General features: G+C 39.2%; 5 protein-coding genes and 1 long non-coding RNA gene across 8 annotated transcripts; 3 read left to right on the top strand and 3 right to left on the bottom strand.

Moving 5' to 3' along the window:
• The first annotated feature begins 14769 nt into the window (after nucleotides 1–14769).
• Nucleotides 14770–48736, top strand: LOC5567107 (tetraspanin-13). Of its 2 annotated transcripts, XR_002499201.1 has the most exons (6): nucleotides 14770–15124; nucleotides 15381–15548; nucleotides 15626–15835; nucleotides 45403–45531; nucleotides 45836–46081; nucleotides 46983–47248. XR_002499201.1 is itself a non-coding variant. In XM_001651435.2 (5 exons), the coding sequence occupies exons 1-5, from the start codon at nucleotides 15065–15067 to the stop codon at nucleotides 47079–47081; spliced, it is 666 nt and encodes a 221-aa protein (XP_001651485.1). In that variant the 5' UTR covers nucleotides 14773–15064; the 3' UTR covers nucleotides 47082–48736. The 2 variants fall into 2 exon arrangements, 1 of the variants encoding a protein (XP_001651485.1); XM_001651435.2 differs by lacking the exon at nucleotides 45836–46081 and having other exon boundaries at nucleotides 14773–15124; nucleotides 46983–48736.
• A 14204-nt stretch (nucleotides 48737–62940) lies between these two features.
• On the bottom strand, nucleotides 62941–63735 carry LOC110674793. The gene is made up of 2 exons (XR_002499200.1): nucleotides 63463–63735; nucleotides 62941–63401 (listed from the first exon to the last, which is right to left on the bottom strand). It is a non-coding gene; the product is annotated as an uncharacterized LOC110674793 (long non-coding RNA).
• Nucleotides 63736–63760: 25 nt separating this feature from the next.
• Nucleotides 63761–64381, bottom strand: LOC110674792. The gene is made up of 2 exons (XM_021839130.1): nucleotides 64290–64381; nucleotides 63761–64214 (listed from the first exon to the last, which is right to left on the bottom strand). The coding sequence occupies exons 1-2, from the start codon at nucleotides 64299–64301 to the stop codon at nucleotides 63828–63830; spliced, it is 399 nt and encodes a 132-aa protein (XP_021694822.1). The 5' UTR covers nucleotides 64302–64381; the 3' UTR covers nucleotides 63761–63827.
• A 12314-nt stretch (nucleotides 64382–76695) lies between these two features.
• LOC5567097 (uridine phosphorylase 1) lies at nucleotides 76696–185898 on the top strand. 2 transcript variants are annotated; one of them, XM_021839129.1, is made up of 7 exons: nucleotides 76696–77040; nucleotides 99510–99891; nucleotides 167702–167825; nucleotides 181121–181258; nucleotides 181333–181542; nucleotides 181614–181752; nucleotides 182525–183420. In XM_021839129.1, the coding sequence occupies exons 2-7, from the start codon at nucleotides 99842–99844 to the stop codon at nucleotides 182899–182901; spliced, it is 1038 nt and encodes a 345-aa protein (XP_021694821.1). In that variant the 5' UTR covers nucleotides 76696–77040; nucleotides 99510–99841; the 3' UTR covers nucleotides 182902–183420. The 2 variants fall into 2 exon arrangements, with proteins under 2 accessions (XP_021694821.1, XP_001651486.2); XM_001651436.2 differs by lacking the exons at nucleotides 76696–77040; nucleotides 99510–99891 and adding exons at nucleotides 127830–128261; nucleotides 165220–165390 and having other exon boundaries at nucleotides 182525–185898.
• A 29662-nt stretch (nucleotides 185899–215560) lies between these two features.
• LOC5567108 (translation initiation factor eIF-2B subunit beta) lies at nucleotides 215561–217681 on the top strand. Its single transcript, XM_001651437.2, has 4 exons — nucleotides 215561–215769; nucleotides 215861–215947; nucleotides 216552–217385; nucleotides 217450–217681. The coding sequence occupies exons 1-4, from the start codon at nucleotides 215702–215704 to the stop codon at nucleotides 217520–217522; spliced, it is 1062 nt and encodes a 353-aa protein (XP_001651487.2). The 5' UTR covers nucleotides 215561–215701; the 3' UTR covers nucleotides 217523–217681.
• Nucleotides 217682–233343: 15662 nt separating this feature from the next.
• LOC5567112 lies at nucleotides 233344–246182 on the bottom strand. The gene is made up of 3 exons (XM_001651438.2): nucleotides 245361–246182; nucleotides 244837–245298; nucleotides 233344–234134 (listed from the first exon to the last, which is right to left on the bottom strand). Exons 1-3 carry the CDS (start codon nucleotides 245964–245966, stop codon nucleotides 233466–233468), a joined length of 1737 nt encoding a protein of 578 aa, XP_001651488.2. The 5' UTR covers nucleotides 245967–246182; the 3' UTR covers nucleotides 233344–233465.
• Between the last annotated feature and the right edge of the window lie 9623 nt (nucleotides 246183–255805).

Below are 255805 nucleotides of genomic sequence, written 5' to 3'. Positions count from 1 at the left end.
CAAAAATGCAACAGGGCATATAGTTTGAACACTGGGGTTGTTCCTATCTGACATTTCGGAAGGGACACGGAAAACAAAATATACCCAACATTTGAGTTTAAACCAAAAGGTGTGACAAAATCATAAAAAAATGTTTTTTGTACTTAAACCAATGAAAATCAATTAAAAATTGAGTAAACATGTGTTTCTGCCCTAAACTTAAGCGTTTGGTACTAAAATTGAGACAGGGCTTTAGGACCCTATTTGCAGTTCAAAAGAATTTGATCAGAATTTTGTTTGGTGCTGTTTTTGAAAGTTCGCAGGATTCTTGCACGTTCTTGGTTCTACTTCAGGTTGCCACAAGAACTTTGTGTACACCATGCGCCTTTCGACGTCTTGATGTGGGGTGATGCTAAAACGATATATCTATCATAAAGCGAAGTATGCACTTGAACAGAAAAGTAATCGCCTATCTCGATGCGTGGGAAATTTCTTGCAAGAAATGCTCAAGAAAACCATTTTCTTTGATCGCAGTACGCAGTTGAAAAGAAATGTAATTTCAAATGGAGCTCACTGTAGGAAATTTCTTGACCATTTCTTGAGCAGAAATTTTTACTTTTCTTGAGCGGAACAGCATACCTAGCTTAAGACAAAATGTATGTCATATATGAATTTCGATAGTCCAGTTCGATGCGTATGTGACAAATTTGTGAAATTTAATCCGATTCCTTGTGGTAAATTTACATAAGGCGTTCCCTGATAAAAAAATATGATAATGCAAAAGGTTACAATTCTATCTTTTCCAATAGGTTTACTATTGAACTTATTTTCTTCGAATTTAATCATGGTAGATTTCCCGCATAGAAAATAACAATTTCACTCACATTCCAAACAGTAAGTTTCTTATACCGGTTAAGGTTAAAGTATCTTAAACAGTTGCATTTTTGTTGAACAGTATGAATCCTCAAGCTTAATACCATATCAAACAGTTTGAACAATGTACCACAAATAGTTACAATATGTTTTTATGTGCCGAAATTGTTGAATGATATTGCGTTAGAATTAAATCGACAATAGCGTTCTGACAAGACAGAAACTGTAACAGGTTTTAATTGGGTCCTAAAATGTTTAATGAATTCTCGTTTTTATTCAATAATACGAAAGAGCATGTTCTTGCAACTACTTAAGCAAGTTTTCCCGCTCAAATGACGGCTATATCATTTTTTAACTTCAATTTTAAAAATGGTTCCAAATATCAACCTTGACACTTGTGATCTTGTTTGACATTCACTTTTTCGACAAAAATGCCACAGGGCATATAGTTTTAACACTGGGGTTGTTCCTATCTGACATTTCGCAAGGGACACGGAAAACAAAATATACCCAAAATTCGAGTTTAAACCAAGGGGTGTGACAAAATCTCAAAAATCATAAAAAAATGTTTTTTGTACTTAAACCAATGAAAATCATTTAAAAATTGAGTAAACATGTGTTTCTGCCCTAAACTTAAGCGTTTGGTAATAAAATTGAGACAGGGCTTTAGGACCCCATTTCAATCAACCAGGAAAAGTAAATCTTGGATTAGAGAAAAATGTACAATGCGATAATACAAATAATACAATCTAGAGGTTAAATAACTAAATTGGGCTTTTATTGTTTTACCATTACACAATATCACGGAAAAGGGTTACAATACTATTAAACACTATAAGCTCACCGTACTGCAACTTTATGGTTCAACTATTTTGAAACATTTCGTTATACAGTGGATTGAACGAAAAATGGATAGTATATTGCTCATTTGACAAATTGTAATCGAAGAATTTTGTTCGACAAAATCGGGATTTTTAAATGGTTACATAACTTAACCGCCTATTTCCCACATTTTTATTTTTGCAATTACCATTCACCAAACTGTTAAAACCAATTATGATACAGTTGGTTTATTGTTATTTTGGATGTTATACAAAATTATCTTGATATGTTTGGATACGGTTCTGGATAGCATGTGGAACAGTACGAATGTGGTTCGTAATTATGCGGGTTTCTATTGTTTCGTATCATAGAATTGAGTGGAACATAATCATTATTGTTTTGCAATTTTTTGTACCAGTTTTTCGTTCCAAACACTGAGGAAACCAGGTCCAATACAGTGTTCTGTTACAATATATTACCACAGACAAACAGACGTAACACTTAGAACAAATCTCAATCAAAATCATAGTCACGAAGGCATGTACGCCCAATGCTAAAATCGGTGTGTTTGGCCGACGGGCCAACAGATGGCGGTAGTGTGTAAACGTCAAACACGAACAAAAACGATACGAGCGCTACGGGTGGCGGATCGGCCACCTTAGGGGCTGTCCATTAATTACGTAAGACAATTTTCAGGGTTTTTCAACCTCCCCTCCCCCCATGGTAAGATTTTTTGTATGAAAATGAAAAATAAATTGTATGGCAAGTAAAAAATCGCAGACCCCCCCTCCCCCCATAAACCCTTACGTAATTAATGGATCGCCCCCTACCATATTTTTGAATCGATCTTTAAAAAGGTGGTCGATGGACAACGATGAGAGTGTGACGTCTGTTTGTCTGTGATATTACATTGTTATTGAATTGTATATTTAATCAAGAATAATGTCCCAAGTAACCATTAAGCCGTATAAACCGGCCCCAAGTCGGTTCTATAGTCGATTTAAGGTGAAACAGTTTGGAATCATCTTCTAAGATTGCACTAAAACTTCAAAGGCACAAATCTCGCGAAGAAACTATCCCACGGCATTGCACTTTTTATTTTGGCTTTGTGCACTAGTAGAAAGCTTAAAATAAGAAGATCAGGAACGTTTGCCAACTGTTTCTCCAGTTTTGTGCCTTTGAAAACGTGAGTAGGGGGAGGTCGGCCATTGTGCCGGCCATCTTTGGATTCCGAGATGTTTCACCTTAAAGGCATGACTAACAGGGCTAATTGGAACTATATCGTAATTAAAGGCTGCTATAAAGCCAGTTTTGGTGAATAGGATCCTAAAATGTTTAATGAAATCTTGTTTTTATATAATAACACGAAAGAGCATGTTACTGCAATTACTTCAGCAATTTTGCCCGCTCAAATAAATTTGGTCCATAAATGAACCTTGACACTTGAGATCATGTTTGACGTTCGCTGAGTCGACAAAAATACCACAGGGGTTTTAGTTTTAACACTGGGGTTGTTCCTATCTGACATTTCGGAAGGGACACGGAAAACAAAATACACCCAAAATTTCTCGAAAACGTATTCATACAGACTCAAGTGAAAAAGTATACAAACTTGCTTTATCGATCCTATGTGTTCCGCAGACGAAATTCTACGCGTAACGCTCTGAACCAACTCGATTTTTCACTTTTGGAACGTTTAATTTCCGGATTTACAAAACGACGAAAGTAAGATTTTCAACTTTCGCCACCTAACCACTACTTTCGCCGGCCCGCTGTATGGGGAGACAAAGTGACTTAACCCCGAATCAAAACAAAACACTACTTTAGTCGATTTTACACTGGTAGAAAAACGTCGCAAGTAACTGAATAAAACGGCTTATAATTTTGTCATAAAATTCTTGTGTGAGATAATAGGAACTCCATAGTTTTTTAACGCGAGCTCATTGTATGCAAAATTTAAGAAATGTACACGTCGAAAAAATGTTAAAAAGGTGATTCAGTTTAAAACAGTTTTAGAAGACAGGTTGTGATTCTTCTGAATTAATTTTCTCAAAACCGTATGGAAGTTACTTACGTCGATTTGAAAAAGTAATCGAGATTTGAGTTTAAGCCAAGGGGTGTGACAAAATCGATAAAAACATAAAAAAAATGTTTTTTGTACTTAAACAAATGAAAAACATTAGAAAATTGAGTAAACATGTGTTTCTGGCCTAAACTTAAGCATTTTTCACTGAAATTGGGACAGGACTTTAGAACCTGATAAACTGCCTACTCGTTCCGAGTCACTGAATCAGAGATGTCAAAATTTTGTAGCATGCGGACTAAGAAAAAATAATAAAAAAGTCGTTTATTTTCAGCATCGTTTTTTTTTCTATGATTCTCTTCGGAGTTCTTTTTTGTGCTTGTTCCAGACTCGAACTTACGTATTCAAGGATCCTATCGGATGATTTTCACTGCATGTTCCCATTGCTCATACCGACGCACTAATGATTGACTTCGCCCAGCATCATATATTAAGTAAGGAAATTTGCAGTTACCATCCAGCAGAAGAAAGTTTAAGATGCTGGTAATGCCAGCAAGATCATGCAGGTAGTTAGTTAGATCTGGATTCTTTCTTGGACATTTCTTACTACCTGGCTGGACAATGCCCAGAAAGCTGACTGAATATGTTTTCTCAAAAAGTAGATTAATGGTAGCTCCCGAAATAAAGCTCCCCGCAAACGCTTTGACAATACATTTTGTATTTGTTTCCTTCCCGTTTCCTTCCATTTGTTCGGGTTAGGATACTCCCAAATCAACTTGATTATCATAAACTATATTGGGCAAAGGTATTTCACCAGTATTTTCTCTACTCACGCATTATTTTCTTTTCAACAATCGTCAATTCAAGAGTTATGCAATTAGGTAAACTAACGGTAATATTTATGAATCGAAAAAAATGTTACCAAATTTCATCATCGTTCACAACTGTTCTATTTTGGTTGAAATCTGTTTTGCTCTATTCGTTATAAACGTCATGGTATTGGCACTGCAGAACTGTTTAACGGTTCATATACCGCTTATAACCTGCTTAGTGGTTACCTGGGGTTGGTTCAACATTCAATTACAATACGCTGTGTTGAGTGTTGCATTCCAAGTTTCGAGTTTGAGCTCTGTTTTCGCGTTGCCGGAATGCATTTTCGTGTGTGTATCGCGTAAGGCTGCTCAATCACGGATGGATGATTAATTAGGGTCCTAAAGCCCTGTCTCAATTTTAGTACCAAACGCTTAAGTTTAGGGCAGAAACACATGTTTACTCAATTTTTAAATGATTTTCATTGGTTTAAGTACAAAAAAACTTTTTTTTTAATGATTTTTGAGATTTTGTCACACCCTTTGGTTTAAACTCAAATGTTGGGTATATTTTGTTTTCCGTGTCCCTTTCGAAATGTCAGATAGAAATAACCCCAGTGTTAAAACTACATGCCCTGTGGCATTTTTGTCGAAAAAGTGAATGTCAAACAAGATCACAAGTGTCAAGGTTCATATTTGGAACCATTTTTAAAATTGAAGTTTAAAAATGTTATAGCCGTTATTTGAGCTGGAAAACTTGCCAAAGTAGTTGCAATAACATGCTCTTTCGTATTATTAAATAAAAACAAGAATTCATTAAACATTTTAGGACCCATTTGAAGAGCCCGTTACAAGCTTTTATTTTAAATGTCCGATTATTATAAGACATATTGTGGCCGTGTGGGTAGTACTACCAAAAATTTAACCGCATCGAGTCAAAGAGTGTGGGTTTGATTCCTGCTTCAATCAGGAAAACTTTTCGTCAGAATAGATTTTCGCCTCCAGCATAGAGAAATACAATTTACCTTATAATGGAAACAGTAAATTTCTCATATCTGATAAGGTAAATTTTTCACAAACTGTTGTTATTTTGTTGAACAATATGGACCCCGAAGTCTCATACTATTAATAACAGAATAAGTAATCCGTGCTAAATAATGACCAATAATTACAATGTCGCGAAATTGTTAAATTATATGGGTAGAAAATCTCGTGCGATGTGTTTAAAATGTAACCCTAACTTTTGTCAAATGGTTTGCCTTTATATTTGCGCAACACATCAATACTATAAACAACTTAAGCTTTACAGTTTGGCGAACAGTTTGATACATTAGTATTTGTGATGGAACATTTTGTGTTTGACAATCCATTTTGAAATTTTCACTTTGTTTTCAACTGCCCATCGGCGGTCCGGCTGAGTAAAAATTCCTTCGGAAATCCTTCGCTACGATCTACATTTACAAGTTTTTTTTGTTAGGCACTCCGTGCACTTGGCCACTACTATGCCGAGGATCATATATACAGAATCTATTTATATCCTAGTTCTTATTGCTATTTCTCTCATACCGAGCAGGTAGAGGAGAGTGCTGCCATTGGTCCAATCAATATCCATATCGAAGTCCATTGGTGTGCGGTGGTTCATTTTGCCATGTATATGTGTCGTGTGAGGCAACAGCCTACAAAGAGGGTCAGTGTGTCTCAGTCACCATCCGATACTGACGAAGGATGGATGTGTTCCCCTACACACAGTCCTTCGTGCGGCGTCTTCTGGTGGCTGGACGGAGTTTTTGTGTGGGGGGATTGGGAATCGAACCCATGACCTTCCGCTTACGAAGCGAAACCGTAACATCGAGGCTACGAGACCCCCCCAATTTACAAGTTTATCGAGAATATTTTTATTAAATCGGCGTGTTTTATATGTTATGTACGCAGTATTCGACGGTGTGTTTCTTCCCCCTGAACAAAAATCGAATACTTGACCGAATGTGAGTGAATTTTTGATGGGTTTTTTGTTTGGTGAACCCGGTGAACCATAAATTATTAATTTTAGGAATCTTGTAGGATATCAAAAACAAACGAGCGATTGTCTTCCGGATCAGCGGGACCAGTACAGCAGGTGCAGAGATTGGTACTTGATTCTGCCGAATGTGTGTTATGTGCTGTATTTGTCACTTGTTTCGTTGGATGATTTCGGAGAAAATGTACCCCGGTTGTAACAAAAATGCATTCGTTAGTTAATTTTGAATGGGTATCTGGAAGCGGAACATGGTCCCCATCAAGGTAATGACCGACATCCTCATAGTCGTCAAGGAACTAACCGGTCTCAAGCCGAAGCAATGGGTTCGATTGAAGCGAGGCATCTACAAGGACGATATTGCCCATGTGGATTACGTCGATCTGGCCCAGAAGTCCATTTGAAGCTGCTTCCACGCATTGACTACACACGATTGCGGAGAGCCCTTTGAACGACCCAATCGGAGAACGACGAAAACAAGCGCAAGAAGAAGCGTTGTACCCCGGCAAAACCATTCAATCCGGAAGCAATCCGCGCCATTGGCGTCCGATGGTGACTTCCTGATCTTCGAAGGAAACCGATACTCCCGCAAGGGATTCCTGTACAAGAATTTCACCAAGTCGGCTATTCTGGTTGAAGGCGTCAAGCCCACTTTCGTCGAGCTGGAAAGATTTGAAGAACAGTCCGAGGAAATCAACATTGAATTGCATGGGCGTAAATAGCCATCAGACTTGAGGGGGGCCACGGCCCCTTTCTCATGAGAGATAAAAGCCATAAGGGATTTAGATAACTTAACAATGCTTGTTTCGATAATATTTGTGAACCGAGTCGCGTACTTTCAGAAAGAGGTGAATCAAAACCTACAAATCGTCCAAAACCGATTGATCAACTTTCTTAGATACCAAATGTCACTTTTATCTTTAAATCTATTTTATCGTTTTATATTGCCAAGATGACGATTTCAACCCAATCTAATGATATCGAATAGAATACAAGAATTAAAAAAACAGACTATAATCAGGATTTACCTTTCCATTTAGATTTGAACTAGAACTTTTTCAAAGTTATAAAACAAGATAAAGATTTAAATGTATCAGTTCAATTAAGGTTCAAGATCAATGTGAAATTCAAACCTTTTGAAGCAGACAAGTTAAAAAAAACCTAGCCTTTGAAAAAAAAATAACGCTTGCTAGTTTGAAAATATGGATTATTGTTGCACAGAATTTCTGTAGCGAACGATTCATTTCTCTAAACCTCACGAAACCAAAATTTGAACATTTGAACCAACATTTTAACATATTGGATTGAATAATACAATTTTAGAGTTAAAAACTTTAAAACCTAAAGCTGCTTGGCTAACATCATATTGAAAGGTTTTTTTTGTATTCAAATAAAGCCTTTGTCAGCAAATTCGTACGATAACAGTTGTTTGAAGAAAGCAGGATGGAAAACAATAGCAGTTGAAAAGGAAAATTGCCCAAAGCCCAAAAAAAGCAGTTTTTTGCAAAACTAAGTGAAAATGTGAAAAGTTTGTGACTTTTTTTGCACGATCAGCCAAATTTCGTTAAATTTCGTGTGAATTTGGGGTAATTTGTGAATTTCTCTGTAAGCTTATATGACTTGAACTTTTGCCCCGCTGATTTAAACTTTTGCCACACTATGGGTCAAAATTTGATTCCAAGCAATTATGTAGCAATCAATACACCTCAAAGCATCCTTATGATGCCTAAAAACGGCCTTACATAAATAATAAAAGAAGATTTTATCCTTATTCATTTCCATGCAATGAAAGTTTGAACAAAAATTTTATTTTTTACGTTAAAAAACAACAAATAGCCATAATTTTTCCAAAGCTCAATCTATTCTTGAACACTATGGTTTTTATTAGCTTTGATTTGAACCGAGCTAGAAATCTTAAAAACAAAATCTGGTCTCACTCGCACTTTTGTCCCAGTCTCTCTATTAATGTTTAATTTTGGGCTACTAAAAATCTAAAAATAAATCCGGCCGGTCTTAAAATATAAATGTACGACTGAGAAATACATATTGACTAAAAATCGTGAGCTCATGCTTGGAAAACAATAAGTTTTCATACAATAGATTGACATAGATGTTAGTAAAGGTCGTCTAACAAACGGCTGCTTCATTGGACTTGGTAAAATAAGCAAACTGAGCCAAGACAAATTTAAGAATGTATTTTGATTTTACACGTATAAAATTCTAATGTTAGTTTCACTTAAAGAAAATTGATTGCAATTAGGCTTTCTAGATTTGTTCATACTTGCAATAAAAACATATAAAAAACAATGCAGTACATCATCGATATCTCCTCATTATTCTAGAAACAAGTTTTTTTTCTATTTTTCTTAAAAATAACAGAAATTGTACATGAATGCATATATATTTAAAACGAAAAAAAAATCTCTGAACCGAATTGACGTGGGGACGGCCCTAGTATATTCTAACCGCTAACCGTACACACCGAGGACCTGGGATCGAAGCCCATCCCGGTGATAGTCACTTATGACTAAAAAAGTTATAGTGGTGACTTCATTTGGAAGGGAAGTAAAGCTGTTGGTCTCGAGATGAACTAGCCCAGGGTTAAAAATCTCGTTTACAAAGACAAAAAAAGAATTGAAATAATTTCCATATAACCTACGTAAGACGCCAAAAAATGTTGCGTAAGAAAAAAAAATAATAAAAAAAAGTCATATTATAAACACTTATAGAAAAATTTAAAGCGTGTCTAAAAACAATCTTCAGTATGAACTAGGTTTTACGCTTGTTCTACAGAAACAAATAGTAACATGGTCTTATTATTTTTTCAATCTGAACACTCCAGAACATTTTTGTTAATTGAAAATTGAAAAAAAATGTTGCGAAATCTACGCCTTTACACGGTTTGATGTTGTTTTTTATACGAATCCGCCACTATCTTACTATACGTAAAGGAATTTCAATGTTAACAGTTTAGCTGTGACTATTGAATGCAACTGCTTCACTGTCGTCATATCTGTTCCCGACGTTTTGTAGACAAATACATCGAATGACTAATAAATTTTAATATGAAACATTTAAAGGTTCGCGTAAAATGTGAAGAAACTATAGTTCGCTTGCTGTACCATTGTTTATTTTTGAGATTTTTTTTGTAAAATTTTACCATAATTCTCATACACAAACATTTCCTAGTGGCAACGATTCATTCTAGATAATTAATCACAAAATATCGCAGCTAGTTTTAAAATATGAAGAGACTTTGGTTTTCTAATTAATAATACCACTACAAATAGATCAAGCCAGTTCTGCTAATTCTAAAACATGCTTCAATGAATTTCAAAATCGGGAAAGGGCAAAAAGGAAACAGTATGGCACTATGTGACGTTTTAAAATTACATATTGCTATTGCCTGTCAAACAATGATCATCCAGAAATTTATATTCAAAATGCATTTAACGCGTTTAGTTTCATAAGTGCACGTTTTATACTAAAAACTAGTTTTAACTATATTCTCATTTCTTCTCCATTTTATTTCAGGGGGGGGGGGGGTTTGGGGGCAAGCCCATGATTCGGGGGGGGCCAGGCCCCCCCTGGCCCCTCCCTATTTACGCCAATGTTGAATTGGCTGTTTCGGGCAAGGAAGACCCCGTTGGAACGCACACTTTCTCCATGGGAGACAACGTCGAGGTTTGCGTGGGCGATCTGGAGAACCTACGATGTAGAGAAGATCCTCCTCTATCAAGCAGCGGTGTTAGTTTTTGCCTTGTCTATTAATTTGCTTAAAACCAACGAGTATACAGAACATAAATATACAATTTGAGTATGGACAAGTTTATTGATGCGTTTGTGAAGTTATATAAAAAAGCAAGAATATGAAGCTGTGGTTTAAGTTATTTTTAATGAGAAAAGTTACAAACGTATTGTTAGAGAATACTTTTATTTTATCTAAAACAAATAATTAATTAACTAATTGAATAAGTAACATTTAAACAAGTTAACTTGATACATGCGGAAAGAATTAGTTTCAATGGAAATAAATATAATTAAGTCGTATTTGCGTAAACCATCAAATAGCAAATAAAAATGAGTATAAGCTCTATGATTGTTTACGTGAAGCTCTGTCATAGCTGTATTTATTGCTTTTGAAATTATTGTTTTCTAGAAGTATTAATTTGTTTTGCTGAACTTAATTGGTTCATGATTTGTTTTCATACCGTAAAAACGTTCCTTGACAGTACCGTATACAGTTGAAATACCGTAACGCACTATATATCAACAGACACACAAATTCTAAAATTTTGTTTCAGTTTTATAGTTATAATGTTCTTGAACTGTTTGGTTTACAATGAATTCAGTAAAAATTGATGGTATTTCGACCATTCAGCAAACTGTAATCGAAAAATTTTGTTCGAAAAAATCGGCGTATTTTAATGGTTACATAACTTAACCGCCTATTCCCCACATTGTGATTTGTCCAAATACAATTCACCAAACTGTTAAACCTATTTATGGTAAGGTTGATTTATTGTTAATTTGGGTGTAATATGGTATTTTTCCGATATTGTTGCAAATGGTTGAGGATAATACGGCAAACAGTACAAGTATGGTTCAAAATTATGCGGGCTCTGCCACTGGGTGTAGCATGGACAACGGATTAGTTGTTTTTAATGTGGTGATTTCTTCAAAATCGTCCACTGGAAGCAATAACGCGTCGGAGTCTTAAAAAAAATAAAAAATCAGAGGGGGTTGTGTACAAGACACGACCGCATGACGTTAACTACGCCAAGTGATTTTCTGCATTTGAATTTTAGTCGATTGTCATAGTTGCTGCCTTCCTTTAGTTCAAACTCTAACATGATATCGTAACGGTCGCAACATTATAGATTTTCAATAGACCATTTCCGTCAGATCTAACCCCCAGTTTTTGTATTTTTCTTCGAAAGACAATCATTTTTTATGAATATTAACGCTTTCAGATTTTGTTTATATGCACTCCCGATTTTCCTACAAATTTTTGAAAACATGGATACTCACCACATTTTGAAAAATAATTCGAGACGCGGCACAGTTTGTTCAACCCTATGGGTATCAGCGTGGTGATTTTGCATTTTTTCGATTCCACCCCTGCATTGGGATGCTTGTTTACATTTGCAAACGTCAAATCAGGTGCGCGCTCAAACTGACCGTGATCCCGGTCTGGGCGCCCCAAACAGGAGCGCCACCGAAACTACGCATACAAACGTTTTCAAACCAGGTTGGAACTGGCGCAAACCGGTTTTGAATCACACCTCCAACTCCAACCCGATTCAAGTCTTCCTTTAGGAAAACATATTTTCCTCCACAGATTCAAAATTCAAAACCACCCCCTAACAATAAATCTCTCATCCACCCAGCAGTTACGGTACCGCTAGTTCTATTAGAGGCTATTTTTTACTATTCATGCCGACAAATACCTTAATCTATCTGTTGGCTGTTGATCCGGAAGATTTCCGCCTTAAGGCAGCAACAGCCGCGCAAGGAAATTTTGAGCGGCTGTTGCTGCCTCTAGGCGGGAATCTTCCGGCATATTCAATCCCTTCAATCCTCGTCGGCACAAAGCAGAGAGATCAGGCATCTGTCGACTACAATCCTTGCGTTACAGAACCGTGTAGTGTTCGCCGGGTGCGGTCATAACCGGCCGAAGCGGTGAAGGTGGTTTCCGCGGTGATTACGGAGACTTCAGGAGCCGTGAAGGAAGGAGGGAGCGAAACCGCAACGGAGCCCATTATGATGAATGAAAACATAAACAAAAATCATCTGGTCATGCCAGCTGATCGTAAATTCACCACAACGTGGTGGCAAAACCATAGGGGAAAAAGGGGTCTGCATTTTTTCGAGGTGAAACAAATTGTAGGGGACCGAGGGGTGCACTAACGTGCCGCAAGTTTTTCATTGTTTTCTAACAGTTAAAGGCTCCAAAACATATCGGTTCCTTAGGAAAGTTTGTTCAGTAAATTGACAGAAAGCATATAAGCCAATAAAGTTTTTTCACGGAAATGGTCTATTGGCACCCAGTATATTGCCGTAAGACGTAGTTTACGTCAAAAGACAACTATAGGAATCTCACTCTTATGTATTTTTACAACAGAATATGAATGGTTCGTCACTATGAGTGTCGACGAAAACTCTTGTTCATGTTAAACATAACAAACCTTTCCTTTTACCTATTTCTTGTAATTACAGAAAAACCTTTGATTGGTTTAGTGTCTTATGTGTAACTTTTTAAACTGAAGCTGCATGAATCGCATCACCTACCAAGGTGAATCCTGATTATGTAGCTTTTGAACCTTCCCCACTAACAAATTCCTTCTTGTGACAACCATGGAGATGCAGAGGTGATCTCGGTCTCTAGTAACAATGGATGTCACACTCATAATCCTTCCTTTCCCCGATGACCGTAAGGACGTGGCCGGCGCCGTTAATTACTTTATAATGTTTGGGGTCCTCAAAAGTGTCCATTGAAGATGGAAAGCTACTCCTAAGCTACATCTCTTGGTTCCTTGTGCAACTTCGATTGATCTGGTCAATCACGGAGTAGCAACTACGAATTGTGCGGTCGTCAATGCTTATGCTGAAACTAAGCGGGAAATGCTACAGTGCCAGCCACAACCAGTTGTGGAAGATGAATCCAACGATGACGCGTCGGTTCAGGAAGAGTGCGAATCGAACTCCTCATGTTATGATTCACCGTCTGAAGATGTGGTCGATGGTGATGGCAACGAAGAGAAGACGCCCCTTCCCCCGCGCGCAAGTTTGTAACGGAACCAGGGATTGAATCCTGAGAAAATTGAGAGAATCTCTCACGTATCGCTCTCTGTAACTATCATAACATGCTGCACATTATGAGAGACTGTTTATCGTATACTGCTACAACTTTGATCAGATTGGGGGGATAGTAGTGCATGATAAAACCCCCCTAAACATGCTCCAAGCCTGGGGGACACTATTGCTATTGGAAGTTCGTGGATTGTTTATCGTGCCAGTAAAGAAAAACACCTACCCCCAACGGTAAACAAGCGAGAAAAATGGATTTTATCATCGCTCTCTCTTTGGGGCTCTCGCTCGCTGCTTCCATTTATCAGACTTGTTACACCTTGCGATACAATAACGATCGTGGACCGCAACAGATGGGATGTTTTTCTTTGCTTGCTTTGATCGTGCTTCATACTCAAATGAGAGCGAATTCTGCAATGCCTGAACGGAACCGAGAAGCTTCTCCGAAGCAATCAACGGTCCAGAGGCAGCGTGCTGCAATGGATGAGGAGATCTAATCGTTTAAGATGCATGGAACCTGGAAGCTGGCAAGCCAGTCGGCAGCAAGTGGATTTTCAAGCGCAAGCTCGACGAGAATGACAACGTTGCGCAGTACAAGGCTCGATTGGTTGCGCAAGGGTTTTCCCAAAAGTTTGGTATGAATTTCGACGAAGTGTTTGCCCCCGTGGTGCGGCAGATAACGTTTAGGGTATTGCTTACAGTCGCCAGTAAGAAGAGCATGATGGTGAAACATGCGGACGTCAAGACGGCCTACCTCCACGCTGACCCCCCTCCCTCTGGCTTCGCTCATGCGTGCATGACATCAAACACCATCATCATCAATTTTGATGTAAATCTAGCTATGCTGTTCCGCTCAAGAAAAGTAAAAATTTCTGCCAAAGAAATGGTCAAGAAATTTCCTACAGTGAGCTCCATTTGAATTGACATTTATTTTCTTTTCAACTGCGTACTGCTATCAAAGAAAAATGCTTTTCTTGAGCATTTCTTGCAAGAAATTTCCCACGCATCGAGATAGGCGATTACTTTTCTGTTGAAGTGCATACTTCGCTTGAACGTGGTAAAACACGACGATAAAATTTTTTGACAAATTTAAAATAGGCTGACAGAATCGGATCAAAAAGCTGACAAAATCGGGGGTAGTCAAAACCGGGGGTAGACAAAATCGGGGGCTGACAAAATTTAATCAATACTGTATTTCATAACGCTTAAATTGGCCATTTTGGACACCCATCCACCTCCTCGTGACGCTGTTTTGTATTAATACTCTATAATTTTTGTATGAGCTGTAACAACGGTCGTACACGTTTCAAACGTTTAAACATTTTTAGCGATCTTGGCACCTTACGTAAACATTACGCTATAACTAAAAAGTCGTCGAGAATTTGCGAGCTCCCAAAACTTTTCCGTGTCTGATGGTGTTTTGACAATCTTTTTCCAGATGCACCAACACAACCAAAACGAGAAAAGTTGCATATCAAAACGCGAAAAAAAGGAGTCTGCTGCGGACGGAGGAAAATTTCTCGCGACCTGAAGATTGTTAATTTTTTTCACCTGCGCTGAAAACTGGTGGAACTGTACGCATTTTTCGCAGGAAATCCATCGCAGCTGGCTGCGAAACAAAAGTTGAGTATCGGGACGGAAGAAACGGAAAAGAAAATAGTGTCGAATTTGTGTGTAGGTAATTGCTGCACAGTAGGCCTTGAGAAATAATTTTCGTCGCGAAAGGTGAAAAAAATGTGCGGAGGATTTCATTGCTCCAAAAATGCATTGATTGCATTGAACGTCCTTTATGTGGTAAGTGGAAATTTCAACACTTTTTTAATCATTCATTGCACTTTGGTTTCTAATTTTGCATGCAAAAATGTTCACGAAAAGATTGCACAATATAAAAATCGATTCCTCGTCTGGCAGGACATCGCAAAAGCAGGAAACGTAAAAGTTATTTTTAGCTGCAATTTGACGTCTTTTGTGCTTCCGATTTCCGCATCTTTGATGGAATCGATTGATAATTCGCTAATCTAATATTTTTTCTCATCCCACTTCCCAACAGATGGTTGGCTTCCTGCTGATCGGCGTCGGAGTCTATGGCCGCGCTTCGTCCATTGTGACCAACTTGCCCATCATCGGGGGCATTCTGGCCTGTGGAGTGATTCTGATCCTGATCTCGATTCTCGGCCTGGTCGGAGCGGTCAAGCATCACCAGGTGATGCTGTTCTTTGTAAGTGGATTAACTCTTCTTTCTAGCGCATGTGGACGAGATAACCCTTTGACCCGCGTCTTTCCTTTTCTTCGCAGTACATGATAATTCTGTTCATGCTGTTTCTGATTCAGTTCTCGATCGCCTGCTCCTGTCTGGCGGTCAACCAGAGCCAGCAGCGGGAGTTTGCCGAGCAGGGCTGGTCCCTGGCGCCGATCGACATCAAGCAGCAGGTGCAGGACGAGTTCCTGTGCTGTGGGTTCAACTCGACCGTGACCGACGACCATCCGTCCTGCGCGATTGTTAATGTAAGTATTGATAAGCTTAAGCTGGAAATCTCCTTTTCAGAAGCTTGGGAAGCTTTTTTTTTAGAAGCTTGGAAAGCTTCCTTTCAGAAGCTTGAACAGCTTTCTCGTAGAAGCATAAAAAGCTTCCTTTCTGAATATTGACAAGCGTGCTTCCAGAAGCTTGGAAAGCTTCCTCTCAGAAGCTTGGAAAGCTTCCTCTCAGAAGCTTGGAAAGCTTCCTCTCCAAAGCTTGGACAACTTTCTCTCAGAAGCTTGGGAAGCTTCCTCTCAGAAGCTTGGAAAGCTTCCTCTCAGAAGCTTGGGAAGCTTCCTCTCAGAAGCATGGAAAGCTTTCTCTCAGAAGCTTGGAAAGCTTCCTTTCAGAAGCTTGGTGAGCTTTCTCTCAGAAGCTTGGAAAGCTTCCTCTCAGAAGCTTGGAAAGCTTCCTCTCAGAAGCTTGGACAGCTTTCTCTCAGAAGCAGTGATGGAAAGTGGCGATCATTTCTTCTGAACTGGAACAAAAACAACACCAAACGCTCCCGAGCGTCAGAGTGCTGGTTTACTCGCATCTGTCGTGCTCCCGAGTAACCGAAGCTAAAAGTGATTCGCGAACGTGTTCGGAGCAGTTCAAAGTCGTATTGTGCTTTTGGGAAAAAAGCTACTTCCCCTTCGAGATTTATGATTTCTAAGGGTTTTTGACTACAAACTAGTAGTTTACTGTCGATTTGATGGTTATACAGGTATGTTCCGTTTTTATCACGTTCCGATTTCGTCAACAAATTATTCCGTTTTTATCAACACAAAAAAATTTTTTTTTTCAATTTTCAAAATGTTTAGAATATAAACTAAATACTTATTTTGAAGCAATTGAAATCAGTGTGTGCATATTTCAATATACAGTCAACAACGCCGATCCTCAGTAGGCTCCGTCATCGTTGAATTCTTCTTTGTGTGAATGTTTGTTTGACAATACATGCACGAATCTGGTGGAACGTGCATTCAGTTTTTCAATTACTTTTGCTACACTAATTCTCATCCACTACTGACATTCAAATTCAATTTCACTAGTGAAAAAAATCATTTCCGTCAGAATACCCCACAAAACATCCGCAAATTGCAAAAGTTGTATTTTTTTATTAAAAGACAATCATGATTCATCAACTGGAGGCATCACATTGCCGTTTTCTAACACCAGTAATATAAAATTCATTTGTAATTTTTTATATTCAATTTTCAATTTCAGTGCCTCTAGGTGAAACTGAGTTTTGAAATGACACCAACAGTGGGTGAAACTGAATGTGTGCGTGTGTTGCACCCACTCTTTTTCTCGTCGCATTCGCACTCGAAGTCAGATTGGCTTCTTGCTAGCGGAGTTTGTTTTTGTTCGTTTTCGCACTGATCGGGTATCATTCGGCTGAATTTTTACGACACTGATTGAAATGCTTTTTGATAGCCTCAGAGTTGAATTTTCGACAGTATGTCAACATTGAGCATCTACGATATATGCTAGGTGTCAAGTCATATTTTTTTTGTTTTTTACAAGGGGGAAATCTGCAAACAGATCCCCTGAGAAGATAACTCCACACATTCTCGAACGTCTTTTCACCGCGAACGGAAGTTTTTGCTGTGACGAGTGTTTTTCATCCGCGTGAAGAGAGTTGTTATCGAAAAATTGATTTGTATTTAATCAATTGACTATTGAGGGGCCGGTTGTGATTTTATTACGCGATTTGATTGAAAATTCAAGTGATTGGGAAAGAAAAAAGGACGTGAAATTTGGTGGTTGAAGAAGGAAGCAAGATGGCGGACCCGCCGGGTGTCGACTCGGGAGGGAATTCGAGCACTAACACTAGAACATTTCAAACCTACGAGTACAATCAAAATGATGCATCGCCGTATCGCGTGATCGTGCAGCTCAGAGATGATGATGGCGGACAACTGCGTATCAACAAACTGTCACTCGGAAAAGTACTATCAAAGGTCGATGAGTACAAGCAAAACATAACCAACATGCGCGCACTCGGAAGGAACAAAGTTCTGGTTTTTCTGAAGAGCTACCCAACGGCCAACAAAATGCAAGCTGACCAGATGTTGCGTAACTGCAACTACAAGGCATACGTCCCCCGCAGTTTCGTTTCTGTGACAGGAGTCGTAGCCGGCGTTCCAACTGACATGACCATCGATGAAATCAAGGAGAACATCTCAAGTCACCACCCGATCTTGGCTATCAACCGTTTACACCGGTACGAGTCAGGTAGAAAAATTGAAGCACATCGAATCAGCATCACGTTTCGCGCGAGCACCTTGCCAACAGAAGTTCGGCTTTTCTGTTGCGTAAACACAGTGCGTCCTTTCATCAGCAAGCCAGTGCTATGCCTGAACTGTCTAAGGTACAACCACGCCACAGACAACTGCAGATCAAAAAAACGATGCCCGAACTGTGCCCAACAGCACGACGGTATGGAACGTGGAGATTGCCCCAATAAGGCTAGATGCCTGTATTGCAAGGATGATTCAAATCACAAGACATCGGACGAGCAGTGTGCTGAGAGACAGCGACAGAGAAACATCAAGACGATTATGGCCAAATCGACGCTCACCTTCATGGAAGCTAAAGAGCAGTTCCCAATCTTCACCGAAAATCGGTACGACTTATTGGAAAATGCCGATGAGTACCCGACGCTCCCAACTACCTTCGCCAAAATGGCAGGTGCTCAGTACCGAACAAAAAATACGTTGCAGTACCGTCCACAAAAACCGAAACGTGCGAACGAAGACGTGAATATCGCCGACCAGGTACAAGTGTTTACAGAAACGAAAAAGAAGAAGGTGAATTCGAACGAAGACGACGAGAGGAACGGAGTTGCTCTGTTTAATACGTACAAGGCATCGGATTTTGAACGGTTCGTTCAACGCATCGAGGAACAGCGCAAGCAACACCACCAACACGGTTATGAACGTGGTTTCGAGGTCGCCGAAGATGAAGCAGCAGGAACGACGATCGTCCCCAGAAAATACAATGCATCGGCAAGCGTGGCAAAACACGGCAGGTTCCGGAGTCGAAGTCCCGACGACCGAATCGCCTAAAGTTAGCATGCAATCGTAAGTAAATGCCAGATGAAATAAAAATTTTCCAGTTGAACATTCAAAGTCTACAGAAAAATAAAGACGAATTAGCCAGAGTTTTGATCAAAGATGAATATAATGTAGCCTTAATATCAGAAAGTTGGAGTAAGAGAGAATTAGAGGGTAGTAAATACAGAGTGCCAGGGTTTTTCACATTCCTCGACTCACGAGACGACGGATATGGAGGCGCTGGGATTCTCGTCGACAAACAGCTGAAATCAAAAGAAATAACGTTGCCGAAATTCTCAAAAATCCAATCGGTTGCACGACTGATTGTAGCGTATGATATTGTAGTGATGTCAATATACGTAGCACCGAATTTCCCACTTCACACTGACACAAGAGGTAGGATCTTTATTTCAAGCTGTAAGAGGACACCGCAAAATACTTGTAGGTGGGGACTTTAACGCCCATCATGGTTCATGGGACACGCAACATAGAGACAACAAAGGGGCAGCTCTTTTCGACCTAATAAATGAAGAAGCGTTTATACTGCTAAACAATGGACAAGCCACGTATGTACCAATAGAACTCAACAAAACTCCATCTGCTATTGATCTGGTGTTTGTAACCCCACAGCTGTTCCATAATGTTAGCATGAAGACTTTGGATTTTGGAATAGGTAGCAGACATCTTGCGCTAGAAACTGTTATACAGTTGGTTCAGCAAAGATCCGATAAGTTCATCATCAATCGCGCAAAAGTAGCTCAAGATATTAGCAAAATCAATAGTAGCGAGGTTAGCAGTTACTCGGAGCTTCAGGTACAAACGAAACGGATTATGAGAAATGCCAGACAGCGGGATAAGTTTGTACCCAAGTTTTGGTGGTGTGAGGAAGTAGAGCAGGCATGGCAGGAGAAGAAATTGGCAAGGCAGAGGTTCAATCGAAGTGGTGATTTTGAATCACTACTAAATCTCAAGAAGAAAGAAGCAATATTCAAAAGATTGAAAACCCAATCTTCACGCAAAAGTTTCGAGGATTTTGTTGCAAGTTTTGATCCCAAAACACCTGCAAAAGAAATCTGGGATAAACTGAGACGACTCACAGGTAGTAAGAAGAAGCGTGAGAACGTTTTAGTTCACAACGACGTAGAGATGGCTCAGGAATTTCTGAATAAATATTTCCCTTCAGAAAACAACGTTGATCCAATTCCATCGTATCTGCCCACCTATGAGGTATTAACGTCTGACTTCTGGTTCAAATTCTTGTCAAGGAAAACATCTCCAACAGCTCCAGGACCGGATGGGATCTCGTATAGCTCACTGAAACTACTGAACACTGAAGTGACGAATGGCATCATTCGAGATATGAACAGTATTTGGAGATCTCAAGCCATCCCTGAGGATATGAAAACTATTAAAGTGGTGGCAATCCCAAAACCTGGGAAAAACCCCGAAACTATTGAGGGAACTAGACCTCTGTCTATGCTGAACTGCGGAATGAAGATTCTGAATGCGGCTATACTAGATAGGTTACAATTTCATATAAAATCCAAAAACCTTCTTCCTGAGTTATCTTTTGGCTTTAGAAAAGGAATGTCGACCGTCAGCTGTTTAGAATTCGTAACAAATAAACTGTTTCACGCTAAACGAGAAAAAGACCTAGCAGCAGTCATTTTTATCGACCTATCTAATGCCTTCAACGCAATTAATCTTCAGACCTTGGAACAAACTATGCTGTCTCTAGGACTTCCTCCAGAATTCCCAACTTGGGTGTTGGCCTTCTTAGCCGACAGAAAAATACAGTTGCAAGTACCCAGACAACCAAAATGTACGTATAACGAAATCACTTGGAGGCTTTACATGTGCAAAATTTCACTTATAAGATGTCACGAAAAGGCCTTCTACGTACGAAAGTGGAGGCGATATGCATGCATATATTATGCGATGAATAATAACATACAATGCGAGTGTATAAATATTCTACCGAATCAACCTGTTATCTTATGCGACTTAACTTATGATAACAAATGTTGATTTGACAGCTGCTACGGATTGATGCGACTTACTTTGTACGAGTGTACGAGACGAAACAAAATGTATAAATGAACTCAGAAAAGAAGTGTTTTATGCGAGGAAACTCATCAAACTGACGAGTTTATCCACGGTGTTTTGCGGGTTTGATGTAATTAGTATGAATAAACGAGTTGTAACGTGTACTTTCATGCGATTTCTGGTTGTCTGGGTAGGAAAGGAGATCCACACGCGTCGCGTAAGCCAGGGTCTTCCACAAGGAGATATCTTGTCACCCACTCTTTTCAATATTTATACAGCAAAACTTCACGACATACATGTCGAGGGAGTCACCCTCGTCCAGTACGCGGATGACTTTGCTGTTATCATTGTAGGAAAAAATGAAGATGAAATCAACGAACGAGGTAATCGTTTCATGAACCTTTTCGTTAAATCCGCCAAGGAGCTGAATTTTACGATTAATGTGCAGAAAACTAAAGCCGTTTTGTTCCAGAACAGTTCAAAAGTTTTGCAGATCAAAATTGGCGACGAAAAGATAGAAACGGTTATTATGCACAGATATCTTGGATTATTGTTGGATAGATCGCTTCGATTTGGCGCCCATATTCGAGATGTCACTCAAAAGGCGGCTGATCGTCTAAATATCCTCAAAGTCATCAGTGGTACCAAATATGGTAGCCACCCCACAACACTCAATTTGGCCTACAACGCTTTTTTCCGTAGCTTTGTGGAGTATGGTGCCAGTATATACAGCTCGGCCTGCAAGAAGAACCTTGAGAAAATAGATACCATCAACAATGCCTGTCTTCGGAAGATAACGGGCTGTACGAAGACGACACCAAAGAATACGCTCCACGCAATTGCTGCGCAACCTCCTCTACAGTTCAGACGTCTGAAGGTAGTGGGAAAGCAGTTGGCTAAGCATTTTTATCGGAAAACTCCAATATGGGAACAAATCAATATCGGAGTGACTGATGAACAAAAGAGATATTCATATGTTGAGCAAATTGCAGCCCAACATGCTGTAGTTTTCAAAGATATGTCCTCTGCATCAGCTGCCACACCATTACCTAGCGCGGTATACATAGCGACAACGTTGAATGACGAGCTATGGCCCAAAAAGCAAACGAATGTAAGGATACTCAAACAACAGACGTTGTCGTTGATACATGGGAAGTATCGGGGACAGCAAATAGTCTATACGGATGCTTCAAGTGACCAACAGAAATGTGGAATAGGCATCTACCACGAATCAGGCAACTTTAGACTAAGTTTGCAACTTGAGAACTTCGTATGTATCATGTCGGCTGAAATCGAGGCTATTTACGTGGCTTTGCAGTATATCAAACGCAACAGTATAGTCAACGCGGTTATAATGACGGATTCCAGAGCAGGTTGTGAATATATCAAGAACCAGATTGAAAAGGATTCAAGAGATAAAGTTATCGACAGGATACTGGAAGTGGCCGCGGTCACGGGAACATCCTTGCAATGGATACCAGGACATGTAGGAATACGAGGAAACGAGATGGCCGATCAGTTGGCCAAGAAGGCACTGGACGAGAACAACATTTGCAACAATAAGATTCTTTTCCACGACGCGGTAGGATACTTTGATCGACTTTGCGAAGAAGGCGTCCAGCAGTGGTACTTGGATTATACTTCTGAACTGGGTAAGGGCCGCAAGTACTTCCAAATTCAGAATACGATCCCTCACAAACCCTGGCACTATAAACTAGACCTCAATAACAAGGAAATTCGAACTCTTAACCGGCTACTCTCTGGCCACGACTTTTCACGATTCTGGTTACACAAAATGAAACTGGTGGACGATTGCATTTGCGATATTTGTGACACGATTGAGAACGCTGATCACATACTTTTCTTCTGCGTGAAATACGCCACTACGAGAAATAAATATGGACTGGACAATTATTGCAACATCTATCAAGTTTGGAACTGCAAGAGCATCGATTTGCTTCGAGAAGTAGTAAACTTTTTGAAGGAGATTAACAGCAACATCTAGAACAGGCATCCACCTCAAAGAAATTCACTGACGAATGATCCACCCGACGAGAAAAGTCAAATGACTATAAACAATCATCGTTGGCGTTATAGCTGAGAAAGCTGTGCCATCCCTAACGCTGCTGCTGTCAAAGCGGGGCAAACAGAATCAAGAAGAAGAAGAAGAAGAGAAGATAACTCAGGGAATGCGGGGATGACGCACCAACGACGACCCGCTAAAACCAGCCTATGCACTGTGCATGGGCAATTCATTTAGAATTGCTCAAGTGGTGAACAGTGCATCGACATGACCCTTGGACTCAGACCCTCATCTCCCCGGAACCACCTTACGGTATTTCTTCGGGAAGGGACCAGTGCATATAGCACAACACGTGTAGCAGAAGTAGCCTAGGCAAACTGCTTCTCCTAGCCGACTTAAACAATGTTACAAGGGACCAGCCTCGGCAGGGCTAATCCTCTGCAGCCAACTCTTGGTCGGCGCGCCATAGACGCTGCAATTCTAACATAATGTGAGTGACAGCCGTAGTTACTGCATTCCAGCACTCGGCATCCGCACACATTCTCTCTATAATATTGTCGGGGGACGTGTCCCCTCCGCATGTAGTGAGCATGCGACCTCTCACAACAATGAAACTGGGGCAATCGAACAAGACATGCTCCGCAGTTTCCTCCACAACAGCACAATTGGGGCACGCAGGAGATTCTGAGTGCCCGAACCTATGCAGGTACTGTCTATAGCAACCATGTCCTGACAGAAACTGCGTCAGGTGGAAGTTCACTTCCCCATGGCTTCTACCATACCAATCTGACACATTTGGTATTAGTCGATGGGTCCATCTACCCTTAGTGGAGTTATCCCATTCCTGCTGCCAGCTTCTGAGCGTTTCCTCTTTACACGTGTCGCGGACTCCTCTGGTACCCCTTTGGTTGAAGCATTGAACATGTTCCTTGATGATGAGCCCGATGGGCGTCATCCCGGCTATGATGCACACGGCCTCTTTAGATACCGTCCGGTATGCACTTGCTACTCTTAAGCACATTATCCTGTACGTGCTTTCCAACCGCTTTAGGTTTCTTCTCGTTATAAGCGCTTTTGACCAGATTGGTCCTCCATACCTTAGTATGGATAGCGCCACGCTTGCCAGCAGCTTGCGTTTGCTGGCAATTACAGCAGAGCTGTTAGACATCATCCTCGAAAGCGCCGCTATAGCCGTAGATGCCCTTTTACAGGCATATTCAACGTGGCTAGCGAAGCTCAGCTTGTCATCGATCATTACCCCAAGATGCCTAAGGGATCGCTTGGACTCTATGGTGCAATCACCTACCGAGATAAGCGCCCGTTGCTCGGACTTGCGGTTGTTGACCACCACCACCTCAGTCTTGTGACGAGCCAGTCCTAGTTTCCTAGACTTCATCCATTCCTCAACCAGGGAAATAGAGTGCGCTGCTGTCAACTCTACTTCCTCCATCGATTCACAATAGACCACTAGGGTGATATCGTCGGCAAAGCCAACAATCTTAACACCCGTCGGAAGGGGCAGCCTCAGTACGTCATCGTACATCGCATTCCATAACAGCGGGCCCAGGATTGAACCTTGAGGTACTCCCGCGGTAATTAGAACGCTTTTCTGCCCCACCTCTGTGTCATACAGTAGAATCCTACCATCAAAATAGCTTTCTAGAAGCTTACACAACTGCACCGGTACCTTGAGGCGGTGAAGCGCGTGTGCTATTGCTTCCCAGCTTGCGCTGTTGAACGCATTCTTCACATCCAGAGTGACAACCGCGCAGTAACGGATGCCGCTCCTTTTATGCTCGATTGCCACCTCAGCTGTTTGAACGACCGACTGGATGGCGTCCAGAGTAGATTTACCTTTTCTGAATCCAAACTGGTTGTTGGACAGGCCGTCCGCACTCTCCGTATACGGTACTAGTCTGTTGAGAATCAACCTCTCCAATAACTTGCCCGTCGTATCTAGTAGACAGATAGGTCTATACGCCGACGGGTCACCTGGTGGTTTCCCCGCCTTTGGTAGTAGCACCAATTTCTGTCGCTTCCATACATCCGGGAAGATTCCTTGATCAATGCAGCGTTGCATCGTGGTTCTGAACATGTCCGGATCCGTGTTCACTGCCGCTTTTAAGGCAACATTCGGGATACCATCGGGTCCCGGTGCCTTGTTTGACGCGAATGATTTCACGACTTCTGCCAGCTCTTCGTTCGTCACTCTCGCCACTTCTCCTTCATCTGCCGCATACGGCGCTGGGGGCCATGGGCTTATGGGATGGTGCGGGAAGAGTACATCGATTATCGATCGCAGCAACTCGGGCGATTTCTCTTGGGGCGCTATGGCTCCTTTGGTCATAGCCATTACCACTCTGTAGGCGTCACCCCATGGACTAGAATTGGCACTCTCACATAGACTTTCAAAGCATGCCCGTTTTCGACTCTTGATTTCCTTTTTGAGAGCCAACTTTGCCTCTCTGAATGCTGCACCGCGTTCCTCTCTTTGTGCTTCTGTGCGTGCGCGTTGCATTCTTCGTCTAGCCCAAAGGCAGATTGCTCGAAGATTTGCAATTGATTCGCACCACCAATACACTGGCGGCCTGTTCTCTCTAGGAGGGGCTTTTCTCGGCATGGAAGCATCACACGCTCGTGATATCATAGCAACTAGCTCTTCACCGTTTAGGTCCAGAGTGTTTCGTTCGCGCCTCAGGGCTTCAGTGAATACTTCGCCGTCGAAGCGCGCTGTTTTCCATCCTCGGGCTTGGGTCGAGTTACATCGCGCTGCCTTCTGCCCGCCTGGTATTATACTATAGCGAATCGATTGATGATCGCTATGAGTATAACCGTCATCAACGCGCCAGTTCATGGTACCTAAAAGGTTAGGACTACAAAACGTCACGTCGATGATCGATTCTGCACCATTTCTGCGGAAGGTACTCACTGTACCCACATTTGCCAGCTCTACATTTAATGCGGCCAGGGATTCCAACAATAGTTGGCCTCTTTGATTGGTGCAGCGGCTACCCCACTCCACTGCCCATGCATTAAAGTCGCCAGCTATCACTACTGGCTGCCGATTAGCTAGTTCGGCCATCATCCTGTCAACCATGTGGGAAAATTCCTCAATCGACCACCTTGGGGGCGCGTAACAACTGCAATAGAACACGCCGTTGATTTTTGCTATCGCAAAACCGTCATTTGAGCTAGAGACTACTTCTTGGATTGGGTATCGTCCTGTCGTCCCTATAGCTGCTAGCTGTTGAGACCTATCCGCCACCCAGTTCCCGTTGTTGGCTGGTATGCGGTATGGGTCCGATAATAACACCACGTCAGTCTTGGTTTTCGAGACTGACTGCCAAAGCAGCTGCTGGGCTGCATCACAGTGGTTTAAATTTAACTGTGTTACTTCCGTTTTGGCTGCTTTGATACTCCGCTTGTGCCCGGACATTTGGGTCCGCCCGTTAAGTGTCCGTTGTCTGCTCTGTCGACACATATTAGGCACTTAGCGATTTGCTTACAATCGCTTGCCCTATGGCCTTCAGCGCCGCATTTTCTGCACATCTTACTTCTGTCGGGACCATTGCAATTCCACGACTTATGGTTCTTCCCGAAACACTTGAAGCAAACTTCAGGAGGCTGTTGTATGCTCAGCCGGCAAACCGACCAGCCTACCTTGAGTATGCCCAAGTTCTTCGCTTTGTTGGCCTCTGCGACCGGCAGCCTGATCGCCGCCACCTGGGTGCCCTGCGGGCCCTTTCTAAGGTGGATGGCCTTACTGGCTACGTCGATGTCACACTGCTCTTTGAGGGCAGCCGAGACCTCCGCTGCATCGGTGACCTCATCCAGATTTTTACACTGGAGAGTCGCTTCAGCAGTAAGGGATCTTACATCAACCTCGTCACCAAGTACTTCTTGTGCCAGTTGCTTATAGACTGCACCCTTTTCCTTGGCGTCCTTCTTTAAGACTAGGATCATTTCACCAATCCTAGTTCGCCTTATGCTTCGCACGTCTGCGCCCAATGGCGATAGCTTCTCTGTGCTTCGCATCGCCTTCAGAACCTCGGCGTATTTTGCTTCCTCCGTTTTGATAACGAGGGCTTCGCCTAAATTCCTACGTTTCGCTGTTTTCGGTTTAGCGCTCTCCTTGGGCTCCGTTTTCGGTTTCCTCTGTTTTTTCTTATTTCCAACTCGTATCCACGGGTTGCTGTTGCCTTGCGCCCGTGGTTCCTGTGGATGCACTGCCTGGTTCCGGTTAACCCGTGGCTCCTTTTTCTTGGCTTTCTTGGCCTTAGGATTGGTGTTGGCCTCTCCTTTGTTGCCATGTCCTCTTGATCGCGGGGCTTGGCTCGTGCCAGCTTTTCCGCTTTGGAGGACGGCCGCGTAGGTCACTTTTCCCTTAGCAACCATACGTCTTTTCGCCACGTATTCATCACCGGAAGCTTCCCTCTTCCGCATCGCGTATCGAATAATATCATCAGATATATTCGCGTTGCCTGTGAAGGAAAACACTTCGGTCTGACACGACCTAGTGTCTTTTTGGCCTTCTACCTTGCCCAGTTGTTCCTTGGCTTTCTCGTAGTCCTGCTTTGCAGCTAGGACTGATTGTCGCAATTTCAGTAGACTTGTTTTCAAGTCTTTGCTGATATTTGTTTTGCTTTTAACATATTCGATGATGACATCAAGTTGCTCAGCAGCTACCTGCATTTTAGGGAGGTACTCCCTATTGCGATCCATGGCCTCGATTAGTCCCGGGCCATCGGTCACCACACATGTTGCACTGGAGCGGCCAGTGCCTGCCGTCGTCACAGTATCTAGGCTTTTGCCCACACTGTTTTCAATAAAGTTGGTCGCCTCCTTCCTTGGCGGGAACCTTAGCCGGTTACTGATAGGTCCAGAAGCCTCTCCTTCACATTCCGCTAGTTGTTTGTTTTGGTTGATCATCTCTTATGGGTCCCCCTAAGAGCCGCTATCCATCTCCGCTGGAATAGTCGCCTTTATAATCCCATGGTTATCTATGCAAGCAGGGAGGCCATGCTAGGGTTGACATAGTCCTTTATGGGGTACTATGTTCAGAGCCGGATCGGCGCAGGTCAGGTAATGGCATCTGAGCCTACTCCCGCCCAGTTGGAACAACCAGGCGACGGATTTGGAACGTACTCTAAGGCCTGCCACGGTTTTACGGGACGGGGGCAGCCTGCGCCATTAACCCACTCGCCGTTTCGGGCCAGTGTCACCCCACCCGACCCTACTAAGGGAGTAGAATGTCGCCGCTGTCAGCCTCAAAGCATATTATCCAGTACATATACCGTTACTTGTCCTTTGTCGTGCGCTGCCAGTATACATAATTGGGGCCGTACTGGCGTTGGTCCCAATGTGCTCGAAGCACTCCTACTCGTAATTCCATGCCTTGTCCGTTTGTATCGCGACCAGTATGCCATAATCAGGATCTCACTGGTATCAATCCTGATGTGCCGGTTGGCACTCCTGTTAGTTTGGGCTAGGGTACTTTAAGCGGCACCGGTCGCTGTGACAGAGTTGCATTCGGATTTTTGTGGTTTTTATGAAGGTTCATCAGAGCCCACTGCGAACTTCACCTCATCCTGGGCAACTCCCCAACTCGCAGAGGTCCTGGGGGGGGGGGGGGGGGGGGGGTCCGTTAAGCCCCTGGACTGTCGTCCCTGCTGCCCCAACAAAAAAAAAACGCATAATGCGAAGCCATAAGGGTGAAAAATTTAAACTAATTTACAACATCCTTATAATCCCACCCTTATTTAGCCTCAGGTTTGAGACTGAAGAAGGGAAGCCGATTGTCTCGGAGAAACACAAGGTCACCTGCACCATTGCTCCGGGTAGCACAGGAAGGGCACAATACTGTAGAGGGCGCCCTGGTACTCCACAGGCTCCGTTTGCGGTTAGGTTTTTTTTTAGACCCCCCTAACCATTCATTCTTAGGCACGGTAAGCTTAAAGCGGCATGAATTAGGGGTCACCTGTGAGATGGACTTATACCACCGGAACAGGCAGTCCGTAGTGTTAATTCTTAGCCAATTGAAACAACCGCTACCGACACTACACGGCTATCTAGGCTGTTCGGGAAAAGGAAGTTAACATTGATGATTAACTCCTGACATGCCCAAACAGCCCAAAGGTGTCAAGTCATATACGATTCAATAAGGTTTGACTCCTTCTTATGTACTAATCAATTGGAGTTTTCAAACTTAGCTTGGTTTGTTGGCTGATTAGCCCATCCATCAATAATCAAAAGTTGCTCTGGCCACGTCCTAACAACAACTGTAATTTGTGATTAGTTGAATACGTATTTAAGAGAGTTGCAGAGACCTTTCTTTTTTCTTATATAACATGGCATAAAAGAATTTTCTATGTAAATTTGATAGGCATATTTACCCCCTTCCCCTATGGTATGATTTTTTGTATGAAAATAAAAAATAATTTGTATGGCACATAAGATATCTCAAATCCCCCTGGCTCCCCCCATAACCGCTTACATGATTAATGGACGATCCCATATATGTTCAGTTATTTTTGATAAGGGATGCACTTGGGAATAAACTCAAGAATATTTGGGCAACAACAAGAGACATGATCGAGTTTATTTTATTTTTGATAAGATTGTCGACTTTGTCATATTTTGGACGTTATCTTTTATCTCTCAAACTCGATAGCATTGCACAAATATAGCAAACATTGATTAGATCCTGTTCCAAGTGGTAGGGGAAGAGGTCCAGCAAAACTAAGAAATCTGTAGAAGATTTTGTTGTCATTCCAAATCTGCTGGAATGTTGAGCTTTGAGCAGACATGAACCCCTTCCCCACATGGAAACTAAAAGTTAAATTAGGATTCTTATACCAACAGTCATACGCTTATTCAGAAAATTTTACCAAAGAATTTCTTAACAAAAAGTTCTTATTTGGTGATGCTGCTTCTAGAGTTTGTACACTTGTGTTTTCGATGAACTTCTATATAAATAAAAATTGAATGGTGTTTGTACGTCACGAAATGTCTTGTGGCGGTACCTTTTGGAGCCACCCTGTGCGCTATCAGAATTTGCGAACAGCCCTATGTAGAGTCAGACAAGTTAGTTAAAAACAAGACGCAACCGTGTAAACACGTTCGAGATAATAAAGAGTTTTATTTCTAAGTATCCGTCGCGGTTTTCATTCGATCGTCCCCACAATTGGTGACCCCGGACGCGCGTAGTTCCGTAGTGCGTGGAGATCAAACAGTTTGCGGCCTGCTTTCAAGCCAAATCCGAAAATTCAGCAGAATAATCGAAAGGCTGTACATAACCCCAAACATGCCTGATGAATTGGAAGACGCAGCGGCGAATGCTACTGCAACTGCTGCTGTTACCGTCAAGTTACCTGACTTTTGGAAAAACGATCCAAATATGTGGTTTGCCCAGGCTGAAGCCCAATTCAACCTGGCGCAGATTACCAAGCACGAAACCAGATTCTGGCATATAATCGCTAAAATCGACCAAAGCGTCATTTGCCATGTGTCGGATCTCGTCTCTAATCCGCCAGCGGCCGATAAATACAAGGCGGTCAAGGACCGATTGATTGCACGTTTCGCTTTGTCTCCACAAGCGCGGCTAGAGCAGCTTCTAAGCTCTTGTGATCTGGGTGATTTTCGTCCGACTCACTTGCTTGCTCGGATGAATGAAGTCGCAACTGGATTGAATGTTGATGATAACCTCATGAAGATGCTTTTCCTGCAGCGAATGCCTGCCAACGTGAGAACAGTATTGGCCATCAGCGACGGCACTTTGCCAAAACTAGCCGAAATGGCTGATAAAATGATTGACTGCTCCAACAGCATCGTTTCCGCCGTCACTGTGTCGTCAAGGGATCAAGTAGCCGCAAATGCCGTTGCAACATCTACGAGCACACAACCAGTTGAGTTGGCCTCTTTGAGGGAAGAAATAGAAGTGCTTACGGCTGAAGTACGTCGATTGAAGGGTGGACCAAACAAAGCTCGCAGTCGATCCCTCTCCAGATCCCGAACAACAAATGACTCAATTTGTTGGTATCATCGTAAATACGGTGGAAGAGCAGAGCATTGTCGTGAGCCTTGCTCATACAGTCGTACAAAAAACTAAGTTTTCACCCCCTAGAGTCGGCGCAAGTGGGTGACGGATTTGAAAGCCGCCGTTTGACTATACTCGATAGTACAACTCGACACAAGTTTCTCGTGGACACTGGTCCGGACGTATCTATAATACCTGCCACTAAAGCCGATAAGCGCAAAGGTGCTACACCGTTATCGCTGCATGCCGCAAACGGCACGAAAATCAACACCTTCGGTAACAAATTTCTCTCTGTGGATCTTGGCCTACGACGACGTTTTACCTGGCGATTTTTAGTAGCAGATGTCAGCAGCGCAATCATCGGCGCTGATATGTTGGCGCATTTTGGATTGCTCGTGGACCTCGGCCGTCGTCAGCTGATCGATGGCATCACCCGTCTTCGAAGTACTGGATGTTTGAAAACTACTACCATCCATGGCATAACAGTAGTCAACGCTGATCATCCTTTGCATGGAGTTCTATCTGCTTATCGTGAAATCCTCGTTCCACAATTAGCGCATCGAGAAATTTTGCACGATGTCACTCATCACATCGTCACGCACGGACCACCAGTGGCTCGCCGAATGCACCCGGAAAAATTGAAAGCAGCGAAAGAAGAATTCAGGTTTATGTGCGAAATAGGAATTTGCAGGCCATCGAGCAGCAGCTGGGCGAGCGCATTACACTGTGTTCCCAAGAAAAATGGCGAATGGAGGTTCGTTGGCGACTACCGGCGACTGAACAAAGTAACCGTTCCGGACCGGTATCCCGTTCCTCACGTGCACGATCTTCTTAATCGTTTCGAAGGTAAGAGCATATTCACCACCTTAGATCTTGTACGGGCCTACTATAATATCCCAGTGGAATCGGCCGATATACCAAAAACTGCCGTTATTACACCCTTTGGATTATTCGAATTTACCCGTATGCCCTTCGGCCTCTGCAACGCAAGCCAAACGTTCCAAAGGTTCATGAATAAGTTGTTTGCCGATCTTGATTTCGTCATTGTCTTTATTGACGATATTTGCATCGCTTCTTCAAACGAAGCAGAGCACAAAGAGCACGTAAAAACTGTCCTAGATCGTCTGAAGGAAAATGGCCTGACTATAAACGCCGCAAAATGTAATTTTTTCCTTGCTGAAGTTGAATTCCTCGGTTACGTTGTAGGCGAGGAAGGAGTTCGACCGCTTCCTGCTCGAGTTCAAGCGGTGTTGGAATACCAACCTCCAAAAACCGTAAAAGATTTGCGACGTTTCCTTGCTTTGTTAAACGTTTATAAACGTTTCGTTCCGCATGCTGTTGAAATTCAACAAGAACTATGGAAGTTTATTCCCGATAATCGGAAGAACGATTCCAGACCAATTTCCTGGGATAACCACGCCGCACGCTGTTTCGAAGACTGTAAGAGATCGTTGGCAGATGCCACGTTGCTGCACTATCCAAGTGCATCGAAACCCCTCGGGCTCATGGTGGATGCCTCCAACTTTGCGGCAGGAGCGGTTCTGCAGCAACTTGAAAATGGAATCTGGAAACCGTTAGGATTCTTTTCCGAAAAGTTTTCCCCAAGTCAACAGAAGTATTCCACTTTTGGTCGGGAACTTACGGCAACAAAACTTGCGGTGAAGTATTTTAGACACCTGATAGAGGGACGCCAGTTTACGATCTTCACCGATCATTTTCCTCTGACGTATGCTATGACAACAAATCCAAGCAGCCGTCTCCCTCACGAAGAGAGATACTTGCAGTATGTGGCAGAGTTTACCACGGATATTCGCCATATCAGTGGTAAGGACAACATCGTTGCTGATGCCATGTCAAGAGTGAATGCAATCGTCGCAAAACTTGACTTCAACTCGATTGCAAATGATCAAGCAGCTGATGATCAGTTGCAGGATTTGCTGAAATCGTCCCTTAACCTCCAGCAGCGTCGGTTTCCTTCTTTGTCTTCACCGATATATTGTGATGTATCCAACAATAATTGCATTCGACCTTATCTTCCAGAAAAACACCGAGTGCCAGTAATGAATCAGCTACATGGACTAGCGCACCCTGGAATAAGAACCACTAGGAAGCTCATAGCTGATCGATTTGTTTGGCCATCGATGAACAAAGATATTGCGAAGTTCGTCAGAATGTGTCAGCAATGCCAAAGGTCGAAAATATTTCGACATACCGTCGCACCGCTTTCAAGTTTCGAAAAGCCAAAGGCTAGATTCCGGCATGTTCATATTGATTTGGTGGGGCCTCTACCGCCATCGAAAGGATATCGGTATCTGCTCACAATGGTCGATCGATTTTCTCGCTGGCCAGAGGCAATACCGCTCCAGGACATAACTGCGCCAACGGTAGCAATGGCCATATACACCGAGTGGATTTCTCGATATGGCACACCAGAAACAATTACTACTGACCAAGGCCGCCAGTTTGAGTCGGAAGTTTTCCAGGAGCTAACACACCTTCTCGGAGTACATCACATTCACACCACCGCTTACCATCCACAGTCGAACGGAATGGTGGAGCGTTTTCACCGCACCATGAAAGCTTCATTGATGTGTACCGATCCGAAAAATTGGCATGATCGGCTCCCTTTAGTGCTGCTTGGATTGAGGTCTGCATTTCGTGAAGATTCTAAATGCTCGGCAGCGGACCTCGTGTTTGGTCAACAGTTAAGAATCCCAGGAGAGTTTTACGATTCAGTTGCCCCGAATGTCGACCGCACGGAATTTGCAAAAGCGTTACATCAGATGTTCTCGAGTTTGAAGGCTTCAGAAGGCACACGTCACTCCAAGTTGCGTGATTTCATGAATCCCAGATTGAAGGACTGCAGTCACGTGTTCGTCAGAATTGATGCTGTTAGGCGACCACTACAACCACCATACGAGGGACCCTACGAAGTGGTGAAACGAAGCGATAAATATTTTGAGATTAATGTGCTCGGAAAGAATCAAGTAGTCTCCATTGATGGAGTGAAGCCTGCTTTCGTTTGTGATCAGAATTTATCAAGTTACCCCCAAGATGATCATCACACAGTTATTACTCCTGCAGGACATCGTGTTCGATTTATGGTGTAACTGGGGGGGCGTATGTGGCGGTACCTTTTGGAGCCACCCTATGCGCTATCAGAATTTGCGAACAGCCCTATGTAGAGTCAGACAAGTTAGTTAAAAACAAGACGCAACCGTGTAAACACGTTCAAGATAATAAAGAGTTTTATTTCTAAGTATCCGTCGCGGTTTTCATTCGATCGTCCCCACAGTCTTAAGAACGGCCTGATAGACTTACGTGATTATTTTACTATTGCATTGGTTAAGTGTTCCCACGTGTTTGAGTGAATGAAACGATTTGGAAAATCATCTGGAATAACTGGACAAACACCTGGAGACTAATCTGTCGTTTTGTATGGGAGATTGCATGCCATTTTTCAGCAACCTACTTGATGGCAAAACAAAGCTTGACGGGACCACTAGTATTTAATACTATTTTACTCAGCAAAAACTAGAACTAAAGGTTTGTTTATTGCCAGTCTATTTGTGATCTAACGTAAAGCTCTAGAAGAAAAATCAACACATTATTTTACTGTTAAATTTGTCAATTCAAATCAAAAGAAACCGTAAATATTCATTTCAATTTTCAAAACTTTCGCATCATAACTTCACATTTAATCATCAGTCGGATGTTGCCCAAAAATTCTAAAAATGTACCTTGGCAAAAAACTCTCAGTTGATAACAGCGGAAGTGTTTACAAGAACATCAAGCCGAGAAGAAGGCTTTTTCTCAGTTGGGATGTAATGCCATAAAGAAGAAGAAGCAAAAGGATGAAGATGAACAGTAGAAAAAATATGTTTCTTGTTTAATCTTTCTTTTAAAAAATGATCAGCTTGCCCCACTTCCTTGTAGTTGTTTTTACAAACATGACGAACCTTGTGATTTAAAGAACATTTATGTGATTATCGTTTTAATATTCTATATTACATTTATTGATTCTAACCAAGAAAACCAAAACTATTAATGGTTTATTACAAAATCATATTGACTCTGCAATCAACTTTCATTATGAACCTATAAGAATGAATAATCTAAATGCTCCTCACAGCTCCTAAACATCAATACTGTGCATTTATATGATGAATATGTGTATTATCCTGACGAAACTGCTATTTCCATTTCACATTTGTAAAATATTTTGTCTAAGAAAATTATTCCGTTTTTGTCACGGTTCCGTTTTTGTCAACTGAAAATCGCCGATCGTGTTGATAAAAACGGAACATACCTGTACAATTAATTTGCCTGTCAAAACCATAATAAATCACACCTTGTTTGGTTACTCGCGAGTAAACGTTCCCGAGCTTGTTGCTACTTCTTTTGACATGTTCTCCCGAGCAGACGGGTGCGGACTTACTCACACCTAGCCAGTTCCCGAGTCTGTGATGCTTGTTATCCGTTGGTATACACTCGTGAACTGCTTCGTGATGCGAACTTTTCCAGCACTGCTCAGAAGCTTGGAAAGCTTCCTCTCAGAAGCTTGGACAGCTTTCTCTCAGAAGCTTGGAAAGCTTCCTCTTAGAAGTTTGGACAGCTTTCTCTCAGAAGCTTGGATAGCTTTCTCTCAGAAGCTTAGAAAGCCTCCTCTTAGAAGCTTGGAAAGCTTCCTCTCAGAAGCTTGGAAAGCTTCCTCTTAGAAGTTTGGACAGCTTTCTCTCAGAAGCTTGGATAGCTTTCTCTCAGAAGCTTAGAAAGCCTCCTCTTAGAAGCTTGGAAAGCTTCCTCTCAGAAGCTTGAAAAGCTTCCTTTCAAAAGCTTGAGAAGCTTCCTCTCAGAAGTTTGAAAAGCTTCCTCTCAGAAGTTTGGATAGCTTCCTCTCAGAAGCTTGGAAAACTTCCTCTCAAAAGCTCTGAAAGCTTCCTTTCAGAAGCTTGGAAAGCTTCCTCTCAGAAGTTTGGACAGCTTCCTCTTAGAAGCTTGGGAAGCTTCCACTCAGAAGCTTGGAAAGCTTCCTCTCAGAAGTTTGGAAAGCTTCCTCTCAGAAGCTTGGAAAGCTTCCTCTCAGAAGTTTGGAAAGATTCCTCTCAGAAGTTTGGAAAGCCTCCTCTCAGAAACTTGGAAAGCTTCCTCTCAGAAGTTTGGACAGCTTTCTCTCAGAAGCTTGGATAGCTTTCTCTCAGAAGCTTAGAAAGCCTCCTCTCAGAAGCTTGAAAAGCTTCCTCTCAGAAGCTTGAAAAGCTTCCTTTCAAAAGCTTGAGAAGCTTCCTCTCAGAAGTTTGAAAAGCTTCCTCTCAGAAGTTTGGAAAGATTCTCAGAAGTTTGGAAAGCCTCCTTTCAGAAGCTTGGAAAGCTTCCTCTCAGAAGTTTGGACAGCTTTCTCTCAGAAGCTCTGACAGCTTTCTCTCAGAAGCTTAGAAAGCCTCCTCTTAGAAGCTTGAAAAGCTTCCTCTCAGAAGTTTGGAAAGCTTCCTTTCAGAAGCTTGGAAAGCTTCCTCTCAGAAGTTTGGAAAGATTCCTCTCAGAAGTTTGGAAAGCCTCCTCTCAGAAACTTGGAAAGCTTCCTCTCAGAAGTTTGGACAGCTTTCTCTCAGAAGCTTGGATAGCTTTTTCTCAGAAGCTTAGAAAGCCTCCTCTCAGAAGCTTGAAAAGCTTCCTTTCAAAAGCTTGAGAAGCTTCCTTTCAGAAGTTTGAAAAACTTCCTCTCAGAAGCTTGAAAAGCTTCCTTTCAAAAGCTTGAGAAGCTTCCTCTCAGAAGTTTGAAAAGCTTCCTCTCAGAAGTTTGGATAGCTTCCTCTCAGAAGCTTGTAAAACTTTGGACAGCTTCCTCTTAGAAGCTTGGGAAGCTTCCACTCAGAAGCTTGGAAAGCTTCCTCTCAGAAGTTTGGAAAGATTCTTCTCAGAAGTTTGGAAAGCCTCCTCTCAGAAGCTTGGAAAGCTTCCTCTCAGAAGTTTGGACAGCTTTCTCTCAGAAGCTCTGACAGCTTACTCTCAGAAGCTTGGATAGCTTTCTCTCAGAAGCTTAGAAAGCCTCCTCTTAGAAGCTTGGAAAGCTTCCTCTCAGAAGCTTGAAAAGCTTCCTTTCAAAAGCTTGAAAAGCTTCCTCTCAGAAATTTGAAAAGCTTCCTCTCAGAAGTTTCGATAGTTTCCTCTCAGAAACTTGGAAAACTTCCTCTCAAAAGCTCTGAAAGCTTCCTTTCAGAAGCTTGGAAAGCTTCCTCTCAGAAGTTTGGACAGCTTCCTCTCAGAAGTTTGGACAGCTTTCTCTCAGAAGCTTGGAAAGCTTCCTCTCAGAAGCTTGGAAACCCAAGTAACAATTTCAGTGCTTTTTGATCTTAGATGTTATTTATGAAGGTTTTATTAGAGATGTATCCATTCCTAACAGATTTAATAAAGCATTGCAAAGTGTCAAACGTTCTTTTCGGTAAAACCCACTTTAAAATGAATTGTAGATATCTACAAGAGCTCCTGTTAAAACTTTTTTGCTGGTCACATTTTTTGATAATAAATTGTATTTTGAAGGAGCTGTGTAGTGTCTATTAAAACCTATACTTAAAACCTCATCTTGCTTGTCTTGTCAAGGCATAAGTAAAACTTCTAAGACTACGCTAAGTCATGTTAAAGCCTTTTTAAATCTCAACTGTCTGATGCATGTTATTGGAATGCAGTCTGCGTGTGGTTATCAATATCATTATGTTGATAATGATAATCACGTAGTGAATTATGGATTAATCAGAACGCAAACATAGAAATGACAAATATTCCTCTCGAAGAATTAACAGAATATCGCATATTTTTCCCATACTTGCCTGAACTTCCCGTTCTACTGGGACAACTAGGCTGCACACAACAGCTGAGCTACACGAAAAAAGCTTTCATTTTTCAGGCACTTATCACTTACCGTTTTCTGCATCAATACAACCGATCAAGCACGACGGGCTTTATTATAACAATTCATTCCAATAAAACAGTTAGATACATAACGGCACAAATTTAATAAAATGAATTACATCATAAAATTGTATCTTCCGATTTATTTACCTTTTTGACAGCACTAGCTTTCCTGAGTGCATTAAGTTTGAGTCAAGGCTCCCAAAAAAACCAATTTGTCTTAGTGCAGGACAAATATTCTGATTTAGGAATATTTTAGCCAGTGAGGGTTTTGCGCACGGGTTCTTAAGATCAAAAGCGTTTATCAATGATTATATTGTTCGGAATAATCACCAATTGATCTTAAACCATCCCAGACAAGACCAGCAAGATTTAACTGGATGGAATCCATTTTTATTGTCGCCGTTTCGGATTGATAATTACAATATGCGTGGGAAATTCCAATTTATGATTGAGATGAGCATGAAATCATTCTGAAAATGGAATGGAGTAAAATATTGGATAGCCAATAATGATGTCGTAATTGTGGCGCCTTGCTGTAAATCGAAAAATTTTATATCATTCCACCAGTAAATTTTTGTTGGCAGGAATTTCACGTGATAGTAAGGAAATTTTCTGCCACGCAAAAAATGATTATTTTAATTTATTATTATGAGTCAGCAGACATCATGATGGTTTCAATATCAAAAAAAGGTTATGGTTTATAAACAAATTAATGGTTGATGTTTGTTCAATCATATGCTCTTAACATTGGTTTTATTCGGTGTATTAGGATATCGCAAAAGATTTAATACAGCTAGTTGAGCTCAATAAGGCTATACAATAGCTCTTATGAATGTTTTATAGCATACTACAAGGGTAGATGTATTCATACGATACAAAACTAAGAAGTTTAGAAACGGTTTTAAGGTATAGTCTTAACAACCTCCTGTAGTGTGGGCCTTTTCGGGCTTAACGGAGTTTTATCAAAGGTTTATTAAGGTTATTAAGACTAATAAGTTCTAAAATGAGTTTTAACGATATGGTGGTAACAACAGCTTGTAGTAAATGAAAAAACTAAAAATGTTACTTGTGAAGCTTCCTCTCAGAAGCTTGGAAAGCTTCCTCTCAGAAGCTTGGAAAGCTTCCTCTCAGAAGCTTGGAAAGCTTCCTCTCAGAAGCTTGGAAAGCTTCCTATCAGAAGCTTGGAAAGGTTCCTTACAGAAGCTTGGAAAGGTTCCTCTCAGAAGCTTGGAAAGCATCCTCTCAGAAGCTTGGAAAGCTTCCTCTCAGAAGCTTGGAAAGCTTCATCTTAGAAGCTTGGAAAGCTTCATCTTAGAAGCTTGCAAAGCTTCCTTTCAGAAGCTTGGTAAGCTTCTTCTCAAAAGCTTGAAAAGCTTGCTCTTAGAAGCTTGAGAAGCTTCCTCTCAGAAGCTTGGAAAGCCTCCTCTCAGAAGCTTGGAAAGCTTCCTCTCAGAAGTTTGGACAGCTTTCTCTCAGAAGCTCTGACAGCTTTCTCTCAGAAGCTTGGATAGCTTTCTCTCGGAAGCTTAGAAAGCCTCCTCTTAGAAGCTTGGAAAGCTTCCTCTCAGAAGCTTGAAAAGCTTCCTCTCAGCAATTTGAAAAGCTTCCTCTCAGAAGTTTCGATAGTTTCCTCTCAGAAGCTTGGAAAACTTCCTCTCAAAAGCTCTGAAAGCTTCCTTTCAGAAGCTTGGAAAGCTTCCTCTCTGAAGTTTGGACAGCTTCCTCTCAGAAGTTTGGACAGCTTTCTCTCAGAAGCTCTGACAGCTTTCTCTCAGAAGCTTGGATAGCTTTCTCTCAGAAGCTTAGAAAGCCTCCTCTTAGAAGCTTGGAAAGCTTCCTCTCAGAAGTTTGGAAAGCTTGCTCTCAGAAGTTTGGAAAGCTTCCTCTCAGAAGCTTGGATAGCTTTCTCTCAGAAGCTTAGAAAGCCTCCTCTTAGAAGCTTGGAAAGCTTCCTCTCAGAAGCTTGAAAAGCTTCCTTTCAAAAGCTTGAGAAGCTTCCTCTCAGAAGTTTGAAAAGCTTTCTCTCAGAAGTTTGGATAGCTTCCTCTCAGAAGCTTGAAAAACTTCCTCTCAGAAGCTTGGAAAACTTCCTCTCAAAAGCTCTGAAAGCTTCCTTTCAGAAGCTTGGAAAGCTTCCTCTCAGAAGTTTGGACAGCTTCCTCTCAGAAGTTTGGACAGCTTTCTCTCAGAAGCTCTGACAGCTTTATCTCAGAAGCTTGGATAGCTTTCTCTGAGAAGCTTAGAAAGCCTCCTCTCAGAAGCTTGGAAAGCTTCCTCTCAGAAGCTTGAAAAGCTTGAAAAGCTTCCTCTCAGAAGTTTGAAAAGCATCCTCTCAGAAGCTATCCAAACAGCTTTATCTCAGAAGCTTGGATAGCTTCCTCTCAGAAGCTTCGAAAACTTCTTCTCAAAAGCTCTGAAAGCTTCCTTTCAGAAGCTTGGAAAGCTTCCTTTCAGAAGCTTGGAAAGCCTCCTCTCTGAAGCTTGGAAAACTTCCTCTCAGAAGTTTGGAAAGCTTCCTCTCAGAAGTTTGGATAGCTTCCTCTCAGAAGCTTGGAAAACTTCTTCTCAAAAGCTCTGAAAGCTTCCTTTCAGAAGCTTGGAAAGCCTCCTCTCTGAAGCTTGGAAAACTTCCTCTCAGAAGTTTGGAAAGCTTCCTCTCAGAAGTTTGGAAAGCTTCCTCTCAGAAGTTGTTTGGAAAGCTTCCTCTCAGAAGTTTGGAAAGCTTGCTCTCAGAAGTTTGGAAAGCTTCCTCTCCAAAGTTTAGACAGCTTTCTCTCAGATGCTTGGAAAACTTCCTCTCAGAAGTTTGGAAAGCTTCCTCTCAGAAGTTTGGAAAGCTTCCTCTCAGAAGTTTGGATAGCTTCCTCTCAGAAGCTTGGAAAACTTCTTCTCAAAAGCTCTGAAAGCTTCCTTTCAGAAGCTTGGAAAGCCTCCTCTCTGAAGCTTGGAAAACTTCCTCTCAGAAGTTTGGAAAGATTCCTCTCAGAAGTTTGGAAAGCTTCCTCTCAGAAGTTGTTTGGAAAGCTTCCTCTCAGAAGTTTGGACAGCTTGCTCTCAGAAGTTTGGAAAGCTTCCTCTCAAAAGTTTAGACAGCTTTCTCTCAGAAGCTTGGATAGCTTTCTCTCAGAAGCTTGGAAAACTTCTTCTCAAAAGCTCTGAAAGCTTCCTTTCAGAAGCTTGGAAAGCCTCCTCTCAGAAGCTTGGAAAACTTCCTCTCAGAAGTTTGGAAAGATTCCTCTCAGAAGTTTGGAAAGCTTCCTCTCAGAAGTTGTTTGGAAAGCTTCCTCTCAGAAGTTTGGAAAGCTTGCTCTCAGAAGTTTGGAAAGCTTCCTCTCAAAAGTTTAGACAGCTTTATCTCAGAAGCTTGGATAGCTTTCTCTGAGAAGCTTAGAAAGCCTCCTCTCAGAAGCTTGGAAAGCTTCCTCTCAGAAGCTTGAAAAGCTTCCTCTCAGAAGCTTGAAAAGCTTCCTTTCAAAAGCTTGAAAAGTTTCCTCTCAGAAGTTTGAAAAGCATCCTCTCAGAAGTTTGGATAGCTTCCTCTCAGAAGCTTGGAAAACTTCTTCTCAAAAGCTCTGAAAGCTTCCTTTCAGAAGCTTGGAAAGCCTCCTCTCTGAAGCTTGAAAAACTTCCTCTCAGAAGTTTGGAAAGCTTCCTCTCAGAAGTTTGAAAAGCTTCCTCTCAGAAGTTTGGATAGCTTCCTCTCAGAAGCTTGGAAAACTTCTTCTCAAAAGCTCTGAAAGTTTCCTTTCAGAAGCTTGGAAAGCCTCCTCTCTGAAGCTTGAAAAACTTCCTCTCAGAAGTTTGGAAAGCTTCCTCTCAGAAGTTTGAAAAGCTTCCTCTCAGAAGTTTGGATAGCTTCCTCTCAGAAGCTTGGAAAACTTCCTCTCAAAAGCTCTGAAAGCTTCCTTTCAGAAGCTTGGAAAGCTTCCTCTAAGAAGTTTGGACAGCTTCCTCTTAGAAGCTTGGAAAGCTTGGAAAGATTCCTCTCAGAAGTTTGGAAAGCCTCCTCTCAGAAGCTTGGAAAGCTTCCTCTCAGAAGTTTGGACAGCTTTCTCTCAGAAGCTCTGACAGCTTTCTCTCAGAAGCTTGGATAGCTTTCTCTCAGAAGCTTAGAAAGCCTCCTCTTAGAAGCTTGGAGAGCTTCCTCTCAGAAGCTTGAAAAGCTTCCTTTCAAAAGCTTGAGAAGCTTCCTCTCAGAAGTTTGAAAAGCTTCCTCTCAGAAGTTTGGATAACTTCCTCTCAGAAGCTTGGAAAACTTCCTCTCAAAAGCTCTGAAAGGTTCCTTTCAGAAGCTTGGAAAGCCTCCTCTCTGAAGTTTGGACAACTTTCTCTCAGAAGCTTGGAAAGCTTACTCCCAGAAGCTTGGAAAGCCTCCTTTCAGAAGCTTGGAAAGCTTCCTCTCAGAAGTTTGGACAGCTTCCTCTCAGAAGTTTGGACAGCTTTCTCTCAGAAGCTCTGACAGCTTTCTCTCAGAAGCTTGGACAGCTTTCTCTCAGAAGCTTGGAAAGCTTCCACTCAGAAGCTTGGAAAGCTTCCTCTCAGAAGTTTGGAATGCTTCCTTTCAGAAGCTTGGAAAGCCTCCTTTCAGAAGCTTGGAAAGCTTCCTCTCAGAAGTTTGGACAGCTTTCTCTCAGAAGCTCTGACAGCTTTCTCTCAGAAGCTTGGATAGCTTTCTCTCAGAAGCTTAGAAAGCCTCCTCTTAGAAGCTTGGAGAGCTTCCTCTCAGAAGCTTGAAAAGCTTCCTTTCAAAAGCTTGAGAAGCTTCCTCTCAGAAGTTTGAAAAGCTTCCTCTCAGAAGTTTGGATAACTTCCTCTCAGAAGCTTGGAAAACTTCCTCTCAAAAGCTCTGAAAGGTTCCTTTCAGAAGCTTGGAAAGCCTCCTCTCTGAAGTTTGGACAACTTTCTCTCAGAAGCTTGGAAAGCTTACTCCCAGAAGCTTGGAAAGCCTCCTTTCAGAAGCTTGGAAAGCTTCCTCTCAGAAGTTTGGACAGCTTCCTCTCAGAAGTTTGGACAGCTTTCTCTCAGAAGCTCTGACAGCTTTCTCTCAGAAGCTTGGATAGCTTTCTCTCAGAAGCTTAGAAAGCCTCCTCTTAGAAGCTTGGAAAGCTTCCACTCAGAAGCTTGGAAAGCTTCCTCTCAGAAGTTTGGAATGCTTCCTTTCAGAAGCTTGGAAAGCCTCCTTTCAGAAGCTTGGAAAGCTTCCTCTCAGAAGTTTGGACAGCTTCCTCTCAGAAGTTTGGACAGCTTTCTCTCAGAAGCTCTGACAGCTTTCTCTCAGAAGCTTGGATAGCTTTCTCTCAGAAGGTTAGAAAGCCTCCTCTCAGAAGCTTAGAAAGCTTCCTCTCAGAAGCTTGGAAAGCTTCCTCGCAGAAGCTTGAAAAGCTTCCTTTCAAAAGCTTGAAAAGCTTCCTCTCAGAAGTTTGAAAAGCTTCCTCTCAGAAGTTTGGATAACTTCCTCTCAGAAGCTTGGAAAACTTCCTCTCAAAAGCTCTGAAAGCTTCCTATCAGAAGCTTGGAAAGCCTCCTCTCTGAAGTTTGGACAACTTTCTCTCAGAAGCTTGGAAAGCTTACTCCCAGAAGCTTGGAAAGCCTCCTTTCAGAAGCTTGGAAAGCTTCCTCTCAGAAGTTTGGACAGCTTCCTCTCAGAAGTTTGGACAGCTTTCTCTCAGAAGCTCTGACAGCTTTCTCTCAGTAGCTTGGATAGCTTTCTCTCAGAAGGTTAGAAAGCCTCCTCTCAGAAGCTTAGAAAGCTTCCTCTCAGAAGCTTGGAAAGCTTCCTCGCAGAAGCTTGAAAAGCTTCCTTTCAAAAGCTTGAAAAGCTTCCTCTCAGAAGTTTGAAAAGCTTCCTCTCAGAAGTTTGGATAACTTCCTCTCAGAAGCTTGGAAAACTTCCTCTCAAAAGCTCTGAAAGGTTCCTTTCAGAAGCTTGGAAAGCCTCCTCTCTGAAGTTTGGACAACTTTCTCTCAGAAGCTTGGAAAGCCTCCTTTCAGAAGCTTGGAAAGCTTCCTCTCAGAAGTTTGGACAGCTTCCTCTCAGAAGTTTGGACAGCTTTCTCTCAGAAGCTCTGACAGCTTTCTCTCAGAAGCTTGGACAGCTTTCTCTCAGAAGCTTGGAAAGCTTCCACTCAGAAGCTTGGAAAGCTTCCTCTCAGAAGTTTGGAATGCTTCCTTTCAGAAGCTTGGAAAGCCTCCTCTCTGAAGTTTGGACAACTTTCTCTCAGAAGCTTGGAAAGCTTACTCCCAGAAGCTTGGAAAGCCTCCTTTCAGAAGCTTGGAAAGCTTCCTCTCAGAAGTTTGGACAGCTTCCTCTCAGAAGTTTGGACAGCTTTCTCTCAGAAGCTCTGACAGCTTTCTCTCAGAAGCTTGGATAGCTTTCTCTCAGAAGGTTAGAAAGCCTCCTCTCAGAAGCTTAGAAAGCTTCCTCTCAGAAGCTTGGAAAGCTTCCTCGCAGAAGCTTGAAAAGCTTCCTTTCAAAAGCTTGAAAAGCTTCCTCTCAGAAGTTTGAAAAGCTTCCTCTCAGAAGTTTGGATAACTTCCTCTCAGAAGCTTGGAAAACTTCCTCTCAAAAGCTCTGAAAGCTTCCTTTCAGAAGCTTGGAAAGCCTCCTCTCTGAAGTTTGGACAACTTTCTCTCAGAAGCTTGGAAAGCTTACTCCCAGAAGCTTGGAAAACCTCCTTTCAGAAGCTTGGAAAGCTTCCTCTCAGAAGCTTGGAAAGCTTCCTCTCAGAAGCTTGGACAGCTTTCTCTCAGAAGCTTGGACAGCTTTCTCTCAGAAGCTTGGAAAGCTTCCACTCAGAAGCTTGGAAAGCTTCCTCTCAGAAGTTTGGAAAGCTTCCTTTCAGAAGCTTGGAAAGCCTCCTCTCAGAAGTTTTGATAGCTTCCTCTCAGGAACTTGGAAAGCTTCCTCTCATGAGCTTGAAAAGTTCCCTCTCTGGAGCTTGAAAAGTTCTCTCTCTGGAGCTTCCTTTCTGAAGCATAGAAAACTATCTTTCAGAATCATAGAAAGCTTCCTTTCAAAAGCTTGGAAGCTTTCTCTCTTCTTTCCCTTCCAGAAGCTTGGAAAGCTTCTGGGATGAAGCGTTCCAAGCTTCTGGGATGAAGCTTTCCAAACTTCTTGGATGAAGCTTTTCAAGATTCTTGGAAGAAGCTTTTCAAGCTTCTTGGATGAAACTTTCCAAGCTTCAAGGATGAAGTTTTCCAAGATTCAAGGATGAAGCTTTCCAAGATTCTTGCATGAAGCTTTCCAAGCTTTTAGAATGAAGTTTATAGACAAAAGGTCGAAAATAATTTCTTGGTGGGAAATTTTTCCTTCCCTTAAAAAAATATTTTCGACCTTTTGTCCCTTCTTTTTTATTCTTTGACCTTTTGTCGTTTCGTCCTTTTGTCTTTCGACCATCTGTCCTTTCGGCCTTTTGTGATAGATTCGAAGCTCTCCACACTTTCTCATAAGTTAGATTATAACGATCCTTCTCTCATTCCTTTCCTTTTCTTACGTAGGCCAAATGCTGCCCGGAAGGATCTCCGGAATCCTGTTCCTGTTCGCCGTGCATGCCCAAACTCGAGAGCACCATTGACTACGCGTTCCGTTTATCCGGTGGAATCGGACTGTTCTTCAGCTTCACCGAGGTACGTATCAAGATCGCAGATCTCTCATTCGATTCTATTGTTCCGTTTCAATTTGTTCCGGCCACGTCCTCACTACTTTGCGGTAGTGGTCTTAACATTTCGAGGAGTTTACTCACATTTTGATTGCATTATCTGTTCTTGTTAGTTCCGATCATAGTTTTTTTTTTGTTATATAATTTTTCCGATACATCATCTCGTTTCATGCTGGCATGGATTGGTTACACTAATACTACAATACGGCAATTTTTTTGTTCTTCGTCGATTTTCCGTTGCGTGAACACTTTGTCCTCGAACGATTTTGCAGTTTATCGGTGTCTGGCTGACCGTGCGCTACCGCAACCAGAAAGACCCCCGGGGCAATCCGAGCGCTTTCCTCTAAGATTGGGACGATCCTGTAACGGAGCTCTAAGGAATTTGTCTGTTTTGGTTTATCTAATTTGTTCCCAAGTTTTTTCGTACTGTTTTTTTTTGAGAAATGCAGCCTTTTGATTCTTCTCAGACGATCGCTGATTGCTGAGTTTCCTGTGGAAAATTCCGAGTCCCGTGATTGGTAGGCGTCTATCAGTCGTTAACCACTGTCCCCTTGTTGCTCTTCTTGCTCTACTCCTTTCTCGTGCTGAGTGGTGTGTTGTTGCTATTGTTCTCTGTCGATGTCGTATACACTCTTTATTGTTTTGCGAGTTGCAAATTTATGTTAAATGTAATGCTTTTTTGAAGACCCTAAAGGTCAAAACACTATTTCTTTCCAAAATACCATTATACCAAGAAAACGTTACGTCAGGCATGACATATTTCTCGCGGAACATTACTAAAGGACCTATCTAACATTGAGAGGCTCTCTTTGTTTACTTTCTCTTTCATTAATAACTGAGTCACATTAACCTCTTCTTTTGCGTTTTTGTATGAAACGCTAGTCAAGGAAATTGACTTTCGATCTATAGTGAAAAACTTCCCAAAATCTTTAGTATTCCACTGTTATAATCGAAAGAGAACGAGAGAGGAGAGAATCTCTCATTTGTACATAGGTCCTTTAGTAATGTTCCGCGAGATTTAGTCCATGATTTCACAGCATACGATTCTATTTCAATTCGATTTTGATTTGAGTTTGATTCGATTTCGATTTTGGTTCGATTCCAATTCAATTTTAATTCGATTTCGATTCGTTTTGAGTTGACTTCGATTTCGCAACCTGTGCTGGCCATGTTGACCTAGTCATGCCTAATGTCTCTGTTATCATTCGCCACTGCACTCCACATTTACTAGCCTCACAAATAGATGGCGCCACATTTCTGAAGTGCTAGACGTCCTCATTTCCATTTACTGGTTTATTGTTTTGCGCATGGTTGTTAGTTTTAAGAATCGCGATTCAAATATCGTTATCCTCTAACGTCTGTTTCTTTCTTATCCTACATTACCAACCCCCCTTTCGAAACAATCCGAACCCCCTGCAGATTATTGCAGTCTTCCTGACGCGTCGCTATCGCAACCAGCAGGATCCGGACCATCTGCCAGCTCGGGCTATTTTCCCTCAGAGTAACTACGTCTACTAGTTCCGTCAGGAGGAGTAGGAGCATCAAAGGGCCGAGAAATAGCGCACTAGGGAATTCAATTCAGGGAATATCCACAATTGATCAATTTTGGCTGTAATCGGTAGATCCTGCTCGCCTAGAATCCCAAATATCGAATACTACACGTGAACACTGTCGAACAGGAATACTACAATACTCAATCTCATGTGGCTCCTAGGCTAGGATTATCAAAGAATCGAAGAGGAATCGAAAGACACGAAAGACAGCGGTTGTGCTCTAATTGTAATTAGTTCATTTATTTTTCGCTTAAGTTTTTCAACTCTAGACTGACAGGGGAAACAGGGCGAATTTAAAAACAGGAACAAAAAAGTGTGAATGTGTGGATTTTGTTTAAAGTCACGGTGATTTTTTTCCGCGTCGAAAACAGCTTGTCATCTTTTGATTTTAAGTAGGGTTAAGTAGGTCATTTTTTATTTTACTTTTAACTCTGGGTCAGTTAATTGTGTGCAGATCTATTCATTCTGGGTTAAAAAAAAATGTGATAAGCTTCGAACAGGATTTTCATCTCGCCTCAGAAATCTCCTTTGAGTATGCTAACAGTGTCGCCTTCTGTTTGTGAAATGCTCGCATCCGAACTGCTCACAAATAGATGGCGCTGCTTTTTTGGCAACACTCGGAAATCTTGAACCAAAATCGGTATATCCTTGTATCTTCTAAATGTAGTATACGTAACTGAAACAACTTTTCTCAAACCTAGTACTAGTACCGTTTCGTTGAAAGTTTCTTGTGATAAATACAATAGAACATGCAAAAACAGCTTTAAACCGAATTTATTTTGCTCAAACAAAACAACTTGAAATGCTTACTGTGTATGTAGAGAACTTGATTTTGGTTTCCGTTTTGCCGGAAGCCCTTTCTTCATTGTAAGGCTTTCGATTACTAGACTATTCCCGTTAGATCTAACCTTCAGTCTTCTTTCGTAAATATTTTGGATTAAATAGACCTTTTCAAAGCTCTGGTAACAAAGTGTTCTTTGCAAGTCCTCAAGCAAAATTTTCAAAAACTCAAACAATTAAATTTCAGTTTACCAAAATATAAAAAAATAAATTAATTTTTGGAGTTTGATTTTTCGGGAATAGTCACCAAAACGCATCACTATTTATTACTGCACTATTGTTCCGAAACGATCAAAGACATTTATATATTTACAATTTAAAAGTGATGCACATAAAAATAACAAAAAAAATAAATAGATAAGTGTAAGCGCTCCAGTTAATCTTAATCTACAGATAAAACTATGATGAACGTCCAGTTTTGCCACGTTGCCATGCTCTGGCGACGATGCGTTCTCTAATGGCGACCACACAACTTTTGATATTGGCACTGACAATCGTGAGCTTGAGCAAAATTGTAGAATTGTTCCACCGCGCCAGGCTCCATGGCTTGACGCGCCGTAAAGTCATATAATTGGAATCGTTTCACGGAGCTTTATTTTCAATGGAATTCACCAATTGAGGTTAGAAATTACAAAAAAAAAAAAAAATATTCCGGCAGGAATATTCTTGCATGCAGCTGTAATTAAACTTCTAAAATGAACCATGTAAACTTGTAATGGAGTAGGCTATGAAGTGTAGTAGAAGAATTATCGAATTATATAGAAATTGTGATGTGACAAATGTTCTTGCAGTTTGTTGTCTTCTTCTAGAAAATTTGAGAACTTCTTGCACACTTAAAATAAATCGCAGTATCCTGTGAAATAAATCACCAAAATTGAACTGTAAATAACAAAAATACAAATTTTCCAGTGAAATCTACTATTTTACCGACAAAATCCGTGAAATCAACTATTTTACCGGAGAAAATCCGTGAAATCTATTATTATACCGGAAAAAATGCGTGAAACAAACAATTTTACTGTAACCTTGTGAAATACCAACGAACAGTTCGGTAGGGTGGTGTGCTAGTATCCATCGTATTAAGCATTGATCAGTGAGAACTGCAATTTTCCCAGTATTGCAGTGAATGATGCTGACACAAACCAATGCCAAACAATTCTTTCTCAAAACGGCTTTAGCATTGTACAATAACATTTTGATAAATCTTGATCTCTTTTTGGAAATAATGCAAAGAAAATGCATCTTACCGTATTCTCAGTCCGTCGTATCGTTTTCAACTCCGTCGCAATCAGTTTCCAGATTCGTCTCACAACTTACGGCTCACTGTGTGTATTGAATGGTTAAAACACAACATATCAACGCTATAATGAAATGTTTTACTAGAATATATAGATCTACTGGCATCTCCCTCCATTCCTTCAGCATGATGGAATATACTAATTTCCTTTAAAATTCATTGTTCGTTATCAAAATTCAGCCCAAACATATGAACACAATTCCTTTTGACCGTACAATTATGGCATTTGCTCACAGTTCAGCGAAAACAACACAATCAAAGAAACCGTATTTGTACATCGAGCGTCGCGCACACATTGATGCGCACAAGCTTTTTTTCTCAGTACGACGGATTAAGGTGAAACTCCTTTGAATCCACTAATAACTATATAAAAGTAATGGTACACAAAAAATATTCTCCTATTTGTTGGTAATAGTGAAACTATAATTGATAAGACGTTGTTGCCAGTAATCGCTACTTCAATTTGAGTCTTTTCCCCTTCGACTAAATAAGATTGCTTGATGTTGTACGTAACCATCAACGTATCTGACAGCCCTGCAAGCGAGCAGCCGGCGTAAAATTAGAAAAATAAAAAAAGCGAAATGCTGTGATCAAGTGATTGTTTTTAGCACGGTTTGGTGAAATTTTAAGTTGTTTTCATCAGAAATCCACCAGTAATTGTTCTTTAATTAACAAGTAGTGAAAGTAAACTGTGTAGGAGGTTCTATGTTTAGTGAAAGTGCTAAAATGAGGCGAAAAGTGTTCTTCGTTCGCAGGCGGATAAGTGTAAACAATTGTAGCAAAGTTAAACGTCCGTGTTGAAAATTAGCACGGTTCATGAAATTTCCACCAGCTGCTACTGTTACAACTACGGAAATCGTAAGGTAATAGTGTTCTGATGTCTCGTTAGCAATTTGGGAGTGAACTTAGTGTAGGTAAGTGAAATATTTTGAGAAATAATGTGGACTTCCAGAAATGTGTTTGTATATGTGAGGAAGCCATTTTCACTGCCATGACAGGGATTCCTTCCTATATGTCCTTAAACTTTGTTTACATTCTCAATTATACGCGGCGGTTGAGGAAATTTCGTAAAATTTGGTGATTTATTGAAGTTTTACGGCGTGTGATTGGAATGAAATCCTTCAGTGAAGAAGTACGAATGTTTTCCATAGTGAAAATAAGTGCCCGGCGAAGTAAGTCACCCACGGGAGCAGGAAGAAACTTGTGTTGGAAAGTGGTGTGGCTCAGTCGATCGCTAAGCATTTCTCTCAAATCGTGTTCGTCCATGCGATTTCGGTGAAAAAGTGGATAATTGAACTGAAGTTATTTACCGAAATACAGTAGTTTTATTACATTTTTGGTGTACAAGTGTACAAACCATAACAGCTTTCACAAAATTACACTTGGATAATGAATCTATGTTGCAGGTAAGTTTGAATATCCGCCGTAGTGGAACATTTAAAGTTTGATACGACGAATGGAAGCGCTTACGACGAAGAAGAACAAAACCCTAACAGCATTATTTTCACCGAACTTCTGTGAAATCATGTGACAGTCGCTCTGGCAGGCATGAGCTTCCTTACGTTTCAGTTTTTGCACACCACTAACAACCAATGAAAGCTGGTTTAGCGGTAGCAAGCCTGCTTCCTGATCGGTAGGTCGGGAGTTCGATACCCGTTCTGAACCATTTTCTTCTTTTTCTTTATGATTTCGTTCAAAGATTTTACAGATTGTTCGGTGATTTTTCACCGAAGCTTCAGCTGTTGAGATTACGGTGAATTTCGCCTAATCGAGATGAACGGCAGAATACGGTAGGTGACAACGTGCACGGAAGCTCTACACCCAGAAAAATCACATTGCCTCGTTATGGATGATGACTTCCAGCAGCTTCCGGGGATCTAGTTTGTCACTGTTCATTCGATGTCCCTGAGGACGTTAGAAAGCAGAAGATGTCAAAGTTTGCCAAAAAGTATATTATGGATAGCGTGTGGATAGCGGAGCACCCCATCCCTGACAACTGGAATGGTCAATGGGCAGGTATACCTAAAGGAATGCCTCCAAAAGCGTCTACATCCAACGGAAATAAAATCGGAGGAAGATTTGAAGGAAAACTGGGCTGCCACGCAAAAAAAAAAGTTGGTCCAAGTGTTGTACAGGACCTTATGAGTAGTGTGAAGAGGAAAGTTCGTGCATTTGGATATGGAATTGAAATTGAATAAAACAAGCAAGGAAAAACATTCATAATATGTTGTGTTTCACTCCGTGAATGTTTGAAGATGTTGAACGTGCGAATTTTGCCAAATATTTGTGTGTGTGTCGCAATTTGATTCCGTACACCCTTCAATGACGGTCTGAGATTTCTTACGCGTCATACAATTTATTTTTAATCGTGTTGCGCGCCGCTCGCGTAGCATGGTGGAATAGTATCGCGGAACGCGTAAGTAGTGTTTGATCCTTTGATCTTGTCGCTTGCTCCTATGGAGACGAGTGACGAACATTTGTTCGGCGTTCAATGCGTTTATCGAGTAATATCGCGAATCCGGTTAGGCGCATTCATTTCAAATTACATATTCATCGTTTACCAAAACGAATGTCTCCCCCATATCCAAACTCCCAGTGTTTACTTGTGGAAGTGCAGAGGACTCCTCTTCTTCCATAAAGCAAGTAACACGTCAACATTTCCCTCCCATCCCTAGATTGACCTGTATTCGGACGCAGCCGGCGCCGTTCTTGTTTATTATAATAATTGAAGCCTCAGTACTAACACATTGAGGATGCTACTGATCAGGGTTGAGAAAAAATCTGAAATTCGTTCTACAGTAGCCAAACAAAGCCAATCGCAGTCAGCGAAGCCAGTGAAACTCACGCCTATCACTGCTGTAGGCAAAGAGCCTTGAAAATTGCAAAACACCCGTTGCTAAGGGCAACCCAAAATTACTGTAGAAAAATGTTCTATTTCCCGCATTTAGAGCCTTCAATGACACTAACGATTTAGGAAATTCATGCACCCAACATAGGCTACTTAATGAGATTCACGTTTTTCAACTACTGTACTGGGAAAGCCACGTGATTTTCGCGAAATAGGGTCCTAAAACCATGTCCCAATTTTAGTGCCGAACGCTTAAGTTTAGGCCAATAACACATATTTACTCAATTTTCTAATGTTTTCCGTTGGTTTGAACCCAAAAAAACATTTTTTTAGATTTTGTCACACCCCTTGGCTTAAACTCAAATTTTGGGTGTATTTTGTTTTCCGTGTCCCTTCCGAAATGTCAGGTAGGAACAACCCCAGTGTTAAAACTAAAACCCCTGTAGTGTTTTTGTCGACTAAGCGAACGTCAAACATGATCTTAAGTGTCAAGGTTCATTTATGGACCCAATTTTTAAATTAAAGTTTAAACATGATATAGCCGTTATTTGAGCGGGAAAAATTGCTATAGTAGTTGCAGTAAGATGCTCTTTCGTGTTATTGAACAAAAACAAGGTTTCATTAAAAAATTTAGGACCCAATTCAAGCCTACTACTATTACCATTCCCAGCACTGCTACTGATCCCGAATAGCATCTGTTGGTTCCCTGTGTAAGTACAGCTGTTCTTGCAATAACGGAGTAGCATCTGCGGGCGGTCAATCATGCTCTTGCTCATTTTTTGTGCAAAATGATAGGAACTACCTAGTGTTTTAACGCGAGCTGATTGCATGCAACATTTAACCGATGTACACGGTAAAAAAAGTTGAAAAAGGGATTCATTTTAAAACAGTTTTAGAAGAAAGGTTGTGATTCTTCTTAATTACCTTTCTTAAAACCGAATGAAAGTTACTTACGTCGATTTGAAAAAGTAATCGAGAAATGGTTAATGTTTTTCTGTTTTATTTTTGATGGCGAACGAAGGTGGAAAACCTAGATTACCGTATAGATCGGTAAATGGACTTAAAATTTTCCGAAGTGTTCACAGTTTACCGACCAGTCGGTACTTTTTTCGTTTACAGAATGTTCAGTTGTTGAGATTTCAGTAAATAAATTACCGACGTCGGTGATTTGTTTTAAGTGTGGTTAGAAAAACCACATCAGCTAAGTCCAGGCCCCTGACAACCATATATCGATACACAGTGTTCTTCGTAGCCAGGATGTCCCGGGCGATAAGTGAATATCGCCCACTGTCAGTTGTAAGAATTGTGAACATAAAGACCATTGTTTTGTTTAATTGTTTATTATGGTTTGACTACCAATTTTTTATATTGTTAAATTAGCTAATAATGTACCAAAAAGTTGAAGCACATTCAACATTTCGATGGTTTTGGAAGGAGAGAAAACATTGAAAGGCATCCTGCAATCCTCCAAGCAAGCAATCAGTTATTTTATTACGACACTTGCTCGATTACGGATCATAAACATTGAACAAAACTTCGCATCCTGATTGCACTCTCGATTCAATTTACCCGAAAATGGGTAAACACATGAAGATGTTGACTACGCTAGAAGTCGTCCCGTGCCATGGGCCTGGCTAAGTCTATACATATACAACTGTTGGTCATAGGGTCATGGCGAGCATTCGGTATGTATGTCTATGACTGATTCATATCTAATAGGGTCACTAGAAGACCACGCGGACAATTTCGAAACAAATTATTTTTATACATCGGTCTTACGATCCGAAAGGCTCAGCTATGCTGCAAAATCATTTTGTAAGCTATTTATTACTACTGTTTAATTGTTTATAATTCTAACAAAACTACATAATTAACTCATTACTAATCACTGTTCCGATATTCTCTCTTTCTCACCTTCTTATTTGTTGCATGATTATGATCATTACTAATATAATGCATGAGCATGCTCAAAATAGAATAATTCTGATCAGCGAAGTATTATCATCAAGAGCAAATCTGTACATGATAAAAACAGAAGAAGTTTGTTAAGTTGTCACCATCAATTGAATTGCGTACTCAATAGTAATATTCAATCATTATATGATTATCTATTTGGTATTTTAATAAGTCAAATTAAACGTCTAAACTCAAATCAAATTGTTTCCAGCACTTTTCCATTTTGCAGTATTAATCGCATTACTGTGTCAAGTCTTCTACAATTCTCTATACCCTACCCCAACCCTTCCTATCCTTTCCAATGGTGTTCAAGCGGTCCGCATAGACTATTACGGCCTTTTCCTATCCCTGCCCTCGGCTTTGGACTGACTTGCACTCTCATTGCCCTACCAAACGCTGCAAAATGAGAATGAAAACTGGCATTCGTAATCAACCTCACTGCTGACGTAATCATAACCAAAATCATTCAAGACGTGAAGTGGTCGCTGCCAAATTCCAGTGCAAATGGCGCTACACGAAACCGAAACTTACAAAGCTTGACAAGAAGAGAGGAGTGTGTTTCACTTGCATCAACTTGGTATCGTTGTGAAAGGAATTCAACAGGACGCGTACAGACTAATTACGAGAAACCCCGGGATCAATGTTGAACGATGCAGGAATTTCGAAGAAGTATCGAGTGGAGGTCGTCTCCTAGTCAAGACCGAATCGACTGATGACCCGGACAACTGTGTGGAGTTTGTACTACGGTCAGATCGAAATCGATTGCTGGAAGCTATACGACAGGTACGCTTGACAAAAACTCGACCGGAATTACCAAAAGGCAGAAAGGCGATACGAAATAAGTTGTTTTTTCGAAACGAAATACGGATCCAACGTTAAAGTGGATCGACTCAAGGCCCTATTCTTTGTAAAAGGCTAGTCTCAACGTAACGGTATAGATTGCGAAAAGATGTATGCGTATGTGTAAATCTACATGAATTGAAGTTGGTCAAGTTAAAGAAGACTGAATGATTTTTGTGACGACGTATGTGAACGATCTCCTCCTATTCATGAATGATATATTTTTCTACGAGAAATTAAAAGATTTGTGCTTTTAAAAATTTTAGGAGCAGTTTCGATCACTTAATAAGTCGCATAACGCATAAAGTGATTTCGGTGTAAATACAATAGCTCTATTTTGTTTGTAAACTACGCCACAGACATGATAATAAACATGCTAAAATAAAGCCTGCGCTCGTTTCAACGTCTGTTTCTATCACTCGATGCGCACTCTAAATGCCATTCCTGACCTCACGCTGATGCTGTATACTATAATCAAGCTTCTTGTCTAATCCATAGCTGAATATTAATAGTTGATCTAGGATACTCGACTGGAAGGATTTTAACTGTGATTTTATGGCTTTCTTAGTCTAGGGAAATCAAAACGGAAAGTTTTGTTTTGCCCTCAAACTTTACGTTTTGATTTCCCTAGACTGAGAAAGCCATAAAATCACAATTAATAGTTGATACATCCCATCACATCACATCACATTATTATAAGCCTTTTTTTATTCATTGTCTCATAGACAAACATGTTTTCTATCAAATAGTAGAAACAGCCATCCATTTTCTTTTTTCTGGAGTTAATAAACCATTTTTTATAAAATGCAGCAAATATTTTAATGATAATTTGGCTGTTTGGGGCACAACTTTCAACATGATATTGCAACGAAACTACAAAGTATACAATGTTGCTGTCAATGACAATTTGGTAGCTAACAAGATTGTGCATAATTTGTATTAGAACTTTTTTAAAGGAAATCTTTGTAACATATCAAAATCTTTAGAAATACATGAAAAAATGTAGGTCTTTTCGTCACTTTTTGCAAACTTTTCAATATTTATGCCGTTAAACTAGTTTTTACAAAACTTTTACTAAAGAAGCTAAGAAAAAAGAGATCCTAAGATCCTAATGTGTGTCTAGTGAGTAAGGGTTGGACATAAGTCTTGGCATCATGTGAATGAATGTTCCACTTACATCAAAACCTTACCACCACGCTCACAAGGAAACTCTAGGGATTATGGCATGTAACCATCATCCCAGTTGGCCATTTAGCCAATCACTTAGCCAACAGCGAAGAGAACTTTAACGTATTAAATGAAAAAAAAAAATACGTCTTACGAAAACCAAAATTCAAAAATTTGCAAAAAAAAATAAATAATTGCCCAAAATGCATTAAAACAATTTAAGATAATGCAAAATAATATTTAGATTGATAATAAAAATTTGGGTATTAGAGGGTTAAAACAAAATTTCATGGTTACTATGATTGTTCCTCCAATTAGCTTTCCAAAGCATTTATGTTCCATGTTTCCATGAGTCGATGGTCCCTTAAAATATCGACTCATGGAGGTTTGATTGTAGTAAGATGCCCCTCTATCAACAATTTACAGTCGTCATCGTCGTCGGCTGATAAGGAATGCAAAACACACTTGGCCCATCTGGGATCCATTCGGACAGGTCATACCCCCGCGGCAGGCTATCGGAGCACGAAGCTATAAGGCGCTAAATTGTTCCGCTGTCCTCTAAGATGTTGAATAACATTGAGCCACAGACAAACAGACGTAACACTTAGAACAAATCTCGATCAAAATCATAGTCACGAGGACATGTGTGCCCAATGCTAAAATTATTGTATTTGGCCGACGGGCCAACAGATGGCGGTAGTGTGCAAACGTCAAACGCGAACAAAAACGATGCGAGCGCTGCGGGTGGTGGATTGGCCACCTACCATATTTTTGAATCGACCGTTAAAAAGGTGGTCGATGGACAATGATGAGAGTGTGACGTCTGTTTGTCTGTGATTGAGCCATTATCGCTCAGGCTTTGATGCAATTGATGTGCGTTTTGCATGCAAAGTTGGTCAGCACAAGGGAGAAGAATAATCCTATTCAGGAGGTTTTTTCGATTACGTAAGAATTGTTTTATTTGAAATGGCGTAAGAATTGTTTTATTTGAAATTGTTTTATTTGACAGAAACGGTGCAGTTATATTTTTCCATCATATAATAAAACCAAAGATGAAATCAAGACGTCTTGTCCCTTGCACATGTACAATTTAATGTCAATTGAAATAAAAGAACAAAGAATGATGATCTGTATAACTTGGGTACCAGCAAAGTATTGATGGATCGGGTGTCGCACCTACTAGAAGTGGTACCATGTATACGCTTCCAATCGCAAAACGCAACATACTGTTAGCCATCTATACTTTGGTACTACCAAACAAAGGTAATCTTATATGATTTTTCGACCAGTGCACATATCTGCTCTCTTACTTTTGTAAGAAAGTAAGATGCATGCTTACCAGGTTTCATCGACCGGAGTGCCTCAATTTGGTAGCGCAACTAGTCAGATGATGAGAGATTTGATTTCTCACGCATCCATCATATGCCGCTGTGCGGAAAAATATTTTATTTTCCGACGGTTCACAGTGAAACAGTAAGGCGGAAAAGGTAGGAATATCCATTCTCTATGTTCTACATACGTTTGTTTTTTGTATTATTGCACTACTTTCATAAAAATTGAGATCCGGCTGGTAGGAGCACTAGTTTGAGGTTGGAAAACCAGGATATGTGAGGTTAGTTTCATTGGAACTTTCGCCTGAGCGATTTTTGCGCTTGAATAAAATACGCTTCGGGACATTCTCCGCTGCCCCTAAAAATACCATTGGGTAGATAAATGAATTCTCTACCATTGGATCTCATTCAATTTCATACATAAGTGAAGTAAGCGGTGAAAATAAATATTTTGTTCCGAATGTTTTGAAACCATGAATGAGTTTGACATTGCTCTCGTCAATCATCATCATGACGACAGCAGCACACCCCATCGGACGAATTGTCGTATTGGGAGCGAATTAGTCCGGTTTATTTCTTCTACGATAGAACCTTTATGTCAGGAATAACACCGTTTCTAATATTCTTGAAACTGGGAATGACTTGTACTTCTACAATTGTGCAAACAAAGTAAAGGATTCAAGAAAAAAAAATGTTATAATTAGCGGCTAGATCTGACGAGAAAGAATACTTCCGAACGATGACAGCTCATAAGGAAACAACATTAATCTCACGACTGTTTTGCAACTAATATTGGGCTGTGTCGCGTTTGCTACGTTTGAATACAAACAATCACGTCACTCGAAGGAGGCGATAAGCCTCGGAAGTGGAATCCTAATGATGCGTGCAAATTTACGGTGGATCAGTGTACATTTAGCTAATCTCTTATTTTTGCTTGGTGTAATGGAAAATTTATAAGTGAAGCCGATTATTTTTACGACCTAACGGTAAAAGTTATGTGAATTTCTGGATGAAAAATACTGTTTTTGTGGCACAAAACCATAACCAGGATATGTGAGGTTAGTTTCATTGGAACTTTCGCCTGAGCGATTTTTGCGCTTGAATAAAATACGCTTCGGGACATTCTCCGCTGCCCCTAAAAATACTATTGGGTAGATAAATGAATTCTCTACCATTGGATCTCATTCAATTTCATACATAAGTGAAGTAAGCGGTGAAAATAAATATTTTGTTCCGAATGTTTTGAAACCATGAATGAGTTTGACATTGCTCTCGTCAATCATCATCATGACGACAGCAGCACACCCCATCGGACGAATTGTCGTATTGGGAGCGAATTAGTCCGGTTTATTTCTTCTACGATAGAACCTTTATGTCAGGAATAACACCGTTTCTAATATTCTTGAAACTGGGAATGACTTGTACTTCTACAATTGTGCAAACAAAGTAAAGGATTCAAGAAAAAAAAATGTTATAATTAGCGGCTAGATCTGACGAGAAAGAATACTTCCGAACGATGACAGCTCATAAGGAAACAACATTAATCTCACGACTGTTTTGCAACTAATATTGGGCTGTGTCGCGTTTGCTACGTTTGAATACAAACAATCACGTCACTCGAAGGAGGCGATAAGCCTCGGAAGTGGAATCCTAATGATGCGTGCAAATTTACGGTGGATCAGTGTACATTTAGCTAATCTCTTATTTTTGCTTGGTGTAATGGAAAATTTATAAGTGAAGCCGATTATTTTTACGACCTAACGGTAAAAGTTATGTGAATTTCTGGATGAAAAATACTGTTTTTGTGGCACAAAACCATAACCAGGATATGTGAGGTTAGTTTCATTGGAACTTTCGCCTGAGCGATTTTTGCGCTTGAATAAAATACGCTTCGGGACATTCTCCGCTGCCCCTAAAAATACCATTGGGTAGATAAATGAATTCTCTACCATTGGATCTCATTCAATTTCATACATAAGTGAAGTAAGCGGTGAAAATAAATATTTTGTTCCGAATGTTTTGAAACCATGAATGAGTTTGACATTGCTCTCGTCAATCATCATCATGACGACAGCAGCACACCCCATCGGACGAATTGTCGTATTGGGAGCGAATTAGTCCGGTTTATTTCTTCTACGATAGAACCTTTATGTCAGGAATAACACCGTTTCTAATATTCTTGAAACTGGGAATGACTTGTACTTCTACAATTGTGCAAACAAAGTAAAGGATTCAAGAAAAAAAAATGTTATAATTAGCGGCTAGATCTGACGAGAAAGAATACTTCCGAACGATGACAGCTCATAAGGAAACAACATTAATCTCACGACTGTTTTGCAACTAATATTGGGCTGTGTCGCGTTTGCTACGTTTGAATACAAACAATCACGTCACTCGAAGGAGGCGATAAGCCTCGGAAGTGGAATCCTAATGATGCGTGCAAATTTACGGTGGATCAGTGTACATTTAGCTAATCTCTTATTTTTGCTTGGTGTAATGGAAAATTTATAAGTGAAGCCGATTATTTTTACGACCTAACGGTAAAAGTTATGTGAATTTCTGGATGAAAAATACTGTTTTTGTGGCACAATGTACTAAGGGGTCTATTTTGTAAATCGAGCGAATTCATGTGACTCGTCTGTTGTCATTGTCGATCAAAGTAAGCATGCATATTTCCGATGTCATCCGTCGACTCTCATAGTAATCCAGTCACATAGAGTGACAACTGTCGATAAACTCGAGTGACAGAGCCGAGTCGAGCAAAAATTTTGGTCGACAGTGACTCCAGTCGAGTCGTTTTTGGTCGACTCGAGTTATAAAATAGGGCCCTAAATCGAATAAATGTGATAATTTAATCACGTTTCAAATAATAACGGCTTTCGCATTGTACAATAAAATTAGGATAAATCTTGATCGTTCTTTTGGAAATAATGCAATGAAATTGCATCTTGCCGTATTCTCAATTCGTCGTATAGTTTTCATTTCTGTCGCAATCAGTTTCCTGATTCGTCTCACAACTTACGGCTCACTGTGATATAGTGAGTGGTTAAAATGCAACATATCAACGCTATTAAAAATTGTTTTACTGGAATATATAGATCTACGGGCATCTTCCTCCATTCCTTCAGCATGGTGAAATATATTAGGGCCCTATTTTATAACTCGAGTCGACCAAAAACGACTCGACTGGAGTCACTGTCGACCAAAATTTTTGCTCGACTCGGCTCTGTCACTCGAGTTTATCGACAGTTGTCACTCTATGTGACTGGATTACTATGAGAGTCGACGGATGACATCGGAAATATGCATGCTTACTTTGATCGACAATGACAACAGACGAGTCACATGAATTCGCTCGATTTACAAAATAGACCCCTTAATTTCCATTAAAATTCATTGTTCGCCATCAAAATTGAGCTCAAACATATAAACACAATTCCGAACAATTGCCCACAGTGCAGCGAAAACAACACAATCAAAGGAACTGTATTTTACTCTGAGCATCGCGTACACATTGATGCGCACAAGCTTTTTTTCAGTACGACGGATTGGACTTTGTTCACATTCTCAATTTTACGCAGTGGTTGAGAAAATTTCGTGAATTATAGGACTTCAAGGCGTGTGATTGGTATGACATCCTTCAGTGAAGAAGTACGAAGGTTTTCCATAGTGAAAATAAGTGCCCGGCGAAGTAAGTCACACAGGGGGCGGGAAGAAACTTGTAGGGTAGAAGCACTAGATTTCGCCCCCCTAAACAATATAATCGCAAGGATAAAAAATATTTGACTCTCTTAACAAATATCAAATAATTTTATTGGGTTTACTCAACCATTCATTCATTGTTTTACGATGAACAAGCTGCAAAATTATCAAAAATACAGTTTTACCTTATAAAAAAGTATAATATTTGGAATGATAGTGTGCTTCAATTTTCGACCCCCCAAAGTCAATCTTCGCCCCACCCATGTAAAGGTTTCCGATAGTTTAATCAAGTTATTGTTCTCTTTCTGAGTTTTCATCCCCACTGGCATTTTGTCTGCCTCTTTTCTCTGTATTCTTATTAAAAATGCAAAGTAATTACCTATTAGAAGAACGTTGTGGAATGCATGCGAATTGTCTGAAATATGTTATTATTCCGAGGAAGCCGATGTTTTTATTCCTGAAAGGTCGAGACATTTGCCAACATGGAAATATCCTACGCTATAATGTTTCAAAAGGGCGTAACTGCTTTTAATGATAATAAAGCAATATTTTTTTAACTGCCTTTTTAGCAACAACTTTTAAGGCGAAGTAGGCCGTCATTGAAATTTGTACGCGTCGTTGATGATTGTTGCTGATTCATCTCACGATTTTGAATCAAAGAAAACCAGTTGGTTTTGAACTGGCACAGCTGAAAAAGTATCAGAATACTTTATACATGTTAGCGCGTACAGTGATACTTTTTCAAGTCGATATAAACTATCAAGACTTAGTTATATCACTTTGAAAGGCAAGCTGAAAAGGCATCATTGTTGCCAAAACGAATGACGGGCTACTTAGCCTTAACGTCGCTTGCTTTGAACCGTATTCAAGTCCACCTATGCGGTGGAAAGCACTCTCAGAATTGGTGGGGAATCATCCTCTTTCCGACAGTAAGATTGCATTGTTTGGGAGGAGTCGAATGCAATGCTCAGTTTCGTAGAGATGTGTTGCTTACAAATCCAGTTACGTCCTTTTAAAATGTGGTTTTATATCGGAATCAATCCCGATATTTCCCTTTTCAATAATCAATAGAATAATATGCAATTAATTTCAAAGAAAAATTTTATTGTTTCACTTCTATCGGATCTTCGTTTCAGTTTCTCAGCCTCCAAATGATTTTTCTCGTCTACTCTCTGTTTGAACTCTTCGATAAACTCATCCGACGTCAGTACATGGTATCGATTTATATGATTTATATTCCCGCTTAACTGTACGTTTTGGCGTGGGTGGTACATTCAAAAAATCCTTCAATCGTTTCAGAGAACTTCCTGGGATTGGTTCGATTATTGTAGTATTCTCATTCTTACTATTTAGTTCCGCTGGATGAGTCTCGTCTGCTGGCGAATCATGATGGAAACTGGACGATGTAGCAGCTTCATTCGAACCCGGGACAACAATGAGAGCTGCTTCATATGTCATTATGTTCAGGGATTGAATCCTGAGAATATTGAGAGAATTTCTCACGTATCGCTCTCTGTAACTATCATAACATGCTGCACATTATGAGAGACTGTTTATCGTATACTGCTACAACTTTGGTCAGATTGGGGGGGGGGCATGATAAACCCCCTCTAAACATGCTCCAAGCCTGGGGAACATTATTGCTATTTGAAGTTCGTGGATTGTTTATCGTGCCAGTAAAGAAAAACACCTATCCCCAACGGTAAACAAGCGAGAAAAATGGATTTTACCATCGCTCTCTCTTTGGGGCTCTTGCTCGCTGCTTCCATTTATCAGACTTGTTACACCTTGCGATACAATGGCGATCGTGGACCGCAACAGATGGGATGTTTTTCTTTGCTTGCTTTGATTGTGCTTCATACTCAAATGAAAGCGAATTCTGCAATGCCTGATTATGTTTAAATCACCTTTGACTTCATTGGACACAAGTCTTAATTCAGCTGTCGACCCGTAATCAAAACTACAGAGCATTTTGGCTTCGTTATTTGGTTCAGTGACCGAATCAACAATTTCTGGGTAGTTCGAGTGTAGTTCTGTGTAAATGTGCTGAAGAATCTGATCTTCATCGTTCTCCAAATAGACGAAATCACTTTTGATTTTTTTTAATTTTGTCGCTTCCAATGAATTCCGCACATCTCTTGATTGTTTGTTTGGCTGCCTGGAGTTCCTTCTCCAAATCGGTTGGATCTTGCACTTTGGTGTTTCAAGCATGGAGTCCGAAGCTACTGCTGGTTCATTTAAACACATTTCGAAATTAATTGCGCTGTGATTCCATGGGAATAGTCCTGATGATCTGAAACCGTTCTTGATAGATTTTACCGTCAAAGATTCACGCAAGCAATTATGGTTAGCGGAATGGTCTCACCGGAAGCAAAGAAGGAAAACATGGTGGTGATGTTTACTTTGCTGTAGTGCAAAAACGGTTTTGCTTTTTGGATTCAGCTGGAACGATGTCTCGTCACCATTTATGATCCGATTGGGATCTTCCAGAATGTGAAGAAGATTCTGCGTTGTTTAATAGGCTTCGATTTTGTGGAACCACGTTATGATACAGTGAAACCTCCATGAGTCGATATTGAAGGGACCATCGACTCATGGAAATATCGAGTCATGGAACAGCAATCCTTTGGAAAGCTGCTTTTAGGGACCATCATAGTAACCATGAAATTTTGTTTTTAGTATGGTTCCATGAGTCGATATCGAGTAATGGAACATCGACTCATGGAGGTATCACTGTATTCGATGAAGACACTTTTGCGGTAGCGCTGATCTCAAACTCTGGAGTCCGAATAGCAGTTGTTCTCGGTTCTCGCGGTTATTGGCATCCAGATATTCCTTCACGCTGTCCAGTAGCCAATTTTTCGTGATTGGATATCCTCGGTTCTGCATATCGAAAATCCACTCCTCTATTTCCTTTTCCTCTTCTGGTAGTAAAGCTGTGTCTGGACCACCACGAATTTGATCCTGATTCTTCAGCAACAGACGGGAGCGAATCGTAGAACGGGGAATTCCGAAATGCTTTGCATCCTTCTTGATGCTCATCTCTTTGCCGCGAACCTTCGCAATAGCGGTAGAGAGCACCGCTGAAGTATAGTTTTCACCATATTTTTTCGGTCTCTGAAATTAGCAACCGGTAAAACACACAGATGAGAACATACAGACCACACGAAATGAGTGATTGCGAACACTTACTTTGATATCCATTGGTTTTCACAGTTAATAAAGTAATTTGCACTGCAATCTCCTTAAACAGTTTCAAAATCATTGAGTTTGTTTTGGTTTTTGACAGTTTCTCGAAGAGGGGGCGAAAATTGAAGCACGCAACAGTGAACGAACGCTACATGAAGTTTCGCCAGGGGCGAAGATTATAATCGTTTCAAAACCTGCTTTAGTTTTCGCCACCCTATACAAGTAGTTTAAAACAGATTAAAATTGTTAGAAAAGTTGAAAAAATCCATTTTTGTCTCTTTCTGATGTATGTCTCATTATAACTATTCAGTATTTAGAGTTGAAATAATTAACTGAATATGTTTTCCCTCTCTTGTATAATTGAGGCTTTTTTCGTTGAACGGAAAAAATCGCGTACCTTTTTAACAACCTTTTTATTTTCGATTGTTTGGCGGTTTAGAAGATTGATTTAATTAGTGGCTTTTAAAAACTAAGTATACTTTATTTTAATCTTTTATATCAGTTACAAAAGATAATAGTTTTATTTTATTACAATCCAAAATAAGCTAATGTTCTATCAGGGGGGCGAAAACTAGGGAGGGGGCGAAGATTAATGCATCTACCCTATTGTTCGGACTGAATTTTCTAGTGGCGGTACCACGGGCTGTAGTATCAGGGCAGCATTAACTGTAATATATTTCAGTGTTAGGATTATACTTAGAATTATCATTATAAACTTTAACTTACAAATCTTCAATTTTCTTATCTTCTTCCGATTCCTTTCTTAGCGTGTGGTTTCTTAGGTTAAGTTTTAACTGTAGGCTATAAGAACAAATTGCATGACTAATTTAAGACATTTTAACTATAGTTTTCGAATTTTATGTGTACTTACTTGATGTTTTAGCTCTACTAAATATATTATAAACTTTTAGATAATATATTTCAATAATATCAATGACTTCAGCGCACGTGTAAATTATCTGTAAGTTTTAGTAAATAGTAGCACATTGTTTGTGTTTTAATTCATATATCTTACTGTTCCCTCGGAAATAGTTTACAGGATGTCCATCCATCCGGGAAATCCGGGAAAAGCTGGAAAAACCCGGGAATTGCAAATGACCGGAAAAAAATAGGGAAATACCCGGGAAATTGTACAACACCCCGGAAGAAGCACTAGAAAATTCTGGCAAGGGATATACGACTGAGTTGCTAGAGATAGTTAACGGATTCTATATTATATTTTTGGTCAAAAATCTATAGTTTCAAGGAGAGATCTTTGGCAGATTTTTAATTTCAAAATTGATACGATTTATTGTGAATTGCTTTGCGAATTTCTGGCCAAAGGTATTAAGCACATGTTCTTAGGGAACATCAATGTGATCATTGAGAAGTATTCAGAAGAGTACTTAGGGATTCCTGGAAAGGTTCTTGATGAGATGCTTTATGAATTTCTATTATAATTCATGATTTCATTTTGTTCATTTTGTTATACAAAAACCACTGAAAAAATAGTGCATTGCTAATAAGATTTTAATCGTATGCTTTAAAAGCGTTTTGACGGATTTTTCTTGAAATTTTGAACCCATTCTTAGCGGTTGGCGGAAAGCTGACCTACAAGTGGTTTCCCAATGAAATTCTAGATATGTTCATTTAAAATTTTCGGTACATTCCTGGAGAAATTGATACGGATTCTTAAAGAATCCTTGTTTGGATTATTAAGGTGAAACTGTTTGGAATCAACTTCTAAGATTGCACTAAAACTTCAAAGGCACAAATCTAGCGAAAAAAGCATCCAACAACCGTGCACTTTTTATTTTGGCTTTGTGCACTGTCAGAAAGCTAAAAATAAGAAGATCAGAAACGTTTTCTAACTATTTCTCCAGTTTTGTGCCTTTGAAAACGTGAGTAAGGGCACAAGTCGGCCATTATGCCGGCCATCTTTGGATTCCGAGATGTTTCACCTTAAATTGCCCAGAAAATCCGTGATCTACGACCAGTGCTCTAAACATTCGACAGTTTTCGTGATGTTCGTTCCGCTCCCATGGTCAGCAGTCTAAAGGCTCAAACGCAATGATAGCGGAACGGCAACGGAATGCGGAACCGGTTCGCCAGCATGAACCACACTATCTCGACTGACCCATCAACGAATAAAAGTGAATTAACACCAAGTCGACAAGCATGTTGTAGTTCATGCTGGCGAACCGGTTCCGCATTCCGTTGCCGTTCCGCTATCATTGCGTTTGGCCCTTAATGATTTATGTACACTGATCTGCTACCGTCACCTCTCACATGAAGCTTGAGCGCTAGAATGAATATCAAGAAACACAAAAAACTGTGCAATGAATGTCGTCTGACATGATGACATTTGCATAAATCATTAATTTTGCATAGATTTCAGAAATATTCGATCATAATTAACAATAGTATTTTAATTGCTTGTTATGTCGAATGAGACGCATATAAACAATACCGTATCGCTTTCTAGTGATCAGCAACATTCGATTGACATTTTTGTGTAGTACGTTCGTTTGATCGCTCGTGTTTTGAAAGCTGAAGGCAAAGACTACCGAATGTCAACAAAAACGTGTCGACTACCGTAATTTCGGGTGAAAATGATAATTTTTCACGGTTTTTCTGGTCTGGTCTGGTATTCTTGGTTCTGTTATCAATACCATACAATTAAAATCAGGAAGATAAGGACGACGGTGAACCTCAAAGACCCATGTACCGAAATTTTCTAACAAATGTCACCTCTGAAATAAAAACAGGATCCCATTTCAAGGTGAAATTTATCACTTGTCAATCTGATTATTATAAATGCCAACATCAACTCTACATCTGAATATGCAAATAGAATAGCGAAGTTCTTAACAAGACAATAATTATGGAAATAATAAATTATTAAATGTTAAGGAGATACCACGGAAAACGCCTAAATGTATGCAATTTCCAAAGGATGTTTCTAAAATGTAACTGAAATTCAATTATTTCAGTAAAATGAGCAACTTGGTACAAATACTCTGTTTGGAAATATATTTTAAGCATCCTCACAAACTTTCAGGCTGACACCATGTTCAAATCCTTGATTCAATTTGTCTTTCAATACCACACCTAAGGTGATTCTGGAGATTCTTCACTACACACAATTCGACAATATTTAAGACAAACAACATTTACGAAAGGTTGCATTGATTTCGGTGGCCTAATGGTAACAAATAAAATCTCGTGACATGGTGGTAAATCTCATCCGAACTTACGGTACCGTGATTGCTAACAACACTGCCTATGATAAAGTCCTTATGAAGTCCATGGCGAGATTTTGTATGGATTTCCGCAGATTTACATTTAAGTATTCTTTCTCAGTGTATTGTTTGTGAGATCCTTACTGAATTCATGAAGAGCTTTTTGATGGGTAAATAAATGGTATTCTTGAGCAGATTTTTGTTGATTTTTTTGACAATATTCTCGGAAAAATCTTGGATATATTCCTGGGAAGATGCTTGTTCAGAGTTCTTTCATGAAATATCATCATTCTGCAAAGTAAGCAATTGATTTTTTTGCGAGATATCGTTTATGTCATAAAGATCTCTGTTGGATGCAACGAGAGTTGATTCAGATCAAGAATTTCTACATGAATCTGCTATGGATCATGTTTCACGCATAATTCTGAACAAATTCTCAGTAGAGCATGAGTTGACCATTATGAACAATGCTGATTTGTGGAAGAATGATCTAAATTTAGGGCCGATTTTTTATATCATCAAAATTTCTCTGAATTTCCTATGACTTCTATTGGGTGCACGGCATACTCCGTATTTTGGCCCCTTCAACAAACTTTCAGTTCTGACAACTCATGGAAGTTTGCGTAAATACCCTTAGTCTTGGTCTTTTAGATTATTCAATGACTCATTTTAATCTGTTTGCCCAAAACCATTTCATAATTACAAACGTTTTTAACTCACATCAAAAATCCGGGAATTGAAAAATTGAATTTAAATGGACACCCTGAGTTCAGCAAAACTGACAATACTTTCACGGGTTTATAAGGAAAATATTAATAAACTCAATTAAGAAATAATTCACCAAATCGATCGGACAAGTAGTTTGTTTTAGTAGCGAATTCAATGGATCATTAAAATAACCAAAACGGCCGCTATGGAAAATATACATAGTGCCATCATAGCCTTGTGTGTTTGACAGAACAGCAATTTTGTCACAATGTTAAATCCCATATATGATGGCGCCTTTGCGGTGAGCACTTGCAAAAACTACCTTCAATGATCCATAGTGTTGTTTCATGTTATTTTCCGAACTGTTAGTGTCAATCATATGCATGGGAGAAAATATGCAACTGGGAAGTCTGATCAAGAAGGCTAGCGTTGCTCGCCGTCACATGTATCATAAAATGGTGTGACTGGTGTCGATCGTTAGCGGACTTTGGGGCAAGTGTGCCATGAGCCTCTGTACGTGCCATAAATTCTTTAGTTCTCATGACTTTTACTGTGCGCCGTGTGTAGGTGCTGTCTCGCTCTCTCTCACGGGCATTTTGAAAACAGGGCGCACAGTAAAAGTCAAACGTTTTATAGCATGCACAGGCTCATAGAGGCAAATGTGAAAAATCGCAGTAGGCGTTGCCCGCGAACGGTCGTGTTTTGTTTTGCTCCACGCTTTTTTTTTTCGTTCTCTCGTTTTCGCGATTTTGCCGATAACTTAACTAGTGCTACGCCATCCGGATTTCAATTCGGAAATGAATATTCAAAAAACGTAGATATTAAAAAGTGAATAAACCTCTCAGACGCGTTCAGTGTGATGTCGCTTTGGCTAATTGGCTTTGTTAATATTTGTGCATCCACGTGATTTTTTTTCCCGATTGCGTTTGTGTTTCGGTTGACGGTACTACGCCACCCGGACGGATGGTTCGGAGGAACAAAAACAAAATTATGATTTTGTGATTATGTTAAGTGGTAAAGTTTTATAAATTCGTGAAGGTAAGAAATAGAAATGGTGGTGAAAAGAAACCCAATGTGGTCTACCACCGACAAATATTATATGTGCCACGAGGAGAAGGAAATAGATACCTAATCGATTGCTGAGTGGTTTTGATGACAACGCCGCATTGGATGGATTTTGGTGAGATTGTTCTGATTACATATTTATCGATACCTAAATATTAAATACGCGCCAGTTTCAAAGCAAACATCTTTGAAACAGGAAGTGTGTATGTATTATCATTATACATTTGATAACGGTTATGCATACATGCGGGGCTTGTTGTTAGTGAAAGTGACTTCTGAATGGACGTGTCTCTCCAGCCATTCTGAAATGGGTCACAGGATCTGCAATAGAGCTATCACCTTCTAACTTCCGGACTGAAGTTTTTTGCAAAAATGTAGGATCTAAGCAGTTTTGCTGAAAACTTTTTTCCATAATACCACTGCCGGACAGTGAACCTCTGTACGTGCCATAAATTCTTTTGTTCTTTTGACTTTTACTGTGCGCCGTGTGTTGGTGCTGTCTCGCTCACTCTCACGGGCAACTTGAAAACAGGACGCACAGTAAAAGTCAAACTTTTATAGCATGCATAGGCTCGTGGGGGTTAGATGGATCACACACACACACACACAGTGTGCCATAGGGGCAAGTGTGCCACCCCTGCTTTTTATAAAAACTACAATATATATTTTATTTTTGAGCTTAACAATATGTTCCCTTATAGTTCACAATACCATGATCAAAATATGATGAAAATTGCTCTATTTTTCACGTATTTACAGCGACTTGTGCTAAGACAACCAAATTTGAGTGGAATTTTATAAGATTTTGTTGTTTCTAAATAGCATGGTGAAAGGTCAATTATTAACAGATTTTTCTAACGTACTGTACATCGTGAAACTATTCAAATGTGTAAGTTATTGTGGCATTTTAATCAAAAAGTATTTAGTTTTACCAACGAAATCCAGTTTGGTTGAAATGTATACCTATTGGGGCAAGTGTGCCACCTATTTGGTAAACAAAAATTGTTGGAGTGAAATTTATAAAAATGTAAACAGAATCATAAGAATAAACCAAAATGAGGCACCAGTAGTAATTTCTGAAGTATAGTAGGGGAATAACTGACATGTTTGCCCCCTAAAGTGATTTTTTCTCAGAATATTCAATATTCAATACGTTTTTCGGCTTATTAAGTACAGTTTTACATATCTACATCAATATTTTACCGTTATTTAGTGCTGATCTAGGCTAATATTATACATATTCGCCGTAATATAAGGGTAATACATAAATTGTATGGAATGGAGACAAAAATAACCATTTTAGTTATTCGGATTGAGTAATAGGGAGTTACGCATGTTTTGAATCCTGTTATAAAGCATCCCCTTATCACGGTAAACTTAATTCTTGTTTTAATTATCGATTAGCGTCTGCTTTGTAAGTATTATTAATAGGAAATAAAGAAAATTTCATTACAAGTGGAATTATATACGATTTTCATATGGTGGCCGTCTTGCCCCATATGGGTGGCACACTTGCCCCATAGTGTCGAAAAATAGGTTATTTTGGATGATATTTGAGAAGCTCCAAAACTAATACTTTTTGAAATTATTTTCTTTTTAAATTGCACAGTGGTTATGAAAAGATGTAAAACTAACATCATGAGGATAAATTGGTGGATTCTATGAGCTTTAGACAAAGTTAGAGAACAATTTGCTTAAGGTGACACACTTGCCCCAAATTCTGCTAAGCATTTTTTTTTTCTATCTTTATTAACGAGATTTTTAGCCCTGGGCTAGTTCAATTCAAGGCCAACGACTTTACTTCTCTTCCGAAGGAAATTAAGCATTTCTCTCAAATCGTGTTCGTCCATGCGGTTTCGGTGAAAAAGTGCAAAGTGGATAATTGAACTGAAGTTATTTATCGAAATACAGTAGTTTCACAGAACAGATGGGAAAGATGACAACAAAAACAGCTGCCAAAATAAACGCGAACACTAGCGCACCTGGTGGCGGCGGGCAAGCTTTTTACACAGTTAAATTTCCGAAAAATGTACAGAATTAGACAAGAAAGCTCGTCTAAATCTTCTTATAAGATTTCTACTCCAAGGTTGTTGCAAAAGAGGTAATCTTCAGAAAGAGTGGAGTTTTCGCGACTACGAAGGTAATTACCACAGTTGACCCTATGCGTGAAGCTTCGATTTTTTTAGACTTTTGGTAAGCTATCGAATCAGCAGAATTTTGATAAAAAATAAAAATCAAATTAATATGTCCATAATGTAGCCCATCAAGAGTCTATCAACAGATACTAAACAGACTTTAAGTAACTATTGTAGTTAATTTTATATAAGCGCCGGGTAAAATTTTCGACGCTCCCACATCGAGTAAACTTTTTCCAAGAGTTTTGGATATGGAAGGTATGCTCTAAGTGAGAGTAAATAAAGAGTCTCTTCTTTTTCAACCTCCTTTAGACCTGTCTAGACCTTTATTGGGGAATATTTGGGGAATTTAAGGTTACCGAAAAATGGTACTGCATTTCGCCCTGTTTTAGAAATCAGATCCTACAATAGTTTATTTGAATGAATTTAAATATGAATGAGATAAATTTTCGTTAAATGGTCAAGTTTGGAGGTTTGGCTATCGGCTTGTAGTGCTCCGATTAACTTAAATTTGAATCGCAATTCAGACATAACTTGAATTTTACTTAGCGAAAAATTCACAATTTTACAAACATTTTTTAAGTTCTCGCAGCTATCATAGGCTAATATAAGGCTTGACAGATTTATGTTAGCACTATATAACCATGCAGCACGCATAAAAGTGGTATTTGATTACTTGTGATGTCGGGACAGCAAGTGTACCTAAATTTACCAAAAACTATATCCTAAACCTTTCCTCTTCATTCGAAAGTCATTTTGCTTCGGACACATTTTGAAGTTTGATCGGCCTGCTGCAGCATGCTACACGGAGTCGCAAATTAACCCAACTTTGACTTCTATTGACGCAATTCGGCTCTTCCGTGAGATAACCAAAATTTGGGTTAACTTATATATACCTACCATTAGGTTGTTTCCATTTGACAGCGGCAAAACAAACAACTCAGTGCAACAAAAATCTACCCAGCGTTGGCTTTCGAAGTCTCCGTGATGGGTCAAAACAACTTAACTTTGGGCAAACTCGAAAGAACCCAAATTTGGCTTATTCCATTGAACTTCGACGCTGGGTCGTTGCGTCTCTCTCTGTTTTTTAGAGATGGTCTGGTTTCACATTTTTCAAACCCGAACCCGACTCGTACCCGACTTATTTTATTTCTTAAAATCCGGACCCGACCCAAACCCGAAAAATTTTCGCTATTCAAACCTGAACCCGACTCGAAACCCGAAAAAGTTTTCTAAGAAAAACCCTAGTAGAACCCGAGTTTGAAAAGGTTATAAATTCATCGTTTCTGATGCATAGGGAAGCTTTTAGGTTGTTACTCTGTTCACAATTCTCACCAAACCCGACCCAAACCCGACTAAACCCGATTTTTTTCAAGCCCGAACCCGACCCCTACCCGATAATTTTGTAGCCTTCAAACTCGACCCGAACCCGAAAAATTTTGAATTTTCAAACCCGAACCCGTCGGGTTCAGGTTCGGGTTGGGTTTCGGGTTTGAAAACCCGAGACCCGACCATCTCTACGTGTTTTTGACAGCATTGCTGTTGCGAGAGAGGCAAAACAACCCAAACGTGGGTAAAAACTAAATGCATTTTATCCAAATTTGAGTAAAAAGAACTTATTTTTTGGGTAGTCTGATTTCTCCGTGTTCATCCATGTTAATTCGCGATGACGGAGGCAATTACCACAGTTGACCCTATGCGTGAAGCTCCGATTTATATACATGGCAAAGCATAAGAATACAATACATTCAATACATAATTTAATTAAATTCTGTTAAGTGTACGGGGTTAGATTTATGGAAAGCTATAAAATCCGCAGACTATCGAGGAAAAATATAAAAATCAAAATATTGTGTCTATAATGAAGCCCATCAAAAGTTCAACATGTACTGAAAAGATTTCAAATAACTATTGTAGTTAATTTTATATAAGCATTTGAAATTCCACTTTCTATTCCTCGCCGGGTAAAAATTTTGACGCTTCACGCACAGAGTAAACTTTATCCAGATGGCAGCGCCGTACCTTCGTTAGAGCGAATAATAATCACTTCTGGCGAAGATTTTTTTCAAATACAAACAGTAATCTGGTTGAACACTGGAATCCGGTAATCGTTTCTCCTCCTTGGCTATGAATCAAACGTCAGCCATTGTACACAGGCTGGATATCAGATCAGATGCGCTTGACAACGTGCCATGTCGGGTGCTTAGTCTGAAGATTCGGAAACAAATCTTTTTTTTTTTTATTTCAAACTAGTTGTACCGGAACAAAGTATAATTCTCGAAGACTTATTCAAACAGACTCAAATCAGAAAAGTTAACAAACTTACTTTATCAATCCTACGTGTTTCGCAGACGAAATTCTACATGTTCCCCTCTAAACTAACTCGATTTTTCACTTTTAGAACGTTTAATTTCCGGATTTACAAAACGACGAAAGTAAGATTCTCCACTTTCGCAACCTAACCGCTACTTTCGCCGTTCCGTTGTATGGGAGACAAAGTGACTTAACCACGAATCAAAACAAAACACTACTTGAGTCGATTTTACACTGGTACAAAATTGTCGTAAGTAACTGATTGAAACGGCTTATCATTTTGTCATACAATTTTTGTGAGAAGTGATAGGAACTACTTTGAGTTTTAACGCGTGCTGATTGCATGCAACATTTTAGCGATGTACATGGTAAAAAAATGTTAAAAAGGGGATTCTTTTTAAAACAGTTCTAGAAGAAAGGTTGGGATTCTTCTTAATTAATTTTCTCAAAACCGTATGAAAGTTACTTATGTCGATTTGAAAAAGTAATCAAGAATTGTATTTATTCAATTCAACGCAATTAGATAACATAACACCGCGACAAATTAATCAACCTTGCACTCGTCTAAAAATTTGCACATCTGACGGACATCAGACATCATAGCAATCCTTTGGTGCAAAACAATAAACAAAACTTGATACAGTGGAGTTGGATATTGAATAATTTCAACCACATCATTCATGCGAATATTAGTATGATCGTGTTGGACGAGCCTTTGCGTGCATGCGTTTTGTTAGAGAAAATCAAACTAGTCAGGCAAAACCTGTGTGCGGCATCATGTAAAAACCTTTTTGAGCTATTTATTGCTTTAAAGAACACATGACTGAAATTACCTTTTTATTTTTCTCGATATAAGTTTATTAGCAAATACATTCCGCGTGCAGCAAGGGAGCAGGAGAGGTTGGTAATTGTTATTTCAGGTCGAAAACTGCAGTCGGACGTAAAGGATATTACTAGTTACCACACCATTTTTCTTACACATATCCAAAGATAATTTAATCTCGAAAGGATGCCATAACCATCAGCGGAAAATCGTTTATATTGTTTGCAATTCAAAGCGTGTCATGTTTTTGTTGGCAAATGTTTTGATAGATGCACTGCAAGGCTGCAAGGCTTGCTGTGCTGGCGAATCAACGGTGTTGACATAACGTCAAACACATTATACTAGCTAAGCAGATCATTTTAGACGAGATCAATGTCAATATCATGCACTGTGAATTTAAATGGGGTAAACAATGTTTTATTCGCCTACTCATCTTCGCATTTTCTCGTACTCTAGGCGAAAATTAGGTATTGTTCTAAGATGGATATCTGTTCTGTGCTGTGGTAGTTTTATTGCATTTTCGGTGTACAATAGGCCGTCCCTTATTTTTCGAAAATTCGATATGTTATGAGTTCGTCATTGTAAAGTGCTCGTTTGGTAAGAAAAAAATCAGGTAAAAATTTGAAGTCCGTACATCGACGCTAAGTGGTCCCCCAACGGCCCTGACGGTATTAGGAGTAGATGACCCCGTGCGCAAAATCTAGCCCGCTGCTCTAGTGCACGCAGCATGAGTACGAAATGCCACCAGTAACAAATTGTTCTGCGCGCGTTGATAATCAGTATAGAAGTTTGTTTTCTTTGGGATGATTAAAATATTACGTAACGCAAAATTTGGAAATTTTAGACCCCCTCCCACTCCCACATAACAACTTTTGTATGAAAAATTTAAATTTTTGTGTGGACCGTAACACTACGGAAGACCCCATCCCTCCCCCTGTTGCGTTACGTAATATTTGAACGATCCCTTTGAAGTTATGAATTTTATGTCAGCGTGCTGTGTTATGAAGATACCCACAGTATAAAATATTATTTTACTTTTAATTCTATGCTGATTATCAATTTGTTACTAGTGGCTTTTCGTACTCATGTTGCATACACTAGAGCAGCGAGCTCGATTTGGCGCATGGGAGTCATCTACACCTAATACCTTTAGGGTCGTTGGGGGACCACTTAGCGTCCACGTACAGACTTCAAATTTTTACCTGATTTTTTTCTTACCAAAACGAGCACTTTACAATGACGAACTTTTAACATTTCGCATCTTCGAAAAATAAGGGACGGCCTAGTGTACAAGTGCACAAACCAAAACGGCTTTCACAAAATTACGCTTGAAAAATGAATCTATGTTGCAGGTAAGTTAGAATATCCACCATAGTGGAACATTTTAAGTCAGATACGTCGAATAATAGCGTTTACGACGAAGTAGAACGAAACCCTAGAGGCAAAAATTGTTGCCCTTTGCAGATGGCGGAGATTAGACTTCAATCAATACTATGTTCATGCCGATAGTACACCGGAATGGCAAGGGAATGGCCTGATTTCAATAATCCAAGATTTACCAACTTTATCGGGAATACTTCTACGCTTCATTGACGACTTTGTCGTCTTCAAGGTCGAAAACGGCGAATTTTGTATAACCCAAGAGCGAGTAGGCGATGATTCAATCAACAATGAAAGATAGGTCGTTGTTGTGCTTTTCATTGAATCAGTATTTTTCCCGTAAAAATCAACCATGGCACTCTACGTCTTGATAGCGTGTGTCTTCGGCTACGACAAAAACGGTGACAACGCGCGTGTGCGTCCGATCTGCTACTCAGTATTCCGAAATCCGAGTACGTACGTGAAAACCTTGTACAGTGAAATCATTCGTAAGGCGAAGTAGAAGTCAAATTTCTATGCTCTTTACTGAATTTAGCCTTACCTACCCGGTGGTACCTTCTGGATCGAGCAACCCCAGAGCCTACTGTACCAAACCGATTGACACCGGGACCCATTATCATATCAGCAGCATGGCCAACTGCGAAGCAAGGAAGAATTGAGATAACAGTTTTTTTTTCGTCGGTTTCGCGTTACCGCGTGACCAACATTAGGACGAATCGGCGATACGGTCGTCCTTTATAATCTGCCTCCGGAGCGCGCGTTCCTTTTTTCGCTCTCCGAACGTTGTTTCCTCGTGAAGTCGGGCGGGTCGTCTCGGTTTCTGCTGAAATTCGGCTTCCTTAGTTTTAGTAAACCCGTTACTTAGGATAGTCGCGGTGAGTTCCGTTTGTCCGTGTTCTTTCGGTGTTCCGAGTGTTGGGTCTTTTTGATTCAGTCGGTGTGCTTTTTGGGTGTTACAGTCTAGTAGAAGAAAGAAAGTTTTAGACCAAGCTAGGGCCACTTGTGTGACAGTGTGAAGTGCTGAGTGAAATCCCTCCTCTAATTGGATCGATAGAAAAGTATACTGCCAGTGAACTATCGAGTGTCACATTGTGCCACAGGAAACAAAGGTACATTACACAAGAGCTTAATCGTTTTCACCGAACGCCCTCTTTTCAGTGGAAAAAGTTCTTTCCTCAACACCGGGTTGAACAACTTCTGTCACAATTTCCCCAAATGGAAGAGTAATCCACGGTCCCTTAGGAAAGCTTCCTAGCAACTGCTCAGATTCTCGGACGCATAAGTAGTCGAAAAGTTTCAACAGACAGACCGAAGGAAAATCGATATCCGCCGCCTTTTTCCCGCATACGGTAACCGCTGTGTAATGTTCTGCGAACCGAACGACGGATGGAACAACGAACAAGGGCTGCGGGAAAAACGAGTGCGTACCGCAAGCGCCCATCCCGCCATCGAGCCTCCCACCACCCGGTTGGCAATTATTGTCGTTTGATGTTTACTCGCTGTTGCGCCTACTTCGATAAATCACTTATGGGCTTTTTTTTGTAACGGTGAACTACTGTTCTTATGTTTCGTTTAACAATCGTACCGTTTTGATTCATATTACTGACAGCTTTTAATTCCGGACACTCTACTTTGTATGGGAAACATTTCACACGAAATGTTTCAATTTTTGCCGTTCGAAAGTTCACAATTTCGAGGCTCGTTTTAATAAGCTATTTTGATAAATATCTATGCAAATTTATAATGCACAACTGCCTTAGACGTCTCTTTAGTGGTTTAACAATTTCATTTGATGATTTGATTTTTCTAATAATGATTTTCATTAGATGTCCGGAATTCGAATCAAAGTGTCCGGAATATGAGGCAAAAGAGAGGACTCGCCCGGAATAAGAATCATCAAAAGGCTATACATTTCGATTTATTTAAAATTATTCAAGTTGCGGAAGCATATTCTTTATCCACGATTTGAAAGTAAGGGCTTCCGGCGCTCGATAACGCTGAGGAATCATACAGAATGATTTATTTTGAATGCTCTATGCTGTGCTATACTTCACTGAGGCCTTAAGTGTACGTAATATGAATCAAAACGGTACCTTGTGGCGGGGTGGTGAACCATCCTGAAGGCAGCCTTAAATCATTGGTTTTGAATATGCAGGACCTTACGGATTTGAAACAGTATTTTTCATATTTGAAGGATTTAATAAGAATTTCCCTATAAAATTTTGGAGGATTACCCGAAGGAATTCTGGAGAAATATACGAGGAAATTCCGAAAAATTCACCGAAAGAATTTATTGAGGTAACTCCAGAGAATTTCTCATGGAAACTCCGGACATTTCCCGAGAATATTTTGAGATAAATTCCTAAGGCAATTCCAGAGAATTTGTCAAGGAAACTCAGGACTATTTCCTGAGGATACTGCGGAAAACTTCTCGAGGAAGCGTCGGAGAAAGTCGGAGGTAATTCCGGAAATTCACAAGGGAATTCCGGAGACTTCCGGGAGGAAATTTCTGGGTACTTGCTAAAGAAATATCTAATAATTTTCCGACGAAATTCAGAAAAGTTCAGGCAAATTTCCAATAGACGTTCAGAACAATTTCTAAAAAAAAGGGTCGAATTTCCCGGGGAAATTCAAGAGAATGCCACGGGTAAATTCAGGGGAATTTCATGGGTAAATTAAGGAGCGTTTCATGAGTAAATTCAGGAGAATTTCACGGAGAAATTCTAGATAAATATCATGATAAATTACCGAAAAATATTAGAAGAAAAATCCGGGAAAATTTTCAGGGAAAAGCCAGGAGGATTACTAGTAAGAATTCAGGAGAATTTCCTGTGAGAAATCAATATAATTTTCTATGAAAAACCAACAAAATTCCTCGTGGAGAATAAGGATAATTTTCTATACAAATTCAAGAGAATTTTCGCTAAATATTAAGGAGAAACTCACGTGAAAACTTCTCGGGTAAATTGAGCAGGATTTTCCGTGGACATTTAAAATAATTTTCCAGTAACATTTTGAGAGAACTTCCCGAAGAAATTCAGGTAAGCTTTCATGAGGACATTCAAGAGAATTTCCCCAGAAAATTAAAGAGAATTTCCCGAGGAATTTCTGAAAATTTTCCCGATGAAATTCAGGTGAGCTTCCTGAGGAGATTAAGGAAAATTTAACTTTGAAATCCAGGAGATATTTCCGTGGAAGCTCAGAAATTTTGCAGAATTTCTCAAGGATTTTTAAGAGAATTTTCCGAAGAAATTCAGGAAAATTCCTCGTATAAATTTCCCGAAGAAACTCAGGATAATTTCCGAGGAAAATCATTTCCGGTAGACATTTAGGAAAAATTTACAAGGAAATTCAAAAGAACTTTCCGAGGAAAATCAGGAGAAATGCAGAAAAATTTCACAAGAAAATTCATGAGGATTTTCCGAGAAAATTCAGAGAAATTTTTCCGAGTGAATTAGGAACAGTTTCCCGAGAAAATCCAGAACAATTTGTCGAAGATCAGATGAATTTTCCGATGAAATTCAGAACAATTTCCCGTAAAAACTCAGCACAATATCCCGAGGAAATTCAGGAACAATTTCTCGAGGCAATTCAAGAGGATTTTCCGAGGAAATTAATAACAATTTTCCAAAGAATAAGAAACAAGAGAATTTTCCGAGGAAATTTGGAAGAATTTCCCGAGGAAAGTCAGCAGAATTTCCTCGGAAAAAGGGACGAATTTACCGCGGACATTTTGGAGCTATTCCTCGTCTACATAAAACATAAATTTGCATGGAAATTGTAGAGAATTCAATTCAATTTTGATTTAAATTTTGAATTAAAAATTCAAATCTTAGGGCACTATTTTGAAAGTAGAGTCGAGCAAAATGGCTCGATTGGAGTCACTGCACTGTCAACTGTCAAAAAATTGCTCGACTCGGCTCTGGCAATCCAAATCCAGTCCAAAACTAATCCTAATCTAATCCAATCCAAATCTAATCCAAAAACAATCCAAATGCAATTTAAATCCAATCCAATCCAATCCAATCCAATCCAAATCCAATCCAAATCCAATCCAAATCCAATCCAAATCCAATCCAAATCCAATCCAAATCCAATCCAAATCCAATCCAAATCCAATCCAAATCCAATCCAAATCCAATCCAAATCCAATCCAAATCCAATCCAAATCCAATCCAAATCCAATCCAAATCCAATCCAAATCCAATCCAAATCCAATCCAAATCCAATCCAAATCCAATCCAAATCCAATCCAAATCCAATCCAAATCCAATCCAAATCCAATCCAAATCCAATCCAAATCCAATCCAAATCCAATCCAAATCCAATCCAAATCCAATCCAAATCCAAACCAAATCCAAACCAAATCCAAACCAAATCCAATCCAAATCCAATCCAAATCCAATCCAAATCCAATCCAAATCCAATCCAAATTCAATCCATATTCAATTCAAATCCAATCCAAATCCAATCCAAATCCAATCCAAATCCAATCCAAATCCAAACCAAATCAAATCCAATTAAATCCAATCCAAATCCAATCCAAATCCAGTCCAAATCCAATCCAAATCCAATCCAAATCCAATCCAAATCCAATCCAAATCTAATCCAAATCCAATCCAAATCCAATCCAAATCCAATCCAAATCCAATCCAAATCCAATCCAAATCCAATCCAAATCCAATCCAAATCCAATCCAAATCCAATCCAAATCCAATCCAAATCCAATCCAAATCCAATCCAAATCCAATCCAAATCCAATCCAAATCCAAATCCAATCCAAATCCAATCCAATTCAATCCATATTCAATTCCAAATCCAATCCAAATCCAATCCAATCAATCCAATCCAAATCCAATCCAAATCAAATCCAATTAAATCCAATCCAAATCCAATTCCAAATCCAATCCAAATCCAGTCCAAATCCAATCCAAATCCAAATCCAAATCCAATCCAAATCCAATCCAAATCCAATCCAAATCCAATCCATCCAATCCAAATCCAATCCAAATCCAATCCAAATCCAATCCAAATCCAATCCAAATCCAATCCAAATCCAATCCAAATCCAATCCAAATCCAATCCAAATCCAATCCAAATCCAATCCAAATCCAATCCAAATCCAATCCAAATCCAATCCAATCCAATCCAATCCAATCCAAATCCAATCCAAATCCAATCCAAATCCAATCCAAATCCAATCCAAATCCAATCCAAATCCAATCCAAATCCAATCCAAATCCAATCCAAATCCAATCCAAATTCAATCCATATTCAATTCAAATCCAATCCAAATCCAATCCAAATCAAATCCATTTAAATCCAATCCAAATCCAATCCAAATCCAATCCAAATCCAATCCAAATCCAATCCAAATCCAATCCAAATCCAATCCAAATCCAATCCAAATCCAATCCAAATCCAATCCAAATCCAATCCAAATCCAATCCAAATCCAATCCAAATCCAATCCAAATCCAATCCAAATCCAATCCAAATCCAATCCAAATTCAATCCAAATCCAATCCAAATCCAATCCAATCCAAATCCAATCCAAATCCAATCCAAATCCAATCCAAATCCAATCCAATTTCAATCCATATTCAATTCAAATCCAATCCAAATCCAATCCAAATCCAATCCAAATTCAATCCATATTCAATTCAAATCCAATCCAAATCCAATCCAAATCAAATCCATTTAAATCCAATCCAAATCCAATCCAAATCCAATCCAAATCCAATCCAAATCCAAATCCAAATCCAAATCCAATCCAAATCCAATCCAAATCCAATCCAAATCCAATCCAAATCCAATCCAAATCCAATCCAAATCCAATCCAAATCCAATCCAATCCAAATCCAATCCAAATCCAAATCCAATCCAAATCCAATCCAAATCCAATCCAAATCAAATCCAATTAAATCCAATTAAATCCAATCCAAATCCAATCCAAATCCAATCCAAATCCAATCCAAATCTAATCCAAATCCAATCCAATCCAAATCCAAATCCAATCCAAATCCAATCCAAATCCAATCCAAATCCAATCCAAATCCAATCCAAATCCAATCCAAATCCAATCCAAATCCAATCCAAATCCAAATCCAATCCAAATCCAATCCAAATCCAATCCAAATCCAATCCAAATCCAATCCAAATCCAATCCAAATCCAATCCAAATCCAATCCAAATCCAATCCAAATCCAATCCAAATCCAATCCAAATCCAATCCAAATCCAAATCCAATCCAAATCCAGCCCAAAGCCAATTCAAATCCAATCCAAATCCAAATTAGACCTAAAGCCTATCCCGATCCAAGTCAATTCAAACTTGAATCAATCCAAATCCAATCTAAATCTAATCTAAATTCAATCCAAATTCTATACAAATCCAATACAGATTAAATCCAAATCCAATCAAACCCCAATCCAACTACAAATCCAAATTCGACTCCATTCAAATACAATATAATACAAATCCATTTCAGGGCCAAATGGAATGTCCAAATCAAATTTTTATTCAATATTTCTAGATGCACAATGAATGAACATAGGTATACTGGTAGTTGTGCTAGTTTTTAGTTGCTTCCTTGTAATTTTATCCACTGTTACAAAGCCATTTCTTTCATCTCGCGAAAACTTTTGAAATTTAATTTAAATTTACATGTCTCGGTTAATCAAAACCCGTAAAAACTTTTCCTTTGCGTCGAGATGGCCGTTCCATCCGACCACGTGTCCGTATAAAACAGGCATCGCAGCACAGTAGCAGGCTGGCAAAGTTTGCTACAATCATCCCAAAGATATGGATCGATGATGGATAAAATACAAAGAAACTTTCTCATCGCTTAATTTATTTGTGCTTATTCTGCGCGGCGTGTGACACGAGTCGAATGAGGTGACAATTGTCGACTCGCTAACATTGGATTAACATTAGTCGTCTCACGTCACTCGCGATTAGACCGACTCGTCTCGATTCACACGCCGCGCAGAATAAGCACAATTGTCACGCCCTAATGTACTAATAATATTTTCAGCTTCAAAATAAATTTAAAACGGAATTTTACACCTTTTTCACATTTGGCATTGAAATGTCAAGCATAATCCGAAAACCGTTGATCCATAACTCCAAACAATACCATAGTTGTGAACCAACAAACTGTTATAGTGTTCTTCTATTTATATTATGAGAACTTCAATAATAATAATCTTCTTTTCTAACTGATCCACATCTGTTGGATAGACAAATACATGACCATACAATTTATCCCCAAACGAAACCTTCAGTTGATTCATAACTGTGGGATGACTGTATTACATATTTAGTTGTTCCTCGCCCACTTGGATGATTCAATTCCTTTAACAACTGCATTCACCATTGCTCTTGGGAATAGAATCCTACAATATTAAAACATACAAACGTGGGTGCTGTGATACACGAGACAAATTCGACGAAAATCGTCTATCTTGCGGATCTCAATTAATTTAATTATGAAAAGTATGCCTCACATCCTTTATGACAAAATTGCATTGCATTGTATGCAAATTAGTTTTTTAATTGTGTTGGTTGAAGCTGTATATGGCGAACAGTTATGAAACCAGAGGATTTTTCCTCCTGTGGATCATAATCAAATATAAATACGGAACTTTTTCCTCACTCAGAAGTTTGGTTTATCCGTTTTATCTGAGTAAAAAGTTGTTTATATCATCAAGCTTCTATCAACTGATTTCACTGAAGGCAAATAATACCGAGGAAATGTGTACTTTCAATTTGTGCCACACTGACACACATGTGCACGATGTTATCTCTCTCCAAGTTTTGCAATAGAAAACCATCAGAACTCGAGTCGAGTCAAACGACCGGTTGCTTTGTTTTTCAGACTCCCACACAAAACGTCACCGTCAATTGTTTGCGATTCATGTGTCATCGTCCCGTATGCTTCATTGTTGCTTATGCCAGCTGGTGGCTGCTTCAACAGCATAACCAAATGGAAAACTTTCCATTCCTCATGTTTAACTCGAATCAGCAACCAGCGAGCTTTCCATTTCCACTAACCGGTCCATGTTAAGTGACACGTACAATAGGACCGTTTTTCACTCACACCCACGCAAGAAACAGAAAAGCATCTCCATTCTCGAGTGAACGCAAAGCGAAACGGCCGCAAAGAAAAAATAACTGGAATTTAGATGGGGCAGCATGGTAGTTTAACTCTATGAAGAGGATAAATTGCGGGCAATCGAGTTTCCAGGGTGATGGCGACGCCGTCTGTGTGTTTAGATATACGATGGAAAGGCGCCGGGAAGCTCCTTCCGGGAACTGTGGCAATCTAAGCAGGCAATTACGTAATCCATATCCATTGTCGGTCAGAACGAATAGATCTAGTATCCGGCTGCTATCCTTTAACCATAAGAAAGTGTTTTTTTTTATTATAATTACACAGCGTAACAAAAATGTCTCAAAGATTAATTTATGTGTCTCTAGTGGATTTGGGGTCGCTGAATCTGATGCCGTTCTCAGAAATGTCCTGCACGTCACAATTTTTAGCTGCAGATCGCCAAAGTTGTATGAAACACTGGTTAAACCTTCCTAATGCATTAAGAAAAAGTTACACATTATGCATTAAGGGTCAAAGATGACCCATGGCTTTAAGGGGCCTATTTTGTAAATCGAGTAGATTCATGTGACTCGTCTATATTCATTGTCGATCAAAGCAAGCATGCATATTTCAGATGTCACCCGTCGACTCCCATAGTAATCCAGTCACATAGAGTGATAACTGTCGAAAAACTCGAGTGACAGTGCTGAATCGAGCAAATTTTTCGGTCGACAGTGACTCCAGTCGAGTCATTTTGATCGACTCGACTTATAAAATAGACCCCTAAACTGCCCATAAAGGCATAACTGTCCCATATTGAAATAGTAGGCATTAAGAAAATTGCGCTCGAAGTTTGAGTTCTGTATAATTCATGTTCATAATTCATAATTTTCATAATTTTCTAGTACATTTATGCATGCCATATTTATTGAGTACCACCGCAAAGTAAACTCATTTTGATTCTATTGATCAGCATAAAATATAATCTTGAACACAACCCACGTTTTGCAGTTGATATTCGAGTTGAAAGTTCATATAGAGACTGTTATGCCTTTATTTTTCAATATGGGACTACACCAGCTTCATATTTTCCGCAACTTTTCCGAACAAAGTGTGTTAATTTTTATATGCATAGTAAAGTACATATTAAAACATGAATGTTGCGATGAAAAAAAGTGTTGGTTCGAAAATCCATATAGGACAGTTATGCTTTTATGGGCAGTAAAACGCTCTCAAAAATCCATGTTTGAACCGATTTTGGTTCTTTTAGCTTTATATGAAAGATATGGAACTCAAGAATGGAACCCTGGAAATTGTTTGTCAGTATGGCCATTCTGGGCACAAGGGAACCTGGAACCTGTTTCAGAACGAATTGGCGTATATCATATTCAGCAGTTCATACACATGTATATAACGACGGTTCAAATTTTCATGGTTTTTCATTCCGATTTACAAGAGCACCAAGAGGACCAACATTTAGATTTGGCCGGTATTTCGGAGTATTCCGGAACCGGTTCCGCTAGGGTGTGATGTGGACATTTTCAGACCATCATATACACCCTCATTCTTGTTTACGGCGTATCCAACTTTCGATCGAATCCTCTTCGTTCGAATCCACGGCCCACTTGATTTTGCTGGCGTAAACGAGAATGCAAAACGGTTTTCGATCGAAAGAGCATTCGAACGTAAACAAGAATAGGGGTGAAACATATCTCCAGAGGTTCTTCCAGAGAATTATCCAGGAATTATTTCGAAAATTCCTTCACGAATAATCTCTGCCGTAATTCTTACAGCAATTTCTTCCCTGGGGCTTTTGCCAGAGATTTCTCCAGGAAGAAATATTGTTTTCCATGATACATTTTAGACCAGTTTTGATAGGGCTCTTGATAGGCTGAATATCTTAGCAATTCCTCCTGGAGTTTGTCCAGGGATTCGATAAGCAATTCTTCCTAGGATTCCTGCAAACAATATTTACAGGCATTTAATTTGGTCATATCGGTCTATTTTACTTGAAGTAAGAGGGAGCATGGAGAAGAAAGCAATGCATACTAGATGGATAGGTACCGTAAAGGAACGGCGAGAGAAATTGGATTAGATGTTGAAGAGGGCATACCATATAGAACAGTATTACTTGAAACGTCCTTCTTTTTGGCTAACGTCCCCTATGGGAACGGCTTGGCGTGTTGTTCGAATAACACTACCAAGACAGCCAATACATTTACAGGGATTCCTTTGGAGATTTCGCAAGGAGTTTCTGCAAGAATGTCTCTAGTGATTACTAAAGTAATTTTTTTACTGGGATTCTTCCAGGAGTTTCTCCCAGAAATCTTCCAAGATCTGTTCCAGGAATTCTTTCAGGAAAGCTGCGGAATTTCTCCAGATAATTTTTAAGCGATTTTTTCTGGTATTCTTTCAGAGATTCCTCTAGAAAATCAAGGATTCTTGCAGGGAATCTTCAAGGCAACACTTTTTTTATGAATGGATTGTTAGAGTATGTTAATGTTCATATCTTCAAGGTTTCCCCCAGGAATTTCTCTAAGAGTTATACTATATTATTATTAAAATTCATTGGCTTTTTTCGGTGAATACAATATCTATACTCAGAGTGAAAGGGAGTAACGAAAGTAACCAACGATCGATAGAATTGTTACCTACGCCGAACAATATAGTTAACAGGTCGAGGCGACAAATTTTTGCCTGTCTAGTGTTAGTAGTGACCAACACTACAACATCTAGCCGTTCAAGACCAGGACGTTAGGCAACGATTTGTCGTTTCGATTGTGTTGTTCACACATATGGCCCTCTGTTAAAACAAATTTTCAACTTCTATTCATTTCTCTCGTCGCTCGCTTGCGATTCTATCCATCTTGTCATTTCATTACTTTCGTTACTCCCTTTCACTCTGAGTATAGATATTGTATTCACCGAAAAAAGCCAATGAATTTTAATAATAATAAAGTCATGCGGTGATTAAACCTTATAAATGAAGAGTTATACTAGGACATTTTGTTTCAATGGTTACTCAAGATCTAGTGATTTCTTCAGAATTTTCTCTGATGATTCCTCCACGGAAACATACAAAGATATCTCCAAGTAGTCCTCTCAAGATGCTGCCAGGAATTATTCCGAAAATTTCTTCTTGGATTCCTCCCTGGATTACTCCAGGGATTCTACCAGGAATTTTTACAGGTGTTTCTCAACTTACAAATTCCTCAAGAATTTCTTGGAGGAATTCTCCCAGAGTTACCACAAGGACATGAATTATTTTAATAATTTCTTCAGACTAACTGGGCCTCGTTCTGAACCACCAACAGGGATTCCTCTAAGAGTTCTTCTTGAAATTCCTTCAGTGATTCTCCTATGAAATCCTGCAGGAATTTAGTCATACATTATGCTAAGAACTACTTCAAGTATAATTTTACGAAAATCTCTACAAATATTCCTCCAGTAAATGCTCTACATTGATTTTTTTGGTAAATCTCTTCATGGAATCCTCCAAAGATTTCTTTTGGGATTTCTTGAAGAATTATTCCAGGGATTTCTCCAGAAGAGTCAAAACAGGGGCTACAGGGTTTTTGTTTCCAGGGATTTCTCTACAAATTCTACCAGCATTCATCGTGGGACACCTCCAAGGATTCCCCAAAAATCCTCCAGAAGCCCTCTAGAAATTCCTACAGGAGTATCTCTAGATGCTCATCCAGGGATTTCTCTAGTAAAACCTCTACAGCGATTCCTGCAGGGATTTCTTCAGCTTTTTCAACAGGAATATCACAAAGTATTGCTTTAAAAAAAAATCTTAATGATTTTCTCTAGAAATTTTCCAAGGATGGGCTGGTAGACAATCAACTGCACATTTTAATGAAATATGCTTTTCGTCTACGCAGTCTTTATTATAAAAAAAGCCGGTAAAAAAAATAAACAGCGGAGCCAAAAAGCATAGTTTATGTTCCAGGGATTTTTTCATGAATTCATCTAGAGAATTCTTCTGAGAATCCCTCGATTGGCTCTTGCAAGAATTACTTCAGACATTTTTCCAGGAATTCAACCGGGGATTCTTCAAGGGATTACTCTATTTTTTTCTAGAATTACAACGCATTTATCCGCATCGACCAAGGAGTGCGGGTTCAATTCCCGCTTCAGTTAGGAAAACTTTTCGTCAGGAACGTGTTTGGATTGTGAATTTTTTTTAAGGTTTCTCCAGGGATTGCTTTAGGAATCTTTTCAGGACCTCATCTAAGATTTTTCTTTTAAACATCTTCTTGAAAAAAGGAGTTCCAAGAGGAATCTTTAAAAAAAAATGCAGATGAAATTCAGGATGAATTATTATTCATTTTGATGAAATCTCTGGAGGAATTCATGCGTAAATCTATGTAGGAATTTATATAGGATTCTCGAAGAACTGCCCGGAGGAGTTTTTGGAGGCCCAGAACGAGTATCTAAAGAAATTTGAAGGGGAATTCCTGGAAGATTACCTGAAAAAATCCTTAGAAGAATTCATGTAGCGATTTCCTGGATGCATGCCTGAGGGAATTCCTAAAGTAAACTTTTGAGGAATCCCTATAGAAATTCAAGAAGTTATTTATTGTAGAATCCCTAGATGAATTTCTCCAGGAGAATTTCGGGAGCAATCCCGGAGGAAGTCTCAGGAATAATTCGTAGAAGAATCTCGAGAAGACTACCCGAGAATATTCTGGAGAAACAAATGGAGAAATATCTGGAGTAATGCTTCAAGAAATCGTTGTATTGTAACTTGGAGAAAGCCTTAAAGACATCACTGCATAAATCCTTGTAGAAATATTCCTGGAGGAATGCTAAGAAGAGTCCCCGACCAGATAGATGAAACAAGATTATAACAGTTTTGCTCTTATATGATTTTATTATAAGACCAGTTGTTATAAAACATATACCGTTAGTAGAATATCTTCTTCTTTCTGGCGTTACGTCCCATCTGGGACAAAGCCTGCTTCTCAGATTAGTGTTCTTATGAGCACTTCCACAGTTATTAACTGAGAGCTTTCTTTGCCGATTGACCATGTTTGCATGTGTACAGGGGATAGGCAAAATGATTGAGATAGGCAAAATTTTGCCTAAATTCAAATGCTCATAACTTTATGAAAAATTGATGAAATTGGATGCATCCGGAAGCATCCGACGGCAAATTTGGTCTACTTTTAGGAACTTGCTTGGCCATGCATATTGGCCACTGGATACCGGAGATGTTCCGGATCTTCCGAGGTCATGTCTAAATGTCATTTTTTCTGTCGCTTGTATTTTTGAGCGGTGTAAAGTTGGATAGATGTTTACTATTTTCCTAGAAACTAGAACTAATAGGAGGTTGAATGCCGCCGGACGCATCAAGATTGGTTCGAAATCTTCAGAAATATGACCATTTCCGTAAAATGGTTCCGGAAAACATGGTCAGTCATGTTTGTATTCCCAATTATGTAAATACTATCCGGAACTATATCCAAGTGGGCGCTAAACTCAAAAATGATGTTTCCAGCAACATATCCAGAACCATTAGATGTATAGTCCACTTTATAGAAGGTTCCAGGTGCCCTGGGGGAAGTGGTCAACATATCTGGAACCATATCAATATGCGCATCAAACTTCATGATTTTCAAAGGTTATTCTTGCCGAAGCATTTCCAGCATCACCGGCTGCTATGACGACTCTATAGAAGGTTCCAGGTGCCCCCGGGGATGTGGCCAATTCAAAACATGCCCGAAAGCACATCAGTATGTATAAACAGCAAGATTTTTGAAGGCTATGCTACAAGAAGCATTTACAGAGCAACATATTTATATAACCACTGCATAATAGTTTCCATGGGCTCTGGGGGATGTGGTTATGTTCCGAATTGGCCACATCTCTAGGAGCCCATGGAATCTACTATAGTGTGGTTATTTCATCTTGTGGTTCTGAAAATGCTCCTCATCCTCCAAGTCACATGGATCCTACTGTTCATGGTAGAAGGTGATTCTTAACATGGGAACGGCCAAATTGGCCAAATCCCCCGGGCACCTGGAACCTACTATAAAGTAGTCATGGCAGCCGGTGGTGCTGGAAATTCTTCGGATAGCATAAGCTTTGAAAACCATGAAGTTTAATGCCCATATTGATATGGTTCCAAATTAATCCAGATTCCTAATTGACCACTTCCCCCAGGGCACCTGGAACCTTCTATAGAGTGGTCTATGTATCTAATGGTTCTGAATATGCTGCTGGAAACATTTTTTCTAAGGTTGGTGCTCACTTGGATATAGTTCTGGGTAATATTTACATAATTAGAAATACACACATGACTGACCATGTTTTCCGGAACCATTTTACGGAAATGGTCATATTTCTGAAGATTTCGAACCAATCTTGATGCGTCCGGCGGCATTCAACTTCCTATTAGTTCTAGTTTCTAGGAAAATAGTAAAAATCTATCCAACTTTACACCGCACAAAAATACAAGCGACAGAAAAAATGATATTTAGACATGACCTCGGAAAATCTGGAACATCTCCGGTGTCCAGTAGCCAATATGCATGGCCAAGCAAGTTCCTGAAACTAGACCAAATTTGCCGTCGACTGCTTCCAGATGCATCCAATTTCATCAATTTTTCATAAAGTTATGAGCATTTGAATTTAGGCAAAATTTTGCCTATCTCAATCATTTTGCCTATCCCCTGTATATCGTGTGACAGGTACGAAGAACTTTATGCCATGGGAATTGAGAAAATTTCCTTTACGAAAAGATCCTCGACCCTCAGCACGGTCATGCTGAATAGCTGCGCGTTTACCGCTACGGCTATCTGGGCCCCTCAAATATAGAATATAACAAATCCTATTAAAATTATACCAATATGATTACAAAACGTGTTATCGACTTTTCACAACAAAACAGCATTATTGCAAATTTTGTTATTGTTCATAAATTTAGATGTTATTTACAACCAACTTACACATGTAATGTAAGAAATATAACAAATGTCATGTAATTAATCTGATACAGAAAATGTGACAAGTTAAAAACAAAGCCATCTTGACAAAGTTATATGAACTTCTGTTAATTTAACAGCTTTTGTTACAATATGTCATAATCTTGTTATGTGATTCTAGACGGGTGTCTGAGAAGCCTGAGTGGTAGTAAGTAATATCTGAAAAATTTCCTCGAGGAATCGTTCGAGAAATTCCTGGAGAAATTCTAGTTAAAATTTAACTGGAGGAACCACTGGAGACATTCCCGCAGTAAGTCTTGGCGAAATCCCTGTACAAATATCCCTGCAGAAATTCCTGGAATAATCCTTGGAAAAATCTCTGGAGGAACTTCTGGCAATATTCCTGATGGAATTGCTGGTATTTCTGGAGTTCTATCGGAAACGGTCTGGTAGCGAACAAAATTTTTTTCTTGGAGAAATCTCAGGGTAACCGCTTGTGGAACCCATGGAAAAATCGCTGTAAGGATTACAGTAGAGATTATCTTGGATCTTATGGCTCCTGCACATAAGGCTGCAGCACGTGCACAGAATGCAATCAGTGGATTACAACAAAATTGCATCACAATTATATCAAGATTTATTAAAAATATCAAATTTTATTTCATTTTTGTTCGTGCACGTTGAGTTCTAACAATGTCCTTACATAATTAAAACAAAATCAGTTATAATAACGAAGGCTATTTCAAATTTGTTTAAATTTATAACATAATCATAAACCAAATCGTGATAAAAAATCTGAGGGAAGTTACTTATACATGTGCGCTTTTATTCATGTAAAAAACATTACAAATTTTGTTATTATTAAGTTATGAATAAAGACAAACTGAGTTATATTTTTGTTTGATTTGAAACATAATAAGTTACATTTTTGTTTAAATTATATTATATTTTGTTTCAATTTTGTTTAGTATAGAGGAAATTGTATTGAATTTTTTGTTATTTTATCTACTACCGACCAGTGGATTACAACAATATTGTAGCACGATTATATCATAATTTATTACAAATATCAAATTTGGTTTCATTTTTGCTAGAAGTACTTTGAATTCATGGAAGAAATTTAAACATAATTGAAACAAAACCATATTAACAAAATCTGCTTCAAATTTGTTACTAGTTAGAACATAATTATAACACATTTTTCATAAAATTTGTGAAAGCAATTGCTTATAACAAATTTTGCTATAATTCAGCAATGGAAAATTACAGAATGAGTTATATTTGGGTTTGATTCGAAACATGAGTTACACTTTTGTTTGAATTATAACATATTTTGTTTCAGTTTAGTTTAGTTTAGAGTAAATTGTGTTATAATTTTTATTATTTTAACTACTAATCATTAAAAATTATAACATGCTTTTTTAAAAAAAGAAACGCGCTAACGGAATAGCAAAATCTGTTTCAACTCTGTTGTAATCCACTGGTCAGGTTACTCTAGCTTTTACTGTATACCTCCCTTGTTCTCTGGTCCGTTCAAAATCCAGTTATGCTGAGTTGACTGTATTATCATTTTTTTTTTCTAATTTAGCCGTAGCGGAAATGATATTCTAATATCATGTTTTTATGTTTGGGAAGCACAGCGGTAAACACGCAGCTTCTCAGCTAGACCAAACTAAGGGGCATGGGTTCGAATCCCACCGAACGAGGATCTTTCCGGGTTGGAAATTTTTTCGACTTACCAGGTATACAATATCATCGTGCTTGCCAAGCGAAATACAGTATTGGACAAAACATTTGCAAATTTTTCGATTTTCCATACAAAATGACCAACTTTGGTAAGCTATATCTCGGTTATTTATGGACCGATTTGAATGAAATTTTGGCAGAAGATCAGACATTACTTGAATTTCAACATATATTTTTGGGTGATTTTTCCAATCACAAGTTTAAGAGCAGTAACGGTATGACTAAAGTGAATTTTTGACGATTTTTTATAAATGACATAACTAAACACGTTGAAGATATAGCTTCATGGTATCTTCTGCAAAGTTGTAGATTTTAACAAGATGAACAAGTTTGCTGAAGACAGATCGTTGCTCTTTTTGCATTTATTCATCAATAACAAGTCCGTGTCCAACTGCTTCAGGAAGCTGGCTATTTCAACCCATGACGGTTAAGGGCTACCCACCGGGGATCGAAACTGCACGGTATGGATTATCATTTCACTTATGCTGATCATGCATCAAGATAGGCCAAGAAATTACTTGTCAGCAGCGATTCAGGCTTAAATTATCAAAACGGATATCGACACGGCGCCTAATTATGTGATAAAAAGATTTGCTTTCTGAAGTGATTATTTTGATTATTTTAAAAAATACGTGATAGTGGAAGTATTGGCTGGAAGAACAATTAAGGCATTCTGAAGTTAACTCGCAGCAGAACTACTCTATGGATGTGGCAAGCAGAAGATGAAGAGCTGCAGTTTTGGTGAGAAGTTTCCAATGGATCGATACACGAGTTCACTATTTGACGCGGTGCCGTGTTATTTACGTGACCATGGCAACTAGTGTATTCGGCACCGCTCAAACGTCAAATAGTGAACTCGTGCATCGGTCCATATGTACTTTTTTTCATCGCAGTGATCTGGCACCACAGACAGCGTGGAAGTTTCATTCTGCAGCGGAACGGTATATCTCGATTAACGTTCAACGCTCCGTCATCGTAATCATCGTCATCATCAAAACTTCAAAAGCAGTTTTTCTGTTCAAAACTAAAAATTATTCGATGAAAATGTGTTCACTGTGTTCCGGTTGGAGAATAGAATACAGTGAACACATTTATCCGTGAATGTTCTTGATTTTGAACGAAAAAAACTGCTTTTGAAAATTCCGAAGTCAATGACGGATCCTGCCCCCTTAACTCGTGAAAGGGTCTTGGAGGCCATTTGTAGGCAGGCATGTGATGAATAAATAAAGCGTAGCATGGTCACTCACATCAATAGCTTAGCTTAGCTTAGCTTAGACAGACTACACATATCAATGGTTGCTATTCCGTGATTGACCGAAGTCAGTGAAAATGCAGAAAGAATCAACTAGAAGTTCGGCTGGGATTGGCCATAATCTTCTTCAGTGTGCATAATTCAGTGCCTCTATTTATACAGGGTCAATAACGGCGCCGGCCACGTCCTTGCAGTCAGGTGGGATTGGGGGAAGGAATGTTAGTGTGTAACCTTTGCTTTTTGGAGACCGTGTTTGCCTCTGCATCTCCACAAAGGTTACTGGGAGGGATGTTTGTTAATGGGGAGGATCGTTGGGTCATAGGATTCACTTTGATAAGCGATTAGACCATGATAAACAATGATATGTGAGATATATACATGCTTATTTGTAAATATAGTATTTTCATTTGATATGAACAATTTCTATGTAGTGGAAAATTATGCCGACACTTGAGGTGACGAACCATTCAAAGTTTGTTGAACAAATACCTAAATGTAACATTCCTACAGCTGTCAGGACGAAAGCATGTGTTATTATATTTTACTCATTTGAAAAGAAACAAAAAACTCGATTGGTTGGGACATCATAGAACACTCTTATTCTTATGCCGACACTTACAGTGGCGAACCATCCAAAGTTTGTTGAATAAAGTGAACCTTTCGCAAGTCTACACTTGTAGTGTCGAACCGTTCAAAGTTTTTTTTAATTACAAAAATAAAGGTATATAAGAGGTGTTCTGAAAAAAAAAAAATGTTAAACATAAATAAATCATGAATCAGAGTTTGTGTCGACACTCACAGTGACGAACCATCCATAGTTTGTTGAAAAATCATATTTACATCCCACCATTGTAACGATTGAATGTGCAGTCATACATATTTTATAGATTGGAAATAGTAGCATGAAACGAGCTCACCAATTGATCCGTTATCCTTGACTGAGCAGCCACAATCCACTTTCGGCTTCACTCGTTTGCTCGGCTATAAAAAAGCACTCAGGAAAAAAAAAAATAAGCGCGCGACCCAAAAAGAATAAAAAAAAACTGTTCGGGCTTTCCTGACGCACTGCCCAGGAGCAAGCGTCAAGGTCGAAGGATCAAACAGAACTAACCGATCGCGGCACTTTTTCAGTTACTCCAACCGAACTCACCGATCACGCCACTTTTTCACTTATTAGACGAACGCGCGACATGTTTGATCCTGCCCTCGTCGCCACTATGGCTTATCAGGTGGCCAATAATCAAAAAAGTGATGTGCCCCAAATTTCAATTCTTGTTCACCATTTAATTGTAAACATGTCTGCTAAGAAATCCCCAAAATATTAGGGCATGATTTGCATTGCACACTCAGATATGAGGTGCCAAAGTTGAGCCTAGGGAGAAAAACTTGTTTTTATTAACAAAAACTATGGTTTACTCAAATGAATATAACTTTTTTTCTATAATACTTAAAAAAAAATGTTTTTACCCCATTTGAAAGCTTACAAAAAAGGCTTCCTAGAAACAATAAAAAATAAAAAAAAGCTTCAAAATAGTGGCTTTTATGATGCTTTTTATAAAGCGGTAAAAAAAATCGAATAAGCTTATAGTTAACACATCGAGTACTTTTTTGTCCCAAGTTGTCCCAGGCTTAAATTCAGTTCCAAGGGTACATTGAGATGTAAACTAAAGGATCGTGAAGAATTTAGCTGCACAAATTTGCACTTTTTTAATTTAAGGCTTTTTAAATTTTGCCAATATTTTTAACCATTTTCTATTGAAAACAGCTAAAAACTAATTTAGAAAATAACTGAATATCGCTAAATCATTCAGATCACCATTTCTATGTAAGTTTTAATATTTATAATGGTTTGCACAACGTTAATCGCATAAATGGCTTATATGCATTATAAGTAACAAAGTTTAATATTTCGCTATAGGCCCTATTCAAAAGTTAGTCTCGAAAACTTGTTTTTGAAAACAAAACATCAAATTTGTATCATAAAACTCATAAATACGACATGAGATGGAAAAAATATTTTTGGCCGCCAGTCTGTATGGAAACCGCCCATAGTGGTCGCTCGCCCCGGCAAAAGCCAGTGTCAAGGTCGAAAGATCAAACAGAACTCCGAATTGAAGGCAATTACACTCGCGTGCAAAAACTTGAAGCCAGCCAATAAAAGAATTGTTTTTTTTTAATGTTTTTGAATCCTCTGAGCAGAATCTTAATAGAGAAACTAGAAAGTAGATTGGGGTACCTTGTACCTTTTAATTTAGTAGCATGGTCACTCACATCAATAGACGATAAACTATGATTGTAGTCTAAATTGCAATTTTTGTAAAAAGCATTTCATTACCAGAAGGGATTTTAAAAAATTTCATTTAATTTGAAAAATATGTTTTTTTGTTGTAAATTTCTATTGCATTAGATTGGAGAATGTGTAGTAAGCACAGTGGGTGATAATTTTTGTAATCAAATGATATTCATTCGAATAATTGTTTTAAGAATGGAAAATCGAAGATTAGGCAATCCATTTTAAGGACTATAAAAGGAGTAACTGCAACTGTTGTTTCTTTTTCTACATTCATTTGTTTTTAAAGCCTAGTATCCACATCCTAAGTAGGGCGGTCAAGTACAATTTGTTGCTAATTACCAAAGTAATTTTGACAGCTGATCCAGAATGAGCGAAGTGTCACTTTTACTTGCGGAATAATTGAGCGGCACATTTTTCCGTACGGAATAGTGACAGCTCCATTTGATTTGTACAGCAGGCGTTACCAATGTTACGAAATCAGCTCTACTTGTCAACTGGATACAGCTCAAGTAATTTGAACAGCTGAAGTATTTCTTGACCATTACTTGTCCTATCCTTTTGCACAGTACTTACGAAGTGGATACCAACCATAAGATATAAATTAAAGACCATTTGGAAAGGTTGTTTTCTTTTCGTTTCAGAGAGCGAGTAACGGCGCTTAAGCCGAGGCTATCGAGCCAGGACATACGGGAGAAATACCTGTGTCCCATCCCAGGAAATGGACCATGCACAGCGATGGAGTGTGCATTAGAATTCTTAGACTCGCCATTCCCAACGTTCTTACCTATTCCCCTAAATGGAACGGTCGGTACGGTTGTCCCCGTTTCTTCCTTTGCAAAATTTCAAAATTTCGTCTATCATGTTATTCATACGTGAATAATCTGATCGTCGTATTTTTTGGAATTATCTTCAAAACCCAAGTCTGCACAGTGGGCCTGGCCATTTTAATATTTGTAGCATATTATCGATATGCTGCAAATATTAATGTTGACAAGAAAATACTGGAAGAAATTTCAGTATTTCCAGGATGCTTTTCAATATTGGATGTGCAAGCACTTAGAATTAGAATAGAATAGATGAACAAGTTTGCTGAAGACAGTTTTTGTGTAGGGCTATCAGATTATGAGATAAATAGGTTTTGAATTTTTCGACGAAAATTACACTTTAGTTAAACCGTTATTACTTATAAACTCTTGGTGCTCTTGTAAATCGAAATGAAAAACCATGAAATTCGAACCGTCGTTATATACATGTGTATGAACTGCTGAATATGATATACGCCAGTTCTTTCTGAGACAGGTTCCAGGTTCCCTTGTGCCCTTGTGCCCAGAATGGCCATACTGACAAACAATTTCCAAAGTTCCATTCTTGAGTTTCACATCTTTAATATAAAGCTAAAAGAACGAAAATCGGTTAAGAAATGGATTTTTGAGAGCGTTTTAAAGCCATGGGTCATTTTTGACCCTTGTGTCACTTTTTTTGTAGCGCCGCTCCTAGAGATCGCTGAAAGCTTCTTTTCTTGAATACCATGACCCCACAGTTATGGATCAAATAGTGTGGAGTCCAACCTATAAAATTCAATAAAACAACATGGAAAACGTAAAATGATAATTTAAAAGCACGAATCGAATCGTTTCAAATTGGAACTTCGGTTAGTAAACTATTTTGAGTAAAATATTTACATAGGATTGCATAAAAAATTAAAATTGTATCGGTTTCTGAAAACCATATTATGGATCAACGTTCATATTATGGATCAAATTGTGACATATTACGGATCAGTGCGCAAAATCAAGAGATTTTCAACTCAATTTATATGCATTGCATGTTTTGACGAAAGTTAACAATGCGTCATATATTACTGCAAAAAATAGCAGTGTTCGAGCTGGAAACAAGGGTAAAATGCCTTTTGTTTGTGATGCTGCATTGTAATAACTGAGACATGAACTGTTTTCGCTCCACACCAAGCTTTTCACCCATTTTTGTCGGCTAAAAAATGAGATTTACAAGCCTTGATGTTTTATTAATTTTATCCTTGGTGCTATTGTCTGAAAATGTTGAATCCAATGCTTAAAATGGCAGAAATCTAGATTCTTTGGAAGTGATCCATAACCGTGGTAAACAATCATTTCCTGATCCATATTATGGATCACTAGTTAGAAGTGCTAATATTCGATATTTAGAATCATTAATCGAAAAAAATGTTTTCCAAAGATGAATTCATACTCAATCGAAACGAATGAGTATGTTTTATGCTATAACATTTGAATTTTACCACCTGTGCACAGCTGTGGGAGCTTATGAATGCTGGCGGCACTTCTTACAGAAAACGAACATATAATGATAGCTGTGTGGTACCAACTAAACATTTGTCAAATACACCGCTATTTAGCGGTTGAACGTTATGCTTAACACTACAAATGATAGAAGACAAATAGTATAACATGGGAAAAATATGTTTTACGTCATCTTTTATGTTTTGAGCGAGTTATCCGATGTTGAACGCCAAAGTGATCCGTCACTGTGGGTGATCCGTAACTGTGTGGGCATGGTATGTTCGTTTTCAAAAGTTAGGAAAAGTCAGAAAATTTCAGATTTGTATCTCTTTTCTCTACAAAGCTACAGCTTATTTACCGTGCCGATTGGCCAAAAATGATCCCAATGCACAAGGAAGGTTAATTGATGTTTAGATAAAATTAAAAGTATGATTTTTTTTAAGTTTTTTGTGACCTTATTTAGCAAGCATACAAAATAGGACTTCAACGTTTCAGATATAATTTGGTTGAAAATGCACGATAAAATTTCGATTTATTCGATTTTTTTTCCACATGTTTGCATTCTCCATACAAAACTCTTCGTTTATCTTATATGACAAAATACAATACTTTTCTAAAACACCAAACACATTTTTGAGCATCGATAGTATTATGGACATTGCTTATAAGTATTGTTATTCACATAAAGATTTGGATTGGATTTGGATTTGGATTTGAATTTGGATTGGATATGAATTGACTTGGGTTTGAATTGGATCTGGATTGGATTTGGATTGGATTTGGATTATATTTGGATTGGATTTGGATAGGATTCGGATTGTATTTGGATTTGTATCGAATTGAAATATCGAATCGAAATCGAATCGGAATTAAAATGTAATTAGAATGTATCAAAACAATGGAGTCTGAATTGAAAATATGCCGAAGCTGTTTCGAAATTTAGATTCACTCGGATAATGATTATTCTCAATTTTTCATTCTATTTCAGGATATTACGGAAACGAGACCCAAGAGAACGACGCTACAGAACAAGTTGAGAGTGAAAGCTATCCCGCAGTGAATTGGGGTTTGTGTGTCAGTGAAACATTCCTAAATTCCCATCCGATTAAAATCCATTTGCGTACGCAGAGGGCGTATCGGAAGAAGGAAAGCGTGAGTTCCATCACGCGTGTGTTCTTCGTATAGCTGCCCTAATTGAATTAGGCTCGTTGGTTGTGTGCACGTGGCAAAGGATATTACCCCCCGGTAGGAGGAAGAAGAAAAAGAAGAAGACTTGGTGATAAGTAGACAACTGTAACAGTAGGAATCCCCGAAGCAAAGATGTCGGCCTGGAACTACCATCCATCACTGTCGGAAGAGGAACGAGATGAGTAAGTAATGGGTTTTGTTGTGGGTGATGGTGTCCTGTGTGTATTTTTACGACCCTGGGCAAAAATGACACTTGCCGGAGAAGAAAGGTCAAAGCAGGCTACGTTGAATTTTAGCGGAGTCTACTTCACAGCGCGCTGTGATTCCCGATTGCCGTAGGCCTACCTACTCCCAAAAACGGTTAAAAGGACAGGATCCGTCCTCAATTTGAGAATTTTTAATAGCAAGCTTTTCGTTCGAAATCATGAAAGTTTACATGGAAATGTGTTCACTGTATTATATTCTCCAACCGAAACAGAGTGAACACATTTTCGTCGAAAAAATTGCAGATTCAAACGGAAAAGCTGCTGTTAAGGTTTCGATGATGACGATGATTACGATGACGGATCTTTGAACGAAGAATGTTGTGGCAAAAATGAATATAACTACAGTCAAACCTCCGTGAGTCGACGTTCCATTACTCGATATCGACTCATGGAACTAGACTAAAAACTAAAAACCATGTTTGCTTTGATGGTCCCCTCAAGCAGCTTTCCGTAGGACTCGATAATCCATTCAATATCGAATCATGGAGGTTTGACTGTGCAGTCAAACTCTCATAAATCGATATGGCTTTCACACAACTCACGCATCGAAGAATTTGAGACTCAATGACTTCGTAAAAAGTGGAATGCTTCACTGCATCCAATTCGATAAAAGATAAAAGATTATCAATGGGATCAAATTATAGATGGATTAATTACCTCATCTCATCATAATGCAGAAGATTCCGCACGTCGATCCACACGCACAAATAATCATCCCGTTTTGTGTGCAACGGAGCACACATGATCCGAATATTGATAGCGCAACCCTGGTTCAACCCCACCCACTCATCCAAATGGAGGCGAATGGTTTCCCAGAACTTACAGGTGAATCATGCGGCGATGTGGGTACGTGACTGACCGTCGATTCAGTGGTGGTGCGTTGGTTCTAACCCCCATCATTTCTCAAAAGAAGGAATAGTTTTATTGATTTTGTCGACTATCGTGATGCGTGATTAGTAACACTCACTTGAAAATAAGGGTTGCCGTAAGCACTCAAAGCCACCGAGGTCTTCACGTTAGCTATAGGTTAGGCAATGTGGCAGTTATTGTGTGAGCGTGAGCTGGTGGATTTCCGATGAATTCAACCCACCGTCCACTGTTTGTAAATATTTAACTAGAGGAAAATATTGGGGCTGTGGCCGGTAGCAGGATGTTTGTCAGCAAATACGTTTTCCACGATGGGTAGAGCAAATGGTCTCTTTGACGACTTTTAAATTAAATTTAAATCGAATGAATTTCAATTTAGTTGTCTTTCCATTGGAAACTCGATTCTGAAATGTAAAAGAAAATACAATTCATATCATTGTATAAGTTTTTTCCGATGTGTCTCTATGTATTTCTTGAGGAAATTGATCACAAATTTTTCTTCTTTTTTAACAGAAACTTTATTCTCTAAATGTTCTTTAGGAGTTCATCATTCCATTTTTTTTTACTTGGGTGCCTACAAAAGCGTCAAAGTTTTCATCATGGAACTTATAGGGTTTCCCATTGTTCGTCTTCCACAATGTCCTTACAACCTGCAAGGAACCTGCTGATTTCATTCTGTGAGTATGCTGATGGTTCATGTGTAGGTTAAAATTTTCACTGGGAAAGGGATTATCCTTCTTGGATAAGATTCGATATTCCAGTAGGAATCTCTCGCAGAAACTGTTGCTGATAAAGGGCGAACACGAAATTATTGCGACACCGAAAATGTCATTTTCGTCAATTTTCCTAAAATGTTTAGAATCAAACCAAAATTTTAGGGTAGTTTTATACATAGATTTACTTCAAAAATCAAAAGAAAAGTTAATCGATGGAGCCTTGAGTGTAAAATTGAAGGCATTTTCGCATGATGCCCTCCATCAAAGTCTTTACAGTGTCATTCGGTACCAGTTTCTCAGTTTTTTTTCATTTTCTTAACATGTCCTTCTCGTCTTTGATTGTCTTCTTGTATTTCCGAAGTTCCCGCTTCATTATTGCCCAGTACTGCTATACCGGGCGCAGCTCCGGACAGTTTGGCGGATTCATGTCCTTTGGAACAAAATGGACAGAATTGACCTCATACCACTCCAGGGCACTTTTAGAATAGTGGCATGATGCCAAATCTAGCCAAAATAGCAGAGCTTCGTCGTGCTGCTGCAAGAACGCTTCTCGAGCCACTCAGATTTGTAGATCTCGCCATTTACTGTGCCCTTTGTCACGAAAGGCTCACTCCTCAGTCCGCAAGAGCAGAACTTGCTCTTGCCGCTAAAAAACTCCAACCGCGGAATTTGCTTAAAATCGGCTTTTATATACGTTTCGTCGTCTATCACACAGCTGCCATATTTTGTCAGCATCTTCTCGTAGAGCTTCCGTGTCCGAGTTTTAGCCGTCGATTGTTGCCGCTCATATCGCTTTGGGAAGTTCTGTACCTTGTATGTATGTAGTCCAGCTCTCTTCTTTGCATTCGGGACGTAGCTCTGCGACATGCCGATCTTTTTAGTCAAATCACGGCTTGAGACGTTGGGATTTGCTTTAATCATCCGCTTCACCTTTCCCATCCGTCTTTTTGTTCTCCGGTTCCGGTTGCCAGCTCCTTTGCCGTGGTCCAACGTCGACCGCTCCTGGAACCGCTTCAACACTCCGGAGACGGTTGAATGGTGAATGTTCAACATTTTTCCCAGCTGCCGGTGTGACAGGTCAGAAAATTCCAGGTGTTTGGAAAGAATTTGTTCTCTCGACTCGCGTTGGTTCACCTCCATTTTCGTTGAATCGAAAAACACGACTTCGAGTTTGACGTTATGTAAACAATACACATCAATGAAAAAGTGTGCAAAATTTGGTTGATTTTTACCCAATGGTAGAAAAGTTATGCCCTGTTGAATGGGTCGCAATAATTTCGTGTTCGCCCTTTACACAACAATAAATGCTTAAAATATAACCTTCCCATATGGGAAATGTATGCATTGGGAAAATAGTACACAAAGTATAAAGTTTATCTTTTCATACAAATATTCATTTTTTTCTAGTACATCTCAGCATGTCATATTCACTTATTAGTACCGCACAGATAACTCATTTTGCTTCTATTGATTAGCAAAAAAATATAAATTTTAACACAATTCACGATTTACAGTTGCTATTCGGGTTGAAAGTTCATAGATATAGAGACTGTTATGCTTTTATTTTTTCATATGGGACTGCATCAACTTCATATTTTTCGATAAATTATCAAACAAACTGTGTTAATCTTCATATGCGTAGAACTTATGTATTATGTACTTATAGGTATATTAAAACATGAATGTTGCGATGGAGAAAATTAAAAAAAACATATGAGACAGTTGTGATTTTATGGACAGTACAGGACCTATAGAATTTCACGAAAGCCTGCTCCTGGAATTAAACTTTTATACAAGACAGGCGAATGAAATCGTAAATTGCGACTATATAAATGAAGTCGCGGGTGCCCAACACATCTCTAACTGAAGCATAGGGTTGTCTACCTCGGGCCGCAAGGGTATCCAAAAGTTGCGCTCTGGAGGCGTCCATATCCGGGCACTGCCAAACTACGTGGTCGATGTCATCATAACCGGAACCACACCTATTACAAATATTGCTCAGCACGAGGTTAATCCTGTGTAGATGTGCATCTAGCGAGTAATGGTTGGACATAAGTCTTGACATCACGCGAATGAAATCTCGACTTACGTCCAACCCTTTCCACCAGGCTCGCAAGGAAACTCTAGGAATTATGGAATGTAACCACCGTCCCAGTTGGCCATTTGGCCAATCGCTTTGCCAACCGTGAAGAGAACTTTGACGTATCAAATGAAAAAAATCATCGTGTGAAATTCGTCTATCATAAATCTCACCTTCCTCAGCGCCCACCTTTGCGAGAGAGTCCGCCTTCTCATTGCCATAAAGTAGGCAATGTGAGGGGACCCATACAAAGGTAATCTTGTATGATTTTTCGACCAGTGCACACATCTGCTCTCTTACTTTTGTAAGAAAGTAAGATGCATGCTAACCAGGTTTCATCGACCGGAGTGCCTCAATAGAACTGAGACTATCCGAGAAGATAAAGAAGTGGTCTGTGGGCATGTTTGAGATCATCCCCAAAGCGAAGTTGATTGCTGCCAGCTCAGCAACATAAACCGTGCAAGATTCCTGAAGTTTTCGGAAGGTGAAGGAAGTTTTCATTAAAGACACCGAAGCCAGTTTATCTATTGATACGGGACCAGTCAGTGAAACATCTCCTGTAGGAATCGACATTCTGGTACTTTGCGTTAAAAATACGTGGGATAGTTATACATCGAAGTTGATCTGGAATTCCATGAATAGCTTGTTTCATGGTTAGATCGTATTCAACAGAGGAACCACAGACAAACAGACGTAACACTTCTAACAAATCTTGATCAAAATCATAGTCACGAGGGCATGTACGCTCAATTCTAAAATTAGGGTGTTTGGCCGACAGGCCAACAGATGGCGGTACTGTGTAAACGTCAAACGCGAACAAAAACGATGCGAGCGCTGCGGGTGGCGGATTGGCCACCTACCATATTTTTGAATCGGACGTTAAAAAGATGGTCGATGGACAATTATGAGAGTGTGACGTCTGTTTGTCTGTGGAGGAACTGTCATTGGTGAAGCGTACACGTGGAGGGTTATAACACAGAAGGCTAATGTCAGATGACATATAGTAGAGATAAACTCTCATGAATTTCGACTGAGTGTTCAGTTTAAGCAATTCTTCGAAGTTTTCGATGACGAGTGTGTTGCCTACTCCACACTTAATAAGTATTCTTAGCGAGAGCTCCCAGAAAATTCATCTTTTTGAAAGCGCTAATGGATACCCCAAACAGGCTCTCTTTTTGGTAGAGATCGTTTGATTTGACGTTTGGCTTGGGTCGTTTTATATTAAACGGACCCATGCCAAACGTCAAATCGACCGATCCCTACCAAAAAGAGAGTCGTCTTGCGGCAGCCATTAAGGGGGATACATCGAAGCCAAACTTCAAATTTTCAAGAGCACAAATCTAGAGAACTAAACAGCCGTTCAAGCTGAAAACCACCAGTGTGTGTCCAATCGATTAGGTTTTCAGCTCAAACCGCTGTCTGGTGCTCTAGAAAATTTGAGGTTTGGCTTCGCTGCATCTTCACCTTAACGTTTTAACACTGGTGTTGTTCCTATCGGACATTTCGGAAGGGACATGGTAAACAAAATACACCCAAAATTTGAGTTTAAGCCAAAGGGTGGGACAAAAATCTAAAAAAAAAAAAAACATAAAAAAAAGTATTTTGGACTTCAACAAACGAAAAACATTATTAAATTGAGTAAACATGCGTTTTTGGCCTAATCTTAAGAAGAAATTTCACAATGGATTATTCAGAGTTTCTTACAAACAATTTGCCAAGGTATTTTGTAAGTTTTTCATAGATTCCTCAACGTTTTTTTCAAAGAATTCCATATTTCTAGATCTTTTCAGGAACTTTCTGAGTACTAACTTCTTTGTAAGTTCGTCTATAAATTTTGCTAGTAATTTGTTATATTTTACTGATTGTGTTTTTGAGTTGTCTAATACGTACAAACTATGGAATCGCTTCACCGAATATTGCAATCAGGCTTTCCAAATGTACCGCCTTACGACAGTATTTCGACGGCTGTCACGCTTAAATTTTTTTACACTTTTTTTTTTTTGAATGTTCTAAACGTTTGCTATGCATCCACTAGATTATGAACTTACAAGGCGAACATGGTGTTAAAAATAATCATATCATCAATGCCTTTCATATCTTTCTACTCAAATTTAGTTCATATCCACACTTTTGTACAATATTGTAATCTTATGTGTAAAATGTTTAGCGTGAATCTAAAATTTTATGACAGCCCACGACAGCATTCTCGCGATAGCTGGCTCGACTAGCCGAATAACTAATTACTGGGGCGTCCGATTTGAAAACGGTCTTCGGCAAAGTTGTAGCTGATGAGCGTATCTCACAGTATAAACGTAGCTCTAATCCCCAAAGGGACATGGGCAAACACTATGACCGATTGAATGAATTGGTTGCTTTTATCATAGTAATTCCCATATGAGCAATTCTCGCTGAAACTAGGCCGCCATCGGCACCCATCGTTAGAAATCCAATTTTATGTCACTGATCGCTAGTTTTCGATAAAACTTAAGGGTGGTCCTTTCTGTTTTCTCAAATTGGTGGACCCCTCGTACGCCAGCTAGCTAAACAGTTTGCGAAAAAGCCCATTTTTTGATAAATCTTGGGTATTTCTTCACGGGATATGTCTCATATTTCGCTTGGAACACATAGCAAACTTAGTGGCATCGTATAGAGAAAGGATATAGCTTTCATTTAAACTTGAAAAATTTTTGGCGGTCATCTTGAATTTTGTTAGAAAAATCGATTTTTCACCATTAGCGCACCGCTACTTTTGAATTCTGAGATCACCATCAGAAAGCCGAGGAAAAATTGCGTAAGATAGGCTACAGAAACTAGGTGAGCAATGGTATTTACCCTATGATATGAACGATTTTCTAAATCATGTTCTATTGTGCTCTGCAAGATAAATCCACGTAATGCGATTATCTGAAAATGTCGATATACCGTCGCAGTGATAATGAAAATCACCAAATGTTTCAGATTTAGCAAATTTGAAACATTTGTGTCCTTGAAGTACAAACAAATCCAAGCCTACTTGAATTTTGACGTTGCGTTTTAATTGCGCGCATATCTTCTGCGCGTTACCGCCGCCGCTGGATGTGGATTTAATATAAGCGCCGCAATACTATTTTGACGTATATGGCGAGTGCAATCAATGCAAATTAATTTTTGTACAACAAAGAAACAAGTTTTCAATCGTTGGTGTATTATTTGAGATATATGAAAAATAAGAGTATTATTTTGAGTGAAAAAATCTGGCGGCCATCTTGGATTTTGACGCCATCTTGGTTTTGAGGAGTAGAATGAGTTTTTACCTTGTTAGCACTCAACATGATGAATTTTAATGCTACCGTTACACTAACTCTTCTTCTTGTTCTTCTTTTTCCTGACGTTACGTCCCTACTGGAACAGAGCCAGCCCCTCAGCTCAACTAGCTTTAAAAGCAAATTATCAAACAGGATTTTTTTAACACTTATTTGCTACCTGCATGATTCTTCTGCATATCTTAGAGTTGAAGAATAGCATTACCCAAATAACCAGAAAGCACTTTAATTCGCCCTGCGTGCCAATGTAGTGCTATAATACAGTTGACATGCCTTATATTAGCCGTATAATAGCTCTATAAGGCCAAAAAGGCGAATTAGCGGGCTAGTGGTTACTTGGGTAATTCTTTCATTTATTTGGTCTAAAACCATTGATAGAAATGAACAGTTGAACAGCTCAGATTAGATAATCATGATGAGAGCTGAGATGGTAAAAATCTTTCAACTGCTAAAAACCAAGATGGCGTCGAAATCCAAGATCACCGCCAGATTTCCCAACCTCGAAATGATACACCTGCGTTTCGGCATTACGTCCACATTAGAACAAAGCCTGCTTCTCATCTCTCGATTTCGCTATTTTTCACATGCATGTTGGGCGGTACTTAAAACGATACTTTATGGTTCAGAAAATTAAGGATGTTTTTCGCTTCAAAATTTAAGATTTCCATTCTAAATTAATGCACTTTTGTCAATGTTTTACGTTAAACCTACAGATATTACCACAATACTCATTAATGTCCCGACGCGCAATTTATAAACTTCATTCAATGAACAACAATGCATATGGTAAAAAAATGTTTGTTTAATACAATCAAAACCGTCAAATTTCACTTATTGAATTTATTTATTCATTATAACTGAATTCAAAGATATGTCGAAGAATTATTCTGTTGTCAGAAATCGCTTTATAAAAGAAATTTCCTGTTAAAAAACCTGTATTTATAACTAATAAATCTGTGTATCAGGCTCGGTTCCGGTAGGGACGTAACGTCAGGAAAATGAAGAATAATAAGAAGAAGAGTATACGTAACCTTTTTTTCATAGGTAGCCTCTTAATTCGACATGCTGAGTGCTATCAAGGTGAAAAATTAATTCTTCTGCTCCAAATCAAGATGGCGTCAAAATCCAAGATGGCCGCCAGATTTTTTCACTCAAAATAATATTCTCATTCTTAACTCGACTCGAATAAAACACCAAAGGTTGAAAACTTGTTTCCTTGTTGTACAAAAAATGATATTTGCATTGATTGCACTCGCCATATACGTCAAAATAGTAGAACATGATTTAGAAAATCGTTCATATCATAGGTTAAATACCATTGCTCACCTAGTTTCTGTAGCCTATCTTACACAATTTTTCCTCAGCTTTCTGATGGTGATCTCAGAATTCAAAACTAGCGGTGCGCTAATGGTGAAAAAACGATATTTCTAACAAAATTCAAGATGGCGGCCAAATTCAAAATGGCCGCCAAAATATTTTCAAGCTTAAATGAAAGCTATATCCTTTCTCTATACGATGCTACTAAGTTTGCTATGTGTTCCAAGCGAAATATGAGACATATCCCGTGAAGAAATACCCAAGATTTATCAAAAAATGGGCTTTTTTGCAAACTGTTCAGCTAGCTGGCGTACGAGGGGTCCACCAATTTGAGAAAACCGAAAGGACCACCCTTAAGTTTTATCGAAAACTAGCGATCAGTGACATAAAATTGGAATTCTAACAAAGGGTGCCGATGGCGGCCTGGTTTCAGCGAGAATTGCTCATATATACTTTAAAAGGCTTGTGCAGTTTCAGTTTTCATCCAAATGAGCTCAAATTTTGGGACGACACTCAGAATTTGATTTGGAATCGAATGAGCGGTGTGGAGCAAAAACGATTTTTTGAACCACTCTAATATACATATATAGTATTGGACAAAATATTTGCTGCTTTTTCGATTTTCCATACAAAATTACCATCTTTGGTAAGCTAGATCTCAGTTACTTATTGACCGATTCGTATGAAATCATCACAGAACATCAGACATAACTTGAATTTTAACATATATGTTTGAATAATTTTTACAATAACGAGTTTACAAGTAATGATGATTTAACTAAAGTGAAAGTTTCGACGGAAAATTCAAAACTATTTTTCTCAAATTCGGTTAGCCTTACACAAAAACTGTCTTCAGAAAACTTGTTTATCTCGTCAAAATCTGAAGATACCATGAAGCTATTTCTTTATCAAATTGTCATGTCAATTATAAAAAAATGTCGAAAAATTCACTTGAGTCAAACCGTTACTGCTTTTGAGCTCATGACTGGAAAAATCACTCAAAAATATATGTTAAAATTCAAGTTATTTCTGTAAATCTGTGAAAATTTCATTCGAATCGGCACATACATGACTATATCTAGGACCCCCTAAAGTTGATCATTTTGTATGAAAAATCGAAAAAGTTGCAAATGTTTTGTCCAATACTGTATCTGATTATTACATGTATAAAACTTCGACTTTCTATCAAACTCTTCGCTAGTAAAATTTATGTTAAAGTTAAGGGGGCAGAATCCGTCATTGATTTCGGAATTTTCAAAAGCAGTTTTTTCGTTCAAAATCCAGAAGATTTACATGAAAATGTGTTCAATGTATTCTATTCTCCAACCGAAACACAGTGAACACATTTTCATCGAATAATTTTTAGATTTGGACAGAAAAACTGCTTTTGAAGTTTCGATGATGACGATGATTACGATGACGGAGCGTTGAGCGTTAAAGTAGTTGAAAAGAACCAAAAAGGGTCGGCAGGCCTTGGGGGCTGTCCATTAATTACGTAAGGGTTTATGGGGGGAGGGGGGGTTTGAGAATTCTTACGCGTCATACAATTTGTTTTTAATTTTCATACAAAAAATCTTATCATGGGGGGAGCATCATCTGTTGTAGTGATTCTAAACTATTCGAGGGTTGCAATATTCAAAACTAGTATAGCAACACTCGATGAAGCGGTTTCATTTTTCAGAAAGGTAGTGTATACGAAAAAATGGCAATTAGAGAAAAAAAAAGACAATTTCCCACATCTTCGCTTGAAACTGTGTTCAAAACATTGGTATGATAAGCGCACCTTAGCAGCAAGAACCAGAAGAACAAAAGTTGGGCAGGTAACGATTAATTATGCTCATTTAATAGGGGTCTCTATTATGCGCACAGGGTCCACAATAGTCACTCTCTATATCCTCGGGTGAACCAACCGTGTCCGAACGAGGTAGGACGGTTCTAATGTCTCTCGTTTCAGCTACATATCTAGTTCCAGTCGGAAGCTATCGTCGTCTAATGAATGTTTATTGGCCCCCTAGAGACTGGACGTGTTGCACTATAACCGGAAGACCGCAGTATAATTTAATTTTCACCCGGACTTAACGCTCCGAGAAACATTACAGATGTGAGGGGCTTACTTGCCTATACAAGTCAATTAGCCATGTTCACACCACAGCTTACATTTGTGATACTTACGTAGTAATGAGGGTTGCAGTAGGCTTGCTTTGAAAAGAGACGTTTGTTACTGGCTACGGATGCATTTCACCATGGTGGAAGGTTTCGTTACTAAAATGACCAAGCGAAAACGTTTCAATTGAAATATTGTTCATATCTTTAGAAGTGTTCCCAATTTTCTCTCCATATGTCGATATGAACATTATTAAAGGTTACCTGACCAGATTGAAGTGATTCCTAATTATTTAGAAACTCGAAAGGAGGTTTGTTTGTTTATGATTTTCCTAGTAACGAAATGATTTTCAATCTAGTGTTCATTAAATTAATGTTCTTTGTCTCGATCTCTCCTTATCTCGATGGTCCCTTCGATATCGAGATGTGGACAGGCGACGGTATAACCAGGTCCGTCACACTCGGGCTCAGATTGGGTACCCCTTCTAGTACTGCATTTGGTCCCTCGGTAGTGCAAAAGGTACCCAAGTTTGACAGATCGCAGTACACTTTTCACGGCATTCTAGATTACCTTATGAGCCATAAAATTTTAGGCAACTGCAAGGGACATGGAGGTCTTTAATGTGTCTTTGGTATAACTAACTCAACATTACCAAAAGCTTTGTATAAGACACCAATTGGACAAACAGAAAAACAAAACAAATTATCTCACTTATAACCAAAAAATCAGAGGGGATTGTGTACAAGACACGACCGCATGACGTTAACTACGCCATGTGATTTTTTGCAGAGGGATGGCGTCCTATTTTTTCACTATGGAATTTGACAGCTTGAGTTGTGCCTCCTTATCGGGAGCATAATTTATACTCCAGAATCAAATTCGACTCACACACGTATATTTTTCGGATGTTTACCTTTTCCTACGAGGGAAAACAGTACATAATGCATGGAGCGCAACGAAATCTGCTAAACCTGTTTGATGGTAATAAGCTAGAAAAGCAAATATTTCCTCGGATAATTAAACCATAGGTACGTAATAGACAAAAAAGGAAGTGTGAATCAATTTCTTAAGAATGAAACGCAAGTAATGCGTTAAATTTGTGTGCCGTGGTTCATTTCCCCATTTCGCACCAGCTACTTTGTTGATGTGCACATTCGTATTGGTGAGCTCCGCTATCGTTTTGTAAGAGGCAACAGAAAAAGATGCTCGTAGCAATCCCTTGATTTTTTGCATTTGAATTTTAGTCGATTTTCATAGTTGCAGCCTTCCTTTAGTTCAAATTCTAACATAATATCGTGACGGTCCAAACATTTTAGATTTTTAATTGACACCCTGTATATTGCCGTAAGACTTAGTTAACGACTAACGTCAAAAGAAGATTGCCAACCCAAAGGAATCGTGGAAGACAATATGAATGAGTTTGGTTGCGTAAGAAATGGGTAGACATTTTCCCAATTTTCGACAGTCTATCGTCAAAAATCAAAAGTTTTCTCCATTTGAGTAAAATGTTGTATAAATTTCCGACCGATTGGTGGGAAAATATTGAAAAACTACCGATAAATGGCTGAGTTATTACCATTCAAAATCTTACATAATTTCGTGACGGTCGCAACATTTTAGATTTTCAATTGACACCCAGTATATTGCCGCAAGACGCAGTTAACGTCAAAATTTTCTCAAGTCAAAAGTTGTCCTTTAACATGTGCAGTAACTTTGCCGAACATTATTTGCAGTTTTTGAAACCGAAAAAGCTGATGATCGTGTATTTGCGTTTGTAACCTCTGTGCAGTATCGTAGAATCGTTCTGATTACAGTATTCGCTCGATACAATGCACAGTCGAACATCACCGATAACAAAAACTCCTAACGTTTACAATAATACCCATTCTTATAAGTAGGGTGATTTGATCATTAACTTGTCGACGGCAATGGTGCACGACGGTATGCATTTTTACTACGTAGAAGGCGGCAATAAAACTATGATTGCCCTCTACAATCGCTATAGTTACGTCGAACGTGGATTCCATGAATCCTGTTGTAGGGATTGTTACATATGCTGATAGACGTTCAGTACACAATCCCACAATCCCTACTGCAGCACTCCTGCTTTGCAAGTACCGTGCATTCCTAATAATTTGACCGCTAAGACTACCAAAATAAATCACCTGGAAGCTTTGCGTGCATATTAGAGTGGTTCAAAAAATCGTTTTTGCTCCACACCGCTCATTCGATTCTAGATCAAATTCTGATTGTCCTCCCAAAATTTGAGTTCATTTGGATGAATACTGAGACTGCACAGGCCCTTTAAAGCTTATATGGGAATTACTCTATGCGAATAGCAACTAATTCATTCAATCGGTCATAGAGTTTGCCCATGTGCTCTTGGGGATTAGAGCTACGTTGATACTGCGAGATACATTCATCAGCTACAACTTTGCCGAAGACCGTTTTCAAATCGGACGCCTCAGTAATAGGGTAACGACTGTTTATTTCGTTCCTAATCGCTAACAGTTGGCGCCAGCGGCAAAAAGTACAGACAACAACCTTTCGAACATTCAGTTTCTCTCACTGGCCGCCGGGAGGCGACACTGATGTCTGTATTCCACTCACTGATCGCGCTACGCTGGATTCTCAAATTTCTCAAACGTCCAACACAAGCGCCTGGAAGAATGGTAGTCGAGAACTGTCAAAACGTATGGAAAATAATGAAAAACGTAAATTACTACCTGAGAGAGACTCGCGAAGAGGAAAAACTTCAACGTCATATGCAGCCCAGATTCCCCTCTCACGAAACGTCAAATGCAGCCCACCGTTTTTATGGCTGAAAATGTTAAAAGTATTGTGTTCAAAGTAAACTGTTATTAAAAACCTCAGTCGGCTGAGCAGTTTTTTCCAAAGTTGCTGATAAATCTAAGCAGAAGATTAATTATTTCTAATGTCTGCTACGTTTGCTGGCATTAAATTTCACTCAAACGGCTATTTATGATTCGATGTGATGCAAACTCAATCATTTTTTGCTGAGAGGTTCATGTGAGGATTTGAACAGCATGCGCATAATTGGTATAAACACAAAGTGGAATAAGAAAAAAACTCAGCAATCACAGAAAAAGAAGACCGTCTTCGCGAGTCTCGTTTCAGACTACTACCATTTAGGAAACTGGTTCAAAAAAGTAGTGATTAGAAATCAAGCGTAATGTGAATACAAAACTTTTTGTGTTTAGTTCATCTTCCCTGGTGCTTTCTTTGCTTCAGGATTTCGTTTTTACTACCACTTAAAAAGAGCCATCTATTGCCTTTTCAGTTTCGAATATCGCCCTATTAGTTATTGATTTATATCCAGTCACAAATTCTTCAGCAGTGCTCATTTAACTTCTGAACAGGCAACATTGCTGCACCTGGCGCGAAAGATAACACGCACAAATCATGGCTACTATGTTTTACAGCATGTATCCAGTGATGCCTACAGAACAGCCCAATAATTATAGCCAAAGTTTTACAACTCATTCAAAAATCAATAACTAATTACTGGGGCGTCCGATTTAAAAACGGTCTTCGGCAAAGTTGTAGCTGATGAGCGTATCTCATAGTATCAATATAGTTCTCATCCCCAAAAGCACATGGACAAGCACTATGGCCGATTGAAGGAATTGCTTGCCTTTTCCATAGTAATTCCCAGATACACTTTGAAGGGCTTGTGCTCAAATGAGCTCAAATTTTGGGAGGAAACTCAGAATTTGATCTAGAATCAAATAAGCGGTGTGGAGCAAAACCGATTTTTTGAACCACTCTAGTGCATATATTATGTGATGAATAATAGCATACAATGCGAGTGTATAAATTTTCTACCGAACTAACCTGTGGTTTTATGCGATTTATTTTATGATAACACATGCTGATTTGACAGCTGCTACGGATTGATTCGACTTAATTTGTACGAATGTACGGAACGAAACGAAATATACAAATGAACTCAGAAATAAATCGTTTTATGCGAGGAAGCTCATCAATCTGACGATTTCATCCACCGTGTTTGATGTAATTTGTAAGAATTAACGAGTTATTACGTGAACTTTCATGCGACTTCTGGTTGTTTGGGTAAAGACGTGGCCGGTGCCATTATTGAATTAACTACCCAGTCAACATTTTGGTTGGTATAGCTTTTATTATACTCATTCTATATGAATCAACTTAATCGTATAGAATGCATGAAAAGTCTATATACCTACCAAAGTGGAGGCTATATGCGTACTTGGCACGACTTTTTCAGACTAAAAGAATTGCTCAAGCACAGTGCATAGGTTGGTTTTAGCGGGTCGTCGTTGGTGCGTCATCCCCGCATTCCCTGAGTTACCTTCTCAGGGGATCTGTTTGCAGATTTCCCCCTTGTAAAAAACAAAAAGGCGCTAAAATTAGTTTTGGCCAAACTTTATTTTTTCCGACCATTGTGCAATGTTAATTGAATATTTTCAGAATGGAATCCGCGGAGAAAGCTTCCAGAATTACAGACGGTTCGAACGAAACTTCTATGATGTAAACTTCGAAGCAATCTCGATTGTTAGAGGAGGATGCGTTAGTTTCGCCTAAGAGGCAGAATTCCACCCAGTGGCGTAGCTAGGGTTTTGTTAGCTGCTAAGTATCTTTAAATATGAACTTTAGAGATCCCATGCCTGAAGAACGTGACCAAAAATAGACTGAACCAGCCATCTCTTAAACGGTTTTTCTATAAATTTCTTTGGTGATTTCTTGTGATGTTACGCCTAATATTACTATATGTATGCAATGATTTTGTGAAAATGAAATTCAGGTATTTGTTTAAAGTCTCCTTCAGTAATGTTTTCGACGATTTGTTCAGGAATTCAGTGAGCCATTCTTTCACAACCTTCCCAAGAAATTCCTCCCATATTTTCGTACGGGATACCTTGAAGGATTCATCCAGATTTTTTTCTAAGATACTCTCGCAAACTACTTCAGGGATTCCTTCAAATATTAGTTACCCAAGGAATTGATCTTTCCTGGAACTCATCCAGCGATTCTTCCTCGGAATTCCAAAAAGAAAGAAAGAAGATTCATTCGGGGATTTTTTTGAATTTTCTCTTATTTTCGTTCCTTTAAAATTACAATTAAATATTAATCTAAAAATATCTAGAGAGATATCTCTCCAATTTCTTGTGGGAATTTTCTAACAGGTTCTTTCAAAAAATTATTAAAGATGTTCTCAAAAAATCAGCGAAAAAAGTGAACGTCTCCAATCAGATGCTAAGGAAAATATTCAAAAATAATTGAAGGGAATCTAAGCTGAATCCTAAATATATTATTAATTCCGGTGAAACACATGACAAATTCCAACTAGAGGGAAACCTTTCGAAGATCTCCAGATTTCTTCTGAACTTTTGACATAGTCTTGTGTCTCCATAAAAACTGATACAAATAAGTATTGGAAAATTTGCCACACGAATAATTGCACGCGGGATTTTCTAGAGGGTTCTAAATGAACTATTAAATTTGTGAAACTATTGAAAATTATTCAAGAAATATCTGAAAGAACTCAAAACATCTAGAGAAATGTATGGGCAATCCCCGGTTTAATTTACTATAGTTTATGGAAGAATTCTAAAAATTTTGTAAAATAATCTCTGGTACAATTTATGGACCAATTTCTATGATAATCAGTGGAGTAATTCCTGAAGGAGTGGTTCTAAAACTAACCCAAAATATGCAGTACTAGTGGTCCCAGCAAACTTCGTAGTGCCATCAAGTAGGCTATTGGAAAACGTTAAGAAATCTCCCATACAAAATGACACCTTAGGCTTCTCCCATTTTCCCGATTATTTCGAAGACTTTCCCGAACTTTTTCCTCACACGAACACGTCGCATCCCAAGTAACAATTTCAATGCTTTCTAGTCTTAGATGTTATTTATTGAGGTTTTATTATAGATGCATTCAATCCTAACAGATTTAATGAAGCATTGAAAAGAGCTAAACGGTCTTTTCAGTAAAAACCTCTTTAAAATGCTTTGTAGATATCTACAAGTGTTTATGTTAAAACTTATTTGCCGGTCAGAATTGTTGGTAACAAATTGCATTTTGAAGGAGCTGTGTAGTGTCTATTAAAACCTATACTTAAAACTTCATCCGGTTTGTCTTACACAAGCCAACGATAAAACCCGTAGGACTGCACTAAGTCATGTTAATGACTTCTTAAAACTCAACTTTCCGATGCTGCTGTGGAATGCGGTCTGCTTGTGATTATCAATTTCATTATGTCGATAATGATGATAAAGTAGACAATTATGAGTAAATTAGGACACGAAAATATAAATTACATATATCCTTCTCGTAGAATTATCTGACTACCGTGTGTAGCATTTTTACCGTGATTGCTCAAACTTCCCGTTCTAGTGGGATAAGTATGCTGCATACAACAGCTGAGTTACATGGAAAAAACTTACCGTTTTCTGCATTTGTTCAACCGATTAACCACGGGCTGCTTGGGCACGTCAGGAGTTAATCATCAATATTAACCTCCTTTTCCCGAGCAGCCTAGATAGCCGTGTAGTGTCGGTAGCGGTTGTTTCAACTGGCTAAGAATTAACACTACGGATTGCCTGTTCCGGTGGTAAAAGTCCACCTCACAGGTGACCCCTAATTTATGGTGTGATGCGTACCGTGCCTAAGAATGAATGGTTAGGGGGGTCTAAATAAAACCTAACCGCAAACGGAGCCTGTGGGGTACCAGGGCGCCCTCCACAGTATTGAGTCCTTCCTGTGCTACCCGGAGCAATGGTGCAGGTGACCTTGTGTTTCTCCGAGATAATCGGCTGCCCTTCTTCAGTCTCTATCCTGAGGCTTAATAAGGGTGGGATTATGAATATGTTGACATTTAATTTAAATTATCACCTATATGGATTCGCATTATGCGTTTTACACAGTGTATTCTGTGCTCTTTCGCCTTTGGCGACTTTAAATAGATACCGATCTGGTTTTTTCGTTGCTGGTCCTTTTCGTGCTGAGATTGCAAAAAGCTTAATCCTGCCTAGTTTGGGTAGTGGCTACGGTTAGGTTAGCTCAGATCAATCTTCAGCATAAAAGAACAGCAACGATCAATCTTTGCAGACTCATGCAAAATGGTGCAGCCCAAGTGGCGCTAGTTCAAGAACCCTACTTTCGTAGAGGGAACTTCTATCTAGGTAACCTTGTGGACCCAGTTTTTGCTACTTTCAGCAAACTTGAAATGGCAAACTCGCGCGCCATGCCTCGCGCATGCGTGCTCGTTAATAAAGCAATCGTTGCTACACTCATTTCTGAGTTAACTACTAGAGATGTATGTGCTGTCACAATCGATGTTTCTGTTGGTGACCTCAACAGGAAATACGTCTATTGTTCGGTATATTTACCACATGATGAACCATCCCCAACGGATGACTTCAAACGAGTTGTCGTACACTGCGTAACAAAAGGCCTTCCGCTGATTGTGGGCAGTGATGCCAATGCTCATCACATCATCTGGGGCAGCTCGGATATCAATTTGAGAGGCTCCAGTCTGATGGAATACTTAAGTAGTACAGACCTTGGATTACTTAACATAGGCAATCGCCCAACCTTCATGGTTTCTAATAGAGAAGAAGTGTTAGACATAACGCTCTGCTCGAATAGAATCAGTCACGAGTTGACGAATTGGCATGTATCCGATGAGGAATCATTATCTGATCATCGCTACATCTTCTTTGAACATTCAAATGTAACTGCGCAGACTTTGCGTTTTAGGAATCCCCGGTCAACAAACTGGGAACTCTACATTGAATTGGTTGCGACCAAATTTCATGGATATTCTCCGTCCATTGAAAATCCAAGTGATCTGGATGATGCCGTTGATACTACAACATCCTACATTATGGAAGCTTTTGAAGAAGCATGTCCTCTGCGGTCTGTAAAGACTACAAGAGGGACCCCATGGTGGAATTCCGATCTGACTAGACTCAGGAAACAATGTAGAAGGAGTTGGAACAGACGCCGTTCAGCTGGATCAGAGTCGTTCAAGTCAGCTCGCAAGGCTTACAAGAAGGCTCTTCGTTCTGCTGAACGATCCGGCTGGAAAAACCTTTGTACAAATGTTTCCAGTTTGAGTGAAGTCAGTCGGTTGAACAAAATTCTTGCAAAATCTAAGGATTTCCAAGTGAACGAAATTCGCTTACCTAATGGTGACTTTACTTCTTCCGATGAAGAAGTTTTAGAATGTTTATTCAATACACACTTCCCCGGATGTGTGGACATAGCATCTACGGATGAACCAAATGTCTTTTCATGTAGTTACGAGTCTCTGGCCTCGGCTCGCAGTATCGTAACTACTGAATCGATTCAATGGGCACTTAACAGTTTTGCTCCTTTCAAATCTCCAGGAGCGGATGGGATTTATCCTGTTCTGCTCCAAAAGGGATTTGAGTCTATCAAACATGTTTTGAAAAAGCTACTTGTAAGCAGTTTTGCTACCGGGTACATTCCCAAATCCTGGCGTGATATTACTGTAAAGTTTATCCCAAAAGGAGGACGTGCGTCGTATGAGGAAGCGAAGAGTTTTAGACCAATCAGTCTGAGCTCTTTTCTTCTGAAATGTCTGGAACGCATTATCGATCATCACATCCGTGATGTTTATTTGGCAAACATGCCTCTTCATGTGAATCAACATGCTTACCAATCTGGAAAGTCCACTGTGACTCTTTTACACAAAGTTGTATACGATATCGAGAAAGCATTCGCTCAGAAGCAATCGTGCTTGGGTGTTTTCTTGGATATTGAGGGTGCCTTTGATAACGTGTCTTTCGATGCCATATTGGAAGCCGCACGAAACCATGGGCTACCTACAATGATTACCAATTGGATTCATCAAATGCTCAAAAACCGACATCTCTTCTCGACATTGCGTCAAGCAGCGATTCGAAAATTGAGTGTTCGCGGATGCCCCCAAGGGGGAGTCTTGTCACCACTTTTGTGGAATCTCGTAGCAGATACGCTATTGAGGCAACTCAATAATTGCGGTTTTCCAACTTATGGATTTGCCGACGACTATCTAGCTCTGATAGTTGGTATGTGCATAAGCACCCTATTCGACCTGATGCAAAGTGCTCTTCAGGTAATCGAGAGTTGGTGTCGCCAATATGGCCTTTCGGTTAACCCGAATAAAACATCTATTGTTCTTTTTTCGGAAAGACGAAACCGCGATGGAATTCGACCTTTACGTCTTTTTGGCACTGAGATTAATGTGACTGATCAAGTAAAGTATGTCGGAGTCATTCTAGATTCCAAACTTTTATGGACAGCTCACATTGATTTCAGAGTCAAAAAAGCTTGTATGGCCTTCGGTCAATGCCGGCGAACCTTTGGTAAAACTTGGGGCCTCAAACCCAAATATATCAAATGGATTTACACAACAGTTGTTCGACCAATATTGGCATATGGATGTCTTGTGTGGTGGCAAAAGGGCGAAGTGAGAACAATCCAATCAAAATTGGGCCATCTCCAAAGGATGTGCTTGATGGCGATGTCTGGTGCGTTCTCTACAACTCCCACAGCAGCGCTCGAGGCCCTTTTCGACGTTGCGCCACTACACATATATCTTAAACAAGAAGCACTTTCTTGCTCTTACCGTTTATGGGTACTGGATCTACTGGAGAAAAATCCAGTGAATCGTAGATCTACACACACTTCGTTGTTTCCACTTTTGGTGAATTGGGACAAAATTGTCCTTGCTCCAAGTGATCTCACAATTGCTTGTAACTTTCCTTACAGGACATTTACCACACAATTCCCTTCACGGGAAGAGTGGACGTCTGGCTATTTGGAAAGAAGTATATCAAACAATATAGTATGTTACACTGATGGCTCCCTTCTTGAAGGTAGAGCTGGTGCAGGAATATATTCTCGTGAGCTAAGGCTGAATCAGTTTTACTCACTTGGTAGAAACTGCACCGTTTTTCAGGCGGAAATATTTGCTCTTATGTGTGGAGTGCAATCAGCACTTCAACAGCGCGTAATGGGTAAAGTCATATACTTCTGTTCAGATAGTCAGGCTGCTATAAAAGCTCTCGCTTCGGCCAACTCAAGGTCGAAGCTTGTTATCGCATGTCGAACTCAAATTGAGGAACTGAATTCAGTCAACTCTGTAAACCTTGTATGGGTACCTGGCCATTCTTCCATCGCTGGAAATGAATTGGCTGATGAGCTAGCTCGCGATGGAGCATCGCATGACTTCATTGGCCCTGAGCCGGCTATTCCAATTTCGAAGTGCTGGGTGAAGCTTCAGATAAACTCTTGGGCGGCAACTCAGCACAAGCAATATTGGAATAGTTTGGAGTCGTGTCGTCAAACAAAATTGTATATTACTGAGCCATCTCCAAAGGTGGCGAAGTATTTAAAAAATCTGTCAAAGCAGAATTGCAGTCTCTTGGTCAGAGCGTTGACAGGCCACTGCCGACTCAACTATCACATGGCAAATATTCAGCGTGCTGACTCATTTGTGTGTGATAGTTGTGACTCCGATTATGGAACTTCGTATCACCTGATATGTAACTGTCCAGTTTTTGCGCAAATGCGATTCCAATTATTTGGTAAACATTTATTAAGTGAAACTGAATTCAGAAGCCTGAATCTTCAGGACATTCTGTTATTCTTAACCCGCTGTGGTAATGAGCTATAGGCTCTCTTTACGCTCATGCGTTTTGCAGTGCCCTTTTTAGGGCGCTGTTCGAACCCATTGTGGTATGGAGCTACATGCTCTCATTTCGCTTATGCGATCTTCCCTCTTCAAGGGACCCCACTCCTATTTCCTCCCATCTTTCCCTTCCCTTTCCTCTCCCATCGGGTAGATGATGAAATAGGCTCAAATATGGCGATGGCACAAATCTCCCAAATGGCGGGGAACGTGCCTCTGGAGCCGGCCTTCTGATACCTGATCCTTCTCGTAGAATTATCTGACTACCGTGTGTAGCATTTTTACCGTGATTGCTCAAACTTCCCGTTCTAGTGGGATAAGTATGCTGCATACAACAGCTGAGTTACATGGAAAAAACTTACCGTTTTCTGCATTTGTTCAACCGATTAACCACGGGCTCCAGCCTAACAATAAAATGTTCTAGTAGAAACATAGTTGGACACACAACGGAACGCATTGAGTTAATTAAATTGCATCACCGGCTTGCACTTCCGATCTGTTTATCTTTTTGACAGCACTGGCTTTCCTGAGTCTATTAAGTTTAAGTCAATGCTCCCAAAAAACCAATAAGTTTTAGTGCAGAACAAACAATCTGATTTAAGAATATTTAAGCCAGTGAAGGACTTTGCGTAAGGTTTTTTAAGATCAAAAGCACTTGTTGATGATTATATTGAATGGAATTAACACCAATTGATCTTAAACCGTCGCAAACAAGACCAGTAAGATTTAAATAGATGGAATCCATTTTTATTGCCGCCTTTTATGTCATTTCACCAGTTAACTTTCTTTGGCATGAATTTCACGTGATTGTAAGGAAATTAACTGCCAAGCAAAAATCTATTATTTTAATTTAGTATTATTAGTCGGCAGACATCTTGATGGTTTCAATATTATAAAAAAGGTTAAGATTTATAAACAACTTACTGTCTGATATTTGATGGATCATAAGCTCTTAGCAATGGTTTTATTCCGCGTTTTAGGATATCGCAAGATATTCATTGTCGCTATTTGAGCTTAATAAAACTTTATAATAGCTCTTATGGATGTTTTATAGTATACTACAAGGGCAGATGTATTCATACGATACAAAACTAAGAAGTTCAGAAACGGTTTTAAGATATAGTCTTAACAACCTCCTGTAGTGTGGGCCTATTCGGGTTTAACGGAGTTTTATCAAAGGTTTGTTAAATCTGTTAAGGCTAATAAGTTCTAAAATGAGTTTTAACGATATGGTGGTAACAACAGCTTGTACACCGTGTCCAATATATTCTCATACACTTTTTCTTTTCTTTGGTATAACTTTACTGAATGTAGGATAATCCAATGTTGTAGTATTTCATTGTAGTCTGGTAGTATTATACTAACGTAGAATAGCTTGTTTTATGAATAAGAAAAAATAATCGCTATGATAAGTGATGAAATGTCCATTGAAGTCGTGTTTTGCACTTAAAATGAATTTTTGTTTCATATTGGTCTGGTTTACAAAGTAAAAATCAGAGCATTCACAAAAAAGTTTCAGAAATTTTAAGTTAATCATATTGCGTTTTGAATAGACAAATATTAATAAAATTCGATAAATATATGTGCGATAACTGCAGATTGAAATTGGGCTCTGCCTATGAGCGTGCCGCTGGAAATATTTTTCGTAAATTCGTAAGTTGATAAAATAAGTTTATAATTGAAATATTTCCAAAATATTTCCTGTAGTGAATCAGTATTATAACCACTTTCAAAAAATATTATCACCAATGATGTCAGTTAGACAAGCGCAAAATAATGTTATCTTGAATTTGTATGAGAATATACTGGACACGGTGTAGTAAGTGAAAAAACAAAAAATGTTACTTGGGATCCCTTATGGAGTGCAACAGTGAAAAACTTGCGTTAATCCGTTGACCCTTTCTCAAGCCATTTCGTGGCATACAAACACCACTCCATTTTTATTTATATAGATTATTCAGCTTTTCGGGAATTTCTTGTAAGATTTCAAGGAGAATTTTCAACAAGAATGTTTTTATCCCTAGAATGAACGTTTGTATAGTTTCTCGAAAGTATTCCTATAAGAATATTTCTCCAGTTATTACTCTGAGATGGTATTATCTGAACAAATCGGAAAAACTGAAACAAACTCTCTAGAAAATTCTGTAAGAATTTCTGGGAGAATTAACAGAGTTATCCAGTTATCCCAATTCTAAAGAAATTTCTTGTAGAAGAAGAAGAAGAAATCATTTAAATAAATCAAACCGATTTCTAGCACGATCCTTTTAGGAGTCTTTGTGCAGATTCCTGAAGAAAACTCACGAGGAGAATTCCTGAAGCTTTTCCATGTGAAATTTGTAAACCTACTGAACGTGATTTTGTAAGCCTTGAAGACCTTTCTAGGGCTAAAATGGAGGAGGGCCTCGCTGCCCATAACTGCATATTTTTAACATTCGACAAAAGTAGGCAATGAGTAAATGAACTACCAAGTGTGCATTTAATGGCAGTATGGCAAGAAACTAAAACTTCGAAAAATCATCAAGAATTCTTATCTTGCTTATTTGAGGCTAAAATGTCGATTGTGACAAATATGCAGTTATGGGCAGCCCGGTATTCGATGATTTACAGAATAATGTATTTTTGAATCCAAAAAACAAGGTTATGTTAAAAACTATACGATTGAAATGAACGCTACATTTATCAATATAGTTTGATGCTACAGGAGCCCAATTGATGTTGTCTAAACTTGATTTTCTCTACTTGTATATATTTTAGATTGTTAAAAACTAAATTTCTACTGCTATGAGAAATATTCACTATGATTTCGGTGCTCCTAGGAACCCGGGGCCCGGTGCGGACCGCACCTACCGCACCCCCCTACACACTTAGATTTTTTCTCGTTGTTCGGTAATATTTTTTACCGGAAACGTACTGTAAATAAATATTTAACTGAAGTTTCGGTATTACAGACGAGGTTACCGAACACCCTTGAAAAAATGAAAAAATCAAAACAATATTTGACAACTTTTACCGAAATCGTCGTTTTATTTACCGAAAAACTGTAAATCGTTTTAGATTCGCCGTAGACTGTAAGTTTTTACCGTACTTCAGTTCATAGTGCTTCAATACTTTACCGAACAAATGGTAACTTGATATTTCTGAGTCAGCCATATTTGTTTAGAAGTGCTAATCATCACGATTGTATCGCGTTCGATACTATCTAAAATTCTGAGCGCCCGGTACTACTTTTCCGTAAGTATGACCTGAGAGTTTCCATTCAAAAGCGAATTTTTAACATGAATGTTTTCGTTGTAGTATACAACAGCCAAATTATGTTTCCGGATAGCATCGCCGCATAACAACTATAACCACCCACAACGGAATCGGTGGCGGTTTTGTTCATAAGTGATAAACAGCTGCAAAGAAGTCAGGATTGGCATAACTGAGTTGGTTTGTTCCTGTAGCGCTAGATTCGAAGCGCGAGTTCGAGTTGTTGGTACTATCGCTGATGCTGTTCAATGTCCCGCTTTCATCAACAGGCAAACATAAGAATGAAAACATGTCCATGAGTTTGATTTAAAAATGAAAACCAAATCAATCAATCAATTACATTCGATATCAATACGAAATTAATTGTTTTTATTTTTTCGATCATCCTATTCTATTCCGACTGCCTGTTGTTTTGAACAATGCGTTCGGTAATTCATTTAACAATTCGCTCGGTAATAATTCACGAGCATATTGTAAAATTTTTGACAGCTGCGTGTCGATTAAAATTACTGACTGTTCGGTAGTTCTTAACTTTACCGGAAGCATTACCGAGCGCTCAGCGGTTTATATTTCGGTAAAAAAATTACCGGAGTCGGTGATATTTTCTAAGTGTGTAGCTACGCTACTGATATCACCCCCAATGGATCATTAAAATAACTAAAACGGCCGCTATGGAAAGCATAGATTGCGCCACCGTAGCCTTGTGTGTTTGACAGAACAGCAATGTTGTCACAATGTCAAACCCCATATACAGTGGCGCCTTTGTTTTGATGCGGTGAGCACTTGCAAAAACTACCTTCAATGATCCATTATCTGCCTATGGTAACGGACAGGAAGGGGGCTACCCTCAAATAACGGTCTAGGGCTGTACCGCCTACGAATTTGTGCGAATGGCCTAATGCTGATACTAACTCTAGCCAAGGACATTGTCTTTCGATCTATAGTGAAAAACTTTAGTATTGCACTGTTATATAGCGGCGCCCATTTTAAATCCACATCCAGCGGCTGCGGTAACTCGCAGATAATATGCGCGCAATTCAAACCCACCGTCAAAATTCAAGTAGGCTTGGATTTTTTCGTTCTTCAAGGACGCAAACGTTCCAAATTTGCTAAATCTGAAACATTTGATGTTTTTTATAATCACTGCGACTGTATATCGACATTTCAAGATAAATGCATAAGAGCACACTAATCGAGAGCGAGAGAGGAGAGAATCTCCCTTTTGGAAAGCTACACACTTAAATCAGAATGCCGAGATCAGCTGTGCGAATCTCGGTTAAAGTTCGTTTGCTGACAACTCAGCAAAACTGACGTTTGATGTCAGCGGTACCCGATGGTGCTGCTATAAACAAACTTGATTTTTTGCTGAAACATCAGTTGAAATTCAGTTGCTGATCGCTCGGCTGTGCGGATCTCGGTAAAAGAATGAAAATTAGCCGAGCTCAACTGAGTGTGTACGCTAGAAATGTCATGCAAACTTCAATGACATGTCATTTAGTTTACCAGGAGTAAGTGTACGTGACATATAACGCAAATTCACATCCCTTCAAACTTAAATTTAAATGACTTCATGTTTACATCGCATTTATGTAGTTATGTATAATCCTCATTATGTTTAACAGTGCAAGAATATGTAAAGCAACCGCTCGTAGAGCTCCTGTAGGAACCACCGTCGCATTTTTTACAGACTCTATGTTGGAATTGGAAGAAATATGTGTCAGAAATCTTGAAGAAATCACTGACGGTTTTCTGGAGGAATCACTGACGGCATCTCTGGGAAGATATCTAGTGCAATTTTTGGAAGAGCTAATAAAACAATAATGTTGTTGCTATATGAATGAGTTGGTTTCATAATGAAATGCCCTTTGAATTTTGTAGAGGGATTCTTTGGAAAATAAAAAAAAAATGTATGCGAAATTTTTGGATCAATTTTTGATTGAATCTAGAAATTCCATGTATTCAAAGTTCAAGGATAGCCAATCTGTAAAGTTGCTTGCGGTTGCTTCCTTTATCTGACTGGATGGTATAGAGTAAAGTGGGGCAAAAGTTCGAGTGGGGTAAGAGTTTCTTTTTAAGATTTCTAACTCAATTCAAAACAAATCTTATAAATGTCATGGTGGTTCGAATGCTATTCAAGTAAGAGACTTTGAATCCAAATATCATAAAAATCGATTGATATTTGGAAAAGTTATGGCTATTTGTTGTTTTTCGACGTGAATATTGTAATATTTGATCAAACTTTCGTTGCATGGAACCAATTGAAGATAACATCTTTTTCAATATTTTATGTAAGGGCGTTTCTAGGCGTATCATAAGGTTGCTTTGAGGTGTATTAGTTTTTGCATAAATGCTTGAAAACAATTTTTGGCCCATAGTGGGGCAAAAGTTTGAATCAGCGGGGCAAAAGTTCGACCCATGTATAAAATCACGGGAAAATTTGCAAATTACCTAAAATCCACATATTATCTTCAAATTTAGCAAAATTTGTCTGATCGTGTGAAAACTGTCACTAAAATTTTACATTTCCACTTAGTTTTGCGAAAAACTGCTATTTTAGGATATATTACAATTAACCCAGTTTTGGGCAATTTTTTGATGAAAATTTAGTGTGTATTTTTCGTCAAACTTAAGTTAACGGCTGGTGTAAAGTATGCCTGTCATAAAAGGATCGATATTTTGTGTTTTAGACAGCGAACTTTTGCCCCACACTAGATTCGTACTCTTACCCCACCGGTGGGGCAAAAGTTCGAATAAGACAATCAATATTGAAACTGTTATAAATAAAAATGGGTAAATATTTTGACATAAGTTTGTTCAGCAAAATTATAGCCAATATGTTGAAGTTTCACTGGATGGTATTTGTTTTGTTTTAACTGCTATTGTTTTCCTGGAAACTTTGATTATACCACTAAGGTCGAACTTTTGCCCCACCTTACTCTACTCCAATCCAACTCATGAACCGGCTTACATACACCACCCGTGCTCCGCTCGCTCGAGGATCGCACGTGCGTCATTCGCTCTCACGCTTTCGAACAAGTCACTCAAGAAGTGGTCGAGTGCTCACGAATCCTGTTCTTCAATCTCGGTGAGCTACCTGAGTTTGCGTAATTATGTGCTTCGCACTCTCCTTTTTAGATCGGCGAAACATAGAATCTATGAAATCTACACAAAGTGAGCGAAGGAGCGCCGAAATCAAGCGAGAATCCGTGAGAGCGCAAGAGAATCACAAAAAAACGTCTACTGTGCGTTTGGTGCCTCTCCCGATTGACGCCGATAAAACTGCACGCGCTCTTCGATAGGCGCCCAACCAACCAACAGTGTCGGTATTTTATCTTTCTCCCGAAAATTGTCGCCACCGTGCCCACATGCTTGCCAAACTTATTTTTTGCTGCTCCTTCAAATCGACTTCAACATCGTCGTCATCAAAGTCGCGCGATCGCGTTGACGGCTGTAGAAGTTTAGTCTATCGTCGCTCTTTCGCGATTTAAAGCCGGTTTGCTAGTCTAATCTAGAGCTCTAGTTTGCCGCTAGGCTGCCGCCTACTGGGTCCGCTGTTTCTCCCATCGCGATAGTTTTCCATTTGAGAAGCAAAATACGCGCGCGAGGGTTTCCGCTCTGCCTTTCCGCGCCTACCTTTCATCGACCGGTGTTTGGCGAGAGGCTTCACCTCGAATAAAACAAGACGCCATCGGGAAGCCAGCCCGCTAGTCTGGTTTGTGCGGTCCTCCGAAGTGGATGGAAGTTTTCTAAACTTATCCTCGGCAAAACAACGTCGCGTTTGCTCCTGTGTGCTTCCAAGGCCCTTCCTCTTATCTGAAAGTTACCATTTTATCGTGATTACGACGTGCAGATTGTGAAATAACCGTGCTATCACAGTGTCAAATCGAATCCCCATTACCGGAAGCCTACTCGGTGATCGGATATCGGAGGGTTTTGAAAACATAGGTTAGAATTGTCACATCCAAGTAGGCGACTGTGGTTCTGGTTGCAAAGCCAAAGTGAAAAAAAAACGAGAAGAGCGCGCAATTGCCTCGCGGAGAGTGTCCTAAAAATAGATCGTGGTTCGAGTTTGAAGCAGCAGGAACATTACAAGTGTAACGAAGACGACGACGACGACGTGGTGGTGGCGGTGTTTGTTTTGGTTGTTTCAAAACATGGTCCAAGTCAATTGTGATAACATCTTTCCGCGCATCAGTTTTGCTCGCATTCGCGTGCTAGATTGAAGTCGCGAAACTGTCAACGTGTCACGTCACATAGATGCGGAACAAAACCTTGCCAAAAAGTGCCAACGCAGTATGTTTATTGGAACCGAAGTGGATCGATTGATTTTTTGCTCACCGAAGCATGGGCACAAAACAATCACCTAGCATTGTAGACCCTATAGAGGGAAGGGCAGGGCTAGAATCGTTGGGCTGTAGATAATTTCAATGACGCCATTTGTAGGGTGCTGGAGAGAGTAAGGGGTGAAACGAATAGACACCAAGACGACTACGATGCCCTCGTTAGTTGGTTAGTTCGATTGGCATGGGGTTACTGCGATTCGGATTAGAGCCGTGTTTCGTAATGTCATCTCAGAGAATAGGTTAATGCAAAATTCCTCGCGAGAGAGGATTTCTTGTGCTTATGTCGTTGAATGACAACAAAATTTGCACGCGAGAGTGCGAGAGAAAAGAAAATGATTCCACGACAAACGATGACGATTACGGAATCGCGATCTAAAACGTGGTTCACAGATGATTGCTTGGATGCGTGTGGGTTATGGGTGTGTTTTCGATAAATAGGACGGGAAAATCGGGTAGGGCCAAGGTCTAAATAGCTTTCCTAGAACGACTGACTTATTGATGGCTTGAAGTAAACTTTCAGTCCGGGTCCACCTTGAAGATATTGGCTCTGTCATAGATTGATGCCGTAGATTGATGCCTTCAGTATAGTCTTGTTTAATAATGGTATTTGAAAAGATAATAGTAGTTTACGAAACATGGTGCATTTTTACAGCACGAGTCGTACGTTGATCCAACGAGGCTTGCCGAGTTGGATAATTACGACCTGAGACGAGACTCGCGAAGACGGTCTTCTTTTTCTGTGATTGCTGAGTTTTTTTTCTTATTCCACTTTGTGTTTATACCAATTATGCGCATGCTGTTCAAACTCTCACATGAACCTCTCAGCAAAAAGTGATTGAGTTTGCATCACATCGAATCATAAATAGCCGTTTGAGTGAAATTTCATGCCAGCAAACGTAACAGACATTAGAAATAATTAATCTTCTGCTTAGATTTATCAGCAACTTTGGAAAAAACTGCTCCGCCGACTGAGGTTTTTAATAACAGTTTACTTTGAACACAATACTTTTCACATTTTCAGCCATAAAAACGGTGGGCTGCATATGACGTTGATATTTTTCCTCTTCGCGAGTCTCTCTCATATTACGACAAAATCCAAACCAATTCAAGTCACATCAGGTGTTCCTCAAAACTCCCACTTAGGACCTCTCCTTTTTATTTTATATTTTAACGACGTATCATTTATTCTTGAAAAACTACGGATTCTTATATATGCAGATGACATGACATTGTTTTTAGAAATCATGAAAGATGACGATTATGAAACATTTCATAATGAAATACTTCTATTTAATACCTGGTGTTTTAAAAGTTTATTGAAGTTGAATGTTGAAAAATGTAATCTAATAACTTATAGCAGAAAACGAAACACTCCGAATTTAACAATAAAGTTAGGAAACCAACATGTTAAAAAATGTGATAAAATTAGAAATCTAGGAGTAATTTTGGATTCCAAATTAACGTTCGTTGAACATTACAACACAATAACTCATATAGCTGGCAATATGCTCAACTTCATAAAACGTTTCGGATATCATTTTCAAGACCCTTATACGATCAAAACCCTTTACGTTGCTTATGTGAGATCCATATTAATTAGTGTATTGTAGTGTTGTCTGGTCCCCATATTTGAAATCACATGAAGAACGAATAGAGTCGATTCAAAAGCAGTTTTTACTATACGCACTCCGCAAATTAGGATGGACTGTATTTCCTCTTTCGTCATATAAAGCACGATGCATGTCGATAAACATTCAGACATCAAAACAGCGACGGGAATAAGCCATGGTCGCATTTGTTAACGATATCGTTTCACAACGTATTGACTCAACTGAGCTATTATCCAAATTAAACTTTTATGCTCCTAATCGACAATTGCGTTACAGAAATTTGTTTACTTTAGATCGTTATCGTACAAACTACGCTAAATTTAGTACTCTAAACCAAATGATGTCTGTTTACAATGAGCACTGTGAAGTGATTGATCTACAGGGTGATTACTAATTCCTGTCAGTAAAGTAAATGATCGTAGATGAAAGATGTATGTATGAATTTTAATTTCGAGTGTACATCCTGTATTGTACATCTATAAAGTTTGTTTTGACAAAGTAAAGATTATTTTTTTATCATTTACCTTAGTTTTTAGTCATATGTGTTGTTTTAAAGGCATTACACCTGGCACGCACGTTTTCCACAAATATGTAGTTTTGACTAAACTCCGCTGAAAAAATTGTCTGATTAAAACAGTATGTTACCACAACCTTTCAGACATACTAGGGAATAGCATAAGACTGATTATGGAAAATTTTAGTGAAAAAAATATGTATATTTTGGTTAAAATATATACTTCTGAATAACGTGCGAACTAACTGTAATGCTTCTGAAGCAACGCATGTGACTGGAAATTAAGGTTAAAAAATAAATATGTTATCTATATACAGTGAAGACAAATGTTAGAGATGTCCAAAACTGGATATGCACTTTTTTTTTTATTTTATTTATTTATTTATTTATTTTTTTAATTTCTTTATTAGTATCATTCCAAACATTACATTCATTTCTTATATCTAGGTGTTCTGTGTTATTTGACAACACTATCATCCTAATTTGGTAAAACAAATTTAAGATTTAATCAACATTTTGTTAACAACATATTACATTTCATTTGCCGTAGCAGTTCAGATTTTTTACAGGTGAGTTGATTTCACCTGCTTATAAGAGAAAAAAAAACGTTTTTAATATACTTAACCTAACTTAACCTAAACATATAACGCATTAATCGTGGCAATAGAAGATTGTAACGATTTTTGCCTGAAATTATTAATGATTGTATTTGACATTTGTTCCAATGTTTCAACATTGGATGTTCTATGTAACTCATTGGTACTATACCAGGGAGGAAGCCTCAGAATCATTTTCAAAATTTTATTTTGAATTCTCTGCAGAGCTTTCTTCCTGGTATTACAACAGCTAGTCCATATTGGTACAGCATACAACATGGCTGGCCTGAAAATTTTTTTGAATATCAAAAGCTTGTTCTTAAGACAAAGTTTTGATTTTCTATTAATAAGGGGATAGAGACATTTTACATATTTATTACATTTGGCTTGAATGCCCTCAATGTGATTTTTGAAAGTTAAATTCCTATCTAGCATGAGCCCTAGATACCTAACTTCATCTGACCAATTTATTGGAACCCCTCTCATCGTGACAACATGTCTACTTGAAGGTTTCAAATAAAGAGCTTTTGGTTTATGTGGGAATATTATTAGTTGAGTTTTGGAAGCATTAGGAGAAATCTTCCATTTTTGCAAGTATGAAGAAAAAATATCCAAACTTTTTTGCAATCGACTACAGATGACACGCAGGCTTCGTCCTTTGGCGGAGAGGCCTGTGTCATCCGCAAACAAAGATTTTTGACATCCCTGAGGTAGCTCAGGTAAGTCAGATGTGAAAATATTGTATAATATTGGTCCCAAAATGCTGCCTTGAGGAACACCAGCTCTTACAGGAAGTCTTTCAGATCTGGAGTTCTGATAATTAACCTGAAGTGTACGATTTGACAGATAACTTTGAATTATTCTAACAATGTATGTTGGAAAATTAAAGTTTTTTAATTTTACAATCAAACCTTCATGCCAAACACTATCGAATGCTTTTTCTATGTCTAGAAGAGCAAGACCAGTAGAATAGCCTTCAGATTTGTTGGAACGGATCAAATTTGTTACACGTAAAAGTTGATGAGTGGTCGAATGTCCATGGCGGAATCCGAACTGTTCATTGGCAAAAATTGAATTTTCGTTGATGTGGGCCATCATTCTGTTCAAAATAACCTTTTCAAAAGGTTTACTGATGGAGGAAAGCAAACTGATTGGACGATAGCTAGAAGCTTCTGCAGGATTTTTGTCTGGTTTTAAAATTGGAACAACCTTAGCATTTTTCCATTTGTCAGAAAAATATGCTAATTGAAAACATTTGTTAAATATATCAACTAAAAATGATAAGCTACTTTCTGGAAGTTTCTTGATGAGGATGTAGAAAATTCCATCATCGCCAGGAGCTTTCATATTTTTGATTGTTTTAATAATAGTTCTCACTTCTTCCAAATCAGTCTCCCAGGCATTTTCGAAAACGTTCTCTTGATTGAGAATATTTTCGAACTCCTGAGTAACTTCATTTTCAATTGGACTAGTAAGTCCTAAATTAAAATTGTGCGCACTTTCAGGTAGTGCTTCGTGAAGCCCAAGCAGGACAGTTCGGTTTTGCGTCGTCCGATAAATTGGGCTCACGGTTTCGCGCATGTTTTCGTCGCCGGAGATTTTTTTTTTTCTGTTTTCAAGCGTCTTGCTGGGTAGTGCTTCGTAAAGCCCAAGCAGGACAGTTTAGTTTTGCGTCGTCCGATAAATTTGGCTCACGGTTTTGCGCATGTTTTCGTCGCCGGAGATTTTTTTTTTTTTCCTGTTTTCAAGCGTCTTGCTGGGTAGTGCTTCGTGAAGCCCAAGCAGGACAGTTCGGTTTTGCGTCGTCCGATAGATTTGGCTCACGGTTTCGCGCATGTTTTCGTCGCCGGAGATTTTTTTTTTCCTGTTTTCAAGCGTCTTGCTGGGTAGTGCTTCGTAAAGCCCAAGCAGGACAGTTCAGTTTTGCGTCGTCCGATAAATTTGGCTCACGGTTTTGCGCATGTTTTCGTCACCGGAGATTTTTTTTTTCCTGTTTTCAAGCGTCTTGCTGGGTAGTGCTTCGTGAAGCCCAAGCAGGACAGTTCGGTTTTGCGTCGTCCGATAGATTTGGCTCACGGTTTCGCGCGTGTTTCGGCTCCTAAGATTTTTTTTTCTGTTTTGGAGCGTCTTGCTGGGTAGGTATTTGGAAGGCACAAGCAAGACGGTTTGTTTTCGGGACGCCAAGAAGTTTTGCTGTCAGTATCAGTTTTGTGTTCAGTCGAGGATGGATTACCAACTGGTGAGTTCGTTTCATTCTTGTGATAACACATATTTTCTTGAAAGCGTAACTTTTAAGTAATTTTAAAACAAACTTTGTATGGTTCGTCACTATAAGTGTCGGCATTATGTTTTTTTCTTATACAATTTCAATATACATATATTTGTCTCTTTTATACGTTATTAAAAATTATCTTTTGAATTGTTCGACATTGTGAATGTTGACGTATTTTTTAAAACTTGTACCATATCGAGACAAAATGCACAGTAATACTCATATGTAATTTTCATACAAACTATGTATAGTTCGTCACTACAAGTGTCGGCATTATTCCTGTTTCATATAATTTAAAATATATACATGTAATTTTCAGTTTTCGTCATTAATAAAAACATCTTTTGAATAGAGTAGTGTTTGATCCTTCGACCTTGACACTTGCTCCTGCTGGGGCGGGTGATGAGGGCAGGATCAAACATGTCGCGCGTCGGTAGTGAAGCGGTGAAAAAGTGATCGGTTCGTTAGTAGTGTTTGATCCTTCCACCTTGACGCTGGCTCCTGCGGGAGCGGGTGATGAGGTCAGGATCAAATATGTCGCGCGTCGGTAGTGAAGCGGTGAAAAAGTGATCGGTTCGTAAGTAGTGTTTGATCCTTCGACCTTGACGCTTGCTCCTGCGGGGGCGGGCGATGGGGGCAGGATCAAACTTGTCGCGCGTCGTTCGCTCAGAGAAATGAAAAAGCGCCGCGGATCGCTAGTAGTGTTTGATCTATTGATCGCGTCGCTTGCTCTTGCGTGGGCGAGTGACGAACACTTGTTCGGCGTTTAATGCGATTATCGAATTATTTCGCGAATCCGGTTAGGCGTGATTATATCATGGCTCGCATCACCAAACATTGGTGACTCCCAGATCTTTACCTTATCCCACTAACCCAATATCCTCTCCATGACAACCGTGGAGATGCAGAGGTGATCTCGGTCTCTAGTAACAACGGTAGTCACACTAACATTCCTTCCATTCCCCGATGACCGTAAGGACGTGGCCGGCGCCGTTATTGACTTTTAAATTTGAGCTCTCGATTTGTGCACATTGAAGAATGGTAAGCTAATCCCAAGCCCCATTCATTAATTCCCTGTGCAACTTCGATTGTTCTGGTCAATCACGGAGTAGCAACTACGAATTGTACGGTCATCTATGCTTATGCTTATGCTTAATTAAAATTGTGCGCACTTTCAAACTGCATAGCAAGTTTTTGAGCTTTTTCGCAATTAGTTAGTAATAATTTGTTTTCCTCTTTCAATGCCGGTATTGGCTTCTGAGGTTTTTTCAAGATTTTAGATAATTTCCAAAAGGGCTTAGAGCCAGGGTCCAATTGAGAAATTTTATTTTCAAAATTTTTGTTTCTTAATTGAGCAAAACGTTTCTTGATTCCTTTCTGCAAATCCTGCCATATAATTTTCATAGCAGGATCGCGAGTGCGTTGAAATTGCCTTCTCCTCACGTTTTTAAGACGGATCAAGAGTTTAAGATCATCGTCTATAATCACGGATTCAAATTTTACTTCACATTTTGGAATTGCAATGCTCCGGGCTTCAACAATGGAATTTGTTAAAGTTTCAAGAGCATTGTCAATATCAAGTTTATTTTCTAAAGAAATGTTAACATCAAGATTAGAGTCAATATACGTTTTATATATATTCCAGTCGGCTCGTAAATAATTGAAAGTGGAGCTGATAGGATTGAGAATCGCTTCTTGGGATATTTGAAATGTAACAGGGACATGATCAGAATCAAAATCAGCATAAGTAATCAGTTGGCTACAAAGATGACTAGAGTCGGTTAAGACCAAATCAATCGTAGATGGATTTCTAGAAGAGGAAAAACATGTAGGGCTATCAGGGTATTGAATTGAGAAATATCCTGAAGAGCACTCATCAAATAAAATTCTGCCGTTGGAATTACTTTGAGAATTATTCCATGACCGATGTTTGGCATTAAAGTCACCAATGACAAAAAAATTTGACTTATTGCGAGTCAATTTACGCAAGTCAGTTTGGAGCAAATTAACTTGCTGCCCAGAGCATTGAAAAGGCAAATAGGCAGCTATGAAAGTATATTTACCAAACTGTGTTTCAACAGAAACACCTAAAGTTTCAAAAACTTTAGTTTCAAATGACGAAAACAGTTGATGTTTTATACTCCTATGAATGATGATTGCAACTCCCCCGCATATGCCCCATCAAGTCGATCATTACGATAAACAAAAAAGTTAGGATCTCTTTTGAGTTTAGATCCAGGTTTTAAATACGTTTCGGTAATAACTGCTATATGCACGTTATTAACCGTAAGAAAATTAAACAGCTCGTCCTCTTTACCATTCAGAGAACGAGCATTCCAATTTAAAATATTTAAATTATTATTTGGATCCATTAGAAAAACGTAATCCAATAACAATTTGATTTGTAAATTTTACACCTACTTGGACTGCTTCAGTCATAGTGGTGGCTTTGAACATTGCATCAATCATTAGATTCAATTGTTCAGTTAGAAAATTAAAATCAGAGGCAGACATGTCATGTGATTTCCCATTGGAATTTCCGGTAGACGAAGAAGCGGAGTTACCTGTGGCGGTAGGGTTTTTTCCATTTGATTTGAAACAAGTAGAATGGGTACCCATGGATCGAACAGGGGAGGAGTTCGAATTTCCTGCTACGATATCGGCAAAGGATTTACCGTGGGTAGATACATTCGAAATTGAAAGATTCGAACGGCTACCCGACGGATTAAAATTATTTTGTGAATGAGCATGATTATGATCTTCCTGATGGGTATGATTCATGATCAAGCGATCGTTAACTGAAAAATGAGCATTGTTCGATACTCTACCAGGCAAATTCCGGAAACGACCGTTATCATAACGGATATTATCTTTCATCTGCCTGGCACGAGCCTCAATGACCTTTTTGCGTGAAGGACAATTCCAAAAATTGGACTTATGGTTAGCCCCGCAATTACAACAAATGAATTTGGTGGTATCTTCCTTCACTGGACAGACGTCTTTGGCGTGAGAAGAACCTCCGCAAATCATGCATTTAGCATCCATGCGACAATTTTTTGTACCATGACCCCACTTTTGGCACCGACGGCACTGAGTGGGGTTCTGGTAATTTCCTCCAGGTTTCTGGAAATGTTCCCATGTCACACGGACATCAAACAAAAGTTTTGCTTTTTCTAAAGCTTTAATATTATTTAGTTCTTTTTTGTTAAAGTGAACTAAATAAAATTCTTGAGAAAGCCCTTTCCGAACAATGCCAGATTGGGTTCTCTTTTTCATAATGATTACTTGGACTGGGGAAAATCCAAGTAAATCATTTATTCCATTTTTTATCTCTTCACGTCACTTGAGTCACTTGAGAGACCTTTCAAGACCACTTTGATCAAACGTTCAGTTTTGTCGTCATAAGTAAGAAATTTGTGCTTCTTCTCTTCAAGATGTTTGAGAAGAAGCTCACGATCTTCAAGAGTTTCCGGCAAAACGCGACAGTCTCCTTTCTTTGCGATTTGGAAGGAAACCTTGATTCCCCTAATGGAGTTCAAGATCTCCTGCCTAAATCCCCCAAATTCGGAACAACTGACCACGATAGGCGGCACTCTTTGCTTCCTCACTTGAATCAAAGAGCCTGGGCTAGAGGCTGCTTCGATTTGGTGTTCGGAAAATTTGTCTAGAGCATCGAACTGATTGCTCATTTCGATACAATTATTCATTTCACCCTTGGAAGAAAGTTCGCATTCCGGGGAAGCGTCCTTTCTTCCATTCTTGCCACGTGTAGTGACAGTTTTAAAACCCACTTTTTTGGAAGGAAGTTGTGAATTCAGAGATTCACCCTTCCTTTTGTTTGTTCTTGATACCATGTTTAATTAATAAACGAAAGAAGACGTGACCTTCGAAAGGTTTTTTCCCAAGACGGTGTCCAAGAAGGATTACCACCGCTAGCTTTCGCCAACGGGTCCAACGAAAAATCGAAGGCACGGGTCCAAACAAGGATCGTAAAGGGATCAATAGTAGAAAAAATAGTACTGAAAAGTACTGTTTTAGTAGCACTGAAAAGTACCGTTTTTAATTTTAGCACTGAAAAGTACTGTTTTATTGCTTTAGGTAGTTTTTAAGAAAACTTCCAAGAGCAGAGAGAATTCGTGTACGCACAGCACGAAGGTACGATGCGCACTGAACTGGATATGCACTGGTAATTGAATTCATATAACCATCTTTTTTCTATAATTACTTATTTTACTGACAGGAAATAGTAATCACCCTGTAAGTATGCCCCGGACCAAATTGAAATCATATTTTAACTCACTAGGAAATCTTAGAATATAAGAAACTATGTAACTATGTAGTCTACAAATGATTCATGATTTTCGCGCCAAAACGATAATTATACACTACCTATGCACCCGTTTTGGCATGAAACATAAAACTATGCACTATATCCACCCTTTTTTCATAGTAAGCAAACTTTAGTCCTAAACGCGTCTTGTTTCAATGTTGAGTGACGGGTCTATGTTAAGTCTTGGAGATTTACCTATTGGAAAAATTCTGAAGATTCGATTCGATGTGGTCCCTTTGATTGAGTAGAATTCAAAAAATGTTTCATCCGGAGATTTCTACATAAATTTTCGTAAATATTATTTTAAATCTCATCCAGAACATTTTTTCAAGGATTTACCCTGGAATGTTTGTAAAAATATTTCTAGCATTATGAAAACCAGGAAATTTTCTTTAGTTTTCATGGATTATTTTTTTATGTGTTCTTAGCGCACATTCATAAACTACATTACATGAAGTCGTGGAAACAACTTAGAAATTATTTCTATACAGATCGGACTCGATTATCCGGTGACTCGATTATCCGGGATTCGATTATCCGGAATTTTAGACTCGATTATCCGGAAAATGTTTTTTGATGTTCTTGTTTTTCAGTTTTTATGCATAAATTTGAGATAATTTAATATTGCAATATACACTCAGAAACACGGGTAGTCATAGAATTACTAAATTTTAGTAAATAATGACTATTTTCTATCTGCCTCTCTTTCATTCTGTAGGGAATTTTATTCCTGTTTGTCAATTCGCCTGGGTTGAAGCATCGGTAAGCTTCAACCCAGTCGAAATGACAGTTAGTGTAAATATTAACAGCAGAATGAAAGAGAGGCAGATAGAAAATAGTCATTAATGCATAAACTTTAGTAATTCTGTGACTATTTTTATTTCTGAGTGTACAACATGAATGATTTGGCAGTTTTGGACGTGGGTAGGATAAAAGGGGTTTGAAAAGGGTTTTTTGTGTTCTTGGTGAAATATCTGGTCAAATTCTTGAAAATCTCGTAAGATGATTCCTGTAGGAACAGTGCCGGATTTGGGCTTCGGGGGGCCCGGGTCAGATTTCATAAACGGGGCCCCTTTATAAAAATTCAGCACATTTTGGAATTCTACAAACTAACGTATTGAATTTAAGTTTTGAACGAGATGGTCGGTCCAAACATGTGAAGGGCCTAAGGGGTCTATTTTATAAGTCGAGTCGATCAAAATGATTCGACTGAAGTCACTGTCGACCAAAAACTTTGCTCGACACGGGTCTGTTACTCGAGTTTTTCGACAGTTGTCACTCTATGTGACTGGATTACTATGGGAGTCGATGAGTGACATCTGAAATATGCATGCTTACTTTGATCGACAGTGTCTACAGACGAGTCACATGAATCTGCTCGATTTATAAAATAGGCCCCTAAATTCAAAGTGGAGTAACTGACACTTTCGGTTGTGAGCTACATACATTGAAAAAATCGACTGTTTTAAGCTTTCCAATAGTATTTTGAGGTGATTTTTCTGTCCAAAGGAGAAAATATATTAATTCTTAGGAGATTGGCTCGTTTTTGGCTAATAATTTCCATACAAAAATGAAAATGAATGAAACTTTGCTAAAAATCTTCAAAGCCGTTAGAGAAAAGCTCTTTTTGATTATATTTAGTACAAGTTTCCAGTTTGTCTCTGGTTGCCGCATTCACTGAAAAAAATACAAAGTATTTACAATACTGGCAAGAATACAGTACAAAAGGCCGATTGACCGGAAAATTGAACCGCACGTTAAAAAAAAACTTTGTATTTGATTTGCAAATGAATCATCAAATTCTATGCAAAAGTATCTTAGTTCCTAAAATCTACCCATTTTGACAGAAATGTCCGAATTTGAATGCCTATATATATTTTTTTTAAATAAATAATTTATGATAAGTATAACCTTCTACAAAGCTTTGCATTTCATCATGAACAAATTTGCAGAAGCATGCCTTTTTCTAAATATTTACATTTCAGAAATATTCCGATTTGAAAATTTTGGCTTTTTCTCAAAACAGTATTTTTTTATAGCTTCCAAATTCTTGAATGCAATTTGATTTGTTACTCATGAATCAAATTTCAAGTTTTTAATGAGATGTAGTTCAAATTTCAGGTCAATCGGTGTGTTAGAAGCTGTTATACAGTTTCCTAAACTTGACCAATTCTGTATGAAAATCGGCCTTTATGTACTATATTCTTGACAGTATTGTATATTCTTTTAATTATATTCAAAGTTTACTCTAAGCCTTTATTGCATTCTAAGAAAACTTCTTCAACTATGGATTACAAAATAGAAGAGTATTTTAAAATAATCACAACAGAATTTCCCTTACGCTTTATGTTTCTGATAGAATTGCAAATATGTTTAAATTTTAAAGTTCTGATAGGAACCAGAGAAACTCTTTAAATTGAGCAGTGCTTTAGAGGTTATTTTAGAGGATCCTGCAAAAACGTTAAGCGGATTTTCAATTCAAATATTTTTAAGAACTAACTAGAGAAAAATTTCGAAGATTTTGGCTTAATATTCATGACTTTTTTTTTGTAATATATTGAAGGATAACAATTTACCAAACCATACTATGAGATTAGGTAATGAAAACAAGATAACTAAAATATTGGAAAGTTGACTTTGACTTTAGAATTATATGTCCAAATGTCTAAAGAGAAACTATTGTAAGGTATTTCAAAATGTTTTTTGTTCTTAATTTTGATTCCTCGGGGGCCCCCTTCATCAAGGGGCCCGGAGCATTTGCCCCCTTGGCACCCCCCAAATCCGGGACTGTGTAGGAATCCTTCGATAAAGCATAACATTAAAAAAAACGAGAAATTTGATGGTTTTCTGAAGGTATCTTCAGAAATATTTTTTTTTTAATCTTAGGAAAGCTTCAACAAAACGTATTTTTGAAGGGATCTTTTAAAGAGTTTATGAAGTTATTGCAGGCACAATCTCAATAAAACTTTAATAAGCAAATTTTGAAGGATTATTAAGACATATTGAGGAAAAAAATATGGAAGATCTTAACAAGGAGTAAGTAAATGAAGATAATTATTGAAATCATTCCTTAAAAAATAAAATAATTCTCTAGCAATTTTGGGTGAAGTTTGTGTTCGAGTTCAAGAGAGAATGCATCAAGAAACATTCATTCAGACGAAAAACCCCTTTAGTGTACCCATACCGGGTACTGGGTTTCTGGGACAATTTATAAAATTGTTTTTTGAACAATTTTGAAAAAAAGATTCCATAGGTTTACTTTTGAAATAGTATTAAAATAAAATCTCGGGAGTATTCATGAATGAACCTACAGCGTTGGGCAAATTTGAGCAAAACATCGATATTACTGAATCGATTCAAATTCGATATGTCGAATCGATTCACCGCTTTAATCAAATCCTTCGAATCGATGTTTTTGAATCGATTCGATTTTCATGTTTGTAGATCACCAACACTTATATACTGAGGATGCCTGTTAGTCCCAAGCAGTATTTCGGTTGGTTCCTTGTGTAAGTGCAGCTGATCTGGCGATACTGGAGAAGCATCCACGGGCGGCCAATCAAGCTCAAGCTCAAGATTTGATAAAATCTGCGAATAATTTCTGGCATTTTTTTTAACTTTGGTGAACTCCAAAAGCTTTCCAATCTAGCATAATGTTATTTTTGTATAAATACAAGCGCTGGAGACAATCTTTGAAGTATTGAAATACAAGATTATTTCCCGTAATATAAGGCATTGCCATTACCCTCTCTGGCTATGCCCATGCGTGCATGGCATTAAACATCATCATCATTGACGAAAACAATTTTTAAAGAAATTTATAATAGACTGACAAAATCGGGTCAAAAAGGTGACAAAACCGGGTCAGTACTGTAATAGAGATTGAATCGAAGAAGTAGCCTATCCCGAGGTTGGAAAACAGCGCGGTGAAATTGCTGCGATATCACGTGTGTGTGATGCCTCCATGCCGAGAAAAGTCCCTTCCATAGAGCACAGGCCGCCGCTGTACTGGCCGTGCGAATCAATTGCGAATCTTGGAACTATCTGTCTTCGGGCTAGACGAAGAATGCAACGCGCACGCACAGAAGCACAAAGAGAAGAACGCTGTGCAGCATTTAGAGAGGCAAAGTTAGCTCTCAAAAAATAAAAACAAGAGTCGGAAACTGGCATGCTTCGATATGGACTATAAAAGAGTGCCAACTCAAGTCCTTACGCCTACAGAATAGTAATGACTTAGACCAAAGGTGTCTTGGAGCCCAAGAGAAGTCGCCTGAGCTACTGCCATCGAAATAAGATACCGATGGTATCCCAAATACTGCCTTCAAAGCGGTAATCAATGTGAATTCGGAGATGTTAAGAACAGCGATGAAGCGTAGATCAAGGAATTTTCGCGGATGTATGGAAGCAGCAGAAATTGGTGCTACAACCAAAGGTGGGAAATTATCAGGTTATTCGTCGGCGTATGCATCTATCTGTCTTCCGAAATATGTATTGCTGTCCAACTCAATTCTCCTCGTGTTGGGCTCCCACTTTCCGAGTACATCTTGCACCGAGCTTCACCTAACTTCCAGCACCGCCGAGCTCGTCTTTCTATCATGTCGTTTTTCTTTATTTGCACCGCCTGCACCGTTTTCCCACCGGTGTAGCAAAATCTGCACCCAAACCGTTCTTTTATTCCACAGGTAGCACACCGTTTTTGCACTCGATCGCAAACGGTGCAGAAATTTCTACACCCTGATCGAGCTGGGTGTAGCAGGTAGTGCACTCTTTTTACCAATACATGTATGGCTCTAAGCTGTCAGTGGCATAGGCCAGGGGAAGTGGTTCACCTAGAGTGAATTTCTGTCAGAGAAAAAGTAGATTTTGTATGAGATTTGACAGAAAAATGAATGACAAGTTCATCCACTTCTCCTGGCCTATTCTTGTTTTGGTCGTTTTGGTTGGTTTTGTTGCGTTCGGTAACGAACAAGCAAGGTTCTACATTTTCGCTCATTTCCGACTGAGCGGATAAAATGGATTTATTTCAGAAAGGATCCTTTCAGAAAGAAAAAAATATTCTAAGCATTTATAAATGAACATCACTACAAGAAATACATATCACATAAGTATAATATGGGATACTATGAAGCATGAGTAAAAAAAAATCTATGAGCAAATTTCAGAAAATTCAACTGAAAAAAACGTGCCAACAGAATCAGCAGCGGCTCGGATTATAAAATCTCTGCTTCTATGTTTTTCAAAAACAGTCGATTGGCGAGAATTTAATATTGATTTTTTATTGGCAATGATCGATTTCCATTACTCTTTTCGCATTATTACAAAAATAACGGATTAATCTTTTACATCGTGAGCTAGAAACATTGCGTAAGTATGAATTTCGATGAAGTTATAATCCAGAGAGAAGATCGGTGAAGTGTTGATATATGAACATTCTTAATTCTAAATATTTTTTTTTTTTTGAATCACGAAACATAAATCATGGTTATAAATTCCCAGGGAAAATAAATGTATTCTTGTATACCAAACATTTGTTTTCGTACACGACATAGTAATGTTGCGGCAATGTTTTCATCCAGTGCTGTAAAACCGTTTACAAACTATCCAAAAAATAAATGAATCTAATGTTTTCTAATTCCTTACATCACATCACGAATAACAGAAACAGCTGTTCTATCTGTTTGAAAATTGATATTTTGTTTTGATTGACGCCTTCACTAACACCATCATATGCTGTCAAAATATTGCACCGAAACCGTTCTATTTTCCGGTGTCAATTGTTACACTCGCACGGTGCACCGTCGGGAATAATCGAAAACGACATCAGCTTGTCTTCAGCATCATGCGCCGGACGAGGAACCACGCCAGACTTCACCATTTCGTCCAGGCTTCACCTCCTCGTCGAGGTAAGCTTCGTCCAGGTTCTGCTTCCCTGCTTCCATCAAAACGGCCTCAATACCTCTTGCATTGCATGCCTGAGCCCATAACCTGTTGGAATACAAAATACTGACAGCGACCAAGTCATGTTTGTCAGTCACTATGTTCTACATGCAATTCAAATAGAAATGATCTATACTAGTGGGTGACTGGTAATAGTGTGATCACTGTATGTGTTTCCCTACAACCATCGAAGAGCGAAAATCAGATTGTCATTTTCATATAAAACATATGAAAGTTCTTCAAAACATCTGGTTGAAAGCCTGTGACTACAGCACATATTTCTTTATCTATCTCATGGATTTCGAATGCAATCCTCATTAAAATTGTTTATGTGCGCACTTTTAGATTTTATCTTCATAAAACAAATGGATATTCATAATGATTCCTTGCGGATCATCTTAGCTTCAGATGTCCAGATTAAACCAAAACTGATATATCTGGATCGTTATGTCACTTATCGTACGATAGCAATGTTTCATGTTATCTTCACAGAGGTGATTCCGTCGAATGCCACCATGTCGGTCGTATCTCAGATTTAGATTGCAAATGCAAGTGTGCAACAAAAGATCAAAGTACGTTCACCGACAATAACGCCCCTTGTGGGAAAAAATAAAGCACCGTTATACGCCGTTAATTAACACCTAAAGCCATACCAAAGACGAAATTAAGGGGGCAGGATCCGTCATTGATTTCAGAATTTTCTAAGGCAGTTTTTTCGTTCAAAATCAAATTCTCCAACTGAAACACAGTGAACACATTTTCATCGACTAATTTTTAGTTTTGAACAGAAAAACTGCTTTTGAAGTTTCGATGATGACGATGATTACGATGACGGAGCGTTGATCGTTAAGACGTTTCAGTCGAACTCAGAAATGCTACCACTTCTAGTAGGGTAAACAGCATTGGCGTAGGAACAGGGGGGACCAGGGGGGCCTGGCCCCCTCCAGAATCATCCAGGGCCCACCAGAATTTTTGATGATAATAAAAAACACAACAAATTAACACGTAGCAGAATCTTCTGAATCAATTTAACTACTGATGAGATTTTTATCAATAACAAGAATCATGGTTATTGACAAAAATCTCTTCAGTAGTTACATTTTCTTATGTTGAACAACTGAAGTGAGGAAACCTCGCTTGTCTCACATAGCAGCAGCGTGGTGGTTCTGACTTCGGTGAATCGCGCAACAACCGATAGCTTAACCATTGCTATCGATCGAATGGTTACTGTTAGAAATAACTTTTTGTTGTATGCGATAAGCGCAATTTTTCGACAATAAAAGCGTCAATATCCTGGAAATTCGATTCCCAAAATTCGTTACAAATCCAATTAATACTTTTTCAGCATAAAGCAGCATGTTCCCTGCATTCTGATTTATTATGTTTTTGGAGGATACCCTGCTCGAGGTATCCGGTAATAAGAATTCACTAAAGAAATCCATACATAAACTCCAACTAGTATAGTGTCCGAAAAAAAATAATTGAAAAATATAGACAGAATTTCTAAAGAAATTTTTAAGACAATACATTACGAAAATTCTTGTTGAAAATTAAGACATAACTTTCATGGAATTTTGGCGTTTCCATGTTTTCTTTAGATGATGTGAAAAGATGTAACACAATTATCGCTTAAACTATGTTTTTCCAAGAAATCTTATTACTTCATAAATTTTAATTTGATTAATTTCCAACAGATTTATAGATTTTTTTAGAAAACTGAACTATACCTAATTATGGTATGATACCAAAATATGGTATGCATAAGTTATTGCGAGTTATTGTTTCCTCCTCGGGTTGTTTGTCTATTTTTCATTAGCAAATTGATTTCGGAATATGTTCCCGGATTTACCTAAAAAATGTTACTAAATCTTTCACAAGTTCAATTTTTTCTCGCAATTCCTCAAAAAGTTGATTCTGTCAAATCTAATACTGAGATATTTTGCTGATTGTTCTACTAGAAATTCTTTTGCGAATCCCTTTAAATACTTTTTCCATACATTTTATTACAAATTCTTCCGCAAAGTTCATAAAAGCGCTTAACAATTATTTCCAAAATACATAAAATAAATGCGTCAAACATTCTTCTATGTTTTCTTTTTCGAGAAATTTCTCTTCAAATCCCCGGATTATTCAAGAATTGAAAAAAAAGGTTTTTAGATGTCGCTTGCCTGCGAATTCTTCAGAGGAAATTTGTTGAAAACCCCAGAAAAAGTTTTGCTTCCGAAATTGGCATAGCGGTTCAGGAATCTGTAGAGAAATATGTAGCAACATAACTAAGAAGTAGAAGAGTAAAGAAATTTGTATTGATCTTCCTTAAAACATTTCTTTGGAAATAATGTTATCAATTATTAGCAGAATCCACTAGGGCGGAATTTCTATAGGCTTGCTGGCAGAGTTCTAGAAAACCGGAAGTCAAGGAAGGATATTTTTCAGAATAATTTCTGATGAAACTTCTTGAGAAATTTATTTTATCTGTCAATTAATTAGAGAGGTTTTAACTATCCTGTAATTTACCTCTAGAAATAAGATAAATAATCACTTGACTTTCATTTTACCATTAACCATCTATTGCTCTACCTGCTTCAAACTTTCAACCTGCTTTTGTTTCTCCTTCCTTCGCATGACGCTTTGAGGAACTTCGTACAAAAATCTGTCCATACTCCAAAAAAAAAAATGCAATATTTTAAAGAATTTAAAAAATGGTGAATTGTAGGAGTTTTGAATTTTTATATGATGATCTAAAAATATACTAACAATGTTTTCGCGTTAAACTCTTACAGTATTACAGAATAATAGACCCTTCAAAAAAGTTTGTCTTGAAATTCTGAATGTAGGAAAAATTCTACATCAATATGTTCACCAGAGTATCATAAAACTTCGGAGTTGATACAAAATTTTATCTAAGATTTAAGTTACAAATGCTTTCAGTGAAAACACCAATAATTTTCGATTATAAGAGACGAGGAAAAAAACAAGATTTTTTGTAGTAAATCCTACAAGGACCACCTAAGATTTCTATGAGGTACCTCATCAATTCTTGAATTTTACGACAGGAATTCTGTATTTTTTCCGAATAATGTTTATTCAAAAGATTACCAACAAAGTACTTTCAAACCTTTCTTGTATGTGTTTCTCTAAAAATCTGATATGGAGTGATTTGTAGGGGAATATGTAGAGCGATCCCTAAAAATATTGTGATATTCCCGGAGTAGTTTTTGAACCAAAAAATTGAGAATGGATATTGAGTGCTTCGTGAAGCCCAAGCAGGACAGTTTAGTTTTGCGTCGTCCGATAAATTTGACTCACGGTTTCGCGCATGTTTTCGTCGCCGGAGATTTTTTTTTTCTGTTTCCAAGCGTCCTGCTGGGTAGTGCTTCGTGAAGCCCAAGCAGGACAGTTCGGTTTTGCGTCGTCCGATAAATTTGGCTCACGGTTTCGCGCATGTTTCCGTCGCCGGAGATTTTTTTTTTCCTGTTTTCAAGCCTCTTGCTGGGTAGTGCTTCGTGAAGCCCAAGCAGGACAGTTCGGTTTTGCGTCGTCCGATAGATTTGGCTCACGGTTTCGCGCGTGTTTTCGGCTCCTAAGATTTTTTTTTCTGTTTTGGAGCGTCTTGCTGGGTAGGTATTTGGAAGGCACAAGCAAGACGGTTTGTTTTCGGGACGCCAAGAAGTTTTGCTGGAATTACCAACTGGTGAGTTCGTTTCATTCTTGTGATAACACATATTTTCTTGAAAGCGTAACTTTTAAGTAATTTTAAAACAAACTTTGTATGGTTCGTCACTATAAGTGTCGGCATTATGTTTTTTCTTATACAATTTCAATATACATAAATATATTTGCCTCTTTTATATATTATTAAAAATTATCTTTTGAATTGTTCGACATTGTGAATGTTGACGTATTTTTTAAAACTTGTACCATATCGAGACAAAATGCACAGTAATACTCATATGTAATTTTCAAACAAACTATGTATAGTTCGTCACTACAAGTGTCGGCATTATTCCTGTTTCATATAATTTAAAATATATACATGTAATTTTCAGTTTTCGTCATTAATAAAAACATCTTTTGAATAGAGTAGTGTTTGATCCTTCCACCTTGACGCTTACTCCTGCGGGAGCGGGTGATGAGGGCAGGATCAAACATGTCGCGCATCGGTAGTGAAGCGGTGAAAAAGTGATCGGTTCGTTAGTAGTGTTTGATCCTTCGACCTTGACGCTTGCTCCTGCGAAGGCGGGCGATGGGGGCAGGATCAAACTTGTCGCGCGTCGTTCGCTCAGAGAAATGATAAAGCGCCGCGGATCGCTAGTAGTGTTTGATCTATTGATCGCGTCGCTTGCTCTTGCGTGGGCGAGTGACGAACACTTGTTCGGCGTTTAATGCGATTATCGAATTATTTCGCGAATCCGGTTAGGCGTGATTATATCATGACTCGCATCACCAAACATTGGTGACTCCCAGATCTTTACCTTATCCCACTAACCCAATATCCTCTCCATGACAACCGTGGAGATGCAGAGGTGATCTCGGTCTCTAGTAACAACGGTAGTCACACTAACATTCCTTCCCTTCCCCGATGACCGTAAGGACGTGGCCGGCGCCGTTATTGACTTTTAAATTTGAGCTCTCGATTTGTGCACATTGAAGAATGGTAAGCTAACCCAAGCCCCATTCATTAATTCCCTGTGCAACTTCGATTGTTCTGATCAATCACGGAGTAGCAACTACGAATTGTACGGTCATCTATGCTTATGCTTATGCTTATGCTTATGCAAAAAATTGAGAATGGATATTTTTTTTAAATTTCATTCATGGAAAAATCCTGAGATTACCATTACCAAAAAAATTAGAGTTAATTCTAGACCCTGAAAGAATATTTGATGGAATTTCTAGAGAAATTTTTAAAAAGTTCAAGAATAAATTGCAAAATATTAGTAAATCTGATGAAAATTTTCTTCAAAAATTCAGTAAAGCATCGTTTGTGCGGTTTAAACAAAAAAAATCTCTGGAAAATATTCAGATGAATCTCTGGTGAAATTTTCGGGAATCTAAAAAAATATCTGTGAAAATAATGCAGATACAAATGCGGAGAATTTCTCTGAAAAATCATGAAAAAAAAATTTCTCAATTGTATTCTTTTTTACAATTGCTCATGAAATTCTTGTGAAATATTACGAGGAATTCTTAGAGCAACACCTGGAATAATCATTTGATTGTTTTGCAGGAAGTCCGGATAGTTTTTAATGCGTTTTTTTTAACAATCCTGCAGAGACATTTAGGAAGAACTTCGAAAGCAAAGTGGGAAGAACTGTTGATGAACTATCTGAAGAATTCGTGAAATGATACCTTGCTTGTTGATCTTGAAGACATTTTTAGTGAGAGTCATTGAAAAAATTCACTATTTTTTGATGAAATTCTCAGTTATTCTTGAACATCCTAATCAAATCTTTAATGGACAACTGGAGGATGCTTTTAACTAACAATTGTAAGTATGTAGAAGGCCATCCAGGAGAATTTATTAAAAGAATTTTTAATGCATTCTCTGGAGAAATTCTTCAAGTGTATTTTTTAGCTATTTGATAGAGAAATTTTCTGGTGATCAATAAGTCTAGGAATGATTTTTCGTTAGAATCCCAGGATGAGCTCAGTGGAAATCGGTTAAGGACATATAGGAAGGAATCCCTGTCATGGCAGTGAAAATGGCTTCCTCACATATACAAACACATTTCTGGAAGTCCACATTATTTCTCAAAATATTTCACTTACCTACACTAAGTTCACTCCCAAATTGCTAACGAGACATCAGAACACTATTACCTTACGATTTCCGTAGTTGTAACAGTAGCAGCTGGTGGAAATTTCATGAACCGTGCTAATTTTCAACACGGACGTTTAACTTTGCTACAATTGTTTACACTTATCCGCCTGCGAACGAAGAACACTTTTCGCCTCATTTTAGCACTTTCACTAAACATAGAACCTCCTACACAGTTTACTTTCACTACTTGTTAATTAAAGAACAATTACTGGTGGATTTCTGATGAAAACAACTTAAAATTTCACCAAACCGTGCTAAAAACAATCACTTGATCACAGCATTTCGCTTTTTTTATTTTTCTAATTTTACGCCGGCTGCTCGCTTGCAGGGCTGTCAGATACGTTGATGGTTACGTACAACATCAAGCAATCTTATTTAGTCGAAGGGGAAAAGACTCAAATTGAAGTAGCGATTACTGGCAACAACGTCTTATCAATTATAGTTTCACTATTACCAACAAATAGGAGAATATTTTTTGTGTACCATTACTTTTATATAGTTATTAGTGGATTCAAAGGAGTTTCACCTTAAGGAATTCTTGAAGAAAGCACTAAAAAGTACGAAAATAATTGAGGAAGGAATTTCTTCTCCAAGAAGGAATCTCTTCAAAGCACATGGTTGAATACCTGAATAGTTCGTGGAAGTACCACAAAGGACATTCGTTGTATGTTTTTTTTTTGCTAGAATTCTTGATGAATTTTTAACTGGATTACAAAAAGAATCCAGTAGCGAAGATTGAAATTTACAAATATCGCTGATGTGCCGTAAAATTAGACAAAATAATAAACAAATAATATCAATACAATTCTGGTAAAACTACGAAATTTGGGGAAATCGTGATTATTGTGACCGACATTACTTCTGAGAAACAAGTATTTTCTAGGCCTCCGCTAGGCCCCCTTCAGAAAAAAAATCCTAGCTACGCCAATGGTAAACAGGTATAATACGCCCCTCCTAAGGAAAAACTGCTCTATCGCAGTAGCAAATGCATTACTTCTCGCGAAACATTACTAAAGGACCTATCTAACATTGAGAGGCTCTCTTTGTTTACTTTCTCTTTCATTAATAACTGAGTCACATTAAACTCTTCTGTTGCGTTTTTTGTATGAAACGCTAGTCAAGGAAATTAATTTTCGATCTATAGTGAAAAACTTCCCAAAATCTTTAGTGTTCCACTGTTATAATCGAAAGAGAACGAGAGAGGAGAGAATCTCTCATTTGTACATAGGTCCTTTAGTAATGTTTCGCGAGACTTCTATAGTTTTTGGTGACAAAGTGTTATTTATTTAGTTGGCCATGCTGTGCCTGAAACTTTCTCTTGCGAGGTAGCTTCTAAAAAGAGTAAAAGAGTTTTTCTGTAAATGGTCCAAACTTTGACGTTTCAAAACAATCCGGGCAATGCCCCTCACTTAGGATACAGTTTCTCAGCGTCGTAGAAATGTTTTCGAGGAGAATTCCACCACTTGCTAAGCTTTAAAGGGTCCATTAGCAGTCGTCTTCCGGTAAAAGCTTTTGTTATAAGTACAACAGTAAAAGATGGACTTCATTTACAACGAGGCTTACTTATCGGACCCAATTGTTTCGCCAGAAAGTCGATTTTTGATATTTTTGGTATTTTTATTGTATGTTTATACTTCACAAAGATCTAGGTACAGTCAATGCTATCTAACTCGATACTAAAGGGACCATCGAGTTAGGGGATATCGAGTTATAGAGCATAAAGCCAGTGCAAATGCGATCCAAGGGACCATCGAGGTAGCCATGAAATCCAACTTTTACTATGGCTCTCTAACTCGATATCGATAAGGCGAATATTGAGTAAGGGAGAGTTGACTGTATAAGGGACAATGACGTCTTTATTTGCCATACCCTTTCGCATTCACGATATTTGCGTGAGTTGGATAGTGCAACATTACATAATCTCTACTGAGAGCGAAACAGACAGTGCTGATGTCTCACCCGTTTCCTTAGGAAAACGAGTAGCTTGGTCGATTCTTGTTTATTTTTTCGAGCCAACAGCAGTGGTAAATTTGATGATTCATCACTTTTGGCTTTTCCGATAAAAAAGCTACTAGTGATGTCATGAACATCATAAAAGTTTATCAACAGGAAATACGCTAGAAGCAAAATCAAACAGACGGGCAAAGGGTAATCGAAGCAAGCACACCGCTCAATTTCAGCACATTGCTCGCGACAGACAGACGGGGTGAGAGAGGAAAGAGACCAAAGAAGAATTTATCAACGAGTTTGAACGGTTATCATGGCAATCTAGACGACGGTGCCGCTACAGCTGTTAAACCGGTTTACTACAATGCACGTGCAATCAATCGATGCCAGCCGGGAGCCAAATGTCAAAAAGGACGTAACTATCGCTTTAACTACCTTGGATCATTTTGGAAAATGCAATTTAGATGCAAGATGATGATATCATGAAAGGCAATTATTTGAAAAATGTTTGAAGAAGAAACTCTTCCATAATCATACGATTTTGGGCTGGAAAGCCGTTGCTCCATTCTTCTGATAGCGGTTGTTTCGATTTAATCGCTTCTCGGTACTCGTCTGTTCGTTTCGGCTTTCCTCCATTCCTCCATTCCACCGCTGTTTGTAGCTGTACACTTGTTTGGCAGTTCGTCCGGCCTATGTGAAGCCGAATTTGGGGGCTCGTCATCGTCGTCCAGCTATCGGAGAACGGCGCGAGGCAACGCGGCGTATGTTCCTGTTATCTTGCACTCATCGGTGCAAGACATAAAAGTGGTTTTGAACTTGAGACTTGCGGTATCTACAGAACTGTTTCGGTGGGTGGGGTTGTAGGGGAAGCAAATGACGCTGGGCTTGAGGACAAACTTACGTCAATGGGCTGAGTATGACGTAATTCTCCAAGAAGGTGTGAATTTTCTGGGGAAGGCGATCCAAATTATACTCAATTTGAAGTATATACTCAACTTTTATTAATTTGCGCGTGTAATAGACATAAGATGTTCTTATAAAGTTGTTCTAAAAACTCTTTTTGGCCCTTCATATACAATCAAATATACGTTACAATCAGGATTGTTTTTTGATACCTACGTCTCAAACGGTATAATACCTTGAACCTATTAGGTACATATCCTACAAGTCGATATTGTTCCTTCCTTAACCTTAACCTTAACTGATAGATTTCTATTTATCGATCCTCTCTTTCGCTAATAACTGCAAACCAAATTCCATAAATCTGTAACATTTCTTGTTCATAAAGCAAGATATAGTGATCAGGGTTGGGAAAAATCTTGAAATTCACTCTACAGTAGCCAAGCAAAGCAAATCACAGTCAGCGAAACCAGTGAATCTCACGCCCATCGTTGCTGTAGGCAAAAAGTCTCGAAAATAGCAAAACACCCGTTACTAAGGGCAACCCAAAATTACTGTAGAAAAATGTTCTATTTCCCGTTGCATTTCCCGCATTTAAAGCCTTCAACGACACTAATGATTTAGAAAATTCACGCACCCAATATGAATCAATGCACGAGTTCACTCGTTGACGTTTGAGCGGTGCCATGAACTTGGCACCGCTCAAAAGTCAAATAAGTGAACTCGTGCATTGATCCATAGACTACTTGATGAAATTCACATTTTTGAACTACTGTACTGGGAAGAGCCACGTGATTTTCTCGAAATTCAAGCCTACTACTATTATTGCGGGGAAATTCAAAAATTCAAGACTAACAATTCAAAAGGCCTCATCTCCAAAAAGTAAACAATGAGAAAAATTCAATCTTGTTTTGTCGAACAATAAATCAAATTTAAATTATGAATTTAAGCATTGTATGTTATTTTATCGTCCCGAAAGTCGATGGATAAACTGATTTATAGCTATGAATATTCATTACTATCATTTTAGCAAAAAATCCTGCTAAAAAAACGAGTCAAAGGAAATGAGGCTTTTATTTCACCAAAAGCTGTGCAGCCCTTTTCATTTGTGCCCATAGACGCCGGCCGACGCTGGTAAGGCCTGTGAGTTGACGCCTTTGTTTACTCTAAAATGTGTTGAGGCCTTCTAGTTGTGGCCTGTTTTTTCATCATCTTCTGATGTGGCCTTTTGAAAATCATTCAAAATTGATGATGAAATGAGAAATTTGAAGTGTAGAAGAGTGTTAAGTGGTGAAGTAAAGTACATGGAGATCCCTACAGCAAGAGAAGATTCGTGCGGTCGTATAAATGTGTGATTGATTGAACCCTTCGTCATCCATGAACATTATGTATGTGGTACGCGAGTTCGTCGTCGAGAAAATGTATGGAAATATTGGTTCAATTGAAATAATATTGCAATTGAACGTTATTTTTCATGCAATTGAAACCAAATCGTGTTTTTGTTGATAAGTTGTGAAGTACAGACAGGCTGACACAGGTATTATTTGGTAGTATGATACAAAATACATCAGTCTACCGGAACCCGACGGCAAACTTGATAATGTTTGCCGTTTAGACAACCACTGTGTAAAATAATACAAGGAGCAGGTGTTCCGTAGTATAACCTGCATCTACTCAGTGAATTTGGAACGTTTTTCGCAATCTACATTGCAATTTTGATGTTTGTTTAACAGGCCTCAACTCGGTTTCCGTCAGATATAGAAATGGGGCCTTTTTGAGAAAAGGCCGCATTTGCGATGAATGGAGATATTTTTTCAACTTTTATGCATATTTTTAAATGACTATTGTATGTTTTAGTAAGAATAGGCTCTTATACACTGAAATCAGCAGAAAACCGATTTGTTTACATTTTGGACTTGAGGCCTTTTCAATTGTTGGTCTTGAATTTCGATAGGCTCGCGGAAATAACTCGCAGTGGGCTATCTCCGCACAGAACAAAAATCACATAGTGTGCGTTGAAGGTTGATTGAATAAAAAAAACATCAATCAATCACTACTTTTCACATAGTTGGTTTACCTATCATATCCTAGGAGAAAAATTGAGCTTTCCAATGAATTCCAATGCTCTTAGATACCAATCCCTCCATGATGATGCTAGTTGGAGTCACTCATATGGAGACAGGATATAGGATAGATAAGGGAAATCGATTTCATGAAGGCATCATGTTAAGCTTTCTTGTTTAAGTGCGTAACAAATTCCGCATCAAATTGTTGGTTACATTTTTACTCATAAAACAAATTGGTTCAAATTCTTTTTCCATCTGCGCGGTTCGATTGTGTATTTAATCAAAAACTTTAAAGACAAGCATAGGCAAATGTATACTGGCATAACTGCACTTTACAGCGGAGTCTCAGAACATAGATGTTCGTGATAAATCTAATATATATTTGTTTGACGATTGGACGTGTGCTTGCAATAATGCTTCATAACATACTAAATTTGGTGATTTAATCACTGTCGTAGAGGTGATCTTTAAATTTGTTCCTGATTGTCACGCCAATCAAAACAATCCCATCCAACGACGAGCAAGGCTGACTTTGAATCGTCCAGCCTGGAAAATTTAGCGGCCTAAGAGTTCCAATTTTCCTGGAATCAAAATTTTTCTTGCAACGCGTAATACCATTCCCAGCACTGATAGTGATTCTTTATTCTACAGCAGGGAAACATGTTGCAAAAAGTAAATCCGTTTTCTGCAGTGATGCAAAGAGTACAACGAGGAAGAGAAATCGATGAATGATGATAAGCCTTTATGAAAGATCAATGTCGAAGTTTGTCATAAATAGAGACCTTTTCATGTAACAGATCCGTCTATGGATTTGTTTACATCGGTGAAGGACCGGTCGGTGGTCTCAATGGAAGAACAGTCAAAGTGCTTCAAATTCAGCTGATATGAAACTTCTCGTGAAAAGACCTATAACGTTTGAACTGATACATAAAAAAGCGTAAGTGTAAATAGAGGATGTCGTTTGATTTTTACACATATTTTCCCTCGCTGTCATTTTATTTTTCCGTCTCTACAACATATGACGGAATTGTGAAATAGTTAATTTTCATTTCTTTATCTGATAACTTTCACTGGAATGTCATGAAACAGGATGTCTACTACGTGAAAAAACTGCAGAACCTGGAATTATCAGGGAATTCATTTCAATTTGAAAAAAAAAAAAACCTGGAATTCTCAGGGAATTTCGGCTACAGTTTGGGAAAATATTTTGAAACAGTAATACATGTGTGTGTGTAATATATGGCAGTGAGTTGCGTTTGTTGATTCAACTGTCAAAAATTTTCACTTGATGTTGCATTTCTTCGGATTTTTAATTCAAATTTATACATTGGCTAAATTTAGTTAATTACGTTCAATTTATATGATTTTAGGAGCCCACTTAAAGGAATTCCTTGTCCTCATTGACTGGACGTCTAACATATGGCAAATCACTGGTGCTGCATTAATATTGCCTGCAATGTGGATACAGACCTTTCCAAGACAGATTTCGTTTGATACGGTCCCCAGAGCATAATCATTGTGTCATAATTTTGGAATAATTGTGGACAAAGCTAAAATTAATTATGACATTATATATGTAATTATGTGGATATTTTTTTCCCACACTAATTCATACTCACAATTAAAAGTAAGGTTTTTCATTATTGATATAAGGCCTGATCTTTGGACCGGAAAACTGATTGGGTTCAGACTACATCTTTGATAATTAACCCTCTAATACCCAAATTTTTATTTTCAATTTAAGTATTATTTTTCGTTATCTAAAATCGTTCTAAACACGTTTTGGGCATTTATTTATTTTTATACGCAAATTTTTAAATTTTGGTTTTTGATTTTTATAATTTTTATTTTTGAACATCCCTAGCTTTTTCATTTTTTCTTGAAGCCTTTTCTAGTTGTTGATTTTTGGCAACAATAAAAATTTAAATTGTTACGGTGTTTTTAAAAATATTAAATTTTTATTTTTTTTTTTCGGAGCGTATTTTATGTTCCGTGTAACTAACGGAAAAACAGGTTTGAAATTATGTTAATACCACCAGGCTCTTCGTTTGTGATAGGTTAATCGTAGAAAAATATAAAAGGTACGATTTTCTATATTACACGTTGAATGAAGCCCAGGCATTTGTAGGTTATATAAGAATGCAATTTTTCAAACAATTTCTAAAAATACAAAAAAGTTTCATAAGTCATAAAAAACTTTTCTTATATGCGTGTTATGAGTCAAGGTATAAGCCAAAAATAAAATCATTTTGATTTGCGAGCTACGAAAAAATACACAAAATTCAAAAGTGTACCCCGTCTAAAGGCGGGGTTGGGTATTAGAGGGTTAAGTACCGTATTGTGGGCTGTCCTCGATAAACTTGGCTGTGCTTCAGTGACCAGTTCCCACATAAAAAGGAATACCATTAGTGCACCAGTTTTTTGTCCCAGCACAAAAAATGAGGTTACTTGAGCAAACAAAGAGATGATTGACCATATGTATATTTATTTTTCGTTGATTTGATAAGACGTTGGAAAATGAATGGATACTGATGCACTCGTTATGATAAAGTTTGCTTCAGATGGAATTGGAACAAAAACAATTGCCTGTATTTCAGTTATTTATTATTGAATTCAAGATCTTTTTAAACAAATGTAGCGTTTTCTGCATACTTTTAAGAAAAACGGATACAATTATTCGTCACGGTTTCGAAAGTTTTTTTTTTAGTTTCTTTATTAAGGTGAATTTTAGCACATTGACGAATGGCTAGTTCTTCACCGGTTTCGAAAGAATTCTCGAATTTTTTCTGTAACACGGCTCATTAGGCGGCGCAAACCTTCTTCGTCCTATGTCGTTTAGCTATCTTATTCCTCCAGGTCCTCATCTGATTTATGTCTTTGACAACCTTTTCCTTTGCCTTGAGTCTTCTCTTCATGATTGCCCAGTATTTCTCAGTAGGGCGGAACTGGGGGTAGTTGGATGGGTTAAGGTTTTTCGGAAAAAAACTGGACCTCTTTCTCTGCATACCATTCTTGAAGCCAAATCTGGCCAAAACATTACGGGATGGTCGTGGGATCTAATGAACGGCAAAATTCGTTTTTGGAGACACTCTTTTAGGTATAGTTCCGACGTCATTGGGCCGTATGAATAAAATGTAGTAAAGTTGAGTTTACTACATTCTCGGTAGTAAACGCTATATGTGGAACACGAGTGGAACATGTTTGTGTCATTTTCCTTTCTACACCTTTCGAACATACTACAAACAACGCATTGCTATGAATAAAGGTAGCATTTACTACAAAGCTACTGGTAGTTAGCTTCAGAGGTTGCTACACATGCTTTGAGATTGCGGAATTGAATGGAATAATTTACTTTTGAGTAAAAATCATGGGAAAACGATATGAGTTTTGATATTTCGGAAGGTATTTTGAGTTTTGCTTAGGAATTCTGAGGTTACGAAAACATTCGCCCCGCCAATGCTGATATTCCGGTAAGATTACCGGCAGTAGCAATTTGTAATATCCGTGTGAATTCTGGCATTACGATAATTGTTATTTTCTAGGAATTTTAGGATGTCGGTAGGAATTCAGATATTTATAATGTAATTTGGAATTTTACTTGTAAACTCTGACGTCTCAGATTTCCTTTTGAATTCCGGAATTCCTGTAGGAACTTTGGGATTCCGATAGGGACGTCGGATTTTTTATGATAATTCTGGAAGTTTAAATACCATTCTAGGAATATTGCGGAAATATTAGGAATCTGGTAAAAACTCTAGCATTGGGGTGGGAATGGGATTCCGAATATTAATCTCTTGGAATTCTGTGGGTATCTTTGAGACGGTATTTCTGTAAGAATCTATGAGATTGCGGTGGGATTCCTGCGAATTATTGTGTGAATATTTGTAATTCTGCAAATCAATCTTCGTAATTATTGTAAAAACCTTTAAGATTCCGTTGATCTCCAGTTCCGTTGGAATTTCAAAGCAAAGCTTTAATATAAACGATTTGAATGTCGGTAAATATTTTATAGATTTCAATGGGATTTTTTGTGAAATCGACAAGAATTTTGATAATTTCAAAGGGAACCCTGGTGTTTTAGGGGAGATCCTCATTGAATTCTAACGACTACCAATAGAATCACTACAATTCCCATAAAAATCTCGACATTCTAAGTTCTAGACATTCCAAGGATACTATCAGAAACCCCACCAAAATAACGAGAATATCGCAGAAACACTGAGAACTTCCGGAATTCAACATGCTGTTAAGAAAACAGCAGGGGAGCATCAAAATTCTACCGCAATTTCACCAGAATCTCAGTACTGGTGCTAGAAAATATGTGGTTCCAAATTTGATAGCTGTAATCTCAAGATCTCTTCATAGATGTTAAGCTAGTATTTAAAAAATCATCAATCACTGGCGTTGGCGAAGGCCGAAAACCACCCAGAAAATTCTTTGATGTACCATCATCATAAAATCATAGACATAAAGAGAATACCAGACTAATCGCAAAATTACACTACAAATTTTGTCAAATAACAGCACCTTCATGATTTGTGCAAATTGTCGCGTAATCGATTAGATTCCATGCATTTTCTTCATATGCATGATTGTATTAATTTTAGGCGTCACTCTGAATAGATTGTTCTTTACGTGCAGGATCACTCTGCACTCTGAATGGAAATTTCTTAACGTGCAGCTTCAGTCACTGCTCATGTTCGAAAGTAGTAAGTACTACATGTTCGAAAAGTTTTTTATTCATACCAAAAGTGTAGTAAACTTTGTGGATTTTGTTTTTGAGTAGATGCTACATGTAGTAAAATTCAAAGTTTTTTATTCATATCACCCATTGTCTTATTTGTAACGAAAACTTTGCTTTTTTGCCACAGCTGGAAATGCCCTGCCAAATCATAAATTTTCGTGCAAATTTGTCGGGAAAAACAAATTTAAATTTAGCTGGAACATCCCCCCGAGCCATTGCCAAGTAAAATTTTTGACCTGGGATTGGTCCGAAGTCACCCTTGACATAGGTTTCATCGTCCATCAGAAGACACCTGTCGAACTTGGTCAGCACCTGGTCGTATAGCTTCCGAGCACGGATTTTGACCACACTATTCTGTTTTACGGTCCGATTTGGCTGTTGGCTAGCTCGATACGACTTGATTCCTTCCCGGAGTCGAGTTCTCCTCACGGTACTATGGGCAGCACCGAATTTTCTGGCCAAATCACGACTTCCGAATCGTCGTCAATGTTTCCTTATACTGTTTGATAACGCGCCATATACTATTTCTGGGCAATTTCAGCTGTTTTGCTAGCCTTAGGTCAATCCGTAGGTCCTTTTCGCCTCGATTTACTATTTGAAATTGTTCGATTATCAACCTAAAAATAAAAAAAAGCGTGAGACAATTGAAAGACGAATCTGGATTGGATCGCCTTGAAGTGAAAATTTTTGACAACCATAACCCCAAAGCTTGCTTTGATTGAACTATAAAAAATTATAGTGTAGACAAGATATGTCAAAAGGGGGTGACGCAAACTTTATAGCTGGACGTCGTTTTTGGGACGCAAAACTCCTTAAACAAAAAAAAAATCGGCTAACAAAACGCCAGTTGACATGTTCAGTCCTTAGTTAATCAGCATAAAACATTATTAGACAAGTAATTAGAACTTAAGATTGCCATATTGGTAAAGGCAAGTATAGTTCCAGTTGGGCGTCGTTCATGAGCAGTTGATAAGTTGAAAACATTATAATTATTTTTTATAAAAAAAGGTTTTTTCTGCCTGTTATGCAAAAATTATAAACTTTGTAGGAAAAGAGCAACCAATACAAAAGGCACGAAAAATATAACATTTCTCTGGTATGAAAATTTGTTTAGAGTCTTGATCACTATTTTAATGCAAGTCTCTATTTTTGGTGAATATCTTCTATCTATCTATATAAATAAAAATGAAGCGGTGTTTGTATGTCACGAAATGGGTTACGAACGGGTCAACGGATTTGTATGATTATTTCTCCATTTTGTTCGTCAAGGGTTCCGACGTGTTTGTGTGTATTAAATTTCTAGGATATTCACCGGGAAAGTCGAAAAAACGAGAGTCAATGGAACTGTCATTTTGTATGGGACGATGCATAGCGGTTTTCAACAGCCTACTTGATGGCAAGACGAAGTTTGCCGGTACCACTAAGTAAAATTCATCTTTAGAGTCACTTTTTTAATTTGCTTGCAGTGAATCCTGGTGCAAAATTCTAGAGGTTTTAATAAACCCACATAAACTATTATATTTTGGGCCAAAAAATTCTAGAGCATTGCAACTCTTCGACAAAAGTTTATTCCAGAGTTTTTACAAAAAAATTGTTTCGTCATTTTTTTTCAAAACCCTACAATAATTCCTAAGCCGATTTTTTCATTTATTTCAGGCATTTTTCTAAAATTTATTTTTCAAATATTCATCCTCTCAAAAACTGCATTACTCGATTATATCTGTTATAAACTTTTCTAAGAATTCCTCGATAAATTTGACCTAGTTTAAGTTCTTCCAGAAATTTCTCCAGCATTCCATCAACATATTGTTGTTGCGGTTCGAACACTTCTCTAATAAATTTTCAAATAAAATTGCCTAATCTCCATGGATTCTTCAAATCTTAATTAAAAAATCAGAGTTTCGGTTCGAGTTTCTTCAAGTATTATTTTTTCGAAACGTATTGTAGGACATTATTTAGAGATTTTAATGTTTTTTTTTCAGTTATCTTAGCAATATATCAAGAATATTCTAGGAAGTCTAATACAAATTCAGAGATCTTTAATACAATCTCTAAGATTTTCTTCTAAGACCACATCGAGAATTTTTTTAAAAAAAATTGGAGGAATTTCGAATTCTTGAAGATGCTCCAAATGGGAATTCTGTAGGAAGTCCAAGAGGAATCCGTAAAATATTTTTTGGATAGATGATTCCTGGTGTGGTTAACCATAGGAAAATTCTAGACTGAATTGTTGAAGGCATCTAAAGCGAAATTCTTGGAAGAATTACTTAGAAAGTTAGTGAAAAATCTCAAAACAAACTCTTGAAAAAATGTCTTTTTTAAGCTAGAGGTATCTGAACTTCTTATTTCTAATTCGATCATTTGCTACCAGCCCTGATTTCCCTAATATATCATTTATAGGAAAAAATACAAAACGTTCTCCAGAAAAATATGGTGGGTATGTCGCTGATGTCCATAAATCTGAATCCCATTTTAAGGAAAAGGCTATTTTCTTAATCGTATAGATTATTTTTGTCATATCTGACTTTGATGATTGAAGGCACTTTCAGATCATAAAATCAAATCAAATTTTGAATGCTGGATTTTGATAAACATTCTTGATTGACAATTTTATTGATTTTTTTCCTATGTGTACACGTTAAAAACAAAACAAATAATTGTTTTTTTTTTTTATTAAAGTAAAAAATACTTTGAAATTTATGGTTGAATAAATTTATTTTCAAGGGTACCTATCATTTAAAAAAAAAAGTTTAAGTGTTCTCAAATTAACCATTCGTATGTTTTGGGATTTTTTTAAATCTGGAATTATTATTTATAACCTGGAAATATCAGGGAATTTCATTTCTGTAAATAAGTAGACACCCTGGAAAGCATACCCACATATTTTCTTCTCGAAATTCCTCAAAATGAGAGATGCATATTGATAGAAAAACATTAAAATAGGTCGCATGAAGTCATTGTGACATGACAAAGTGAGTTCATGACATGTAGTTTCGTCAGTGTTACTACAAGCCGGTCATGATACTCAATAGCCCTGAACTGGAAAGACTATTAAAAGCACAAGCCAAACATTCGATCGTTTCGTCCCTATCAGAAAGTGTGCTCGCCAAACGCTGGCTAAAACAGTAGCGAGTCGAAAATAGGGTCCTAAAGCCCTGTCCCAATTTTGGTACCAAACGCTTAAGTTTAGGCCAAAAACACACGTTTACTCAATTTTTAAATAATATTCATTTCCAAAAACATGTTTTTACGATTTTTGAGATTTTGTCAAACATTTTGGTTTAAACTCAAATTTTGGGTATATTTTGTTTTCCGTGTCGCTTTTGAAATGTCAGATAGGAACAACCCCAGTGTTAAAACTAAAACCCCTGTGGCATTTTTGTCGACAAAGTGAACGTCAAACATGATCAAAAGTGTCAAAGTTCATATTTTCAATCATTTTTAAAATTTAAGTTTAAATATATTACAGTCGTTATTTAAGCTGGAAAAATTGCTAAAGTAGTTGTAAGAACATGCTCTTTTGTGTTATTAAATAAAAACAAGAATTCATTTAAAATTTTAGGACCCAATTGAGCAACCTTTTCTTGTATTCAATTCGGGACTAAATTTGAACTAAAATTTTGAGTGATGACTTTTTTCCGTGTACACCCCGGTATTTGGTACCAAACATGATATCAAATCTTGCTAAAGATTCTGTTTCAGCAGATCGAAACGCCGCAAAACCAACTTACATTTTTGAACTTCAGCTCACGGTTTTGTGATGATTGTTCAAGATTTTAATCAATTTCTGTTCAGGACCATAAGCAAATCCGGCTCAAGATAATCAAATTAAATGCTTCTGAAGGTTTTGTAAAACCGCCGCTACAGATGAAAAAGTTGCGCTTGGGATTTTGAGTGAATCGTGAAGAAAAATCCACGGTAATCCTGTTCAAGAGGCGGATTCGTTTTTGAGGAGCCATTAGACCTAAATAAGCTGGTTGACGAAGGTGTCTTTTGGGGTAAATGATCGTCAATGTCTAGTCTAGAATACTATCAAAAGATATGCTCTACAGGGTGATTACTATATCCTGTCAGTAAAATAAGTAATCATACAAAAAAGATGGTTGTATGAATTTTAATTACCAGTACATATCCAGTTTTGGACATCTATAACATTTGTCTTCGCTATACATAGATAACATATTTTTTTTTTACCTCAATTTCCAGCAACGAGCATTGTTTCAGAAGCATTACAGTTAACACGCACGTTATTCAGAAGCATATATTTTAACCAAAAAAACATATTTTTTTCGCTAAAATTTTCCATAATCTGTCTTAATCTATTCCCTAGTAAGTCTAGAAGATTGTGATAACATGCTGTTTCAATCAGGCAGTTTTTTCAGCGGAGTTTAGTATAAAATACATATATGTGGAAAACGTGCGTGCTAGGTGCAATGCCTTTAAAACAACACATATGACTAAAAACTAAGGTAAATGAAAAAAGATTTAATCTTTACTTTGTCAAAACAAACTTTATAGATGTGCAAAATAGGATGAACACCGGAAATTAAAATTCATACATACATCTTTTTTCTACGATGATTTACTTTACTGACAGGAATTAGTAATCACCCTGTAAGCCTAGTCAATTAACGTTCAACGCTCCGTAAAGCCGTTTTTCTGGTCAAAATTAAAAGTTATTCGATGAAAATGTGTTTCGGTTAGAAAATAGAATACAGTGAACACATTTTCATGTGAATTTTCTTGATTTTAAACGAAAAACCTGCTTTTGAAAATTCCGAAATCAATTATGGATCCTACCCCCTTAAAGAGTCGAGTCAGATCCTAGTCCTAAATACAATCCTTAGTTCAGTTCGTTTAGAGAACTATTGAAAATCAAGTTCAGTTCGATTACACAGATTAGTCAAAAAGCTCGTCTGTACCAGTATCTAGTTTGAAATCTAGTCTTGTCAATATTCCAGTCAAATCCAGTTCCAAATGTAGTCTAGAAACTGGTAGGGTGTCCAGTCCAGTACAGTTCAAATTTTATTTGAAATACATAGTTTAATTTTGTCAAGGGTTCCGTCAAAATTAGGCCTAGTAGAAAAAATTTCCGCTGGATTTGAGGACAAACTTACGTCAACGCGCTGTGTTTGACGTAATGCATAAAAAAATGGGAATTTTATGGAAAAGCAATTCAAATAGGCACTTTTATCACGTTTGCTTGTCAATCTGCCGCAAATATACATAAGAAATTCGTATGAAAATGTTTTCGCCCAATCATTTTGGCCCTTCATATGCAGATTTGTATTAGCACTAATGGTCGCTAAAAATGTCGCTTTCTGTTGAAGTTCAAACAAACTAGCGTTGGGCCTGTGTAATATGTCATCTAATCGATTAACATCAATCATTATTTATCATCAACACATTATTTATCATATACCAGTATGGGGTGTCTTATCCAAGAAGAAGATATGTTTGTGCATCCAAGATGCACTTCCATGTGACAGCTAGATCGGATTGGATCGCCATCCACCGGCAATGATAACGCAAACAGAACTCTCATTTCGTCTAATTAGAGTTAGTTATACAGCGGAAATCATACGATTTCCTTTCGATGGAGCTCTTCTGCAAGACTTAAATTGAAAATTACAGTTATCTCCGTTGTCTCCTCTTTGTATGCTCACGACATCGAAGATTGCCATGCCAAATTGACTTTTTATCACAATCGAACAAGCGCCTCATTTGTCGTCTACCGCCACGCCTACTATGCTGCTGCTTCTTTTCTCGATCCCGATCTGCGAAATATTTCGACTGTGATTCATGTAATTTAAAAAAAATCAGCGCATTCGAGGGCCTGAAACCAGAATCAAAAAATCATCAAGAACTTGTCCATAGAAAGGAAGACAAAACCACCGGCAGAAGAATGAGTGATAAAGTGCACAGCAACGGTTCGCATAAGCGACACGCAGACGAAAACGGTGAAGACGATACGGTGTATCATCCGGAGACGAGGTAAATTGATTTTCAATTAAAAACAGCAACTTCCATGTGTCTTCATCAAATGCGAAAATTACTTTTATCGCCAGCGTTTATGGGTAATTTAGCAGCGCAGCTGCAGAGATTTGACGACAACGTGCGTCGGAACGACGGGGCAAGCAATCACGCAACTTGTGACACAACAACAAGTTCATTTGACAAAGAACGCTAGAAGAAAAAATACTTGTTACAACTTTTAATGAAAACACTTTTTGTTTTCTTTGTTAGCTTTCGCTCGACTTGTCCTGTTTGGTCATTGTGGGTTGTTTGGAGCTTTCGGACATGGAGGATTACATGGCATTCTTTGATTGTAGTAGCGGTGTACTTTCGAGAACCCCGACAAAAATTTACACATTTTTGTTAGGTTAAGAACCAACGTGAGAGATTTATTCTTCTTCGAAATTTACCTTCTAACCTTAATTTATTATTATTTTACTATTGCTGCGTGAGTTTGAGATTGAAATTCAAGGCCTTTTTACTAGGGATTCAAATAATCCCGACCATAGGGATTTTACTTGGGTTTCAATTCAAAAATCGCTCACGTTTGCCCGTCTGGCCTGGCGCCAGCCAGTTCACCAAAGGATGTCATCCTACTTCTAATGATAGCTTACTGATAACCACAGTGCACTGTAATGAGAGAGTCGTCGACAAGAAATTACAGTTGGATTCGACTGATTTGAGCGTATTGGAAAAAAAAATCAACGATGTGGAAAAAAACACTTTTAACCTGTTTGAATTTCGAATCGATTACAATTTCAATTCGATTTGATTTTGATTTTATTTCGATTTCCATTTCGAATAGATTTCGATTCAAGTTCGTTTCGATTTTGATTCGTTTTCAATTTCGATTTTAAATCGATTACGATTCAATTTCGGTTCGATGTAGATTCGTGTTTGATTCGATTTTATTTCAATTTCGATTCGATTCCGATTTCGATATAATTTCGATTGGATTCGTAGATTCGAATTTAGGGGTCTATTTTGTAATTCGAGCGAATTCGCGTGACTCGTCTGTAGTCATTGTCGATCAAAGTAAGCATGCATATTTCAGATGTCACCCGTCGACTCCCATAGTAATCCAGTCACATAGAGTGACAACTGTCGATAAACTCGAGTGACAGAACCAAGCCGAGCGGAATTTTTGGTCGACAGTGACTCCAGTCGAGTCGTTTTTGATCGACTCGACTTATAAAATAGGGCCCTTAATTCCATTTTCGATTCGATTGCAATACGTTTTAATTTTGATTTTGAATCGATTTCTATTTGATTTTGATTCGATTTCAATGTGATTTCGATTTATGGGGCCCAGATAGCCGTAGCGGTAAACGCGCAGCTATTCAGCAAGACCAAGCTGAGGGTCGTGGGTTCGAATCCCACCGGTCGAGGATCTTTTCGGGTTGGAAATTTTCTCGACTTCCCAAGGCATAAAGTATCATCGTACCTGCCACACGATATACGCATGCAAAAATGGTCATTGGCATAGTAAGCTCTCAGTTAATAACTGTGGAAGTGCTCATTAGAACACTAAGCTGAGATGCAGGCTCTGTCCCAGTGGGGACGTTACGCCAGAAAGAAGAAGTGATTTCGATTCTATTCGATTTCGAACGATTTTTATTCGACTTCGATTTAATTTTGATTTCTGTTTATAATTCGGTTCAGATTTTGTTTCTATTTTTATTCAGTCGGTTCAGTCCAATAAATCCATCTCGTTAAACGTATTTGGATGTGTCGAACATCCTTGTCGGAAGTTAATTGATTTCCATGTTCCGGATCCAATACAGAAGACCTGCCTCCCGAATGCCTGTGTCAATCGGTATCCTATGTGGGTCCGTATAAGCTCATTTGTGAACGGTCAGCCGGATAAGATGAGTGATGAAATGGGGTTCCATATCATCAATATTCAAATTTTCGATCCCTACCTTCGAGGAGCGATAGAAATATTCGGTTCGGATGGAAAGTGAAACACCGTCTCGATCCGGTCTGGCACCCTAGACTGGATGGGATTTGCCGTTTCCCAACATGCATATATTCCACTAGCAGATTGCTACTTTCATCTCGTTACTGGCAAAAAAGGTCAAGTAGCCGGAAAATCTAAACATTGGAAGTGGTTTCCAAGCTTTGGACTTCTCTCGCCATGGATCAAAGCACAAAGGAGGCTGTGGAAACCTTCCTGATTTGACGTGCCTTCGAACACATATGCCCTGCATCGCATGCGGCATGCGGCGACTCTGATGTATATGCAACTTTATGGGATTATAATTGAATATTTGCTTCTTTCCTTCCACAGATACAACGATGGATCGGTCAAGCTGCGCAATCCCAACATCGAGCTCATGGACCAGGACATTCTGTACCATTTGGCGCTGGGCAGCGGCAGTCACGATCTGCAGGAAATGTTCGGCGATGTTAAGGTTAGTTTTTATTCCATCAATTTGAATGTTTCTGTGCTCTCGTGTAAAGCACAGTTATAAATCAACTAAGGATCACTAAGGGGTTAGATTTCATCAACTCTCACTTTTTTTTTCTTCAGAGCACTTATTTTTTGATTTACAAAGAATAAGTCCCCCGAAGACACCTACCCGATTTGATGCAATTGCGTACTTTTATTAGCGTTTCCGCACTTGTGAAAACTTCTGCGATAGTCCAGTGGCGAAAGAAATGCGCAATAGGGAAAGTGGTGGTGAAATGAACACCGTGCCTTTTACCGAGAAAAATCAAATTTCAATGAATTTTTATCATGCACGGACGATTTACAGCATATATCGATGTGTTCGGGTTGATACGGAGGTCAATTGAAATCAAAATATCAACGAAAACTAAGAATTTTGAAAATCACGTTTGAAAATTAGAACTGACGTAACTTTTTGCTCGGAGGTTTTGAGGTTTTTCAGTGAGGTGAATATCGTTATGATATGATGTCAATTCTGATATTATTTAATTTATTTTTGAATGAGTTAATGATTGTATTAATGGATATATTTTCGGATATGCAATGAAAATTTTCAAAAATATTTGTTTTGCTCACGTTTTTTGCATAATGTTCATTTTACCATCAACAGCTGTTTATTTTACCCAAATAGTGCAGGTAAAATGAACATTTGCATCGTATTTTGCAAGCGATAAAAATATGTGAAAATTTAGCTATTTTTGTCTGACTTCGTGTCGCTGCTTTAGATAACATCCTACCTTTAATGTAGTGCGATAGAGCCATAGAAATTCCTCGTTTTTCTATTAGAAACAAAATGATATCCTTAAGGTGTTCATTTTACACCCCTTCCCCTATATAATTAACAATTTCGCTCACATCTAAACACAGGATTTTCTAGCTCGATCATTGGATACGAGTAACTGACACTGAAGAAGACTGCAAGTGGTAGTCGAAATACGCGTATCTGTCAAAGATAAGCATTTAGGGCGGAATTAAGGTGAAAATGAATCGAAGCCAAACCTCAAATTTTCAAGAGCACAAATCTGAAGAACCAAACATCCTTTTAAGCTGAAAACCTGATCGATTGGTCACTGTCGTATCTCCCCGAGACAACGTCCGTTGCTCGCAACAATCTCCGATTAACTAACCCGTCCTTCAACGGGTAATTGCTGCATAGTCGGATTTTCGATTTACTCTCTCTGCTGTCATTTTCTTGCACACAGAGGATATCTCAATTTTTCAATTCTTCCTTTCAATTCATTATAGAGAGAATGGCAGTTAGCTTCCACAATTCGAAAAGTCTACACAATTTCAAAACCGTTGACAATCGTCAAGAGCAGTATGCAGCCCAATGATTGAAAACTGAAAAGGGCCTAATTCGCGAATGCTCTAATATTAGTATTGATCAAAATATATAATATAATATTTTGCACATTATGATCTATGAATATAATTAAGTATCCGGTTAAGTAATCGGTTAAGTTTTCAGCTCAAACGTGTGTTTGGTTCCCAGATAGCCGTAGCGGTAAACGCGCAGCTATTCAGCATGACCATGCTGAGGGTCGTGTGGAAATGGTTTGCAGTTAGTGATTCCTCGTCGGCTGACTCGAAAGGCACGTAGATCAATGGCCTTTAGCCTCAAAAAGAATAATCTCTAATGTTTCGTCATCCGGACGATGAGATGCGTCTAACATTGTTCAAATTTCTGCCTTTACTGATCGCACAAGGCGTTCCCACGCCCCGCCCATGTGGGGTACCGAAAGGTGCCCCGTCGAGAAAAAAAATCTACGAATAGCCATGATACATGATACGGTGCTGATGCTATGGAGAACTTCAAGGTGAACTGCTTTGATGGTAAGGCAGGTGAAAAGTGCCACCCACCGCTTTGTCTGACTCCTGTCAACCTTAACGAAGACCGGACCAAAGTAATCTAGACCCACATGTGTGAATGGACGTACAAATAATCTCAGGCGTACCGGGACACTGCTTTCGCTACACGGTACCAGATGCAATTTCGCATAACCCGACTTATCAAAACTCGGAGCCTTGGGATGTCGAAACGTTGCACAGTGCGTTGCTCCATGAACAAAAATCAAATTTCAACTTATTTTATTCGACAATAATAAGTATCCACAAGTGTTTATAGATAGCATCCGTTATTGAAACAAGTATTTAGAAGCTATACAACGCACTAAAACTAATGCAACAAGCGTCAAAAGTAAGAGTTGTCGGAGTAGCAGAAAAACAAAATTTTGTCGCATGTTCTCAGAAATCCTTTCAACTAGCACGGACAGTGTTGAAACCAATCTATTCAATCAAAATCTAATAGAGGTTTGTAGGTTTGTAAAGTATATTTGATGTGATAAGGACACCAAATTTTTACTTTGAATATGAGAAATCGGCACGTTGAGTTGGCTATGAAATCAAACTTATGAAATACTAGCACGTAACTTTGATTAACGATTCAGTTCCCTTCAGTTCCACCGTAAATCACGCACAGACATGTTTCTTAGAGTGTCCTCTGAGAGGTCTGAAAGATACAGCTGCAACTCCCTGCAACTCTTCGAGATTTTTGATTATTTTTAAATACACTCCTTAACCAGCACAATTATGAAAATGAGTTGTTTGTGATAAAAAATACGAAAATCTTGCAACGCTATGTGGCCTCGGTTCAACCAGACATTAAACCTGAGCAAGTTAATGCTTTAAATAATATATTTTAAATGTACTTTCCAAGATTTTATTAAAATTTTATATAAAAAGTTGATAAATTGAAAACAAAATCGATGTTTTTGCATGAAGGCGTATAAGTTAATTTTGCAGCTACGAGTGAGAAGAGATATATTGCAAATAACTTCTTACATCATTATGAGCAATTAAAGTACAAATTGCAAGGTTTTATTAGGAAAATAATGAAATTCGCGCTTAGGACAGTTTTGCGATTATGCGTATATTATATGTCATTTATGCTAATTGTAGCTCTTTTGACCAGAAACAACTTTCTCTTTCATACCAAGGTGCTCAAATGGCTTGATCTTCCAGTTTTGATTTTTGTCCCGTATCCCCATACATTCAACGCACTGTGCGTTGCCTTATTTCATTGGTGATACAGTTAACTCTCCCTTACTCGATATACCGTATCTCGATATCGAGTTAGAGAAACATAGTAAAAGTTGGCTTTCATGGCTACCTCGATGGTCCCTTGGATCGCAGTTGCACTGCTTTTGTGTTCTGTAACTCGATACCTCCCTAACTCGATGGTCCCTTCAATATCGAGTAAGGGAAAGTTAACTGTAGTTTCTCTATTTGCATGGCGAAATCGACAATGGAACGATTCGACCAGTGAAACCGTAATCGGATGTTTCTCAGGCAGAATCGCAGGGTATTTTGCTTCATCCATCCCAATTCCAGCCAATCTTGTTCAATCCTTCGCAGTACTTCGACAGAATTGGAAATCATGTTGCGAAGTTCAAAACTGCCCATCGAATGGACGAACTTAACTTCCTCAACTGCTTGGGCGGCATCTTCAATTGTTTGAAAGCTGTCCAAGTAATCATCCGCGTAGTGATTATCATGGTTAGCCGCCGCGGCCCGAGGGTACTGGTTCGCGTACTCTTTGGCGTTCAGGTTATTTACGAACTGCGTCGAAGCTGGGGAGCACGTTGAATAAAACGTGACCACTTCCATTACGTAGGCCTGTGGCATTTTGGAGGGATGTTCCTTCCGTTAGGATTGCTGATCTTCCTTCCGTATCCTGATCTGGTGGAACATCTCTGTTATGTCCCGCGTGACTGGCACTGGATACTGCCGGAAGCGAGAGAGCACGGCCAGCAGTGGTGTCAACAGATCAGGTCCTTTGAGGAGATTAGAGTTGAAGCGTCGACTTTCGCCGCTACATCCCATATTAACTTAAGCTTGTTGGGTTTTTTGGCCCCTAGAGGAAGATACCAAGTACGCTTGGTATCGCTGGACGCCAATTCTTGCTCTGTAGCTCTACGCGCATATCCCTTCTGTTCGTAGTCACGTATCTGCTGGGCTACCCTCTCTTCAAGCTCTGGGTTCTGGCGAAATTTGCGCTTTAGCGAAAGCAGGCGTCAGGAAAATCTATCGCATCTGTTTTCCAGAGCAAGCCTGTTTCAAAGCGCTGACCAATTCGTCGGTCTAAAAGTGCTTTAGCACGTTTGTCTTTCTCCGAATTTACTTCCATGCTATAAAATATGTTGTTCTCAATGGAAAAATAATCGCGCAGCTGTTCATTCACCATTTTACCAGGATTTGTTAAAACAGTTATGTGGGCGTTCACAGCCACACTTCGAATCGCACTGGAAATAACTCCGCCGTATATGCTCCAGCCGAGATGGCACTTAACGGCAATCGGATCGTGATGTCCCCCTTCCCGTAGTTTTTTCGGTACACATAAACTGAGGTTGTTCAACCCGATGAGCAGCTTTGGTTGAACATTAGTATAATTCGGTATAATTCTCAATAGGAAGGCCGCCTAAATGTGGAAAACGTTGAACCATTTCTCCGTAACGTAGCGTTTGTGACGGCAGAACAAGGCAGCTTACTGTGCGTACATGGTGAAGATCAAGAAGAGACTCGCTATTCTTCGCAGTAATTTTCAACTGTACTCGGTGCGAATTGCATTCCTCTCGAGAGACGTTCCCCATCCAATGCAACGTTAATGATTCGGTTGGTCCATAATCCATATGCACCTAACTGTTTGGACACTGCGTTTTCGATGAGGGTTTCTGATGAGCCTTTGTCGATGAAGGCGAAGATTAAAAGCTTTTGGCCCTTCCCATACAACTCCACTGGGACTATCTTGAACATACAGAATTGTCCAACAGACAGATGGCTAGCAGACATTCCAGATTGTGAATTCGCAATCGCACCATGGAGGAGTGTGTGATGTTTGTGACGGCAACCTTCGGCTTCACAACCTTTTCATGACCGACATGGCCGTTTTCCGTGACTGTTGAGGCAGGGGCTTTTCTGCTCCACCAGTTTCCAACGTTCGTCAGTGCTAAGAGACTTGAATCGATTGCATTCCACCAGGCTATGACCTTCTCGGTTGCAACAAGCACACGGGTTAGCTGGCTTTCTGATCTTGGTTATGGAGATTGTGCTATCGTTGTGTATTAGTAGGCTTTGATTAAATTTGGAAATAATAAATTCAGATTATTGTATGCACCTACAGAGAGTGGACGTACTCAATACAAGCTATCACATCTGGCTTCGAGGTGGGATAAAAGTATTTGGAACACGAAACCGGAACACGCATTACGAATATTTCAAACGGATAACGAATCTATTTCAAAAAGACAAACATTTCAAAGGATTACGAATTTAGAGAAAGCATTTTTGAATTGGTAAGAAATTAATGTGTTTAAAAAAAACAGTACACTGCTATACGCAGGACACTCCGCTGCTAATAGCAAGGAAGGCGTAAAAGCCTCTACCATTTGTAGAAATAAGCTATACTGCTACAAGCAGGACACTTTCACTGCGAAATGCAGGAAAAAACAATCCACAATTTTTTGAAAAATAACAGATGAGATATTACCCTAGCAACCATCTCTATGACTAAGTTTAAAATTTTTTAGCTGAAACGGAATCAAGAATGGAAGGATGGAATATAAATCCATTTAAGTTCAACCATCTTCCCGAGACACAAACCCGGAAATGGAAACGAAACTTTGAGGTCATTGTTGCACCCAGTGAGGAAAAGAACTCGACGAAAATCAAAAACATATTGCTTGCGAAGGGAGGCCTCGAGCTTCAAGATTTGTTCTATTCCATAGAAGGAGCAGATGTTATCGAAGATGAAGAAAGGAAAATTGATCCCTACAAAGTGGCTTTAACGAAACTTGATGATCATTTTGCGCCGAAGCAGCATGAGTCTTTCGAAAGGAATGAATTTTGCAAGCTATCACCAGATGTTAACCAGGAAGGCAAACGTGAGACATTATCGAAGTTTTTGATGCGCTGTACAGAACAAGCCAAGAGATGTAATTTCGGGAAGACAGAAGCTGAGAGTCAAGACCTACGTATTGTAGATAAAGTGATTTATTATGCACCAACTGAACTACGAGAAAGACTGCTGCAAAAGGAGAAGCTGTCCATGGCTCAACTTATACGAATGGTGAACTCATACGAATCGATCAAACTACAAGCTAAAGCAATAGAAAACACATTATCGAGGGATAATTCTGTATCTGCAGTTACGAATCACGATGCGCGACTTAACAGGTTGAATGCTAACGGCCAACGTTTCAACAGCACATGCTTTCGTTGCGGTCATCAAAACCATTATGGAACCAGTCGTCAATGTCCAGCGCGTGGGAGGAAATGTGAGAAATGCAACAAAATAGGACATTATGCCAAAATGTGCAGATCGGGAACAAGTTTCAAGCGTAAGTACGATGAACCATCACCACATCACGGAGGGAAAAGAAAGAAGTTTAGCCAAGTACCTGCAGTCGTAGCAGAAGAAAGCACCGACGATGGACAAAATGAACCGGAGAGTTTTATTTTCAATATTGGCGATGGAGATGAATACCTATGGACAAAAGTAGGAGGTGTGCTGATACAAGTATTAATAGATTCAGGTAGTTCAAAGAATATTATTGATGACACAACCTGGCAGTACATGAAAAAACATCATGTGAAGAGTTGCGTTCCAAATTATGTACCGAGCACAATTTTGAGAGGATACGGCCCGAATGCGAAACCATTGGAAATCGTTCATGTTTTTGAAGCTTCGATATCTGTTGATTCGTCAGACAGCAAACTTGAAACAATCGCGACGTTCTATGTTATAAAAGGAGGACAACAATCATTGCTTGGTAAGGAAACAGCAAAATCTCTAGGTGTGTTAAGAATTGGACTACCTGGTCCTGAGAATTCAATTAACATGCTGATGTCTATGGAGAAACGTCCTTTTCCAAAAATGAAGAATGTTAAGGTGAGGATTCCCATCAACCAGAGTATTACCCCCGTTACGCAAAGAGTTCGCCGTCCACCGATTGCACTGTTAAACAAGATTGAAGACAAATTGAATCAACTGTTGGCTATGGATATAATTGAACCCGTATCAGGTCCAGCACAGTGGGTATCTCCGCTGGTTACTGTCATCAAAGACAATGGTGACCTACGCCAATGCGCCGTCCAAATCAAGCAATTCAGAGAGAACACCATATGATCCCAACCTTTGAAGATTTTCTGCCACGTTTCAAGTCAGCTAGATTCTTCAGTCGTTTAGATATCAAGGATGCTTTTCACCAGGTAAACTAGACATAGATAATCTTAAAGACAGTTATGTGTATTTGTATTATTATGTAGTTATTAATATTGTTGAATGTTGTCCTATTTTGATTATGATTTATTTAGATTGAGCTGGAAGAATCATCTAGACATATTACAACATTCATATGTCACAAAGGGCTGTTCCGCTATAAACGTCTAATGTTTGGCATTTCATGTGCACCAGAAATGTTTCAAAAGATAATGGAGCATATTCTAGCAGAATGCGAAAATGTGGTTAATATATTGATGATACGATAATATTTGGTGAGACTGAGAAGGAACACGACGAAGCTTTGGAGAAAGTTCTGAATGTACTGAAAAGTCGAAATATCTTGCTGAACCAGGACAAATGTATTTTCAAAGTAAGGGAGGTTGAGTTTCTCGGGCATTTGATGTCTTCAGAAGGAATTCGTCCGACTGTAAGCAAAGTCGAAGCATTACAGAAATTTAGAGAACCAAAGACTTCCGAAGAGGTCAGGAGTTTTCTGGGACATGTTACGTATGTTGGAAAGTGTATTCCTGATTTAGCTTCAATCACGGAACCACTTCGTCATTTAATTTGCAAAGAAAACAATTTTGTTTGGACGCAAGAACATCAGAAAAGTTTTGAACATTTAAAAAGATTAATATCTAATGTACAAACGCTGTCATTTTTTGATAACTCATTGAGGACACGAGTGATTGCGGATGCCTCACCAGTAGCTTTAGGTGCGGTATTGGTTCAATTTGATGGAATGAAAGATTGTGACCCTCGTATCATAAGCTATGTAAGCAAAAGTTTAACTGTAACGGAAAAAAGATATTGCCAAACGGAAAAGGAAGCATTAGCGTTGGTATGGGCAGTGGAAAAATTTTCAATGTACCTTATAGGTCGAGAATTTGAATTAGAAACGGATCATAAACCACTGGAGATTATATTTTCACCTACATCTACACCTTGTGCTAGAATTGAACGGTGGGTGTTAAGGCTTCAATCATTCAAATTTACCGTAAAGTACCGGAAAGGATCAGGAAACATTGCAGATTCTCTATCACGACTTGTTGTTGGAAATGATCCAGTTGAGTTTGAAACTGACAATCATTTTCTTGTTCTTGCTGTTCAAGAATCAGCGGCCATTGATGTGGGTGAAATCGAAAATGCTTCTAAAGTGGATTTGAACGATTATTTAATCATGTATTACACGACCCCGCATTCAACAACAGGCAAAACTCCTACGGAATTATGTTTTGGACGCACAATAAGATCTAAGATATCATCCATTGAAGACATAGAAACAATTCCAGTATCATCGGACTATCGTGATAAAGATATAATAAACAAACAGCAAGGAAAAGAAAGAGAAGATAGAATACGTCATGCTCATGAATCGGATATTAAGGATGGTGATATTGTTTTAATGAGAAACTTGTTACCAGCCAATAAACTAGCTACAACGTTTGGGAGATTGAAATATAAAGTGACAAAACGTACAGGAGCCCGAGCTATAGTAGAAGATCAAGAAACAGGAGTAACATACGAAAGAAACATTGCACATTTGAAAAAGGTCAACCCTTCCATATCAGACACAACATTCAATTGTGAAGACTATAACAACCCTACATTTAATGAATCAAACCCAGCGATGACGAAGGAATCAACAATCCTACCTTCGGATGATGATGAACCTGAGTTCCGAGGATTCTCTTCTGATGACTGATTTGCGGATTTGGACAATAAACTATTGATGTTTAAATTTGAATAATATTATTTTATGAACTTTTGAACCATGTTATAACCTGTTATGTATTTGCTATTTTAAAATTATAAGAAAAAGGAGATGTGCTATCGTTGTGTATTAGTAGACTTTGATTAGATTTGGAAATAATAAATTCAGATTATTGTATGCACCTACAGAGAGTGGACGTACTCAATACAAGCTATCACAGAGATAGTTGGTGTTGAAGCGGCTACGGGTCCTGTTGAATGCGTTTGTATGAGTCCTTTCTTTCTAGCTTTTGTTCGATCGTTTTTACCGGAACGGTCGAGAGTAGGGAGTTCATATGAAACCTGGTTGGCCATTTCTACCATCCCAGACATAAAATCCCCAAAGGATTGTAGCGATTGAGCGAAGAAGAAGCTTGCTACGTACGCTAACGTTGACTGCTCGAAGCTCGTGATGCAGAGTGGCCAGTCCTCCGGACGACCACTGAATTTTGGCAAATCTTTCCCTAGCACTTACCTCGCTGCTAGCTTAGTGTTGCCTGCTGAAACGATTATCGAGGGATAGGGTTGCGGATTCAGCGCCTACATCGATACGGTGTGTTGTACAAGTGGTGAAAAAACGCTTCGTGCCGGCTGAGACACATGTACGGTAGCTGTTGAAACGGGTATCAGCGGAAACTGCGATGAATGGGCCGGGATAGGCGACGTGTGAAGTGGGAGAACGTTGGATTGAACAGGTGTCGTTTTGCATAAAGACGTTTCGCATAAGGACGTTTCGCATACTTTTATGGACGTTTCGCATAGTGAACACTTGGCATAATGAGATTTATTGTTGAAAAGAGAGATTCAGGTACAGTGTATGCCTGACCGTCCAACCAATTTGATTGGAAACCAATACTGTGGAAATCTCCACCAGATGTACTGGTTTATCAACTGCCCTTCTGGGCAACCCAAGGTGGATTTATTCTGCCAATCGGAAAATGAATGAAACAAGTATTGTGGAAATATCCACCAGGAAACACTTGTTCCAGGAACCTTTATTGGAGAAGAGAGTTCTTTCTTAAATAGAATAAGCTCTCGTTAAAAATAATGAGTAAATTTATTCTCTTATGCTGGCATGATACAAGCGATAATGAAAAAGAAAATCTAGACTTGGCCGCAACTACACTCGAACTACCTTCTACTCGGCCATTCTGCATTAGCGATAGTTACTCATCATTTCCCTACTTGCCTACGTGACCGAATGCGCACGCGCAATTACTGCATCTGTGTGTGTGACCATTCTGCTACCAGAGAATATTGCGGCGCTTATATTAAAACCACATCCAGCGGCGGCGGTAACGCGCAGAAGATATGCGCGCAATTCAAACGCAACGTCAAACTTCAAGTAGGCTTGGATTTTTTCGTTCTTCAAGGACGCAAATGTTTCAAATTTGCTAAATCTGAAACATTTGATGATTTTCATTACCTCTGCGACGGTATATGGACATTTTCAGATAATCGCATTACGTGGATTTATCTTGCAGAGCATAATATGATTATAGTAGAGAAACGCGGAGAGGATTTTGACTTTGTTTATAAACAACATTTGCAATGACTATCGATAATTGAGGTCATTCAAACAATATTTTAGTGTGCGTGTCATCCTGTCACTCGCCGTAAGAAACCAAGCTTATCAATGACGTCACTTACATATCGTTTTCACTAACACACATCCATCCTCTCTTTTGTGTAACTTCTTTTTGAGTCTTATTGAATTTGCTCGTTTGGAATTGGAACCACGTTTGACGGTTCAATTGGAACCTTTGGTTTCAGAATTCGCGCTTCTCTATAATAAACAAATTCTCTGCTTTTACCCTCGTACAAATATCTTAGAGATTTTGTGGGGTTAGATTTCACAACTCTCAGAAACAAACACGATTTTGAGGTTTTGTGCGTTCTAAGCAAAAATGAAATGTGTTTAGTTAGTTGAAATAATTGTATACATTTTAGGATAGCTTACATATTCGGTGCACTGCTCATAAAACTGGAAGGTTCGTATCTTACGTTCACGGAATAATTTTAGTAAACCTCTGTAAATAAATCTTTTAGTTTTTCAACAAATTTGCATGTTCTTCGTACTCACTTCTAGTCTATTTAGAAAGGATTTTTTATAGAAATGCATGGTAGATTTAAGTAAAATAAAAGAGATAACTAGAGGCACGCATCAATGATCTGCGCCACCTGAGTAAAATCCATAACATTGAAGTGAGCCTGCTGTTCAGTGGCAGTGTCGCCAGAGCGAGGGGTCTTGTCGTTACAAACATTTTTTGAAGGATTATCTCCCGAAAACAATGGACCGCTGCACGAGTTCACTATTTTGACGTTTGAGCGTTGCCGAATTCACTCGTTTCCATGGTTACATAAATAACACGGCACCGCTCAAACGTCAAATAGTGAACTCGTGCATTGGTCCATACTCATTAATATTGCCGCAAAAGTCACGATAATTTTCGAAATTGTGTCGATTTATCAAAAAACATCAATAGATTTGATCAGAACACTACAACAGCAAGCTATACGCTACGTCAATAAAATGGTGTGTTAGTGAAAGCAAAAAATATGACATTCTTGATTGATAGTCCTTTTTACGAGTCTTTTTGGATCAGCTGATCGCTCATTTTATTAGGTATCGAATTATAGAACACAACCAGTACAAATGCGACCCAAGGGGCCATAAAAGTAGCCATGAAAACCAACTTTTGCTATGGTTCTCTGACTCGATATCGAGATAAGGAAAATCGAGTAAGGGAGAGTTCCCAAGTAACATTTTCAGTTGTATAACAGTTTATTCAGCTAGAGTATACTCATTTCAGCTGACTAACCTGCTACTCAGCTACTGATGTTAATTGGGTTGACTATAGTTCTCTGTTGCATAGTTCCTTTGTGCTTATGCAGAGCAAATAGTGACATCACCTGTACGCTTGTTTGACAGATAGCGATAACTGCAAAGTTGTGCTTACAGGCATTGCAAGTAAATTCTTTGTAAATGCCGTGTGCATCTTAAGTGTTAGCTTATCCAGCATTTTACGATACGAATACTGCGATCTGACGTTTAAATTGTGACGTTCAACTAGACAAGAAACGATTATCAATGTTTGATCCTTGCCAGAAAGCGAGCCTGTGTATGGCAGCCATTAGAACTCGCAAAAAGCTAGATATTGTACGACGGTTGATCGATAAAAGTGATTATCGATCTTATCAAATTTGGTTCGTAAAATGATGTATTTTTGCGCTAAACACTTTCGGCATAGTTTTGCCTATTCTATTTGTTCATTTGTAAGCACTAATTGACGCTACAATCAAGCCCACTTCTTGGTACAGATCAAATGTTCGTTCGTCTGGTTTGTGACATTGATTATTTGACAGATAAGATAGGTCATCACTTTTGTCGATCACATATAAAGCCAGCTGATCGATAATATTGAAGAACGGGCTAATCGATCGCGTATCAATGTAAGTGAATTGGTTTTCAAAAAGTGAGATACGTAGATTTGAAAGTGTCCAAAGACCTGACGTAGCCTAGGTTCAAACAACTTTCTTCCTTCATAGCGTTATTTACGTGTTTGTTTTCAAGAAAATGATCAATCATTCTAAAAACGCCACTCTATGCTCCGTCGATTTCCGAAGCACGTGTCCGTGACCCGATTTGCACAATCAGAACGTGAAATCGCTAGAACCTAAACAGATCATTCAGCCGTTATTACGTCAACGTTACAATCTCACCGCGCTTTCAACGGAAAAAAAAATAAACACTCATCGATAATATAATACTGCAGCGAGGCTGTCGGCCTCCCTAGACTCTGAGAAAGGAGATAAGCATGGATTGCAAAGCTTAACTAGACTATCCCTGCTTAACAATGCTCTTCTGGCGTTCCAAGAAATGATATGACGTCATGACTGAGTTAAATGGCTTGATATCTTATTTCGATCTAAAATTACTCATGACGTCCATCAGTTAAAGGAGGTATGACTAAGACCAGCAAGCACATCATGAAATTTATAGGAGGTAATCAATATAAGCATGCTCGATTTCTGATAGAGATCGATTATCAATCTTACGATCGACTATCTAAAGATACAAGTCGGACGTCAGATTGTTCGATCCCTACCAGAAAGCGAGCGAAATTCAGGTGACCATCATCACTCGCCACATCGCTGGTAACCGTGTTCGAATGATCGCTAATCTTGCTAATCTAATGCTTTCTCCGTCCTTCTCCTCCTTCCAGTTCGTTTGCATGGGTGGTACTCCGAAGCGTATGGAAAACTTTGCACACTTCATCATGGACGAAATCGGCTACAAACTGCCCGCCGGCACTCAGCTCCAGGACATTAGCGCTTTCTCCTATAGGTATTCCATGTACAAGGTTAGATCTTCCCGTCAGATATCGATCACTTGTTCCATCCTTTAACCCAACCCCCCCTGTTCAATGATTCTCAGGTCGGCCCAGTGCTGTCGATCAGCCACGGAATGGGAGTGCCTTCGCTCGGCATCTTGCTGCACGAGATGATCAAGCTGATGTACCACGCCAGATGTAAGGATCCGATCTTCATCCGGATCGGCACGTGCGGTGGTATCGGCGTGGAAGGTGGAACCGTTGTTATCACCGATGATGCCGTCGATGGGTTGCTCCGCAGTACCCACGAACTTGTAAGTTCCGATCGGAACTGGTTTGAAGAGCGGATGATCATCATTGATCGACTTTTTTTTCTCCTTTGCAGGCCATTCTGGGTAAGATCGTTCACCGTCCAGCGGTTCTTGATAAGCGATTAGTGCGAGAGCTGAAGTCTCTAGCGTCCCAGGATGATCCGTATGACACGATCGTCGGAAAGACGATGTGCACCGCAGACTTCTACGAAGGTAAGTATCGAAATCGATGAAAGTCGGTAGTGAATATCTAGAGTTTGAAATTGAATCCGAATCGAACCTGAATCGAAATCAAATCAAAATCTAAGCAACTAATTTAAATCGGAATCAATCCAAATTGAATCGAGATAAACATAAATCGAATAGGGTCCTGAACCCCCTAATATCAAACTTTGTATTCATCGCGTAAGCTTAGTGAAATTTTGCTGTGAAAGCGTTGTGTTTGGATGGGCATCTAATTCTTCCAAAAGAGGTGCGCTTTACGAAAGAGGACCACGTGATATTGAGTTGAAATCGAATTCAGTTTAACTTCTGCGTCCATGAGTCCTCTCGTGGCGTAGGGGTAACGCGCCCTATCTACCGAACAAGGAGTCGTGAGTTCGTTTCTCACCGAGAAGACGTATATCTATTTTTTTTTTGCAATATTTTACTTTAATTTGTCCAGTTAATCTAATTGCGAAGTGTCTATGGCGTTTTTTTTGACGGAGTGAAGAGAAGATCGTTCAAAAGTGTAATTCAAATCTAATCGAAAAATCGGATCCTAATCGAATCGAATGAAAACCAACTGAATTCGAATTGAAGTTGAATCGAATCAATAACGAAACGGAATCGAATTACGATTGAATCGGAATCGAATCAAAAGCTAAGCTAATCAAAAACAAACCGAAATTGGAAAAACAAATTAAATCGGACCCAATTCGAAATTGGTTCAAAACCGAAATCGAATCGATGTTCTGAAGACTGATCGCCCACTGTTTTGCCGTAGGTCAAGGCCGCCTGGACGGAGCCTTCTGCGAGTACACCGAACAGGACAAGATGGACTACCTCCAGAAGTTGCACGACTTCGGTGTCGTGAACATCGAGATGGAGTGCACGATCTTCGCGGCGTTGACTCACTATGCCGGAATCAAGGCCGCGATCGTGTGCGTTACGTTGCTCGATCGGCTCAAGGGCGATCAGGTCATGTCGCCCAAGGAGGTCATGAACGAGTGGCAGCAGCGGCCGCAGATTCTCGTTTCGCGGTTGATCCGCAAGCACCTGGCCCAGGCTGGTCACCTGAAGAATCTGGCGTCGATTCCGAGTGCGATCAAGTCTCCTCGGCGCTTCAAGCTGGTTCAACAGGAGTCGGAAGCGCACGAGTAAGTCGGGCGCGCGGCCCTCGATCGCGTAACGTACTTAAGCAAGTGTTGAGTAACAGAATGACAGCGGAACCGGACGCCGAAAGAAAGATATATTGCGGGACCGGGTGATTTGTATAGGAAAGTTAGCCACCTAGATGAACCACATTCCATTATCGAATAGCGTACTTTCTCGGAGATTACGTCCCTCGCCGGAGGGAGGATGTCGAAGAGATGATAGCAAAAGTTTAAGTTTTTGATCGAAAGGTTCCCTTATTAGAAAAGGGATCCATTATTATGTACATGACACTTTTTGGGCCAAACGCTGAGCAGCGGAAAGGATCTGGTTACAACCGATTTCGCCAGATATCGAGCAAAGAATCACCGGAGGATAAATAGTTTTTCATCTGTGTACATCAAGAGTCAAATCTTCTGATAGTGGTCAAATGATTTGACATATGGTTTTAATCGTTCAACAGTTAAAAGATATGCTTCACTAGCGGTTCCCACAAAAACTCACTTCATTCATCAAATTCATCAAATCGCAATCAAAGTAACAAGTGGAAGAAGAGCTCGGGTTCTGGTAGGGATTGAACAATCTGACGTTTGGCTTACGTTGCGCGACAGTTGGTCCATATAATTGATAAGCTCAATCCTATCGACTATCTGTCAAACGATACAAGCGAGGCAACAGACATTTTGACCCCTACCAGAAAGCGAGCAGTGCTTGTAGGGGCCATCATTGCTCGTGAAACACTGGATGCGATCGTCATATGGATTCTTTGTGATCAGTCGGACATTGCACCATAAATGGGCTGCATCGAATTCTAATGGATCCTTTTTGACAATTGTAAGAACGATAAGTTTCATATCTTCAGTTCAATAGTGCATGAAGAAATCTGAATAGGAACGTGCGTAAATCCTCTCACAAGTCGTGATGAACTACCAAGCGGAGCCAGCTGTACGTTATCTGTCAAAATCTTCCTCATTTGCAACCGGAACCTTGCTTTGTATCAGTCGGTCCTTTCAAATCTAGATTATTTTGATCATTGCCCTCCACAAACTTTTGAAATAATTGATCGCTAAAAGTTTTTCAGTTTTTCAAGTTTTTCTCATATCGGTTTTAAAAGCTGTCAAAGTTTTGTTAGGCGAATAAATGGATGTTGATAAGCTGTATAATGCTCTGCATTGTAAGTGAATGGAAAATGGCTGAAAAGTTGTGCGAGTATCGTGATATTGTACTAAAACATAGCCTAAAACTAGAACAATACTTATAATTCGATGTTTGAAAAGGAGGACATTGATAAGTTCGTTTACGCCGTCACCGCGGGAAAAATTATGATCGATTGTACTGTTTTTCATTCTGCTTATAACAATCGCTGATGGATCGCTGCTAGAGATCACACGTCATCATCGATCTTATCGTTTGACTGTCAAATGACACAATCCAAATGTCAGACCGTTTGATCCATACCAAAAAAGTGAACTTGATTGTCTCGGTTATGAGCGCGCGTAAAAACTGGATTCAAAAGCGATGATAATTTTCCACAAACATTCCCAGTTTCTTCAAAACATGAATGCTTCGTTGAGTTTGCATAATTATTTTATATTTCATCAATATAGAAATGTTTCAATTCAAAGAAAAAATAAAAAATCCTCCTTCGAAATGACAATATTTCATTGCGATGCGCGTAATCTCAGTAGCCCTAGGCTTTCCACATTTGTTAGCTTGAAAAACATGTCAGAGTACGACCCTGTCCGTTTGCGATATTAGTAGGTACAATCCCTGTGTTGTGCTGTGCAACGGCCATTTTTTCTACGATCGCCATCCTTATCAAGCATTTTGAGATCCTGTGGCTGTCATAATCATTCATGATAATGTGCCGTTTGAGAAAGGATCGATCATTGAACTTTTCGATCAATTTTCAAGTGACTTACAACCAGACGTTAGCTAATTTGAATCCTGATTATGACCGCCTTTATCGCTAAAATGCTAGATATGGTTTTCGCGGACAGCTTTATGCCTATACAATAATGAAAAAAAATCAAAGAAACCACATTGAGAACCAAATAGACAACGAGTTAAACGAACGCATCGCATAAAAAGCAAGTTTATACAACTTATATATGATATAAGAAGTTTCCCGTTGTTCAGTTGATCCGTTAGCAGAGCGTTTAATACCTATGTAGCTAAGTGTAAAATATTGATCACCATTTCTGCGTACGATGGCGGTAGATGCAATGGTAGAAAGTAACGAATAAACATATTATGATAGCCTTCGATATATAGCTACAAAAGTTGCTAACTCTAAAAGAAACGGTACTATGTGACAGATTGCGTCAACGCATGCGTCAAATTTTTGTTGTAAACAAAATTTGGACTTTGTTTTGTTTGGATATTATTGAAAACAATAGAAAATGTGGCTCTAATGAATGCATTTATCTGTCACTCTCAATGCCTACCATATCATTTTGTTTGAACAATCACTGATGGTAAAAAGAGGAAAAATCTAATATTTGGATTAGTATTTAGTTTTTGGAAGTTTTTCTGTACTGGATGCAAAAGAAGTTATACAAGTTCTAATCTATTGATAAAATTACTGGAAGTACATCGTTGTCGTTACTAAATTGAATTATTAATCGTAAACCCTAACCTGAATGTAGAACAGCGCTCTTACTCAAACACAGACAAAGCACTCCATTGGAGGGTTTAGTAGTTTCTCTCTCTCTCAGCCACAATCTTGCACATAAACAGAACACAAATCTGATTCGACAGCTCCTAAACTAATTCACTCCTTCGAATAAATTTGAATGTACACACTTCCTAACTAGCATTAAACGAAAACAACTACAGAGATCGACGTGCGGTCCGGAGGTTTCGATCATCGCAGTTATGAGAGAAGTGTTGAGAGAAACGTTGTCAAAACGTTATGTGTACAAACCGTGTAGTAGACCTGTGGAAGGCAACAGTTTATTAAAATAAATTATACTATGAAATATACTTATTGAATGATTTGAGCGACGTGGAGAGGTGTATCGCTGTGTCTATAATATACCGAAAGTCCGTGGAAGGCGACATTCGCTGCCATGCTGTTCACTGTAACAGTATGTATATCACAATTGGACATTGTAAAAGTACCACAATTGGATAGTTGTAGTTACTGTCATTACCATAGAAGAACTGTCAAAGAGCTTCCCGATCAGCTGATTTCAACAAATTGGGTTTTGATTCCATTCGATAAACAATCGGCAACACTGCACGTTTACAGCTGTGATCGCTATCAATGTGTTATATTGGCGCATTTGCTCAAAAGGACACGCGGCTTTCCCCAGAGGAAAGGAACAACCGCGGTTTTACTCCCTCTTTACTTCATTCTTATGGGAGATAACATTGCGGTGTTTCATCGAACGCGGTTGTTCCTTTCCTTGACCATTCGCCGCGTGGAATTTTGGGCAAATGCGCGTTTTTGGAAACTTTACAACAGCCGCGCCACATCCAGCGAACCAGACAATATTTATTGACGGTTTTACTTGTTCGATTTTGTTTTTATTATAGTTGTCTCTGTGAGTGAAGATTGGTAGATTTGCAGCGGAATTAGTGCAAAATAAGTGAAGTGAATTTTGATTGATAGTGATATCAAATTCATTCCGATTGACGTCTCCTCTCGTTAGTAAGCGACATTAAGCGGGGTGCAAATCACCCTCTTATTGCGTGCAAGTTCGCTCAATCATCATTGGATGTCCATTGCTGTCGTCGAGTCTACCAAAAGGCGTTTGTCCAACCACAGAGAAAAATTGCGCCAAATGCATCCAGCCTATTACTGGCATTGACTATGTAACATGCCGAGGATACTGCGGTAGCACAATTCATATGAACTGTTCCGGGGTTTCTCGTGCATTAATGGGCTATTTCACTACACATCGAAGAAATCAGCAAATGGACGCTGTGTACTTCGACTTCTCGAACGCTTCCGACAAAGTCCCCCACGATCTTGCTATCAAGAAGTTAGAGCGAATGGGGCTGCCCGACTGGATTATAGAATGGCTTCGTTCCTACTTGTCCGGCCTCAAGTCGGATCGGAGACACACAATCTCGTGGTTTTGATGTCACCTCCGGTGTCCCCCAGGACTGCGTTCTAGGCCCACTTATATGTGTGCTGTTCATCAACGATCTGTCCTACCGTTTGGAATCGTGCAGCTCTTTTATGCTGATGACCTTAAGATCTACAAAGCTATCACCTCAGCCATCGACTGCTATGTTCTACAATCTGACGTCAACGAGCTGCCTCTATGGTATCCAGAAAATGGAATGCAGTTGAACAACAGCTAATGCAAGTGCCACGCCGTCTCTCCAGCATCTATTTCATTTATGAAATCAACGGTAGTATCACAGACAAACAGACGTCATACTCTAATGGCTGTCCATCGACCAACTTTTTAACAATCGATTCAAATATTGGGTAGGTGGTTTCAAGATATCTACACCCTAAAGACATTGTATTGTTCATTGGTGTGAAGCATACTGGAATACGCTGCCTGTGCGTGGTCACCTTACCACACTACTCCACTATGGGCGGTTTCCATACAGACTGGCAGCCAAAAATATTTTTTCCGCAGACAGACGTTCAAGTTAGACTCATGGCTGCCACAAATCGCCAAGTGGCAATCAACTAATAGATAGCGTTAGTGGCGTATGCGTCCCGCCACCACCCCGATCACATTTCGTTAACAGCATGACACACAACCGCTCTCACAGCCGGCGTGCTCAACGCTAAAACTATGCACCTTTTATTTGCGCTGGGTGGGTGATGTTCTCTTTTGGATCAAATTTCTCATGTAAAAGTTAATTAAATTTATTGTAATTTTTACCACAAGTTGGCATTTGTTGCAAGTTCACTTTTACTTTGCTTGGAGAAGGTCTTTTCGGAGACGAATAGGTATCCGGACTATGGTGGACCAGAGCGGTATCCACCAGAACGGACCTAATGACTCGCAGTCGATTGCTTGCCAAGAAGTAGGTTTAAAAGAAGTCCTGCTTTATTGAAAGGTTCTTACTTATATATGATTCGTACAATGTTTGCCTATCTAAATTAACAGTAAGAGAAAAAGAGACGGCTGGAGAACCATTTACAAGAATGCAAAATCAGAGAAATGTGGATGGCATTGCCCCTACTCGATAGTGCAATTTGAAACCCTTTTGTTCGAGTGCACCCGAGGACGGAGCCTACGCGGGAGGTGACGAGTGAAAGAATAGAACGATAGCTATTGCAGTGTCACATGTTTGTAATTGAGTTGTCTGTTATGCATATTGGATGCGAAGCATATTTTGAGGCGGATGGCCTTTTGGTTAATTTATGATTCTGTTTTATGTCAGTGGTTCTCAACCATCTTACACCTTCCCCCTTTTAGAGAATGATGTAATGGCATGAAATGAAATGAAATCATTCTTTGGGTTTTGCTCTCCAGTTGCCTCTGTGTTACATAGTTTTGATATATGTATATATATATTTTTTTTTGTTTATTTTTTTTTTATAATTTGGATAAAATTTTCAGGTTATAATCATATTTTCCTAATCCTATTTTTATGAACAATTTGATTTTCTTTAGTTATTGTACTTTCAATGGTAACATTTGGATGGTTTACTTCAACAACTGTAAATGGACCTGTATATACTGCATCAAGCTTTCTACGATTTTCTTTCTTCAACCATATTGTTTCTCCTATCTGAACGTCTATTGGATTGCTTTCTGATACTTGTTTGTTGATGCTGTTTAATTTTGATTTTTGTAATAATTCCCTTGTTTTCTTGATAGTTGACTGGATTCTGAATTTTAACTCTGTGAAATAGGAATCGTAATTGTAAATTGGATCTAATTTTGTAAAATTTTGTATTGATTGTGGCATGTTAGCTTTTCTACCGTGTATTAATTCATATGGTGTATATTGATGTGTAGTATGTGGGGTTGTGTTGTAATTGAAAACGTAGTATTTTAACCAGGTATCCCAATCGTCGTGTTGTTCGCTTATAAATTGACGAAGGTATTCGTTCAAACAGCGGTGGTTTCTTTCCAAACTTCCCATAGTTTCGGGGTGATATGCTGTTGCAAATTTGTGCTCTATGTGTAGATACTCACACATGTTTTGAAATATTTCATTTTTGTACTCGGTTCCCATGTCTGATTTAATTATCAAGGGACACCCATGTACAAGGATAATATTTTCGACAAATGCTTTCGCAAGTGTTTGCGCTTGCTTATCAATAATAGGTACTACTATTATGAACTTTGTTAATTCGCATTGTGCAGTTAATGCGTAACGATTTCCACTTATGGATTTCGTGAAAGGTCCTATCGTATCGATGGACACAATGTCGAATGGGTTGGTTGGTGTTGTGGTTTCGATAAACGTTTCTTTAGTTTTTAGTGTGTGTTTATTTTGTATACATTTTGTGCATTTTTTAACATAATTGTTAATAGTTGCTTTCATGTTGTTCCAGTAGAATGAACTTCTTAATTTCTTTAGTAATCTTGATGTACCGACGTGTCCTCCCGTAGGGGTATCGTGGTTTTCCGCAATGATTTTATTTATTTCATTTTCGCACGTAATAATTTGTGCTGGTTTATAAAGTATTATGTCGACATCTCTTAATATTTCGTTGCAAATTGTTTTGAACATCTGTCTTTCTATTAAAGAGAATATTATGTTGTTGTTCGCAATTGCTAATTTTCTCATTCTTAGGTTTTTGGCCATTTCATTTGTTGTAACAATATATGTCTTCAAGTCAAAGTTTTTTAATGCATAAGGAAAATGCGCTAAAGCAAGATCCTTTTTCACATTTTTAGTCATTACTTTTATATATAGGTCGTTTTTCGAGATTGAAAACACTAACTTTGGTAACCCAAATGCGTCAATGTTATTTATCGAGTCATACGCTCTGAGGTGATCAGTCTCAATAGCTGGCTCATTGTTTTGAGGATTCGGTTTCTGTCTTGTCATAGACCTCGTTTGGACTGGCAAAGCGGTTATGTTTGAAAGTTCCTCAGATTCTATAATGATACGTGATAAAGCGTCAGGCCCGACATTTTCTTTTCCTTTCACGTATTCTATATTGAAATGAAATTCTTCCAAATCAGTTCTCATCCTTGTCAGTTTCGAGGATGGGTCTTTCATCGAAAATAGAAATACTGTTCTCACAGTAAACCGTCTGCCGTAGAGGTATGGTCTGAAATATGTTATTGCCCAGTGAATCGCAGTAAGTTCCTGTTCGATTGTGGACTTGTTTCTTTCTCCTTTAGTGAAAGTTCTGCTCGCATATGCAATGGGTAAGTCAATATCACCGTATGGTTGTGATAGCACTGCGCCACAAGCATTTTTCGATGCGTCAGTACTTAGTATAAATTGTTTTGTAAAATCCGGGAATTTAAGTATTTGTGGTGAAATTAATTTGTTTTTCAGCTCTTCAAAAGCATTTTTACAATCTTCATTCCAAATGAATTTTGCATTTTTCTTTAAGAGTGCATTCAAAGGTGATGCAATTTCTGAAAAATAGGGTATAAATCTCCTATAGTAGTTGCAGAAGGCTACGAACCTCCTGACATCATCGCAATTTTGTGGTGTAGGGTAATTTATGATAGTTGCATGTTTGGATTTGTCTGGTAATATGCCATGTCGAGATATATGATGCCCCAGGTAGGTAACATCTGCACAAAAAAAATTACACTTTTCCGGATTTAGCTTCAAGTTAAAATGTTGAAGTTTCTTGAAAACTTGTTCTAAATTTTTCATGTGATGATCTATAGAACATCCGATAACGATAATGTCATCGATGTATAGAAAAGCACACTCGGGTGGTAAACCACTGAGTGCTATACTCATCATTCTTTGGAAACTGTTCGGAGAAATATTTAATCCGAACGGTAACCTATTGAATTCATAATGACCTGTAGTCGTGGAAAAAGCGGTATAATTTTTGGAATTTTCTTCTATCTCGATCTGATGAAATCCTGACATCAGATCAAGAGTTGAAAAGTATCTGGCTCTACCCAGTTGATCTAATATGTCATCTATCCTGGGTAAAGGAAATTTATCGGCAATTATTTTTTTATTAAGTTGCCTATAATCGACCACGAGGCGCCATTTCTTTTCATCGTTGGTTGATTTCTTTGGAACCAACAAAATGGGAGAGTTGTAGGATGAGAATGATGATCGAATAATTCCATCGTTTAACATTTTTTCAACCTGTGTATTAACTTCGTTTCTGTGTACTTCAGGGATTCTGTAGTTTTTTATGTATACTGGACTATTATCGTTTAAGTTTATACATTGTCTGTAGAAATTGTTACATGTAAGCGTATCTCCTTTTAAGGCAAATACGTCATTGTATTTAGTACAAAGTTCAATCAATTTTTGTTTATAATTACAAGGTATGTGATCTGTTTTTAGTTCAGATAATAATTTAGTAGATCGATTCTCATCTTTCAACTCATCGTATGAGTATATATTATAATTTTCCAAAGGTATCAATTGTTTTTGAAAGTTTTTGTTAATTTTTACAATATTGTCAGAAGTGTTTATGAATTTTACCAATTTGTTATCATTATTTATTAAGGAATTTGTACAGAATACCCCCGGACTAATTTCGTTAGAAATAAGTACGTGATCTTCAAAAAGTTCTTCAGTGTGAATTTGTTTCAACACCTCACAACGTGGTGGTAAAACGAATTCGCCATTTAAATTGTCTTCAATTGGGATTTGAAATTCTTTAGAGTTAATTGTTCCAGATAATAACCATGTGTCATAATTTACTATACAGCGAAATTTTGACAAGAAATCTCGCCCCAATATACCATCAGTTGGTATGGGAAAAGAAGAATCGACTAGATGAAATGTATGATCGATTGTTACATTGTTTGGAAGATATATTTTGGTTAAAGTTGACCCTACAGTTTCCAAAGGTAGGTTGTTTATTCCCGTTATCGTACACTTTGCATCATAATTTATTACTGGTGTACTATTTATTTTATTTGTTTTGAAAATCGATAACTCAGCTCCAGAGTCTACCAATAAAGTACACTTGGAACTTGAGAATTCGGAGTGTATAAAAATGAAATTAGAGCAATTAGTATTGATATTATAGCAAGTTTTGTTTATCTTCTGTTTATTGTCGCGCATTGGTGTCCGTTTTGTTGCCCTTGCGGTAGTTGCTGAGCATGTGCACTCGCTGGATTTGCTTGATTTCCCCCAACTACTATGTGCTGGGGGACTGGACCGTTTTCCGCTTGGGTGTAAAATACGGAATGTCCAGTCCTAGAATTGAAATTATTTCTCCTATTATTGTGATAGTTGCTGCGAGGATTGCCTCGGAAATTTGAATTTCCCCTATTATTGCCTCTTCTGTAGTCGTTATTGGAGAAATTTCCCCTCCGGTTGTAATCGTTATTTGAACGGTATCGATTTGAATTTGTGTTTTGGAATTTATTGTAGTTTTGACGTCCTCGTCCTCGTTGATTGTTAGAATGCATAGAAAAAATTTGGGATGTTGGCTCAGTTTTTGTTTCATTGATTTTCTGTATTGCTTTTTGTACCGTGTTGAATTCGCTAGCTTTCAGAATAATTTTCAATTCGGAGTTTGATACACCGTTTATTAGTGCGTCTACTCCTGCTTTCGTCGCCATTTTTTTAGCTACGTCAACTGGTATGTTGTTATTGATGTACAACGTCGATAATTTTTGCGAGAGTGTTTCCACCTCGTCACAAAATTTTTGCTTATCCCCTTTATTTTGGGTAGCTTTTAACTTGGCTATTATTGAATCTGGTGTTTCGGTATTTTGACAAACTTGTTTGATAGAATCTGTAATTTCTTCAAACGTTTGTGGGTTGGCTGGCAGAGCAGATCGTGCCTTACCACTAATTCTTGTTTTAATAAATTTTATTGCCGTAGCAGTATGCGCATCGGCTGTTATTTCCTTCAGTAAATTTACCGAGTCGATAAACGCATCTAGCTCTGTCGCTGAGCCATCATATTTTTGGATCAATCCAGTCGCTGTTTTTATATCGAACATTGCGACGTTTTGGGCTGGTGGGTCTGGCATGATTCCGTTTTCTATTATTTTAAGTTTGATAATTTGTTGTATTTCGTAATTCGTTTCCCTAGTGCATTTTGATAAAAACTTTAAACTAGAATCCACTATTTCTGCCTCATGCAAAATAAGCTTTTCTTCGATATCTTGAGTTAATTTTTCAGCATAAATTGACTTTGCCTGTAATGTCTGGGTCCTTATTTTATTAATTCTAGATTTCTTCAAATTACTCAAAATTTTTATTAATGTTTGGACCTCGTTTTCAATTATTTCTAACATGAATAAAATAATTTTAAATTAAAATATAGCTTACAGTTAGGCGGAGGCGCTCTCCTCAACACCTTCCGGGTTTCACCTGTTAATGCTGTTTTCCTTCTGGATGACCTTATGGACGCCAAGATGATACATTTCGCTATTTGGTGGAGGCGCTCTCCTCACACCCTTCAGCGTTACTGCATAATTTCAGCTACTGTTGTACGACAAACTGCTGTTGATGATCGACAAACTCGCGCATCAGTCACTAATCACTATTTTCTCCAGATATATGCTATAATTTGTCCACCAATTTTCTTCTTCATTGCTTTTTCATGCGACATAAAGCCTTGGCTAGTTGAAACTATTAATTGTCCATTTTTACCGTTCAGGAATTCTTTAGCGTATTTGTTTAACTTGTGTGCTTTTGAGTGGATAAACTGTGGGAAAACTTCTATTTTTGTTACTTCGTACGTCACTTCCACTAGGCGGTATGTTTTATGTTTCTTTGTTATCGTCGCGCACTTTTCAGTTTCTAGCATATTCAATAAATTAAGAATGCTTTTTATTGTAGTGTCCACATACACTGGGACGTTCACTGCGTGGGCTACTTGTAGCCTTTTCAAAGTATCCACTAATTGTTTTGCTCCCATGGCCGCACGTATACGCGAAGGTCAATAACGAGATAGTCACACTGTAACATGTTATGTTTTTCTTCACTAAACTGTGTCTATGTGAGCTACAGATTTGGCTGCTTTCAGCGCTTGGACCTTCGTGTGGTCTTTGTACAGTCTGAAAATTGTGATGCACAACTGTATTGCTACTAGCACCAATATAATTGTGATTTTAAAATCATGTTCTTTGTGCAACTCTTCGTGCCACTCTAGCTGGTTTAGTACTTGCACTTGGGGATTTTCACTGGTTATTGAGTTTTTTGAATTTGATTTCCCCATTGTAATGCACTAACACTTTTCGTATGACGGTTATGTAGATTTAAAATATCGCGGTTTTAACTTCTCGCGCCATGAGCTGTCAACGGTCAGCCATGTTGCAAGTTCACTTTTACTTTGCTTGGAGAAGGTCTTTTCGGAGACGAATAGGTATCCGGACTATGGTGGACCAGAGCGGTATCCACCAGAACGGACCTAATGACTCGCAGTCGATTGCTTGCCAAGAAGTAGGTTTAAAAGAAGTCCTGCTTTATTGAAAGGTTCTTACTTATATATGATTCGTACAATGTTTGCCTATCTAAATTAACAGTAAGAGAAAAAGAGACGGCTGGAGAACCATTTACAAGAATGCAAAATCAGAGAAATTTGGATGGCATTGCCCCTACTCGATAGTGCAATTTGAAACCCTTTTGTTCGAGTGCACCCGAGGACGGAGCCTACGCGGGAGGTGACGAGTGAAAGAATAGAACGATAGCTATTGCAGTGTCACATGTTTGTAATTGAGTTGTCTGTTATGCATATTGGATGCGAAGCATATTTTGAGGCGGATGGCCTTTTGGTTAATTTATGATTCTGTTTTATGTCAGTGGTTCTCAACCATCTTACATTCGATAAACAATCGGCAACACTGCACGTTTACAGCTGTGATCGCTATCAATGTGTTATATTGGCGCATTTGCTCAAAAGGACACGCGGCTTTCCCCAGAGGAAAGGAACAACCGCGGTTTTACTCCCTCTTTACTTCATTCTTATGGGAGATAACATTGCGGTGTTTCATCGAACGCGGTTGTTCCTTTCCTTGACCATTCGCCGCGTGGAATTTTGGGCAAATGCGCGTTTTTGGAAACTTTACAACAGCCGCGCCACATCCAGCGAACCAGACAATATTTATTGACGGTTTTACTTGTTCGATTTTGTTTTTATTATAGTTGTCTCTGTGAGTGAAGATTGGTAGATTTGCAGCGGAATTAGTGCAAAATAAGTGAAGTGAATTTTGATTGATAGTGATATCAAATTCATTCCGATTGACGTCTCCTCTCGCTAGTAAGCGACATTAAGCGGGGTGCAAATCACCCTCTTATTGCGTGCAAGTTCGCTCAATCATCATTGGATGTCCATTGCTGTCGTCGAGTCTACCAAAAGGCGTTTGTCCAACCACAGAGAAAAATTGCGCCAAATGCATCCAGCCTATTACTGGCATTGACTATGTAACATGCCGAGGATACTGCGGTAGCACATTTCATATGAACTGTTCCGGGGTTTCTCGTGCATTAATGGGCTATTTCACTACACATCGAAGAAATCAGCAAATGGACGCTGTGTACTTCGACTTCTCGAACGCTTCCGACAAAGTCCCCCACGATCTTGCTGTCAAGAAGTTAGAGCGAATGGGGCTGCCCGACTGGATTATAGAATGGCTTCGTTCCTACTTGTCCGGCCGCAAGTCGGATCGGAGACACACAATCTCGTGGTTTTGATGTCACCTCCGGAGTCCCCCAGGACAGCGTTCTAGGCCCACTTATATGTGTGCTGTTCATCAACGATCTGTCCTACCGTTTGGAATCGTGCAGCTCTTTTATGCTGATGACCTTAAGATCTACAAAGCTATCACCTCAGCCATCGACTGCTATGTTCTACAATCTGACGTCAACGAGCTGCCTCTATGGTATCCAGAAAATGGAATGCAGTTGAACAACAGCAAATGCAAGTGCCACGCCGTCTCTTCAGCATCTTTTTCAACTATGAAATCAACGGTAGTATGTGGTAGTATCATCGACCGAGTAACGATCATTAAGGGTTTATTCACAAATTTCATAACGCTGAATTTTTGACACTCACCCACCCCCTCGTAACGCTTGTTTGTTTGAATGTTCAACAAATTTTGTAAGAGTTGTAACATTTTAAAGACACCCACCCACCCCCTACAGAGTTATGAAATTTGCGAATGGGCCCTAACGAGTTGGGCGTTATCATTGACAGTAAACTCAAATTCAGCAAACAGAAAACACGTGAACGTAACCACTGACAAGGCTGAACTTGGGTTCATTCGACGTAATTCACAAGCGTTTCAAGATATCTACACCCTAAAGACATTGGGTCGTATGAATAAAAATGTAGTAAAGTGAGTTTACTACATGATCGGTAGTAAACGCTAGATGTGGAACACGAGTGGAACATGTTTGTGTCATTTCTCTTTCTACACCTTTCGAACATACTACAAACAACGCGTTGCTATGAATAAAGGTAGCATTTACTACAAAGCTACTGGTAGTTAGCTTCAGAGCTTGCTACTCATGCATTGTGATTGTTGAAATGAATGGAATAATTAAAATTTGAGTAAATATCATGGGAATACGATGTCAGCTTTGATATTTCGAACGGTATTTTAAGATTTCTGTAGAAATTTTGATATTTCGAAAAGAATTTTGAGACTCCGGTAAAGATTTTTGATTTTTTTTTAGAGATCTGGTATTCTTTCTGACGTTAAGGTGCAAGTAAAAATGAAGCAAATGTCAAAAATGAAAAAGCAGTTTTCGCCCTTGAAATCAACAAAACAGAAAAAATAAAAACACACAGTCGTTTTATTTTAAAAATAAAACAGCTGTGTGTTTTTATTTTTTTCGATTTGTCGATTTCAACGGAGAAAACTGCTTTTTTACTTTTGACATTTGCTCCATTTTTACTTGGGCTTTAAGTCCCAACTGGGACAGAGCCTAACTCTTAGCTTAGTGTTCTTATGAGTACTTACTGAGAGCTTTCAATGTCAATTGACCATTTTGCATGTGAATATAGTGTGGCAGATACGAAGATACTCATTACGATAATTATGCTCAATCTGGCATTACGATAATTATGTCGTTTCTTAGGAATTCTCGGATGTCGGATGGATTTCAGCTAATTATAAAGTAATTCTTAATTTTATGTAAGAATTCTGACATCCCAGATTCTCTGATTTCCTTTGGAATTCTGGAATACCTATAGAAATTCTGGGTTTCCGATAGGCATTCTAGATTTGTTATAACAATTATGGGATTCTGTAAGCTATTCTGGGATTTTTTTGGGTAAATCCGGTATTTGATCTGGCTATTAATCTCTTGAAATTATTCGGGTATCTTTAAGACGGTATTTCTGTAAGAATTTCTGAGATTTCAGTGAGATTCTTGCAAACTCTGATCCGAATCTTTGGAATTCTTGTAAACTTTAGATCCCATTGATTTCCAGTTCCGTTGGGATTTCAGAAAAAATCTTCAATTATAGTATAAACCTTTGAGCGTCTGAATGTAAAAATGTAAAAGAAAATCCTTAATTCAACCACTATTGTGAGAATTTTTATTTCTAAGAAGCCCAGGGATACTACCAGGAAACCTATCGAAATAACGAGAATACCACAGAAATACCAAGAATCCCATATCCATCAGCGTAGTTCGACATGCTGTTTTTTTTTAATTCACAGAGGAAGCTCAAAATTCTACCGCTATTTCATCAAATTCTCAATACTGGAATCTTGAAAATGTTAGTAACTTTATAATGTCACAATTGCTGTTATCTCAAGATTCATTCATAGGATTTCTAGCTAAAATTCGAAAATTCTTAGGAAAATCCTTGTTGTCAAATCATTATAAAATTTACATGCACATAAAGGGAATACTGTAAAGTTACATAACCAACATGAATTTGTGTTCATGATCGATTACGCGATGCATAGCGGGAATGTAGTAATATTCATATTTTCACATAATTTGTCATGTGAATAAGTGACAAATTTGGCATATATGCATGATTTTATTGATTTCAAGAGTCACTCTGAATGGAATTTTCTTAACATGCAGCATTACTCTGTACTCTGAAAAGAATTTTCTTAACGTGCAGCATCAGTCACTGCTCATGTTCGAAAGTAGTAGGTACTACATGTTCGAAAGGGTTTTTATTCATCAAAAGTGTAGTAAACTTTGTGGATTTTGTTTTTGAGTAGATGCTACATGTAGTAAAGTTCAACGCTTTTTATTCATACGGCCCATTGTATTGTTCATTGGTGCGAAGTATACTGGAATACGCTGCCTGTGTGTGGTCACCTTATCACACTACTTCACTATGGGCGGTTTCCATACAGACTGGCAGCCAAAAATATTTTTTCCGCAGACAGACGTTCAAGTTAGACTCAGCCACTTGTGTAAAAACATGGCCGCCACAAATCGCCAAGTGGCAATCAGCTAATAGATAGCGTTAGTGGCGTATGCGTCCCGCCACCACCCCGATCTCATTTCATGATATTTTTGTTCAGTGGGTGGTGGAGTGGGCGGTAAGCGAGAAGTTGAAGCTACGTTCTTTTACGAACTGTCACTGTACTGTAGCAATTCGCTCCCTAGGTAACACCACGGTAGAATTTACACAGGAATTTTGAATAAATTTGTTCCTGCTTAAACGTCTGTCTGCGGTGTTAGATTAAAGTTTGTTTGGGGCATGGGCTATTTCACAGAATTGTGATTGTGCACATTTTAGATACAGAAGAAATGTGTTTACCAAGGATGGAAAAAAATCAGCTCTAACGACAAACAACACGGTATTTGAATGGTCCAAGAGGGTCATCGCTCTTGCAGCAACATGATTTCAACATCTCACCATGCGCACTAATCATAGGTATATCGAGCATCCGATGAACTGTTTGTCGTAGGACAAAGGGTTTGTCGGATATTTATTTTATTTATTGATAATTGAAAAATTTTTCGCTCGCGTTTTTTTTTCAGTTGATCATGAGCTGTGTTTTAGTGAATCTAGGCAGCGTTTGTGACACGATTATCGATTTAGATTTTTGAAAATTTACGTCCGGAGAAGAGATGAGCAAGTATCGAGCTCGAGTTCGGGTTTTGCGTTGCCGGAATGAAGTTTTGTGTGTGTATCGCGTGTATCGACTGAGCAGCCAGTCACGGATGGATGATTAATTTGGTGAGCCCGTTACATGCTTTTATCTTGAATGTTTGATTAATATGAAACATATTGTGGACTCCGTGGTCGTGCGATTGGTGCTACTAAGCATTCAATCGAATCGAGTCAAAGAGTGCCGGTTGAGTTCCCTCTTCAGTCTGGAAAACTTTTCATCAGGAAAGATTTTCGACTGTGCCACTGGGTGTTGTATGCTAGTTCGTTTTAGTGTGGTGCTTTCATCAAAAGGCAAATCGTCCACTGGAAGTATTAACGTGTCGGTGTCTTTAAAACAATATTTATAGTATGACAACGATAGGAACGTCACTTTTATGTATTTATACAACAGAATATGAATGGTTCGTCACTATAAGTGTCGACAAAAACTCTTGTTTATGTTTGACGGTACGTACATTTCCTTTTACCTATTTCTTGTTATTACTGAAACATCTTTGAATGGTTCGGCACCAAAAGTGTCGACTAACAATAGGTTCACGTTGTCTTTAGTGACTTTTTGAACTGAGGCTGCATTAATCGCATCACTTACCAAGGTGAATCCTGATTATGTAGCTTTTAAACCCTTCCCACTAACAAATTCCTTCCTGTGACAACCATGGAGATGCAGAGGTGATCTCGGTCTCTAGTAACAATGGATGTCACACTCATTATCCTTCCTTTCCCCGATGGCCGTAAGGACGTGGCCGGCGCCGTTATTGACTTTATGATGTTTGGAGTTCTCGAAAGTGTACATTGAAGATGGAAAGCTACTCCCAAGCTACATCTGTTGGTTCCTTGTGCAACTTCGATTATTCTGGTCAATCACGGAGTAGCAACTACGAATTGTACGGTCATCAATGCTTATGCTTATGCTTATTTATTTTATTTATTGATAATTCAACGGACTCCTCTGGTCTAATTGAATGGTACTAAAACTGTACCATTGTAACATGTTGCGATCAATGCGAATCAATTTTAAATTCATGGATAACCTTCCTCACATACCATGCACAATTGACTTTCAGAATTAAAACGTCAAGCTACACTGAAATGAATTTTATTGTAGAAACTACTGAATCCATGGTAAAATTAAGAACTGCACCAACGATTTTCAACCGACTACATTAATCTGTTAACTCTACCAAAACATAGTCAACATCACTACACAAGAAAATTTCTTCTGTTGATTTAACCAGAGTTGTAGTATTTTTGACTAGAAACATTCTTGATTTGAGAAGTTTAGCATCATACTTTTGACCACACTGTGTACAACACAGGTGGGTGTCACGGATTGAAATACAATGCTTTGTAGTGGATGCTACTATGGACATAGTCAAATTTACTGCACTGCTCAGTGATTTTCACCAGATTATAGTAAACTTAACAGATTTTTGTAGTCGGTTGAAAATCGTTGGTGCAGTTCTTAATTCTACCATGGATTCGGTAGATAATACAACAAAATTTGTTTGCGTGTAGGAGACAAATCATGGAGTGCAATTCGCGAAAAAATGATCGTCAGCTCACAGGCCGAGCGATTCATTTTTCGAGGAGCGGAGTTTGTTGTGATGGCTTGACGACTAAGTTTTTGTCGTTGTTGCTATGATCGCATGATAAAGAACAACCACGATGCATCATTTGTTTTATCATGATCACTAGATTTCCACCCTTGGTGTTTACTCGTTGATTAAATTTCTTCCTCACTTCAAAGCTCAGTCAGAAAATTGGAACTATACACGGCTGCATACTTATTACTTACTAGTGCTCCCGGCAAACTTCGTCTCGCCATCAAGTAGGCTGTTGAAAACGCCATTGATCGTCCCATACAAAATGACAGTTTCGTTTGCGCTCGTTTTTTCAACTTTTCCGGAGAATATCCTGGGATTTTTATATACACAAACACGTCGGAACCCTTGACGAACAAATTTGAGAAAGAATCATTCAAATCCGTTGACCCGTTCTAGAGCCATTTCGTGACATACAAACACCATTTCATTTTTATTTATATAGATAAATTACTTATTTGTTTTTGCCGGGCTTACTGTGATCCAGTTATAAAATTTATGCTGTGGACAAGAAATGTCATAAGGGGGTTATTCAAAATTTATAGCATGCTAGCGTAAAAAGCTGGATAGCTCATATAAAACATAAAAAAGTCATTTTATACGATCCGTTATCCGAGATACTCAAATAAACTAAACTACAGAAAACTTTGCCTAATAGCAGCTCTTTCGATAACTTTGAACATATGGAGAAAACGCTCCATCAAATGATGTATCTTGAAGTTTTCGATGATAATGCGGCAGTATGGAAGAATATTTTCAAGTAGCATCTGTACACCAGTATCGATCCATTATCGGATCCTCTCATGTTCTGTGCAATGAAGATGAGTTAATAAATTGACTTATTTGAGCAAACGTGCAACCATTTGAATAATTGCTCAAGTAAATTTACTTTCATCATGAACGTCGCAATGGAACATGAGTGGAAACTTGTGCACTGACGATAGATAGTTTTGAGAACCACTTCCTGGTTACATGGTTAGAACATTTGCTATCCAGATGCTTCCGCCAAATGTGAATTAATTAGTCCATGTCCCAGGTCTTTAATCTCGCGGACTTTTTGGTAATTATTTGTTTGAATGTTTATTTATCTTCTGACAATAGTTGTTATGACAATGAACGCATTCTTTGATTGATTTTGTGTCGATTTTTGACAGTTGGAAACGTTTCATGTGCAGTTTACGCAATTTCGTGAAAGATTCAATATAATCAAATAATCGTGATTTACGCAGTTTAGTGAATACCCTCAATGTCTGCTACGGATGCTGACATGAAATTTCACTCTAAATGCCGTCCCGGTCAACCATTCTATGATCTACTTTAAATATCTTTATCCAATAATAAATATTTCTGTCGCTTGTTCTTTACTGTTCATTTCGTTACATATATCCAAGTATCGTCATCAATCTATAAAACCTTATGAGTGTCTTTCTTTATCAAGCATACAATATAGATCTTCAAAGAAATGATACTAAATTTTGTTAGATCATGTTTTATCGAATGGGCTTCAGTCACCTTCATGAATATTCATCAAAAAACGTGTAACGAATGATGTCAAAGTAAAGTTATATATTGACAAAGAAAAATGAAGCTTTGTATCGAAGCACCTTTATCATTCTTTTCCGTACACTGAAATGAATTTTATTGTAGAAACTACTGAATCCATGGTAAAATTAAGAACTGCACCAACAATTTTCAACCGACTACATTAATCTGTTAACTCTACCAAAACATAGTCAACATCACTACACAAGAAAATTTCTTCTGTTGATTTACCCAGAGTTGTAGTATTTTTGACTAGAAACATTTTTGATTTGAGAAGTTTAGCATCATACTTTTGACCACACTGTGTTGTACGGTGGGTGTCACGGATTGAAATACAATGCTTTGTAGTGGATGCTACTATGGACATAGTCAAATTTACTGCACTGCTCAGTGATTTTCACCAGATTATAGTAAACTTAACAGATTTTTGTAGTCGGTTAAAAATCGTTGGTGCAGTTCTTAATTCTACCATGGATTCGGTAGATAATACAACAAAATTTGTTTGCGTGTATCGTTTCGTAAAGCAGCGTAAAGGTATTCTGGTACATCGCATGGCAGGTCTCGGTGTTTTGATTTTCCAAGGATCGGCATATTTGAGACCGAATATGACTCTGCGTGGCTTTTTCGGTTCTTTTCTTTCAGATCCAAAACATTACTGATAAGCATTTTGGATATCATAAGGGATCGTTCAAATATTACGTAACGCAACAGGGGGAGGGAGGAGGTCTTACATAGTGTTACGGTCCATACAAAAATTTAAAACTTTCCATACAAAAGCTGTTACGTGGGGGAGGGAGGGGGTAAAAAATTGGCAAATTTTGCGTTACGTAATATTTGAATGAACCCTAACCAGAAGGATGCTCTTAAATTGGTAGATATTATCGCAAATATGTATGCGCAAGAAAAATGCCTGCTGCTAGAGTGCTGGCCATTCTTGAGGCCTAGTTTATGAATGCCTCTTGACACCCTTACACGCAAACAAATTTTGTTGTATTATCTACCGAATCCAGGACCGAATCCATGGTAGAATTAAGAACTGCACCAACGATTTTCAACCGACTACAAAAATCTGTTAAGTTTACTATAATCTGGTGAAAATCACTGAGCAGTGCAGTAAATTTGACTATGTCCATAGTAGCATCCACTACAAAGCATTGTATTTCAATCCGTGACACCCACCGTACAACACAGTGTGGTCAAAAGTATGATGCTAAACTTCTCAAATCAAGAATTTTTCTACAGTAATTTCGGGTTGCCCTTAGCAACGGGTGTTTTGCAATTTTCAAGGCATTTTGCCTACAGCAGCGATGGGCGTGAGTTTCACTGGCTTCTCTGACTGTGATTGGCTTTGTTTGGCTACTGTAGAGTGAGTTTCAGATTTTTTCCCAACCCTGGTTTCTACAATAAAATTCATTTCAGTGTACGCTGAGTATCCGGCTCTGTCCCAGTGGAGACGTTAATGCCAAGAAGAAGAAGAAGAATAAAATATCGTACCTTTTATATTTTTCTACGATCAACCTATCACAAAAGAAAAGCTTGGTTGTATTAAAATAATTTCAAACCTGTTTTTCCGTTAATTGGGTCCTAAAAGTTTTAATGAAATCTTGTTTTTATTCAATAACACGAAAGAGCATCTTACTGCAACTACTGCAACTACTTTTTCCGCTCAAATAACTGCTATATCATGTTTAAACTTTAATTTAAAAATTGGGTCCATAAATGAACTTTGACACTTAAGGTCATATTTGACGTTCGCTTAGTCGACAAAAACACCACAGGGGTTTTAGATCTTACAATGGGTTTGTTCCTATCTGACATTTCGGAAGGGACACGGAAAACAAAATACACCCAAAATTTGAGTTTAAGCCAAGGGATGTGACAAAATCTAAAAAAATGTTTTTTGGGCTCAAACCAACGGAAATCATTAGAAAATTGAGTAAACATGTGTTATAGGCCTAAACTTAAGCGTTTGGCACTAAAATTGGAACAGGGCTTTAGGACCCTATTGCACGGAAAATAAAAATATTTCCAGAAAAATATTAAAAATTTAATATTGCTAAAAGTATCATAAAAAGTTGATTTTTTATTATTGCCAAAAATCAGTAACTAGAAGAGGCTTCAAGAAAAAATGAAAAAATGTAGGGATGTTCAAAAATAAAAATTATAAAAATCAAAAACCAAAATTCATAGATTTGCGAATAAAAATAAATAATTGCCCAAAACGTGTTTAGAACGATTTTAGATAACTGAAAATGATATTTAGATCGAAAGTAAAAAATTGGGTATTAGAGGGTTAAGCTTACCGTTATAAACCCGATTTTTAAAACGGCCAACAACTGCTTTTTTCAAATCATTTGTTGGTCCCCTGCTTAAGGTGAAGATGAGTCGAGCCGAACCTCGAATTTTCAAGAGCACAAATCTGGAGAACAAAACGGAATTCAAGTTGGTGTATAAAAAGGCCAATGCCTGGTTGAAAATCGAGAATAAGCCAAGCACTTCAACACATATTTTTTTCCATATTTTTGTCAGTTTTGGCACTCAACGAGCAAGAAATCAAATTAATTGATTTAAATATATTGTAGACTCCGGATTAAAGGAAGACGAGGTATTTGTATGGAACAAAGTATATTTGTGTGCTTCTTCTTTGGAGGTCTAACTGATAATAATCAAATAACAGAATTTAACATAATGACATAAGGTTAGCAAAGCCTACTGCTCTGCTACATCTCCCCTTTTAGAATATGTCGTATGGGGCCAACCAAGCTGGCAACTTCTTGGAGCGAAGCGGTCGTGGTTCAACATCGGTATCAACGGATGGCTCTTGTCCAGTCGCTTCATCTGGTTGGATCTCATCAGGTTCGGCAACAGCTATCGCTTCAGGGTGGACCAGTTCAGGTGTATTACACCGTAAACGGTCATCATTTGCTGAAGTGGTTGCTGAAACTTCAGGAACTGGTACGACATCGGGTCCAGGAGGGAAGGTTTCTTCTTCTAGGTCATCTGTTTCGATATGGGTGTAATCTTGATGTTCTTGTAGGAGGATTTGCCATGGAAGATTGGTTGAGCAACGGATGGTTCTTTGGCTTCATATCGTTCACGTAGCTGATTAGTGTGTGACCGTATAAGCTTCTCACGGGATCCGAGGTGCAGGAACACGTTGTAGTTGACTGAACCTTTCCGCTCTACAATCCGTCCAGGAAACCAGGATTTCTAGTTGTTGCTGTGGTACTCGGCGTACACCAGATCTCCAGGTTGAAACTCACGTTTGATAGCACCGTGTCTTCTGTTGAACTGCAGATTCTGTTGATCATTACTGCTCGTAGGTGTTCGAACGGGCTTCTTCAAGAGGTCCAAAGTCGTCCGGGCTGGTCTACCAAGAAACAGTTCTGCTGGAGTCTTCGTCTGCGGACTGCACTTATTCGGTGTATTGCGGTATACAAACAGGAAGGTTTGAAGATGCTGTAGTGTTGGCGTAGATTCCCCTTCACTTAACTTCTTGAGTCCGCGCTTGAGAGAATCGACAAAACGCTCTGCTTGACCATTCGATTGGGGATGGTATGGAGCAGTACGCATGTGATTGATTCCGTTCTCTTGGACGAACTGCTGGAATTTTTCGCTAGTGAATTGGGTTCCGTTATCCGAGACTAGGGTTTCCGGATTCCCGTAGCGAGCGAAGGTTTCACGTAGTATATCCAACGTTGCAGTTGCGGTTATGTTACGAGTTCGAAAAAAATTCTGGTCACTTGGAATATGCGTCCACTATAACCAAGTAATAGTATCCGCCGATTGGACCTGCGTAATCTATGTCTACACGTTGCCATGGTTGGGTGCACACGGGCCAGGATTCCAGAGTAGTCTTCGTCGGAGCCTTCGCTGCTTGAGCACAGGATCTGCACTCACGAACAAAGTCTTTAACGTCCTCGTCAACGTTTGGCCAGTAAATGTAGCTTCTTGCCAGTGATTTCATTCGGTCCATGCCAGGGTGTCCCTTGTGGAGCTGATGAAGTACTTGCTTGCGAAACTTTTCTGGAATGACATCTGCGCAACCGAACTTGTCAGTCGAAATGTGCTGGATCTCAAATCGTACAGGAGCAAAGTGAGGGCCCAACGTTGCAATCTGTTGGCAGTATACACCGGTATACCCTTCTTGGATCCAAAAATCTTGATCAGCGGCTGATGATCGTCTGGAGGATGAATCTACGTCCGTACAGCATTTTATGAAAACGAGTAACTCCAAAAACTAGGGCGAGTGCTTCTTTCTCAATCTGTCCATAGTTGGCTTCTGCTGACGTCAAACATCTTGATGCATGTGCGATAGCCTTGATTTCGCTGGTTGGAAAACGGTGCATGATTACGGCCCCAAGTCCATACTTGGATGCGTTCGCCGCGACAATGATTTCCTTGGCTGGATCAAAATGGTTCAGGAGCAGATTCGAACAAAGAATTACCTTGAATTGAATTGTTGACACTCGGATGTCCAATTCCAGTGGGCGTCTTTCTTGAGCAGATTGTCGAGAGGTGCTCTTAACTGTTTCATTTGCTTCACAAATCGTCCATAATAGTTGATAGCTCCCAGGTAAGAACGAAGCTGTTGAACGTCCTTCGGTGGTGGCATCTGGGAAATCGCTAACGTCTTCGATGGATCTGGGCGAATACCGTCTTTGTCGACTATGTGCCCGAGAAACTTGATTTGGAACACGGCGAACTTGCGTTTTTCAATGTTGAGGTGAAAGCCATATTCTCGAATTCGCTCAAGGACAGCATACAGGCTACGGTTGTGTTCTTCCTTGGTCTTGCCAGCGATGAGAATATCGTCCAGATAAGGTTTCACTCCAGGTATTCCGGCAATCATGCTATCGATGATGCGTTGAAAAGCTCCTGGGGCTGATTTGACTCCTGGCGATAGGCGGTTATACTGGAACAAGCCTCGATGTGTGTTAACCGTAAGCAGCTTTCTTGATGATTCCTCAACTTCTACTTGTAGAGATCAGGATGCGGAAGAGGGTGCCGGTCAGATTCGAGAGCGTCGTTCAAGCCAGTGGAATAGTCACCGCATACACGGACAGAGACATTATCTGCCTTCCGTACGACGACTATCGGTGCCGCCCAATTTGAAAATTGCACTGGAGAAATTATACCTTTGTCCTGGAGCCGCTGGAGTTCTGCTTCCACCTTCGGAAGTGCCGCGTAGGCCACCGGTCGCTTCGGACAGTACACCGGACGAGCGTCTTGCTTCGGGTACAGCTTAATTTTCGCTTTCGTGCATCGGCCCAGCGTACTCTTGAACACTTCTGGAAACTTCTGCTTGAGCTGCTTTGTAAAATCTTCAGGACGCTGCTGGATTGCATTGATAATACTGTTGATTGGAATGGACCAAAGATCGAACAGGTCCATGGTTTCAATTCCCAGCACGTTCAATTCAGGATTTTTTGAAATGAAAATGTGCCCTGACTTGCTCACGTTGCCGATGATGATGTCGGTGTGAAATTCTGCTAGAAGCTTGAGATTATCTCCAGAGGCGGTGATTGCTGCTTCGGCAGTTCTCCGAGTCGCTGGTTGTCCTATTTTGATCCAGTTTTCTTCCGAAATGACTGTGATGTCCGATGCCGAATCATGTTGAAGCTTGACCGGTACTCCGTTGAGTTCCACTGTGACGAATTTGCGCTTGCTTTCCACGTTCCGGATTGAGAAAATTCCTTTTTGTCTTTCAAAGAACAGAATTTAACATAATGACATAAGGTTAGCAAAGCCTACTGCTCTGCTACAGAATAGGTTCTCAGAAATAGGAATTCGCGATTACTACATGTTCACTCACAATCTTAACGGACTTCATGATCTTGGTTCAAGTCGTCGGATAACGTGCACTAAATGAATTGATACGCGGGAGCACTTGTACGGAGGGATGGTAGTGAATTTATTGCACTTATCACAATCTTACAAAGGCATACACGCGACGGTTATTGGAAAATGCTCTGATCATGCGAACGGTTCATTTGATACTGACGAGATCTACACTTTTACTGGTTGACTGACCAGCTGCGATGTTTTTGGACATCGGGTTTCTGCCTGCGATCGGCCCTATCGTCGATCGTGAAGCGATCGATATGATAATGGGAATATGAAGCAGACTGATTATTTGCACTGGTTAGAGCGATATAACTATATCTACGCTTATCAGGCTCGACTCGGACACTAGTTAACTAACTATTGATCTTGTAGTGGCGAATAAGTACACTCGTACTGAAACGAAACATTTCGTTGGTCGGCGCAAACACTACAGTTCGTCCCATTGATGCTACAACTAGATAACTCGAAATTTGAAAGTTTTGACTTCAATATGCCAAAACATTTTTCTTAATTAGATCTGTAAAATACCCCAACTAACATTCACTCATTTAACCAACACCATTATGGCAGTTTTATTCAGCATCATGTTTAATAGCATTTTAATAATTTTCATGGCCAACCTTTGTTCAGGCGTTGTTCACACAAATTTGGAGAAACTTTAAAGCATGTCGTCGAATTCCAACTTTATTTTTCAGCTTTTAAAACGTTTTACAAGCATTTAATTCAGCTTTTATACGACTGGTCCAAAAATAATTAAAAACAAATAAAAAACAAAAAATAAATTTCTGGCGCTTCAATTAAAATGTAGTGTACACAATTATCATGATATGACAACCATATTTAAAAATCGCCTGAATACTGGATTCGAACTCGAGACCTTCCAATCGTCAGCGGTATGCCTAGCCATCTGCGTCATCCTAGAATTGATGAACAGAATCGTCCAGTGCAAAATATAAACCTCTCGTAGCTGAATATTGATCTTGTTTGAGCTTCGGTTCGACATCGTCTAATCAACACATGGTACGCTGATCAACAACTGAACAAGCATATTATTCAGATGATGTTTAGTGCTGATCCAAGCTGAGTTCAGTCGGCTATTTTTAGCGCACAGTGAGAAAATTTATGTCAATGATGGTCAAAAATAATGTTTATTTACACAACGTGAAATCAGTCTGAAATGATTAAGGTGAATATGTATCGAAGCCAAAACTCAAATTTTCAAGAGCACAAATCTAGAGAACCAGACAGCGCAGCGGTTCGAGCTGAAAACATAATCGATTGGTCACACGCTGGTGGTGACCAATCGATTAAGTTTTCAGCTTGAACGGATGTTTAGTTCTCTAGATTAATGTTCTTTAAAATTTGAGGTTTGGCTTCGATGCATCTTCACCTTAATCTAATTTCATAATAAGTTTTAGTTTGTTCAAAACTTCAATTTGAATGATTCATTAACTTAAATTGAAATTCATTTATTTTGTAAATTATATTTGTATTAATTAATTATATTATTGATTAGTATTTTTCATAAACCTATTATGAATATATTTAAACCATTTGAAGTGTTCTGAGGACTATACGCCTGAATAGAAAAATGTTCGAATATCTTGACGCGTGGGATTTTCTTCAGAAATGTTCAAGTAAATCATTTTTCTTAGATCGCACTATTCAGTTGGGTAGAAATGTCATTTTCAATGTAGCTCGCTATAGATATTTATTTAATCAATTCTGTCAAAGAAATTTACACTTTTCTTGTACGGAACAACATCCCGAGCAGGCGGAAAAAGCCTAGCAATAGCTAATTATAAATTGAATAGCAGAAAGTGATAATAACCTGAGAGATATAATATATAAAAGATCTGGAAACGATATCTAAAATTAACTACATACAAAAAACAAACAAAATTTTGATGTTGTCATCAGATCTTTGATGTCAATCAAGTCAATAACACGCTATGTTTGTCAGTACTGCGCTCCTACTAGGAACACTTAGCTCAAATGTTTGTTTTTGTTTTTCAAAATAATTTTACATATCTGGAGGCTGACCATGTTTATTTTCTGAACGACTATTTAAAAAGTTTTGAGAAAGCATAAGTTATGAGCTTTGAAATGCAATCGGAACTTAACACGCATTTCGGATATTTTGTCCATTTTGTGAAATTTAGCTATAGTGTGATCGATTTTACAAGGCTTATTTATTGCTGAACAATGTGTTTGTTAATCATCATTTTGGCCTCTATTGGATCAACTGTTCTTATAATATACCGAAGCTGAATTAGGATTTTATAAGATACTTATTCAGCTCTTATTCATGATTATGTTAAACATGTGGTAATAGCTGAAGTGCGATGCAAGTAAAACGTTAGTTCGTCTTCTGAATATCCTTTTATACATATACATTTGTTTAGTGGAATATTGGCTTTTTAATTGGGGGAAACATGTCTTGTTCAGCTCATTAGTAAAGCAATCTTGACTAGTCGAACGAGAATCTTTGGAAACGTTTAATGAGTTGCGATTCAACTTTTGTTCATTCTAATGCATAACGTTGAACATTGACCTCAGTTTGTGTTAAAAAAGCACCTTCTCAGCTCTTTATAGAGCAAAATTTTTATTCAGCTGTCATTACCATTATTGAACAATAATTAAACATGCATGCTTGTTTGTGGCTCTGAATTGTTAGTTGGGCAGCTCATAAGCGTGTGATTCAAAATACACAAGTTAAAGTTTATTTTTGAACCATATCCTCTGCGATTAACCGTCACCTTGTAAAACGGTCTTATTTTCAAAGTTGTGTAGTGGTTAGGGTAATAATGTTAAATAAAATGGTATGATTTTGTTGAGTGTGTATACAACCGAAATTAAAGGTATCGCTCGAGTTCTAATCGGAACAACATAAGAGAACAAGAGAAACACGAAAAATTGAACGAAGGCTAACTTCGGATTGAAGCGAGCCCAATACAGAAAAACGAATTGAAGCCACACGATTCTCGTGTGGAGCTCGGAAGATGATGAACGCAACACGAGTGACTTGCGTAATGTGATTATATATGTAGTAGTGAAACTTCGGAGATAAAGCTCCGAGATTGCACCTACTTGACTTGGCGGAGCGAAATCGGGATCGTTAGCTTAAGTTGAAGCGGGACAATTAATTCTGGTAACTATTGCGGTAACGAACAGATGTTAATTTTATTCGTCATCTTTCGTTTACTACAATGGCGCAGCCGGTAGGCCAATTGGTCGAATTTTCTGATTCCTGAGGCCTGTTGGAACCAGTAGTTCAAGTAATTATATTTTGGTACCTCAATTATAGTGTTTGTTACAGTGACAGTAGAAAAAGTGCAATTTATAGTGAAATGGAAGTGCAATTGGAATCGTAATGGAAATTGAAGTGCATGGAAGTAGAAGTTGGAGGAAAAGCGGTCAGGGTGTTGAAAGTAGTGAGTAATGGAGGGAAGCATTGCATAAAATGTGCAAAAGATTTGATTTGAAATGGACTGAGTTCGAAATTTGATTGCATTTGATTTGGATTTATGTGATATTTGGATTATAATTGGAATAGGATTGGTCTTTGGTTGGACTTGGATTGTATTCATATCGGATTTGGATTGGATTTAAATTGAAATTCGATAGGATTTAGATTGAATTTGAATTGGATTTGGGATGGATTGTAATTGGATTGGATTTATATTGGATTTAGAATGGTTTTGGATAAAAAAAAAGTATGTGCTTTGATTGAAAAATGAGTATGAGTCAAAAAGGGTTTCGATTGCATTGGAAATATGAAAGAGAAAAAAAAAATGATGAAATTGCAGCTGAGAAGTTGAAAAAAAATTAAAGAAGCAAAACAAAATGCAAGGGTTGGCAAAAAAATGAATGAAGCTAATGAAAAAATAAATTGTAAAAAAAAATATGATGACAGTAAAAAAATGAGAAGAATGACAAAAAAATTATTGAAGTCAGTGAAAAAAAATGGCAAAAAAATTGAAAGGATCGGCAAAAGAAAACAAATGATTAAAGTCAATGAAAAAAAATAAATGGCAAGACAAATAATTGATCGGAGCAAAAAAAAAAAGGATTGGTGAAAAAAACAACTTAATGAATGAAGCGCTGCTATTAAAGAGCAATCGAATGAAAAAAAAGAATGACAAAAAAACAGCCCATTACAGATGGAAGTAAAGACAAATTGTATTTAAATGAGGAGAAACCGAACAGTAAAGAGTTATCAAAGATTTGAATGCGATTTGAAATGAATTAAGATCGAAATTGTATTGCATTTGATTCTAATTTATGAAACATATGGATTGAAATTGGATTTGAATTTAAATTAAGATAAGATTCGGATTAAATTTGGATTGGAGTTCGATCGGATTAAGATGGGATTTCGATTCGATTGGGTTAAGATTTGATTTCGGATTTACTTGGATTGAATGTTGATTGGGTTAGGATTGTATTTGATATGGAATGGAATTCAATTAAATTTGGAATTACTGAAGTTTAAAAAATAACGAATGGGAGTTGGATTGAGTTAGAATTGGATTACATTTGAACATGATTTCGATCGGATTTGGATTGGATATGAACTGAATTTGGGTTGGATTTGGATTTAAATTCCGATTGAAGTTTAATTGGATTGGGATTGGATGAGATTTAGATTGCAAAATAATTAGATTGGATATGCATTAGATTTCGATTGGATTTGAATTTGAATACGAATCTTATCGTATTAAATTTGGATTTGATTTGTGTTCGAATTGGATATGAGTTTGCTTTAATTAAGACAGGATTTGTATTGGATTTTGATTGAATAAGATTGGGATTCGAGTTTTGATTTTGATGGAATATGGAGTATATTTGTTATAGATATGAATTAGGTTTGATATAAATTAAATTTTGATTAAAGTTATAAAAAAATCCAAAAAATAACGAAATTTTGATCGGTTTTGGATTGATTTGAATTTGGATTGGATTACAATTGGATTTTTGTTAGAGTTGGATTGTATTTAGATTGAAGTTGTGTCGTATTTGGATTGGATTAAATAAAAAAAAACTTTGGATTGGATTTAAATATGAGTTGGTAAGGCTTTGGGTTGGATTAGATTAAGATTGGTTTGGACTGAAATTTGATTGGATTTATATTGATTTTGTATAAGATTTGATTTTGATTATGCTTAGACTTGGGAAGGATTGGATTCGGATTGGATTTGATTTTTGTTATGCTTAGATATGGTTAACATTTGGATTGGATTTGGATTAGTTTTGAATTGGATTCGGATTGGATTTGTATTGGATTTGGATTGGATTTCGATTGTATTTTGATTGGATTTGGATTAAATTTGGATTGGATTTGGTTTTGGTATGCTTAGATCTGGTTAGCATTTCGATTAGATTAGATTGGCTCTGGATTTGGATTGGATTGGATTTGAAATGGAGTTGTATTGAATTATAGATTCGGATTGAATTTATTTCGATTAGACTTGGATTTCATTTATTTATTTGATTGGATTTTGCTTGGATTTGGATTGGATATCAATTGAATTCGAATTGGATGTGGATTGCATTCGGATTTCATTTGTATTCGATTTGATTTTGATCAGGCTAAGGTTTGAATTAAATTTGGATTTGGATTGGATTTGCATTGGATTTGGATTGGATTTGAAATGGATTTGGATTGGATTTGGATTGGATTTGGATTGGATTGGATTTGGATTGGATTTGGATTGGATTTGGATTGGATTTGGATTGGATTTGGATTGGATTTGGATTGGATTTGGATTGGATTTGGATTGGATTTGGATTGGATTTGGATTGGATTTGGATTGGATTTGGATTGGATTTGAATTGGATTTGGATTGGATTTGGATTGGATTTGGATTGGATTGGATTTGGATTGGATTTGGATTGGATTTGGATTGAATTTGGATTGGATTTGGATTGGATTTGGATTGGTTTGGGATTGGATTTGGATTCGGAGATTCGGATTGGGTTTTATTTTGATTTTATTTATTTATTGAATTGAATTTTGCTTGGATTTGGATTGGATTTCATATCAATTCGGATTGCATGTGTATTGGATTTGGATTTCATTGGTATTGGATTTGATTTTGATTAGGCTTAGGTTTGAATTGGATGTGGATTGGATAATGATTAAATGTAAATTTCTATTGAATTTCGATTGGATTTGGATCGGAGTTGATTTAGATTTGCATCGGATATGGATTGGATTAGGATTTGTTATGGATAAGATCTGGAATGGTCGTTTTGGACCAAAATTCAGTAGTATTTCGATAAGTTGTATACAAATGTATTCAAACCTTTGTTAATACTGTTGAACGTCATAAATAAACAAAAATATATTGATATTCATTTCGGAGAGTAGAGAAGGGGAATAATGTAGTGGTTAGGGTAATAATGTTAAATAAAATGGTATGATTTTGTTGAGTGTGTATACAACCGAAATTAAAGGTATCGCTCGAGTTCTAATCGGAACAACATAAGAGAACAAGAGAAACACGAAAAATTGAACGAAGGCTAACTTCGGATTGAAGCGAGCCCAATACAGAAAAACGAATTGAAGCCACACGATTCTCGTGTGCACGCAAAAAAATTGTGTGGTAAAAACTACCATTTTAGGGGGTTAACTTAAGCGCTCGCACCCGCAATTTTCAGCAGACCAGAAATGCGCTTGATTTTACCATGTCTGTTGTCGAAATCAGATTGTTGTAAATTATTTCTGTCAAATGTACCAGTAATGTGGTGGGATGTACCGTAAACATAGTAAATTGGTCTGAAATTCCATGGTAGTTTCAAGAATGGGCGTAGTCAGCTACAATAGTAATTTTTACCACCGAATTTTTTCCCGTGTGTTTTCCCGGAAGATGATGAACGCAACACGAGTGACTTGCGTAATGTGATTATATATGTAGTAGTGAAACTTCGGAGATAAAGCTCTGAGATTGCACCTACTTGACTTGGCGGAGCGAAATCGGGATCGTTAGCTTAAGTTGAAGCGGGACAATTCATTCTGGTAACTATTGCGGTAACGAACAGATGTTAATTTTATTCGTCATCTTTCGTTTACTACAAGTTGCACATCCCAAAATTTTGATTTTCGAGTTATCTAGTTGTAGCATTAAGGGGACGAGTTGACCCTATGCGTGAAGCTCCGATTTATTTACTTGGTGTGGTAGGTGCTATTCTGATAAGTGAATTAATTCGGTCGAGATGTCAAGAAGTACAGACGGAACCCACCACATATTGGCGACTAGGATGGGTAAAATACATAAAACACCCTATGTTTAGGTAGAGTTAACAGATTAATGTAGTCGGTTGAAAATCGCAGTTTTTAATTTTTAATCTATGGTAAGATTCAGTAGTTTCTACAATAAAATTTACTCTACAACATCGAATTTACTCAGAACCAGCGATCTGAGAAATGGCCCTTTTGAATTGTTGCGCGCGATTTTCGAGCGGTGAAAAACATTCCTTCCCCTCTCATGCGGTCTGTGTTGTGTCGATAAAGTAGATCAACACCGCTGTCAATTCCATCGCTGCTCTCTGTTTGTTTTTGTTGATTTTTCTGTGCCAGTGCGGTTTGCTAACTTTGCGAAAACATTTTCGCAATTTATTCCAAGTTTTCCTCAGAAAATAATCTCGAAAACTCCCGCCCACCACGGCAACAATGACCGGCCAACCAGAGGATCGACCCGCACCGGAAATCTCCCAATTTGTTCACGATATTCGGCTGAGGTAAGTGTGGAAAATTTTCCTACTCACAACGAAAGTCCTTGCCACGAAGGCTGTTGACCTTTCTCCTGGATTATAAAATTAATGTTTACAGCAAAGTCGTCGGTTCCCACAAGCTCACGTCCCGGACGTTGTCACTGCTGAAGAACCTCATCACCAAATCGGAATGGACCACTGCAGAGTATGTATTATGCTTAGAAAAGTTCATGATTGGAATCTTGAAGAAATCCTAAATTTGGAGACAATCCCAAGGAATTGTAAATTATGCACTGCATGAATTAATTACAGTCAACTCTTCCTTACTCGATATTCCGTATCTCAATATCGAGCTAGATAACCATAGTTAAAGTCAGGTTTCATGGCACATTTGATGGTCCCTTTCATGGTTATACTATGATGGTCCCCTCAAACAACTTTCCAAAGCATTTCTGTTCATTAAAGTTAAGTAATGCTGTTTCGCTCAAGAAAAGTAAAATGTGAATTTCTGGTCCATTTCTGAGGAGAAATTTTTCTTGCATCAAAATAAGCGATTTTATTTCTTGTCAGTAGCAAACCAGCCTTAAATGATGAGATGTCAAAGGTATTGAAAATATAATTCACTTGCAAATTCCTTGCCAGCTTCGTGTTAATATTCAGAATAAATAATTTCGTTTATAAATCAACAAATATAAGTTGTAGAGCGTTTTATACAATGTCGGGAAAACAGTGCAGTCATGCGGGAGTTTCAAAATTGATTCTCTGTGGTCATCCTGCAAATGTCCACTAATTTTTCCGATTCATTTCAGGCATCTCATGACGCTGATTCGCAAACAGGGACACTTTCTGGTATCGGCCCTACCGCAGGACATTGTGATTGCCAACACGGTGCGTCGAATTCTGAAGATCGTCCGGGAAGAGTACGATTCGGCCCAGCTGAGGATTCACTTTGACGATGCCCAGACTTCGCTTTCGTTGCACAAGCTGGTCACGCAAACCAGCGAACAGAGACGGGGCGACTATTCGAAGCCCCAGGAGGGACTGCGGGACGCCCTGCTGGAGCATCTGAGCGAGATCGAGACTGAGCTGGAAACGTGTTCGGAGAACCTTTCCTCGCAGGCAACGGAACACATTCACTCGTCGGAACTGATTATGACCATTGGCCACTCGAAGTCGGTGGAGAAGTTCCTGCGGAAGGCAGCGGAGAACCGAACGATCGAAGTGATTGTGGCCGAGTGTGCCCCAGCATGCAAGGGGCACCAGCTGGCGGTCAATTTGGGGAAGGCTAAAATCCAAACAACAGTAATTCCGGACTCAGCTATCTTCGCAATGATGTCCAGAGTGAATAAGGTCATCATAGGGACACACAGCGTACTGGCCAATGGTGGACTGCGAGCGATATGCGGGGCCCACTCGTTGGCCCTGGCCGCCAAGCATTTCTCCGTTCCGGTTATTGTGTTGGCCCCCACCTACAAATTGACGCCAGTTCATCTGTCCAACTACGATCAGGACGATTTCAACATATTGGGCAACGCAGAGGCGGTCATTCCGTACAGCTCGCCGGCAGCTCGGTTTGCCAAGGCGTACAATCCGGCTTTCGATTACGTGCCCCCGGAACTGGTGACGCTGTTTGTGACCAATACGTATGGGCTTCTCTTTTGATGAATTCCTCAATGGAGTATTTCTAACTTTTCCTTTATCCCACAGTGGAGGTAATGCCCCCTCATACGTCTATCGATTGCTGAGTGAACTTTATCACCCGGACGACAACGAGCTTTAGGATATCTAAACATAGACAAAGGAAGGACGACGTCAACAGGTAAATTGCGATAACAAAAGATAGGAAACGACGCAACAAAATATCAGCAGCGAAAGTTTATTCGAAACACCTTATCTACTCTAGGTCTCTGTTAAAACAATAAATTGCATAAGTCGTCTACTCGAGCAAATGTTCGTTCTGAAACGAACCGAAATCGCCCTTAATCGCTCGCTTCCACAGTTGGCAGGGTTGAAAAAATCATGGCAAAAATTGCGAGTAAGTTTTGTTCATGAGAAGTGTTTGTCACCCTATTTTGGGCATAGTCACCATTTTTGGATTTCATAGGTCAACATTTCCAGGATTTTTTTCGAGGAATTCCTTCTCTAATTCCTCGAAAAAGCTTCCAAGAATTTGTCTAGTGATTTCTTCAAAGATTTCTCTTGACATACCTTGAGGCACTCCTACAATCATCCCTACAGAATTTCCTTTACAAATTCTCCTGGGAATGCCTCTACACATTGTCCAAGAAATGTTCAGACTAATTTCTCCAGAATTTGCTCTAGGAAATTCAACACAACTGCCTTTAATAATTTAAACGGCGATTATTCAGAAAAAAATCTTAAGCTCTGTTCCAGGATTTTTTCACCAATTCTTCCATCGATTTCCTAAAAGATCTTCCATAGATCCCTACAAAATTTCATTTTTCTCAATAAAAAGCCTCACAAACTTATTCCCGAGTTTTTGGAAATTTAGTGGGGATTTGAATTTAATTGAATGTGAATTCTATCAGGGCTGGTAACATGTCTCTTCTTAGAGAAGGTCTTTGAAGCCTCTTTTTTACCCAAAATGGTCGTTGGTTACTTTTTTTCTGCTTGCAGTGAATCCTGCTGCAAATTATTTTTTTTTTTCAGGGAATCCTTCAGAGACGCGCGTCTACTTTACAGACTCTTCAGGAACTTTTTTTCAGATTCCAAGAGGAAAACCTTTCGGAATTCTTCTAGCCTAGCCGTTTATTAAACAGATCTTTTCTGGCATACTTTAAGAGATTCCTCCAGAGATCCATGCAAAAATTTCTTCAGTGATTCCACCACCGAGTCTCCCAAAAATTCTTAAAGTGGCATTTCAAAGGATGCTTAGAGGAATTTCTTCAGAATTTGCTCCATGATCCTTGAGCACTCCAACGCTCCTACCTCCTGTAATTTCCACAAGGAAAGTTTTCCCAGAGACTTTCTCAGGAATTTCTCTTAGATGTTATATGACTAGTTCTTTCACTTTCAATGAAGGCTGGGCATGGCGTACCTCGCGGAATAAAATGGACCCCTTTGTGTAGTTCGTAGCCTTTTGCTCAGCAACTCCTAACTATACTTCCTCGCGGTCCTGGCCGGGGTACGAGCAACTTTAGGGAAGATCGGGTAACCAACCCAGGTGGGAACTTTGGTCGTATGCTGACAGGGAAGAAGGGGTGACAGAGAAGGACTTTAAGCTAAACTGTGCAGTATGGCCCTCTGAACATTTGGGAGGTTGGTGGCAGACCCAGCAAGCCAACCGTAAAATACATCAGCACAGAAATATCAACGAGAAAATACGGACCAGAATAATCGGCAAAGACCACAGCGACGGAATTGGACTAGCGATTGGAAACTCGGTACGTGGAACTGCTTCATCGGAAGTACACGCATACTCTCCGATGTACTGAAGGTCCACGGTTTCGGAATCGTAGCGCTGCAGGAGGCGTGCTGGTGGTGCGAACGTTTAGAGGTAGACATATGTATCATCTACCAGAGCTGCAGAAACTCGCGTGAGCTGGGAACAACTTTTATAGTGATGGGCGATATGCAAAGGCGCGTGATTGGATTTTGGCCGATCAATGCGTGTTAGGACACTAACTGGCAACGCTGAATGTCTTACTCTTATACGATCCGGCCCTGTGCCAACCACTCACACTAATCGAAGCGGTAAGCCTACAACTGCAAAAGCGACATGGATAGATGATAACAACAAGATCTAGAACGATAGCTACTCCTAAAAGCGTGTTGATCGAAGAGTGCCTCAAATAGATAATTATTTTTTTAGTTTTCCCGCCCATGGTGTCTGTAGAGCACCAAAACTTTTAACCACAGACAAACAGACGTAACACATAGAACAAATCCCGATCAAAATCATAGTCACGATGACATGTACGCCCAATACTAAAATTAGTGTGTTTGGCCGATGGACCAACAGATGGCGGTAGTGCGTAAACGTCAAACTCGAACAAAAACGATGCGAGCGCTGCGGGTGGTGGATTGGCCACCTACCATATATTTGAATCGGCCGTTAAAAAGGTGGTCGATGGACATCGGTGAGAGTGTGACGTCTGTTTGTCTGTGTTTTAACCTTTGTATCTTTAAAAATAACGAACAAAATTAAATTGTTTTCACGCTACTTCATAATTACACATCTCCTCTTTCACTTCAATGCCTTATTTTAGGGATGCCTGCAAATTTAATATGTTTTTAAAAGAAACATATGTATGAAGGAATGGGTTTTACCGGTCAAAAATATTACATGATTTCAAAGCTTGATATAACAAAGATAATCAATCCTCAAAGTAGCAATAAAAATATGTTCCGATAGATTTACCCTTTATTAGCACTAACATATGTTCAGAAACGCATAATTTATTTTCGCAATCATTGAATTTGATGGAACTTGTATGGTGCACATATGCACCACTGGGCGCGCACAGCACACAAAAAATCGTATTATCGAAATTTCATCATTGTTTACATTCAACATGAAATTGTTGTTATCAGCTCATTTTGCAAATTTTACTGAAAATTTGGCAAGAATACGGTAATTCTTTACGATAGTTGTGTAGAAAGAGATTTTATCGGATATTCTGATGATGATTCTCTGATGCTTTGAGTGGATTTGATGAAGTTACTGATAAAGTGGCGAAAATCGTTAAGGATACTCCGAAATCGATTAGATCCAGAAGTAAGTTCAAAATTAGAATCGTATCATAAGCGGAATAAATATATAAAGCTATATTACAGATTCCGATATCGTGCACTTTAGCATTGTCCCAACGGAGATGAAACGGAAGAGGAGTATTTGGATATGAGCGATGATGAAGATGAAGTAATCCAGTTGACGGTACTTCCACTGTCGGAAAACATCAAAGTATTGGATTATACTTACCGTTTTGATTCATATTACGGACCCTTAAGGCCTCAGTGAAGTATAACTCACAAATAAGCATGTAAAATAAATCACTCCGTATGATTCCTCCATGTTATCGAACCTTCAAACCCCTAAACTATCGAATGGTGAGTGAAGATTTCGATTCCAAAACATAAATAATTTTAAATAAATAGAAATGTGTGGACTTTACATGATTCTTATTCCGGGCGCTTTCTTACTTTTGCCTCATAATCCGGACACTTCGATTCGAATTCCGGACAGGTCAAACAAATCATAAATAGAAAAGTCAAATCATCAAATTGAATAGTTAAATCACTAGAGAGACGCCTAAAGAAGTTGGGCATTATAAATTTTCATAGATGTCTATGGAGAATGCTAGTTAATACGAGCCTTGAAAGTGAGAACTTTTGAACGGCAAAAATTGAAACATTTCATGTGAAATGTTTCCCATACAAAGTGGAGTGTCCGGAATTAAAAGCTGTCCGTAATATGAATCAAAACGGTATGTAACGAGTTAGGTCAGTGCTTCCCAAACTTTTTTGACTTTCGCCCCCCTGAGGCCAATATATTTTAGGAATCGCTCCCCTGATAAGTTTTTGAAATATTTGTATTAGACGCTCTACTTTGCTAAAATTCAGACCAATATTTTATCATAAGTAATCAAAGATTGGTTAAGTTATCAAGCTTACTGACGTAAAATGTTAAACATAAAGCCTGTCCACGTTAAATTTCGGACACCCAAATAATGGCAGCAAAAAAAAGTTACTCATAGTTCAACAAAAACAATTGTTTATTTCAGAATAAAAGAGTTATATCTACAAAATAAACAGTTGACAAGGATGTTAATCCTTCTTTCTGTAAAATTCTCGAACTTTCTGTGGTACACCCGCCATCCGTGTCCGAAATTTATCGTGGACAGGCTTTATGTGTTTTTGAAGCTTAAATTAGATATTTCATATTCATTGATATTTTTGAATCATCAAATCTATCTGCAGATCTGCGTAATATCATCATGATATCCTTTCTTAAATTTCAATAAACGACCGTTTTTTTAAAACAATGTACTGGTAAGTAATTCATAAAAGCAAACAACCTAAGTGTATCACATGCTACTTCCCCAGTTTTCACTGCACTAAATAAATTAGACTGACTTTCTGAGTTTCGAAACTTATAAATTTGATTGACTAAATATCTTATTTTTGAAATTGTAAAAACAAATTTTAGGAATTTTGTGAAATCTGTGTGTCCAACATGTACAATTTTCAAATTCCAAAACTTAAAAAGCACATTAGTGAATAAAAAACTTTCCATTGCCTTGTTAACTGCAATATAAAATCGTTTTTTATTAAAAAAATAGATTTTTTTTTCCTGAAAACCTGGAGGTTATTATCCGATAATTGTTCAAATCTATTGTAAGTTGCATGATTAACGTCTTCAGTAATTAGTTTTAACGTTGGCACCTGATATTTGCAAACTAAATTTTCTGTTTTTTTTAATAGTTTGTCCTATAAGTAACAAGTTTTGTCGAAAACTTTGCCTGTGAGGACCCGCCAATAATCAATTCCTAATTCTAAATCTCTTTTATAAATAACAAATCGATATATTAAATTTAGACTTGAACCAATATCTAAAAATGTTTAATAATTAAATCAAATTAATCACTTTAAAAACACTTTCAAACTACAGTCAACTCTCCCTAACTCGATATTGAAGGGACCATCGAGTTAGGGAGGTATCGAGTTACAGAACACAAATCCAGTGCAACTGCGATCCAAGAAACCATCGAGTTAGCCATGAAAACCGACTTTTACTATGGTTCTCTAACTCGATATCGAGATACGGAATATCGAGTAAGGGAGAGTTAACTGTATCTCTGACTACAAATATATAATATAGTATTGCATTAGTTATGTTTTGGGATAATTTCAGTTGTGCCAATTCATAAATCATAGCGAGTTTTAACACTTATGTTAAAAAAAAAACTAGATGCTTTACAAATATATTTTGTCTTTGGCAATGTGTGTCTATCCTGATTTAAAAAAAATGTTAAAAGGTACAAACAGAGGGAAAGATTTAGATGTGGAATCTTTAGATTATTAGAGAATGATCTCCTATTAAATTGAGGCTCTTCTACAAATGAAACGTAGTTTTCGGTTTCTCCCACTTCCCCCAAATTCCATTTTACATATTTTCGCCCCCCTGAACCTTAAAATTGCCCCCAGGGGGGCAAATTCCGCCTCTTTGGGAATCACTGAGTTAGGTGAAGGAAAAGATAAGAAACGACAATTACAAAAGCGTTTGAAGAAAGGTCGTCTGAAACAATACGATGAAGCCATAAAGTACTCCAAGTTCCTGGTGGTGCATCAGAGCACCACCTCATATATGATTTTAAGTTACCTTGAACTCTAATTGATAGTTCAAAAACAAGGTTTTGTTCTACGATTTTGCGCAAAAATGTACATTTCTATTTTTAATCATGAAAAAAAGTCATGGGCGGGATAAGGTTAAATACTATTTTCAAGTTACCTACACCTAAATATTGTTAGTTATACCATCTCTACAGCAGATTGAAATTGAGCGACAGTAAGATCATGAATTACATCTTATTTGATACTGAATGCCAAGTTACCTCAAATTTGTAACCCGTATGTGAATTATAAAATTGATATGTGCTGCGAATTTAAGAATAACAATAACCTTAAGCTATAGTGAACAATATGTAAGTTAACTGGTTCGATCTGTTAGATGCGTTTGTTACCCCAAATCTGTTTATTACAGTATATAATACGTTCCTATAGTTAACATTTCATCTATCGTAAATATCATAAGCCTACACTAAATTGTAAGTGCCTCCATCATGTGAACTATTAAAGATGCTAATCAGAAATATATTTTAGCTTGAGCTGATCTGGAACAGATTGTTTCAACTACTAAAAGAAGTGTAGCTACTTGTTGTTTTAACGATGCGAGTGCGATTTGTTCTACGAGTGGCGTGAGGTGAGAGTTGTCGGTCGTGTAAATCAAATGAAGAGTCACTTCACTCGAGTCGAGAATTGTCACCTCGCTATAAGAGATCGACACCTCACCCCACTCATAGAATAAGCCCAAATGTGCAAGTTAAGAATTAAAGGCCGTTTCTTCATCTTCTGCATAGCCCACACTCCGGAAGCACTGATGATGACAAGGACGCATTTTACGCGCAGCTCGAATGCGAGTATGACCGCTGCTCAAGTCACGACGTCAAGATAATCATAGGAGATTTGAACGCTCAGGTTGGCCAGGAGGAGGAGTTCAGACCGAGGATTGGAAAGTTCAGCGCCCACCAGCTGACGAACGAGAATGGCCTACTACTGATAGATTTTGCCGCCTCCAAGAATATGGCCATTCGTAGCACCTATTTCCAGCACAGCCTTCCGTATCGGTACCGCTGTCGATCACCTCAGCAGACAGAATCGTAAATCGACCGCGTTTTGATCGATGGACGTGCCTTCTCCGACATGACCGACGTCAGAACCTATCGTGGCGCTAACATTGACTCCGATCACTACCTGGTAATGGTGAAACTGCGCCCAAAACTACCCGTCATCAATAATGTACGGTACAATCTAGCGCGACTGAAATAACCGGATGTCGCCAATGCGTACGCACAGCATCTTGAGGCAGCGTTGCCGGATGAAGGCGATCTCGATAGGGCCCCTCTTGAGGACCACTGAAGGACAGTAAAAACAGCCATTAACGACGCTGCCGAAAGCATTGTCGGATACGTGGTATGGAGTTCAAGAAACGATTGGTTCGACGAGAAGTGCTAGGAGGTTTTGGAGGACAAGAATGTAGCGCGCGCTGAAATGCTGCAGCATGGAACGCGGCATAACGTGGAACGATACAGACTGAAGCGGAAACAGCAAAACCGCCTATTCCGGGACAAGAAGCGCCCCAAGAGATGGAATTGCTGTACCGTTCTCAAGAAACGCGGAAGTTCTATCAGAAGCTCAACGCGTCCCGCAAAGGCTTCGTGCCGCAAGCTGAGATGTGCCGGGATAAGGATGGGAGCCTCTTGACGGACGGACGCGAGGTGATCGAAAGGTGGAAGCAGCACTACGATGAACACCTGAATGGCGCAGAGAACGCAGGCACAGAAGGTCAGGACAGATAAGGCGATGGATACGTCAGCACAGCGGACAGTGGAAACCAACCAGCTCCCACGATGGGGGAAGTTAAGGTGACACATCTGGGCATCCAAAGAGGCAGGTACAATGGCCGCCTGTGCCCCTACTCACGATTTCAAAGGCACTAATCTGCTGAAATAATGAACGTACACAGTTAATCTTCTTATTTTAGGCTTTCTGCTAGTGCACAAAGCTGAAATAGAAATTTCACTGTAGTCTGATAGTTCTTTCGCGAGATTTGTGCTTTCAAAGTTTTGGTACATTATTGAATTTTGATTCCTAACTGTTTCACCTTAAGGATGCCATTCAACAGCTCAAGAACAACAAGGCCGCTGACAAGGATGGTATCGGAGCCGAACTCATCAAGATGGGCCCGGACAGGTTGGCCGCATGTCTGCATCGGCTGATAGTCAGAATCTGGGAAACGGAACAGCTACCGGAGGAGTGGAAGCAAAGCGTTATATGCCCTATCTACAAAAAGGGCGACAAACTGGAGTGTAAAAATTATCGTGCAATCACTATCCTAAATGCCGCTTACAAAGTGCTATTCCAGATTCTCTTCCGTCGTCTATTACCTATAGCAAACGAGTTCGTGGGAAGTTATCAAGCAGGTTTCATCGATGGCCTCTCGACAACGGACCAGATCTTTCTAGGTGCGGCAAATTCTCCAGAAATGCTGTGAGTACCAGGTCTCTACGCACCATTTGTTCATCGATTTCAGGGCGGCATACGACAGTATTAACCGTGTAGAACTATGGAAGATCATGAACAACTTTCCATGGAAGCTCACAAAATTGATTAGAGCAACGATGAACGGTGTGCAAAACTGCGTGAAGATCTCGGGCGAACATTCCAGTTTGTTCGAGTCTTTGCGGGGACTACGACAGGGCGATGGACTTTCGTGTCTGTTGTTCAATATTGCGCTTGAAGGTGTCATGCGGAGAGCCGGACTTAACAGTCGTGGTACGATTTTCACGAGATCCGGACAATTTGTTTGCTTCGCGGACGACATGGATATTATTGGGAGAAAATTTGAAACGGTGGCTGATTTATTCACCCGCCTTAAATGCGCAGTCGAGGCTACCTCGGGGATACCTTCGAGGTAGTGGACGAGTTCGTCTGCCTCGGATCCTTGTTGACGGCTGACAACAATGTTAGTCGGGAAATACGAAGGCGCATCATCAGTGGCAGTCGTATCTACTATGCGCTCCAGAAAAAACTGAGGTCAAGAAAGATTGCACGAATGCACGATGTGCCAAACGCTCATCAGACCGGTAATCCTCTATGGGCATGAGACGTGGACTATGCTGGAGGAGGACTTGCAAGTTCTTGGGGTTTTTTGAACGCCGAGTTCTAAGGACGCTTTCCTTAGCCGAGTCCGCGGCTACAAAGCAAAGACATGCTGAAGTTGTCTGGGTTCGATTCTCGGTCGGTCCAGGTTCTTTTCGTACTGGAAATTTCCTTGACATCCCTGGGCATAGAGTATCGTCATACTTGCCACACGATATACGAAGATATACGAATGCGAAAATGGCAACCTAGGCAACGAAAGCTCTCAGTTAATAACTGTGGAAGTGCTCATAAGAACACTAAGCTGAGAAGCCGGCTCTGTTCCAGTGGGGACGTTAATTCCAAGAAGAAGAATATGCGCTAAGGACGATCTGCGGCGGCGTGCAGGAAGACGGCGTGTGGCGGCGAAGGATGAACCACGAGCTCGCTCAACTCTACGGTGAACCCAGTATCGAGAAGGCAGCTAAAGCTTGAAGAATACGCTGGGCAGGGCATGTTGTAAGAATGCCGGACAACAGCCCTGTAAAGATGGTGTTCGCTACGAATTCGGTCGGAACAAGAAGGCGTGGGGCGCAGCGAGCTAGGTGGATTGACCAGGTGCACCAGGACCTGGAGAGCGTGGGTCGCAGTCGAGGATGGAGAGAAGCGGCCATGAACCGAGTGAATTGGCGAACTATTGTTGGCGAGGTTTCATCAAGCTAATTGATGTAAAACCAAATAAATAAATAAAATAATCACCCACCACCAGAGAGATAGACGGAGTCTATTGGTTCCAAAAACAGATAATGAAATGGAGTACCAATATGGACGATCTAACGGGTACTATATTCCATTAAATGCCTGGGTTACTGACCTTATGCCTAAGGACAGAGACCTAAGAAGCTTCATTTCACTTATCGAGCAGTCGTGATCGATACCGCGTAGCGTTCGAACGTTTTTCTCCGCGTTCTAGATATCGTCGATTATATACCTTAAAGTTCATCTTTGTTACGGTCAAACCGAATACCGAAGCAGGTTAAAGGCTGGAGGTCGATAACGTCGATCAAAGTGCCTCGGGGTCGAGCGCGTCGCAGATTCTAATCCGGCGGGCTTATAACAAATCAGCTCAAGATGAAATCTCATCCGCCAGCGAAAGCTCCATAAGTGGATTCCAGAAGCCAAAAAGAAGCAAGCGAGATACCAAACAAAAGGATATGGAGGAGGAGACGGTGGCAGGTATCTCCAACCCGGACAAAGGGAGCAACACATCGGTTGCAAATGTAGCAACAAGTAATCGTTTCGAAATGTTAACACACGCACCTGTCGATGGGGACGACAATGCAAATACTGCAAACTGCGAGAACACTAAATCCCTCTCGAATAAGAAAATTCACTGCCCGCCTATAACAGTGCTACGGCAAGATGCTAGGCAGATACGTAGTTTACTGAAGCAAAAAAACATTCCTGATTATTGCTATCACATGAAGGGCATGAAAGGAGGTGTGTTAGTTATCACAAAACAGGTTGAGACCCACAAAAGAATCGCTGAACTGATGAAAATAAATTCATTGGAATTCTTTACTCATCAAATTAGCAGTGAAGCTCCTCTGAAAGTTGTGCTTTCCGGGCTACATCTGATGGAATCGGACGAACTGATGGCAGAGCTTGACTTAGTTGGGGTTAAACCTTCTGAGGTCAAAACTATGAGCACGTCAAATGAGGATGTTGTCCCATACCTTCTATATTTCGCTAATGGAACAGTAAAGCTCCAAGATCTACAAAAATAAGGTATGTGTGCAATTCTGTTGTACGGTGGAGAAAATTCGCCAAAAAAACAGGGAACACCGTGCAATGTTACCGTTGCCAACGTTATGGGCATGGTTCAAAATTCTGTTACCTGAAACCTGTGTGTGTTAAATGTAGCCAGCAACACCTAACTGCCGACTGTAAATCAGTGTTGGGAAACTCGGCTGAACAGAATGCTGCAATGCGAGAACAAATCAAATGTGCAAATTGTGGAGGAAACCATACAGGGGTGCAGCTCAAGGAAAGCTTATCTTCAGCAGCTAGCTAGGACGAAGGCAAAACGTAAGACCGCTAATCAAACAACACCAACCAATCACCAGGATAGGGAACATCGTCAACGTGCTGAGAGCACTACACCTCCGACTGTTCAACCACCAACGAACCCACCTGCAGGCGAAAGAAGGCGTCTCTACTCGCAAGTTGTTCGAGACGGCGCAGAAACATCAAATACACAACGTTCGTCTGAAGTATCTTCAGCACTATTCACGATCTCGGAATTTATGGGGTTGGCTCGAGATTTACTCTTCCGTTTGAAAAGGTGTAAGTCCAAAGAGGATCAGTTTCTCGCCCTTTCGGAGCTGATGATACAGTACGTTTACAATGGCAAATAGTAAAAGCAACAGTAGTCACGATATCAGCAACTCTTCGCTGGATTCTTCAACAATGGGACGTCAAGCAATAAGCACTCTGGAAGCCTCTGATGAACCTCCTGGCTCAGTCACGCATCCAGTATCTCATCACCGTCCCAGACTGAAGCACAGAGTAGAAGAAGGAGGCTTCCAGCTTGCTCCTCGAGGCAAGTATGACTCACCAAACGAATATTCTCTCCCTGATGGATCTTCATGTTTCAGCACACCTTCCAACGATCAAGCATCGAAAGCGACCACTGTTGCCCTACAGTGGAATATCAGGGGACTCTGGCACAACTACAACGATTTGACCATAGAAGTAGCAAGGCATCAACCTCTCATTATCGCCCTCCAAGAAACGTTGTTCGTGAGATCCGACAACCGCGCACATAATCTGCTAAAGAACTACGATTAGAGATTTCGAGCCGACCCACTATCACGGCACAGAAACTCTGTGTGTCTAGCTATTCGCCAGGATACGACGTTTTCCTTTCTGGACCTCCGAACACCGCTGCCCGTTGTTGCATTAACCATGACACATCCTATAGCCGCAACATTTGTGTCATTGTACCTGTCACCACAAATGACGGCCGATGAGCTTCAAGAACAACTTAGCGCATTACTTCATGAATTACCTCATCCCTTCATTCTTATGGGGGACTTTAATGCACACAGCGTCGTTTGGGGGAGCTCTATAACAGATCGTAAAGGAGTAAAAATTGAAGAACTTTTGGCATCCCATCATCTATCGATTTTAAACAACGGTGACCATACAAGGCTGGATAGTGCATCCGGAAATACATCAGCGATCGATCTAACGATAACCTCCAACCAACTGGTCCCCAGCTTACAATGGCGCGTTCATTGGGACACCGGTGGGAGTGACCATTTCCCCATTCGTCTCACTAGCTCCATAAAAACCTCCCAAATAACTCCGCGACGCCGTTGGAAATACGCAGAAGCAAATTGGCAATCTTTTGAAAGAATCATCGATGAATCTACGCCAAGAGATCGTGAAGTTGCTTTGAACGAATTCGAGGACATCATCCGTAATGCGGCAGAACAGTCGATCCCTCGCACAAGTGGTAAACCTGGTCGTAAAGCGTTGCCTTGGTGGAACAACGAAGTTGCGGTAGCAATTAAAACACCAAGGAAGCGACTACGAGCTTTGAAACGCATTCCAAAAGACGACTCTAGAAGAGATTTGGCGCTAAGGGAATTCCAGATAGCTAGAATAGCAGCAAGAGAAACTGTTCGAAAGGCCAAAGAACAGTCGTGGGAAAATTTTCTCTCTAGCTTCAACCCAGAAGAGCCGGTTGCCTCACTTTGGCGAAAAGGTAATTCACTCCGGGGTCAACGAAATCTTCGACAAACACCACTAAAAAGAATGAACTCCGTCGTTGACGACCCTCAAGAAATGGCTGAAGTTTTTGCAGATCATTTCTATGAAAATTCTGCCACAGAAAATTACAATCTGGCCTTTAGGAGAAGGAAGCTAGCCGCAGAAAACATTCCAATCGACATCAGTGGTGGGGAAGCTGATAACATCAACAGTGAATTCCAAGTCCAAGAACTGTTATGGGCCCTCGACAAAGGAAATGGAAAATCAGTCGGAATAGACGCTATCGGATACCCAATGCTGCGGCACCTGCCCTTCGCGATAAAATGTATTCTTCTTGATATAATTAATCGCATTTGGAGAGCTGAAACAGTACCAGACCAGCGGAAAACGGGATTAGTAATTCCGCTTCCCAAACCGGGAAAAAACCATAAAGATGTAAATAGTTACAGACCAATATCACTGCTGAGCTACGTGGGTAAACTGATGGAACGTATAATGAATCGCAGACTCATTACACGGCTCGAAGCGGACCAACGACAATACGCCTTCAGGAATGGGAAAGGACTCGACAGTTACATTGCGGATTTTGAAGACGCCTTGCACGAACCTTTGGCGTCCGGAGAACACTGTGAAGTGGCTCTGTTAGACTTGTCCAAGGCTTACGATTCAGCGTGGAGATATCAAATTATCGCAACACTAGTTTCGTGGGGAATCCGTGGTCGCATAATAGGATTCATCAGTAGCTTCTTAACCGGCCGGTCATTCAAAGTAGCCGTTGGAGGAGCGGAGTCCAAACCCCGATTTCAGGAGAATGGAGTCCCCCAGGGCTCCGTACTATCTGTCACGTTGTTTCTAATCAGCATGCACGAAGTTTTTAATGTGATTCCAAGAGGCATCGTTCTGTTCGTATACGCCGATGACATTGTGCTTCTTTCCATCGGTAAACTACCAGCTTCAGTGAGGAAGAAACTTCAGCGAGCTGTCCAAGCAGTTGATGCATGGTCAAAACGGACGGGTTTTGATATATCAGCAGAAAAGTCAAAGGTAATCCACATCTGTAAGCGCCGTAAACATCGTGCTGTTCCTAGCATTAAAATTCGTGATCAACCTCTGCAGGGAGTAAAGTCTGCTAAGGTTCTAGGAGTTGTGGTTGACAACAGGTTGTCATTCAAACAGCACGCTGGTGAGCTTCGGCAGAAAGTTGCATCAATTCAACGATTGTTTTCAATAATTGGAGGCCGATGGACCAGCGGGCCACGAAGCACTCTTTTAAGAATCCATAGAAGTCTAACAATTCCAAAACTAACGCATGGGATTGGCTTCGTCAGCAGAGGAGGAGAACAAGTGTTAAAAATTCTTGAACCAGCTTATAACAGCGCAATCCGAAGTATATTCGGGGCCTTTCGCTCGAGTCCTATTACGTCTATGATGGCAGAACGCGGAGAGTTTGCCGTTCCGATTTGTGTGGTATCAAGTTCTTGCAATCAGGGCTATACAGTGGCAGGCGCAAGAGGGGAACGACCAGGCACCAATGGTCGTAAGAGCATCAAAACACTTTCATGAACTGACGGGTTTGCCCATCCCACCCATAGCAAAAAAACACCGTCTAGGATGCAGGTCATGGTTCGATCGAGGAGCTACCGTTGATTGGAGCATTAAAACAAAGCTGAGGGCACACGCACAACCTCTAATTGCAAAGAAAATGTTTTCAAAAATCTCCTCTGGAAAGTACAAGGACTATACCAAAATCTACACGGACGGTTCGGTAGTAGACAAACAGGTAGGATTTGGCATTTCAACAGACACTGATGATTTCCACGGCAGACTCCCCGATGGATGTTCTATTTTTTCGGCAGAAGCCTACGCTATTGTCGTAGCATTACAAGTCGCTCAAGAAAATGATCGTACTGTGATATTCTCCGACTCAGCTGGTTGCTTAATGGCCGTAGATAACGGCACGTCAAATCATCCCTGGATACAGCTAGCTGAAATGCTAGCCAAAGATAAAAGCGCTACACTATGTTGGGTTCCTGCGCATGTGGGAATTGTCGGAAACGAGAAAGCGGATCAACTTGCGGCAATCGGGCGCGGAGATAATGAACCTAATATACCTATCCCTGCGATGGAAGCAAAGAAAATAGTAAAAAAATATATCAGATACAGCTGGGAAGGCGAGTGGCGAAATTCAAACGATAGTTTTCTTCGGAGGATAAAGAACTCAACGGTTCCTTGGCGGGAGAAATTGATCGAGTACTTGAAGAAAACTCGATTACTAGATAGAATTTAAGTAATCTGTTAAGCTGTTTCTTTTTTTACCAGAGGAGAATGACACCAGTTAAAACCTCTATAATAAATAATAATAATAATAATAATAATAATAATAACTTATCGAGCAACCACCAACCGATAAGGTTTAGTTGAAACACTATTAAGCTCAAGCAGAGCAGTGTGAAGTGCAAGAGAAAGTGATGAAGTTAACTGCGAAAAATTGGTCAGCAGATAAATTGTCCAGAACCCTTTCAAAGGGATTTAATTCCCAATGTGAAGCATTGAAACCCTACAGAATCCCGCTGTTTTGGGCAGAACTTTGGTTCTGGATGTCCACCCTCCTCTTTACGTTGTGTAGTTTCTTATTCCTTACAATGTTCGTATAAACCACTAGCATAAATCTTTGGAGTTTCTGAAGCAAACTTTAGGTAAATACCGGAATTAATTCCTAAAGAAAATTAAAAAAAAATCAAAGGAAGAAGACCAATATTTTCACGTTTAAACAGTAAAAAATTGCCAAAAACGTGTTTGATGATAAGATTTCTTTAAATGTCAAAAAACGTCAATCACAACAATGGGCGTCTTCGAGACATTTGTCAGAAACATTTCAATGAACAACTTTGCAGAAGAAAGTTTTTTATGCTAGGACGCTTCTATCAAACGACAGCGTCCATCAAACCTCTAAAAATTCCCGAAGTGGTTTAAAATTCTCAAAGAGGTTTTGACCAACAAAAATAGGGTGACTTGTTGTATTTTCGGCAGTTTTCTTATCTTCGTAATGGTTGGTTTTCTTAAACCTATACGGCTTAAAATTTACATCAATATTTTTAGCATATAAGTGCACCTTAGCGCCATGGCGAAGAGAACATTACTGCTGGAAATACGTACCTAAGTTCCAATATTCGGATCAAACTTTGGGTTTCTTCATAAAAAAGGGTTTACATTCAAAACAGGCCACGAATTCCTGTAATTCTGATTGAAGAATATCTTTCACAGGAAAAGTTCCTAGCGAAATACTTTGAAGAATTGCAGGAAGATCTTCTAAAATAGAATTCCTGAAAACTGCAAAAAAATCATAAATGTATGAACAAATAGCTGGCCGATCGAAAAAAAGAAGTTAATATTAATGATTAACTCTTGGTATATCCTACAGTCTTAAAAAGATAAGAAACAATCCATCATAATCAACAGTGAAAATTTATTCAGAACACCTTATCTACTCTAAGTCTTCGTTAATACAATAAATTACATAAGTTTATTCAAGAAAGTGTTCGTACTGCAACGAACCAAAATCGTCCTTAATCGCTCGCTTTGGGCGATTTTTTGTTCCACAGCTTGGACGCCTTGTAACTGGTAATGTTGTAAAACTTGGACAACCCTTTCAAATTCAGACTCTCGGTGGACGCCTTCGTCTTCGATTCACGCTTGGAAGACAACGAAGCCGTGGCAGCAGCCCCATTCCCCGTATATATGGGTTGCATTTTGATGCTCTCCTGGCGTTCCACCAGCCGACATCGGACCAACTGCTGTGGCTCCTGCTGCTGTTCCTGGTGTTCGGTTTTCGATTCCACTCGGATCTGGACGCGGGGAGGTTTCGGGAGCGAGTTGGCTCGGTTCAGGGCATTTTTCGCGTCAAGGTCCTGATCTTCCTCCGGGAGATCTGCCTCGGTTGGATCTCGCAGGGTCGATGAGTTCGACGAAGAGGAAGAAGACGTTGATTGGATTGTGACCTGATCGGCGGATGAAATTTTGCTGAGGTCAGACAGTGAAGAACCCCGCACAATGATATCCGTCTCCGGGACGGCTTTCATGTTGACGTTTTCGATTTTGGTGACGTTGTAATCAATGGGTAGCAGCTGAGCGATCGACGGTGTAGGGTTGATTAGTTTATGTGATGGGCTTATGAGGACCAAGCTGCGACTGCGACATGGTGTGACCTCGACAATCCGGATCCGGTAGTACAGGATCTGCGGAGAAAGATATCGATTAGACGAAGATTGTTTACCCTAGTGCTTTCAAAAGATGTTTGTTCTTAATGAAACAATGTTATGCCTAAAGACCCAGACTCCAAAAAAACGGGTCGCGTAGCAACCTCATACTCCCCCACCTGGACTTCGACGGAACAAGAAAAACAAGCTAGCAGGATAAGGTTTCGGATAGCCAGGGCTCCATCAGTGCTGAAAACTTTGGTGAATCAGAACTGGTGGAGAACCTCCGGCGAACTCCTCTGCAACGGTCAGCGAGGGAGTTAAGCCTTTGCCGTGTAAGAAAAACAACGGGTCGCATGATAACTTCATACTCCCCAGGACGATGAGGAATCTAAGGAAATAGAACAAATAAGGAAAAAGCCTCGATCGTGAAAACCTCGTGTGAATCGGATCGTTAGGACAACCTCCGGCATTTGTTGGCTCCTAGACAGGAGAGAGGTGCGCCAGCTCAGTTACAATTTAATAACCCTATCCCTCCGGATGCTCGATCGGGTGCGCAGAAATATGACCAATGGATGTACAGAACCGACAACGCCGCTATTCCAGCTGCTGACCCTTCATCCTCATTGACCTCCATTCATGCGCACTCAATATCCTCACCGCTAGAAAGATCTCCTTTGGCTGCTCATGCCTGTGATTTCCTTCCAGTCTTGAGACTCCCTAAAAATCCGTTGAACTAGCTTGCAGACGCTAACAAGAATCTCTCCCGTACACCAAGACAACGCGAGTGGCAAGAAGACGAAGCATTCATCGTTAGCGATACAGTGGGATATGAAAGGCTATTTCAATAACCTTGCTGATCTACAACTGCTCATAGCAGAGTCTACATCCTTGATAATTGCCCTTCAGAAGATTCATAGATCAAACACAACAATAATGGAAAACAAACTCTACAAGGCCAATACAACTGGATCAGCATGTATATACTAACTTCGGACTGCAAGAACCTTGAGCAGAGGTTGTCCGGTTTCCTCGATCAACTTTTCCACCTCACCTGATCCTGGGAGATTTCAACGCGCATCACGTTAGCTGGCAACTTTTCAAAAAAAAAACCATTGAAATCAGCCCTATAGAAGATGATACCTCACCCCAAGGGTCGATTAGCACGATCCTTACTGCAGCTTCTGAAGCCATTCCAAAACAAGCCAAAACGCTGGGCGCTAAGATGATTGTCCCTGAATTCAAGACAGCTTGAAGAGGAAAGCCATAAGACAAGTAAAGCGGATTCCGAAAGATCACCCTAACGTCGAAACACTAGCTGCGTACTACCGTTCTAAACACAACAACGCATGCTTTGAGATGATTCGTGCTGCATAGCGCAAACGACGCGGGACGAATTTCTGAACGGTATAAGCAGTGTCAGCTCATCTTCCAAACTGGGAAAAGCATGAACGCGTTACAAGAGAAAGGCGGCATCAACGCTATTGTCAATAACACGGGAACGGCATATCCAGTGACTAAACATTATGAACATTCTTGTTAGTTTTCCGTTAAACTATGCTTTCGAAGCGGTTATAGTGTTGATTTTACTCAGCTTGACGATTTTTCGACTACCGTTAAATCCATAGTAATTCCGTGTACTTGCCCAGGTGATCGAATGAACACACCCTTTTGTTTTGCCGAATTGTCCTTTGCATTAGGTAACAGTAATGAAAAGTCTGCTAGAATTTTGCTAAAAATACAGTCGAATTTAGGAAGACAGAACCATTCCTGCTCAATGGCGACACTGCTCCTTCTCATTGACCAGCTGCTGTAGTAAGTTCATAGAACGAATGGTCAATCGAAGACTAATACAATGCATCCTCGACAACACGATCTCCTCGACCATAGGCAACAATCATTTCGCTTGATTTTACCATGTCTGTAGTTGAAATCAGATTGTTGTAAATTATTTCTGTCAAATGTACCAGTAATGTGGTGGGATGTACCGTAAACATAGTAAATTGATCTGAAATCCCATGGTAGTTTCAAGAATGGGCGTAATCAGCTAAAATAATAATTTTCACCACAGAATTTTTTCCCGTGTATATTTAAGTATTCAACTATTTAAGGCGAAGTAGGCCGTCATTGAAATTTGTTCGCCTCATTGATGATTTTTGCTAATTCATCTCACTGACACACCTGAAAAAGTATCAGCATACTTTATGCATGTTGGCGCGTACAGTGATACTTTTTCAAGTCGATATAAATTATCAAGGCTGAGTATTATCACTTTGAAATGCAAGCTGAAAAGTCATCATTGTTGCCAAAACGAATGACGGGCTACTTAGCCTTAAAATGTGCAGTCATCGAAAAACACCTAGAAAATTTAATTACCTTTACTTAAATTTTGAAGGTATTTTACGCTTTGCTCTTCAAATGTGTGGTTTTCCAGTGGCAGTTTATGACAGGTTCCCTTGTCTTTTGGGAGGTCGCAATCTAAGCCATCTGTCTCCTCTCTCTCAGATGTGCTGGTAGATTTGGTTATATTTTCGCGGGCTCTAGCACATGATCTTGACCACCTAGAATGTTCGTATCCTCAGCAAATATTTAGAAGAAGGCATTTTCTACGAACCTGTTTACATAGACAAAATTCAAAACATTGTGGAATATAATACAGTGAGGACCCGATTTTGTCAGCCCCTCGATGAATTTCAGGCTGATAAAATGGGGAACCTGACAAAATCGGGTCATTTTATTATGTTCCTGTTTTTCAAATTTTGACGTGTTAATGATTGCTTGTGAACCGCGTCAAGAACTTGCATGGACTTTTAAAAGTTCATTTAAAAATTACGTAACGCAAAATTTGTCAATTTTAGACCCCCTCTCGCCTCCACGTAACAACTTTTGTATAGAAAATTTTAAATTTTTGTATGAACCGTAACACTATGTAAGACCCCCTCCCTCCCCCTGTTGCGTTACGTAATATTTGAACGGTCCCTAAGGGGTCGATGACCATTGGCGTAGCCAGGTTTTTCATCATTGAGAAGATCGGTTCTTAATATTTCATTCACGATTTTCACGACAAAACGATCATTATACATTACACTCTTTTTGCATGAAACATAAAACTATACAAGATATCCACCGTATTTTTTCATAGTAAGCTAAGTAAAGTCCTAAACGCGTCTTATTTCAATGTTGAGTGACGGGTCTATTTAAAGTCTTGCAGATTTACCTATTGGAAAAATTCCAAAGATTCGATTCGTTGTGGTCCCTTTGATCGGCAATTTTGCTTTGTCCAGTAAGACAAATGGAATCCACCTGAGTTCCTAGTTATACATTATCGATGAATTATTTAAGAATTTCTCACAGAACACAGAAATTCCTAAAGAAATTCATATTAAAATTCCTCTTGATTTAGAAACTCCTTCGAAATAGCATAAATAATTTCCTTGAAGTTCTTCTTAGAATTCATTTTAGTATAATTCAAAGAATGTTTCATACGGAGTTTTCACACAATTTTGAATGAATTCAACAAGGACTAAAAGAAGATAATTATTGAAGTAATTACTTGAAAAATAAAAATTTTCTATTAGAATTGAGTGAAGTATGTGGTCGAGTTCAAGTTCAAGCATAAAGAAATTTTAATTTAGACGAAAATCCCTTTCGGTGTACCCAGTATGTTTCTGGAACAATTTATAAAATTATTGCTTGGAAATTTTTGAAAATAAAAGTTTCAACAGGAATCCATAGATTAATTTTTGAAACAGTATTTGGGTTAATTCTACGAGTGGCGTGAAGTGACAATTCTCGACTCGAGTGAAGTTTAATATTTGGCATACTAAATTGAGTTTTTATGGAAGAATTTTTAGACTCATCTCCAGAAAACACCTTTAAATTTTGTTGAGGAATCTCTGGAGAAATTTGAGGTACAGCCAGGAACGATTTATAGAATAATTTCAGGACTAATTGCAGAAACACGTTGAAGAAATACATGGAGGATTATGAATGATATCTCGAGTGGAATTCCTGGGGGAAATACGAGGAGTTTTATCCGATTACTTTAATGATAATATTCTGCTGACAATAAATTTTGTAGAACCTGTTTGAGTTTCCCAACAGATTTGATAAACCCCTCGAATAATTTATGGCAAAATATTTTTCAAAAGGCTGATTTTTTGGTATACTCCATAAGTTTTCCAATCTATCATCATGTATCAATTATATAAATTTGAGTGCTGGAGACAATCTTTTAAGAATACAAACACATGATGAATTCCCGTAATATTGTTTTTAGCATCGTCCAAAGGGGAGGAGGCATTCCCATTGCCCCCTCTTTTTTTTTTTTTTTTTTTTTTTTTTTATAGTAGGGTTCAAAAAAGCTTCAAAAGCCTGGCCTGTTGTGTGTTGGCACGGTGTGGGACTCACGTTAGGCGTGCTTAACCACTAAAAAACTTTCCCTACTGCTCCTGTGCCTCGATCTCCCCCGGAACTACATCAGGCAACTTCATCGGGGGAGGGCTGTGCTCATGCACTTCTGTGCTCATGCACTTCTTCAATCTCAGCCTCTAACTGTTCTGCTAGTTCGCTGTTGGAGCGTTTTGCCCAATTGGCGGTTGAACATCTCGCCAGGACTTTGGACAGCTTTCTGTGCGACGACGCATACTTCCCTTGGGCTGGCCTCGCGTCAGAGCTCTGTTGATCTTCTACTGGACGCTCATGTGCACTTCGTTGCTCTACGACGACTTGTTCTCCGCTGCTGCTGTTCGAGCTCTCCTTGTTGACCAGTTGGATGCCGAGGTCGGTCCAGCGATTCCGGTTGGAGGATGACTTCCGGTTCACTGGCGCCCAGACGACCCAAAACTGGTTTGTGACGATCGATGCTACTCGGCTTAGTCCCCGACGGTGGAGCTAGCCTACTCCGGCTACGCGCTTCTTCATGATTCGATACAGGCCGGTGGAGTGCCGAAGTCGGTCCAGCGATTCCGGTTGGAGGATGGCTTCCGGTTCGCTGGCGCTCCGACGACTCAAGCCGGTGATACGCTACGTACTACTCAGAGTAGTCCCCGGCGGTGGATCTATCCTACTCCGACGAAGATTTCCCCGGCGGCGGAAGATCTCCCGAACCGATGCTATCCGGGCAGATGCCGAGGTCGGTCCTGCGATTCCGGTGGAGGGAAGCTTCCGGTTCACAGGCGCCCCGACGATCATTTGCCGGTGCAACAACGCGATCTACTCAACTAGTCCCCGGCGGTGGACTTAGCCTACTCCGAAGCTGGCCGGGCAGATGCCGAGGTCGGCCCTGCGATTCCGGTGGCGGGAAACTTCCGGTTCACAGGCGCCCCGACGACCATTTGCCGGTGCTATTTCGCGAATTACTCAGCTGGACCCCGGTGGTGGACTCAGCCTACTCCGACTAGACGTTGGTCGGCCAAGTGCCAGGGTCGGTTCTGCAATTCCGGTTGGAGGATGGCTTCCGGTTTGCAGGCGCCCCGACGACTATTAACCGATACTACGCTACGCCCGCTCTACTCGGTCTAGTCCCCGACGGAGGATCTAGCCTACTCCGATCGCGACCCGGAGCTCTCTGGTCTTCCATTGCCCCCTCTGGCTACGCCCATGCGTGCATGACATTAAACATCATCATCAATTTGAATAAAAATGTGGTAATACATGGCGAAAACAATTTTTTGATAAATTCAAAACAGGCTGACAAAATCGGGGGCTGACAAAATCGGGTCAGTACTTGTTGTTTACTATGTGTTAAAAAAAATAATCAAAATTTGACATTTTGTTAAATGCCTTAAGGAATCGTACACAGTTTTAATTTAAAGTTATTTCCAACATTCAGTTCAAATTTCGGATCCATCATTTCGCTAGAAGCAGAGCCACCGTCGTCAAAATTGCTAACCAATCAGTGCTGCCTCACATTGCTTTTAAGCTTCTGACCAACTTTGCTGAAGACACGAACATTTTAAGTGGTCAGGTTCATGAGCTAGAGCAGTGATTCCCAAAGTGGGCGAATTCGCCCCCCTGGGGGCAATTTTCAGGCTCAAGGGGGCGAAAATTTGCAAAACAGAATTTGGGGAGCGAAAAAGCTAACATGGGAGCATTTGAGAATAATTCCTCATAACCTTTGAAGGACACACATCTGAAGGTGATTCAATTCCAAACTTAAATATTTCCAGGACTATTAGACCTTAGATCCTTATATCTCTAATCATGGTCATTTTAAAATTATTATGACAACATTACATGGTTGTCATACACAAAATATTTATGTTATTCATTGACCTTTTTAAATCTCATGTGAGTTTTGAGAATGGTCAGCATTTGAGATTTTCACGCGATTTTGCAGTTTCCCGATATATATAAGGGTCTTTTTTGTATGTGAACTTTAAGGTTTGGAAGTTAATATTTCTGGCATCCAGCTTTTTACAAAAAAAATCTACTGTACCATTTGTGATGGTTTTAATCATTTTATAAACAAATTTTGGAAAATTTAGCCTACAAAAATTGCGTTCCAGCGATGCCAAAGACAAAAAAACTCTACAGTTAAACCTCCATGAGTCGATGTTCCATTACTCGATATCGACTCATGGAACCATACTAAAAATCAAATTTCATGGTTACTATGATGGTCTCTTCAAGCAGCTTTTCATAGCATTGCTGTTCCATGACTCGATATTTCCATAAGTCGATGGTCCCTTCAATAAATTTGAAGAAATTTCAGAGATGTGTTGGATTTATACCTCCAGAACGTCCGAAAAAATCGAGTTTTTCTTGGTGTTAGAAAAACACCCTTCTGATAGATTGAATTGAAAAATGAGTTGAAAAACATTCTGGATTTTCATATAATTTTCAGAGTTTTTGATTGGTTAAAGAAAAGCGTTAGAAACGTTAGGCATTTATTACTCACAATTTCTGAAAATTATTCTAATTTAAAAATAATTTTAAAAATAGCAGATAAATTACAATTCACGGGGTGAGATCTTTCGAGAACGAACAATTGCGAACAGAATCATTGCAGTTCACAATGACGTATTCGAGTAAAAATAAATGCGTTTGCTTGGAAAACATTGCATTTGGTTCAGTTTTGGACAACTTCGCCCCCAACTACGTCACAAGGCGCCTATGAATACATTACATTTGTTAAGTTTAAACTGGACCAAACTTTTTTCGACTAAATCAGTAGCCTGTAATGTACGCAAGATATTTTTAAAATCGAAATTATAATTTACAGCCCAGGTTACCGATATTTAAGAAAATATTTTTAAATGTACATAATAGTTATTGTATTATGATTCTTTGGATATGCGAGTCGAATACATTTTTTGTCCTTATTGAAATACTTGAATCACATATCAGGGGGCGATTCCAGATTAATATTGGCCTCAAGGGGGCGAAAGTTGGAAAAGTTTGGGAAGCACTGAGCTAGAGCCTGCTAGAATATGACTAATTTACATGCACACTAGCGCCAAGTAGCGGCAAAATGGCGCATTAAAAATTTCAGCTGATGAACGCCGTAAGGCTTCTGAACAACTTTGCTGAAGACCACAGCTTTCTAGAAAGTAAGGTTTCCAAGATATTGCGTTATTAGTGTTATAGTTTATGGGTGATGCTAAACTTTTTGGGGGGTGCTGCAATATTCAATTGAGGTGTTGCAATACTAGATGATGCGATTCCATACTTATGGCGGGTAGTGTAATTACCACACTTTTGCTGTCGTCACTTTTGTTTTTAACGATTATTACTCATTAACTATTGTAATACACATAATATATGTATACTTTCCATTATATCACTTCACTTTCACAGCTACATTTTCATCAAAATTACATCACACTACATTCATAATAATTCATTTTTGTTACCATTTATTATCGGTTAACATAACTAAATAATTAAAAAATAATCAAACTACAATTTTGCACTACGATCAAGAATGTTACAGTAGAAAAGTTAAACCACTTCGATAAATTTTACTGCACTCGCAGTCATTATGAACACTTTTATCATGAATGTGTTAAGAACTAGACACTAGTTTTTATATTCAGATAAATGATTGCAGAAAATAATAACCATCATTAAACTAGTAGCATAGACAAACAGACGTACCACTGATGGTTCATATTAGTATTATTATGTATGTGTTTTCCAGGTTGCCGCGAGACAATTTTTTTGTTTTCAAAGTTTGGTTTCATAAGGCAAAGCTACGAACTTCAACCCGATTTATTGTGGCGAATTTTCCTTACTGGTTCCTATGTAGGGTTTCAATGCATACTGTAACATGAAACATACAAAATCATTCGATTTTTCCAGCGAAATTTGCATTTGGAAAACTGTTGTCCGATTGCCTATTATGGACCCTCCCGGGGTCCATAATAGGAATGTTTACAAATTTGACGTTTCCTATTATGGACCCTCCATTTGATTCCTATGTAATCCGGCTCGCTGCCGACGTGCATATTATGGACTCACCTCGAAATGCGTATTATGGACCCTCTTGTGTGGTTTAATTTACAAAACTGCTCCAATATCTGTATTAATGCATCTCAAACCAAATATTTTGCCTGAAACTGCTGACTGACAATGCAAGCGAAGTTCGTCCGATTCCGATAAAAATACCGATAAAGTCGGAAAAGCGAGCGTGAAAGGAACTGTCATTTCGTACAGGACGATCCAGGGCGTTTTTCAACAGCCTACTTGATGGCAAAACGAAGATTGCGGGACCACTAGTTATGATTAAATTATCGAGTAAGGGAGAGTTGACTGTATCTGCTTAATGCTCATTTGCTCATATATGCATGGTTGACGTAACCACCAGCGCTATCATTACTGTAAAAATGCGTTTTTGTGTTCCAAGCTGCATTTTTGATTTTTTTCAACAATTTCGGTCTGTGCATTTACTAAAGATTGAAATTTAAAATTTGACTGGGAGATTTTTTGATTAATTTTTCACTTTTGTCAAACGTATGGAAAATAATGAAAAACGTAAATTATTCGCAATTTGGAAACTGGGTCTAAAAAGTAGTTGTTAGAAATCAAGCAACATTACGCTTATAGGTATAACTTTTTGCATTTAATGCATTTTCCGTGGTGCTTTCTTTGCTTCATAATTTCGTTTTTACTACCCCTGAAAAAGAGCCTCATCAGTTTTGAATATCGTCCTATTATATGGATGCATTGACGTAAACACCAGGTCACTGTCCAGCAACCTGGTTTATACGCAAAACTATCCGAATAAACACTCTGCAAACCGGTTGTTTTTCCGGATAAGTTGGTGTATGTGCTCACTTCAATGCGTTTTCATTTTATGGTTCAAATATTTCCGAACAAATGAGCGCGATTAGTATGTCCAATTAGGTAAAAAATGCATATCAATGAAAAATATGCATTTTGGTCATATTGGCGCTTACGTCGACTGTGCAAATATGAATGACTGCTATCATTTTACCAGAAAAATACAAATAATCACAACGAAAAATTAAAGTTATCCTATGTAATTTGCTATTTATTAAGCTCCGTCCATGATATAAACAAAAGATCTTACCTTGAATTAACTAATAATCATATCACTTGAAATCTACAAAGAACGACCAAAAGAATTCACCGTAAATATTTCTAAAAATCGACCCATTATATCATCAAAAAAACAGGAATTTTGTCATAGATCAATTTCGTCACTGGTAATGTGCAAATTAATTAGCTTGAAACCCGCTAAACATCCTTCACGTTGTGGCAGAACAGTGTAGTTTTGTTTCTTAAACTACAGTTAGAATTACTATTCTAAAAATTTTGGCAGAATCCTCCGACGATCTTTAACACTATCTAAAGTTTATAATTCAAAAAACAAAATTTCAAACAGTCGTGAAAATATTGGGAAAAAAATCTATGAAAAACATATGCATGATTTGATAAATCCTAAAATTCCGTCGCATTATAAGAGGTTCTAGAGAACAACCAAACAACCCTCACTTAGATAGCCGATAACCTGATAAAATACGTCTTAGGGATGGTACACAAATTATGTCACGCTAAATTTCAACTTTTTTGACCCCCTCCCCCACCCCCTTTGTCACGTTTTTTGTATGAGTCCTCCGAAATTTTTGTAAGACTTGTCACGCTTGGCTTGACCCCTTACCCCCCCCCCCTCGGAGCGTGACGTAATTTGTGCATGACTCCTTATTCAAACAAGATTCGGGTAACCCTTAGGTGGTTACTATCAATTTTTACATGAATTATTTATTTCGTTTACATGAACATATATCATATAGTCAAAAACAGATTTCTCATTAGCTGTTCAAAACTACCCTTTACTAAATATGTGAAAAATGTCAGAGAAGCCTACGATAAATGGTCAATTTTGCATGAAATCGACGATGTTTGGCGATAACCAACCAAAAAATTGAAATGGATGGTAATTGTTTGGAACTATATGACAACCGACCGTATCTTAAGGTATCTTGGAATGTTGTCGTCGTTGCAGCAGTTCCTAACATTCCAAAAAAAAGATAAGAAACTTCAATCAAAGCAACATTTACGACGATAACGAATCATGTCGTGGTTTATGGCTGCAACTGACAATCGAAGCTTGTGATGCCTCCCGTCGTTATCTTCTCTCAACGGATTACTCATTCACAGTATCATGCGACATTTGTTTTGGAGTGGGAGGGCGCGTAACAATGACTGAGATAACGTTGATCCACAAAGAAAGCTCTCCAGCTTAATTCTTCTTACCAATCTAATCGCCACTTACCTTATCCTTCGTCATGAACCGTATCGCCTCCTCCAGTGGAATTTTGGCACAGTTCCCATCCTTCAAGAAGTCCGCGTCGTTTTCCGAGTGGCACGGGAACCGTTGAACCAACAGCTTCGAGCTATCAATCGGCGAATAGAGCTCCAGCTCGAACGCAAACCGGTGGCTCGTTTTGGCCTCCTTCGATGCACAAATCACCGTCCAAATCGTACGCCTACTGTTCTGGTCGTAGATCTGGTACACGTTGAAGTACTCGCCGTACGCCCGAATCACGTAGTAGGCGATAACCGACTGCAGCGCAATGCACCGCTGACTGTCCGCCGCGTAGTTCCACGTCAGTACAATGTCCGGCAGGTTGTACACCTTGTCTTGGTGCTCGGTTACGCAATGGCCGATCCAGTCCTTCTCGCAACCGTGCCACGAGCAGTCCTCCCACACCTTACCCATGAAGCACTCGATTTGCTGTAGAAAAGGATGCGAATTAGATAGAAAATATTCTCATGGAGTGATTCGACCAAAATTACCTTATATCCACAGCGATCCTTGTGCCACCAGAGCAGCTCCAGCGGCAACCGCACCGTGCAGCCCCGCGCCGCATGAGTACAGGGGAAGTGCACCTTGGCCGCAATCGCTTCCAGCGTGTAGTTTCGCATTTCGGTCAGCTTCTTCCGGCAGAGCGGACAAGCGCTGATCCGGCCGGAACACTGCGAACAGATGCTGTGTCCCGTTTGGCACAAGTAGATCGGTCCGTACAATGCCTGGGCACATCCTGGACATTTCAGTTCACTGATGATGCTGTCGTAGTGGTGGAGCGTGATGCTGAAGTTGGCATCACTGTAGACGACCGATTTGCGTTTGTCCCCCAGCGAGGAACTGGCCGAATCCTGGCGACCGGTGCTCGGTTCCGGCTTGTTGGTTGTGTACGTCGTCGAGGTTCGATCGGAACTGCTGCTCACCGGGGAGGACTTCTCGTACCGTTCCAGGGCTCGGACCGTCACCAGGGTGGGCTCGGAAGGGGGTGGAGCGTTGGATTCTTGCTCGATGGAGGACATTCCGGTGCCGTTCTGCTGCTGCTGCTGTTGCTGGGAGCTCCGATTGAAAGTGATTGCGGTTCGAGGACGACGATTCATTCTGGTGACCTCCACCGACGATTCCGACTATCTTTAGCTTATCTTATCGAAGACACGACGGTAGGTATCAGTTGAACGGATTTTGCGGACTTTTTAAATTTAACAAGCAGGCGGCGATGGGAGGAGATAACACGCGGTTCGCCTGCTCGGATGAGGACGAGGATGAGACGGGTTTGATCGATTTCGTGACACTAACCGACTGACTGACTAGTTAACTGCAGTGTCTTCTGCTTCCGCAATGCGAATCGATGTTCGGATAAGCTCATTCGTTTCCATTATTCGGCGTTTGAAACTTGTAGAGTTTACAATAGAACAAAAGGCACAGGCTGTGGGCACGTGGTTAGAGGTAATAGAGAATAATAGGATTTGCGTTGGATAATGGTTTTACTACTACCTACATGCATTTGCATTGTACCGGTGGTTGATTCAAAGGGGTTTTCTCTTTTTTCATTAGTCATACATATTGAGCGGTATGAATAAAAAGCATTGAACTTTACTACATGTAGCATCTACTCAAAAACAAAATCCACAAAGTTTACTACACTTTTGATATGAATAAAATACCTTTCGAACATGTAGTACCTACTACTTTCGAACATGAGCAGTGACTGATGCTGCACGTTAAGAAAATTATATTCAGAGTGCAGAGTGATGCTGCACGTTAAGAAAATTCCATTCAGAGTGACACTTAAAATCAATAAAATCATGCATATATGCCAAATTTGTCGATGCATAAACGACAAATCATGTGAAAATATGAATATTACTACATTCCCGCTATGAATCGCGTAATCGATCATGAACACAAATTCATGTTGGTTATGTAACTTTACACCATTCCCTTTATGTGCATGTGAATTTTATGATTTTAAAAACAAGGATTTTTCTGAAAATTTTAGGATTTTAGCTAGAAATCTGTATCCTATGAAAGAATCTTGAGATTACAGCAATTGTGACATTAAAAAGTTCCTAACATTTTCAAGATTCCAGTATTGAGAATTTAATGAAATAGCGGTAGAATTTTGAGCTTCCTCTGTGAATTAAGAAAAACAGCATGTTGAGCTCCGATGATGGATATGGGATTCTTATTATTTCTGTGGTATTCTCGTTATTTCGGTACGTTTCCTGGTAGTATCCCTGGAATTCTTAGAAATGAAAATAAATTCTCACAATAGTGGTTGAATTAAGGATTTTCTTTTACATTTTTACATTCAGACACTCAAAGGTTTATACTATAATTGAAGATTTCCTCCGAAATCCCAACGGAACTGGAAATCAAAGGGATCTAAAGTTTACAAGAATTCCAAAGATTCGGACCAGAGTTTGCAGGAATCTCACTGAAATTTCAGAGGTTCTTACAGAAATACCGTCTTAAAGATACCCGAATAATTTCAAGAGATTAATAGCCAGATCAAATACCGGATTTACAATATTCCCAAAAGAATCCCAGAATGGCTTACAGAATCCCAGGATAGTTATAACAAATCTAGAATGCATATCGGAAACCCAGAATTACTATAGGTATTCCAGAATTCCAAAGGAAATCAGAGAATCTGGGATGTCAGGATTTTTACATAAAATTAAGAATTACTTTATAATTAGCTGAAATCCATCCGACATCCGAGAATTCCTAAGAAACAACATAATTATCGTAATGCCAGATTGAACATAATAATCGTAATGAGTATCTTCGTATCTGCCACACATTATTCACATGCAAAATGGTCAATTGACATTGAAAGCTCTCAGTTAAAAACTGTGTAAGTACTCATGAGAACACTAAGCTGAGAATTAGGCTCTGTCCCAGTTGGGACTTAACGTCAGAAAGAATACCAGGTCTCTCAAATAAATTAAAAATTCTTTATCGGAATCTTAAAATTCTTTTCGAAATATCAATTTTTTTACGGAAATCTTAAAATACCTTTCGAAATATCAAAACTGACATCGTTTTCCCATGACATTTACTCAAATTTTAATTATTCCATTCATTTCAACAATCTCAAAGCATGAGTAGCAACCTCTAAAGCAAACTACCAGTAGCTTTGTAGTAAATGCTACCTTTATTCATAGCAACGCGTTGTTTGTAGTATGTTCGAAAGGTGTAGAAAGAGAAATGACACAAACATGTTCCACTCGTGTTCCACATCTAGCGTTTACTACCGATCATGTAGTAAACTCACTTTACTACATTTTTATTCATACGGCCCATTGTCTGAAAAGGATGGCTAGCAAAAGGTCATTTTAATTTATGAAGACAAAATTTTTGAAGTCATGTATTGCTACGCTTAGCAATGTTTCGATGTTCGGCAACTTAAACATGTCCATCTATACTCACTACAAAAACATGGCTACTTAGCAGTGGGCTGCATCTATAGCTCAAAAGTGATGACAAACTCTTATTTTCTTCTGTAGGAATCTTGTGAGAATTCCGCTTATTTATTTATAAGTTTTAAATTTTACGACGAGGATTTTTGTTCTTTGGAGAATTTTCATAAGAATCCTTGGTTTCCATGGAGACGAGAGACTGTAATATACTTTACAAAACAACATTTAAACTTCGGCTAGATTCTCGCAGATCTTCCAAGATTTCTACAGAATTTGAAAGAATCCATCCCGGGAAATGACGAAAATTCTCTCCTGGATTCTAAAATCCTCTCATGGATTTCTCTCCGGGGGTCTCACAAATAATCCGTTCTAAAATCTACAAGAATCCGTTTGGCGATTCTACGCGAACCGGTTCTTTCTGTTCGAGAGGATAAAAAAAGATTTTAAAGAGACGAATAAAAAGAAAGATTCCTTTTTCTAGAGGCGAACCCCTTCGAGATAGGGGGGTCTGTAGCCTTGAGGTTACGCTTTCGCTCCATAAGCGGAAGGTCATGGGTTCGATTCCCAGCCCCTCCACAAAAAACCCGCCCAGCCACCAGAAGACGCCTCATGGAGGACCGTGCTTTGGGGAGCACATCCATCCTCCGTCAGTATCAGATGGTGACTGAGACAAACTGATCCTCTTCGCAGGCAGCTAGCCTCACTAATAGCAGAGCTCTCTCCTACCTGCTCGGTGTGAGAGTAAAAGAGTAGGAGAGAGTGAAACTAGATGTAAATATAGATAAGTTGAAAATAGATCTGTATCGATAAAGAAGCTACAGATCAACTGAGTCCGGCACAGTAGTGGCCACGAGCACGGAGTGCCTATAAAATAAATAAATAAAAAAAAAAACCTCTCCGAGAGAACAATCTCGAGAACGATGCTTTTCTATTAGAGGAGCGAATCCATAGGATTCTGTCGGAAAAAGTAGGCGCCATGCGTCCAGTCTAGCACAAAACAATCATAGAAGGCTAAGTGTTATGCCCGGATTATTTCCGGAATGAAAAGAGCTGGACTTTACTGCTATAATTAAAAGTTAATTTATTGGAAGTCAAATAACTAATGAAGACTGAGGTGTCAATCGGTGCCCTTATATAGTCATACAAGGGTTGCTGTGATTAAAAATATACAATTTTGAGATTGGTTGTTTCCATGGTGTTGTGATAACAATTGGGACCCAACATTTACCCCCTTAAGGTTTCATCATCCAATATGGCTTGAACCGGGCTGGAAGTTGAATCATGCGCCGTCCTCTCTCCAGGATTGGTGTAGTCGGTCGGGCTGCTACATCCGTTGCAACTGGAGCTGCATTCGGAGTTGCGTCCACGGCTGGTTCGCCTATGCACCCGTCGTTGCTTCCGGCTTCATCCTCTGAGAAATCTTCCGTCGGGTAGGATATATCTGGACTGGCCATCAGTGGTTCTTCGAACTGCTGCGGCACTGGAAGTTCGTCCTGAATGCCGGTTGGCGATGTCTCTACCGGAGTTGGGAGTCCGAAACCATCGAAGAATATCGATAGTGGAGAAGGCTGACTTGCTGAACTGCTTTCCTGAACACGTGTCTTTAGCTGGTTGGCATGCGACCGTATCAAGCGATTTCTCTCCTCAAGGAACACATTGTAGTTTACAGATCCAATCTTCTCGATAACGGTTGCTGGTTCCCACTGCCAGGAGTTTGCCTGATAAACCTTGGCGAACACGGTATCTCCGTGCTGGAAACCTCTCTTGACTGCGCCGTGCTTCCGGTTGAAAGCGTCGTTTTGCTTCGCCTTGTCTCTGGATATGATTTCTCCTTCGCTTCTGCTTGGCTTGAGTAATGATGAAACGGTGCGTAGCGGTCTGCCGAACATCATCTCGGCCGGTGATTTGTCGTCCAGGTCACTGGTTGGAGTGGAGCGGTATACCTGCAGGAATGTGACCAAAGCTTCTTCTAGTGTATCTCCCCCTGAACGGATTTTCCGAAGGCTTCTCTTCAGGGTATCCACGAATCTTTCGGCTAGGCCATTCGATTGTGGATGATACGGAGCGATGCGAATGTGGCGGATACCTTGACTGGTACAGAAACTCTGGAATTCGTGGCTTGAGAACTGGGTGCCGTTGTCCGAAACGGTTACCTCTGGAATGCCGAATGTTGCGAAGGTTTGATTCAGCAGTTTGATCGTGGCTTTCGTTGTCGTCGATTTGGTTACGTGCACCTCGGGCCACTTGGAATAAGGATCCGCTATTACCAGGAAGTAGACCCCATCTACTCGACCTGCATAGTCAATATGGATCCTCGACCAGGGTTTGGAAGGAACGGGCCAGGATTCCAGTGTCGTCTTGGTAGAAGTCTTGCCTGCAGTAGAACACGGGTTGAAGCGCTTGACGAAATCTTCAATTTCGCTATCGATGCCGGGCCAGTACACAAAGCTTCGTGCAATCGCCTTCATCCGGACCATTCCCGGATGTCCTCGATGGAACTGTTGCAGAATCCTTCGTCGTAACTCGTCGGGGACGACGACTCTGTCGCCGAACATGATGCAACCGTCGACAACGCTGAGCGATTCTCGGCGTTGGAAGTAGGATTGAATTGCAGCGGGAAGATTCTTGGAGCAGCTGGGCTAACCGTCACGGATGTATTTTGCGACGGTTTGGAGTGTGGCGTTCGTTGATGTTGCCTTCCGCAGCACTGCGAAAGAAACAGGTACCTTCTCGGCGGCGTCGGAAAGGATGCTTACCAGATCTTCCTCGAGGCTGAGTGTTGCAATGACGTATTCTTCCTCGGGTTGCTTGGTTCGGTCGATCAGCCGGGACAACAGGTCTGCACATCCGAACTCGCTTGTAGACACATGTTGAATCTCGAAGTCGTAGTTCAGCATAGTGAGAGCCCATCGTTGAAGTCGATTCGCAGTGTGTAGCGGAATGCCCTTCTTGGAACCGAAGATGGACAGGAGTGGTTTGTGGTCGGTCAGCAGTGTGAAATGTCGTCCCAACAAATATTTGTGGAATTTCGTCACCGCTTATACCAACGCGAGAGCCTCCTTCTCAGGTTGTCCATAGTTACGCTTCGCGGGGGCGAGCATTCTCGAAGCGTGTTGCACCGCCTTCATTCTGCCATCAGGGAATTGATGGAAGATGACTGCCCCGATGCCAGTGCTTGATGCGTCCGCTGCCACGACGATTGGAAGCTTGGGATCATAATGCATCAGGAGCAGATTTGATTGAAGCGTCGCCTTAAACTGATCTAAAGATTTCTGGCATTCCGGAGTCCATCGCCATTTCACGTCCTTCTTCAGCAGCTGGTCCATCGGATGACGCAGTTCGTGAATATTGCGCACGAACCTGCCGTAGAAGTTAATCGCACCCAGGTACGATCGAAGTTCGGAGACATTGGTTGGCGGTGGGAGTGCAACGATAACCTTCACTTTTTCGGGGTCTGGACGGATGCCTCGTTGGTCCACGATATGCCCCAAATAACCGAGTTGTGTTTGGAAGAAGTGGAATTTCTCGGCTTTGACATGGAAGCCATACTCCTTTAGTCGCTGGAAGAGTAGGTTGAGTGAAGCTGCGTGTGACTTCATGTTCTTTCCGAACACGATGACATCGTCGATGAAAGCGCGGACGCCAGGCATGCCCGCAATCATTCCATCCACCACACGTTGGAATGTACCAGGTGCTGATTTCACTTCGGGTGCCAGGCGATTGAAACGAAACAACCCACGATGCGTGTTGATGGTGAGCAGCTTTTTGGACTCTTCATCCACCTCGAGCTGCAGGTACGCATCGGAGAGGTCTATTACGCTGAAGACGTTGCTGCCGTTGAGTTGGGCGAAGATTTCCTCCGGTGTTGGAAGCGGATAGTGGTTGGGTTCCAACGCTTCGTTGAATCCCATCTTCGTCGCCAAATTGTTATGCCCGGATTATTTCCGGAATGAAAAGAGCTTGACTTTACTGCTATAATTAAATGTTAATTTATTGGAAGTCAAATAACTCACGGTGTACTATATTTAAGAAGGTGATATATTCCGAAAACTGACAGCTACTTGACGACGTCATTCCTATCCACCTCGAACAAATTTTCAAAAAAATTGATCTAGTGGTCCGGATGGTATATGGTACGATAGGAGTGACGTCACATGATTTCAACCAAACTTGATGTTTACATCAGTGAAGAGCCTGCCTTGTTATTTTTTTATGCCGTGAAATAACTAATGAAGACTGAGGTGTCAGTCGGTGCCCTTATATAGTCATACAAGGATTGCTGTGATTAAAAATATACAATTTTGAGATTGGTTGTTTCCATGGTGTTGTGATAACAATTGGGACCCAACACTAAGGTTTTCTATGTTAATAAATTTTCACTTCCCTAACAACCGTCAAACAGAGTAGTTTAATTTACGGCTACATTCAAAAGGTTGTGAGCCCAGCAGAAGAAATTTTCGCGATGTCCACTGAAAATGGAGCAAGTGATCCTCAATCAGTTTCGTAAGGCGCGCAGCAGCCACATCAAGTCCCGTATCAAATCTCAACCGTCAGCAGTAGACCTGTTCATATTTATAAAAATGTCTGGAAATCTACGGGTCAAGCAGTATTCGGAATTATCATACCAAGAACAATGTTTGGTCAAATTTTCAGCTCATTTGATGAAGATTTAAGTATGCTTCAAGTTGAAAATGTGTTTTTGGGCTTATTTAAAGGTTTGAAAAATCATAACTAGCGTGTGGAAAATCAAAACCACTTGCTATTACCACTATTTGAAACCTAATTCTGTTCTGTTAAAGTTTGTCGAACACGCTAATAAGATTAAATTGAGTTTTAACATTGTTTGATCCAAATTTGTTCTCCACAGTACTTAGAATTTACAGTTTTCTCAAGATACATGATATATAAAACACCCATTGACATTATTTTTTCAGGCCCTGGTCAACGGGAATCAAACATAACACATTTATGAATTCATTGACCATCAACAGCTTACATGTTGCTTAAGGCAATACATTACAATAAACGCCCAAAGATCGAACACCGCATCGCAACCTGATGATAGTTAAATCATGTATGACACATGTACCGAAAACGAATGAATTGAACAAGTTAGCATTGCTTTTTCTTTCCGAGTGATGATTGTTTTGATCGCATTTCACTGATCATTTAGAACGATTTGAAAACAATCATCATCAACAACTTAGAAAAGGCAGTGCTAACGTGTTCATTTTTTGTATTGTTTGAAGCTCACGGTGGTGCTCTTGGCTCACCCACAGTGGATTTACAAATGTGCTTCATAATTACCTATTTTTTACGATTTATTTTCGTAAGATAAATGGTATCTTTGAACGAGATTGACTTTAAAATATACATAGTCATCAAGTCTGGAAATTAAAATTCCGAAATTTTCATGCGGGCATGCTTTGCAGTGAAAATACTTCCCGAAAAAAGAGATTTTCAAGAACCTTGAGATACAAACCTCAACCAAACTATGTTAAAACTTGCTCCAATCTTAAAATCGTGTTCGGTAAAAGCTCGTAGAATTGGATAAACTACTATGTAGAGGTATTTCCGATGAATTTTGATGTTTCTTTCGGTAGCTATGATTGTTTAAAGCTTGAAAATCGCCCAAAAACACATAATTGATTTGAAGCAAACCTAAATTTACTCTAAATTGAGTGAAATTTTAACCAGAAGTTCATTTTGCAATGAAAAATCATAGTATTGGTTGACTAAGGAGATTCCAGACATTTTTGAATATATGAATAGGTCTAGTCAGCAGTCTTCCGTCTATCGAGTCACTGGCCGGGACAACTGGTCCACGTGGAAATCCGCCGCCATCGAGGAACGGATGCGTCCACTCTTGTGACCATATCAGGACCAACCTTGCCACATGTGACAGTGTGGACATAGTTGCAACTATGTCAATCAAATCGTTCCACCGCACACCAGCTACGTGGGGAAGGATTGAAATCTTCAAAGAGTGGGTCGGCACTCTGCTCCTCCAGGACTTCCAGAAGAGAGAATTTGAGAATTCCGGTCTAGATATTACCGAGGACAATATCAAAACCAAGCTAGGGGAGATAATAATAACAATAATAATAATAAAAACCATAGTCGGATATCAAAGCTGCGGTATTCGTACCCGATGACGAGTGCAGTAAGCATCCTAAATCAGGATATTCTGCCACAGTACTTAGAAGCCGCGGAGAACCTTGAGGATCTGCAGTTTATCGTGTATTCAGCTGCAGAAGCTCTAGTTACGTTGTTGGGATTGCGAACGCGCCCGCAAAGAGAAGATGGCACACGCCCCAACGCACAGAAACCCGCATGGATGCGACGCCTTGAAAGCCGGATCGCCACAATGCGGTCAAAGGTTGGTCGATTAACACAGTACAAACAAGGGAACCGATCAACGAGGCTAGTTCGTCATGTTGCTAAAATTGTTAGGCCCGCAGAGCTCGGAGATCTCAGAGAAATCGACATTACTGAGATCCTCGACACCCATGTACAGCTGTTGAGTGCTCTTCTGAAACGATTGTGACTGGAAAGTGAAGGATGTTCGAAGCAGAAGGAACAAAGCCGGAAGTTCAACATGAACGAGAGGGAGTTTTACAACCACATCTGAAATGACAAGATCGACTATGGCGAGGGACTTCCGGAGATCGGCGACGTTACACAATTTTGGGCCAATTTATGTGAAAGTCCCAACGAACACAACGGCTATGTGATGTGGTTAACAGAAGAGAGAGAGAGTGTAATGGAATTGGAAACAACGGTCGTGGTAGCCGCTCAGGATATACGTGAGGCTACGCGGTATACGAGGAATTGAGCTGTACCAGGACCTGACTTTGTGCACAATTTTTAGTATAAAAAACTCACAACAATCCATGGGCCGGAATTCATTACCAGGAGTGTCACATTTCTTCTGCCGAAGGACCAAAACACATGGCCGTGTAGTTCCGGCGTATAGAATAGAACTACGGACGACCTGTTCCGGTGGTAAGAGTCCACCAAACGGGGTAACCCCAATTCAAGGTGTGATGCGAAAAACCGTGCTGAGGAATGAATGGTCGAAGGGGTGAAAAAGATGTTCGGCCATTAACGGAGCCTGTGGGGCACCTGGGCACCCTTCACAGTATTTTGTCCCTTACCGCGTTAATGCAGGGCTCTGGCGTGGTGAACCTCTTTTCCCGTGCTACTCGTGGGATCCAAAAATGAGTACAATTTCAAACAATAATCAGAATAGTAGTAGTAGTGCAGGTAGTAGCAGTAGTAGGGAAGCGAACCCCTTCGCAAGAAGTGGGCTAGCTAGATCTCCGTTGAGGAGAGTAGAAGCAGGAGGAGGCTGGAAACCATATTTCATCCCCGGCTAACGCATCGGGTGAAGTTATGGATGGAGCGTGGTTGATGAGGGCCATCAATAAAAGTAGAGATGGGCTCTCTGCGATGGAAGTGGCTGCACAGCAGCTCGACTCCATAATTGACTTTGCGTCCTCGAAGTCTAACAT

The sequence above is a fragment of the Aedes aegypti genome, chromosome 1 (genome assembly GCF_002204515.2).
Source record: "Aedes aegypti strain LVP_AGWG chromosome 1, AaegL5.0 Primary Assembly, whole genome shotgun sequence".
In the NCBI taxonomy this organism is placed as follows: domain Eukaryota; kingdom Metazoa; phylum Arthropoda; class Insecta; order Diptera; family Culicidae; genus Aedes; species Aedes aegypti.
The sequence above is the reverse complement of the archived record's forward strand: the minus strand, read 5'-3'. Positions and strand labels throughout refer to the sequence as shown.

What these genes read in the sequence shown, in the direction of transcription:
- LOC5567107 (XM_001651435.2), top strand. Translation starts at nt 15,065, where the DNA reads ATGTGCGGAGGATTTCATTGCTCCAAAAATGCATTGATTGCATTGAAC. An exon ending in CGTCCTGCGCGATTGTTAAT is followed by an intron (nt 15,836 to 45,402) that starts GTAAGTATTGAT and finishes TTTCTTACGTAG; the next exon opens with GCCAAATGCTGCCCGGAAGG. An exon ending in TGTTCTTCAGCTTCACCGAG is followed by an intron (nt 45,532 to 46,982) that starts GTACGTATCAAG and finishes AACCCCCTGCAG; the next exon opens with ATTATTGCAGTCTTCCTGAC.
- LOC5567097 (XM_001651436.2), top strand. Translation starts at nt 165,302, where the DNA reads ATGAGTGATAAAGTGCACAGCAACGGTTCGCATAAGCGACACGCAGAC. An exon ending in GTGTATCATCCGGAGACGAG is followed by an intron (nt 165,391 to 167,701) that starts GTAAATTGATTT and finishes TTCCTTCCACAG; the next exon opens with ATACAACGATGGATCGGTCA. An exon ending in TCCGCAGTACCCACGAACTT is followed by an intron (nt 181,543 to 181,613) that starts GTAAGTTCCGAT and finishes TCTCCTTTGCAG; the next exon opens with GCCATTCTGGGTAAGATCGT.
- LOC5567108 (XM_001651437.2), top strand. Translation starts at nt 215,702, where the DNA reads ATGACCGGCCAACCAGAGGATCGACCCGCACCGGAAATCTCCCAATTT. An exon ending in GTTCACGATATTCGGCTGAG is followed by an intron (nt 215,770 to 215,860) that starts GTAAGTGTGGAA and finishes TAATGTTTACAG; the next exon opens with CAAAGTCGTCGGTTCCCACA. An exon ending in ACGCTGTTTGTGACCAATAC is followed by an intron (nt 217,386 to 217,449) that starts GTATGGGCTTCT and finishes TTTATCCCACAG; the next exon opens with TGGAGGTAATGCCCCCTCAT.
- LOC5567112 (XM_001651438.2), bottom strand. Translation starts at nt 245,966, where the DNA reads ATGAATCGTCGTCCTCGAACCGCAATCACTTTCAATCGGAGCTCCCAG. An exon ending in AGGATCGCTGTGGATATAAG is followed by an intron (nt 245,299 to 245,360) that starts GTAATTTTGGTC and finishes CCTTTTCTACAG; the next exon opens with CAAATCGAGTGCTTCATGGG. An exon ending in GGTTCATGACGAAGGATAAG is followed by an intron (nt 234,135 to 244,836) that starts GTAAGTGGCGAT and finishes CTTTCTCCGCAG; the next exon opens with ATCCTGTACTACCGGATCCG.